This window comes from Phascolarctos cinereus, unplaced genomic scaffold, assembly GCF_003287225.1.
Source record: "Phascolarctos cinereus isolate Bilbo 61053 unplaced genomic scaffold, phaCin_HiC Scaffold_3;HRSCAF=262, whole genome shotgun sequence".
Lineage (NCBI taxonomy): Eukaryota > Metazoa > Chordata > Mammalia > Diprotodontia > Phascolarctidae > Phascolarctos > Phascolarctos cinereus.
The window spans coordinates 185,547,383-185,803,948 of NW_027555736.1; the positions used below are offsets into that span (position 1 = coordinate 185,547,383).

Genomic DNA, 256,566 nt, shown 5'->3' on the forward strand with positions numbered 1-256,566 from the left:
GGCCTCAGGGATGGAAAATGTTGTCCACATCCAAAGAAAGAACGTAGGGAGGTCGAATCACTATCACTTATTTTTGCCTTCTGTTGAGTTTTGTTTCATCTTTCTGATGGTTCCTCCTATTGGTTTTAATTTTTACTTACAAGTTCACTAATGTGAAAATATGTTTAATGGGTATGTAAATGTAAAGCCTATATCAGATTGTGTGCCATCTGGGGGAGGGTGGGGGGGAGGAAGGGGGAGAAAAATTTTCAACTCAAAAGCATATGGAAGTGATTGTTGATAAATCAAAATAAATTAATAAATTTTTTTTAAAAATGACAAATCAACATATGGAGAGCAGCCCAACAATGTGGCAGAAAGAATTGAAATCCATACTTGGAATGGAAGACCTGGGTTCCCCATTCTGTCTCTGACACTAGCTGTGAGACTATGGGCAAATTACTTATTGTCTCTTAATCTACTAAGTCATGGAGATAAGCTGAGGTCTGCATTGGTTACTCACACACCAAGCCCAGATCTTATGTACATATTATAGGAAAGGCACAGGTTTATTTCTGAAAGACCTTACAATCTAATAATCTATTAGTCTGTGACTCCAAAGGAAGATTGAAGACCACAAAAATTTCAGATGTTTTTTGAGGTAGAGGAAGTAGAGTTGGAAAATGAGCAGGAAAGAACTGCTAGAGGAAAAGATGAGCAGAATTTTGAACTCCTATATCAGACTTTTTTCCCCTAGGTTATTACAGGTAATAACTTTTCCAGTTAATCTGAAAAATATCAAATTTCTATTAAAGTCCTACTCTAACACCTTGTCACGTCAGGGAAATGGACATGGTTCTTAAAGGCTATGCCAGACATGCATATGTCAGAAGATTCTATAAAGCTGGAAAATCTTTAATGAGTCAATTAATCCACAAGCATTTATTAAGTACCTACTATGTGGCAATGGATTTCAAAAAACCAACAAAGCAATTCTTGCCTTGAAAAAGCTTACATGCTATTATGAGATGCGATATGTATGTAAGTAAGCATAAGAAAGTGTAAACAGTATGCTGAGTGAAGTGAGCAGAACCAGGAGAACGTTGTATGCAGTAACAGCCATGTGTGATGACTAACTTTGATAGACTAAGCTCTTCTCAGCAATGCAAGGATCTAAGACATCTCCAAAGGTCTCATGATGGAAAATGCTATCTACATCCAGAGAAAGAACTATGGAGTCTGAATGCAGATTGAAGCATACTATTTGCTCTTTTGTTTTTTGTTTCTTCTGCTGTTTCCTCTTTCTTGTGGTTCTTCCTATTGGTTCTAATTCTTTACAACATGACTAATGTGAAAATATGTTTAATAGGAGTATATATGTAGAGCCTATATCAGATTGCATGCCATCTTAGGGATGGAGGCAGGGAGGGGAAAAAATTTTAAAACTCAAAAGCTTATGGAAGTAAATATTGAAAACTAAAAATAAATTAATTAATTTTAAAAATAAAATAAAATTTTAGGAAGAAATAAAAAAGAAAGCATAAACAGAATATATACAAAAATAATTCCAAGGTAAATTTTTGGGAGGATACTATCAAGTTGGGGGATAAGGATTGTTGAACTGATTGTTGAAATACTTCATGAGTGCATGTTTATCAACCAAGGACCAGGTTAGCTATGTTTGGAGAGTCTCAACCTCAACAACCTGAAGACAGTTAACTAAGGCAAGTAAGGGTCATGAACTACAGCAGTGGAGAGAGATGAAATGATGCATCCTTAAAGTAAGGGAAACAACAGCTAGAAAATACTCTCCTAGCTGATTTAAGAACTATTGCCCTGATGGGTAGGGAGACTGAATGGTCTTCCAGGCTTCACTCATAAATCTCAACCAATCTTAAGGGCAGAGGTTCTTTACCTGGGTCCATGAAAGGGACCAGTAAATTTTTTTTCCTATTTTGACAACTGTATTATATATAATTTATTTCATTTGCAATCTTATGTATTTTATTTTGTGCACTTAAATCATTTTGAGAAGAGATTCTTTGATACAAAAGAGGTTTAAGAACGTCTGTTTCAGGATCATATTTTAGAGCTTTTTGTGACCCAAGATTACAAATGTGTGTGAGACCAATCTGTGTCTTTTTATATATATGTATATATATGTATGTATATATATATGTATGTATATATATATGTATGTATATATATATATGTATATATATACACATACACACACATACATACTTTCATTGATTTTTTTGGTCTTTATATCTCTCACACTTTTCCAATGAATCTCTCATCCCTGTCCCTTCCAGAGAATCATCCCTTATAACAAAAAAAAAAGAGGAAAGAAAGTAGTGTAGCAAAACCAACTAACACCAAAAAAAAGTCGGATATATGCAGTGTTCCATGTTCATAGACACCATCATTTCCTCTTTGGGATATATTTAGTGTAATTTCAGAGCATTCAGGTCTGACTTTTGTTGTTCTATGTGAGGGTTTTTTTTTTCATTCATCAAATTATAAAGAGGTTGGGTCCAAAAGGTGTTCTGTATACTTGTCCTATGGAAAATAGACCCATCAGCAACCTGGTAGTAAAACGAAAGGGTTGTAGTAATAAGGGTTTAGTTGAAATTCTAGCACATAGATTTGTAGCAGATCTAATCTACTCAATTCCTCCAACAGTACTTTTGAGAAATAATCATAATAATTTTTATGAGACCTGTGATTTTATTGGTATAGGGAGCTTCAATACAGATCTGACACCTCTGCAGTTTATTGTCTTAGAGAACTGACTAGAGCACTGAGAAGTTAAGTGGTTTGTCCAAGTTCAAGCAACCTAAATATATCAGAGGAATGCTTGAACAGAGGTGTTCCTGACTCTAAGGCTAGCACTGTATCTACCTGGCTATGCTGCATCATCATCATCATCAACATCATCATCATCATCATCATCATCATCATCATGCAGTAATAATAGCGGTGGTAGTAGTAGTAGTAGTAGTAGTAGTAGTAGTAGTAGTAGTAGTAGTAATAGGTTACTTTATAGTTGGCAAAAAATTTTTCCAAATAACCCTATTGGGTAGATTATGAAAGTATTATTGTCTCCATTCTACAGATGAGGAAACTGAGGGTTAGAGGAGCTAAGAGACTTGCCCAAAATCCTTAGGAAATAGTGGGGGAAGGTAGGGGCAGCTAGGTGGCGCAGTGGATAGAGCACTGGCCCTGAAGTCAGAAGGACCTGAGTTCAAATTCGACCTCAGACCAAACACTTGACATGTACTAGCTGTGCGACCTTGGGTAAGTCACTTAACCCAATTGCCTCACCCCCCAAAAAAAAAGAAAAAAAAAGAAAGAAAGGAAATAGTGGGTTAAGAAGAGAGAAAGAAAGAAAAAGAGGAAGAGAAGGAGGAGGAGGAGGAGGAGGAGGAGAGGGAGGAAAAGGGGGGGAGGAGGAGGAGAAGGAGGAGGATCTCTGATTCATTTCACCAAATCATACTCCCAAAAGAAAGGTGGATAAAGGTCAAAGGTGGGAATTATCCTGGGGTGGAGTGGCTTATCTGTGGGAAGTCAGAAGGGAAAGGAGGTAAGGATTTGAGGAAAAAAGGAGTGCATAGTGGAAAAGGCTGGCCAGAGAAGGTCGGACTTGAAGGGAAGGACATGAAGCTATTGGCTATGGAGAACATGGTAATCCATAGCAGTCTGGGTCATACACGGATACTCAATGTTGGTCTATCATATTTCACTGCATAACCGTCACATCCTACTGCTGTTGTTTTCAGTCCAAAAATTGGTTTGTAATCTTTGATCATCAGGTATAATCTGTTTGTCATACCACTTAAAAGGTAAACTGTCATGATGCTTAAAGTGTAAACAGAGCAGTGTATTCACCAGTGGCATATGGATATGCATTTATCTCTCATGAATTGCAAGTGAGGAGCTGAGAATTCTCAGCACACACACATTGTCAGTACAATTCTGAAAGCCAGCTTGCGTGGTTTCTTTAGAGCATGGCAGTACTAATGGGTATTATCACTCAACCCAATGAAGAGCCGTAGACACAAGGAGAGCAAGCAGGAAGGCAAAGCTGCCCTGAATGTCACATAATATGGTAAGACTTGCATCTTCCCATGCTAGCTAAACTGTACAGTTCATCTGTCAGTGATACAGTTTAGTAATAAATGATTTTTAAGTCATACTGGCACAGTTTTTAAAAAGCTTCACATAACGGTCGCATCCCACTTTTTTGCAAAAAATCTGGCATAAAATCTGTGATGATTATGTGGTGAAATAGGGTAGATCTCTTATCATTCCATTCATATGTGGAAGAAAGTTTATGGAGACTGCTTCTCTAGAAGTTTTTGACCTTCCCATCCCTCTCTTCCTGCTGATATAAGAAAGGTCCTGACTACAAACAGGAGAGAGAGACAAATCTCCAAACTACCAGACCTACCCAGGTGAATGAATCACCTATTTATCAGATGAGCTACAAATCTAGCTGCTGGGAAAGTGCCCTCCTAAGCATGGGTGGAGAATAGGGTCATATTCCTACAAGTCTATTCAGGCATTCAACCCCATGGGTACTAAGGCCGAGTCTTTTCATCTTCAATCTCTTCTTCTTAGACTCCTCCTCACCTTCGAGGAATAACTGAAACCTAGCTTTCCCTTGAGGATAACTCCATTCCTTGTCCCTAAAGAAGGTGGCTCCTTCTCTCACTCGGTGCCATCCCATTCAACATCTCTAATAGCAAGATTCAACCTTTGTCTTACTCCCAACTGATCCACACAAAACCTTGCTCTGCCACTAACATTGAACAACTGCTTCCCCCTTTGAACGTCATACCATCTGTCTGATTCCATAACTCTCTCCTGATCTTTGCTGTTGACAACTATAGACTTCCAAGACACTCTTACTTTCCAATGCAATAAAAATGAAGTGCCTACTATGTGCCAGGCACTGTGCTAAGCCCTGAGGATACAATTAATAGAAAGAAAAACAGTCCCTGCCCTCAAGGAGTTTAATTTAAAGGGGAGAGATAACACACAAAAGGAAGAGGAAAAGGTGGACCGGGAGACACCAGGGGGTACCAGATTGTGGGCATCTTCTTCTTTTTTTTGGCTAGGCAATGGGGTTAAATGACTTGCCCAGGGTCACACAGCTTGTAAGTGTCAAGTGTCTGAGGTCAGATTTGAACTCAGGTCCTCCTGACTCCAGGGCCAGTGCTCTATCCACTGCACCACCTAGCTGCCCCCATCCTTCATTTTTGAAGAGGACCAATGGTGTCACAGGGTGATGTCTTGACTTGTGAGTGAATTGGATTTAAGTGAGACAGAGTTGCATGCTCCTCAGCTTTACTCTCTCTTCCAGAGTCACTGAAGGCCAGTGGAAGGATAAAAGTCAGGACAACTGGCAATGGACTGGGATGCAGTGGATGACCTCGGTGTCCTTGATATCTGACCAAGCTCTAAATGCTCCATAGCTCCTGTTTCAGCCTCCTTCATGGCCATAGAAACAACTTGTTCTCACCTGCCCCTTCGTGCCAGAGAAGTCTTCACATGCTTGGGGTAGACATCCTCCTAAGTCACCAATGAGTTTGAGGCCTGTTGGATACCCACAACCTAGTTTAGCCCATCTAGCCAGATAGTTTTACTGGGGTGTGGCCAATGCACATGCTACAGCTTCTTGGAGCCTCAAGTGAGAGTTGGGGGGTAGGTGGACACCAAAGGTGATTGAGCAGCCCTGAAAAGGGCTTGGCAGCCTTCACATCTGAGGTGCTGGTCCTCTCTGAACACCCCCAACAGCTGAAGAGTGGAGTGAGACCAAAAGTCCAGTTTCTGCCCTTTGTAAAGGAAGGTATGGGAAGGAGTTTGCTGTTTCCCACTCTACCTCCCTCCACTCTACCTCTCTCTTTCTTACTCTGAGCCTGAATATGTATCTACTGTGCAGTACTTACTTCCCTTTAAATATTGCTTTTCCTAAAGAGGTAGATTTTAAATGCCAGAAATGATCTGTATGGCATGTAGGTATTTGTTTTGTGGCAGATCAAGTTAAGTTTGTTACAGTAAAGTCTTAAAACTTCTTACGGATGGTTACGTACGGGAGCAAAAATGTTCAAGCTTTGCTTAGTACCCGCAAATATGTTGTCCCGGCTCTGGTCAAAGATACAAAGAAAATATTCATAGCAGCTCTTTCTGTGGTTGCAAAGAAATGAAAATAAAATTGATCAGGGGGAAGAGAAAAAGGCAATTATTAAAGTGCCTACTATGTGCCAGGTACATAATAAATATCAAAAAATTGTGATGTGAATCAAATTGAATATTATTACAGTCAATCCAATTATCACAATCAATATTCAATCAAATTTAATATTATCAGAGATTCAGGAAGACTTTTATGATCTGGTACACAGTGAAGTAAGCAGAAGTGGGAAAGTGATATTTACAATGACTACAACAACCAAGCTAAAAGAGAAATAAGATGAGATTGAATACTCTTTAATTATAACAGGCAAGCTACACCTTGGAGAAGAGATGACAAAATGTGCTCTCTCTCTTTTTGGTGGAGAAGTGGGAGACTATGGGGACAGAATGCTATATATTCTGTAAGATACAGTCAATTTTTATGGTATTTTTTGTCATACTGTTACACAGCTTTGACTTTAATCTTTGCTCAAGGGAAGGTTCTTTGAGTGAAAAAGGCAGAAGGGACATATTCAGAAATGAATTTGATATAAAAATGAAAGATGTCAATAAAGTCGTGAGAATTCCAGTGGTCTAAAAGCTATTAGTCTTTCATTTCTTGATCTTAATTTTCAACCTAATTTTCCTTTCCATTTTCTTGCATTACCAAGTATCAAATGATATGTCGATTTAATTTGGACAATCTTGTCAAGTTCTTCATAGAATACCTGAACTTCCTTCTGCATATTGAATGTTGGCACATAAGATATAATTACTTTCACGGTGCTCTTTTTTTACATTTTTTTGCAAAGCAACCAAGTATCTCATGAAATGAAGTTCCTTATTGCCTTTGGGCATAAAACCAACTTCACCAAATCCTTTGTCTACATCTTTTTTTTTTATTAGTTTATTCATATTTAGTTTTTAACATTCACTTCCATAAGATTTTGAGTTCTAAATTTTCATCCCTTTCTTCACCTTCTTCTCCCCAAGATGGCATGCAATCTGATATAGGCTCTACATATACATTCATATTAAATATATTTTCACATTAGTCATGCTTTGAAGGAGAATTAGAACCAATGGGAGGAACCACAAGAAAACAAAAGAAAAGAAAAAAGAGAGCAAATAGTATGCTTCAATCTGCATTCAGACTCCTTAGTTCTTTTTCTAGCTGTGGACAGCATTTTCTAAGTTGTCTTAGATACTTGCATTGCTAACAGGAGCTAAGTCTATCAAAGTTAGTCATCGCACAATGTTTCTATTACTGTGTACAACATTCTCCTAGTTCTGCTCACTTCACTCAGCATCAGTTCACGCAAGTCTTTTGAGGTTTTTCTGAAGTCTGCCTGCTCATCATTTCTTATAGCACAATAGTGTTCCATTACATTCATATACCACAGCTTGTTCAGTCATTCCCCAAATGATGGGCATCTTCTCAATGTTCAGTTCTTGGCCACCACAAAAAGAGCTGCTATAAATATTTTTGTACAGATGAGTCCTTTTCTCGTTTGTATGATCTTTTTGGGATATAGCCCTAGACATGGTATTGCTGGGTCAGAGGGTAATACACAGTTTTATGGCTCTTTGGGCATAGTTCCAAATTGCTCTCCAGAATGGTTGGATCAGCTCACGACTCCACCACTTCATCTACATCTTTGGGGAAGACTTTTAAACAGTCTTTCCACTTGGCTTCAATTTGTTTATAGCTTCTGGTTTCACTTATAGTGAGTCAACACTGATATAGTTAATTTCCCCCATTTGGTTTGTCAGTGTGTTCATTGATGGACAAAGAGCAAACATTAAGCAAACATTAAATTAATGGTTGTAGACAATCTAAAAATGCATGGTTCTTAGCATTCATTGAAACTCTCCCTTCACTAGGACAGCATATTATAGTCCTAGATAATCAGTACTTAATACTGTTGCTATGTATCTAACAAGCCAGAGTTGATGCTTTCCATGTTATAATTGAAGAACAGTTCTCTTAGCTTCCTTTAAGCCAGCAAGTCTTTTGTTGGACTTAAATCCTTGAATCTGGGCAGATTCTTGACCAGGTCTATCTTGGTTACCCCAGTGCTTTAGCCCGTATAACCCCTTGTCTATTTGTGAGGTTGGAATTGTGATGGAGGTGGTGGCATGAATAGATAGAATCATTCCCTAAGAGTTGGGTAGAATAAAATGATTGGAAGGGAAGATATCATATTTATCATGTTTAATTTCAAGTGGTAGTTGGACCTCCACTCGAAAATGGTCTGTAGACTCGGACTGGACAGGAAAGACAGGTTGGGGTTAGAGAGTTACTTCTATGAATCATTCTGAGACAGAGGAGATCTGAACCCACGATAGAACTAGGGGATAGAGAGAGAGAAGAAGGGACCTGGGAATGGAAAGAAATAAAAACCAAGGATAGGGTAGTACTACAGAACTTAAAGAGGAAGCTAAACACAGAAATGTTGATGGTGGACAGTTGGATTTAAACTTTGCTGGCTTATAAGGGACTTCTAGGATCAGAACTGTAATTAGCACGTAGTGAATAGGTTTGTTTGTTTGTCTATCATCTGCCCCAGGGCATCGATACTACAATCCCTACACTTTACCTCGTAGCCCTCCAAATGTCTATGTTATTCAGTGTTTGCAATTACTCCCTCCCTACTTCTCTCCCGGCAGGATCTTGCCCTTTTTTCACCTCCCCCCCCCAAAGGGCTTCAGCATGCTTCTCTGCCCCCAACTGTTTTTGTACCTTTGAGGAGCTTTTTAGACTGGAGGAAGGAAAGTTTGCAAGAAACTAGATGAGAGGGAATCGGGGTATGGCTAAATGATTTCTACACAGCAAACTAAGCAAATCTAAATTACCAAATCATTTAAGTTTCCAGGGGTCTCAAGCCACTATTACTTCTTCTTTTATTGTTCAATGATTTTTCAGTTGTGTCTGACTCTCCATGACCCCATTTGAGGTTTTCTTGGCAAAGATACTGGAGTGGTTTGCCACTTTCTTCTCTAATTCATTTTACAGATGAGGAAACTGAGGCAAATAGGGTGAAGTGACTTGTACAGGGTCACAAAGCTAGTAAGTGTCTGAGGCTAGATTTGAACTCAAGAAAATGAGTTTTCCTGATTCCGATTTGACATTCTATCTACTGTGCCACCTAGCTGCCCAATATATGTGTATAAATATACATATACATAGACGTGTGTGTATGTATGCGTGTAAATAAAAAAAACATTTTTGCCAGGCAACAACAACCCTGGGAAGTAGGGACTATTATTGTACCTATTTTTGCAGTTGAGGTTAAATGACTTGCCTAAGATCACACACACAGCAAGTAAGTGTCTGAGGTCAGATTAGAACTGACTTCTAACTCCAAGCCCCGTGCTCTATCCACTATGCCTACCACCTGCCCCTCTTTTCTGATGCATACTGGCTGTATGAACCTGACCACATCACTTCTCAAAGTTCTAAGTCAGAGATGTCAAATGTGATGCCTACATGCACATGCATACTGGGAACAACCCTCCCCAGTAGAGCCCCAACCAGATTAAAATGCATTAGAAAATGTTTAACAAATAAAAATGCAATAGACCAGAGATTAAGTCAATACTCAGCTCCCTAGGATCCTTATGGACTGCTTAGTGGCTGCTCAAATTTTTATTTGAGTTTGATGGCACTGTTATAAGATCTCTAAGACAAATGACAGAGAAAGTGCTGACCAGCTTTGGCAAAGGGAATTTCCTCACACAGTGAAATAACAGGTCCAGTCTCTGTCTCTATGCTTGTGGTGCTAATCAAGCTGAGAATCATGGAATGTCAAAATCCCCAAAGAATCAAGATGTCAAGTGACCGACCCAAAGGGCAGTGAAGAGATGCATGGTGAGCAGAGGTAGACTGTGACATATTGCCAATGATAACCTCAGTATAAAAAGTGGCATAAAAGAAATCATATGGGAAATGTGTGATTGGAAAAGGCAGTGAGGCTGGTCAGGTAATGAAAGCGAAGGATAGCAGATGGACAGCCTGCAAAGGAAATGGCAAACCACTCCAGCATCTTTGCCAAGAACATCCCAAGGGGGGTCATGAAGAGTTGGACACAACTGAAAAACGATTGAACACACATAGCCTAAGCATTATACTGGGACCCATGAAAAGACCAAGAAGAACGTTTTTCCAGCATAATGGTAGATCTTCTATGTCAGGGATTCTTAGCCTTTTTGTGTGTCATGGACCCCTTGTGCAAGAGGGACAAGCCTATGGATCACCTTCTCCAAATCAAGTTTGTAAGTGGGTAAAATAAAAGATGTGAGATTACAAAGGAGAGCAATTCTATTGAAATGCAGTTATCAAAATATTTTTTAAAAACCAAGTTCATGGACCCCAGATTAAGAACTCCTGATTTATGGAGTACAGAGACAGTAAATGGACAAAATGAGAATGAGTCGAGGTCAGCTCTGTTAGAAAAAATAGCCACATAATTAAGATCAATAGCCCCTGCATCAGTCTCCCTCCCAACATAATAATGGCCAGCATTTCTGTAGAACTTTATGGTTTGCAAAGTACTTTACATGTATTATCTCAGTTGATCCTCACAACAACCCTGGGAGGTAGGTGCTATTGTTATCTCCATTTTACAGATGAGGAAATTGAGGCAAACAAAGGTCAAAATTTCCAAAGTGCTTTACAATTATTATCTCATTTGATCCTCAAACAACCTTGGGAGTTAAGTGCTATTGTTATCTCCATTTTACAGATGAGGAAATTGAGGCAGAGGTCAGGTAACTTGCCCCAGGTCACACAGCTAGTTTTAAGTCAGACTGGATTTGAACTCTGGTCTTCCTAACTCTAGGCCCAATGCAATCCACTTCAACACCTAGCTTTCTCCAGACCAAAAAAAAAAAAAAAGACTGGGTGATTTATTGGGTGATCACTTAACTAGCTCATTGCCCTTACCCAGAGAGAAATTTAAAATGCCAGTCTCTGTTATTCTCTATAAATGGTAATACCAGTTCCCTTTAAAAAAAAAAGTTGGCTTACAAGGTTTCAAACTTAGAATAGGTTTTTCATTATAGAAAACACAGAAAGGATTTGAATATAAGCTCATAAAGAGTAAAATTTTTTAAAAAAACCCAAAATTTTTCCCTTTCTTAAAGTCTTCTCCCTACTCTACTCCCTATGACTCATAGTGCAAAGAAGGTGGATGGCTCAGGTTAAATTTCCATGTTGTTGATCTCCTACCAATACCTCATTTCCTCTTCCATGCTTCAGTTTCTGGCTAAATTCTTGCTTTTGACTCTCAGGTCCTTGGCACAGCATCTCTGACCAGACTTCTTTACAATGCAGATTATACTGCTGGTTACCTTTGCCCCACAAACTAGTTCTTTTGCTGCTCTTTCTACCACTCTAATTTTTTTTTTTAACCACTGGCTGATTTGTTTGTTTGGTTTTTTTGGCTAGGCGATGGGGTTAAGTGACTTGCCCAGGGTTACACAGCTAGTAATTGTTATGTGTATGAGGCCACATTTGAACTCAAGTCCTCCTGAATCCAGGGCCAGTGCTCTATCCACTGCACCACCTAGCTGCCCCAACCACTGGCTGATTTGTACAGCTCTAATTCTTGATCTTTTCTTATGGCTATTGGGCCTTGTCATCTCCTTAATTCCTGCAGCCTCTCCAAATACTTTCCCCCACTCCCACCCGGCGGAAAGGAAGCTAGCTATCACCTACATTAGTTTCCATTTACAGAAACTGGAGAGGGGTCGGGGACCGGACACTTAATACATTTTCCCAAGAAGCCTTGTACAGGGCCTTCTTGGGTCCCCATACTTAGAGTGGGAAGAAGCCCTATTCCAACTCCTCCATTTTACAGTTAAGGAAACTCAGGCTTAAATGGTGTAAATGGCTTACACGTCGAAGGGAGGATTTGAATCCAAATCTTCCTGACTCCCAAGTCTAGCCTTGATTCTTATGTACTATACTATATCTGCAGAAGTATTTAAGGAGAACTGGAAAGCGAGATGTTACAGTAGGTACATATGAGAAGTAGTGAGGAGTCTTTTTTTAGGAAGATCTAGTCATGTTTAAGGAAAATCAGATTGTTTAAAAATACCTAAAATAATAACAGCTGACATTAATATGGCACTTTACAGACATTATCCCATTTGGGCTTGCCTACAATGCTGTGAAGTAAGTACAACTGGTATTATTATGCCTATTTTACAGATGAGAATACTGCTACTCAGGTTAAGTAACTTGCCCATGGTCACACAGATAGGTAAATATTTGAGGTAGGATTTGAACTCAGGTCTTCCAGACTACAAGCCCAAGATTCTACCCACTATAGGCAACTTCTGAAAAGGATCCAGAGCCAGAAGGGAGGAGAGATTTATGAACAGTAAAGACCAGTAGACAAGTAACCTGGAGCAGTGGATTAAATCAGGTTGACTGTGGGTTAACTAGACACTTGTCCTCTGAGCCTGGGTCAATTGTGAGTGTTGATCTTGGTTGTGATCTAATAAGTAATCTTCGGGTAATTCACTTAATCTCTAGGCTTTATTTTCTTCATTTATAAAAATGAGGGACTTTTTATAAAAATTTATAAAATGAGGACTTCAATAAGAACCTAGTATAGCATAATTGATAAGGGTCAGGGATGGACTTGGAGTCAGGAAGATTTGGGTTCAAATCTTACCTTTTAATATATATATGTATATGTATATATATATATATATATATATATATAAAATTTCATTCATTAAATATTTCCCAATTATATTTTTTAAATGTTAATATTCATTTTTAAAAATTTTGAGTTCCAAATTCTCTCCCTCCCTCCTACCCCTTCTCCACCCCTTGAGAAGGCAAGAAATATGATATCAATTATACATGTGAAGTAATGCAAAACATATTTCCATATCAACCATGTTGCAAAAGAAAACACATACAAGAAAGCAAGAAAAATAAAGTAAAAAAGTATGTTTTAATCTGCACTCAGGGTTCATCAGTTCCCTCTCTGGAAGTGGAGGGCATTTTTTAACATGAGCCCTTCAGAATTGTCTTGGATAGCACTGTCTTGACCAAAGTAGCTGAGTTTTTCACAGTTGATCATTTTACAATATTGCTGTTACTGTGTACAATGTTCTCCTGGTTCTATTCACTTCACTTTGCATTAGTTCATATAAGTCTTCCCAGGTTTTTCTAAAATCAGTCCCCCTTGTAATTTCTTATAGCACAACAGTATTCCATTATATTCCTGTACTATAACTTGTTCAGCCATTCCCCAGTTGATGGGCATCCCCTCAGTTTCCAATTCTGTGCCACCACAGAAAGAGCTGCTATAAATATTTTTGCATAAACAGGCTCTTTTCCTTTTTCTTTGCTCTCTTTGAGATACAGACCAAATACTGATATTCCTGGGTCAAAGAATATGCACGGTTTTATAGCCTTTTGGGAATAGTTCCAAATTGTTCTTCAGAATGATTAGACAAGTTTACAACTCCACCAACAGTATATTAGTGTCCCTATTTTCCCACATCCCCTCCAGCATTGTCATTTTCCTTTTCTGTCATGTTAGCCAGTCTGATAGATTTGAGGTGGTATCTCAAATTCTTTTCATGTGCATTTCTCTAATCAGTAGTGATTTAGAGCATTTTTATGTGACTCTTGAGAGCTTTGATTTCTTCTTCTGAAAACTGCCTATTCATAGTCTTTGACTATTTATCAATTGGGGAATGGCTTATATTTTGATAAATTTGTTTCAGTTCCCTACACACAGTTTAAAAATGAGGCCTTTATCAGAGAAACTGGATGTAAAAGTGCCCCACTCCCCCATTTCCTGTTTTCTTTCTAATTTTGGTTGTATTAGTTTTGTTTGTGCAAAAGCCTTTCAATTTCATGAAATCAAAATTATCCATTTTACTTCCTGCAGTGCTCTGTATCTCTGTATTGGTCATAAACTCTTCTCTTATCCATAGATCTGACAGGTACATTTTCCCATGCTCCCTTAATTTACATATGATGTCACCCTTTATGTCTAAATCATTTATCCATTTCAACCTTATCTTGGCATACAGTATGAGATGTTGATCCATGCCTAGTTTCTGCCGAACTGCTTTCTAGTTTTCCCAGCAATTTTTGCCAAATGGTGTGAATTCTTGACCCCGAAGCTTGGATCTCTGGGTTTATCAAACGCTAGATTACTATGGCTATGTACTACTGCATATTATGTATCTAATCTATTTCACTGGTCCACCACTCTATTTTTTAGCCAGTACCAGATTGTTTTCATGATAACCCCTTTGTAATACAGTTTGAAATCTGGTGTTGCTAGGCCACCTTCCTTCATGTTTTTTTCCCCTTGATATTCTTAACTTTTTGTTCTCCCAGATTAATTTTGTTATTACCTTTTCTAGCTCTATAAAATAATTATTTGATAGTTTGATTGGTATGGCACTGAATAAATAACTTAGGTAGAATTGTCATTTTTACTATATTGCTTCAGCCTACCTATAAGCAATTAATATTTTTCCAGTTGTTTAGATGTCTTTATTTGTGTGAAAAGTATTTTGCAATTGTGTTCATATAGTTCATATAGGCTTGTCTTGGCAGATAGACTTCCAAGTATTTTACATTGTCTGCAGTTATTTTAAATGTAATTTCTCTTTTTATCTCTTCCTGCTGAGATTTGTTGGTAGTATATAGAACTGCTAATGATTTCTGTGGGTTTATTTTATATCCTGCAACTGTCCTGAAGTTGTTAATTGTTTCAAATAGTTTTTAGGTGATTTTCTAGAGTTCTCTAAATATACCATCATAACATCTGCAAAGCATGATAGTTTTGTTTCTACATTGCCTATTTTTGGTCCTTCAATTTCTTTTTCTTGTCTTATTGCTATAGCTAGCATATCTAATTCAATAGTGAATAATAGTGATGATAATGGACATCCTTGCTTCACCCCTGATCTTATTGGGAAAGATTCTAGTTTGTCCCCCTTACAGATAATGCTTGCTTTTGGTTTTAGATAGATACTACTTATCATTTTAAGAAAGACTCCATTTATTCCTGTGCTTTCTAGGAATAAGTATTGAATTTATCAAAGCCTTTTCTGCATCTATTTAAATAACCATATTATTTTTCTAAGTTTTTTTGTTGTTTTTATTATTGCCATTATGCTGATAATTGTACTAATATTGAACCATTCCTGCATTCCTGGTATAAATCCTACTTAATCATGGCATATGGTCTTTGTGATGTATTGTTGTAATTTCCTTGCTGGTGTTTTATTTAAAATGTTTCATTAGGGAACATATTCATCAGGGAAATTGGTCTGTAGTTTTCTTTCTGTTTTTACTCTCCCTGGTTTAGGTATCAAAGCCATATTTGTATCATTAAAGGAATTTGGTAGGACTTGTTCACCTTTTTTTTTTTCAAATAGTTTATGTAGTATTGGGATTAATTATTCCTTAAATGTTTGGTAGAATTTATTTATGGTTTGTTCAATTTATTTTTCTAAGATAGGGTTATTTAAGTATTCTATCAAATCCTGGGCAGCTAGCTAGGTGTTGCAGTGGATAGAGTACTGGGCCTGGAGTCAGGAAGACTCATCTTCCCGAGTTCCAATCTGGCCTCAGACATTTACTGGGCAAATCACTTAACCCTGTTTTCCTCAGTTCCTCAACTGTAAAATGAACTGGAGAAGGAAATGGCAAACCACTTTGGCATCTCTGCCTGAGAAAAATACAAATGGGGTCACAAATGGGGTCAGTTAGACATAACTGAAACAACTGAACAAATTAAATCCTACATTTGATTCTTACTGTTGAGGTTTAGAAGTTTAAGGGTGCTGGGACCCCAAAATCACAATACACGGATCCTGCCTGAATGAATTTGACCCAACCCTTCTTTCAGCTAAAGACAAGGTTTATTAGAACACCCGCCATATTGGCCAGACTCTTAAGGAATCTGAACATTTGTGAGCTATTGGCTAGATTATAAGAATCTGAGCCCTTGGTTAGACTCTTAAAGAATCTGAGTAACTTAATGGAGACAATGAATCTTATATACAGAAAGATGGTGGGAGGGATCCAGGAGTGGCCAAGTAGTCTGCGTTGACTGGAGGAGGGATCTAAGGAGGATCTGGTTGGGAATGGCCAGTAAGCTGGGGTGAACAGAACACCAGGGATCTGGACCCTTTGGCCAAAAGAGAAGGGAGTCCAGGGAACATTAAGGGTGGGAAGTGGTCAGGGGCAATCAGGAGGTAATAAAACAGAATTGGGAGATTGGACATAGCCTCAGTGAAAGGCCAGTTGAGTGGATTACAGCCTCAGGCAAACTCCAGAGATTTGGGAAAAATCCAGGAATTTTCCTTTTTGGGATCCAGATCCCAAAGACATGGTCTTTTCCTTTTAGGGGTTCAGATCCCATTCCCATCATTACTAGCTATGTGACTATAGTTAAGTCATTCAACCTGTCTGAGCCTCAGTTTTCCCATCTGTAACATGGAAGAGTTAAACTAGGCACCTTCCCACTCTAAACCTATGCTATCACACTATGAGTTCCCAGACCAAATAAATCACAGGTCTTTGACTTGTTGTTTGTCCTTCCTTCTTGAAGAGGACCATGACATCAGGGAGGTGATGCCATGACAAGCAAGTGAATTGGATTTAAGTGAGGATGGCTGTGCAAAGTCACCAGCCTCACTTTCTCCTTCTGAGACATCTGGGTCCAGTGGCAAGATACAGATCAGGATGACTGGAGATGGCCTCCAAAAAGGGGAGGAAGGTAAAGGAGGGGAGGGATGTGGTAGAGGAAGGCAGGGGATGGGGTTCAGGGGCAGGGGTCCAGACTCCAGGGAACAGGGAATTCTTTTGTCCTCTCAAGTTTTTGACTTAGAGAAATCAAAGGCAGGTAGAAAGGTATCCAAAGTTAGACAGCTTATCTGCCCCTATATATACAGTATTAGAGATGTTAGTCAAAGTCACTTGATTTGGGCTAATAACATAGTTAAAATGCACATTTCAATGGAAGTAATTAGGACTGCTTTAACATCTCTACAGGCTTTATTCAAAAGTTTCTTACAAATGCTAATGAATAATTCCTTTTGGAGATCTAGGCTAACTAGATCTACTCTGTGTCACCTGAATATTACTCATTCAGAGTTGCTAAATAACTTACTTTGTCTGGATCTACATAAATTCAGCCAGTGACTCCCTTCAGGGCCTCCAAAGCCAGCCACCAGAAGGGTGATGATGTAGTTTGTTTGGAAAGGGTTATGTATCTTATAGCATCATAGCTTCTCCCAGAAACAGCTCTGACCTTTACATGAGGAATGGGAATAAGCATCTATATAGTGCCTGCTATGTGCCAGGCACTGTGCTTTACAGGTATGATTTCATTTGATCCTCACAGCAACCTCACGAGATAGGCACTGTGAGTGTCCCCATTTTACAGTTGAGAAAATCAAGGCAAGGAGAGGTTAAGTGATTTGCCCAGGGTCACATAGCTAATAACTGTCTGAGTCTTTATTTAAATCAGGGTTTCCTGACTCTAGGCCCAGTGCTCTAACCACTTCACTACTGAGCTGCCTTTCAAGATCTTCCTAGCAGAAAGGCTAGCTGTGGAGTCAGGGCTGATTTGGAGGCTCAGGCTGGATGCCTCCAGTTCCTTGAAATGATACGGATATGGTTTGATCTCCCTTGACAGGAACTTGTCAATATCCTTCCTACAAGATGGTGCTTAGAACTTAACCCAGTAATTGTAGATATGATCAGTGCAGGGCAGGATGCAAATGGACACTTAACTGCCTCCTTCTGGATTCTCTCCTTCTAATAATGGAATAGAGTTTGGGGGTGGGGTTCCACTCCTCAGTCTCAGATACAATCTCTGTAGAGATCAACACTCTCTCTGCCTAAAGGGAGGCCTCTCCCACCTGAAGTCTACTGTTCTTCTTTTCTTTCAATTACCCCAATTCCCACTTTACGATAGGGATGTTTACACACAGATACAGCCTTCTTTCTTATTAGTGGTTTCTCATAGCAATGTCTGGCTGAGTAGCAGCACCTGCAGGGAGAATGAGGTATTGTCCCTAAGTTCCTGCTTGGATTATTGTAATAGCTTTCTAATTGGTCTCTCTCTTCTCCAGGGCATCCTTTATACCAAAGCCAAAGTTATCTTCTTAATAGAGAGGCCTCATCCTGTCACTTTCTCACTCAAAAAACTCCGGTGGCTCCCTATCATCTCCTGAATAAAATATGTTCTTTTTGCCCTGGCATACAAGACTGTCTACAAACTGGTACCAACCCATCTTTCCTGCACTAATTCATATTCCTCTCTGAATATTTGTGCCAGTAGAACTCAACTACTCACTGACTGCTCTCTACTTTCATACTCCCTTTCTTTCTTTCTTTCTTTCTTTCTTTCTTTCTTTCTTTCTTTCTTTCTTTCTTTCTTTCTTTCTTTCTCTCTTTCTTTCTAGTGAGGCAGTTGGGGTTCAGTGACTCGCCCAGGGTCACACAGCTAGTAAGTGTCAAGTGTCTGCTCTGAGGCCTGATTTGAACTCAGATCCTCCTGACTCCATGGCCAGAGTGCTATCCACTGTGCCACCTAGATGCCCTTCTCTTTCTTTAAAATGTAGCTCAGAGGTAGGTTTCAGAAAAACCTGGAAAGACTTGTATGGACTGACGCTGAGTGAAAGGAGCAGAACCAGGAGAACATTGTACACAGTAACAGCCACATTGTGTGATGATCAAGTGTGGCTGACAGTTCTCTTCAGCAATACAATGATCTAAGACAATTCTGAAAGGTTCATGATGGAAAAAGCTCTCCACATCCAGAGAAAGAACTGATGAGTCTGAATGCAGACCAAAGCATACTGTTTTCACTTTATTTTTTTCCATAGTTTGTTCCTTTTCTTCTGTTTCTTGTTATACAACATGACTAATACAGAAATATGTTTTACATGATTGCACATATGTAACCTATATCAAATTGTTACTGTCTTAAGGAGAAGGGAAGGAAGAAAGGGAGGGAGAAAAATTTGGAACTCAAAATCTTGCAAAAACAGTGAATTCTAAAAAAAATTATCTTTACATGTAATTGGAAAAAATAAAATACTGTTAAAACTTAAAAAAAAATAAAATGTAACTCAGGTTGCTAATGTTCTTTCTCCAAGAACTCTGTGCATTTTTATATTTATTCACTTTATATTTATGCTGCATACATTTTGATATGTCCTCATCATCTCCCCCCACTAGAATGTAAGCTCTTTGCTAATAGGGATTGTTTCCTTCTTTAAATTTGTATCCCCAGCACCTAGCCCAGTCCCTGGCACATAGGAGATGCTTAATAAATACTTATTAATTGGTTGATGCTGTTCTTTCTCAGCTCCTTACATTGGCACAAGTCAAATCCCAATGCCTGGAGCGGATTCTCTCCACATCTCTGCCTTTTGAAATCCTTTTCTTTCTTGACGACTCAACTCAATGAATACTTCTTCCATGAACCCTTCCCTAATTTCCACAAGCAGAAGTGATCCATCTCTCACTGAATATCTCATGCTCTCGACCTCTCCTATGCACTTAATCATATTCTATCTTATAGTGTAACTATTTATGGACAAATCTCTTCCCTCTACCATATTATAATCTCCTTGAAGGCAGGAAATACATAATTTTTTTTCATGATGGCATTCCCAGCATCTATCTAGAACAGTGTGTAATGACCCCAAGACCAACAATCATACTAGTGAGAGCTGACAGAGCAACCTTGTTTATGGTGACACATGGCTCCAGCATATCTTTCGGAGATAATTACGAATAACTCAGACATGCTACACTTCAGGCAAACTGGCCTATTTGCTTTTCCCCCATATGTGACATTCTGTCTTTTACCTCTTTGTCCTTTGTACTTTGAATGAGATGAGTCTGTGATCCCACTCTCTTAGGGCCATGTAGAGTTACATAACCCTCATATTTTGAAGGTTAAAACAAACCCAGTTCTAGCTAGAAATGACTCGCCAGTGCGGCATAGTTATAATTCCATCTTGTTGGGTGGAATTTTCTAGCTGGAAAACCTATAGGTTTTCCTAGTTAATTTCAGAACCCTCCTTACTTGCCCTACCTTTTACTACTAGTCCATGCTTCTTGACCCCGCTGCTCCACCATAGAGGTGAATGTCAGCTGGTATCTATGCAAACCCTTGCCCTCAAGAGTTCTGGGCCTTCAATCTTCAAGAGAATATCCCTCTACTTCTAAGTGCCACCACTTAGCATATTACCCCAGATTGGGGGTAAGGGAGGCCATATATGACTCTATTCTTTTTTTTTCCTGAGGAAATTCCTTTCTTTTTTTAAAATTTATTTTGATTTATCACCAAATACTTCCATATGCTTTTGAGTTTAAAATTTTTCTCCCCCTTCCTCCCCATCACCCCCCCCCAAGACGGCTCACAATCTGATATAAGTTTTACATACACATTCCTTTTAAACCTATTTTCACATTAGTGATGTTGTAAGTAAGACTTAGAACCAGTAAGAGGAACCACTAGAAAGACGAAACAAAACTCAACAGAAGAGAAAAAAAGTAGCAAATAGTATGCTTTGATCTGCATTAAAATTCCATAGTTCTTTCTTTGGATGTGGATAGCATGTTCTGTGACTCTATTCTTGCCAGAACTTGGTGCGTGACTGGCTGTATTAATAAAGCCTTCTAACCTGTCCCAGGCTCCCCTCTTTGCCATACACTGGAACTTTACCCTAAACTTGAATGACACCCTTATTGTTCCTCCATATCTAGAATGCTCTCCCTCTTCATTCTAGGATCTTGAAGCCCTGGGGTTCCCTCAAAGGTTAACTCAAGTAATACCGCTTTCAAGAGGACTTTCTTAATTCCCCTAATTATTAGTGTTCCCTCCCCCAAATACTTTGTATTGTATATGTGTGTCTGTGATATATGTGTTTGTCTATTTAATTATTTGTACGTAATCATCTGTGAACATCTCTCATCCCACCAATAAAATGTAAACTTCTCGAGGACAGGTACTGGTTCACTTTTATATCTGTATTGCCAGTGCCTGACGTATAGTAAGAGCTTAGTAAATGATTGTCAGTCACTGATTTGAGAGGGCAAATTGAGAAGGGGAATGATGAATAGCCCAATTTGTTTAGAACATAGGAAATGTGAAAGTGAGTAGTATGAGGTAAAGTTGGATAGGTAAGTAGGGACCAGATTTGGGAGAATCCTGAAAGTCAGAGGCAGAATTTTATACTCTAGCAGTTTGGCAATAGGAAGCTTTGGAACACAGTAGTACATTACTGGAGCAACAGTGTGGAGGTTGAATTGAAAATGGGACAGCCAGATGCAGAAAAACCAGTTAGAAGCTTGTTATGATCACCAGGGTAGTTGGGTTGATCGTACAGAGGAGAGACTAGTTGTAGAAATATTGTACTGTAGCGAGAGAAGGGACAGGATGTATGAGATGAGATAGAGAGAAGAGACAAAGATGACTCCCAGGTAGAAGTCTGGATGATTGTGAGGATCGTGGTGTCATCCACCTGTGTGGGATGCCACTCAAATTTAAAAAAAAAACATGCTTAGAGGTTTTTCAAGGAGAAACAGAAAGTTAATTTACTTACTATTCTCGAGAATAAGGTGTCCCTCCACCAGGATGCTCTGATGAGGGGAGACAGAGCACAGGAGCTAAGAACCAGATTAAATAGCCCTAACAGGCAAATCCCCCCTCCCACCAACTGGCCAATGTTTTGGCTCACAATCTATGGAAACACAAAACAAAACAAAGAGAACAATATACATGTCTGTATTTAGCCCCTTAGTTTGCTGAAGTAATACCAAAGAAGCAATTAAAGATGTGCGGTCAAGCTAGACACTGTACTGTATAGCCAGGTCACCATGACCAAAATATAGCAATAGGTACAACAAGATGGGGGGGGAGGTGTCAGCTAGGTGGTGCAGTGGATAGAACACCAGCCCTGAAGTCCAGCCTCAGACCAAACACTTGACACTTACTAGCTGTGTGACCCTGGGCAAGTCACTTAACCCCAATTGCCTAAAAAAAAAAAAAGATAGGGGGATTGCTTCTTCAGGAGTTTCAGGCTTGGCAAACTTTAACTACTGATATAACAATGGCATAGAAGGGGGGGTACTTGGCATTAGATTCCCGTAACTCAGGTGATTTCTAGTAAACCGAAACTTAGGCCTGTTGGGCTGCTGTGCCTGCCTTGAGTCTCAATACAACTTCTATTTATTCTTCTAAGAAGTCTTCACAGGACCCCTCATCCCACTCTTATCCCAAACCTTAATTACACTGAGGAGTCTTCACTGGGATATCCCACTCACACGGAAGGTCTAGGAAGGGCACATTTAGGGAGAAAGATGATGAAGTTCCTCCCTCAATTATTTTCCACATGGTTGGTGGAACCATCCACTCAAGCTGTATAGTCAGCCACCACCCCACTATCACAACCACCACCACAACAAGAACAACAGACTTTGTGCACTTAGAAGAGAATTATATTTAGCTTGGCCATCTAACTAAGCAGGTTGGGAATCAAAGTCCCAGAAGTTCATTTCAACAAACATTCAGCAGACGGCTACTATCTGTAAGGCATGGTGCTGGGGAAACACCAGGACACAAACATCAATAATAATAGCAATCCAAGCTGTCAAGAAGACCTGAGTTCAAATCCAGCCCCCTTAGATACTTATGGGAGGGGTGTCCCCGGGCAAGTCACTTAACCCTGTTTGCCTCAGTTTCCTTATTTGTAAAATGATCTGGAGAAGGAAATGCAAACCACTCCAGTATCTTTGCCAAGAAAACCCCAAATGAGGTCACAAAGAGTCCAACAGGACTGAAACTACTGAACAAAGGCTCTCAGGGAACTCTCTATTCCTTCTTCAGCTAAGAATGTAAATTCCTTCCAAGAAGGGATTGTTTCATTCTTTGTGCTGGTATTTTCAACATCTAGCAAAGTCTCAGCACACAGATAGTAGACAATGTGGTGGAGTACATGGATAGAACGTTGGACTTGGCATCAATGAGACCTGTGTTCAAATCCCAGACCCTGCACACTTGGAGTCTAAGCCTCTGTTGTAAGATGGGAATAATAATAGTTAGTATATAAATGGCCCTTTAAGATTTATAAAGCACTTGGGGCAGCTAGGTGGCGCAGTGAGGCCCTGGAGTCAGGAGGACCTGAGTTCAAATCTGCCTCAGACCAAATACTAGCTGTGTGACCCTGGGCAAGTCATTTAACCCGAATTGCCTAAAAAAAGAAAAAAGAAAAAAAAGAAAAGATTTATAAAGCACTTTATGTATTAGTATCTCATTTAATCCTCAAGTTCCTGTAAGAGAGGTGCTATCATTTTCCCTGTTTTACAGATAAGGAAACTGAGTGTCTAAGACATTAAATAACTTGCTTAAAGACACACAGCTAGGTCTCAAATCCACATCCCAGCCTCCTCACGTGGTTTGCGGCCGGGCTACTGGAACTTTATGTGCAGCACTTTGCAAACCTTGAACTACTATATAAATATCAGCTATTATTACCTCTCTGAAATCACAACTTTCCCATCCCCACCCTTGCTTGCCTCCAAAGAGACAAGCTCTAGGGCAAGACAGGATGATAGTTATGGAGATGACCTGCAACTGACCTGGATAACCTGTTTTGCATTTTCTTTGGCCTTAGTTTGTGTGGGAGAAGGGACTGCTTGCTAAACTCCCTTTTTAACTGGGCATGGGAAAGGCATAGGAGGCCCATCCCCTGCCCAGGGGTCAGCCCCAAACCTTGGGCAACTCCAGTCTGGTTTTGGGAAAACAACCCAGTAGTCTTTGAATCTATAATCCTATGATACCAGGATTGGAAAGGATAAGTGGGAAATTTTGCTAAGGAAAAAAAAGAAGGGCAGGGTGAGGCAGGAATTTTTAGGGGGAGGGGAGAGGCAGAGGAGTAGAAAAAAAGGAAGATGCTGTTCAAGGGAAGAAGCCGGTGAAAGAAAGAAAGAAAGAAAGAAAGAAAGAAAGAAAGAAAGAAAGAAAGAAAGAAAGAAAGAAAGAAAGAAAGAAAGAAAGAAAGAAAGAAAGAAAGAAAGAAAGAAAGAAAGAAAGAAAGAAAGGTTAAGAAGAGCTGGATCTAGGAGGGCACAGGGGAGTCAAGGAAGCTGCAGAGGTCAGGTTGGGAGTTCAAAACTAGGCTGGTGCTAGAGACATGCAGAAATTGTTTTGGGGTTCTCAGGCCCTATAAGAAAGCAGTCAGATAGTGCTAAAGATAGGGATGAGAAAGACAACATTGTGTAGCAATGATAATAAGCAACGGATTGGGAAATTTAGAGGTGGGAAGCCTGGAGCCCAAATTTATGCTCTGCTATTTACGACTTGTGTCAGTCCTATGTACCAGGCAGGCACCGTGCAAAATGCTGTAGTTACAAAGTAAGGCAAGATGCCCAGCTGTCCAGGATCTCACAGTCTAATGAGGAAGACAACATGCAAACAATTACATACAAACAAGCAGCTATACACGGTAGGATAAACTGGAAATAATCAACAGAATGAAGACAGTAAAATCAGGGTGGATGGAGAAAGGCTTCTTTTAGAAGGTAGAACTTTAGCTGACATTTAAAGGAAGCCAGAGGAACCCAGAGATCGAGATGAAGAGGGAGAGAATTCCAAGAATGGAGAATAGCTAGTGAAAATACTCAGTCAGCCGGAGTGTCTTAGTTGAAGAACTGCAAGGAGGTCAGTGTCACCGGATCAAAAGTGTGTGGGAGAAGAGCATAAGATGTAAGAACACTAAAAGGGGAGGAGCAGGTTTTGAATGCCAAATGGGATTTTATATTTGATCCTGGAGGTGATAGGGGGCCACTGGAGTTTGTATAATAATAATGATAAAATAATAACTAGCATTTACATAGTACCTACTGTGTGCCCCACACTGTGCTAAGTGTTTTACACATTATTTCATTTGATCCTAACAACAGTGGTGGGAAGTAGATGCTGTTATTATGCCTATTTTACAGATGAGAAAACTGAGGCAAATAGCAGTTAAGTAACTTACCCAAGTCATACAGCCCGTCTAGATGGTACAGTAGATACAGTACTGGGCTTGAAGTCAGGAAGATTCCTCTTCATAAGTTCAAATCTGACCTCAGACATTTACTAGCTGTGCAATCCTGGGCAAGTCCCTTATCCCTGTTTGCCTCACTTTCCTCATCTGTAAAATGAACTGGAGAAGAAAATGGCAAACCACACCAGTATCTTTGCCAAGAAAACCCCAAATGGGGTCATGAAGAGTCAGACCTGACTGAATGACTCAACAGCTCCCTGATTCCAGGACAACTGCTGTGTCCACTTCACCAGCCAGGATAACATAGTCAGACCTGAGCTTTAGGAAGACCACTTTGACAGCTGAGCGGAAGAAGGAGTGGAGTGGGGAGATGTTTGTGGTGGGAAGGCCGACAACCAAGGTATTGCAGCTGATGAGTGGCAGTGTCGGAAAGAAGGTGGCCTGTTTATGAGATATTCTCGGCAACAGATTGGATATGGGGAGTGAAAGAGAGTCAAGACTGTGAGCCTGGGTGACTGGGAGGACTGTGGTATCCTTAACAGCAACCGGGAAGCTTAGAAGGAAGGGTTTGGGGGAAAAGATAAAGGGTTTAGTTTTGGACATGCTGACTCACTTAAATGGGTCTTAGCTGCCCTCTAAAAAAAAAAAGGTTTTTGTTTTTAGTGAGGCAATTAGGGTTAAGTAACTTGCCAAAAGTCACACAGCTAGGAAGTATTATGGGTCTGAAGTCACATTTGAACTCAGGTCCTCCTGACTCCAGGGCCAGTGTTCTATCCACTGCGCCATCTAGCGCCCACTAAAGCTTTCCTTTTTTTTTTTTTTTTAAAGACATGAGGAAGGATAGACTAATCCTGCTAAGGACACTAGCTGTGTGATCCTGGACAAATCACTTAACCTCTCTGTGAGCTTCCTCATTGTTAAAAGGAGGGATGAAGGAAAGAGAGAGGATGGAAGAAAGGGAAGGGGGGAGGAGAAGGGAGGGAAAAGAGAGTGAGGGGGAGGGGAAGGAGAGAAAGAAGGAGGGAAGGAAAGAAAGGGAAGGAGAGAAGAGGAGAGTGAGGAGGAGCGGAGCTGAGGAGAAGGGGGAAAGGAAGAAAGAAGAGGGAGGGGAGGAAGGGAGGAGGGAGGGAGAAAGAGAGGAGGGGAAGGAGAGGGAAGGGAAGAGGAAAGGGGGAAAGGAAGAGGGAAGGAAGGAGGAGAGAGTCTGGGGAAGGAGGAGGTGGGGGGGAAGGAGGAGAGGAAAAGAGGTATCCCTCGCCCCACCCCCGGTCTTTGCTCCACCTCCTTAGCATATTTGCGCATCCTCGGAACTTGTCCGGCGCATGCGGAGTGCATGCTCCTTGAGCCGAGGAAGTGGCGTCACGGCGGGTGCACGCGCCCGTCGCGACATGTCACGTGACGTCACGAGGCCGGAGTCAGCTGAGCTGCCGGGGCCAGGAGCGGGCAGTGGTCGGGGCGCGTGAGGCGCGGAGGACAGGGAGACGTTCCTGCCTTCGGCGGAGGGCCCTCTCGGTTCCTGGGGAGCGGAGGGGTCGGTCCCCCGGAGGCAAGGAGGATCGCCGCTTTCGTCGCGGTGCCCCGGCGGGGGAGGCCGAGAGGCCGGCTGCCATGGCGTCCATCCTGGACGAGTACGAAGACTCGCTGTCGCGCTCGGCCGTCCTGCAGCCGGGCTGCCCCAGCGTGGGCATCCCCCACTCGGGTAAGCGAGAGCCGTGGCGGCTGCGGGGCCGGGGCCGGGGCAGGGCCTGCGCTTTGTGCGCTTCTCGGCCTCGAGAGCCCCCTCGCACATACCCAGGGAGGGGCCTGGGCTCCTGGATGGCCGTAGGTGCATAATTGGCGTCCACAAGAGCTGTGGCAGGAGCTGTCAGGTGACTTGGGCGAGTCCCTTCCTTTTTCTCCATGGCACTTCCCATTTCTGTAAGCTCCATGAGGTCAAGAAGAGCCTTTCCGTTGGCTTTGTGTTCTCAGCTCCTAGTATGCTACCTTCAATAGAGTAACTACCTGCTTCGTAAATGTTTGAATGAATGAACTGAATGGAGGATCTAACAGCACACGTTTTCATAGTACTTCAAGTTTTCAGAGCATTTTCCTCACAACACCTTGTGAGATGGGGAGTGCAGGTATTATTAACCCCATTTTACAGATTAGGCTCATTAAGATTCAGTGAGTAGCCCATGGTCACCTAGATAATATAGAATATCACGAGGCTGGATTGCACCAGTTCCATCATTGAGATGCATGAAGAGTGAATAAATGGGGGGGGATTCGGCTGGTGAAAGCCTTTGTTCAGGGTAAAGATTAGGGCAGAGGATGGAGAATTTTAAAGGAAGGGAATTGGAGAGTGGTTCTGGAAAGAGTGATGACTGTGGTCATTGTGTAGATTTTTTTGTTCAGTCCTTACAGTCGTGTCTGACCCTGTGACTCCATCTTGGTAAAGATACTGAAGTAGTTTTCCATTTTCCTTCTCCAGCTCATTTTCCAGCTGAGAAAACTTAGGCAAACAGGGTGAAGTGATCTGCCCAGGGTCATACAGCTGTAAGTGTCTGAGGCCAGATTTGAACTCAGGTGTTCCTGACTCCAGGGCCAGCACTCTATCCACTTTTGCCATCTAGCAGTCCTTATTGTGTAGATTAAGTAGATGAAAAAGAGGGCTCAAGACCATGAGTTGGAATTTGGAAGTGCCCTAATGGTTAGTTGAAGTTGATGCAGAAAATTGGAGGGAGTGAGAGGTTTAAAAGGACTGAAGCATTTTGAATGACTGTTGAGGAAAAAGGGATTCTTCCCCCCACCCCACCTCCTAGAGGAGACAGTTACAGTTAACTCCAGTATTAGAGCAATTCTTCCAGGACACTCTTCCATTCGGCAAATTTTATCACTACCCTGGTAGTTCACTGCAAAAGCTGCTGTCTCAGTTGATCAAGGGATAAGAAAATAGACTCACTGTAACTGAGTTTTGAGTTGGGCTTGCTGACCCTGAGAAGATTGAAGGAATATAAGGTTAATGGCAAAGATACTGATGAGTAAACACAGCCCTTCAGGATGGGAGCAGGTATAACAGGGTCAGAAACAGTTCAGGGGCATCATCGAAAATGTTAAGGATCCCTTTTTCAGATGGTGAGATGACCCCAAAGGCTAAGTAAATGCCTTTTCGGAGTCCAGCCTAATCAAGGTCTTGGCTGTGAAGTAGAGCAAGAAAATAGGAGCTGAGCTATTGTTACATATAGGGAATACCATGTTCACTTTTTTTACTTTCCTTTCTTGATTACAGGGTTTGTAAATGTCCCACTGGAGAAGGAGGCACCCATCTTTACCAAGCAGCGAATTGACTTTACTCCCTCTGACCGTATCACCAGCCTTGTAGTCTCCTGCAATCAACTCTGCATGAGCTTGGGCAAGGACACTCTACTCCGGTAACTCAGGGCCAAAATAGCCAGACAGAGGAAGCAGCTTATGGGGATGGGGAAGAGATTGGTGGTGATTCTAGCATTACTTCAAAATACCAAAGCCATTGCTGCATTCTAGGAAGAGGAAATAATTTAGTTAGAATTGTTTTTGGAAGCAATTTTTAATCCACCTTAATTCTGAGGTATTCCTGACATATTGGTTTGTCCACTAGAAGAGAGAGATTTCATTGTAGTTGCGTCTCAGGATAGGGTAGTTCCCATGGGTTATTATTTCTCTGGGGTGAAGTTGTTGCTGTCCTTCCCCACAGCATCGATCTGGGAAAGGCAAATGAGCCCAACCATGTGGAGTTGGGACGCAAAGATGAAGCCAAAGTTCATAAGATGTTTCTGGATCACACCGGTAAGAGGCAGTAATGTACTGAAGTACTGAGGATTTTGAGGCTGGGGAGGGGGAAGGAAAAGTTAGTCATAGGGAATCTGGAAGAACTGCTCAAGGATCATCCTGGAGTTTGTGGCTACCACCAAAAATGTCAAACATTTTCAGGAATGGGGTAGAGGGTGGGAGGGGCAGTATCTTGTAGTAGCCAGACTGTGTCCTGGCATTTCCTGTCCCTTTTTACTTCAGGCTCACACCTCTTGATTGCCCTGAGCAGTACCGAAGTCCTCTACATAAACCGCAATGGACAGAAGGTTCGGCCACTGGCACGATGGAAGGGGCAGCTGGTGGAGAGTGTGGGCTGGAACAAGGCCCTGGGCACAGAGAGCAGCACTGGGCCCATCCTAGTGGGTACAGCCCAGGGCCAGATCTTTGAAGCAGAACTCTCAGCCAGTGAAGGTGGCCTTTTTGGTCCTGCACCTGACCTCTACTTCCGCCCACTTTATATACTGCTGGAGGAGGGAGGCCCAGCACCTGTGTGCTCCATAGAGGCAGAACGTGGCCTCGATGGACGGTGTTTTGTCATTGCCACTACTCGCCAGCGCCTATTCCAGTTCACAGGCCGTGTGGCAGAGGGGGCTGAGGTCCAGGGCTTTTCCGGGCTCTTTGCCACATATACTGACCACCCACCACCTTTTCGAGAATTCCCCAGCAATCTGGGTTACAGTGAGTTGGCTTTCTATACCCCCAAGCTGCGCTCTGCGCCCCGTGCTTTTGCTTGGATGATGGGGGATGGCGTACTGTACGGCGCATTGGACTGTGGGCGTCCCGATTCTTTGCTGAGTGAAGAAAGAGTGTGGGATTATCCACCTGGTGTAGGCCCTGGAGCCAGCCCACCCCTGGCTATCGTCCTGACCCAGTTCCACTTCTTGCTGCTCCTAGCAGACCGAGTAGAAGCAGTGTGTACATTAACAGGGCAGGTGGTGTTACGAGATCACTTTCTAGAAAAATTTGGGCCACTACGACATATGGTGAAAGACTCCTCTACTGGCCACCTGTGGGCTCACACTGAGCGTGCTGTGTTCCGTTATCACGTACAGCGTGAGGCCCGGGACGTTTGGCGCACCTATCTGGATATGAATCGTTTTGACCTGGCCAAAGAATATTGCCGTGAGCGGCCTGACTGCCTAGACACGGTTCTGGCCCGTGAGGCTGACTTCTGCTTCCGCCAGCGCCGCTACGTGGAGAGCGCTCGATGCTATGCCCTGACCCAAAGCTACTTTGAAGAGATTGCCCTCAAGTTCCTGGAAGTTCGACAGGAGGAGGCCTTGGCAGAATTCTTGCAGCGGAAATTGGCGGGGCTGAAGCCAGCTGAGCGCACCCAGGCCACACTGCTCACTGCCTGGCTGACAGAACTCTACTTGAGCCGGCTAGGAGCACTTCAGGGTGATGCAGATTCTTTGCCTCTTTATCGGGAAACACGAGAGCGATTCCGAGACTTTCTCAGTAGCCCGCGCAACAAAGAATGGCTCTTTGCCAGCCGAGCCTCAATCCATGAGTTGCTGGCCAGCCATGGGGACACAGAACACATGGTGTATTTTGCTGTGATCATGCAGGACTATGAACGGGTTGTAGCATATCACTGCCAGCATGAAGCCTATGAGGAGGCTTTGGCTGTGCTCTCCCGGCACCATGATCCCCAGCTCTTTTATAAATTTTCACCCATTCTCATTCGTCATATTCCTCGACAGTTGGTGGATGCTTGGATTGAGCTGGGCAGCCGACTGGATGCCCGGCAGCTCATCCCAGCCCTGGTGAACTACAGCCAAGGTGGGGAAGCCCAGCAAGTGAGCCAGGCCATCCGCTACATGGAATTCTGTGTGAATGTGCTAGGGGAAACTGAGCAAGCCATTCACAACTACCTGCTCTCATTGTATGCAAGAGGTCAGGCTGCTGCATTGCTGGCCTACCTGGAGCAGGCAGGGACCAATCCCCACCGGGTGCACTATGACCTCAAATATGCCCTACGACTCTGTGCAGAGCACGGCCATCACCGGGCCTGTGTTCACGTCTACAAGGTGTTAGAGTTTTATGAAGAGGCTGTCGACTTAGCTCTCCAGGTGAGGGGTGCGGGGTCCTGGTGCTGAAAGCATCTGAGAGAAGATGTCTCTGGGTGTATGAGGGTGATAGGGGGATGGGCCAAGAGAGATTCCTTGTTATTTGGGGTTGGCTGCTGTGAGAGCACAGAAGAATGGGTCAGTTTGTGCTTTCTGGATTGACGGTGACTTCTATGGTTGGTCCGAGGGAATGGAGTGGGAAGCACAGAGGGCTAGTTAGTTCTGGGTGAGAAGAGTCCTCACTCTTCGTTGCAGAGTTCATTGCTTAGTTAAAGAACATGGGTTGTAAGCCTCTAGACTTAGACTTTGGGTATCAGTAGAATTATTTGGTCAGCTGGGACAATACAAACTAATTGCCCATTGGGACCGTGGGGTGTTGATTAGAAACAAAGAATAGGTTTTCTTATTCCCATCAACCTGAAATTCTCATCCTTCCTAGCTGCCGAGAAGAAGCAGGGAGCATGAACTTTTAGGTTGCTTTGGCTCCATGGTCTGACATGGGAACCAGGGAGACCGCTTGTATCCACTCCCTTTCCCAGCCAGGTAGAGTGTGCCATCAGTAACCTTTTTGTTCCTTCCAGGTGGATGTGGACCTGGCTAAACAGTGTGCAGATCTGCCGGAAGAGGATGAGGAGCTGCGTAAGAAACTGTGGCTGAAAATCGCCCGGCACGTGGTACAAGAGGAAGAAGATGTGAAGACTGCCATGGCCTGTCTGGCTAGTTGTCCTCTCCTCAAGATAGAGGATGTGTTGCCTTTCTTTCCAGACTTTGTCACTATTGACCACTTCAAGGAGGCCATCTGCAGCTCCCTGCAGGCCTACAACCGGCACATTGATGAGCTCCAGCGGGAGATGGAGGAAGCTACAGCCAGTGCCCAGCGGATTCGGCGAGACCTGCAGGAGCTTCGTGGGCGCTATGGCACTGTGGAGCCTCAAGACAAGTGCTCAGCCTGTGACTTCCCCCTGCTCAATCGTCCTTTCTATGTCTTTCTTTGCAGTCACATGTTCCATGCTGACTGCCTCCTGCAGGCCGTTAGGCCTGGCCTCCCTGCCTATAAGCAAGCCCGTCTGGAGGAGCTGCAGCGAAAGCTAGGGGCTGCTCCACCTCCCACCAAAGGCCCAGCCCGCACAAAAGAAGGAGAAGGAGGGACTCCAGGAGCACCCAGCCGGGAACAGCTGAAAGCTGACCTGGATGAACTGGTGGCAGCTGAGTGTGTCTACTGTGGGGAGTTGATGATCCGTTCCATTGACCGGCCTTTCATCGATCCCCAGCGATATGAAGAAGAACACCAAAGCTGGCTTTAGGGGGTCACCGCTGCTCACCACAAGATGGGGGAAACATACCATCTGCTAAGTCCCTGTCCCTCCTGTAGACATCTAGTGATTCTCATTTCCAGTGAGGCGAGGGACAGGCAGGATTATAAGTGCCCCTGTGGGGCCTATCTCACTGTAGCCCTTTCTTTGTCTAAGCTGGATCTGCCAGTTCATCTGCTGTCTCTTTGAGATGGCACCATGTTCTTGACCACCCCTTTCCCCCGCCAAATCTCACCAGTGCTTCTTGTCTCAAGAGCACTTATTCTGTAGAAATGTTGCCTTCCCATTTGCATTCTACATGCCTCTGTTTCTTTCCCTGGTTGGAGGCAATTCCCATTTACTTGCCAGAGCTGCTGGACTCTTGTCCTCACTGTATAACCTCTCAGGTTCCAGCATGCACAACTAAATCTGCAGAGGAGGACTCTTCTTGTGAGGAGCAAGGAGTCTGCATGCTTTCTTGGACCCTCATGGGTCCCCTGAGCTGGGGAAAAGACTGACTGAGGGGGATGTCAGCTAGTGGGCCTTTGGGCCCCTGTGCCTAGGAAGCCGTTGTAAGGAATGCTGCTCCTCGGGTTTAGAAGACATTAAACTGTCTGTGATGCTGTCCCTGGCATTGGTTACTTTGTGACAGTGAAAGGCTGAGCGGTATCTGAAGCTGAGTGAATTTGGGCTGGAATTCAAGGGGCCTGGGTTCTGAGGGGCACGTTTTAGGTTGTTCCAATGTTTGCATTGGTGTCCTCTTTGGGTCTTGGTGCCAAGATAATCTGGCCATCAGTGGGTCCCCCCCAGGAGACCCCTTCTGTAATCTTGTGCCCATCTTCTACACTTGCCTCCCCCGAAGGCGGGAGGGTTTGGGAAGGAAGCCAAGGTGAGGATCTCTTTGGAACCTTCTCAGCTGGATCCATTGTTGGGTTGGGGGACAAGAGACGTTCATTCTTTCCTTTGGCCAGCAGGTGGCACTCCATCCAGTGGGATGTCTCGTGTTCTTGCTTTTGGCCACCAGGGGACACTGTTTCCTCAGGCAGGCTCTGTGCTGCGTCTTCCCTTCCCCCACACCAGGTCCCCAAACCACTTGCTGCTGCTAGACTTAAAATTATCCATGCATGAGTGATCCTTAAACGCCCTCTATCTGCCCTTCACTCTTCTAAGGAGAGGAGGTCGTTTAAGTGATTGCTGGTCAATCCTGCTATAGTTCTCAGCACCTAACCCCCTAAGGTTCTACCTGTGCCCTCCCTTAACCAGCGGGTTCCTGTGCTCTGCTGGCTCAGCCTGGCCGGGTCTCAGCTCCTTTGCTGCAGCAGCGTGACTCTTTGTTCTCTTGTTTAGGCCTGCTGGTTTCCCATCACTGTGCCTGGCTGGGTGTGTAGAGCCCTAGCCATCCATCCCCTGCAATACTCAGGGTCTGATTCCTTGCCTTTGTTAGGGGGTTAAGTCCTGGAGAGATGGCCACGGGTGAGGTCCAAGAGGTGGCTGCAGTAGGTCTCTGCCCAAGGTTGTAGGTGTGGTCTGTCAGGTGGGTCAGAGTAAAACAGAAAGTAAGGAGTGAGTGTCCTGAAGCCAGAGCCAGCAAGGCAATAAACTTGAAGGGTTCTCCTCTTCTGTCCCCACTTCCGGCTTTCGTGAAACACAGTGGGCCATAGTCCAGTGACTGGTGTCCTCCATTCTCTTACCTCACTTTGACCTAGGGTGTGGTTCCCTTGCTGTCCCCCCTTATCTCAGTTCTGTGCTGAAGTCAGAGACTGGGGCAATGGGCCTTTCTCCTAGATCTTTCAAGTTAGATCCTGACTAGAGCACCAAAATCATCAGGCCGACCAGGCTCTAGACCAGGGGTTACCCCACAGCTCCAGAGAAAAGCTTAGGCACTGACAGGTCTCTTATATAACTTTTTAGCCCTTTCATCTTATAGCATCAGACTTTATGACCATAACATGTTATCTCTAGATTTACCAGGGTTATGTTAACCTTTGCCATCTGTCTATCTTAGATCCTTACCAGGGTTATGGGGCCTTAGGACCTTTATGTTATCTGTAGAACTTCTAATATTAGCTTTTCCCTGGTGGGGACAACATTGCTATCTGTTGTTCCCTCTTCTCTGTAGCGTCCAACCAATTCACCCGGCCTCCAAGAACTGCTAAGGTAGGGAGACCATTGGTGTTAGCCATCTTGGGTAGCCATACTACCTAGGAAATAGGTTACCCTTCTCACCTGCTTTCTGTCCTTAGAAATTTAGAAGCCTAACCTTGGTTTGGCCCCAGTGTTGGCCTTCTCACATAAACAAAGAAGCTCAAATGGATATTGACATTATTTTTACCTATTTTTGCCCACCTCCACCTCCCAAAAAGGGCCCAGAGGGCTTGGCTAAGAATTTAAACTTCCCTGGCCCTTCTGTCCTCTGTCTCCCAAGCTGGCCCATCTGGCTAGAGGCAGCTTCCCCCTTCCTGGAAAAAAGGCCCCGGGCCTTCCTTGGCAATGACAGAATGGTGTTCCGGTGAGTCAGGGCAACGGGAAACCGCAGCTCTTAGATCCCTGGAAACGAGGCAGGGTTGGGAATGGAAGGGAGAAGGCCCTCAGGGCCCTGGCCAAGAGCGGGGGGGGGGGGGGGGGGGGGGGGGGGGGATTCTTGCGGGTGTGGGGAGCAGCTGCTCTCAGAAGGGCCGAGATCAATGAACTGCTTCTGGAGCAGTCACTGGAAATAGGAGGGGCTGTGGACATTGGTGCTGGGATCAGGATGGGGGTGGGAGGGTTGTAAACAAGGAAGCCACCTTGGGGGGGGGCAGGAGGCTCCCCTGTCATGGGGGAGCAGGTGCTTCCTGAACTGACCCACCCTCTAGCCTCCCTGCCTGCCTTGTAGCCACCAGGGGGTGCTCTCCACTGGCTTCTAGAACTGACTGTAGAGCCTGAGGGCTCCTCTGTTGGAGGTACCTTTAGATTATGAGAGCACCCTCCTCCCGGCTGGCCCAGTTGAACCTGCCAGTAGGGGGTGTCTCTGTTCAGCCACACTACACCTAGCTGCCCACCCTGCGGATGCACGATCTTGCTGGCTGTACCTCCAGGGAAGCTGAAAACATCGTTTTCTCCCACTAATATTCCCCCTCTTCCTAAGGGCAGACACAGGGCAGCAGTCAGTCATGGGACAGGGGGGGTTAGAAAAAAAGGTATTACTCCTAGGATCTTGCCCCTGAGACGCCAAAGCAAGCACGCTGAGGGGTCACTGGGGAAGTAGAGCTTCTACCTGCCATGTGAGGTCATGCCTGCACCTCATTATTTTTGCTGAAAGGCCTGAGAGCTGGTTCAGACATTGCCAGTCTCCAGGGCTGCTTTGGCCTTGCCCCTTGGTGCTGTGGGAACAAACAGTTAAGGGCCCAAAGGGAATTAGCTCCTGGTGCCACAAGGTCGGAGGAGGTGAGAGATTTGGCCAATACAGAGAGGCACTGGAGAGCTTGCTCCTCCTGCCTCCCCTTCTAGTTCCCTCCTCCCCATCCCCAGTGTTTGAGATTCTTCGAGACACTTTCACGGGCGGAAATTCCCAGAGGTCAGAGGAGGGAAATGGTTAATTCCTTTTATTCAATGAGTCCACCCCAGTTGCCTCCCCCCACTTCCTCCCTCCACTTCCCGCCCCCCCCACTGTGTGAACAGGAAGTGCAGAGGAAAAGGCTCTGACCACAGCAGCTGGGAGCAGGAGGGAGGGAGTGGGTGGCCCTCCGGCTGTATGCCAACCCCACCCCACACACTCCCTGGCTGCAGGGATAGTGACCCTGCCTGGTGGGGCAGAACCACCTGGGTCAATCTCCCAGTGACTTTAGGTCCCCAGGCCTCTTCTTCCCTCCTGTGGATAAGGAGAGAAACAAGCCCCTCGTGAGAATAGAGTCAGAAATGGGGACAAAATTAAGAAGTCTAGGCTCCGGGTTCCATATATTTTTCCTTTGCGGGTACATGAAAAGGCCAGAGAGAGACTGGAAGCTTGGTGCTGGGCTACAGGGAAGTACATGGATTCTGCTCCTTCTCTGCCCAGGAGGCTACCGCCTTCCCTGCCTTCCCTCTGCAGACCTGGGGCATCACTTAGAGCTGGCTCTGGCCCCTCAGCCCCTTGGCCTTGCCAGCCCTTTGAAGCTCATTCAGGGCTTCCTGTTTGGGTCTGGTGATGCCAGGGCCCCTCCCCCACCATTGTTCTGTAGAGATCATGGGTCCATCTGGTGCCCCATAGTGGGGCCCCCTAGCCAGTGCCGCATGGGAACAGCCCCACAAAAGGGCCCTGATGGCAGCTGTCTTTCCATTGGAGGGGAATGGTGGGCATAGCCCAGCAGTGGGTATAGCGTGAGAGATCATACAAAATAAGATTTAGGCACAATGGAAAAGAAGGGCAATGGAATATAGGTTTTCTCAGTGACTGATAGGTGTGATGGCCACAGATAGCAATCAGATGTTTCCTGCGTACTTTTTTAAAGATAATGGTGATGTCAGAAAGCTGCGAAGACCAGTGCCCCTAGGAGAGAGGTACAGTCTCTCTGCCTGGTTTTCAGGTGGGAAAATTAAGGTCAGCACACCACAGCATTTCAGATGATCCAATAAAACTATAATCTTATGGTTCTGTAAGCATAGATACTGACCTGGGACTAGAACCCAGGCAGCCCATCACACGAAGGTTGTCTCTTCAGGGAGAGATCAGTACTTGGTTCTGATAAATCTCTGCAGCTGGCATGCTTCCCTTTATCCCCACTTGATCTACTCAAAAGCTATCCTGTCTCTTCTTCTTTGGGATCTTTTTCTTTTTTTAAGTTCTAATTTAAAAATTTTTTTTCCCTCAAACAAATAGCTGCTCTTTTCCCTCCTACATCCCTATTGAGAAAGCAAGAAAAAAACAAACTTCTGGGCTCTCTTTCCAAAGCTCCAAGAAGTTGGGGGGGGGGGTGTGAGAGGAAGGCAGGGGAGAGGGAAAGTCATGGAATCCTGTGAGAGCTGTTAGGAATGGGGGAAGGGAACTGGGCAGGGCCAAGGGTGTCCTCAGTACAGTTAGGACTGGCTGCCAGGAGTAGCTGCTGTGTTGTTTTGACTGACCCTGGAGTTTGTCTCCTGGGAACAAGGCTAGGCTGGCACCACTCAGAATGGGGAGGTGGGTGCCACTCTGAGCTGGGGAGAGGTGGGTGCTGCCTGTGGTTCCCAGCCTGCTGTGACCAAAGGTTTGTTTGTGTTTCTCAGGCATGGAGACAGGTGCCATATATTTCTATGGATTCTCCCTCCTGCATAGCTCCCACGGTTGTGCCCAGATGCCTCCATGGCTTCTCCTAGCCTTCCCCATCCAGGGATCAAGAAACTCCAACATTCTGTTGAGTTAACCCTACTCTCCTAATCTCTCCTCTCTCCCTTCCTTTGGACTTGGACTTGGACCCACTCAGGTCATAGTCCTCAGACTGTTAGAGCCCACCCCTGTGGGCCTCAGTTTCCTCTTTGAACTCATTGACCTCTAAGGTCCAACCCCCTCATTTTATAGATAAGCAAACAAGTCCACAGAGTTGAAGCAGAATTGCCTGAGATCACTAAGGTCCTTTACCTCCAAACCCAAGGTTCTTTACCTTAGTCCTAAGAACGCAGGCATCCAGACAGTTCAAAGCTCTTTCCACTATAGCATACAATGCCTTTTGCTCTTTCCCTTGATCCAGGAAGATGAGTTGGAGATCAGAGAGGCACAGCAAGGCTGAGGAGCCTGGGAGTTGCCTCTGGCAGTACTATAAAGCAATCTCTTCTGGGGTAACCGGGAGACCTCAGTTCCCTGTGAGTGGAATCCTATTGACATTAGATCCCCCTGTGACCATCTCTCTGTCTTTATGTCTCTGTCTCTCCCTCTCTCCTTTCTTTCCCTCTCTCTTTCCTTCACTTCTCCAACAGGGGGTACCTGGAGTTGACAGTAACACATACTGAAGGAGAATCAATTAAGAAGTTGGGTGAGATCTGCTCTCTAGAAAGAACCAGATGCTGGTATGATTCACATTATGAATGTGAATCCAAAATGGATGACAGCAGAATATTAAAGAGTAAACCTCACTCCATCAGAGCATACCGTTTTCTTAGAATATCAGAGTTGGAAGGAACCTTAGAGGTGACCTGGATCATTTTATAGATGGGAACACCGAGCCACAAAGAGGTTAAGTGACTTACCTAAGGCCACACAGCTAATTAGTGGCAGTTGCACTGCACCCTACAGTGATGGTCAGAAACGCTAAGGAAGGGGCAGTGAGATGGTGTAGTGGATAGAGCACCAGCCGTGAATCGGGAGGACCTGAGTTCAAATGCGACCTCAGACATAACATTCACTAGCTGTGTGACCCTAGGCGAGTCACTTAACCCCATTGCCTAGCAAGAAAAGAAAGAAATGCTAAGGGAGCCTAAAACCCTGTGACAGCTAGCAAACTCAAGAATGAGACAGCACTGTGAGCATTATGGAACATGTGTGATCTCCAAGATTAAGTAAGAACCTCACAAAGGAGTATTAGGGATCCCTGTTCTCCCAGTGGGAAGAAGTAAGCAGTTAGTTCACTGGGATGGGGGCCACATCAAGATATCCCCTGGACTCTGGAAGCCCGAGCCCTGGTTCAAGGATGGCTCCTCAGCCAGCTGGCCCCTACCCACCAAGAGCTTGCATAATACCCAGGCTGGCACTCTCTGGGGAGTCACAGGAAGTCCCCCAGTCTCCCCTCCATCCCTGACCCCTCCAGCAGGCACCAAGCCAATATTCCAGGAAGTGAAGCGTACCTTTCTGCCTCCTGATCCGAGCCCTGAAGCCTCCTTCTCACTTTCCATTTGTTCCTGACAACTTCCCTTTCAGACCTGGGCCTGGGGCTTCCTAGGTTTCCCACCCCAAAGCCTTCCCCATTCATTCTCTTCAGGCTCAGACAGGCTGGAACCCTGCCCGGGGCAGTACTCTTTGTGGGCTGGAGTAAGCCCTGGCTTCGTTGTCACAAGCTAGAAAGAGTACCGCAGGCCCTGGCCCTCTGAGGGATGACGCTACAAAGCCCTCATCCTGGTGCATCCTTGATTTCCGACTTCTCAGCTTCCTGAACCCCACGTTAGAGAGCCCCCAAAACCTAGGAATGACAGGCCCTTCCACATCCTCTGGCTTTGGTATTGTTTCATATTCATATTTTGCAATCCTTATTTTACATTTCATCCTCAATTATTTTACACTCTAGCACTTGGTTTCACAACCCAATAATTCCCTTTGGTGTACAAATGGAATTTTTGCTTGTATTTCTTAATGGTTTCTTGGGTTTTTCAGTAATCAATCTAAATTTGTCCTCTGGCATCCCCCATTTCTGCCCTTAGTGGCCTCCTTCTAGTACTCTGATGTCTGACAGCCATATATCCTGCCTAGAAAATCCCCGGCATCCTATAGTCCCACCCCAACCTATGCCCCTATGTGGGGGGAGAGAACAGCTGTTTTAACTGGGGAAGGGCCCAGGGCCCAGGGCCCAGGCTGGGTCTCAGAAGGGAGTTTTCTCTGTGGACCTTCCCAACTTGGGCTGTGGAGAGGCCATGTGGTCTAGTGGTTAGAGTTGGGATTCATAGGTTCTGTCCCCAGGCTGACCTTTGACTCACCCTGGGGGCCTGGGCAAGTCCCTTAAGTACCAGGAGGACTCAGTTTCCCCACTTTCTCCATTACTGTTAAGCCGGATTGGCTATGGTAACCTCTTTGAGGTGCCGCCCAAGAAAGGGTTTGTTCTCCCATCTGCCTCAGTGGCAAGGCAGTGGTAAGATGGGACACTCCCCTTGTGGGGAAAAGAGAAGACCTGTCTTCTACCTGCCTTATGAAGTCAGATTGTACCTCTCTTGACCAGTCCATACTTCCCTGTCCCAGACATCTTTCAGTCCACTCTGCTTTGATGGAGCAGGAATATGCAACAGTGTGGCTGAACGGGGCTGAGGGCGGTCCCTGTGCTTAGGTCCCTGTCTCCATGACGACCCCAGCCCCTCCTCTCCTTCCTTCCTCCCTCCCTCCCTTGGAGGGAGCTTTCTGTTTACTGTAAACATCTGCCCCAGATCAACCCTAGCAATTCTGGTCTGGCCCCTCAACCTTGTGCCCCAGGACCCTCCTGGTTAGGGCCAGCAGACTTGTGCCTTCGCCCAAGTACAGGTTCCTGGACTTTTACCCTGCTTTGCTCTGCGACCTTCAAGTCTGGGAAGGGGAGCAGGCAGGGGGTATCTCGGCACCAGGCTAGTGTCCTAGGGATGAGGAAGAAAGTTACAAGGCAGCTGGCAATTGGAGAGGCTGACAGAACGCTCGACCCGAGTTCTAGTTCCATTTCTCCACTTTACCAGCTGTGATAGGAAAGGCTTGTATAGTGATCTCTAAGGTTCTTTCTGGTTCTAACGTTCCATGAATCTAGGATTGGCATCTGGAACTACAAAGCTATTGGAATATCATCGGTATCTCTGCTTCTTGTCTCAGGTTGGTTGAGAGACTTTGGTTTCTGGCCTCAGTTTATCTGTCTGTGAAATGGTGGTAATGAAGACTGCCATCACTTGCCACCCCCGCCCTAACATTTCCGTTCCCCCCTCCCCCCCCACACCCATTCCCCAGAAGCTGGGCAAAACCATTGAAGAGGGGAAGGGCCAACTCAAAAGGTCAAAGAGATTCTTATCTTATCCTGGATTAGCTGGCAGAGGCTGAAATAAGCCAGACCTCAGGCCAGGCAGAGAGTCCTATGTGTGCTGAAAGCACACAGATAACCCCAGACCAGTAGGATGGCTTCCAAGACTCTGACTACTCTACCTTATGTCTTCTCAGAGCCAATAGGAACCTGGATACGGATCACTAAGTTGCTACCACTCCTCACCAGGGCCACCTCCCTGGCCTTGTCTCCCTTCCTTCCCATGGCTTCCACCTCCATGCTACCCTTGCAATTGGGTGGCACTGCTTCCTCTGCAAAACACTCACAACAGCCCCATAAGCCAGACAGAGTAGATATTGTTCTCTCCATTTTGCAGATGAGGAAACTGAGACTCAGGGAGTTAAATCATTTCTCCAAGGTCACACAGCCAATTAAGTGTTCTTTTTCTATTACATCCGGTTGATGAGATTGGTTCTGGAGAGGTACCTGTACCTCTGATCCAAACAGTCCTAGGTCAGAGTTAGGGTGACTCTGAAGCCACAAAAACTTCTATAGAAGGGGGATAAAGTGTGTACGTGGTTTTTTTTGGGGGGGGATTTCTCTTTTTGTAACAGTGGGCAAGCCCTATCAAGATGGATTTCCATCTACGGACCCTCTCCCAGGCCTGGGGCAGGGCACGTTATTCATAACCTTTGAGGGGGTTCTTTGAGGACACTCATCATTCCCAGATGAGGACTCAGAAGTCTCCATCCTTCCCTGAGGTCCTCCCCAGTGTGCTAGGTTTGTTCTGGGGCACTGAAGAGAAGGGAAGCTGGGGGTTTGAGGCCCCAAGTCACTCCCTTGACCTCTGCCTGCCAGAAAGCATGGTAGGGGCCTGAGGGGGTCGAGTGTAGCCACTCCTCATTATGAAGGATTCCCCCTCTGCTCCAGGGTGTCTTTCTGCACGAGGAAGCAAAGGAGCCATCTTCCCCCAACAACTGAAATCAGTTCGTATTAGCTGTATTGGAAATCCCCCACTTCTTACCTTGGCTGCCTGAGGAAACAGCATCCCGGCATTGTGGCTCCTGTACAGCCAGGGACTTTTCTCCTCGGGGTGATAATCTTTGAAGCCTGGCTGCTGAGAAAGCCTCCTAGGACTCTAGCCTGAGCCCCTCCCTTCAACTGGAGGACATGCATGGTGGAGTGGGGTTGAAGGTATCAATCATTCAGAAGATTCTCCTCCTTAAGCCTTTCTACCCAAGATCACATTCAGGGACAGAGGCCAGAGGGACAGAGAAGAATATTAAATCTAGGAGACACAGTCAATTGTGTTGGTTTGTTTTACTTGACCACACTTATCTGTTACAAGAGAGGGCTTTTATGGAGAGGGAGTAGTGATAGAGAGGCCCAAAAATTTAAAAGAAAGCATCAGTGAAACATTTGCAAATATGCAGAAAAAAGAAAAGAAATCCAACAAGGGGCACAAACTGGGCAGTTTTATTACTATTATATATGCTTTTTTTTTTTTAAGATACTGGGGTAGAGATTGGACTTGTAATTTCGCTGATGCTGGGTACCAATTCAGCCAGGTACCTTCTCTGTGCCTTATGGTCTGAGGGATGCCTAGAACCCTGGAAGGTTAAATGTACTCAGGGTAATGCAGACAATATGCATCTGAAGTGGGACCAGAGCCCAGGTCCTTCTGGCTCCAAGGCCAGCTCTTTGTCCACTACATGAAGCTGCCTATCTTTAAATATATATATTTTTAAAATGAACAAATTGTATATAATGAGTTCATGGTCTCATACATATTTTTTGTTCATTTTTGTAAACTGAAATGTTCATGTCTGTTAATGATTAAGTTCGTCATCATCATCATCATAAACAGTAGAATCAAATCCACGCATCCTCAAACCCTCCCTAGTACCTAACTAGAGTGGCAGGACTCAGAGAGGGCTTGGTTTTTAGGGCTGGGAAACTGGTGGGGAAGAGGAAAAGGAAAGCAAGGAAGATTCAGAGTTGAGGAGAAACCAGGGTTTGGGGAAGTATTTCTAATTTCGAGTGTTGTGAGAAGGTGATAACTCATATTTTTATAATTTCTTAAGGTTTACAATCACATTTCCCGAATCACTGTTTCCCATACTGCCTGAATTGTGGGTAGTCGAGTATCATTATCCCCGTCTCACAGATGAGGAAAATGTGGCTTTAGGAGACTGTCACCTGTACAGGATGGAGTAGCAGCTGAGTGATCAAGTGACCATTCTTGGCTTACTCCAGTACCCTAGGACTGGACTGGAACGAGACTGAGCCTCCACTGATTCATTCTCTTTCTGTTCCTGCCCCTCAGCTCCAGACTCAGGTTGGTAGGGCCAGAAACATATGTGACGGTAGAAAGGCCCTGGGTCAGGACATTGTACTTGTGGCTTTGGCTGTTATTGCTGGGGTTATTTCCAGGCTAGGGTTCATAGATCACCCCAAGAGACACACCCAGACCTTCCCTAGCACCAAGGTGCCCCTGTTTAGAAAATGAAACTGTTCCAAAGAGGAATGTATGAGTGACTCTGTGTGTGTGATGTGATGTGAGTATATTTGTGGATAAATATTTAAAGTGAGTTAAAGGGAACCAAATGCCCAGCCTTTGTCAGCCTTTTTTTCCTCTGTTGAGAAGGATTGGGATGGCCCCAGTATGCCTTCCAGACATACACACTACAACCACCAGAACTACTGCTATTCTTGCTATTACTGTTACTGCTGCTGCCACTGTTGCTGCTACTGCTAATATTACTCTGGCAGAGAAGAAAAGGGCAGTTAGGTGGCTCAGTGGATAGAGTGTCAGGCCTAGAGTCAACAAGGCTCATCTTCCTGAGTTCAGATGTGGCCTCAGACACTTACTAGTTGTGTGACCCTGGGCAAGTCACCTCACCCTGTTTGCTTCAGTGTCCTCATCTGTAAAATGAGCTGGAGAAGGAAATGGCAAACCACCCCAGTGTCTTTACCAAGAAAACCCCACAGCAATACAAGGATCTGAGACATCTCCAAAGGACTCGTGATAGAAAATGCTATCCACATCCAAAGAAAGAACTATGGAGTTTGGATGCAGATTGAAGCGTACTTTTTGCTATTTTTTTCTTCTGTTGTGTTTTGTTTCCTCTTTCTGGTGGTTCCTCCTATTGGTTCTAATTCTTACTTACAACATCACTAATGTGAAACTGTGTTTAATAGGCATGTATATGTATAGCCTATAGCAGATTACGTGTCATCTTGCGGGGGAGGTGGGGAAAGATGGGGAGAAAAATGTAAAACTCAAAAGCTTATGAAAGTGATTGTTGGTAAATCAAAATAAATTAATTAAAAAAAAAGAAAACCCCAAAAGGGGTCACAGAGAGTCAGATATGACCAAAAATGACTCAACAACAACAAAGACTTGAAAGAGCACCAGATACGAAATCAAAGAAGCTGAATTCAAATCTTGCCTCTGCCACTTACTATGCGTGTGACCTTGGTCAAGTCACTGGACTTCAGTTTCCCCAACTGACAAATGAAGGGGTTGTACTGTACAGCTGTAGATGCCCCTTTTCATCTCTAAATCTAGAATTCTACCCAAGGGAATGCTGGTAAATATTTAACAACCAGCTCTCCCTCCAAAGATAAATTACGCTGGACACACTTTTAAATTTACGCTACATTATTAACATTTTATCCATTCCTTTCTAAAAGTCTGGAAAATCAACAAAACAATAAATCAAGCCCTGATTTGTAATGTTTAATGATTTTTGAGTTGTAAATATTCACAATGCAAATTTAACAATTAGCTCTCCTGGATAGAACTGTCTCCAGCACAGCCCTAACTGTACCCCCTCCTGTTCCTGCTAGAATTCCCGCTGCTGCTCACTCTACTTTTGGCATCACGATTACTGCTCTTTCTGTTGCTGCTCCTCCTCCTCTGCCTCTTGGATGTTTGCATACCTGGATGACTCTCAGATCTCATCCATGAGGGCAGCGCTATCACAATGGGCAGATCACAACTTTCCCTCGCTTAGGATACTGGGCAATGCAGATGCTCTATGTAGGCTCCACCTCCGAGATCTCTTTAGTGCATAGAGACCCAAAAAAAGCACTCAGGCTGTCTATCAGTTATGCCTTCTTCTGGATGTGTGACCAGCCCACCTCCTTTTCTGGCTGTGCATTTTTATGAAAATGTCTCATGTCACTTCTGCTCATTGGTCATACACTCATGCCTGGCATGCATGATTCTACATTGGTTTGACTACATGGTCACTAGGGCCCCTTTCAAATCTGAGATCTGTTCAGATCTGGCCTCAGACACTTGACACTTACTTGCTGTGTGACCCTGGGCAAGTCACTTAACCCCAATTGCCTCAACAAAAAAGCAAAAAATAAACCTGAGATTCGATGATTCTGTCATAGTAGTAGTCATAGTATTGGGTTTTTTTGTTGTTGAGTCATTTCAGTCATGTCCCACTCTCCATGACCCCATTTAGGGTTTTCTTGGCAAAGATACTGGAGTGGTTTGCCATTTCCTTCTCCAGCTCATTTTACAGTTGAAGAAACTGAGTCAAACAGGGTCAAGTGATTTGCCTAGAGTCACACAGCTAGTAAGTGACACTGAATTTGAACTAAGGTCTTCTGGATTCCACAGCCCAGTGTTCAGTCCACTAGGTCACTTAGCGGCCCCATAGTAGCCATAGGGTAGGATTAGGCAAGCTAATATAATGAAAGTAATAGTAATAGCAAAGGAGAATGAGAAATGGTACCTTACCTTATTCTTATTACTACTACTTAATCTCTTTGATAATATCTTTTGCACTGATTCATAATTTCACCAACTTCCTTTTGTCCTTTGTGTGATCCACCATTTTGATTCCTTGAGATTGGAGGACTCCATGATTTATAGCCATATAGTATTGATGTTGAAAATGTGGAATTCGTTTTCAGGAAGAAACTTGAGACCATTTAAAGTGCTCCACAGTTTCCCAAATGTCGTCTATTCTACTCTCTTCCAATTTTATCCAATTCTGGGCCCAACTTATTGTCCAGATACCCTGTCTATTCAAGATATATAGATGTAGATATAGGCATACATAGATAGATTCTATAAGCTCTCTAGCTGATTTCATGTCAATCTAGATAATAAGCATCCATTCATTTAGTTTCTCTGGTATAGATAGTTAGACCAAAGTCTTATGAGTGATTTTAGATTTCATTTAGGAGGCTCTGGCTAGATGTTGTGGTACACATCTGTAATCCCTGCTACCAGGGAGGGTGAAGCTTGTGGCTCTCTTGAGTTCAGGAGTTCTGAGCTTCGGTGGGCTAAGCTGATTGGGTGTCCAGTACCAATAGAGTGAGTCCCCAAGAGTAGGAAGGGTAGGAAGGGTAGAGTGTGCACCAGGCTGCCTAAGAAAGAGTGAATCTGTCTAGGTCGGAAACAAAACAAGTTAAAACTCCCATGGTGATCAGTAGTGAGCTTGATCTTTGAATGCCTGATGCACTTTCCAGGCTGGTCAAGACAAGGAGAACCAGTCTTAAAACAAAAACAAAAAGTGGGGGTGGGGAGTCTTTGCAATATTTGAATGTTGATGCAGTTGGCACAAAATCATCAGAAACCAGGTGTATTTGGAGGACCTCACCTTCTAGAGTGAATTTCTCCTCCATTTGTTCTCTATGACAATGCCAAATATACATCTTCCTGTTTGATGGCTTATCAACAGATTGTGAAACAATTTTTTTTTTCTGTTATCGTATCTTTCAAGAAATTTTTGCATGATTTTAAACCTATGACTTCGTGGTCAGAGGAGATCTTTTAAGTCATCATTTTGCTCCACTATGTCAAATACAAACAATAAGCAAGCAAAATAATATATTCTCAGTCCCTTTCTGTCACTTGTGAAGCTGTAGAGCTGAATATCAATCAATTAATAAGCCTTTATTAAGGTGCTACTATGTGGAAGGCACTGTGCTTAGCACTGGGGATACAAGAACAAAAATGCAACAATCCTACTCTCAAGGAGCTTCCATTCTATCATGGGAGATAATATGTATGTACATAACTAAGCATATGTAATATGTGTGTAGGTACAAACAGGTATATGGGGCGGGGTGGCAAGCAAAAATAATGCTAAGGTACAGTTATCTCAAGAGCAAAATATCATTTTTAACAACAGTGATATGTATACTGTTAGTAAAGATGAGTCACACCGGCATCTCAGTAGTAAGCCAGGGACCTGAGCCAATCAATTTATGAGTTATCCAATTGTTTTTCAGTCACATCTGACCCTTCATGACCCCATTTGGAGTTTTCTTGGCAAAGATACTGGAGTGGTTTGCTGTTTCCTTCTCTAGCTCATTTTACAGATGAGGAAACTGAGGCAAGCAGAGTTAAATGACTTGCCCAGGGTCACATAGCTAGTAAGGGTCTGAGGCTGGATTTGAACTCAGGAAGATGAATCTTCCTGGTGCCAGGCCCAGCTCTACTGTGCCAACTAGCCAGCACAAATTTATTAGCTGAACTATTAGTAACCAATAAACTGGGTCAGTGGCCTCTCTCAATGACCAAAGACTGAGAGAGGGCCAACAGGGTCTTTTAAACTCAGATGTGTCTCCCTAAGGGGGCAGCTAGGTGGCGCAGTGGATACAGCACCAGACCTGAAGTGAGGAGGACCTGAGTTCAAATCCTACCTCAGAACAAACACTTGACACTTACTAGCTGGGTGACCTTGGGCAAGTCACTTAACCCCAATTGCCTAAAAACAAAACAAAACAAAACAAAAAAAGATGTGTCTTCCTTCTGATTGGCCTGACAGGTAAGTCAATCCTAACTGGTAGACATGTCAATGAGGAGGTGGGTTGAGAGTTCTCAGCTCTCTCCCTATTACTTCATCAATGGGGTGGAGATGGGATGGAGGTGGGTAGGATTAATCTCCAGGTGATAGGATTAGTCTGCAGCTGGGGAAAGTGGGCTGGCTTTCAGACTTAGCTAATTATGCCCCTCTCTGACACTTAAAGAATGCTAGTTGTTTTACAAGACCCAGCTCTGGTAGCAGTCTTGGCTAGAAAAACAAAAACCACCTCAACCAGGTTCCCCACCTCCCTACCCCCTTTGGCCTTCCCCTTGGAGACCAAGTCACCCCAAACTTTGATGAGGAAAAGCAAGGACAGTAGACTTGTTCCCTGGGGAGGACAAGCTGGTTAAAGAGCAGATGCCTTGGGGGCTAGAAGTGATTACATTAGTAGATCATGCCAGGTAATTCAGCACCACCGAGTTACTCTGGACTGTCAGGCTGTCTGCCTCACTCCAACCTCCCTTCCTACTGGAAGGTCCGATCAAGGATGGGGAACCTGTGACCCCAAGGCCATATGGGGCTCTTTAGGTCCTCAAGTGCAGCCCTTTGACTGAATCCAAACTTCACAAATCCCCTTAATAAAAGGATGTGTTCTGTAAAACTTGGACTCAGTCAAAAGGCTGCACCCAAGAATCTAGAAGGTTCTTAGGTAGGTTCTGGTAAGTTCTTAGAAGGCCCACCCCCATGCAATCACATTCAAATTTTCTCAGGATCCTAGCAGCAAACACTGTTTGGAAGAAATACACTCCACTTAGCACTTTAACTCTCGTAGCCTTCACCAATGTGCTTCCACTTACACAAAACCTTTAAGTCACAATAATGACTTTTAGATCTTAACCATAACCATGTACTTAATGATAATAGCTAGTAATAATCACTAACAATCATGTAGCACTTATTATGTGCCAGGGGCTGTACTGTGTTTCACAATTATTAGCTTTGTTTGATCCTCAACAACCCTGGGAGGCTGAGTAACTTGCCCAGGATCACATAGCTAGTCTGAGAATGGATTTGAACTCAGGGCTTCCTCACTCCTAGGTCCAGTGCTCTATCTACTGCACCACCTAGCTGCCTAAAAATAAGGCAAAAGGAATTATAATAACACCATAGTTGCTTATATATTAAAGCAAATGTAGGAGTAATAAATACAACACAATCCACAAATAAACTTGGGTCACACTCTTTCTCCAATGTAGTTAACATTTGTAAGGGGAGGGTTCACAGAGACAGAAACTTGCCAAGGAAGCAACTGAGAAAAATCAATGTGCTTGGGGTAATTAGAAACTCTTTAACTGTAAACTTTGATATCCTCTTTATGCCTCAAGAATTGTCCATAAAACTTCCTTAATAAACATAGCTTGAACAGATTCTTCCATGGCTGAGTTGATTCGTATCATGCTTGACTTAACATCTCCCTGAGTGTGACCTCTCAAACAAACCAAATGATTCCTTAAGTGATCCCTCTAATTCTCTTCTTCTAAGCTGCTCTGATCAATTGGACTTACTCCTCAAATGCAACTGTAGTATCTATCACTTCCAGTTTCTAGTGTAGCTGATGAAGTTCTGAAGCCTGAACTTTCCCTTCTCTTTTTCATCTTATCTTTCGTGTCTATATCTCTCCAGTATACCATGGCTTGTCACATTCAAAGTAACCAACAGCTGTCTCAGAAATCTGTCAGAGTAACTGTTTCTCTTAGAACAATGAGCCAACTTAAGTCAGCAACAAACTGCTTTCATATGAAAGGGAAGTACCTTAAAAGGAGAGCCGCTTACATCTACAAAATAAATACCAGATAAGTTTTTGAGGGAAGGGAATGGGGGGGGGGCACGGGAAGGGTCATGGTCAGGAAAGGCTTTATTTAGAAGGTAGCACTTGAAAATAATTTTGAAGGAAACAGGGAATTTTAAGAGGTGGAAGTAAGGTGGGAGTGCACTCCAGGCATAGATAGGGTATACGGTAAATCTTCAACAATTGTCTGTCCAGGGGAAAACATGTACTAATGACACACTTTTAAGTTTAATGTTATGAAACTTGTTAACATTATTAGCACTTTCTTAGTATAGCCATTCAGGAAAACAATGAATCAAGCCCTGATTCAAAGGTTTGTCGATGGTGTGAAAGCTAAGTCTGAAAATTTAACAATTAGCTTTCTAGAGCCAGTTCGAATAGGCTGTGCACACATAAGGAACAGCTACTGCAAAGTCACGAAGATGGGAGATGGGGTGTTGTGAGGAACTTGAAGGAGGCCACTTTGACTGAACTATAGATTGTGAGAAGGGCAATGGTGGATAATAAAGCTGGAAAGGTAGGTCAGGTTGTAAAGGGTTTTACAAACTAAACAGGGGAGATTTTATTTTATCTTAGAGGACAGAGGGAGCCATTGGAATTTATTGATTAAAGGTCAATAAGAGTCAGACCTGCACTTTAGGAAAATCACTTGGACAGTTGTGAGGAACATGGACTGGAGAAGAGATAGACATGAGTCAAGGAGGCCAATTAGGAAGCTGTGGGAGCTGTCCAGGCCAGAGGTGATAAGAGCCTGAACAAGGCTTGGTAGAGTAGAAAAAGGTGCAAGATATATGGTGGAAGTAGATACAATAAGATTTGGCCTCTGATTGGACATGGATATTGAAAGGACAACATCAAATTTTCAAACATTGGGTGACTGGGAGGATGGTGGTGCTCTAAACAGAAATGAAGAAATTTGCAGCTACCTACTTACTCCTGTATAGTCCTTTCATTAAATTTACCCTCAAAACATGTGGAAAGGACTTTACAAAGATGGAAAGGTAGGTATATGAGTGAGAAGTTATTGAATCACCTTTTGGGGGGTTAAGTAAAGAAGTCTATATTTTGTCATTTGGCATCCTCCCTCCTTTCAGATATGTCGAGAATTGATTCCTCAATGACCTCAAAGATGTATGATCTCCGACATGGGTCTCCATCACGTATACTTGATCTGGTCTAGCTTCTCTTCTCATTGTGGCTTTCTTTAGTGCTATTTGTATTTCCTCATATAGAATACCAGGGACCTTGGTGTTAGAATTCAAGTGTGATGGTTCCACTGTGGAGAAGAGCTGGTTGCTTTTTTTTAATAGAAAATTTGACAGATCTTTGCCATTGGGCATCCATTTGTTGTCCTGTTTTCAGTTCCATCCTCAAAATACTTTCATAATGACTTGGCTTAAGGGGTTCTTTTGTATATGTGTGGATTTGTTTCTTCTCTTCACTACTTCTTACTATTTTGTGATACAGTATTACTTACTTCCTCTATTCGATTTTACAAATAAGTTTCTATTCTAAATCAGCCTTGTCCTTGGCTTTCATATTTCCCCTTTGGTAAGGAAATGATTTTTTTTAAATTTAAATTTTTATCTTTTTTCTCAATTACATGTAAACAAAAAAAATTTTTTTTTTTGCTTTTTTTGTGAGGCAGTTGGGGTTAAGTGACTTGCTCAGGGTCACACAGCTAATAAGTGTCATGTGTCTGAGGTCAGATTTGAACTCAGGTCCTCCTGACTCCAAGGCTGGAGCTCTATCCACTGTGCCACCTAACTGCCCCTAAACAAAAATTTTGACATTCATTTTTTAAAATTTTGAGTTCCAAATTCTCTCTTTCCCTTCCTCCTCTCCACCCTTCTTGAGAAGGCAAGCTACTTGATATAGATTATATATGTGCAGTCATGCAGAGCATTTCCATATTAGCTATGTTATAAAACACAGACAAAACCCCCAGAATATAAAGTAAAAAAATGTGCTTGAAATGATATGTTTTCTGACTGATATGTTTTCTAGTCTCATTTGCCTGCTAATTGTGGTAACTGATTTACATTAATTAAACTTTCTTGGGCAACCAGCTGACTCAGTGGATAGAGTTCAGGGCCTGGAGTCAGTTCCTGAGTTCAAATCCAGCCTCAGATACTTACTAGCCATGTGACCCTAGGCAAGTTACTTAACCACATTTGCCTCAGTTTCCGCATCTGTAAAATGAGCTGGAGAATTAAATGGCAAACAACTCCAGCATCTTTGCCAAGAAAACCCCAAATAAGGTCGTGGAGAGTCAGACACAACTGAAATGTCTCAACAACAACAAAACTTCTTTAGGAATTAGCACCAGTCTATGCCAATGCCCATCCTTTTATCCATTCTCCCATTCTCTCATTCTCCCATTCTCTCTCTTTCTCTCTCCTCTCATTTTTATGCTTTCACCACTTTTGTATGAATTTTTATCTTTGCTCTAAGAAGTTGATGGTCTGATTACATAGACCTGATTTGAAAATGACTACCACATTAGTAACAGTAGTTTACTATTAGAATATAGTCAACTTGATTTTTATGATCCTTCCTTCCTTCTTTCCTTCATTCCTTTCTTTCTTCTCTCTCCACATAGTATATCACACTCTTACCTGCTGGAGCTCTGCCAAAAGGAATGTAAATTTTAATCTCTGAAATTTTTCCTCTTAAAGACCAGCCTTAACCCCAAATCACTCTAGTCCCAGTAACCTTACTTGGTTACTGTTTGAGCCCTGATTGGCTCAGAATGAATGTAAATAACAATTATTTCTGTTTTGGCCAGAAACCCTGAGACTTCCCCTCCCAGATTTTTTTTGTTGGTTGGTTTTTTTAGGCAATTAGAGTTAAGTGACTTGTCCAGGGCCACACAGCTACTAAGTGTCCAGTGTCTGGTCTGAGGTCGGATTTGAACTCAGGTCCTCCTGACTCCAAGGCAGGTGGTCTATCCACTGAGCCACCTAGCTGCCCCTATTTTTTTTTAAAAGAGGTCATCCTTTGCCTCATTTTACTGAGCCTTAATCACTGAATGGGCATTGCCTCAGTCAGACTGAGACCTATTAAAGCCCTTAGCTTAAAAAGGTCAAGGTCCCTCACTGTATCCTGGGCCATCTCCAGTCTTCCTAATTGGTATCTGGCCACTGGAACCAGATGGCTCTGAGGAGAAAGTGAGGCTGGTGATTTTGCACATCCCTCCCTCCCTCAAATCCAATTCACTTTCATGTCATGGCATCACCTCCCTGATGTTATGGTCCTCTTCAAGAATGAAGGACAAACTGCAACCTTGTCCAGTCCATCTTAACTGTCTTCTTGAAGAAATCATTTATGCAGCATTTATTGAACACTATGTAGAAGGCAAGTCAAGTGCAAACACATTTAATAAGTGTTTACTGTTACAAGGCTGTAGGTATCTTTGAGAATACAAATACAAGTAGAAAGAAAGACAGTGCCTTCCCTCAAGGAGCTTACAATTCAGTGGGGGAAGATAACCCATGAAAGAGCCCTAAAAGGACGATGGCAGTAGAGAAACTCTGGCGAATTTCTAGAGAAAGGAAAGGCACTATGCTAAGCTCTGGGAATGGTGCAAAGAAGGCAAAAACACAGTCCCTGCTGTCAAGAGGCTTACAATCTAATGGAGGAGAGAATCTGTAAATAACTAGTACATAACTAGATACATGCAAGGCACATGCAGAGTATATGGAAGGCAATCTGAAAAGAGAAGCAGCTGGGGTGGCGGGGACTAGGAAAGTCCTCCCTGCTGTAGCAGGTGGGATTTGAGTTGAATCTTGGAAGCCAGGGAGGCAGACGTGAGGGTGCAAACCATCCGAGTGTGGGGGATAGCTAGGGCAGAAAGCAGTATGGAATCAGGAAAGGGAGTGTTGTTGGAGGAACTGCAAGTAGAGCAGTGTTGCTGGATCATAGATTACATAGAGTTGAATACAGATCAAGAAGACTAGAAAGGTAGGAAGGGGCTAGGTCATGAAGAGCTTTAAATGCCAAACAAAGGCATTTATTTCATCCTAGAGTTAATAGGGAGACAGTAGAATTTATCCATTGCTTTAGAAAAATCACTTTGGCAGCTGAATGTAAGGTGGAGTAGAGATAGTAAATTTTGTTTTGGAGATGTTCAGCTGAGGATATCAATAGGACAGCTAGCTGAAATTATCTTCCTGGCGGTCTGTTTGAAAATGTTTACCCATGTGTCCCATAGGATGGTGTTTCTTCTTGCCTTAGGGCAATTGATAAAAACCAACTCCTTTACCTGCCTCTCCAAGAACCAGTGAGCTACCCTTTCATTTAGCTGAAGCTGCCTTCTAGCTTTGTGTTTCATTTATAATAACAATGTTAACACTGATAGGATTCTGTTTCTTTATGTCAACTCGTTGGGCATTGGACAAGGATCTCCCATTTAGAGTACCAATACTGAAATTGTTTAGAAGTGGTCTAAGAATCAGGTGATTCTTAGCTCTTTCTACCCACTTTTTTCTACTCTGCTATGACTAGGCTGACAGCCAGCCTGGGAAACTAAGCAAGGGGAGTAGGGATCCCGGAGTCTATGTGGACTCTGATCAGCCCAGGCTCACTTTCTCCCATTTGCCTGAAATGCTGGGCATCACATCCTGTATCACACATTGGATGAGGCCTCAAGCAGTGTGTTTTTGCCATCTCCTTCATTCAAAAGGAGTAGTCATATGGCTTGAGGGGTGGGGAGAGGAGGACAGCCTCAGATACTCCCCCCCCCCAACAGTCGTAATCTGCTTGGGAAAATCTTTTTTTTCCTCTTTTTTTTTTCCAAACAGGAAAAAATATTAGTTGTCCTGATAACAAGGAAAACAAAATCCAGTTCAGGGCATCAGAGACTTCCTGAGGTGGAAAACAATGTCCAGAGAGGGAGGCTGAGAAGTCCTTAGCCTGGGAGAGCTGCAGGCAGAGCTCAAAAAGGAGACTCATCCTATCTGGCAGGACAGAGAGAAATGGGGGAGGGTAGAGGGATGACAGATCGAGGAACTTGGGGGAAAAAAAGCCTTTCCCCTCCCCCCCCAAACCTTGAAGTCTGGCCTGGTTTGTTGAACTACATCCGGGAAATGATTCAGGACTGCAACACATCCCCCTGTCCCTGTGTCCAGCCTTCCTCCTCAGGTGCCTGAAGGACCTATCCTCCCTTGGGCCAGGTTGATAGGATGGGACAAAGTCCAATTGCAGAATGCTCCAAAGCTCTTAAAATAGCTAGATAAGAATAGCTCTCATCTTTATATATCCCTTGATATAGGATAACAGGATTTCAAAGGAGAACATAAGCATCTTGAGGTCAAGAGTTATTTCCTTGTTTGTATTCAATTCCCAGAACCTAGAACAGACCCTAGCACATAGTAGGAGCTTAACGAAACCTTGTTGAATTCCACTGTCAAATTCAGAGCCAGAAGTGACTTTAGAAGTCATTTAGTCTAATCGCATTTTACAGGGGAACCAATTGGCATCCCAAAAGGTGAGATTCCTTGTTCCAACTTACCCAGGTAACAAATGGTAGACTCCAGATCTTCTGACTCCAAATTTCATTTGGCAGCTGGGGTTAAGTGACTTGCCCAGGGTCACACAGCTAGTAAGTGTCAAGTGTTTGGTCTGAGGCCAGATTTGAACTCAGGTACTCCTGACTTCAGGGCTGGCGCTCTATCCACTGTGCCACATAGCTGCCCTCTCCTCGCCCCCCCGCCCCAGGTTCAAATCTTTTCTCATACACTTACTAACTGTGTGACCCTGGGCAAGTGGCTTAAACTCTCTTTACCTCAGTTTCCTCATCTGTAAAATGGCGATAATAACTGCATCTACCTCCCGTGGTGGTTGTGATGATCAAATAAATTATTTGTGAAGCACTTAGCATAGCACCTGGCACATAGTAAATACTATAGAAATATTAGTTATTATTATGTCCTTATTTTACAGTTGAGGAAACTGAGGCCAGGGAGATTAAGTGACTTGCCTAAGGTCATGATGTAGTAAGTGGCAAAGCCAGGAGTGGACCAGATCCTTGCACACCAAAACCAGTGTTGTAAGTATTATTATTTCCATTTTACAGTGAGGAAACTGAGGTACATAGAAGTCAAGTGACTTGCTCCCTCCACTGGGATATAGAGCCCTTAGAGTCTAATTAATTACTCTAAATATTTTTCTTTTTTCTCCACTTAATAGTATTTTATTTTTTCCAATTACAGGTAAATATAGTTTTCAACATTCACTTTTACAAGATTTTGAGTTCCAAATGTTTTTCTCCCTCCCTCTCTCCTTCCCTCCCCTCCCTCCTCTCCAAGGCAGCAAACAGTCTGATATAGGCTATACGTGTACAATCATATTAAACGTATTTCCACATATCCTAAATATTTTTTCCTCTAGCGTAAGGGAGGGACTCATCACTAAATGACTGGCCCCTAAGTGATGATTGTTTTGGCCCACAACAACTCATGGGACTCTAACACTTAGGTGTGGAGAGGTTGTAATCTGTGAGAATACTCACATTGATGAAATCACAAATCTTCAGAAAGATTGAAGGCATAAGGAAGAAATTTATAGATGCAAACCATATATAGACAAGGTAAATTACGAGTTCTTGGAATTAGTGCCATCTTGTCATTTTCTACTTGGCCATGAGAACCAAGCTGAAGGACAAGAGGGGGAAAATGAGGCAAAGGTCCAGGTGGACTGACCATGGTAACCACAGAAGCCATAGTAGCAGAAATGTGGGATGGCAGATCCCTGGTCACCCCTGGCCAAAGCTTCTGAGATACCACCCTATACCGAACTATACTAGTACTCCCACCTGATCCAGAGCTATTACCTATACTGGTTAACAGAGGACATCATTCAAACTCTCCCTGACAAAGGACATTCTATCTTTTAATAGGAGATCTGCCTGGCTGGGATCAATTTACCTACTGTGCTGTGGACCCCACTAGACCATCCTGGACAGATTGTATTCTTTCTGACTGAGAACACCATGCACATATAAAATTATCTTTCCTTTTTAGGTTGAAAAAAAGTAACTGGTCTCTTCCAATTCCTACTGGTGTGACCCTGGACGATAATAAAATAGAACTGACATTTATCTGACACTATAAAGTTTGCAAATTGATGGGCCTCACAACAACCATGTTGGGAGATAGGGTTTCATCAGTATAGGGAACTCTCAGATAAAGAAACTCCTCTCTACTGATGCGGGTTTTTGCTTTTCCTGCATCTTATTGTCTTAGAGAATTCACTAGGCTATTTAGAAGCTAAATGACTTGCCCAGGGTTACACAACCAGTGTGCATCAGAAGCATGATTGGGAACCCTGGTGTTCCTGTCTCCAAGGCAAGCTCTCCATGTACCACATCATGTTGCCTCTTAGCATGAGGAGGAAGGAGTATGATTATACCCATTTTACAGATAAGGAGACTGAGGTGCAAAGAGATAGACCAGTCTGCTGAGGATCACAGTTAGTAAGTGTCAGAAGCAGGATTTAAACCTCAGTCTTCCTGACAATAAATCTAGCACTTTAGCCACTCAGTACTCCCTGACTAAAATTAGACCAGGAAAAGATTAAAGAAATTCACCTCCCAGGGCTGAAAAAATTTTTTTTTGTTGGTTTGGTTTGGTTTTCAGCCTGATTGAGGAGCAAGGTACTTTTATTTTTGAACCCCTGGTCCACCCCCTTTCAGCTTCAGCTCAAAATCGCTCCCTTCAAATCCACCTGAACTCTGAGTCAGCATCCCCTGGATTTTGCCCACAGAAATTCCCCGATTACCCTTTCCCCCCTGTTCTTCAAGCAAAATGCCCTATCCAGCTCAGTTTCCTCATCTGCAAACTTTTTCCTAGTGGTAATGGTGGTGGTGTATAGACAGGAGTGGGTAGGGAGAGCAGGGTTGGGCTAGGCAGTCTCTGGGGTCCTTCTGATCCTATGATCCTCCCAACTCAGCCAACACTCTCATCTCAAGTCTCTTGTGTTGCCCCAGCTCTCTCTCTTCTCTACCTCTCCCAGAGTTACATCTCCAGGTCCTTTTCTTTTCTTTTCTTTTTTTCTTTTTTTTTCCTTTTTGGCTAGGCAATGGGGTTAAGTGACTTGCCTAGGGTCACATGGCTAGTAAGTGTTATATGTCTGAGGCCAGATTTGAACTCATGTCCTTCTGACTCCAGGGCCAGTGCTCTATCCACTGCACCACCTAGCTGCCCTGATCCTTTTCTTCCCACCCAAAATCCCTTCTTCCTCACCTTTCCAGAATCTTTGATACTCTTTGCTTTCCGACACTGCCCACATGTTGGTTTTTTGTCTTCATATCCCCAGCATTACATTAAAGCCTTAAGAAATACTTGTTGAAAAAAAAAGAGAAAGAAATACTTGTTGAAGTCTACAAATGTTAAATAATAATAATAATAATAATAATAATAATAATAATAATAAGCCTTTGGCTTTGTTTTTTTGTTTTTACTGTTTTTTGATAGTATAAAAGGTATATACTGTGATACTACAAAGGTATATAAAATTTTTAAAGACTGATTCCCTCAAACCAAAGACACCCAAAGCATTATGGTTAAAGAAAACCAGGTTTCTACCTGTATGTGACTCTCTCCTCTCCAGTCTTCAGTTTTCTTGTCTGTAAAATGAAATTGGACCCTTTTAGGTCCCGTCCAATCTTAGCTCTATGATCCTAATGATTCTATAACCCCATAATCCATATCATCAACAATATTCTTGATAATTTATTTAAGTATGGCTCCATGGGCATAAGCCAGGAGTTAGGTACCCAGGTCAAGTATATCCTCCCCAGACCTGGCAGCCTCCACTAAATTTCAACACCAGCCTCTTAAATGCCCGGCACAGTGCCTGGTACAAAATAGGCACTTAATATTGTTGACTGATGATTGATTAAGTCAGGTATCGGATGCCAATGCCACCAACACTGTGAAGAAAGGCACCAGTAACAAGATTGGGCATAGCTAAGAATGTCAAGGGGCTGACTACAGGGAAACCAAGGGGAGGTGGGACAGGGTAGGGAATCCTGTAAAGAAGAGGCAAGGGAAGGGAGAGGATGGTCTAGGCTACAGCTGATTGGAAGAGGAAATATGAATAACACCTGCTAGAGTCCATGCTAAATCTCCCCTCTACCCTCCCTAATCCCAACCATTACCTGCTAGTCTTTTTCCAGTGGTTCATGGTTATTTTCCCAGGGCTAGGTCAAAGAGCAAAGTACAATCACATAATGTCCCCACTCTCCACCCAACCCCAAGAAGCCCTGGTTTACAGTGAGGAATTGGGACTGGGGCCAAGACCATGAATCTACTGAGTCAAAGACTGCTAGGTACCTATAGTCCTCCAAAGGGCTAGTCTGGGTCACTCAGAGTTGCTATGGATGGATGAGTATGGAGCTGAAAATCAACACACATCTCTTCCCTTCTTTGAGACTCAGTTTCTCTCTCTACAAAATGGAGTCTTCAGAGCTCAGGGCCCATGTTCTCTACTCTTCTGCCCCTGAAAACTCTTCCCAGGCTACTCCGATCTAGACTTCCTTTTCATTGTTCTTTCCCCAATGGCTGGTTTTCCCCTCTGGAGGAGGGGAGGCCTTCACCCAGCTAGAAAGCTGGGTCCGTGCTAGAAAACCTGCCTGCTTCCCCTGGGTCTGGGGTCTAGCTGTGGGGGCATATAAACCCCAATTCCTAGCTCCTATTCTTTATTTCTCCTTCCCTAGAGACTGGAGCTCAGTCGCCTAGGATGCCTGCCTCTAGACTGGCTCAGATCCTGACCCTTGTCCGGGGCAATGGCCCCGCAGCCTTGTAAGCCCTGGGGCCCCATGTGAGTGTGAGCTCGGAGCGGGGGAAGAGCAAAGGGGGGCGTACCAATCCTAGCAGCCTGGATGTGGGTACTAATGGGCCACGCCAGGGGCGGCTGTGTGTTGGGGGGAGGGGGTTGGGGGGACCGCCACCACCTGCTTTTCCTTGTTTTGTTTTCAGGGCACTAATTACTGTGCTGAGCCCCTAGCAGCCTAATGAGGCCGTTTGGATTTCCTGTTGTTCAGGCTTCCAGAGACCCTTAAAGGGCCAGCACCACAGTAGGAGCATGGCCTAGGCGGGAAGCTGGGCCCATTGGGGTTATGATGGGGGTGGGAGAAGACTGGGTCGAGTGCTAGGTTAAGCATCAGTTTAAGGGAAAGGAAGTGGGGGAATGGGATGGCCTTTCAAGTCTTAGACGGGGGACTGAGTGTGAGGCAGTGGTCCAGTAGTTTCCTAACCTGCTCCCCTGCAGCCCTGGTGCTCCATGACCCATCTTGCCAACCCCCCCCCCCCAATGCCTCATGCTCAGAAGTGCCCGATCCGGAAGCCAAAGTTGCAGAATGTTGCAATATGGCCAGGACAGCTGGGGGGGGGGGAGTGTCTCTGGGGAAGTGGGGGGGTTGTCTAGGGGCTGGGGAGGAAGGGCTGGTGATGTCATCAGTGCCCGGACTGTGAGAACAACTACAGCTCCAAGCAGGAGGAAATGCCGTGACGATCCCCGGAAAATAAACACTTGTCTGAGTGGACCTAGCACCCCTTCAGATAGGGGTGCAAGGCAGGGCAAGGTGGGCAAGGGGAAAGGTAGTGGGGAGGGAGCAGAGGCCTTTTCCTCAGCAATGCCCAGACACCAGGATGGTCCCTCAGGCTTGAGCCTTGTAACTGAAGCCAAAACTGGTCCCTTTGTCTACACCTGACCCGAGTGCTGGTCTTGGTCCCTTTGCACAACCCTTCTATGTGTCTAGGAATGTGCCAACTAGGGTCCCTTTCCAGCATTACAGCTGGCTCATGCCTCAGTTTCTCCTTTTTGTAATAAGGAGTCAAGCAGCTTACCCTCCCAAAGAGGTATGCCAGAGGACATTTCTGGGTAAAGGAAGGGAGCATCTTCAGGCCTGAGCCCCCCAGATAGATGCAGCACCAGTGTGCCTAACCTTCCGTGTTTAGTTCAGACTCTAACAGATAAATGGGTAGGGGAGCTGGTCTGACAGAATGAGCTGCATTCTAGGGTCTGCCTCCTTTTGCATTTCCTCATCAGATCAGATAGATGTCCCGATGCTAATCCTCCCCTCCCATTCCCCCTACAAGCCTGACACCCCTGTCCTGAAACCGCTGCCTCCAAGGCAGTCCTGCTGGTTTTGGGGAGACCCGGGGTTAGCAGGAAGCTGAGAATGGAGCACCCTCCCCCACCCCTTGGCTGGGGGTGACGACATTGTTGTCCTTATGACAGGGCCTTCCTCCTAGTGTTCCGGCTCCTGTTAAATGGTGGGAATTGGGCTCCGGCTTGGGCCCCGCCGGACAAAGTGAGAGCCGTTCCCGCAGCCAGCTCAGAATGGACGGAATCCCCATTGTGTGCGGGCGGCCCCACCGTGCCCGGCCCCTTGCCTGCCCGCGCCCGGACATGCCAACAAATAGCTCATTGAGCTGAGGGGAGGGAAGGGAGGGGGGTAGGACAACAATGCCCCAACCCAGCCGGGCAGCCAGTAGGCCATGAGCTCAGCAGGGAGGAGGGGAGAAGGGAGAGAGAGAATGAGCTGTCATGAAAGTCAAGAGAACTATGACCTCAGTTTTGGGAGGGGCAGGTGGGGGCAGGCGGAAGAGCTATGCTGACCTGAATTTGGCCCTTCTTGGTGATGCTGAGGGAGGCACCAAGAGATCTCTGGGACATTTCTCTCTCTTCTCTCTCTCTCTCTCTCTCTCTCTCTCTCTTCTCTCTCTCTCTCTCTCTCTCTCTCTGTGCCCCTCCCCTGGACCAGCTGGGTTGTTCTAGCATGCCTCCGATGCTGAGGTTGTCCTCACCCAGTGACACCTTGTTGCAATAGATCACGGCTGGCTGCCAGGCCCGGACAGTCAGAGCTGGCTGGATCCTGGTACATGTGGCCAGGGAGGGCAGGGCCTGGGGGAGAGAAACTTTCTCAAGCCCACATTTCTCTTCTCCATTCATTTTGTCACAGCATGAGGTAGTTGTTTTATTCCTTTAGGAGTCAGTCTTATACAGCCCTGGTCCATCATCAGACTCAGGTCCAAGAGGGCAGTCAGGGAGATGAAGAATTGGATGTCATAGGAGGCCTGGATTCTGGTTCTAGTCCTAGTTTGTCCATTAATTAGCTGTGTGACCTTGGGCAAGTTGCTGGTCTCCTCTGGACCTCCGTTTCCTCATCTGTAGAATGTGGGGTTTGGAGGAAATAGTTTTAAGATCCTTTCCAGCTCTGAATCTATGACTTTATCTCTCTGGTGGTCAGTCTACTCATCTATACGAAGGAAGTGATTGAAATATAATTGGGAGGAGTATAAAACAAAATGGAACCTTAAACAGTGTGTCCCAAAAGTCTTAATCCAGTTTGCAACTTTAAAGTTTAAAATTGCACTAAGGCTTTTGAGAACCCCTCTGGATAGTTATAGTCAGAGAAGAAAGAGCTGAGAAAAACGTACCTCTCTATGGGTGTAGAATATTGGCCAGGGGGGCGGGGAGAGAGACAGAGACAGAGAGACAGAGAGAGACAGAGAGATGGGAAGAAGGGAGGGAGGGAGAACTGCATGTTCCTCAGGTTGTAAAACAGGTGTAATAATTAATATCCATTGCACTTACCTTAGAACAGCTGGGGGGGGGCAATGGACAGAGTGCTGGGCCTGGAGTCAGGAAGACCAAGTTCAAATTCAGCTTCAAACACTTGCTGTGTGACCCTGGGCAAGTCATTTAACCCTGTTTGCCTCAGTTTCCTCATCTGTAAAATGAGCTGGAGAAGAAAATGGCAAACCACTCCAGTATCTTTGCCCATAAAACCCCAAATGGGGTCACGAAGTGTCTGACACAACTGAAATAATTGAACAACAGAAGCATTTACCTCCCTGAGTTGTGAGGATTAAATGAAATCATGTTTGTCAAGTGATTCCAAAACCTTAAAAAAAAGATCAGATCCCAGATCAGTCTCCTACATCAACAACCCAGGCTGAGGCCTGCCCCCCAGGACTGGACCAGGACTAGGGCAGCATAAGGATGTAAAGGTGGAAGGTCACGGAGGATCAGCATAGAGTATCCGGCTATGATCCTGGGCTACAGTTCTCCCCACTCCTAAGCCCTGGGCTTACTGATTCTCAAGGTTCTGGGAAGAGGGGGAGGAAGAAAGGTGATTCAGGCTGTCAGAAAATACCCGAGTTGCACCACTCTTGCTCCAAGCCAGCCTCACAGAGGCCCAGACTGCAAAGAGTGGAGAGGCCCTGGGGAAGCCCTCCTGCTGCATTCTTCACTATGCACATGGTCCGCAGAGCCATAGTAAGCTGTCAGGGAAATGGAGGGAGGAGCAGGATGAAGGGGGGGGGTGGCTTGACTGTAGAGATTCCAGAAGTCCATCATATGTCATAGGGACAGGATACAGACATGAAGATTACACTCATGAACATAAATGATCGTCCTCAAAGAACACAGGCTTCAGAATCAGAGGATCTGAGTTCAAATCTCAGCCCTGCACCTCTGTGGCTTAGGGTAAATCACTTTCTCAGACCTCAGTTTCCTCATCTGTAAAACGAGGGAGTGGACTAGATGGGCCTCTGAGATCTTTTCTAGCACTAAATGAGATCTTCTGTGACACCACTCCCACTCAAACCCAGAAATATGCCTCCTTGAGTCCTGCCTCTCCATCCTCCGATCCAGCTTGCATACTGCTGCTGGCTAGTTTTCCTAAAACAGAAGCAGGGGTGGCAAACGTGATCTCAGACAAGGCAACAACACAAATAGACAGAGTTAAAAGAGATAAGCAAGGAACCTACATTATGCTTAAAGGCACCATAGATAATGAAACAGTGGAAATACTAAATATATATATATATATATGTATGTGTATATATGTGTATGTATATATACTATATTTATATGTACATATACACTGAATGGCATAGCAACAAAATTCTTAAAGAAAAAAAAAACAATTGGAAAAGGCCGTTGATTTTATTAACAGCTACCCTGTCTTGTCATGCTCCCATTTGGGTCTTTACCCCTGCCCCTCCATCCCTTAACCTCCTTGCCATCATGCTCCCTTTCATTGCTCTCCTACTCAAGAATCTCTGTATTGCCCCCTTAACCAAATCCGAACTCCTCTGCCTAGCATCAAAGTCCTTCATAATCTAGACCCATTCTGTCTTTCCAACCTTATTTTTCGTGATTCATGAGTGTAAATAGCAAATGTCTCTGTTCTGGCCAGAAACTCTGAGGGTCTTCCTTTCCCAGATTGCTTCTTTTGTGAAGGCAAACTGGGCCATCTTTTGTCTCAACTCTTACCTAGCCTTAAATCATTGAATGGGTGTTGCCTCAGACACACTGAGACCTGGGAAAGACCTTAGCTTAAAAAGCCAAGGTGTCCCACTGTATCTGGGGCTGTCACCAGTCATCTTGATGTAGGTCTTGCCACCGTAATCTGTTGGCTGGTGACTTTTCACAGCCACGCCTCACTTAAATCCAATTCACCTGCAAGTCAGGGTATCACCCTCCTGACATCATGGTCCTTTTCAAGAATGAAGGATGAAAAACAAACAATGTTTCCCTACTACACATCCTCTGTTCCAGCTAGGCCTGTCTCTTTGTTGTCCCAGATACATGCCATATACTTTTTTGCTTCCTCTCCTTTGCTCATGATGTCTCCCCACCCAACCTCTGACCAGGCATACCCTCCCATCTCCTCTTCACTTATTTCAGTCATGTCAATCCTTCAAGGCCCAGCTTCTTCCAAACCTTCTCTGACAATTCTGAACTACATGGATCCCTCTCTTCTCAGAAATCCTAGGACACTTGACCATCCCATAGCATACAGATTAGTACTTTGTTCTCTAATTGCATCATGTTTTATCTCCCTAACTGGAGTATAAGCTTATCGAGGGTAGGGCCCTCAGCCAATTTCTTTTTATCCTTTTACAATGCCAGACATGCAGCAGGTTTTCAGTCAGTAATTCTTGGTTGACTGATTGAAATACTCAGTTTGCCACATTTGTACAAACACATTGCCCATTAATCAAACAAAGAAATGTTTCTAAGACATCTCGAGGCAATGAGGTAGCACAGTGGACAGAGCCTTGGGCCTGGAGTCAGTCATGTTGGCTCTTCTTATGCCATTTTGGGTTTTCTAGGCAAAGATACTGGAGTGGTTTGCCATTTCTTTTTTTGGGGTCATTTTTTACAGATAAGGAACTGAGGCAAACAGGGTTGAATGACTTGCCTAGAGTTTATGCAGCTAGTAAGTGTCTGAGGCCAGATTTGAACTCAGGAAGATGAGTCTTCCTGACTTCAGGTCTGGCATCTAGTCTCAGGCACTTACTAGCCATGTGACTGGGGGCACGTTATTTAACCTATGTTTGCCTCAGTTACCTCATCTGTAAAATGGGGATAATAACAGCACTTCCCTCCCAGGATTATCGTGAGGATTATTTGCAAACCACTTAGTGCAGTGCGTGGCACAGGCTTTCACAGATGCATAGATTTTGCCTTCCTCCCTTCTTTCCTCCCTTCTCCGTTCCCTTCTTCCTTCTCTTCCTCCCCTTCTGTCCTTCCTTCTTTTCTTCCATCTTTCCTTCATTCCTTCCTTCTTTCCTCCCACATTCAATCTACCTTTCTTTCTCATTTACTGAGGTAAATCCTGTGGTAGCTTGAAGAGTAGGGATGGAGACAGATCAGGCTATAGAGCTGAAAGGGATAAGCCACAGGGAAGTATCCCTAAAGCCTCAGCATGACCACATCAGTTCCCTCCTCAGGAAACTAGTGGCTCCCTAGCAATGCTAGCATCAGGTACAAATTACTTTGGCATTTTAAGCCCCGCTCAGTCTTGCTGTAACCCATCTTTCAAGCCTTGTTATCCCCCTTCGTGCCCTCTACAGTCTAGACAAACTGGCCTTCTTTTTGCTTTTCTCATGTCATACTCCATTGCCCATTTCTGCGCCAATCCATCTCCCATGCCTGAAGTACTGTCCTCCTGCAAGTTCCACCTCTTACATGAAGAAACCTTTCCTGATTCCCTCCTTTCTCCTCTCTTCCCCCAACTGCCAGCGTCGTTGTTGTTTTGGAGGCAATCTGGGTTATGTGACCTGCCCAGGGTCATACAGCTAGTAATTATCTAAGGCTGAATTTGAACTCAGGTCCTTCTGATTCCAGGGCCAGTGCTCTATCCACTAAGCCACCTGGCTGCCCTAGTGTGTTGCTGTTGTTCAGTTGTTTCAGTCATGTCTCACCGCATTGGGGTTTTCTTGGCAAAGATACTGAAGTGGTTCACCATTTCCATTTCCAGTTCATTTTACAGATGAGGCAACTGAGGCAAACAGGGTGGAGTGACTTGCCCAGGGTACACTAAGTAAGTGTACAAGGCTAGATTTGAACTCAGGAAGTTGGGTCTTCTTGACTCCAGGCCTAGCACTCTATCTACTGTACCACTTAACTGTCCCTCAATTGCTAGTACCTCCCCTCAAAAGAAACTTTATATTGATTTTGTTTATAGGGTCATACAATTAGAGCTGGAAGGAGCCTTAGAACCCATTGAGTCCAAGTTAAACAGACAAAGAAACTGAGAAGTTAAGACTTGCCCAGCAAGTATCTGGGGCAGGATTCAAACTCAGGTCTTTCTGGCTCTATCCACTAGGCTACCTGTTTATTCTGTACATATTTATAAGTCTACACATTGTCTCTTCCTATAGAATGTAAACTCCTTGAGGGTAACAATGGTTTCAGTTGTGTCTTTGTATCTCTGGGATCTGACCTACTAGCATTGTGCCTGGCACATAGTAGGCACTTAATTAATGCTTATTGATTTATTAATAATTTTGGATTAGGAAAAATCCACTCAGTTAAAGCATGAATACCACCCATACAAGCAAGTCCTACTTTTGGAGGGCAAAAGGGAGCATAAAATGAGTGGGTATCTTACCCTCTGGACATATGTATTTTAGGTGAACTAAGAGAGTCTTTCTGACATGTTTAGCATTAAGGGCCCAGACTATAAAGAAGACAATTTAGGGAGGGGATGCCCTTTCTGGCCTTGCTGTAGTGAGCAAAGGGGTGGGTAGCCCCATATTACTTTCTGAAAATGGAGGTTGAGGGTAGAGGGGCGGGGAGTGGTGAGGGGTATGCAGGACTCAAACTCGCTAAATCCTCAAACCCAAAGACTTCTAGGCCCAGCCCTAGCCCCCACAGGAACCATAATATAAAGAACATGGCATCTGGAGTCAGAAAATATAGATTCGAACCCTGGCTCTAACCAGTTAGTAAAGGCATTGTGTGCCTCATTGTGTGACCTTGGATAAGTCACCTAACTCTCCATGTCTATAAACTAGAAATAAAAATACCTTCCTTGTTGGCCTCATCAGGTTGTTATAAAGATCAGATGAGATAATATGCTGAGTACTTGACAAAGTGGAAAGCCCTAGATAAATATTAGCAATTACTATTATTTCCTTATTCTAAAATGTCTTACTTGAAGAGACCCAAGCCCTGTCAGGGCTCCTGTTGACTTCAACACTAGGGAGGGAATATATTACTCTTCCCTAACTTCCCTCTGTGCTAGAAGGAAGCTCCTTGGTTCATTGAGCCCTTTGCTGGGTTTTACTGCTGTATATCAAATGACAAATGAGCTGGTCTGCAGGGGAGAAATTTGCAGTCCCTATCACCCAATGGAGTTCGACTCAGATGAACACATATGTTACTTGGGATAGACACATTCTATTACAGGAAGTTCTTTCTCATGTCTAACCTAAATCCTTCCTGCCCGTTGCTAAAGTCCATTTCCTTCTATTCTGACTTAGGTTGGCAACATCTGGTCACCATCCTCTCCTTATGATAACCCTTCACATACTTGAATACTGTTTTTAAATGGTTTCTTGTTCTCCAGGGAGGCAGGGAACCATCCCCTATTCTTTCAACTTTCTACTTAAGTCCCATTTTCCAATATCTTCATCATTTTTGTTGCTTTCCTCTCCATCATTGTAGGAAAGCATTAAATGCCTAGAACTTTCTAGCTTAGAGTGGACACTCTGAGGGAGGCTGGGCTGAGACAGACCAGGATGGAGTAGGGAAGGGCTGAATCATCCCTCCACTGGGGAAGGCACCAGTTATGCCAGCAAGGGAGGCAGGGAATAGGGGAGGTCCCCATTCCTTGCTTCTTTCTTGTTTCAAGCCTGGCAGCATCTGAGATTGTATGTTGGGGGTAGGAAGGATTAGGAGAAGTTAGGGTCTTTCCCTGAGGTCAGGTTCAGGGGTAGGGCATTCAACAGGAGAAAAACCAAAGGTAGCAGCAGTTTGAGGGGCCTCCCAGATTTGGATGAGAGTATGGGAGACTGAGGGGTTTCAAGCCTAGGGCTGTAGGAAAGGGGGAAAGTAAGAGCTGGGATTCAAGGCAGAAGAGCCACAAGTGACAGAACATGGAGGAGAGAATGAGGGATTCCACAGAAAGACCATTAGGAAAACCTGGGGCCCAGTAAAATGTCAGAGTAAGAGCCCAGAGCCTGAAGGTTAAATTTAAGGACCCCATGTACAATCTTGAAAAATGGCCCATGGGGCAGCTAGGTGGTACAGTGAGTAGACCCTGAAGTCAGGAGGACCTGAGTTCAAATCTGCCCTCAGACACTGACTAGCTATGTGACCCTGGGAAAGTCACTTAACCCCAACTGAAGAAAGAGAGAGAGAGAGAGAGAGAGAGAGAGAGAGAGAGAGAGAGAGAGAGAGAGAGAGAGAAAGAGAGAAGAAAGAAAGAAAGAAAGAAAGAAAGAAAGAAAGAAAGAAAGAAAGAAAGAAAGAAAGAAGAAAGAAAGAAAGAAAAAAAGAAAGAAAGAAAGAAAAAAATGTCTTCTTTCCAATGTGGGACTGTGTTTGGCATGATTGTTATGAGTTTTGCTTTTCTTTAAGTGGGGGAGGGCAGTGGAAGGGGAAAAAAGTAAATGTTTGTTAGTTGAAAAAATTAAAGAAAATAAGAGAAAAGTGGCTTCCTTGAGAGGCAATATAACAAGGTGGAAAGAGTACTGGCCTCCAGTCAGGAAACCTGGGCTCTGGTCCTATCTCTGCTACTAACGAGCCATTAACCTTTGGGCAAATCATTTCACTTTTGGAGCTTCAATTTCTTTACTTGTAAAATGACCAAGTTGGCCTAGATGAATTCTAAAGTTCCTTCCAAATCTAAAATTCTATACCTTGAATCCACTGATTCTCAGAAAGCCGTTGTCATAACCTAGGGGATCTCCCTCCAGACCTACAGAATTTCAGGGATTACTTGGGTAAAGGAGAGAGTTAGGGAGACATTGGAGGTGGTGGGATTTTCTAATCCTTGCAGAATTCAAGTAGGGTTGTAGTAGGGGCCAGGCAAGACAGACGGGTAGAGATACAGCTAGGGTAGAATACACACGAGAGGGCATAAGGGACACTTTTTAGTATGGCTTTATATAAATGTATATATCTTAATGCCAGAAAATTCTTCTTTCAGGGCACAAGAACATTTATTTTGTGAATAATTAAGTCACCCTCAATTGCTTGTGAAGGTTTAAAGCCTCCTGAAGACAGAGCTCAATTTTCAAACTTTTCCTAGAAAGCCTTGTCTGAACTGATGTCAAATCCTGGGAGACAAGAAAGTGATTGGGGTAAGGCAACACAGGTCACCCTAGTCCCAGTTGGACTTCAGGGCAAGATGTCTCCTGGCCCTGGGGTACCCACACGGAACCTTACCTCCTTTGCTTGGTGCAACTTGCCAGTTTGCCAGCCAACACTCTGTTGAGCCTGGGTGTAGACAGGAAAGAGCTAGGGAAGGGGAAGCCAGGAGCCCAGAGAAGGCTGCTCTGGAGGGGGCCCCCAACCCCTGGCCTCCTCAGTGGCTGGAAATACCCACTGTGTGACTTCCAGGGAGGCTGCTGCTACTTGGCACCAGCTAATTGTGCTGGGGCAGCTACCCATGGGTACAGTCTTCAACCCTCAGCCCCCCTCCTCCTCTCTCAATCTCAACACCATCCTTTCTTTTCCCGTTGCAAATTTCCGTTTCTATTCTTCCTGATCAGTATACATTTCTATTAAGAAGGAGACCTGGGAGGGTGAGGATCTCTGTCCAAATGCCCAAAGTGTGTCCATTGAAGCCTTCTTCAATATCTCTAGGAACACCACCCCTCCACTGCTGCTCCTCCCAAAGCAGTATTTGAAGGACAGTCTCCTAATGCAGGCCAACCTCTCTTCCAGCTGGGTTTTGATACCAGAGAGCCCCCGTGCTATATAAGCTCGTCAAAGGCAGGGACTGATTTAGTTTTGTCTTCGTATTTCCAGTGTGTTGCACATAGTTAGCATTTTGCAATGTCTGCTGAATTGTTAAATCTCCATGGGTTAACCTAGGTAAGGTACTGAGCTGTAGCAAGGATTTGTATTTAACCTTGGGCAAAAAAAGCTGGGGGCGGGGAGGAGCAAGGGTTGCGTGGATGTCAGGGGCACAGCCCTGCCATAGGCACAGTAGAGGTTAGTAGAAGGGGCGTCCCATACCCCCAAAGGGTTGGTAGCAGAGGATGGAGAGGCCAGGCTCAGGATGGTGGTCACTTGAGGAAGGACGTATGCTTCTCCTGGATATTGATGTCTTGGAATGAAACCTTGCTTGCCCTGTGATACTCTTTCTGATCTACATGGTTAACTGTTCATTGCCCATTCCATTTAACAAGACTACTCCTAGAAGAGGATTGCAGGGATAGTTAACGAGCATTTATTAAGCACCTATTATGTGTCAGTCACTGTGCTAAGTGCTGGACAGGGTAGAGTCCACAACTCAGGAAGATAGGAAAGAAATGAGGTGGATAGGTGGGGGTGGCCAGAGGCCTGCAAGGAGCCAGGGCTGGAAGCTTTGACTTTTGTGTACACACACACACACACACACACACACACACACTTGCTCTCTCTCATTCTGGCTTCCTTTCTGGTCAGAGCAATTTGACTCTTGCTAGCAAGACTCACATACGGCTATGTTCTGTGCCTATCTGAGGAGAGACTAGACAGTGTCTAATAATAACAACAAAGCAACAATAATAACATTTGTAAAGCACCTTAAGATTTGTGAAACACATACATATCACATATATAGGTGAGGTATGTATGTATGTATGTGTAAAATCCCTACCAGCCCCCTGCCCCCCAGCTTTCAGTGACCAGAACACTTCAGAAGTAATAAATCTTACTTTCTTTCCTGGTTCTCCTACGTCCAGCCAGCTGCCCAGCATTCATCATAGGATCATAGAATTCCAGACTATCTAGCCCTGCCCCTTCACTTTATATAGGTGACTTGTCCGAGGTCACAAAGGTAGTGAGGGTCAGAAAACCTCTGAATCCAAATTCAGCCCTCTGAACTGGACCACACTGTCTCCCAATGACAAGTCATTTTGGTGCTAGACTTGGCCATGGTTGGATGGGTTTACCCAGAAGCCCTGCTACAAAAGATAGTTCTTCCAAAAGCTTCAATAAAACCTCCTGCTCTCTGACTTCTAAAAAAGACCGCATAAGAAGAAATTCTCTTTCTCTCTTCCATTCTTCCTTCCACTTCATTCTTTATTGTTTCATCTTGTCCCTTAAACTATTTCAGTCTGTTTCTTCAGGGACAGCAATACCTGCCTGGGATACTGTGAATGTCAGCTGTTAAGATCATCCATAGGACCATAGATTTAGAGATCAAAGGAAGGAAATGATCTATTCCAGGAGTTATTAATCTCTCTTTGTGTCATGGATCCCTTTGGGAATCTGATGCATGCATTCTCAGAATTTTTCATTTTAAATCATAACTGAAGGAAATGCAAAGTTTCAGCTAGAGGTTACTGAAAATAAAGATGTGATTTTATTTTTCTCATCTAGGTTCACAGACTCCTGAAATATATCTAAGTACACCATAGTCTGTGGACCCTCAGTTAAGAATCCCTGACCAACCCCATCATTTTACAGATAAGGTAAAACAAGGCCCAGAGAGCTTGAGACTTGCTTGAAGTCACAGAATTAATAAGTGGTATAACCAAGAATTGAACCCATGTTCTCTGGCCCCAAATTCAGCAGCTTTTCCACTTTACCCCACTGCCTACCTAATTAGTCTTCTCCCTAATCTCCAAAGAGGGCTTTCTGCTTCCCAGGCTAAGAGCCTTCTCCCATCAATAGCTTATTTGTCATGCATGGGATGTCACAGGACTCTTCTCAGCATCCAAGCACACTTGGGGCAGTCCCTCAAAAACCCCTCACTTTTTCCTCTTTCCTTCAACATTCTGTTCAATTTCTCTTCTTCCTACCCCAGTATTTGTAGTGCACAACCACCTAATGCTCTCTAGTTTGGTTTTAATGACACAAAGTCCACTGAGCCACTAATTACTTTTCCCTGGGTAGATCCAAAAGCTTCTCCTCCATCTTCCTTGGCTTCCTCATCTGCCCCTTTCCACTTTCTTAACTCTGTCTCTGCCATCTTGGTAGTCTCTGACCACATTGCTTCAGCCTTTTCTCATTTCCTTCACTCCTGTCCTCATCCCTTATCTGTGGATATCCCCCGGGATGTTTTTAGCTCTCTGTCAACTCTTTCACTGGCTTCCATGAGTCTCTCCCATTAGAATATGTCTATTTCCCATAGGGATAGTTTCATTAGCTGGACTTGTGTCCCCAGAACCTTAATAAACACTTGTTGATTGGTTGAGGAGTCAGCTCCCCTACCCTTCCTGTCCTAACCTCCAGATCCCCTGCCCCCCACCATCTATGCCCTCTACATCTTCAGCTCAACACAGGGAGTTCTTGTCTCCCCTGTCCCTTGTCTTCCCTGTTTACACAGCCCCAATCTTCCCCCAAATCTCACAGCACCATCTTATTCTCCTTTTCCGATCACATAAACTAATCCATTCCTCAGGCCCTCGGAAACGCCAAACTGCTTCTTTCCAAATTAATAAATTTCCAAATTAACACACTTTAGGCCCGAAGCCTTTTTTAACAGTCTTAGGGCCTTCTTTCAGGAGCTCCAATCTCCCCACTCTGAAAGGCCCCAAGCAGGTGGCTCAGAAGCTAGATGTGGCCCTGAGGGCAGCTGTAGGAACGCAGGAAGATGGGAGCAAAGAGGCCCTCTTCTCTTCAGAGGATCACCCTCCCAGAAAGAGGTGAACTAGACCGAGCTGGAGGAGACTAGGAGTCGATGGAGGAGTCCCAGGTCCGAGGTGGAGAAAGCCCCCTGGGGTGGAGGAGGGGACAGAGGTAGCGCTGCAGCGGCATCTGTCCCGGGCGGGAAGCTGCTGCATTAAATTGTAAAATCGATTTATTGACCGGCAGGTGCGAGCAGCGGCAGATGGGGAGCAGCGCGGCCGGGGCACATCTGCGGGGAGCGGCGGCATCGATCCGGGAGCGGGGAGCAAGAAGCCGCTGGGGGAGGGGGGTGCTGCCCCAGCCACAACCCTCTGGGTCCAGGAGCTTCGTCTCTTTTCGCCCAATCTCAGGGCCAAGTCTGGGTAACTTCAGGCGGCATCTCGACCCCTGCTCCAACACCATTCCAGCTCCCGCTCCCCTCCCCACCCCGAGCCTCCGGGTCTGTGGGGCTCTGGCACGATGGGGCTGCGCCCCCACTTAGTTGGCAGCCTTCGGCGGCCCCGCTGCCCCAGTTGGCACACGGCGTGCCGGGCTGGCGCGTGGCAGCGCCCTGCGGCAGATGAGGCACGCGCCGGCCTCATTACAATGTGAATGGGCAGAAGGGAGCAGCCATGTGGCAGCAACAGTTTGCAAATCTCCCCGCCTTCTGTGCAGCTCGCTGGCCGCCTCCCGCGCACTTCCCCCCCCCCCTCCACCGCGACCGCAGCAGTGCCCCTTGATCAAGGCTTAAGGGTGGCAGCCCCAACTCCAACTCTCGCCCCACCCATCGTCCCGCTGCCTCCTGCCCCCTACCCAGCCCAACAGGCTTACAGGTACCTAAGGCCCCCAGCCACACTTCTGGCAGGCTGCAGTCGTGGAGGGTTACAGAACTGCTTGCTGATCCCCAAGGACCTTGACACCCAAATAGAGAATCAGCTAAGAGCCCCTAGCCCTTGGGGTGCAAAGAGGCGAGGAAGTTTTTCGCCATAAGCTCTGTTGTTCTGTTCTGCTCCTAACGGCTCTGTGTGGATGGGGAAGGAAGGGGGAATTGGGTGGGGAAAAAGTTACCTCCAAGGGTTCTACGAATTTAGGCGAGCCGGACCTGGGCCGTCCAACCTTGCAATTCAAGACCCATTTAACGTTTTGTTCTCTCCCCTCCAATCTATGATTAGATACTCTCCGTCATTAAAACTTGGGGGTTAGCTTAGTCACTTGTGGAGCAAGTAGGAGAAAGAAAAAAGCTACTTATTGTTGAATCTTGAATCCCTGAACTCAATGCATAGGGCTAGGCCTAGCCTCTAGCCTCTTTTATTGGAAGGAGCCCGGCTCAGTGGATGTTCCACTAGAAGACAAGGCCTCTGTGAGCGGCCTGAGATCTGAAGGGCAGAGGTGTAATGCCCCACCAGTCAGCACCAGGGCCTAATATCTAAAAGCTGGTCCTTGGCCCTGCTGCACTCACCCGAGGCCCAGCCAAATCCTTCCATGGGTTCGGTCGGACAAATAGGAGGCTAGAACAGCTTCTCATCTCCATCCCTGAAGTGGAGTGGGGTAGGATGAGACAGAGTGGAGGCTAGAGAAGTTCTACCACTCTGGCCTTCCGCAGGAGGGCCATTTCAGAACCAGCACACCTGGGGCAGGATTGCAATTGGACTCGATCCCCGCAGGGTCACCTGTGCGGCTTTCCAGTCCACAGACCCTGAATGGGGGTGATGGAAAAAGGATAGAAACACTGCTCGACTGGGAATCCTGACTTCATCGTTATTAGATTTTTCTTTAGGCCTTCGGTCCACCATCCCTTTCTTACTCTCCACTCCCCCATCCCATGGAGGCTTTTCCCTACTAAGTGTAGACAAAGCCCAAGGGGCAAAGCATTGGAGCAGAGGGAGTTCGAGAGGGGACCCAGAACGCAATAATGAGCTCCTACTATAGCGCCATGTGCAGAGAGACGCCTCCTAAATGTTTTTTTGATGATAAGCATTTATTTAACCTTTTCCTTTCCGCAAACAAGGTCTGTCTCCTCTGAGGCCTCTTGGATTTCCCCTCGCTCTGGGACGCAGATCTTAGGCTACTTCTGGATAGCGGCCTGGAGGAGCAGACAGAGGAACATTTTGGGGAAGGACGGCAGCTAGAAGACATAAGTTTGGAGAGGAGCCCAAACCTTGAGAGAGTGCAGGTCCCACATCTAGTTGAGGATGGGCGGGACTGGTGTAAGAGCTGGATTCTTGGGTCCTGTTCTCAATCCTGCAGCATTCTCCTGAGCTAAGGCGGTTGTAAGTGGTTCCATTTCTGCCTTGGATATTACCCCAAATGTCCACCTTACAGTCTGGGAACCTGAGAAAAAGGGATTGGAAAAGAAAGAAAAAGGTCTGGGGAGAAAATACTGAAAAGGCCAGTACTTTGGGCTAGAGTTTTGAGAAGGACCAGGACAATTCTCCTTTCAAGGAGGGTATGGGAAAGTCAGGTCGCCCGCAGCGAAGGATAGAGGGGAAGCCCTTGGCATTCTCGGTTGGTTTTTAAAAAACTGTGGGATGAAAACGGGGATTTAGGAACCCCTTTGCCTAGAGAGCCGGGAGGCAAGCCCGGGGCCCTCTCTTCCCTCGGGCCTGGGTTCTCTGCCTGCCTGTAACCTACATTAGCTAGAGAGAGCAGCCTGGGCCCATCTGCCGGCCCCCGCCCCACTCCAGCCCGGCTCCCCCACGCCAACCCGCTCGTGCCAGATGGTAGTGGGGGCTGGGAGGGGTCGCCGTGCGTGGGGGACCCCCCCAGGTCCCTCTCATCACCTCCCCCCTCCCCCAACACACAGTCCAATCTCCCTGGCTCTCTTTGCCTCTCACCACCTCCCCCTTTCCGCACCGCCCCCCCGTGAGTCAAAAATCAGACCACGCTCACCGCGCAAGCAGCTGTTCAGCCCCGGGAGCCGCTTCCCCCCCCTTCCTCTCCTCCCCCGGGTCCCTGCACCGCGTCCCCGCTCCCCCCGAGCCGATCTTATCGCCCAGCCAAAGCCATCACCACGCGGGTGGAGCTGACAGCTGAAGCCACCCGGCCTTCTGCAGCTCTGGGCATTGCCGAGAGCACCCCGGCACTCCGGAGACCAAGGAACACCAGTCCTACAACCTCCCCAGGCTGCCCAGGATTCCGTGAAAGCAGTTGAGTAGGAGAGATTCAGAAGAGTGAGGCTGGGCGGCCTACGGGAGCTGGGTGCTTCTAGGCTGCAGGGCGTGGGAAGGTCTCTGCTTCCCTGAGCCCCAGATCAGGCCTCGTGCCAGGTCTCAGTTTCCCACTTTTGACCCCAGGAAAAGGAGAGTCAGGTCCGGCCCTCTTTACCTATCACCCTCCTTATCGCTAGAATGGTTTGTGGCCACCTTGTCTCTCCCGCTGAGCTCCCCAGGGATCCAAACCACAGGGCTGGGTTTTCGCATCTCTCTTGGAGCCCAAAGGCTGGATGGAACTGGGCCCAGGTGAGAGTTGCTGGCGGCAGGAGCTGGACCGACCTCTCATTAACATACAGCTGAGGACGCGCCCCCTTTCCTCCCTCTCCCACTCCATAGCCCCTCCCCCACCTTGGGGACCACGCGCCCCAGAGGCTGGCACGCGCCAGCCGAGGGCAGGCAGGGGGTAGGGGGCACGCGCAGAACATCCGCCCTCCCCCACCTAGTCTGGATTAGTAATCAAAAGGTTAACTCGCCTGAGGTCCATGTCACAAATGGAGATGGGGGGAAGCTGGAAGCCTCTTCCTCTCCTACCCCAGTTTCTAAGGTTCCACTCCAAACCTCTGGAGAGGAGGTGGGGGTTGGGGTCGGACCTAGCTAAGTCACTGGTTTCGCTTTCCTGAAGTTTGTACTTCCTACCTGTGTAAGGGATGCAGGTGACCCAGGGCTGGGCTGGGACGCACCGCCCATGGGGACTCCCCAGTCTCCCGGCCCCCGTGGTCATCCGGGAACTCCCCTTCCCTCCCCTCTCTCTCTCTCTTCGTCCTTCCCCCTCCCCAACCTATTTTATTTCTCTCTCCTCTTCCCCAGCAAAAGATAAAATTGGAAACCTCCAGCCCCGAGCCCCACCGCTCCCTGACTGCCAGGCCACCTGGGCTTGGGGTGGGGGCGCAGGAGGGCGGGGGCTACGGCGGCAGGGGCGGGGGCTCGCTCCTGGAGGCGCTGGGCTCCGCTTCGAAGAGAGGCCGAGAGGGGAGGGGAGAGTGACCAACTGAGTCTGAGTGACAGGCCAGCGAGGATAAGCGCCAAGTATATATAAGAAGGGCTCTGGGGCGCGCAGGTTCCAGTCCCAGCGCTGCGCACAGACTAGGAAGCAGCTGAAGTGGCGCTGCCTGTCCTCCTCCAACAAGACTCCGAGGAGTTAATACGGGGCGCCCGCCCTCCCTAGGATTACACCCCCGCAGGAAGAAAGCTTTCTTGTCCGCCCGCACCTGGATTACCTGACACCCCCCCCCCTTATACCCCCGCCATCGCTGCAGTTTAGGTTGTGAGGAGCCAGGAGAACCAGCAAGGGCGCACCCTTGAGCAGTCGAGTCTCGCCAGATATCAGATCCCCGGTTGTCCGAAGGCAAGCAGGCAGGCAGGAGAGCGGAGCCCTGCGGGATGGCGGCCGCCTCCGGGAAGCTCTCCCACTGGGCATTGCTGCTGCTGGCGGCGTTTTGGCAGCAGGTAAAGTCCCCCATGGGCCGGCCCCTCTCCGCCCGTCCTGGCCCCTGAGCTCACGGACTCGCTGTTGACTGACCGTGCCTCTCTTTTCTCCTCCTCTCCTCTCGTTTCCTCTCCCTTCCCTTCCCTTCCCTTCCCTTCCCATCCCTTTCCTTCCCTTCCCGTCCTTCCCTTCCCTTCCCTTCCCGTCCCGTCCCTCTGTAGCAGCGGGCAGCCGGCTCGGGCGTCTTTCAGCTTCAGCTTCGTGAATTTGCCAACGAACGAGGAGTGCTGGCCAGCGGCCGGCCCTGCGAGCCCCACTGTCGGACCTTCTTCCGCATTTGCCTCAAGCACTTCCAGGCAGTTTTGTCGCCTGGGCCCTGTACCTTTGGCAGGGTCTCCACGCCGGTCCTGGGCACCAACTCCTTCGCCATCGGAGAGGAGAGCCGCGGGGGCGGCCGAAACCCGCTACAGCTGCCGTTTAACTTTACCTGGCCGGTGAGCGCCCGCCCCCGGAGGCGTTTTGGAAAGAAAGCCTTGGGGGAGGCGTACCCTCTTTCTATTCCTAGATTTTAAAATCCCCAAACTCGCTGAAGGAGCGGGGAGGAGGAAAGAAATGCGTTAGCTTGTGAAGCTTAGAGAAGAGCCCGCCTCTCTCTGCCCGCTCCCTTACTCCAGCAAACCCGTTATGTTGACCTGGGGCGCTGTAATTGTATCCCGCAATTAAGTTAATTAAACTGGCTGCCGCCCGGCAGCCTCCCCCTCCTATCCTCCTTCTTTGCCTCTCTCTCCTCGTCCCCCCTCCCCTTTCTGGTAGGCAGCCCCGCTCCTCCCCTTCTCCAGGGCTCACTCATAGCTCTCTCTCTCTCCTTTCCCCACCATCTCCCCAGGGCACCTTCTCGCTCATCATTGAGGCCTGGCACGCGCCGGGGGACAACCTGCCACCAGGTGAGAAGCAGGTTTTGAGGCCACTGTGGGGCGATATCTCGCAGCACACTGCCGGGGCCTGAAGGGTTAACTGGGGCATGGGGGGGAAAACTAGTGGAATTTTTTTTTTTAGTTGGGGAGGGGGAAGCATCTACGAGAAGGTCGTAGGTGGTGTGATCTAGGCCTGGACCGCTTTGATTGGGCTCAGAAGCTGCGCCCCTCTCTGGCCACTCTGATTCCTCCCGCTCCCTAATCTCTAGCACAATTGAGTTTCCTGCGGGTTATTTTTGGCGTGGGAACGTGGGGAGCATGGCGGTGAGAAAGGCCAGTGGTTGCCAGCGGCACTGACGGGCCCCTTCCTGTATTTTACACCTTTTGCGAATTCCGCTCTTTTGGAACGGGAATAATGGTTTTGGGATGTTGTTCTGACACAGAGGAAAAGGATATTTCAGCAGCACAACAATTCTCACTTTGAAAAGGGGATTTAAAAAAATCCACCACCCTACTTTCTCCCCGCCTCTCCTATACAGAGCCAAGGGATAGGGCACCCATGGGAGACTGCTGTGCCTTACCCAGGAAGCATGGAAAACGATTTGCTTCTTTGCTTTGAGCAGGTCATTCTCCTATTATACCATCCTCCAACCTCCTTCCCCATGAAGACAGCATCGTTTAATTTTTACTTGTGTTATTGGGGATCCCTAGTAGCAGTAGCCTTGTCCATCTGTTGGAATAAGTAACAATCTATGCTCATTCATAGCTTCGCCTTGACCTGCCTACAAGAGGACTGTTGTCTACCATCCCAGTCAGGGGCAAATGAGGGAAAGGGGTTCTTGGGGCCTATGACTACAATGGAAATTTCCTAGAATGTTCCAGTCTTACTAATCATTATTCTTTTGCCTTTCAGAGCCCCTTCCTACAGATACACTTATCAGCAAGATGGCTATCCAAAGACCGTTGGCTGTGGGTGAGAACTGGTCCTTGGACGAGCAGAGTGGGCCCCTCACGAGACTCCGATACTCCTATCGAGTCATCTGCAGTGACAACTACTATGGGGATAGCTGCTCTCGGCTCTGCAGAAGCAGAGATGACCACTTTGGACACTATGTATGCCAGGCTGATGGCAGCCTCTCCTGTCTGCCGGGATGGACTGGAGAATATTGTGGCCAGCGTAAGTATGGAAGTCCACTTCCTGCTACAGATCTCAGTGTCCTCCTGAAGACAAAAGAGATATTATGGGCTCTGGCTCCCAATTTTTCTTCACAGGCCTCTTGGGAAAGCCCCTTGGGCCTGGCCCTATAGCCTACAGTAAATGTAACAGGCACTTATCTTAATCTCATATGCCTTTGGGTTGACTCTGGCTGAAACTCCCTAGCTTTGACAACCCTTAGGACCCTAGACAAGTAATCTATTTAGCTTAAGTAACAGTATTCTGCCATTCCCCCAACCAGTTCTATTTCTCTGAGCCTCAGCTTACTTTCCTGACCCCTTGTAATACTTGCCTTTTGAGGATCTTCCTGCATTAGCTGCTGGGGTCCTCAAGGTCAGGCATGAGAGAGCTTCGATTCTGATGCCTACTTGTTGCCAAGACACATATTCATGTAGCCCTATCTTCTTTCCTCAGCCATCTGTCTGTCAGGCTGCACTGAGCAGAATGGTTATTGCAACAAACCCGGGGAATGCCTGTAAGTAATTTCAAAAGAAGTTGTTGGGGGCAGTGGGTGGAATCCATAGTTACTGTTCCACCACAGCTTCAGTGTGCCTCACGAGTCTTCATTCCCACTCCACAGTTGCCGACCAGGCTGGCAGGGCCGCCTATGTGATAAGTGTATCCCCCATAATGGATGTCGACATGGTACCTGTAATGTTCCTTGGCAATGTACCTGTGATGAAGGCTGGGGTGGCCTCTTCTGTGATCAAGGTGGGTTCAAGAGAAGAGAAGGGGGTCTCTCAGAAGGAAGGAGTGGCAGATTGGGGACAGGGAAGAGAAGCATGTGGCAAGTGTGTTCGCCCTGGATTGTTTCCATTCTGTGAGGTTTCCAGATAGGCGAACCTCTTTGGCTACCTCTCCAGCACAGCAAAAGATGCTTGAGTTTTCCCCATCATAATGAATATGTGTAGTGGACCTATGTGTTTGCAATTGGGTCTATCAGGCTTCTCTTTAAGGTCTTCATGGGTCTTGGTGGCTAGAGAGAGTGTGAAGCCCAAGTGGTTGTTGCTTTTTGGGGAGATGGGGCTTGTAAATACCAAGGCAAGGCTGAGTAGGGAGGGCAGTTGGGGGATCATGGTTCCTGGGGTAGTTATCTATTAACCCCCTAATGTGTTTATTCACCTTGCCTGTGCTGTTTGTGTAATTCTCCCCTTAACAGCTGTCTAGTAGGTGTGTTCCCAAGACCCAGAAGCTGGCTAACTGTAGGTGCCAGTGTACAAACACACTCTATTCACAAAAATGTACAATCTTATGTCCGCAGTCTGCGTTCTCATTATACACTGAACTTTATTTTCCCCTGAACCTATGTCTTTAATGGTCATTCAGGGGACCAATAAAGGAGGCCTCTTCCCTCCTTCAGACCTTTAAGGTACTTTAGTACACAAGATGCCTACGTTTATAGACACCAAGTGTATGTTCCCAGCAGGGAGAGGAAGTCCCCTTTCCTCAGTCCAATTTATTTCCTCCTCAGTCAACCAGCCCTTAGACAAGTGCCTTCATAAGTTTAGGCAAACTAAGAATTGCTAATAAAATGTTATAAATGATATCTAAAATGGAAGCTAAAGTGCTTATTCCAAAGTATGTCTACCAAAAAAGGAACCTTGCGTTTTGATGATGGTGATGATAATAGCTAGCATTTATATAGTACTTGCAAGTTTGCAAAATATTTTGCATATATTATGTCATTTAATGAATATATTTGAATATCTCCCTTCTGCCCTCATTCTCTGTCCTTGTTTGGCTGGATCTGCTATTTGCCTATCCCTCTCACACATAGAAATCCAACAAAACCTGAACTTCAGTAGGCCTTGAAACATTAGCACATCTCCATCCTTAAAAAAAAGGATGGGGGTCCAGAAATCTATATAAGCTGTGGAGACATCACATTTGTGGAGTCAAAGCCAAAATTCAGAGTCCTTCCTGTGGAGTTCGGTGACTCTGCACTGAAAGGTCTATTTACGTTTGTTTCCCGTCTCTGCTTCCTAATCCATTCAACCAATCCAATGCTATTACTTCTGCAGACCTGAACTATTGTACTCACCATGCCCCATGCCAGAACGGGGGGACATGTTCCAATAGTGGTCAGCGCGGCTACACGTGCACCTGCCGGCCAGGCTTCACAGGTGTAGACTGTGAAGATGAGATCAGTGAATGCGACAGCAACCCATGTCGCAATGGAGGAAGCTGCAAGGTGAGTGTCCCTCTTTGTTTCCCGGTTCTTACCCTCAGAGCCCGACATGACCCTTTGGGCCCAGGGAGGGAAGAGAAGAGAGAGTAGAAAAATTATTTTGTAGAACAGTGTGTCTACCCAGGAGGCAAGCAGGTCCCTGCTTCAGTACTGGGATTAGGGGTGCTGCTAGGAAAGCTTGCTTCTTAGGGTCTAGTCTGGCCCTTCCTGGCTCCCCTACCCCTCCTACTCCTCCAAGGCTAGTGTCTGACTGTGGCCACCCGGGCCTCCTCTTCCCCAGGATCAGGAAGATGGCTATCACTGCCTGTGCCCACCTAGCTACTACGGCCCTCATTGTGAGCACAGCATCCTGAGCTGCGCCGACTCACCCTGCTTCAATGGGGGCTCCTGTCGGGAGCAAGAGCATGGGGCCAGCTATGCCTGCGAGTGCCCCCCCAGCTTCACCGGTTCCAACTGCGAGAAGAAGGTGGACAGGTGCACCAGCAACCCTTGTGCCAACGGTGTGTCCCGTTTTCTCCCTTCCTGCCCACCTCGGGCCCTTCTGAGTTGCCCACCTTCTGAGGCCGCCTTCTGTTGCTTGTCCAGGCAGCATTTGGGTGGGAAGGCAGTGATCAGTGGAAGACTTTTTTCATCACCAAGCAACAGAATGGGGTGGAAGTAGGGAAGGAGTGTGGGCTCGGAGAGCCCAACTCAGCCAGTTTGAGGGGGTGTCTCGGTGAAGGTGATGGGTTCCATCTACTCTGGTAGTCAGTACCTAGTCAAGATGGTGGTGGGAGAAAGGGAGTTGGGTTGGACACCATTAAGAACTCTGATCTAAGAGGAAAGAATGTGAGCTAAATTCAGGCCAATATGATACTTGTTGAATTAATCAAAATGACAGGGTGAAAGGCTGTGAAGGCCAGCCCTTAGGAATTCCCTTCCACTATAGGGACAGACCCTCTGACTCCATCCCTGGGAAGAAGGGTTCTTCCTGCCTTCAGACCTCAAGCAGGGGCTGACCCAAATCTCCCTTTCATTTCCCTCCAGGGGCCCAGTGTCTAGAATGGGGTCCTACTCGTGCCTGCCGTTGCCGCCCGGGATTCACTGGCCCCCACTGTGAGATCAACGTCAACGATTGTGCACGAAATCCCTGTGCCCATGGTGGCACTTGCCATGACTTGGTGAATGCCTATGTCTGCGCATGTCCCCCTGGCTTCTCAGGCCGGAACTGTGAGCTTCGGACAGTGGGCAATGCCTGTGTCTCGGGGCCGTGCCTAAACGGAGGCACTTGCTACGCCGACCTCTCCTCAGACAGTTTTGTCTGTAATTGCCCCTATGACTTAATGGGCAGTCGCTGCGAATACTTGCTCCCTCCAGCGAAGGTGGAGCAGCCAACTTCAGGTTTCCCCTGGGTGGCCGTCTCACTGGGTGTGGGACTGGCGGCCATGCTGGTGCTCCTGGGGATGGTGGCAGTGGCCGTGAGGCAGCTTCGGCTTCGAAGGCCAGAGGCCGGTGGCAGGGAGGCCATGAACAACTTGTCAGACTTTCAGAAAGACAACCTCATTCCTGCCACCCAGCTAAAGAACACCAACCAGAAGAAGGAGCTAGAAGTGGACTGTGATGTGGAGAAATCCAACTGCAGCAAGCAGCAGAAACACACAGACTACAATCTGGCCCCAGGACCTCTGGGGCGGGGGGTCGCGCTGGGCAAGTACCCCTCTAATGACAAGGGCTTAGGGGAGAAGGCACCGCTACGGCTACATAGGTGAGGGTTTGGACTGGTCGTGGGGGACGGGGGACCTAAAAGGGGCTTTGGCTTCCCACGTGGGGCTGTCACCAGTCCCAGTCTGGTCCCAGTGCTTCTCGTTCCAGTTTTTGCATCTGCTAGGGAATGCTTCTGCAGGAGAGAAAGGAAGCCAGCTTAGGGTGAACTCCAGGGCACCACTGGGTCCTTCAGGAATAGGGTTCCTGGGAGGAAAAGGGTTGTCAAGATCCTGATTTTTACCTCTTCTTACCTCTACTGAGTGGCAGCATGTAGTGGAGACAGAGCTGGCATCAAAGTCAGGAGGACTTTGGGACAAGTCACACAGAGCCACAGGCTGTGTGACCTTGGGGCAAGTCATTTAACGTCAGTGCTCTAGGTCATTCTCTAGGACTATATATTGCAGAGAAAGTGCTGACCTGCATTTGTAGAGGGAATTCCCTCACTCAGAAGTCCCCTGGGCCAGTGAAATCACAGATTCAGTTTCTCTCTTTTCCCTTCTCCAACTTATCCTTGCCACTCAAAGTTCTGGTGGGAATTTTAGCCTTTTCAAAGACCCAGGGGGATCCTTCAGTCAGGTTGAGAGGGGACAGTGAATCCAAGTACCTAGGGGCGGTCTTCAAATCCTGAATTTCTCTTTTGGCCACACTGGGATTTCCTTGATCTTCAGCAGAGATACTGAATAGGTTGTAGACATTGGTCAGTTCTCTTGTGCTGTCTTGACTCTTGCTTCTCCTGCCTTGTGAGTCGGTACATCTTCTTTCCCCCCTCCTTCCCCATTTCAATTTTTCGCACTGCCTCTTGTTCCCTTCAGTGAAAAGCCAGAGTGTCGGATATCGGCAATATGTTCCCCTCGGGATTCCATGTACCAGTCAGTGTGTTTGATATCAGAGGAGAGAAATGAGTGTGTCATTGCCACAGAGGTGAGCTGGGGCAGGGGGGCCTGGAATATTTTGTGTGTGTGTGTGTGTGTGTGTGTGTGTGTGTGTGTGTGTGTATGAGAGGAGAGTGTATTTCCTTCCTTATCCCTTTGGACTCTAAAGAAAACCCAGTTTAGGGGAAACTAGGTGGTGCAGTGGATAGAGCACCGGCCCTGAAGTCAGGAGGACCTGAATTCAAATCTGACCTCAGACCAAACTAGCTGTGTGACCCTGGGCAAGTCACTTAACCCCAACTGCCTAAAAATTTAAAAAAAAAGAAAGAAAGAAGGAAAGAAAAGAAAACCCAGTTTACCCTATCCTGATGGTTATGGTTGGCTACTACTTGCCTCTGGCCTCCTGAATGGGGGTAGATGTCAGGACTTAGCCTGGACAGGCAGCATTCAGCCAGTGGGTTGTTCAGTCCCTGCTGGCCCCATCCTTACTTGGGGTATGAAACAAGAGCTCTGGTGAGGCAGGGATGGGCCCCTTCCTCCTATATGAGTGCTGGGTTGGGCCAGCCGTGGCATTAGGCCAACTCCCAGGCTCTGCTTCCCAGCTGCTAGTGGGTGAGGGAGATTCTTCTTCCCTCCTCTTTCCATTCCTGCTTCCCCAACCCCACCCCTTTACCCCATCACCATATTACACTGCCTTTATGGCCCTGGCCCTAGGGGACTATTCTAAAGTATGCTGTGCATAGCATTATGAACTATGGTATGTGGTAGAGGCAGAGGGGTCCAGAAAAGGATGGTGGATTTCCCTTTCTTTCTCCATTCAATATAATAACTGAGCTTGGTTTTTTACCTGCCATTAACCTGCCAGTCAGGTAGAAGGTGTGAGTGGTGTAGTGAATAGGGTACTGGATTTGGTATGAGCATAAACCTGGATTCAAATCCTACTCAGTAGCTATGTAACCCTGAGCAAGTTAATATACCTTTCTATACCTCAGTTCCCTCATCCGTAAAAGGAGGGGATTGGACTAAATGGCTTCTGTGGCCCCATCTAACCCTAAATGGATCATCCTCTGACCTGGACTAACCTTTTTCTTCTTTTTCATCCCCTACTTTATTTCCCATAGGTATAAGGCAGGAGCCTGGCCAGGATGCCCCGGCTTTGGCCCCAGCAGCTGGACCTCCCTACTGCATTGTTTACAATTGCGACCTGGATGGGGACGTTTTTATTATGCAACGTGCTGCTCTCAGGAGGAGGAGGAGGGGACTGGGTGAACTGGACAGACTGTGAATTGACCAAGAGATGCAATATCCTTCTCTACCTTCTGGATGCCTTTATTTGGAATCCTTCAAGTGGGGCTGCCACTGGCTGAAAGGGAGATGGAGAGGAGAGCAGAAGAGACTTCAATCACCTCTGCCTGCTCAGCTAATAGCCGCCTTTGTTGGGGGCTTGGGCCAGGACTCAATCCTCCTTGGTGGTGACCTTTGGTGCTCCATGTTACAGGGGGCCGAAGTCCAAGCATCTCTGGCCCCAACCAGCATCATCGGTGTTTTTTCCCGAAGTGCCTCCAGCACAGGACCTGAAGACTGTGGCAACAGCTGGACATAACTTCAAGGGGAGAGAGGGAAAGAGAAGGGGCAGGTTTTCTGGGGGTAGTGATAGAACCTCAATACTAGAGGAGTGAGGGGGTGCCCCATTCGAACTGGGGTATAGGCCTGAAGGGAGAGGAGAGCTCTCTGCCCTGTGCCTCCAAACTACTGCATGTGGGCCTTTTCATTTCATTTTGGTTTTTTCTCCTTAATACTCCCCTCCAACCTCCTGCCTTGGTTTATTGAGGCTTTAGTTCCTGCTTCCCCATGCCCATTATGGGATCACTAGTGGTTAGGGATGAAGAGAAAGAAAGGGCATACTTTCCACCTCCCCTTCCTATGCGTCAGTCAATCAGTTTCCAGCTTGCCTCATTGGTCCACATGGCACCAAGACACCAGCCTGAACAGATGAGATGAAGGGGCAGGGCTGGGCTGCTGGGAAAACAGGCTCTCGGTACCCTTGCCTTTGTGGGTTGACTGTGGCTATAATCTCATTCATCAGTTGAGCAAAGTGTGTTAGGCCAAGTTTAGTTACCCGGAATTGAGGTAGTCCAGGGGTGCTGGGCCGAGTGGGGTGGGGAGGGAGTTTTGGCCAATAATATTGCAAAACCTGAGGAAGTTGGGGACAGTGATGTTGCCTGAATCCTCTTCCTTCCCTCTCCCTTATTTCTACTCCCCCCCCAAAAAAAATCAACCCACAACCATCTACACTGACAGGGGCCTGATACTGCTCTCACTGTTCACTACTGCCCCTTGGATCACTTTCAAAGCTGACTTTCAAAAATCAATAATATGGGTTGTTGTTTTTTTGTAGTTTTTATTTTTGGTTCTAGTATTTCAATAATTTAAGAATGAGAAGCACTGACCTTTCTACATTTTATAACATTATTTTGTATATAATGTGTATTTATAATCCTGAACAGAAATGTACAGAGGTTTATTACTTCTTGGGTCCTATCTTTGTGATGAGTTGGAATGTTTCCTAACCCCTATTACCCTTTTTCCCCTTTAAACAGTGCCAAACCCTGCCTGCCAAGTGGTTGTTGTCTAGCTATGGTTTCTATCTCCTGGAGTTGGCCAGGCTCTTGAGGGATACGCTGTGTGTGGATGTGTGTGTCCTAAGTCCAGGCCTTTGCAGAAGCTGGCTCAGTCTAAATCTGTCCTTTCTATGCTTTGATGCTGGCTCTAGGTGGGCCTCTTCCCTCTACTGTTCCCATAGGAAAATCTCCTGGCCTGCTTTTTCTGTGTCTGAAAGAAGCAAGCTGTAGTCAGGCAATTCACAATTACTTCATGGAGGAGAAGATTCCAACTGCTTCTCTTTTCCTTCAACTTAGTTTGGTAGACAACTGGGTGGTACAGTACATAGAGCATTGGACTTGGAGTCAGGAAAAGACCTATGTGGAATCCTGCTTCTGACACTAGCTTTGTGACCCTGGGCAAGCCAGTTAACCTCTCTGTGCCTCAGTTTCTTCATCTGTAAAAATGAGGATAATAATAGCACCTCTGAGGGTTGTTGCAAGGATCAAATGAACAAAAAGAATTTGTAAAATTCTTTACAAACCTTAAAGCACTATATAAATGATAGCTATTGTTGCTACTGGTGGAGCTTGGGAGTTTTGAGCCGTACTAGTATCTGGTAACTTTGAGGAAAGTGCTGCAGCTGGTACTCTTTATGGTAGGAACCCAAAGTCTACCACCAGCCTAACCCCTATAAACATTAGCTTGCAGCAATTAGCATGAGGTATGGTATTTGGGGGTGGGATACCGAGAAAGAGCAAGCCCTACTGGCATGTGGTTTCTTCAGCTGAAGAAATGGAGAGGGAGAGAGTTTCCAATCTCTACTCAGTTCTATTTTGCCATTACTCGGGATGGTTTCCCTAGGACTATAGTTCTTACCAGCCCTGCGCAGTCACTGGAGTGAATGATTTTTTTTTTAAAAGGGCCTCAAAAAACCATTGACAAAAAGCTGAGCAGATGCTCTGAGCTCAGAGTCTGTCCCCAGCAAAGCGAAATAAACCCACCAGATGCCTCGCTCCTAATTAAATACCAGGATCAAACACAGGACCTGCTCACACTCCCACATGGCACTTAACATGCACACATTAACCTAGGTACTGATTGTATGAAGTATATGGACAGGTTAATACTAATATATGCACACACAAACATACACACCCACTGGAAGATACAGTCAGAGATATACACCCTCTGTCCTGCTGTACACACAGAGTATCAAACAGGAAAGCAGCCAAAGTGCTGTTCCCACAGCCTGCGCGGCAGTGATGGGAAGAACAACACGACCTCACTCTTCCTGCCCAAAATGAAACAGGAAAGCAGCTCCCGGGCCATGGGGGGTGGGGGAAGCTGTAGCCAGGACATGGGGGAGAGATGACGAGGCTCCCATGTGGGGGGAGGACAGGTAGGACACCCGCAACCCTGCACGTCCGCATAATAAAAACTGAAATGCTTCATTGAGACAGGCTACCTAAATTAGAGACCAGTAGGGTTGCCTACATCTGGGATATTGCTCCCAGAAGACATGTATACAACTACACATGTGGTCCAAGGGAGACTCCCAAAGCTTTGTCTGGCTGTACAGACTTAGATTGTGTGTGTGTTTGTCTGTACTTCTGTTTGTGTCTGCTCAGAACTTGGATAATGCCAAAAGAAGGATAATGTCTCCCTTCTCATGGAAGGGAGAGAAATTGTCGGGTTCCTCTTTTGGAGCTTCAAACCCATGGTTTATAAAGTCCCCTTTTTTCACACAGCTGACAGCTAGTTGTGCCAAAGGGCAGGGGAATTGTCTTCATATAATCTCTGCCGGATTTGAATTTCCTCCTACTTATATGGACTGGCTCCTGTAGAAGAATCCCAGGTAGAATTCCTTATGGGTCCAAGTCCTTCCCCTCATCCATAAGGACATGCAAACCTGGGCTAGGTGGAGAGGTAACCTAAGAAATGTCCGAAGTGTAAAAGTGTCAAGGCCAAGTCTGAGCTGTAAACAGACTGTGAATTGCTTTTAAGAATCCCTTGCGAATCATCTTCTCAAACCTAAACCGTTATTTCCCAGAATAATTGTGTGCTTTGGAATTTCTTAAAACTTGGAGCCCTGAACCTTTTTCATGATATCCAACCTTGCTTTTCAGTAGGGAATCTTCCAGATCAAGCGATACCTGCAAGGGCTAGAATTCTCTGGGATCTCTCCTGCTGGAATCACAGTGAGGCTCAGCCTAAGGGCCGTGAAGGAGAAAGGTGGACCTGCACACTGGTCCTGCTTCTCCCCACCTCACCCCCCCCACCCCGTCACTGGAGGCAATGGGAGCTACTGAAAACTGAAAAACTGTGTCCACCTGCTCCCTACCCGCCCCTTCCTTCTACCTGTGTGCAAAAATCGACGTTTCACTTTACAAAAATTACTTGGACCTGTAATTCCATGGGTATGAAGGAAACTCTATCAATGTAGATTGCCTAAAGCACTAAAAGGGTTAGTGACTTGCACAGGATCACAAAGACACTATAGGCCAGAGGGGAGGATTTGAATGCAGATCTTTCGCCTTCCAAAGGCAGCTCTCTATCCGCTAAACCACTGCTATCTCCCCCGTAAAACCCTCTTTACAAGGATGGAACCTGTAGAAGACCACGCCCTGCTCTATCAAGGCCCGAATAGTTCCCTGACCTCCTCTTTGTGACCCTGCAATCTTCTCCTCAGGGAAGCCTGGCTCTGAGGTTTCCTCCCAGCAGCTGATCCCCAGGGAAAGCTTACCCACACCTTCCCTCCCCCCACGTGGTCTCATGCGTTCTGTGTTGGGAATGGAAGTGATTCACTCAGGGAACTATGACTATATTTCTATCCCGGGGATAGGTTTGAGGCTGGGAGGGCCCGGAACTGCTTTCCCGGGGCGGTCTCCTCCCTCCCCCCGCCCCCGAGAAGATCGAGCCCCAGCGTGGTGTGGCTAGAAAGAGCCTGTAGTCTGCGCGCGCCCGGACGGTGGCCCGAGACTGAAACCCTGTGGGGCCGGAAGAGCTCAGGAGCGCCCTGCAGAGTCCAGGGTCAGCCCTACACCTGCCGGGGCAGCAGCTGCGCTCAGGCCCAGCCCAGCAAAGCTCAGTCCCTGGAGCTGCGGGGAGAGTGGACAGTCTGTGCCTCGAAGTGCCCAGGGCGGGCACTGGGGCTGGCACCGGGGAGGCGGGCCCGGGGGGGCTCCTGGCCCACCCCCTCCTCCTAAGAGCCCTTGCTCCATCCATCCTTTCTTCCTCCCTCCCCCCACGTCGCCCCCACCCGTGTTCATTGTTACAGTCCAGTTTCCTGTTTGCTGCCTCTCGACCCCGGCTCATTTCCCGGGGCGGGAAGCGGTCGAAGGACGCGAGTTTCTCTGGAACCTAAATCGCCAGCTTCTCCCCCGCCTCCTGGAGCCTGTCTGGGGCGGGGGGGGGGGGGTGACTGGCCCAAGCCCCGTCCAGCCTTACACCCGCCTCCCACCTCCGACTCCACCCCTCCAAATCCTGGCCAGGGTTCTGAGGGACTCCTTTATGGGGCTGAGAAGGGTATGAGAGAAGCGGAGCCCTTATCTCCAGAGGGAGATCGGGACTGGGGATGAAATTGGGGGTGGGGATAGACGGGACGGACTCTGCAGAGTCTGGCGCCAGAGGGCGCTGCTGCCTGCGCTGGACTCCGTCTGGTCTGGTGCCGGGGTAGCTATGGCCCGGGACGGACTGAGTGATGTCCCAGGGCCCTGTCTTCGCGGCTCCCTCCCATCTGTTCCTGCGGCATGGGGGCTCAGCCCCACTGGACCCCTCATCGCCCGAGTCCTAGGACACAGGGTGCAGGTGAAAAGCCCTCCCGGGGAACAACTTCTATCCAGTCTCGAAGAGGGAGATTGTATGTGTCCGACCAAGAGCAAACATATTCGTTGGCTCGTGCGGCTTGGGAATTCTGATACCTGGTTTGATTTTCCAGTTTGCGTCACCAATGCTGTATAGGCGATTTCGGCATATTTCCGTAGCTTCAGGGCTCTACGCAAGAGAAATGGCAGGAGAAGGCACTGGATGCGGTGTTCGCCGATGTAGTTCAGTTCCATTTTTCTAACCCACGGTGAGCTTCTGCTCAGCTCGTTTGGAACAGTGACAAGCAAGCTCAGCATAGCAGTGAGACACCCAAGCAATGACAAGAGTAGAACTGGGATGTAATGGACTGTTCATCCTCCCACTCACGGGCAGAAGGTCCTGCGGAAAAGGGAGGTGTGAGAATTCTACGTTTGTTCATTTAACGGCTCCTGGCCTTATCCCTCAGTCAGCTGCATCCAATGCCTTTTGGCAAGCTGTAATCCAGGCCTGGAATCTACGTATCTTGAAATCTTCCTATGCCCAAGTCTGCAGCCACCTCCTCCATGAAGGCTTCTTTGATACTCCCGAGCTAAAAGTGATAACTTGTTATAACTCATACTTATTACAGCATTTTGTCTCTACCCCTCCTTTTCGAGTAGCTCATTTTACCTTACATTATTTGGGTACATCTTAAGCTCCTAGAAGGCAGGGATATCTCTCCCTGGAGCCAAGATCAGTCCCTTGCACACGGGTAGGTATTTAAATGTTGGCCGTATTATCAAATTGATGAAGAGACAAGCCAACTGGGAAACAGACTGGGAGCAGAGTTGGACAAGGAAAGTCTATCCTGGACAGTTGCCCCTCACCTTGTCTTCCTCTTCTGCTGCTACTGGCTCCCAGGAATCTTGATCTGTACTTTAACTCCATCTTTCTTTGCTCCAAGGCTTACCAGCTACAGCAGGCCAAGGACCAGAAAGCTCAGGTTCTCCCTCTCCCACGTGAAGGGCAATATTGCCAGCCTATTCTGCCAACACAACCACCTGCAGTGATTGACTCTTAAGAGCTTTTTGTTGTTATTAAGTCAGGTCTGACTCTTCGAAACTTGGAAAGTGGCTTGCATTTTCTTCTACAGCGGATTAAGGCAAACAGAGGTTAAGTGACTTGCCTTGGGTCACACAGCCAGTGAATGTCTGAAGCCTGATTTGAACTCAGGTCTTCCTGACTGCAGGCCCAGTGTTCTATCCACTGAGCCACTTATTTGCCTTTGAAACCTGCCTAAGAGCCTGCCAAATAAAGGAGGAAATATTCACTCTGCCTCTCCTCTTTCCCATCCCTGAGGAATGGTTTCTGAAATGCCAGACACACTGTCTATGGGACCTTGTCTTTCGTGTACAAGAAAAAAATGGCAACTGCTTCCTTTCCAAGAGCACCATGTTTGGATCTCTCCTTTGCCCCATCACTCCATGCTTTATAATATTTCTGTGTGCAAGCTATGTTTCCCCTCCCCTACGACAGAATCAATCGGGAACATAGCTCTAGAGCCAGCAGGGAGCTCAGAGGTCATCTGTTTCAATCCCCTTATTTTGCAGAGGAGGGATCTAAGACCCACAGGTAAAATTATTTGTATCATCACAAACTGTAAGGCAAAATTTTAAAGCAGGTCCTCCAATGCCAAATCCAATGTTCAACTACAGCTGCCTTCTTTGTTTACCACTTAAAAGCAGGAGTACTATTTGTTATCCAAGTTATTGCACACAGCAGGCAATTAATTGGTGTTGAATTTCTTCCCAACCAGAGAATCAACAGCTATCCTCTCCATCTTCACTGCCTCACTCTCACATCCTCTATCACACTGGGTGTGGTGGATAAATGCACTTAGGGCCAGAGTCCCATGGGATCATATAAGGACCGGAAAGATAACTGGGGGCTTCCAAACTCTCTTTTGATGGCCCTAGCAATATGTATTTCATCTCTTCTGCCATATACTTCTGTGTAGGCCAGTAATAGTCAATTCAATTATCTCCAAGAGGTTTAACCCACCATAGATTATCTCTGCAAATCTTGCTTTCAACACCCTTAGATATCATTCCCCTCTCTGATTAATTAACTCCTTTGGTGAAAACTCCATTTGACAATATCTCCTCTGTGACTTTAAGTAACTCCCTCGATAATAACTTTTTTGAGACAACATCACCTCTTTGATTTAAGGAACTCCTTTGTTGATGACTTCTTTGAAAATTATTTAAATAACACATTTGTAACAACTGTGTTTACAAAGATCAGCATGGAATTTTAGTCTGAGGCCCATCAGGAGTGGAGATGTAAAAATAACTGGGATTTCCTCCTTTTAAACCAGCACATTTACATTAATTGTTTTCTTGCCAGATGAGGAAGGTATAAGGCAGACAGCAAGCAAACTTAGGTCAATCCTGCATTAGTGTGAGGATGTGCTCATCTTCTGGATAGAACTCCTGTCCTGGACAGGAGTGGAACAGGGGGACAGATTGGGCAATTGGAAAGGTTGCCAACTTCTCATAGGTCAGCAGTTTCATAGAATGACTGCCTCATTTATTTGAATTCTTGCCAATCCCTAGGACATCAAATACTACCCATATTCAAAGGACAAGCACAAAATGCCAGAGAGAGAAGATTTCTCAATTTTCCATCATTTCACACTATCTACACAATTGTTTCTCTCCTAAGTGGAAAGATTTCTGGACCTGAAGACAGGAGTGACCTGGGTTTGAACTCCATATCTGACAGTTACCCAGTTATGTGACCCTTATATTTGCTAAATCTCAGTTTCTTCATCTGTAAAATGGGTTAATGCCTCTTGCGTCTACCTCGTGAAAGACAATGTGCCATAGTTGCAAGAATTCTGACCCCAAACCAAAAAGACTTGGGTTCAAATCTCACTTCTGATACAAACTTGTTGTGTGACCCTGGGCAAGTCATTTAACTTCTCAGTGCTTTAGTGTTGTTTAGTCTCTAAGACAATAAATTTCAGAGAAGATGTAGACCTTCATTTATAGTGCGAGGGTTCCTCATAGGGTGTTCCCTATACTAAGAAAATCAAAAGTCCATTTCTTATCCCTGTCTATTACATAGGATTATGATGGGAAACCAAATATGTATACACACACACACATATATATACATACATACATACATATATGTTTCTATAATATATCTATACCTATATTTTATATATATATATATATCTTTATAATTTTGCAAATTTCATGGCGTTGTTTGAGAGTCAAGGTGGTATGATGAATAGAGAGCTGGCCTGAGAGTCAGGAAGACATGGTTCAAGTCTTGTCTGGCTTTATGACCCTAGATAAATCACTTAACCACCAAATTACATACTGGCTATAAAGGAACGTCCTGCTGATTCTACCTTTGCAACATCTCTCCCAAATGCCTGCTTTTCTCCCCTCACACTGATGCCACTCTGGAACAGGCTCTCATCACCTTAGGCCTGGTCTGCTGCAATCGCTTTCTGGATGGTCTCTGCCATGAGTCTCTCCCTACTTCGGTCCATCATCCGTTCAGTGGTCAAATTGATCTTCCTAAGGAACAGATCTGACCCCTCCCCTCTATTCAATCAATTCCAGTGGCTCTCTCTAATGATGAGATCAAATATGAAATCCTGTCGGGCATTTAAAGCTCTTTGTAACTTCGCCCACTCCTACCTTTCCAATCTTACCCCCACATATTTTGAGATCTAGTGACACTGGCGGCCTTGCTGTTCCTCAACTCTCTTCCTACTTCTCTACATGCCGCCATGTCTGGAATTCTCTCCCTCTTCATATTCACCTGCTGCATTCTCTGGCTTCCTATAAGTCTCATCTAAAGTCCTATCTTCTTCAAGAAGTCTTTTCCAACCTCCTTTAATGCTAGTGCCTTCCCATTGTTGATGATCTCCAATTCATTCTGTTTGTACATTGTTGTTTGCCTGTTGTCTCACCCATTAGACTGTGAGATTCCTTTTTTTTTTTTCCAGGCAATCGGGGTTAAGTGACTTGCCCAGGGTCACACAGATAGTAAGTGTCAAGTGTTTGGTCTGCGGTCACATTTGAACTCAGGTCCTCCTGACTTCAGGGCCAGTGCTCTATCCACTGCGCCACCTAGCTGATCCATTCTGTGAAATTCTTGAGAGACCTTTCTTTGAATATTTAGCACTTAGCATAGTGCTTAGCACATGGTTGTCCTTTGGTAAATGTTTGTTGTCTCACTGACTTTTCCACTCAGCTGAAGATATCCCAAACTCTTGTGTATTCACTACCATAAAGTTGATTGATTGGTGGAATGACAAATGAGAAAGAATAGAAAATGCAGGACACAGGAAAATTGATAGGAAATGGTTGAGTAGACAAGCTAATAATCCACAAATCATACCAAATTGTACTGGGTGGATATGGGGCTTGGGCACATCTAACATAAGTACCTATGCCCTCAGTGTGGGCTGTTCTGGGAGCTGTCTTATATCCCTTTCCCTCCAGGAGCTCAGCATCTAAATATTGTGTGCAATGATGTTGAAGGTGGGTTTTACATTTTTTTTTGTTTGTGGATTTTTTTTTTCAGGGGGCATCTCGCAAAGAGAGTGTCTGGCTAATGCCAAAAAAGGGAAAAGGTGGTGGGGAAGGTCAAACTCCGGGCCTTGACTAGGGTACTGGTTTTCATTTTGTCGTCAGAGGCCCTGTGACATACCAGTGTGCAGCTTGGGTAAGTAATTTCTCTCCCAATAAAATGAGTGGATTGTATTAGGTGATCTCTGAGGTTCATTCCAACACAAATCTAGAAAGCTCCTATAATGTTCTATGAGGAATGGGGATAGGAAAAGGTATAAAAAGGACCCCTGACCAGACTTTAGAGGAAATTTTGACAGGTACTAGGTTGAGTCAAGGTCACCCAGGGCATTAGGCTGAGCCAAGGATTCTTTCACTAGATCCCACCAGATCTTGTCTCTAGACCTTTTTTTTTTTCACGTCTGCCAAGTATTCTCAGAAGTCACCACTCTCCAGAGAGCAAGGAGCAAAGCAATAGTGTCTTCTCCTCACTCAGTAGGGAGCTTGGATTCAAAAATAATCCAGGACAAATAACCATTTTGGAGACAGCCAATACCTTACATTCTAAATGTATAGTGAATACCAAATAAGACATAAACTATGCAGATTTATGCTAATGATCAGGAACCCACTTCACCTGGCACTTTAGTGCAGCATTTTCAAGGGACAGAAGGTACTCCAAGCCCTATCTCCCCTCCCCTCCCAACCCTGTTTTCCTTTGTGAAACACTAGTCTCTCTGTACCTGTAGGTCTGATGACAGATTGTGTGTCCGCTGTTCTAGGACCAGTCTAGCCAACTTCAGAGGCTCATTACTAGATAGGATGCAGGGTGATGATGACCTTTTTGGCCACAGCAACTCTCCAACACCATCTATACCAAGGTGTAGTGAGATTGCAACCTACGTGGTACCCCATGGCTGGCAATCAGGGATCCTTGAAATCCCTTTGGGGAACTCCCCAGGAAACAGCCACCTTATCTTGTCTAAGCCTTGAGCTAAGTTCTCTAGGTCAGCCTGCCCAGAAACCTTCCCTCCTCACCCAGATTTGTCCATAATAGTCTGTGTGTTAGACATCAATCCTCATTGGAAGTCCAGTGGAACAGGACAACAGAGAGTCGGTCCATCCACCTACTATCCAGAGCTGCATATCCTTTCGGTACACTAGACCTGGCTCGGTTCCCTAACTCCTGCGCCCAGGGCTGGCTGTAGCTACGGAAACCTCTGGGCCTGGCATAACTAAACCAATTCTCCTCCTCTCAGGACAAGAGCTGCTAGCGTTTCCTCCTATCGTTCCTTCTGTCATGCGTTCATTTCCTAAATCTGTGGCCAGAAATTCTGGGGAAGCCCCCTTACTGAAACTGACCTCTTAGAGAGTAGTAACCAAATAATTCCTGCCTCAGCATCGTCCTCTGGGGTCTCAATTCCTGATCCTCTCCCCTATCCCTGGCCTGGAGGGAGGGTTCCAACTCTCCCTACCCACACCCTTCAAGTCCCAGTTCCAGACCATCGTCATTGATCTCTCTCTGACTCTATTATCTCCTTTAGCCATTCACCTGCTCCCCCCTTCACCACCCCTAGTTGGTAATCAGCTTCTTCCCAGGGTCTCAAACTTGTTGGGGGTACTAGCAAGGACAGACTGAAGCCTGGGAAAGGAGAGCGGGAAGGGGATTTCTTATCCGACAGAACCCGCAACCACTACCTGCCTTTCCACGTTCCAGAGGCCGAAAAAAACCCAGTCTACACTTGACCCTCACGTGGTTCCGCGTGCTCTAGCCCAGAGCCTCAGGGGTTGCACAAAGACACCCTCTCATCCCGGAAGGAACAAGGAGGAGCTCGGGGTTCCCCTAGCCTTGACTCAGCCCACAGCCTTTGCAAAGAGCCCTTTATGCACCCCCTGTGACTCAGTTTCCCCATTTGCTCATGAAGGACAACAGCATGAGGCACCTGAGTGGAATGCGGAGGGAGAATCCAATGGAGTTGCCGCAGTGCCGGAGCTAGAGCAAAGGTGCAACACCCAAAGGCCACTCCGTGGAGTAGCCTCGGACCGGTCACATCGCGGTTGGGCACGGTCATAGGAAATGCGGAAGGTGGGATTGACCTCCAGAACGGTGGGCGGAGGACCGCTGCTGCCCCCCGGGGATCCTCTGGCACCGGCTGCCCTTGTCTTTGGCCAGCCTGATGCCAGCCGCAATGGGCGAAGGAGACCCACAAGGGGTCGACCGACCGGCGCCAGGGGCCACGCTCAAGTCTAGCTGCCTGTCCACTACCAACCCCTGAGCCGCTGGGTGACCCTCGGGGACTGCAGGGGCGGGCAGTGTCCCGAGAGGCCTCTGCAGAGACGGCCAACAGCCGTCGTCGCCGCCGCCGCCGCCGCCTCCTCGCCAGCTGGACGCTGCCAGTGCTCCAGCCTGACCCCGACCCCGTGTAGGTCGCACGCTGTTTGAATGAAGCCCGCTGCCCTGTGTCCACTGGTGGATGCAGCTGCCCCGTGCCATTTGCCTGCGCCGGGCGCCGGCTGCCTGATGCAATCCTCTGGGCCCTTTGCTGCATGCCTGGGCACAGGGAAACCTCCCCCGCCCTTGCATCATTTCTGCCAAGTTTTGACAGAGGTTTAGTCCGGCCAATCAGTGAGCACCTATGAACCGTGACCGATTACCGATGCAGCCAATAAAAATGCGGCGCGGCAAAGAGGATCAGGGAAAGCCGATGATTATTGGTCCGTCATAGTTTTTCCCTGCCCAGAAGGGCCGGCCTCCTGGGTTACGTGGGCGGGGCCGGCAGAGCATAGGGTTTAAAGGGCCGCGGCTCAAGAGGGACTGCTCAGCTGTAGCAGATGTCGCCCCGAGTCTCCATCCCAATCGCGATCACAATCCCGACCCCGGGTCCTGTCCTGATCCCTGGTCCGCACTCCTAGGTCCCAGTCCCAGGCGTAGTCCGGACCCTATTCATACCCCGGGCATCATGAAGGAGGAACCGCCGACCCAGAGGACCCCACCCGCCTCGCCCACCCCGTCCTTGTCCTTGCAGCCCCCCAGGGAGGACAGCGACCCCCCAGCACTCTGGATTTTCGGCTATGGTTCCTTAGTATGGAGACCAGACTTCGCCTACAGCAACAGCCGTGTGGGCTTCGTCCGCGGGTACAGCCGTCGTTTCTGGCAAGGGGACACTTTCCATCGGGGCAGCGACAAGATGGTGAGCCGGGGAACAGTGCCAGGCTGGAGACACTGGCATGGCATGGGGTAGGGGTGGGGGTGGTCCCTGAACGCCCGGGGTACCTCACTGATGATTGATGGATGCGTTGAGTGAGACATTCTTCAGGTGCTGGTAACCTGAGTAAGACCCTCCTGGGGAGGTGCCAGTCTCCTGGGGTGGGGCTGATTGGTTCTCATCAGACGAACACATAGGAGGCAGCCCCATTATCCCATTCGGGGGTTTCAGCCCTGGATCTTGGTGTCCGTGAGACTGTCGAGGAGGGTAGAGTGGGGGTTAAATGTGTGGTAGTGGGTTCTCCTCAAGTAGGTAAATGCTTCCCTAGGCCGATGCTGATTTCTAACTCAATCAGTCTCTCCTCTCTTCCCCATCTCTTCTCTCTCTCTTTTTTTTCCCCAGCCTGGTCGGGTGGTGACCCTTCTTGAGGATCATGAGGTGAGTAGTGGTGGCAAGGGAGGTTGAAGCCAGGTAGAGCTGAAAACCCTTTGCTCAGGAGTGGGGGGGGGTGTCATAGGATAGATTAGATCTTCCTAATTTTGGGGATGATAGTGGTGATAGAGCCATAGAGCAAGGGGAGAGACTTAAAGAACCCATTCTTGATCTAGATTCTAGGGTACTTTTCTAGTGTCATGGACCCTTTTTGGTAGTCTGATGAAACCTATGGCTCCTTTCTCAGAATGAGGTTTTTAAATGCACAAAGTAAAATATATAGCATTATAAAAGAAACCAGTCATATTGAAATAGTTATCTATCTATCTATATTTTAAAAAACAAGTTCTTGAACCCCAGGTTGAGAACCCTGGCCTAAAGTATCTTGACATAGTCCTGCTTGGGGAATGATTGCCTTCTGAAATGGATGGAATTCCTATCCTGGGTTATTAATTGATGTCCTGTGGGGTGAGGAATGAGTGTCCCCTGCAATGGATATGAGCCCTATCTTGGGTTATTAATTGATGTCCTGTGGGGTTGTTTGATGCTTGGGTAGATTAGCTCCTGTCTCCCTGGAAACTGTAGTACTGATAGAAAAGACAAGACTGAAGGACCTTATGGAGCAGGGGGAAGGGATGTGATAGGCAGGGTAATTGTTGGGGGGTTGTCATACCTGACCCTAACTCACTGTCTTTTCTTACCTCCTCCACAGGGCTGCACATGGGGTGTGGCATATGAGGTGCGTGGGGAGCAGATCAGCGAAGCACTTAAGTATCTGGATGTTCGGGAAGCTGTGTTAGGGGGCTATGACACCAAGGTAGTGACCTTCTATCCCCAGGATGCCCCAGACCAACCTCTACGAGCCCTGGCCTATGTGGCCACTCCACAGAACCCTGGCTACCTGGGGCCAGCTCCAGAAGAAGACATCGCCACCCAGATCCTGGCCTGCAGCGGCCGTTCTGGTCACAACCTGGAATACCTGCTGCGCCTGGCGGACTTCATTCGGCTGTGTGGACCTCAGGCCCAGGATGAGCACTTGGAAGCTATTGTGGATGCTGTGGGTGCCCTCCTGCCCTGCTTCTGCCCCTCTGGCCAGACCTTGGCCATGGCCTGAGCTTGGGGGACCCAGAGCTCTTTTACCCACCATGATGGGGTATGGACTGACCCTGACTGTGGGGAATGACTCCCTTTTTCTTTCTCTCCCTCCACCTTCCCTCTATGGTGGACAGACTTTTGGGGAGGTTGTTACCTGAGCAGGACTTTGGTGGTCTCCCTTTTCAGGTCCCCTTATTGCTGTATGGAACTCCCTTACTTATCTCTTCTTAATGCACCTCATCCTAGTCAATCTCCCCTTTTCCCCCTCATTCCTCATCCTATTCACTGGTACATGACTTGAAAATATATTTATTGCACCATGATGGTGTGGTGGCTATGGGCAACAAACCCCAATCTAAGAAGTCCTGCTGAGCAGGGCCAGACTCTCCTTCTAGAGCAGAGGACCCTTGGAACTGCCCAGAAGCCCTTTTAGCCAAACCTCCCTCCTCTCCTCCCTCCTTGCTGCTGCTATCACCAGGCTACCCAGCCTGGGCCCCCTTCTTGGGGGGGAGGGGAACCCAGGGATTTTGGAGTTCCTTCTCATACTGCCCTATCCACCTTGTCCAAACTGAGCCTGAGACCCTGTCTGCCAAAGCTTTGCTCCAGTTGGACACTAAACACTGGTGAGGTGATAGGAGGTGAGCCAAGGAGAGAAAGATTCCTGGCTGCCCTTTTCTCACTGTGCCTGGGAGCTGTGACTGCCATGCAGGAGGACATGCTACCCAGTGTTCTTAGAGCCAAGACTGCTGTGAACCAGCCACTGGCATCCGTCTGTCAGCCCAGCCTGTCTGTGTCTGTACCTGTTCATTGGGCTGTTTCTTATAAGGGAGAGGGGCCCTACTTGTCTGTTTGTTGGTGTGTCTATCTCTAGAAAGCTCAGTGTTGCTGACTGGTGTCTCTTGTGTCTGCCCACTACATATAAACTACCCCATTATTCATACTGTGTTGAAGCTTGGTTATTTCCTCAGATGTTGGGCCTGGGGGAGGCTGTGGCTGTGGGGAGGGTCAGTCAGGTGGGGAGAGCTCTGGGTCAGTCCCACTTTTGCAGACCTAGAGAAGAGGCAGGTGAACAGAATCCACCTGTGAACTCCAAGACACTCTATCCATTCTTGCATTTTAGGGAAAGAAATTGAAGAAGTCAGAGGGGTTATGACTGCTGCTCAGGGTCTACAGAGGCAGTACAGATTAGAGTTCTTATGCCCCCTTAATCCTCCAGTCAGTCTTTGCCTTCTTCACCCTCCATCCCTCACCTACCTACCCAGGACTGCCTGCCCCAGCCATGGAAGCGTCAGAGATACCACATCTGGGTGTCCTCTGGGTCAGGCTGGCACAGCTGCCCTGAAGAACCTTCCTAGTTCCCCAACTTGCTCCCAGGCAAAGAAAGCCATGGTACTACTGCTAAGGGCAGAGAGATCTCCATCTTTGGGCACTGCTTTCCATCAGGGCCAAAAGATCAGACCAGAGGAGGCCCCCCAGACACTAATGAGGAGCTGCAGGTAGAAGCCTAAAGGCTTCTAAAAATGAAAATTTTCTGTGTGTCCCTGGGCAAGTCACTTAACCCCATTTCCTAGCAAAAAAACCCCCCCAAAAACCCAAAACCCATCCCCCCCAAAAAAAAACCACAAAGTTTTTCTAGCTGTAGTGATTGAAGTTTTCTCCTTTCCACCATGTTGTCAGTGATGGGCTCTGGGCACAGTGCCTGGCACATAGTAAGCACTTAGTAATTGCTTCTCCATTCACTGACAGACCCTTGGTAATTATTTGAGCCCATTTTCCTAGACCAGGGGTGAGGAACATGTGGCCTTGAGGCCACATATGGCCCTGTAGCTCTTCAAGTGAGGCTCTTTTACTGAATTCAAACTTCACAGAACAAATCCCCTTAATAAAAGGATTTTTTTCTGTAAAACTTCGACTCAGTCAAAAGGCCGCACCCAAGGACCTAGAAGGCCACATGTGGCCTTGAGGCCGAGGCTGAAGGTTCCCCACCCCGTCCTAGACTATGATAACAGCTCACATTTCTATAGAATTTCAAGGTGCCAAAAAAAACCCCTAATGTTAAACTGTGCATTTTAAGCACAAGTCTGTCAGAAACAATTTTAAAAATTAATTTAACATCCATAAATCCAAACATTTCTAGCCTGGAAAGAAATATGCCCAAGTGACAGCCATCTTTTCCCCTCTACCCTTCCTTCCTCCATACTCTTGGACATCCCTACCACAAGATACTTTGAGGGAACATTTATAGAAATATTGAACCAAGGAAAGGTTACTATATTAAAATACAGTTTTAGTTAACAATCTACTAGAACAATCCTCAATTTTCTCCTAAGACTACTCATTTTCTCCTTTGAACACTCTCCTTGAGTACCCCGTGAGGCTCTTCCCTGTGATCAGGACCCTTAAATCTTCCTGACAGAAAAGAGGAAGCTGCCAAAGTGACCTTCCTTAAGTTTAGGTCTGACCAAGTCACTACCCCTCAACCTCAGTGAGTAAACTCCAGTGGCTACCTATTGCTTCAGGATCAAATAGGGAATACTGGGTTTGGTATTCTGACATTCACAGCTCGTCCTGCCTCCCCCACCCTTTCCAGTATTTTTATTACTTATGCCCTTCCTGTGAGATCCAGCAACACTGGACTGTCCCTTGAATAAGCCACTCATCTCCCAACTCTGGGCATTTTCACTGGTGATCTATCCTCCATGGCTAAGATGCTTTCCCTCTTAGTTTTCCTGATTTCCTTCAAGTCCCAGTGAAAATCTTACCTTTTCCAGGAAACCTTTTCAGATCCCTTTTAATTCTAATGCTTTTCTCTGTTGATTTCCTCCAGTTTATCCTGGAGGATAAACTTATTCGTATGTAGTACAAACAAGCATACACACACACACACACATACATATATATATAGTACATATACAATATAGTCTCCTCTTATTAGATTGTGAGCTCCTTGAGAGCTCAGACTGTCTTTGGCCTTTCTTTGCATCCCCAGTGCTTTCCACAGGGTCTGGACATACTAGGTACTTGATAAATATGTATGGGCTGATGGCCCTTAGGTGGGTCATATCCCTAATCACTTCAGCTGGTAGAAAGGCTACAATCTGGATCTAAGTGACGTGATTGCCTTTCCAAGGCCCCAGTTTTCTGTCCTTACCTTTTTTCCCAGATTTTTCCTAAAGTCTGGAAAGGATTTTAGGCTGGAGAAAGATTGATTTCTTCATATCTTATGGCTAGAGTGTTGAACACAGAGTTAGGAACATCTGAGTTCAAATACGAAAACATTTACTAGCTGTACAACCCTAAGCAAGGTACTTCACTGCTCAGCCTCAGTTTCCTCATCTGTAAAGTAGAGATTCCTCATCTGTAAAAGGGAGCAGTTAGGTGGGTGCAATGGATAGAGTGCTAGACCTGAAGTCAGGAAACTCATCTTCCTGAGTTCAAATTTGGCCTCAGACACTTATTAGCTGTGTGACCCTGGGAAAGTCACTCTAGTGTCTTTGCCAAGAAAACCCCAAATGAGGTCAACAAAGAGGCAGACATCACTGAACAATAACAAAATAATAGCACTTACAATTATAATTATAATAAGTACAATAATTGATAATAGCACTTTCCTCACTGGGAGGCTGTGAGGATCAAATCAAGTAATATATTTTGCAAACATTAAAGCTCTCTGTAAATGCTAGCTATTATTATCGAACTAAAAAGGAAGTTTGATTTTTTAATATGCTTTCACAAGGGTTACAAAGCCCATGTCCCACAACCACTTTGTGAGATGGGTAGCACAAATATTTTCTTTTGGTCCAAATCTGACCAATGTAAGGAATTTCCTGAGGGGGAGAATCCATGCAGATCAGCAACTTGCCTGTAAGTGATGGTCTGAAAAGTTGCTTAGGAACACTGGGAGGTTATTAAGAGATTTGCCCAGCACATCACACTAGTGTATGTTAGAGGTGAGACTTAAATCCTGGCCTGCTTAACTCCAAAGCTGGGCTTCCATCATTTGTACCATGTTGTCCTTCAGTACATTATTATATTATAATATTATATATATGTATATATAATATTATAAATATTATCTCCCTTAGAGTCAGAAAGACCTAAGTTAACTTGTTCAGTCATTTTTCAGTTGTGTCTGACTCTTTGTGACCCTATTTGGGGTTTACTTGGCAAAGATACTGGAATGATTTGCCATTTTCTTCTCTAGCTCATTTTACAGATGAGGAAACTGAGGTAAACATGGTTAAGTGACTTGCCCAGGGTCACAAGCTAGTAATTTAAACATTAGGGGTGTGTGTGTGTATGTGCATGTGTGTATATGCATACACAATATATATGTGTATGTATGTATATATGTAAACTGAGGCAAACAGGGATATGTGATTTGGCCAGGGTCACACAGCTAGTAAGTGTCTGAGGCTAGATTTGAACTCAGGAATTTGAGTCTTCCTGACTCAAGGCCTGCCATATCCTGCCATATACATATGTGTGTGTGTGTGTGTTTGTATGTAAATTGAGGCAAACAGGGTTAACTGACTTGCCCAGAGTTTACATAGCTAGTAAGTGTCTGAGGCCAAATTTAAACTCAGGTCCTCCTGACTCCAGGGCCAGTGCCCTATCCACTGCCCCAATCTCAGATATTTATAGCTGAATGACCCTGGGAAGTCATGTAACCTCTTAGTGCCTCAGTTTCCTCATTTGTAAGATGAAGGGAGTTGGAGTCACAACCTCTAAAGTCCCTTCTAGCTCTAAGTCTAGGATAAAGGATGAGGTGAAATAAATGGCTTGCCCATGACTATATGGTGTCAGCTCCAGGATTTAAATCTAATCCTACCCATCGGTAGTCCTCTTTATGTTAATATCATCCTGCTCTTGCATCTGTGGGTTCCTCCAAGGGCAAGAAATGTGACCAAGTTTGACTCTGCTGCTAAGACTAGGACTAGTTGGGGGCCAAATGGTAACATTACCTGGGATGGCAGGGGGTAAGGTATGTTCCTGAGACTAAAGGTTAGCTTGTCAGCTCTTTCTCTGATCGTCATCATTCTCCTCTCTGGCCTTTCCCTCAGCTCAGCGACTTGATGGACACACAGACCTACCATCATGTCAGACTTTCACCCGTTTCTTGTGGAGCTGCGTCAACAGCTGTCACTTCCTAGTAGGGGTGCCATCCTATCTACGCACTCTCCACTGCAAGGTCTCACAGCAGCCTACCTGACGTACTGAACAGTTGCCCGTAATTGGCCCTGGTGTCAATGCCAGAGTTACCTCATGCCTGGAGCCTGGCTGCCTCGTGTCATAGATATGCAAAGAGAAAGCTGGAGACCAGCTAAGTGGTCAAGAAAGGCCTATTGGGTCAGCAGCAGGAAGAGGCAGCAGGCTGTGTGCCCATGAGCTAAGGGGAGCAACCATCTTCTGTGTCCCTCTCTCCTCTTGATGAAGAGACAAGCAGCTTTGTTTCTCGCTGGAGTGGGAGAAGATGCATCCCCTCTCCTGAGGACAATGAGATGGCAGTCAACAAGCAGTTCAAAAATCCCTCGCCAGGCACGATGATAAAACCATAACACAACCAGTGCCTGCCCTCCAGGAGCTTATGTTCGAACTGAGCTGGGCGTAGCTAAGGGGTACCAGCCTGAGAATCCTTGGGGACAATACACAGAGAGGAAGGAAGAGGGGATAGAGAATAAATTATCACAGTCAAGTCCATGAAATGGACAACTAACAAGAAGGGAAAGACCTCCTCTGCTGTCTGGAAAACAGGAACCATTTTTCCCTCCTCTCACCCCAACAAGAGTGTCTAGCAGGCTCCCTATTTGGCATATATTCCTTGGGTAGAGAGGAAGCCCACCCTCCCTTCATTCTCATTCCATGAAACCAACACCCCAGGCACAATATTCTCATTCTATAAAATTGATAGGGCAGCTAGACAGCACAGCGAACAGAGTGCCAGGCCAGAAGTCAGGAAGACTCACCTTTCTGAGTTCAAATCAGGCCTCAGACACTTACTAGCTGTGTGACCTTGGGTAAGTCACCTAACCATGATTGCCTTCAACAACCCCCACCCTCCCCCAAAAAAGCCCCAACAACAACAACCTAATAGGTGAGAATCTATCAGTCAGAGCTTCAAAAACTTTGTCACTCCCCCAGGCTACTCTTCTCCCTGCCCACTCCAACTTTTAAACAAATTTTTCCACTGTGCCACCTAGCTGCCTCTCCCCTCCATTCCAATTTCTTATATCCTGAGCTGTGGCTGGCTGTTTTCTATACACTCTCTCTTTGAGCCAGTCTATGGACCTCTCATACCCCAACTCTACTGTTTTTGTGTTGTGAGTGCCTTCAGAAGACCCAGTTCTAGGGGAACCATTGTCACCACTGCTGGCCTCTCATCCTGATCTGTAGCTGTGAGTGGCTTCCATCAAATAATGAAAACCTGCAGGGCAGTTACGTGATGCAGTGGATAGAGCTCTGACCTTGGAGTTAGAAGGACCTGAGTTCAAATCCGGCCTCAGACACTTGACACTTACTAGCTATGTGACCCTGGGCAAGTCACTTAACCCCAAATGCCTCACCAAAAAGCAACAACAACAACAAAATAATGAAAACCTGGGACCTGCTCCAATTAATTGAATCACTTTCATCTTGTAATTTAGGCTGTCACTGTGTTGAGCACAATGAACCATGGTGGGACATATTCATAGATTCTTTGTAATTGGAAAGGAATTTAAAAGTCATCTGGTTCAACCCCCTTGTTTTTAGATAGAGAAACTGCAGCCCAGATGACCTGCCCAAGAACATAGAGCTATTACATGACTTGAAGCCCAGGATCTTGATTTTCTTATTCAGTGTTTTTTCCATTAAAGAAATACTAGAAAAGGTCCTTGGGTAGCTTGCAGTCCAGTTGAGCGAATGGGAAGTAAAAATGAAAACATTTTAAAAATGCATAAACACTGGTGAATCAGCCTAGTGTGAAAAACATTCTAATGTGGTGTGAGGGGAGATGCGGAGACTTGGAGAGATGGGAGAGCTAGGGTCCTAATCTAGGGAAGGCTTGTTGGCTAACAGTAGGGTCACTGGCCACTATGTGCTGGCCTGAGATAGCTGTCCAAGCTCAGGAACCAACTTGGCACCTCTAGGAAGGGGAAAGGACCCTAAGGTGATGGGAACTAAAACACTCTCTCTCTCCCCACCATAGCCAATCAGTTGCCATCTTGTTTTCTCCCTCCTCTATATTTCTTACATACATCTCCTTACTCACACCACAGCCTCTCTAGTTCATGATCTCATCCCTTTTCACGTACTCTGAGCTGTTCGTTGGACCACAGATCTAAGGCTGGAAAGGACCTCAGAGTCCATCTACTGCAACCTCCTCATTTTATAAGTGAGGAAGCCAAAGCTCAGGGAAGTCAAGTGACTTACCCAGGGCCACACCGGTAGGAAGTGTCAAAGGTATGAGTGGAACCCAATTCCTGACTCTAGGACCAGTATACCTGTAGCGCTATCACTAGCCATATGAAAAAAGGTTCTAAGTCACTAGCAATTAAAGAAATGCCAATTAAAACAACTCTGAGATCTATCTCACAGCCCTCAGATTGGATGTACCGATTCTTTCTACCACTCTTGCTTCCAAATTGTTCTCTCTGACATCTGGCCTTTCCCTTCTCAAATCTATCCTTCATGCAGATGCCAATGATATATAAACATACATGATACATGCATGTATGTATGTGTGTGTGTGTATTTGGGGAAAGGGCAATTAAGGTTAAATGACTTCCCCAGGGTCATACAGCTAGTGTATGAGACAATTTGATATTCCTAAAGCAAAAGTCTGACCACATTACTCCTTCACTCAAGAAGCCTTAGTGACTTCCTTTTGCCACCATAACAAAATAAAAACAGCTCTGTTTACAATGGGCCCCAGGCTATCTTTCCAGGCTATTTCCATGTAATGTCCCATAGTGTACTGCATGTTCCAAACAAATTGACCTAATTACTGTTCCTCATACATGACATTTTATCTTCTACTTCTGCATTTTTGCACAGGTCACCCCCTATGACTGGAATGTTCTTCCTCCTTACCTCTGTCTTTTGAAACCATAACTTCTCCTCCAGGCTCAATTACAGTGTTAATACTTGTGATGATATTTGTAAAGTGCTAAGTATAGTGCCTGACACATCGTAGGTGCTAGATAAAGGCTTATTCCTTTCCTCTTTTCCCCTTCCACAAGAGGCTTTTCCTGAGTTTTCCAGTTTTGAGTACTATTCCAAATTTGTCATCTCAGCCAACATCTATAGATAATATTGTATTCTATTGTATATGTATTTTTTGTGTGTATGTTGTAATGGAAACTCTTGGAGGGCTGGAATGTGCCTTATTTTGGCCTTTATAGCCCCAGTTTCTAGCCCAGCTCTTGCCACATAGTTGGCATTTAAATGCCAGCTCAAAATAGCCCTGAGCAAACAACATGGATCCTATGCCCTCAAATCGATTTCATAATTCATGATGTGAAAACAGTACAAGAAGTAATTAAGACAAATTCTGTTGAGTAGGAAGGAGGATTATGGTGGCTTCTATGCTGCTGAAAGAATGTATATGTTAAATGTCTGTGCCCTCTACATTTTGATGCTCTGTGACTAAACACTGCTTATTCTCCCTTAGCTATGTCTCTGTCACAGAATAAGGGCTCCATAAATATGTGACTATTGATCTCTTAGGATATTTCTTTGGGTTTGCTTTCTCTTGCCACAGCCACCATTTCAGGCCCTTTAACAGACCTTTCTGCTTTCAGTCTCATTCTACCCTAGTCTAGCCTTCGGAGTAGGCTAAAACAATATTTCTCACACATGAACCTTTGTCTCTTCTCTACTTAGAAAACTTCAAAGGGTTCCTGTTATCTCCTGAGTAAATTTCAGACTCTTTTGCCTGGCACTCCAGTTTCTTCCTTCCTTCCTCTCTATTTTCTTTCCTTCCTCCTTTCTTTCCCTCTTCCCTTCCCTTTTTCCTTCCCTTCTTCCCTCCCTCCCTCTTTTCTTCCCTTTCTCCCTCTCCCTACTTCCTTGTTACCTTCCCTCCCTCTCTTACTTCTGCCTTCATTTCTTCTCTTCTTTCTCTCTTTCTCTGCATTAGCCATGTTCAAGGTGGGAAAAGTAAGAAAAATAAAGGGAAAAATATGTTTCAATTTGCAACCCGAATGCATCAATTTTGTATCTGTAAGTGAATAACATTTTCTTTTATCATGAATCCTTTAGAATTCTGGTGGATCACTGTACTCATCAGAGTTACTAAGTCTTTCACAGATGATTATCTTTACAATGTTGCTGTTATGTACAATGCTCTCCTGCTTCTCTCGCTTCACGTGGTTATCAGTTTGTCAAGGTGTTTGAAGTCACTATTTCCCAGAGCTAAGGTCCAGCAAGCATGCTGTGCCCTGAGCTTGGTGTAACAACAATCCTTGGCACTCTGGATGATCTCAGCCACAGCAAAATCCCAGAATTATTTCCCAGCACCAGGTGTTTGCTGAGCTGAGACAAGCACCTGCTGCGGTTCATGTTCTGCTAGTGAAGTTCTGCTACAAATCAAACTTGTCACATTGTTACTGTTATCACTTGTTGTCAGGCTACATCTCACTAAGAAACCACAGGTATAAGTACTGAGATATCCCCACTCTGAGGGGAGCTAGGTGGTTCAGTGGATAGAGTACCAGCCCTGGAATCAGAAGGACCTCAGTTCAAATCTGGCTTCAAACACATAATACTCACTAGCTGTGTGACTCTGGGCAAGTTACTTCACCCCCCTTGACTCACCAAATTAAAAAAAAAAAAGATCTTTCCACCCTAAAGTGGATTCCCTCCTATGGGGCTGGGGATTCTGCCACATGGGTCTTCTCTTGCAAGTTGTTTTCCTCATTTTGAGATTAATTAAATTTCTGTTTGTGTCCTGACTCTTCTGTCTCCAGCTTGCTCTCTTCAGCTCCAGCCATTCCCACGTTAGTAGGTCGATTCCAGTCCAGTTGACAAGTTCACATAAGTCTTTGAAGGTTTTTCTAAAACTATCCCCTTCATTTCTTTCTCTTTCTTTCTTTCTTTCTTTCTTTCTTTCTTTCTTTCTTTCTTTCTTTCTTTCTTTCTTTCTTTCTTTCTTTCTTTCTTTCTTTCTTTCTTTCTTTCTTTCTTTCTTTCTTTCTTTCTTTCTTCCTTCCTTCCTTCCTTCCTTCCCTTCTTTTTCTGCAATTGGGGTTAAGTGACTTGCCCAGGCTCACACAGCTAGTAAGTGTCAAGTATTTGTTCTGAGGCCAGATTTGAACTCAGGTCCTCCTGCCTTCAGGGCCAGTGCTCTATCCACTGCACCACCTAGCTGGCCCTCATCATTTCTTATAGTATTCCATCACATGTTTATACTATAACTTGTTCAGCCATTCCCAAATTGATAGGCATCCCCTCATTTTCCAATTCTTTGCTACCACAAGAGCTCTTATAAATATTTTTGTACATATGGGTCCTTTTCCTTTTTCTTTGATCTCACTGGAACATAGACCTAGTTTTATAGTCCTTTGGGCATAGTTCCAAATTGTTCTCCAGAATGGCTGAAGCAGTTCACAACTCCACTAACAATGCATTATTATTTTTTAAAAATTAATTTATTTTGATTTATCAATAATCACTTCCATAAGCTTTTGAGTTTTAAATTTTTCTCCTCCTCCTTTCCTACCTCCCTCCCCATGATGGCTCGAAATCTGATATAGGCTATACATATACATTCCTATTAAACATATTTTTCACATTAGTGATGTTGTAAGTAAGAATTAGAATCAATAGGAGGAACCACCAGAAAGAGGAAACAAAACACAACAGAAGAAAAAAATAGCAAATAGTATGCTTCAATCTGCATTTAAAGTCCGTAGTTCTTTCTTCGGATGTGGATAGCATTTTTCATCATGAGGCCTTTGGAGATGTCTTAGATCCTTGTATTGCTGAGAAAGGTTAAGTCTATCAATATTAGTCATTGCACAATGTGAATGTTACTGTGTACAATGTTCTCTTGGTTCTGCTCACTTCACTCAGCATCAGACCACACAAGTCTTTCCAGGTTTTTCTGAAGTCAGCCTGTTCATCATTTCTTACAGCACAATAGTATTCCATTACATTCATATACCACAACTTGCTCAGCCATTCCCCAATTGATGGGCATCCTCTCAATTTCCAATTCTTTGCCACCACAAAAAGAGCTGCTATAAATATTTTTGTACATGTGGGTCCTTTTCCCATTTGTATGATCTCTTTGGGATACAGCCCTAGAAGTGGTATTGATGGGTCAAAGAACAATGCATTATTATACCTATTTTTCCACATCCCCTCCAGCATTTGTCATTTTCCTTTTCTGCCATCTTGGCCAATCTGATGTATATGAGGTGGTACCTCAGAGTTGTTTTAATTCTCACTTCTCTAACGTTAGTTATTTAGAGCATTTTTTTTCACATGACTATTGATAGCCTTGATTTCTTCCTCTGAAAATTTGTTCATATCTTTTGACCAGTTTATCAATTGGGAATGAATTAGCTTTATTTCATACCACTGATGTCCACACTTCAGTCCAAATGCTCTCTGTCCCTGGGACACTGTGATTTTTGTCTCCATACCTTTACTCACATGATTCCTCATGCCTGGATTGCCTTCCTCCCCTTTTTACCGACTGAAAATTCTACCCATTAAAGCCCAACTCAAATGTCATCTTCTCAGGAAAGCCTTCCCTGATCCCCACCCACTAAAGTTGGTAGCAGTCTTCTTCAGTGCTACAAAAAGCCTTTGTATCATAATTCTCTAATGCATTGATCATGCCATATTGTCTATTACAGCGAATTCTATTAGTAGGCCATTTGGGGACTGTAACTCCCTGGAAGGCAAGGCCTAAAGCTTTCTATTAACCCCAGTACCTAGCACAGCACTCTGCACACATAAATACGTCGGAGGCAGTTTGTACCCGTGTTTGCCATCAGGGGAGAAGACACTGTCTCTGCCTCTTTTGGGTGACCACAGCGGAGAGACAGACCCACCTATTGTTTGTTTAACCTTCGTTTCAAAGAGTACCAATGATATCAACAGGGTGATATCTTGACTAGAGAATGAATTGGATTTAAGCAAGGCAGAGTTTCACAGTCATCAGCCTCATTCTCTCTTCCAGAGTCGCTGAAGTCCAGTGGCAAGACAAAAGTCAGGGCAACTGGCCACGGCTAGGGATGCAGTGAATGACTCTGGCACCTTCGATATCTGACCAAGATCTAAGAGCTCCACGGCACCTGCCTCAGCTGCCTTCATGGTCGTTGGAACACATTATTCTCATCCCACTCTGCTGGGGGAAGTCTTCATATGCTTGGGGTAGACATCCCCCTAACTCACTGATGGGTTTGAGTCTTAGCCCAGTTGCCAAGATGGTTTTACTGGGGTATGGCTGGTGTACATGCTACAGCTTCTTGGAGCCATCAGTGAGAGTTGGGTGAAGGTTGGGGGCAGCTAGGTGGCACAGTGGAAAAAGCACTGGTGCTGGATTCAGGAGAACCTGAGTTCAAATCTAGTCTCAGACACATAACACTTACTAGCTGTGTGACCCTGGGCAAGTCACTTAATCCCATTGCCTAGCCCCCCCCCCAAAAAAAAAGGAGTTGGTCAAAGGTAGACGCCAAAGGGGAATGAATAGCTCTGAAAAGTGCTCAGAAAGCCCTCACACCAGAGGTGCTAGTCTGAACACCCTATATAACCCACCTATGGGCTAAGGGTTATCAGGAGCCAGGGCTTCCCTTATGGGCTCCCTCCTGCTCTTGCTGGTCAGATCTAAGGCCCTCAGTATATTTCAAACGTCTAGACAGCCAAGACAGGTGTTGTGTCTCTGCCTCACCCCATTCCTCTTCCCTCCCTTCTGCTCCTGCAGGTTGTCCACGTTCTGTTGACAGTCCAGGGGCAACACAACCCTACAGGAACATATCAGGAAATGTGTCTGCCTGCCATCTCTTTCCCTGCCATATCTTTCTGTGTCCCCGCAGGCCAATGGGGAGCTGCTAACCATGAAAGAGGGTGTGTTTAAGGGTGTGTGTGTGTGTGTGTGTGTGTGTGTGTGTGTGTGTGTGTGTGTGTGTTCTGGGACTTTGATGATGACTGAGATACAGCAAATGAAAGGCAGCCTAAGTGACAAACTCAAGAGTTCTCAACTAGGATCTACAAGAGCTGGGGGTCCACTCCTTGACCCCATGCATTCACTAGGTGTACTCACCTTTAGGCCAAATCACATCCCCCACTCTCTGAGTTTCAGTTTCCTTGCCTATAAAACTGGGTTCATAATTCTTACATTAACTACTTCACAGGGCTGTTGCGATGATCAGATGAGATAGCATCTGAAACACCATATAAATGTTAGACATTATTGTTATCTATCATCAAATTCTAGTTATAGAAACGGTCCCTGGACTAGTCACTATTTTGCTATTATTCTTCACACTTAACGTCCTATGGAGTATTGCGCAGGTGGGCAAGATGGCTGCTTTGGGTAATTGAATACAAGTGTTGGGATGGGAGCTCATCTTCTGTAGGTCTATCTTTAGGACAATCGGCACGGAGGATGATATGTACCGCATCCCACTCTCTGCATGATTTTGGTTTTCTCATGGTAGGAAATTACGGTGGACAGACAAATGGTGACGGTAGGGGGAAGAGAGAGAGAAAATTGGGGAGAGGGTAGAGAGGAAAGTTCCTTTCCTGTAGGTTCCTTTTTTATGTTTGGAAAGCTTGAGGGCTGTAAATATTTGGTATGGCCACGTCTGTGAAGAACGCAGTTCTTCAGTTTTTATGGGTCATTATTTTGTCCAGATGATTGCAGGCAATCGTATGTGAGAACACTCTGGTTCCTGTACAGTTTGATGAATTCTCAAGAATATCTTGGGGTCTCTGTTTGTGACACAGGGCTTTGGAGCTCAGTCGTTTAGGAAGGGTACTGAGCTTTTGGCGTCTTCTTCCTTTTCTTCATACAAATATTTTCCTCTGAATCAGTCAGTCAATGCATTGTGGTGATAGGTTTAGGGATGGGGAAAGGATGTGTCTAGAAAGAAATCCGACTGCAACTGACACAAAAGGAAAATGATAAATGTTGGAAGGGATATGGGAAAACTGGAATATTAGTATACTTTTGGTGGAATTGTGAACTGATCCAGCCATTCTTGACAGCAATTTGGAACTATGCCCAAAGGGCTATAAAAATGCATATTCTTTGACCCAGCAATACCACTACTAGGTCTACACCCCAAAGAAATGTTTTTTAAAAAGGGGAAAGGACAAAGGGTATGTAAATGTAAAGCCTATATCAGATTGTGTGCCGTCTTGGGGACGGTGGGGGGGAGGAAGGGGGAGAAAAATTTTCAACTCAAAAGCATATGGAAGTGATTGTTGATAAATCAAAATAAATTTAAAAAAAAAAGGGGGAAAGGACCCACATGTACAAAAATATTTATAACAGCTCTTTCTGGTGTCAAAGAATTGGAAATTGAAGAGATGTCCATCAACTAAGGAATGGCTGAACAAGCTGTGGTATATGACTGTAATGGAATACTATAAGAAATGACGGGCAGGACGATTTTGGAAAAACCTGGACTTACACACACTGATACAAAGTGAAGAAAGCAGAACCAGAAGAACACTGTACAGAGCAGCTGCGATGTTGTGGGAGGATCAATTGTGAATGACTTAGCTCTTCTCAGTAATGCAAAGATGCAAGACAATTCCAAAGGACTTGTAGTGAAAAATGCTACCCACATCCACAGAAAGAACTAATGGACTCTGAATGCAGATCGAAGCCTACTATTTTTCACTTTCTTTATTTGTGTGTGTGTGTGTGTGTGTGTGTGTGTGTGTGTTTTGTTCTGTCTTCTTTCACATCACGAATGTGGAAATATATCTTGTATATCTGTACACATATAACCTATATCAAATTGCTTACCATCGCAGGGAGGGAGAAGGGGAAAAAGGGAGGCAGAGAATCTGGAGCTTCAAAGTTTAAAAAATAAATACTGAAAATTGTTTTTAGATGTAACTGGGGAAGAAATAAAACATTATTTGTTACCAAAAAAAGAAAAAGAAAAAAGAAAGAAGCCTACTAGACAAGACTTTGCCCTTAAACCACTTGCAATTTAATGAAGAAGATAAAACATACAGATAAAAACAGTTGTAAACAACACTCACTAATTAGGAAAGGGTGACTGGAGCCAGGTGCCAGCTTATCGTGGGAAGGCTTCTCTAAGGGCCTGAGTTTCCAGCAGCATCTGTGTGACGGCTCCAACACAAGGATGATGAGATCACAGGGTTCAGATCTAGAAGGGACTTTGAAGTGTGCTTAGCACAATCTCCTCTTTGGGAGGGGAAGTCCATGGAGGGGAGAAGTAGTACACCTGGTGTGTTTGTGGTATGGACAGGTCCGGCTGTTCACGTGGTTCTATTTGAGGGATTTCTAGAAAGAAGATTACTGTCTGTCCCCTGCTCCCTTCCACCTCCCAGGCCTTCTAGAGTACCTGAAACCCCCAACTACTCCCTCAAGTGAAGGCACTGAGGCCCCCAATTATTGTCCAGACTTTCTCTGGGAGCTGTCACATAGGGAGTCATTACTACCCCTCACCCCTATAATAGAGCATTTAGGTGGTGGAATGGATAGAGTGGCAGGCCTAGAGTGAGGAAGACTCATCTTTATGTATTCAATTCAACCTCAGACACTTCTGTGACCCTGGGCAAGTCATTTAACCCTGCTTGCCTCAGTTTCCTCATCTGTAAAATGAGCTGAACAAGGAAATGGCAAACCACTCCATTATCGGTCCCAAGAAAAACCCAAATGGGGTCATGAAGAGTTGGACACAGATGAAATGACTGAATAATAACAACCCCTAAAATATCTTAACTCAAATTAATTTATCTGATTAACTCTGCTCAACCAGCAAAACCCCAATGGAATGAGATAGGCAAGTATTGATAGGGATGGAAGGAGAAGGGCACCACGGTGATGCCAAGAGCAAGGGTTTGGAGTTAGAGGACCCCAGGCCAAATCCCACTTCCCAAAGGACCCCTGGACTTCTGGGAGCCAAGATGGCAGAATAAGCAGTAAATTGCCACAACTCTGCCATATTCACCTCCATAAAACCATAAAATAGAGCCCCCAAAACAAATCCTAGAACAGCAGAACCAGCAAAAAGACAGAGTGAAACAATCTTTTAGCCCAAGAAACTTGGAAGATCGCCAAGAAAGGTCTGTTTCACTTGGGCAAAAGGGGAACAAAGTCCAGGACAGGACTGTCCTGTAAGGACAGCAGGAAGGCAGCAGCAAACCCTACCTCAGCAAACCAGTGGGAGATCTTGAGCCGTGGTGTGGTAGAGCAGGCAAACTCCAATATCCGACTGCCTGCCCATCTCAGCGTAACTAGAGGAATGGGCAGAACTGCCACGTGCTTCAGCACAGCCCTGGGCAAACAGGCAACCTCCAGCAGCCAGACCTCCAGTGCTTCAGCATAGCCCTGGGCAAACAGGAAGTCTCCAGTGGCCAGACAGCCACACGCTTCAGTGTAGACCCAGGGGAAATGCCACCCTCAGTGTGCCAGAACCGGCACTGGGACCCCGGCTCAGTACCAGGTGAGCTCTCAGACCACTGTGCTCTCCAGCAGCACCAGCCACCTTCACCTCCCCCTCGAACCAGATGTGAGGGTCCCTCAGGGCCTCAGGGCAACCGAACCAGATAAACAGCCAGGGCCTGCAACCCCTGGCACAAGAAGCCTGAGACAGTGCCCCTTTAACCCCAGAAGCAAAGTTCAAATTCAAAAGAAAAGGAAAAGGCCAAAAAAAGAGAAGCAAAAAACAATAACAAAAAAAGAATCTGACCATGGAAAGTTATTATGGTGACAAGGAAGATCAAGACACAAACTCAGAAGACAATGTCAAAACATCTATGGGCAAAACCCCAAAGAAAAATGGGAAGTGGTCTCAAGCCCAGAAAGAACTCATGGGAGAGCTTAAAAAGGAGCTTAAACATCACATAAAAGAGGTAAATGAAGGGCCTCTGGCAAGTTGTTATTCAATCTCTCTGACCCTCAGTTTCCTCATCTGCAAAATGAAGGGGTGGATCAGATAGTCCCTTTCAGATCTAAATCCTATATCAGTGATGATAAAGCTAATGAACCAGCCACTGAAGGTGGTTAAAAAAACAAGCTACCCACACGTTCTTTGGACTTGGCACCACAAATAGGTCCCCTTGGATCTGGTATCCCAAGTATCACCTCATCCACCCCTATAATTTGGGTTGAATCTGTGGATTCCCCTGCCTTCCTTTGTAGGCAGGGGGTGGGGAAAGGAAGCTCAGGGTTTGGAGACAGCCAGACCAGGGCATTCCAGTGTGTTTACTAACAGCTCAATCTTCTGAGCTTAGTAGTGGAGAAACATTTGACCAACTAAAAATACCTCTCATTACTTGACAGTGAAGACCACACAAGCAGGTCCTTTTCTCCCCCAAATCACACACACCCAGACCTTGGAGACCAGCCAGACCGCGAGGCACTCAGCTTTTCTTAGGAGACCATCCTTCTCTTCCTCTGTTTCCCCAAGAGACAGCCTGAGCCCCTGTGCCTAGGACTATCAATCACCTTGTCTGGTCAGCCCTACTACTTGTCTCAGCAGGGATCTGAACTGCAAAGAACTATAGTCCCTCAAATCGAAATTAACTGACTTCCACTCTTTTGACGGATTCCAGTATGATTTCCCCCCCTCTTGAACCATGGATAGAATCAAAGAACAAACAAACAAACAAACAAAACCCACCTACCATAGTAAACCAGTTGGAAGAGGAGCCATATCTAAATGTTCAGAAGAGCCAATATTTATATAGCACATTAAGGTTTGCAAAGCATTTTACATACATCATTTCATTAAATCCTAGGAACAATCCTGCCAGGTAGATGCTATGAGTATTATTATCTCCATTTTACAGATGAAGAAACTGAGGTTTGGAAAGGTTAACTGTAAAATGGGATGGTGATGTTTTGCCCAGGTAGATTACGTAGGTCCACATGGGTTTGTCTTGATGTGGCTCACAGGGAGGAAAGCAGAGGCATCTCTCCCCTTCTCCAAGGAAGACTTTGGCTCCTGTCAGGAAGGGAAGCATGAGCTAGTAAGTGTTAGTATCAGGTTTTGGGTCCAGGTAGACTCTGACTTCAAACCAGGAAATAAGCAATATAGGTCTCTGAGCAACCAGGGAGATGCCACAGTCTCCATAAACAGAACCTCAGGCTCTGACTTGGAGACTATGTATTGTTATTTTAAAATCAATTACAACAAACCTACGGCCAACCCAAGAGGGGAGCGGGCTACTACAGTCAGAGCCACTGAGGGGTGACAGACAAGTGAGGACACAGGAAAACAAAAAAAGCAGAGCATCCTGCAGCTATTTAATGTTCAGGGCAAATGGTCCTAAAGGGCAACACTGTATTACAGTATAGTATGATTGATCTAATGACGACTCAGTGGCATCAAGTAAAGGGTAAATTATATTCAGGATCCCCAAGTCAGAGAACCTCAGAGTTGGAAGAAATCTCAGATTTCATGCATTTGTCTAGTCCAAACCATACTTACAAAAGAAGCCCCTATATAACCTTCCTATTAAGGTTCAATCACTGCCCTGAGTGAAGCAGAACCTGTCGGTCTTGAATTGCCTGAATTCTGGCCACTGGAGACCAGGAAAAACAAGTCTAACACTTTGTCCACAAGGCCACCATTCAAACACACAAAGATTGGCTCTCTCCCCCCTACTCTCTCCCCGCCCCATTTTTCCCATAGCCAAGGGTTTGACCCCTTTTAGTCAACAAATATTTATTAAGCACCTATGGCATTGTGGTGTTGTTTCACTTTCAAAGAGGACCAAAGACATCACTAGGTAATGTCTTGACTTGCATGTGATAAGCACAAATACAAAGGTTAAAAAAAAAGCAAAAACTAAAAACAATCCCTGTTCTCAAGTAGTTTACAATCTAATGGGGGAAACAAACATGCAAACGATTATGTACAAACTACATACACACATACATTATAAATTGGATATAATCAACTATGAACACGAAAATGTATTTGGGAGGTTTTTTAAAAAATCTGTTTTGAGTAGACATCTTTAAAATGCATTACACATTTCCCTTCCTTCTTTAACAGAGGAAAAAGATCTGGAGGCTTTAGTGAGCCATAAGTTCAATAAGACTGAACAGGGTAAGATGGCAGTTAAAGAAAAAAAAAACAATTCCCCACCTCAAGGAGCTTATATTGGAGGTTCTGCCCTGGGGTACAGGTCTATCTGGATTTGGTCATACCTGAGGTTTTATTCTTTTCTTCTTTTTTTTTACTATCTCTACCCAGTTTGCTCCAGGATTCAGGGAACAGAGGCAGAGCCCACATTCAGTTGATTGGACTGTGGGGCTTACTGTTCCATCATGTTTCATTCTAGGATTCTAGGACTGGCTCCTACCTCTTTCACACCAGTCACATTCAGATAGTTCTTTTTTTTTGGGGGGGGGTTAGGCAATGGGGTTAAGTGACTTGGCCAAGGTCACACAGCTAGTATTATATGTCTGAGGCTGGATTTGAACTCAGGTCCTCCTGACTTCAGGGCCGGTGCTCTATCCACTGAGCCACCCAGCTGCCCTACATTCAGATGGATCTTCAGCTGACCTGGGGACCACCCTGAGTTGGGACTGAGCAATTCTTTGAGGCTACACTGGCTGTCCTAGGCATGCCATGTCGGGTACAAACACCCACCCACCCACTGACTCATGCCTACATCCACACCTTATGGCCATACATACATGCCTTCAGGGGCTGTGAGGCCATCCTTTCCTTGGGAGTTTCACAGGTTTCAGATTGTGCTGATTAGGCTACTTCTAGTATAAGTATGAATTCTAGTATAGTCTTCCAACTGGCTCACTGTGGTGTGTGGTGCTGGGGCAGGGCTGGTGGGGTGAGAGAGACAGAATGTTCCCTCTCCCTGCTACTGACCAAGGAAGACTAGGTTGACCCTGATCCCTCACGTAAATTTCAGAGCTTTCTCAATCTTCTTTGGCTCCCTATGGCTTACTGAGCATAGCCTCCAAGGCAGCTGAGTGGCACAGTGGCCAGAGTCAGAAAGACCTGAGCTCAGAGACAGCCTCGGACATTTAGCTAGCTGTGTGACCCTGGGCAAATCACTGAACTTCAATTTCCCCGTGTAAAATGGGGGTGATAACAGCACCCACGTCACAGGGTCGTGGTGAGGACTGCATGAGATAACGTTCATGAAGCACTTAGCACAATGAGCAGCGAATTGTTGTTGTTCAGTCGTATCTGACTCTTGGTGACCTCTACGCGGGGTTTTCTTGGCAAAGATACTGGAGTATTTTGCCATTTCCTTCTCTAGTGGATTAAGGCAAACAGAGATTAAGTGACTTGCCCAAGGTCACACTAGTGAACGTCTGAGGCCTGATTTGAACTCATGTCTTTCTGAGTTCCTGACTCCAGTGCCTCTGAGCAGCACATAGGAGGTGCTTAATAAATGCTTATTCCCTCTCCCCCTACCTCCTTTTCCCTTTTCTCTTATTCTAGCCAAGAAGGATGAGGAAAACAAGTGCTAACCTAGACCCTCGGCATGCATGGAGAAAACGATCACTTGCCCGCTTCCATTTTTCTGTCTTTGTACATTATACACACAACCAGCCTGGGAGTGACAATCAGGTGACTCTCCGAGGCCCTACCCTTCCTTGCTGCTCTTCACCTGTGTCATTTCCTAAACATATCCCCCAGGAAATGGGGAAAAATGGAGATGTTTCTTTGCCACATCCAAAGTCTCTGGGAGCAGAGACCCCAGGGAAAAAGATTCAGACTAGACAGTGACATAAATTAGATGGATGTAGATCTAGTTACAGCCAGATTAAAAGAACAGTCACTAATGGCTCCATGTTAATTTGTCTGGAAATCTCCAGTGCAGTCCCAGGGATCAGTGGTTTGCTTTGTGTATTTAACATTTTTCTTTTAGTGGCCTTGGAGAAAGGCATAGATGGGTATGCTGGCACGAAGATTTGCAGATTACATAAGCCTGGGAGGGATAGCTAACATGTTGTATACTAAAGTCAGATCTTGACAAAAAAAAGACCTTGACAAGTTATAACATTAGGTTGTATCTAACAAGATGAAATTCAGTAGGAAGGCATGTAAAGTCTTAACTGTAGGAACCCTCAAAAAAAATCAACTTTACAATTCTAAGACAAGGAAGGCATGGTTAGATAGCAACATTTTGTCTGAAAAAGATACGTGTAAAAACATTGAAAAAACAGAAAATTTTAAAAAAGATATGGAGGTTTTAATGGGTTACAAGCTCGATGTGAGTCAGCAATGTGATGTGGCAGACAGAGACAGCAGGCACAGCTTCTAGGAAGAGATGCCCTGGTCAGACCATAACTGGAATGCTGTGTTCAGTTCTGGGTACTACAGCTTAAGAAACACACTAATAACCTGGAGTGTCCAGAGGGTGGTAAGCAGGACAGTGAGAGGCAGTGGTGTGCTGGGAAATGTTTAACAACTGATTGTCCTGGGGGGTTGGGGGAAGACCTACTACACTTTTAAATTTAATGTGTATGGTTACCATTTTCTCCACTACTTTCTTAAGTCTGGACAACAAGCAAAACGGCAACTCCAGGCCCTGATCTGTAGTGTTTGCCGATTTCTGAAATGTAAATGCTCCCATCAAAAATTTAATAACTGGCTGGAGTATACTCTTGAAACAGGCCTCGAGTGCATGTCATATGAGGGAAGGGACTGGGGATGAACCAGAGCCAACCCACCTTAGAGGTGGAAAGATGCTTTGGATCTTGGGGTCAGGGAAGCTTCACCTATCCTTGTTTGGGAACTTCGGGGAAAAAACTCCTCCGTGCCAGGCAGCTACTCAATTTATCCTGACATCATCCCATTCCGCCTGGTGATGTCAAGGTAGCCAGGGGAAAAACCATTAAGAACAGAACCTTGCCAGGTGGGTTATCCTGGGCAGTAGCCCAAGGGGCTTAGACAGCCTACACAAGACAGATTTGCAGCCTGGTTCCCCTCGGTCCACTCTACTCCCTAAAAAGTTGTTTGCCTCTCTTAGGGAGGGAGAATAAGAGAAAAGCAGCAACAACGGTAACAACAAGGCTCTGAGGCAGTCTTCCTTCCCCAATACGTCAGTCAGACAGAGCTGACTATGACATGCTCCCCAAATAACGTGGCTTTCTGGCTAGGGCCAAGTACTCTGCATGAGAAGTCACAGATGGGCAGGTCAGAATTCAGACGACTTGAACCTCATGCAGAAAAAAAAAAAGTCAGCTGGAGGAGTTGGTGTCTGTTCTTAACCCCAGGTAACTGCTCACCTGGAGGCTACTGGGAAAAACAACCTGGCTGTTGGGCAAATTCGAGGGCTTGGCTTTTCTCTAGAATTGGTCTAGAAGCAAATCCATTTAAACTAGTCTCCTTGGGAGTGTGACCCAGCGTTCAAGTCTGTTTCCAGGGCAACAGTAAACTGAGGAAATCTTCCCAGGTGTGACCAAATCCAGATAAACCTGTACTCCAGGGCAGGACTTCCAATGTAAGTTCCTTGAGGTGGGGAGTTGTTGTTTCTTTCTCTTTTCTTATTTGCGTCCCTTGCTTCTATCTTACACACAATAAGTGCTTAATAAATGCTTATGGAACGAATGAATGATCTAGAGTAAGTTTTCTTAGTGCGGTAAAACCACAGTAGTTTCTGTGTGGGGGACCAGAAAGTGATGAGTCACCAAGTTAGGGACTAGACTTGAATTGCTGATGAGCTCACTTCTGCAACTGACTCCCAAACCTGTCTCCTCCTTACCAAGGGCTCCCGTCACGTATCCTACTGTCAACTGGATTTCTTTACCTGTACTTTTCTCTCCAAACCTGCCCCTTCTGCAGGTGGCATCCTTCCAGTCACCCAGGAATGAGTTTTCATTCTTCCTTCTCCTTCATCCCTCATATCCAAATCCTGCAGATTCAATCTAAGCAACATTACTCAAATGGATTCCATGCTTTCCACTACCCCTGCAAACTGTCTCCCTGCTGCCTAATTTCTACCCAAATAGACTACCTATCATAGATCGACTCTCTTGCCTCTAACCCTTCTCCTTTCCAACCCACCCCTTACCACAGATTGTCTCAAAGCACCATTCTGATCCGTCATTCATCAACTCAAAACCTTTAATGACTCGTTACCTACTAAATCAAGTATAACGGCCTTTTGAAGCTCTCCACAATCTGGCACCAATCTACCTCTAGTCTTTTCTTGTTAGTCCCCTTCTTAGATTCCACATTCCAGCAAACTGGACCTTTTCACAATTCTTTATTCTCATCTTCTCACCTCCATGCCTTCTCACTTACTTCTCCCATCTCTGAGATGAATTCTCCTAACCACTCTCCTCTATTTCCATCTGCTGAAGCCTCTTGCCTCCTTCCATTCCCAAACGAAGGCCAATCAATAAGCATTTATTAAGTGTCTACTATGTACCAGGTGCCAGGGATACACATACAAAAGTCCCTGATCCCAAGAAGATGACATTCTACTGGAGTAATACATATTCAAAAAGATAGTAGACAAAAAAAAATTGCCAGGGCACTTGGAACTGGAGGAATCAGGTTTCTTGAAAGGATCTAGGAGTTTGGAAAGGTGGTGGTAAGAAGGGACATTACAGGCACGGGAAAGAGCCTGTGCAAAGACATGGAGGTGGGAGATAATAATGGAATGTCACATACAACATTGCTCACCCCTTTTTCTCTCCTAAGGGGAGGTTAACAAGCCACCCAGGTCAGAACTGAGATCCTGGGAAGGGTCAGCAAATAGGTCAGTATGACTGAAGTGGAGAGAGTGTACCATCATCCTTGGAAGATAGGTGGACAAAATGGAAGGGAGGATAGACTTATAAGGGGATCTACTAGGAAGAGGGCTGAAAGTAATCTCTTCCTCAAATTTTTTTCACCTTTGTCTTGGACTAGAGGTGTCAAACACGAGGCCAGCTGAGCCTATAACACTTCCAAGTGTGGCCTGAACCAGACTGAAAATGTAATTGGGATATGTTATAAAAATAATAAATGTAGAACATAATTTTACATTTTAAATCAAAGTCAATACGCAGCTGACAAAGATGATTAAGTATGGCTCAATGACACCCATTTCTGCTTGACTTTGATACTTCTGCCTTGGACTTGGATCTATCCTTTGCCCTAAAGTCACCTCTCTTGTAGCAACTATTCATATACATGTACCTGTCCCTCTATTTAATTTAAGCTTCATTTCTATCTGCATCTCCAGTGAATGGCAGAGAGCTTTGAACATACATATTCAACGAATGGTTCTTGAAAGAATGTAACATTCACCTTTAAGATTCTGGGCTCATTACAAGGTCCAGCACAAAGGTACTGTTACAGTAATAACTCTGTGTTAGATGTTTCTATTGGGGCTGAGAGGAAAGGGGAGAAAAAGAGAAGATACGTTTACTACCTTCACTCCTCTTAGGAGGGTAGGTTATCAGCCCACTCACTGGTCAGAGCTGGGTACTCAGATGGGGTCAGGCCTCCAAGGAGTGGCTGACCTTAGCAGAGGCCTAGGAACCACACATCTCCAGAGATTTTGAGCTGAAATGGAAGTTGGAGAGGACAACCTACACTTTATAAAGAAAGCTGGACAGTAACTTACCAGAATGGAGTACCAGAATTCTGGAGCCAGATCACAGATCACCTTGCATGAGACCTTGGTCAAAAAGGTCAGAATAAACAAGCCAACACAATGGGGATGACAGAGTGAAGAACTCAAAAGATCTCAATGGGCTAGAGCTTTGGACTAGAAAAATCAAGGACCGGTATCAACAGCTCCCTTTCCTTCCAATGTTGGCCACGGGTCAGAGACAATCCTCAGAAATGGAAAAGGCACGATTAATATCACTACAGCTGTGCAGGGTCCGCTACCTCACCTCTGCCACTACTGTAACAGGAAGAGGGAGTGTTTTCTCCTAGTCACAGTTCTGGGACAGAGGAAAGCCAAGGAGATTTGGGACAGCTTTCAGATTGTCAACAGTTTATGGTTACAGAGGCCAGACACTGGAACAACATCAGCTGTGCTGCAAGAATTTTTCTCTTAACCCAAATTGAGAGAGGCAATGACAGTCATTCAAAAGTGTTAGAATTGTTGGCACTGATTTCATGGCTTTCATTCTTTGTACTTGTATCTCCAGTGCCTGGCTTAATAAATGCTTTTTGACCATTTTAGATAAGTACAAGACACCAGACCAACTGTTTTTCCTTCTCTACTTTCTAACTCATCAAAATGGGATTACTACAAATAGACCTATCAATATACAAATAACTGTTTTGCTTCATGTCATATATAACCAAACCTTACCTAACTTTTGTAGATGCTGGTGGCCTATTATTTCTTATTGGCTGGAGATCTAACATCAGCATAGTGTATGTTATTTTTAAAATCTAACTCTTCTATTTTGGAACTTATTAATATAAAACCTTTCTGCTGGATTTGAACAAGTTTTCAGTGGGCTCCTGGGAGCCAGAACTGGAGTCATAACCAAAAGTTTTACTTGGTATTTGGAAGGCCTGCACAGCAAGGGCCCCAGGCATGAAGTATTAGAGGTAATATGATTCAACAAGCCTCTCTCACAGCTAGAATCAGATTCCTGGGCCCAACTATAGATGATATTGAAGGAGCACTCACAGTCTATCCATTGCCACATAAACCTCATTCCCTTTCACTATTGGAATAGTGCTGGGCTCTTCCTTTGCCACTTCTGCCCCCTAAACACATCCACATAGAACAACTATGGTTCCTTAAGGAGAGGTAGCTTACAAACCACAGAGACCCCAATTTACATAAAATTATCTCACTCCATTTTATTTAAGATTTTTCTCCAGTTAGTAAAAGAAAGATGTGTCTCTCTTTATACATATGTACAAGTTCAGTTATAAAAATAGACAGCACATTCAAAGAGAAAAAAAGGCTTGGCATTTTTCTGATTCCCTCTAAATAGCATCTGTACATGGGAGTCTGGGTTAGGCAGGGGAGTCTTAATGATTTAAGTTAAACGATTCCCCTTCACCCCCACTCCCCTCCCAAAAAAGGGTTTTAAAATCAATCTAACTAAACTCAATTCCGCGATTTTCAGGTGTGCAAATTAGAGGCTGAGCCGCCTGGAAGCACCTGCTTCACGCTGAGACATCAGGCTGGGAGGCAGGCAGGAAAACCATCTTTTGTGGTCACAGCAAAGACCACTCCTTTTTCCACCCTCTGTCAGAGAGAGCCAGAATGTCCAGACTGGTCAGGCCCTGGGCTGTGAGGTTTCAGTAAGGGGATCTCCTCCTCCTCTCCCTTCCCACCCCACTCCCGCTGTCCCTCCCTTTCTCAGTGCAATACAGACAGTGCATACAGCCAAGCAGGGGATTAAAGGGTAGGGGGATGGGGAGACTGTGCATTCAGGGTGGGCACAGGGAGCCTGATCAGGATGACCCTGTTCTCATTACTGGCCTCTTGTCAGTCCCTTGGGTGGGAGCTGCTGATGCTACTGGGGACTGGGGGTAGAGCTAGAGGTTGCTAGGAATGAACAAGAGGTTGTGATGAAGACTGTCCACGGACAGTGGGGGTACACCGGGGGACCACCGCTCCGCACAAGGTAACGGCAGCAAAGAAGCCCTGAAGGAAGTGCTGTTTCTGCACCTCACACTCCCCCTAGTCATTCTCACCCAATCCATGCCCCTACCGCCTCCTCCAAAACTCAATGCTCACAATGCTCATCTCCCATCATACTGCCACTCTGGGGGCAGGACGGTGCAATGTCAGAGCTGACTCTGGTCAGTCTGGTGACCTTGAGGGGAGGTCCCTTAGAGATAATTTCTATTGACTAAGTTGTGGTAAGGAGGAGGCTATAAATACATGATTTCCTCCTTTCTGCCCTTTCAGGAAACCTCAGACCCAGAAATCTCTGTGGAGCACTCCTCACAGGCACAGGACCCACTCACCATATCCTGTGCTCCTTTAAAAGGGATGTGCCCAGAGGCAGAATGTTGCCGCCCACTCCCACCCTGCCCCCCCATCCTCAAGGGGACTGGGGAGGCCAGATACCGAATCCCTAAGAGTCGGGTAGAGGCACTCCATCTTGAGAGGGTAGACAATAGGAAGAGGGGTAGAGGCAGGAATAACAGAAGTTTTTAGGACTGAGGGTGGCTATGAAACATGGCCCTTTCCCAGTGAGAGATTTTAAGACTTGGCTGTAAAGTTCATTTGAGATGTGGTGGACTGACTCCTGCCTCTGGGACCTCTTCTTACAGGCATCCTGAAAGGAATCATTTTGAGAAACAGGTGATGAAAGTGCTCATATCAGCCACCTGCCTGTTCTCACTGTGCTGTGATTATTCACCTCCATTCCCTCGTGGGGATGCAGGATGCCAAAGAAGGCAATCATCCAGAAGCCATCAGCTGGCAGGAAGGGTGTGGGGCCCCATTTGGTAGGAAAGAGCTTGAGAGGCCCAAGGTGGTTATCGTCCCCCAGGGGGATTAGGTCCTTTGCCCTGTTTCCGGATCAGTGGGTCAGGGGTCAGGCTGCTGGTAACACTGAGGCTCTTGGGAGTCCCAGGGATACTATTTCCCTTGCTCAAAGGTGAGCTCAAGGGAGAAGAGGCGCTTGAAGGTCCAAAGTCAGCAAGTCCAGCTGGTCGAATGAGTGATGTTTGTAGGGGACTACTGGCAGAGATTCCTAGAGACAGGAAGAGAAAGTGAGAGGGAAGAAAAAGCAAGAGAAAAGAAAAAATTAGCCCCACATACCACAAGTTGACTTTCTTCTAAAAATCTTGGTCATGCATGCCTCCCCTAGATACATTCTCACGTGATGGTCATTACTCCCTGGACAGAATTAGGGGACAGCTCTTTAAAGGGAAAAAGAAATCTAACTTATACACAATGTACCTATATGCTAAGTCTCAGTTACATTTCAGTGCCCGTGGGCAAGGCAGGGCACACTGCAGACAGGATGGGAAAAAACTGAATTTGTATGTGGTGAAATCTTAGCAAACAGTCTAAGATTTTAAATGTATTTTCTTGTTATGCATTTCTTTTTCTTTTTTTATCTTTCTTTTTTCTTTTTTTTAAGGCAATTGGGGTTAAGTGACTTGACCAGGACCAGACAGCTAGTAAGTGTCAAGTGTTTGGTCTGAGGCCACATTTGAACTCAGGTCCTCCTGACTTCAGGGCTGGTGCTCTGTCCTCTGCGCCACCTAGCTGCCCTCTTGTTATGCATTTCTAAGACACTGTAAGGGACCAGGGAGGTATTTCTTTTCCCATTACAGCAGATCTTCCTTTCTTTCTGCAGGATACCCAGAAGATACCATTACTGACGCTCATCTTTCCCTGTGCTGTTCTCCTTGTCTGCAATATCTATTCACATCCTCTACCTATCTAAAACTTAACCCATGTTTTAAGGCCAAGCTCAAGTCTCCCTTTCTTCTATGAAACTTTCCCAGACTCTCTGGGGCTACCCTAGTCCCTTCTCACTGTACTCTGCACCACCCCCACACACCTTCTCTAAGCTCTAATTGTTTTAAAAGTGTTAGCATCTTCTTATTAAAATACAAGCTTTTTGAGGGCAGGAGCTATGTTTAGATATCTGTCCCAGTACAATGTCACTCTGTAATACTGATTGTTTCTCCAAAAGTTGTCATATCCATCCTAGCTTTTCCATTCCCACAGTACCACTGTAGTTAGCCTTCATGATAGGACTCTTCCACTAAGCCTTTCTTGATGAGCCCAGACCAGCTGGTGATCTCATTTTCCTTAGAACTCCCAAAGCACTGTTTTTGTGTCTTTCAGGCCCTAAATGACGTACTGCCCTATACTGTCATTTACCTACTCATGTCTGTTTATCTTGTCTCTTCAGCTTTAGGGTAATCTAAGCTTCTAGAGGGCACAGGAGATATATCCTATTTCTTAGCATCTTTCACAACATTAGCTCAAAGCTTACTACAAAGCAGGTGCTCAATAAATATTTGCTTAACAAATGAATATCTCCCAGGTCCTGGGCAGCTGCTCAATAAATGAGGCACTTGTTGACACTTCAAGAATCTCAGCTGACTAGGCTGACATTACTGCCATTATACATATCTCCACTCAAAGAGTGCCTGTTCTGAGTCTGGCAAGAAACAATCTTTCAAATTAAATTCTAGAATCAAAGAAAATCAGAATATTTATAGGATTCCTGCCCAGACTTAAGCCCTGTTATTTCCATTGCAAGGGACCTAAAAGCTAACAAATAGCTCTTTACTGGAGATTGTGTACTCAACGGAGAAACACTGGTCCAGGAAGAACTTCAGAAGCATTACAATCCATCAAATAAAAAGCACTTATTAAGCATCTACAACAACCAAGACACTATATCCTGCATACCAGGACTCTGCAACACAGCCTAAAGAGATGGTCCCAAATTGGAACCCAGCAAATGGGAGCTTCCTTCCTCATTGAGGCAGAGGGGTCTCCCTAATCTGCTCTTGGTGGTACTCAAACCTGAATCCCAAGCTCTTCTAGTTTTTGTTCCTATCTGAGCCCCAGACAGGTAGCTCCCCTAACTGGGCCGTACCTTTAGACACATTGTACCCGTATGCTGCGTAGGCCGCTGCTGATGCAGCTGCAGCCCCTGCTTTGGCCCCTGCCATTGCAGCTGCGCTGCCTGCTGTGGACTTCCGGCTCCTGCCCTTCCCTGCTCCTTTCGAGGTGCTGCCTGAACCTTTGGGGCGGCCCCGACTTCGGCCTGAGTGGCCACGCCCTGTGGCTGGCATTTCCTGAAGAGAAATTCCTGTGGGAACAAGGGGAAAAGAGAAAATAGTGGTTCTACATTGATAGGGAAAGCTGGTCTGGGGGATGTGCATGTTTGATTTCTTAATTCCATGAGGGAGAGCTTATTTCCATTTAATGGTGAGGTGGGAAACTGCGGAACAAATACACGTGCTAATCACAGTTAAAATAACACCCTATGCTCCTAGACGTGTAAGGCTGATTTTTAACTCTGAAATTATGATAAGGTCAAAATTCCCCAAGGAGTACAAGATCATAGCCCAAACAGACAGGAAAATCTAAACCTGACCAAAACCAGTAGACTAGGTGAAGACTGGAATAAATCAACTGACATGCCTAAGAATAAGAAAGATCTGAAGTCTTGATAAAGTCATCTTCCCTCCTTATTTCTGTTTCTTTCACCCCTCTGACAGGGCTGCTGAAGGAATAAAATAGCTGTAATTTCTCTGTTGTTTTCCTACTGCCTCATTCAGAATGGGAGGATTAAACTATAACCACAGAAGGAATATGGGACTCCTGTGCAATACACTGAAGTTCCATCTGTGAGAGACTGCTTTCCTCACTGAGGCAGGGGGCAGTGTGCATGACATGCTGTGTGCTGCAGAAACTCTGCTAACCATTCATGGTGTCTGAGACAGAGCCCGTGACAGAAGCGGGAGAATTGGTAGCACGAGACTGAGGTGCTGAGGAAGCCGGGTCGTCCACGATGACCAACATATCACTGCTGCTCTCGTCGGGAGGTATGGAACCAGTATGTAATTCACTGCTGATGGAAATCTGTAGGTGAGAGAAGACAGAATATCAGCTCACAGCCCACATGAGACATTAGTCCTTAAGGTGACTCCAACAAAGGCCCCTTCTGGGGTCTGTCTGGTTCTGAGGATGTGAGAGTACACAGGAGGCAAATTTTAAGAAGAGTAAAAGATGCCAGTGTCCATTAGCGGAGACAGTCTATCTGGTACTGAAGTGAAGGGCCTGTGATCTCAGGTCAGAAGGCACCCTCACCTCACTGAAAGGGCTGGGCATGGCAGAGTCAACACTAATGAAGGAGTCATCCCCGTCAGCAGAAAGGTTGGAATTATCGGCAGAAGGAACAAAGGGGATCACCAGATTGGCTCCTTCCTTCCTCCTTTTACCATCCAGCTCATCTTCCTTCTTTTTCTGGAAACATAAACAAGGAAACACGAAAAAATATCAAGCAAGAGAAGTTCCTGAAAATCTGACAGTGGACCAACCAAACGAAGGGAAAACCACCTCAAGGTCCATACAGAATCAGCTCCACAGAGATGGAAAGCTATTTTAAAAATTTAAAAAGCACCCACAAAGAAGAAAATAAAAGGTGGCTGCTCTTAATTATTCATCTCCTTCATGTTTTCTTTCTGTCTTAACACCACGGCACCCACAGAATCAAGCTCCATGAGGTTTGGACAGAACAGGGAATCTGGAATCAGAAAATATACTGTGATCCACCCAGAAACCCAACATACCCAGTTGACTGCATATCTGTGCACAAAGTGAACTACTCATGATACAAACCACAGGAATCAAACAAGTGGCCTACTGACCAATCAGAACCAGTGACCTAGAAATATTTAACAAAACAGATAAAATACAATAGAACACAGATGACATTCAAATGTGGTCTTCTAAGTCACTATGCTGCCCACAGACAGTTTGCTGGCCTCTGTTTCTATTTGAGTTTGATTCCACTGATGTAGATCCTTCCCATCTTTAGCATGTCATGTAACAGAAAACAAAAATCTCAGTGTGACAGTCACTGAGTACCAAACAATGGCTTGTCTGGAGAGGACACATGTATCCATCCCGCCAATTACTCTCAAGTCACCACTGCATTTCACCCTGACCAATAGTTACTGTGAGTCTCTTACAACTGGGTCTGGTTATGAACTAGCAGCCCAACATCTTCCCCTATTTTCTGATTGAGGTACCTTTTCTGCATATTTTTCCCTCTTCCGTTTGCGCTCCTTCACTCGGTTGGTTTCTTCTTGCTGTCGTTTTTCCTCCTGCCGAAGCCTCACTACCAAGAAACACAAATAAGACAGGTGAATAACGCAGCCACATTCCACATATAAACTCTGCTTCCTCACATTTGTATGGGATGTGGAGTCCCAAGGAGATTTCAAAAAATATATGAAATTAAGCCCATTATTCAATTGGATGATCTAGTATTCATTAGGGATATGCCTTACACCTAAACCTGCTAAATGCCTACTGACACTGGACCTTGAGACACCTTAAAAGTGTATCTAACTTGAATCATCATAACCCATAACTAAGACTGCTGTGCTCTGTGATGTTTGGGATTCCAAATCTGAATTTTTCTCCCTACCTTCAGTAAACCTAGTTCCAATAAGAATAAGAATTGGGGCTGAAGACAAAATATACAGCTAAACCTTGGGTCCTTGAACTCAAATTCCTATAACTTTTGGGTCTTCCCTTCCTTCCTGTCTGCTCAGCACTCCAAAGTTCGTTGGGTACTTTTTCTGGCTGCAAAGGGCTCAGATTTTTTTTTTTGGAGAAGACTCAAAGAGTCTTCAAATTGTGCACAAGAATGCATAGTTGAGAACCTATTTCCAAAAAAGAAAGAGCAACAGTTAAGGGTTGGGGCACGTACATTTCTTCTCCAGTTCATCATCATCTAGTAGAAGACTAACCACTTCTTTGGGTTTTAGGGTGTCTGGTTTGAAGTTCCCACCAGAAATCACCATCTGCTGGATCTACAACAAATCAAAATCAACATTTTACTTTCAGGCTTCTTCAATTCCTTTATGATAATAAATGTGTAGGAGGATATAAAAACTCTTCCCAAGCTGCCTTGGGGGGATTTTCTTGATACTCCTGGGTTCTGTCTGGCTCACCCAAATTATCCATCCTTGAGCCAGAACCTTGACGAACTCTCCACGTGGCATTACCACTTGAGCGCTATTAACCCCAACAAGCCTGGATCAGAATGGAAGAGCCAGTAATAACAGTTCTTTAGGGAATCTGCAGTTTGGCAGAGTGCTCCAGAGGTGGATTAATGTGGATGGGGCAATCAAAATCAGGTGATCTCTCAAAGCTTACTTGTCACTGAACTGATAATTACAGAGGCCAAATATTTATTTACTTCTGCCCCTAAATGTGTCAACATTTCAAACATGAAGAACTGTCTCTATCTCAAGGTCAGTACTTCATACAGGCTTGTAGAAAGGCATTCCCTTTAACTCTAGGGTAAGATAGACTTACTTAGAAAAATCTAGAGATAATTTTGGTGGGTAGAGAATCAGGATGAAGTCTCAGCTATGACTTTCTTTTTTGGCAATTGGGGTTAAGTGACTTGCCCAGGGTCACACAGCTAGTAAGCATCAAGTGTTTGGTCTGAGGCCAGATTTGAACTCAGGTCCTCCTGACTTCAGGGCCGGTGCTCTATCCACTGCACCACCTAGCTGCCCCTCAGCTATGACTTTCACTTCAACTGACTTATTGTCCAAAGAAACTCCAGCCTCTTCTCCACCAGTCATGCCTCCTAACAATCTCAGCCCCAGTAAATACCATTTGACTTTCAGTTTCTTCCACTACCATCCCAATTCCTATTCTCAGAGACCACGTTGATGTGCTTTACCTCACTCTTTTCATTGGCCCTCTGCAGAATGCGTTCCTCAATGGTGCCCTTGCAGATGAGCCGGTATACAGTCACCTGCTTGGTCTGACCCAGCCGGTGGGCTCGGTCCATGGCCTGTTGGTCCACTGTAGGGTTCCAGTCACTATCATAGAAGATCACCTGCACAGGAAGGACAGCAGTGTGGCCTAAGTGAAACCTCACTAAGTGGCAGGACCAGGAGTTCTGAGAAGCATCACCTGGATCTTTGCCCCCTCTTGATGTCAGATCCTCTTTGTATCATATTGAGATGCAATAGATACCCCTTAATAGGTCCTGCCAGTTCCCAATCCTCTACCCCCCCACCACAACTTTACTTGCCCTGCTCAGTATGGAAATGGTTTTGTCTCCATCCAGGGTATCTAGCAAAAAAGCATCAAGTACAAAAGAGTTACCACCCCCTCTCTGCTGTAGAAATCTAGTATAGGGCCCCAAACCAAAAGCTCTACCGTGATGATAATTAATTTCACTAATATGAAACTAAACATAACATTAATCAATACTAGTTCTGACATTCCAAAAACTCTGCTTCCTCACAGGTCACTCCCTGTCTTGAGGATCCTGGGTGTCTCTTGCTTGGAGTCTGTCCCTCAGTCTACCTCTATTGGATTTACACGAGACAAAGGGGAAACAACGTAAGCTTCAGGGGTTCCTGGGGCATACCTAATTCCTGCTGAAAAACAATTCCCTCTCCAAGAGACTCTAAAACTGATACCTCTGCTGTTCACATCCTATAAGGCTGAAACCAACCAGAAAGATTTTCTGGGAGAGAGTCTGGGAGAGGTCTGTCTGGTTCAGAATTTTCCCATCTCTGTATTCTATACTTAAGCTTTTCCAAAATCCTGATAATTAATTTTTCTTTGGAAAGCATCCATCCCTTCTTTATTCCCACTGCTATCATCCTAATCCAGGTCCTTGTTACCTCATTCCTAGATGACAGTAACTGCTTTCTAGCTATGTTCTTTAATCCAATCCATTGCAACCAATATATTCTTTCTAAAACACTTTTATCCTGTCATTTCCTTATTAATAAACTGTAACAGCTCCTAGACCCTCTATAATTGAGCTGCTTCTTACCTATCCAATTTCAGTTTCTATTACTTCCCTACACATAGTAGGTACACACTATCTGTCCAATAAAAAATGGTCTTCTCAACGTCACATTCTTTCCTGTCATAATTCCTTTGCTCACGATATTTTCCATATACCTTCCCTGCCATAGAATCCCATCTCCATTACTCAAGGTGTAGTTCAAATGCTACTTTCTTATTAAACCTCTTCTAACTACATGTAATGACTTCTCTTTTTTCTGAACTCCTCACAATCAACTTCTCTGCTTCCTATTATTACTGCTGTTTGCCTATTTAGGCTGTAAGCTTTTTAGAGGATTGAGACCACACTTCTTTTCTGTTCCTTACAGTGCCTAGCACAGTGTAGGCATATAGAAAATGTTTTTTAAAAAATGCTTGATCAACTGATAATCTTAACCCAAGGGGTTTGGTAAGATAGATGGACATTGAAAATGTGTGCTGAACAACCATTAGTTTCCATGATGGGCTCCTGTTTTTCTTACAATCTCTTCCCACCAACCAATGTAGCTTAAGATCCTCTCCTAATATGGATGGGGTCGAAATATAGTAACAGGGACATCATATAGTACTTCAGAGACTCAATAAGGAGGTAAAACATATTTCCATATTTAGTCTAAGCCACAGGGAAAATTGAAATAAAAAAGATACGGTTAGCTAGATATGTTCATTAAGCCAGGACACCTTCACTGAGAAGACCTAAATAATTACATACTGTGAAAACTGGACTGTCATGACACACTTGAAAGACAGGGCCATGGCACTGCATGAATCCATAATGGGGAGTCCTATCTGTTGAATCACTTCATATTTGCTTTCTGAATATTTACATTTTTTCCTAGAAGTCTCAATGGCACTCAAATACTGACTCATCCTTGAGCTATATTTAATGCATAAGTCATAAGATCATAGCCCCAGGTATGTAGTTCTAATTTAGTAAAACAAAATGGAGCTGATAACTATCTTTTAAATGACCTTAAAGAAGTCAGGATCCTTGGGCACAAGAAAACAAAATAGGCTTCAGTTTACATAGAACACAAATGTACTCTTCCAGGGAAAAATAACTTTAAACACAACACATCACATCACACACACACACACACACACACACACACACACACACTCTCAGTATTTAAGTATGCATTAAATTAGAGGGTGGAAAGAGAGATCAGGGAGAACAAAAAGCAAGGCAGATGTGTGCTGATATGGAAACAAATTAAACCACATTATAGAAAGGGTTAGACAGTCCCTAACACACTAGTCTGTTAATACCTGTATATAGCACTCAGGTTTACAGACATCAGAGAGAAATTCCAGAGAGGAACAAACAACAATTAAAGGACTAGAGAGATTGAAGTTAACTAGGAAAGATTAAAGAAGTTCAATCTGTAGAGCGTGGCCAAGCGATGACTAAGGGGAAACATTAACAAGTCAGCATCTTCCTGAAGTTGTAAACAGAAAGAAGGAGGAACCTTGTAACGGGGTAACTAAGATTTCATGTGTGAGATAAAGAACATGGAAATCACAGGAGAACTACGAGAAAAAGCTGCATCAAACACCTAGAGGGTGGTACTATTTTTTTCCAGGCAAATGGGAGGCAGCCTTATACCTTGTAATGTTTAAAAATCAAGGCGAGAACGTCCAATGGCAAACCACCACACTTATCACTAACCTAGGGACAGACTTCTCATTTTTCTCCCATGTGTAAACACTCAGACTGAGCCTGCCACAGAAACAAAAACAAATAGTCAACTCTCTTCTGAATGCTATTCATATTGCAGGAAGGACAAACCCAAGGAAAACATGAGTTGCAAGGAAAATTTCCATGAATTAAAAACCAAATAATTCAAATAACTGTCAAGTACAAGTCAGATATACATCCATTGTATGTGAGAACATCTATTTACAAACACAAACAGATCTAATTCTTTAGTCATGAGATATTACTTCTGCCCTGTGATTTAAGACAGATCTATCTTTTCCTCGTCCATAAGTGTTTCTAGAGGATCTCCCAAAGCTGAACTGTAGCACCAAAAGGAAAACACAGGACAAATATTTAAGCTTACCATTATATTAATGTGAGAATAAAACCTGACTTTTTGAGCATTATTGAGAGGTGGTCTTGACCAGAAGATAACTAAAGGTACTCAAGGCCTCCTGACAGTATTTCACTTCCTTCATGGAGCACCCAGCCTATGAATGAGCTTGTGGTCCAAAAGTTCATTTTAAATTACTTGGTGGGGGGAGGGGAGAGATGGGGAGAAAATCCGGAACTCAAAATCTTATGGAAGCGAATGCTGAAAACTAAATAAATAAATTTATTTTAAAAAACCCCAACATGCTATCAAAGTAAAAAAAAAAATTATTTGCCTGGCACTTAGAACATAGGATGCTAAATGTCTCCTCCAACAAACTGAATAGACAATCCTTCCCTCCTTTTCAGTCTTCCTCTGATACTTTATAAAAAGAAAAGGGGACAGTTCTTTTGTAGGGAACATCACAGGTTAAGGAAACCATTTTAATGTACAGAACACTGGAATGAAGTAGTATGGAATGTGGCAGCTGGGTACACTGGAAAACACAAGCCTCCCACAATGGTTGTCCTTAATTTTTAGTCCATGGTTACCTGGAAGCTGTTTCTTACTAAACTATAGATGGAGCCTGGGAAACTGTGCTAAAAGGGAGGGAGATTTCAATTATTAAGACCAGCAGCTAACTACCAAGATGGGCACAGAGTGTAACAGTGATCTAACACACCCTAAAAGGGAAGATGACAATGACAGTCCACATAATCCAGATAAGAATATAGAAGGCATCAACAACTGTCCTGCTTTTTCTCATGTACTGAGATTCAAGCCTGGGATCCTCCTGGAAACATTTACAAAGAAGAAGAGGTTAGACTTACATAGAAGGGTAGAAATAATGGCTTATGACTGAAAATTAGGGAGATGTCTAAAAGAAGCTGAAATGAGGACAGGAAGGGTTTTTTTTAACTGAAATTTTATTTTGAAAACATTTTTAAAAGTCTTATTCCTGCCTTTTGTCTTAATAGAAACTACTTCCCAGTACAGTTTTCAATTCTTGTTGAATCTTCCCGTATAACCAAAAGAAAAAAGCCCCTAATGAAATGTCAAAAACAGTTAAGCAAAACCAATCTACTCACAGCAACATCTCATAGCATGCAACACTGTATTCACAGGACCCTTGTCTTTATTCCCCTGCCTCCCAAAAGAGAAGGCAAGTTATATTTTAATAAGAGAACAATATCTGTTCTTTTAGACCAAGATTGTGAACATCTGTGATGTTCCTCTAGCGCCTTGAAGAACTATCCTCTGTCTTTTCTCCGAAGTAACAGAGCAAAACTGAGAAGGAAAGATTCCCAATTCATCAGTCTGATTGCTCAGCATTAACTGTGTATATATAGTTCTTCTGGTTCTGCTCACTTTATATTAATTTATATAATCTTTCTCATGTTTTTTAGTTCATTTTTAAAAATGACACATAAAAAGGTAAGAGGAACACAAAGACAGTGTTAGGAAAAGAAAAGGGCAGGACTGAGGTAAGTAAGGCTTGTGAAAAATGTAAAACACCAACAACAAAAAAGTAATTTTTAGAGCAAGAAGAACATGGAATAAACAGGCCCTCTACACAGCGCAAATACAACAGATGATAAGACAAGCTAGAAGATAAATCTCTGAACCAACATTGATGCAATCTTTGAGTTAACGTAAGGACGCAGGCATCCCACAAAACCTGGAAGGTGTAAATGTCATTATTTTTAATATTTAGCCTACAAGCTAGACCAATGAGAGCATGATGTGAATGCCAGAAAGTTTTTATGAATAGTTTATGGGCCCTTACAAGGCATCTGATAAAGTTTTTCACAGTATCCTTGTGGTCAAGATGGAGAAATGCGGGGCAGATGAAAGTAGAGGTTTTGTGTCATTCTATAATTGACTAAATGCATAACACAATTCTCAATTCTTTCCTGTTTAACATTTTTGTCACTGACTAGTATGAAGACATAGAGAGTAAACTTATTAAAAATGCAGATCAGACAGAAGAAGGATAAACAGGTAAGAAATTAGATCAGTGAGATTTTTGTCATTGGAAATTTTCAAGTAGAATCTGCCCTGATAAATGTTACAGATGCTGTAGGGGAGATTATGAATGAAGTTGGGAAAGGAGGCAGCTAAGTTTCCTTTTCAACCATATAATTTTAATGATTCCACAGGCAAAATCATTATTTACCATACTAGAATTAAAAGGGAATCTGGAAATCATCTAGTCAGAAAGATAAGGTAAAATGAGCCAGACGTACGTTTACATGGCAGTAAATAAACTCCCTTATTAAGGAAAAGGAAAAAACATTGCCCCATGCGAAAACCTTCTGTCATTGGTTTGAATTTGCAAGAGGATGTATATATCAGACACAAGACTAATGAAAGCTCACGTTTATGCAGGGCTTTATAAAGTGCTTTTCTCACAATCTTATGAAGTATGTAAGTAGTGGTAATACCACTGTTTTACAGGTGAGGAAACTGAGGCTCAAGTTATTCAACTAAGGTCACAGCTACTAAGGGGCACAACCAGGATTTAAATTCAGATCTTCTGTCTCAAGGTCTATACCCTGTTCTACTACATCATGAATACCCACCTCAACTACCCCTGAAGCATTAGCACTGTATTTGAATGTCCTACAAAGTTCAAGGTATTGGAAAGGGACAACAATTTAGGAACTGTTTCTTGACAACTACTAACAGTCCAGAATTAGTTCTTCCTAGGAAGGTAAGAACGGGTAATAAGGGGCAGTAATAAGCGGTAGCCTATAAGGTATGGCTAGGTATTATAGCACTGGCATGGAAACAGAGAATTAGTTTTCAGTTCCAACTCTACCACTGACTTATTATGCGATCTTTCTTGTTAGACATCCCCTTTTATTCTTCAATATTCCATTCTCCACCAACCTGCTTCTTCCTTACTACATAGACATTAAAAGCACTATATACTTCCTAGAAAAGCTTACAGCCACATAAAGTGGCTGTAACATTAACCATAACATTAACATAACCATGAAATCTATACAACGATTCCCTACTCAGAAACTCTAACTTCACTGTTTTCAGATTCTGCTGGTTTCAATGTTACTACAATCATCATTAAACATTTGAATCCTGCAAAATTTTGATATTCAAAAGGAGGTTTTATTTCTTTCTCCCATTCAGAGGAAGGAGTATTCTGTACAAAACTAAAAAAAAGCTGCTGTCCCATCAATTTTATTTATTACCCGCTCTAAAGCTCTTCTGTCATCTCTAGCTAAATACCACTACATACTTAACCACAATAGCCACATGATCCAGAAACACAATCATCTCTTGAAAAACACAAACCCATCTACCCCTTACTCCTGTACCCAACTTCTTACACAATGGCAATAGTGAATTGTTCTAGCCTCTGGCTTAAGAGCTGTGGCTCTGGCCCCTCTGCCTGCTGCTCCCTCATGGACAGCAGGTGACCAGGGTGGCGCCGGTGCCACCGTGATCATGAGGCCGCCCAACATTCTGCTCACAGGTACACCTGGGGTTGGAAAAACCACACTAGGTAAAGAACTTGAATCAAGAACAGGACTGACATATATTAATGTGGGCAATTTAGCACAAGAAGGACAGTTATATGATGGCTTTGATAAAGAATATGAATGTCCCATTTTGGATGAAGACAGAGTAGCAGATGAGTTAGAAAATAAAATGAAAGAAAGTAGAGTTATTGTTAATTATCATGGCTGTGACTTCATCCCTGAATGATGGTTTCATGTAGTTTTTGTGCTTCAAAGAGATAATTCTGTATTATATACAAGACTTGAAAAGAGGGGATACAGTGTAAAGAAACTACAGGACAATATTCAGTGTGAAATTTTCCAAATTCTTTAGGAAGAAGCTGTGGCCTCCTACAAGCATGAATAGTACACTGGCTGCCCAGCAACAGACCAGAGGAACTAGAGAGTAATTTAGATCAGATAATGAAATGGACTGAACAGTGGATAAAAGATAATAATTGAACCTTCAGGCAAAGCATGGACTTCCAAGGCTTTCCACATGATGGTTAAAGATTTTCTTGATGATTTCTCCCTTTCCATGCAATAAAAATCAAGACAACATACATCAAATTTTCCTATCCAGGACTGTGTTGTAGAAGTAGCAGGTAGACAATGTGTAAGGTTGAGTTATGACTAAATTCAACTTTATTTTCTCTATGAGAAAACCGAACCCCCCCCAAATACAATAAATAAGATACTAACAACTTTTAAAGTTTAGGAATATCCAGCATTCTCATTTATTTTGCTTAACTGCTAAAGAATAAGCACATTTGAGAAAATAGGTGGAAATCTTTAATATTTGACATGAAAAAGAAAATGAAGGCTAGGGAGAACTGCTGACTCATAAATAAGAGTCTAAGGATAAAGCTATAAACATTACATTAAGTGTTCTATTGGTGGTGAATTGCTGGGTTTTGTTTTTTTTTTAATCTTGGAAGTTGTAAATTAGGATAGTCACAAATAATGAGATCTTTGAGAAAACAGCATTTTTTTTTTAGTACAGGAGTTCACCGAGCTCTTTTGCCTATAAAACCACTGCTGATCCTAGCACTGATATTTGTCTCTGCAAAAGAAGGGAAATAGCAAAGTCTTCTGTGCACCCACGGAAACTGTAAATATTAATTTATTGGTTGACTAATTCCAGTCTTGGTAAGTTCCATGAAAATTCATGTGATAAAGCTTTGCCACTGTATAGGTGGTGGTAATTATTAGATAAAATTAAAAAACATAGTGGTTGTGTATTTCATGAAGATGTGTTTAACATCAATAACTAGCACTTTTCCTCCCCCCTTTAAAAGTATATTTCTGTGCCTTATTGATGTATTCTTGGACCATGAAGCAGGCCTTACTTAGCCTTGTTTCTTTACCTATGTTACTCCACACTCCTTCCTTTGTTTCTCTGAGAAACAGTCCTTTCAAAGGTCACCAGCTGTAGGTCTTACTGCCTACAACTTCAACCAGAAGGTGATCAGAGTCAATGTTTTTGTGAAAGGAAGTCACATTCATTGTTGGTGAAGACCTGCATGTCTAACTTGCCTTTAAGACAACTCCACCGTACATACAATTAGCTTCCTAAATTTGACCTGCCCAGAGCACTAGATCTATAGTTAGGAGAAAACTGAGTTCAGATTTTGTCTGATATTTACCAACCATATATAACCCTGGGGAAGTTACAAACTCTGAACTTCAACACCCTCTTATAAAAAAATGGTTACTGTTAGTTGCACAGAGTTATTGTGAGGAAAGTGATTTATAAACTTAACAGTGACACAGAATTGTGGTCAGCTATTTTTCCCAAACTTGCTCCCATTTCTGACTTTACTATTTTTGTCTGTGGTGCCACAATTCACCCTCTTTTCTACGTTCACTTGTCTCGTCAGTTCTACTTGTTTGACATCTTTTGGATCTTCCCTCTCTATACTTACTGGATTACTATCCTAGGTAAGCAAGGACTACGGCAAAAAGCCTCTGCTTTATCTCCCTCCTCAGATCATTATCCTTCCCCAGTCTATCCTCCACGTCTACCAATCCTACCTCATCTACCAACGACATTATTCTAAAGCAGAGGTCTCATTATATTGCATCCTCGCACATAAAATACCAGAAGCTTGCTGCTGCCTTTAGGATCAAATATAAATTCTTTTTGACATTTTAAACCCCTTACAACTGAGCTTCAACTTAACCTTCTGGCCTTATTATACACTATGTCCCTTCATACACGCTACAGTCTCCTTACTGACTCTTCCACAGAATACGCATTTTCCATCGACTGTTCTCATACGTGGAATGTATTCCTTAACCCTGGCTCTTGATCCCTAGTTTCCTTCAAAGCCCAGCTGAAGTACCACCTTCTATTTGAAGACTTTTCTCTTTCCCCAAGCTACTACTGCCTTGCCCTCCTCACACCTTCAAATAACCTTCTATTTATTTTTATATACTTATGCATATATGTGTATATACACGTATATGTTCTCTCCCTCAAAAGAATGTAAGCTCCTTGAGAATAGAGACTCTTTCATTTTTGTCTTTGTATTCTTAACACCTAGCACAAGTGCCAGGCATAGAGTAGTACTTAATAAGTTCTTGCTGAATGTTTCCAAAAAAAAAAAAAAGAGCTGTGGCTCTGAAGATATTAAGAGTACCAGGCCAACTCCTGGTAAACTGACAAGGAAATATGTTCATTTCTTTATTTGGAAACCAAGTAGCTTATTAGGAACTTTAAACACAGATGGAGAGCTCCAAAAGGACAGTTCAAATATCACAGCCAAACACCAATTCAGTCTTTGAATCAAACAAACAAACAAACAAACAAACAAACAAGAGTAAGGAAAAGCTTGGGACACTTGGAGGGAAACTGATGCCAAAGAACTTTACAACAGGAGATGGTTCTCAAGAAAGGTGTTATTTTATTCTAATTACTTACTGTATCTGCAGCAGTGAGGTTGATGCCCAGTCCACCAGCTCTTGTGCTTAACAGGAATACAAAGATATCATTCCTGAAGAAAAGAGGTACATAATACTAAAAATTAGTTTGGAAAGGAAAAGTTACCTAGAGTAAACTGAGAGAAGCAGAATGGAATTGAAATGTCTAGGTAAATATTAAGGGGAAATTTCCACATATGTAAAAGAGGGTTAGATTAGATAATTTTTAGTGACTTTTTAGCTATAAATTTTATGATCCAATGCATTTTTGCTTCTATTATATAATGGTTGGCATTAGAAGCAGGATACCAAGATGTTAATCCCTGTTCCAACTAGGATGTGGGTGTGTGGTCCTAAAATAGGAGGACAGAAGGAAAGTTCCCTTTACAATATCTCTTTTTCTGCTGAAAAACATTTGCCTCATGTCGTTTCAAAAATTGAAGATTCATTTGTGTTAACACGATCTTAGAAGCACATGCCATTTTTGGAAGGAAAGATCTACATCACTCATATCTTAATATAAATGACTTTAATTCTATACCTCTTCTACATTTTTACCACAGCAAGTGACTAGACCCAAGGGGAAAATAATAAAAACAAACCAACACAACTTCTAAGAAACTGGATCCTATTATTGAAAAAATAAGGATGTTTCAGCTTATATAAGAATTTGGATGTATCACCTGATCTAGGGTTATAGGAAAATACCTAGAAAGCACATCTAGTCCAAACCAATCATTTTACAAGTGAGGAAACCAAGGTCCAGGGTCACAAAATTATTTGACTTGAACCTAGATCCTGTGATTCCAAATCCAGTGTTCTTTCCACTACACCATGATGTATCTATCCTTACATTTCTTTAGGTTTGAATTTCCTCGCATAAAATAAGAATGCTGGAGAAATAAGAAAAATGACTAAGTAAAAGTACAACACAATTCACAACAAATTCTGGTTAGTGTAATAAAACCTTAAAAAGGCCTTGAAAAAAGCAACCAGGTTAACTGGTATGGCGAGTAGGTAATCTGAACCAATCTGGTCACTACCTGCAGTGGATTAAATACAATCTTACCTGCAGATAAGTAGAATCATAGAAAAACAGAATTTGAAAAAAATTGCCAGGAACTTTCAACAGATGACCTTTAACCCTGTTGCAAAGTTCTACCTTCCATCTCTGGTCAAAAAAATTTTTTTCATTAAAAAAAATGCTAATTTTGAAAGTTATTTTTCATGAAAAATAAAATTATTTAAGGCAAAGGGAAGATAATAAAACCAAAAAGACTCATGCTAGCAGGTCCCGACTTAAAAAAGGTTGGTCATTTGAAAAGTTCATTTCTAAGCTGTTTGTTTTTTATGGGAAAATGATTCTGAATGATAAGACCCAGCTGGCTTACAGATGCTTTAGCTGAACAACAAATTTGTAGTATATTCTATACTATAATTTCCTTTTTCTCCAATGAGAAAATGGATCCTTATTCTTTGACATGTGAGTTCTTGCACAGGACCTGAGAGGCAGAAAGTAAAGAGGACTATGGTGATTACGGTAGTGTTTACAGGAACAGGAGGTACAGATCACACCTTTGTGGTCAGGGAAACAGTCAAAAGAAGGTTCCTTTGGAGACACTAAGGACTCTAGGGTCAGAGATTAGAGGTCAGTAAGGGAGGAACTGCTTGGTGGGGCTGTAGTGTGAAAGCAGAATTAAGGGTAATAATGGGGGAGTGAGTAGAAAGATTAGTATTATAGAAGGCAGTTGACCTAGGGGAGTTAGAAAGGCAGGAGGAGAGAGGGGAACTAGTAAAGTTTAAAGTAAAGAAGAAGACAAAGGAAACCATCAGTGGAGGTAGTAGTATGGAGTGACAGTAGATGGATGGTCTAAAAGATAAAATTCTCGGTCCCGGTTGTTTGAATATACAGTGAATTTGTAATTTTGGAACTGCCTATATAGAAAAAATATACTGATAAAATGCTAAGGGAGCCAAGATCAAAAGAAATGTGCTATGTAGCTAGGAAAGACAATGTTGGAGAAGATTCCTTTAAGACAGAGGTTCTCAACCTTTTTTGTGTCATTGTACCCTTGGGCAATCTGAGGATACTTATGGAAAAGTGTTTTTAAACGCATAAAATAAAAAATATATAGATTTAAAAAGGAATCCAATAATATTGAAAGGCAGTTCTATACACCAGGTTAGGATTCCACAGTCTAAGATAACGAACTTAGTATGTTTAAGGTACCTGTCTACCATAGGGTCTAGAAGAAACCTTAAAATTCATTAAGTCTAACCTAATCATTTTACATTTTACTCTGTGAGGCAAGTAGATGCCAAACAATGTAGTAACATCTAGTTATACTTTGCTGAAGTATACAATACTTTCATCCTGAATAAAGGGTGTCAGAGTAAGAAAATCTCCTTTCAACCCAGAGTGAAGGTGCTGAATCATGCATACACATATACACTTAAGGATAATTCTTCAAATAGGTGCTCTCCAGGACTCTGAAGAAATCCTCTCCTTACATTTTACCTTGTCATTAACAAGCACTGTATATTCTTGTGAAACATCTAACTAGGAGCATAGAAACCGATACTGCATTGGGGCGAACAGAATCCCACAGACAATATGGTTGCTTGGGTGCCCTCTAGGGGCACAATAAGGAATACTGAGAAACTTTGGAACTGTCTCTTTCTAGTCTTCCAGGTCATATAAATAAAAAAGACTGAAGACATGAAAGTGATAACCCTGATGAGGACTCTTGCTACTTGTCAAAAGTGCTCAGGGCATGATTAATATCACACCCTCTATACAATGAATACTCACAGAACGACTGTGAAAAAATTGGAGTAGAATGAAAAGTCAAGAGAAAAATGGGTCCCTCTGATCATTCTTCACAAAGCAATAGAAATATGAAAACAAAATATGTCGTGTGCCTTCAGTGGTGCAAGGTCTTGCAAAATATTCTAAGATATACATGTTATAAACATTAGGGGTGAGAGGAAGGGGAAAGAAGTCTCAGGCAGGATCATATAGAAATGGGAATGGTTTTTACTGAAATGCTGGTCACATGTTCCTGATGCTGCTCAGTCAGGACATCCTGGCCAAGCAGCCTTTAGTCTCAGTCACACTTTTTCCTGGAAAGACAACCTTCCCATCCCCCTTTAAATAAATCTCATATGCAGGGAATGCAAAGGGCTTTTTGTAATAATTATTGTTTACTCCAGCTGACCTTTATGCCATAAGAGCTTTTCAACTGAAATGACAATTTTTCTTTTGATGTCTCTCATTAATTTATAAGTATTTGGTTAGAAAGGTTCTTTTTCTTTCCCCCTGAAAAATGTTTTTATTTTCAAGAGTTCTCTCTGTTTGTACTGGGTTGGTACAAAGATAGTCAATTTAACCTAAAGACTCTCCTCAATGAAAGATATTTTGCTCAGCTTCAAGTCTCCCACAGTTGCTCAGACATTTTAGATGAGAAACTACAAACTGCTTCCTAGTCATAATTCTGATCTTGGTGTCTAGATCATTATTAGTATGTCAATACTGAGTAAGAAGGAGCTATCTTTTGCTCAGAAGGCTGAAAAAGAAAGCTCTCATCAAAGTCTCTATCACGTTATTTTGTTTACTGTACACAGTATGATTATGTTGAGGCCAAATGATTAGTTAACAGGCCCACTGCTCCCTGAGGAACTTGGGACTTTCAGTTGCAAGCAAGGATTTTCTCAGCAAATCTTGGAAAAAACAACAACCAAACACCACTCTCCCCGTCAACTTATTGACCAGATGATGGCATTAATAGAGAAAACGCAAAAGCTTTAAAAGAAAGCACTAAAAGCTTTCCACTTTCACTTCACTATTGATATTGGAGTGACTTGGAGGCTGCGTGCTACTAATCTCAAAGTTATGGCAGAGATTTTCCAGTCAGGTCATTAAAGAATATACTGTACTTAGGACCTCAAGGCCCAGTTTTCTGGGAATTAGATCAGTTAAAAGAACAGCCAAAGCCTTGCAACTGGATCTATAAAAGGTCAATTCATTTGGAAATCAACATGTTACAGTCTAATAGGATTCACAGACACATAACACTGGACACCAGGGAATAAGTCAAGTGTACAAATGGTATATGAATGCCTGCTGCCTAATGACAAAGGCTGTCACAAACTTTTAACAGCACCTTTGAAAAGGCCTGAAGGTCTGTCACACAAGAATCTAAAGACATTAGGGTATTTCTTTATTTGGGAACATCAGCTCAAAAGGTATGTAAAGAGTTGGAAATGGTGAAATGTAAAAGCTCTTGGGGTTGGCAGTAGGGAGAGCTGACCTATTTTTTCAGCTCTACTAAATTTCTCTCTCTCTTTCCTCTCCCTCCTTCTCACTTTAAAAGTGAGTTTAAGAATCAGGCAAATAAAGGTGCTTATATAAGCATATAAACATATAAGTGACTATGCTCTGATCCTTTACAGAAAACTGCTACATCCTTCCTCTTTCATAATTTTTAGAGTCAAATTTTATTGAAAGAACATCCAAAAGAAGAAGAGCAATTCACATTTGTTCTTAGCTTTTCTAACATCTGGACCTATTTCTTGACCTCATTCTTTGTTCTGTGGAATGCAGTTAAAGGCAGAGTTCAATAGAGTTGTCACCTGAGGAACTTGGCTTTCATCCCAGTAAGAGCAGAAACCAGGCGTTGCTTATTGCAGTACAGACTCTCACTTAGGATGATTACGGCCCTCTAAACTATCAGCATTCAGTAAGCAGTATTTGAAATTTCATGGGTTCATTAACAGGTGGTAGGTAACTGAAACTAGGAACCTCCTATTGAATTAGCTTTAGACCATTGCAATGTGTCATGCTCTCCTACTACTGCTATGTTCTGGAGCAAGGAGGAAAGGGCTGGCATTCTTGATTTGAATTAAAATTCTCTCTATTAATACCTAAAGAATTATGCATTTGTGGAGTAAGGAGTTATTATACAAACATAAAAACTGTTGCATGTGTTTCTTCCTTACCCACATTATTACAAATTGATTTGGTCACCATTAAGATAGTGGGAATGATATCAGTGATCGATGAACAAACCTTATTTGCTGAACAATGCAGATGTGTACAGCACCTTTAAAGCTTTTCAGGTTCATTTTTCCAAGCATAGAGGAAAACCAATATAATTGTAAAACTTTTAATGTTCTCATTTATGTTTACCTGTTCTGAAAATCAGCTACCATGTCCCGTCTCTCTGAGATCTTGGACGAACCATCCAGCCTCATGTACGTATGCTTCCTGTAAACCATGTATTCCTGCCAAAGGGAGTCAGATAACACAGTGAGGCTGAATCTAAATTACTCAACTCCTAGTCTTATAAAAATCAATCACCTCTCTTCTCCATATTGGGGTTGGCCATAATCCCTTGAACTGGAAAAATCCAAACTGAGAGATGGAAGAGGAGAGAGAGAGGGGAGATAAAAGAGAGAGCTTTAAACACTACACCTAAGAATTTCTGTTAAGTTCTTATAAAGAGTAAATCCTAATCACAAATGACATTTATCATGAACCATACTATCAGTGACATTTTTTGTAACCAAGAAAATATCTAACAGAGCTGCAAGTAGGAATTTTTGCCCCACCTACACAGTACCACAAATTGCAGCCAGGACAAGTGCCCCTTAGTTTGGGTGGGGAATAGAAGGAGAGAATGAGAACCTAGGATACTAGCCTGTGGCCACACTGCTGGAGAGGCTACTTGGAAGGAAGTGAGGGTAGGGCTGGGTGAAGGAGGGGATCACCCTGGGTCTGGCTGCTTCATAATGTAACTGTTTCTAACTAAGTGCAAAGTTCTGTTTCCCCCCCCACACCCACCCAAAGCTGCTGAAGAACAGCAAATGCTGTCAGCACCCAAAGGCAAAGCTCCAGCTGTTTCATCTTAGGAAAGGCTGTGCTACCTACATTAGTCTCAGTTGCAGTCACACAATTTCAGGTGTTTTCTTTCTGCCCCAATAAATCATGACTAAAGATACTGAACTCTCTGTCTCATGCTTTGTTCATTAGAACATGCATGACGACAACAGGAAGTTTAAGCATCTCTGTGAAACAGAAGACTCAGCATAAATTTCCAAAGCTCTCTCATTTCTTTTAAAGTGATCATTCCTTTCATGAAGTACATATTTTCATTTTCCATTCTTCATTCTTCACTCTGAGCTGGTCTTTGGGTCACATTATTGAAAATTTAAAGGCATCCACAAAACTCCAGGACTGCCTGCTCATAGGAAGCTTCCTAATCAAGTAAGACAATTCCATTTCTACTGTTAGGGGATGTTTGTCTTCTTTAAAGTAAACATTAGGGGCAGCTAGGTGGTGCAGTGGACAGAGCACCAGCCCTGAAGTCTGGAGGATCTGAGTCCAAATGTGGCCTCAGACCAAACACTTGTCACTTACTAGCTGTGTGACCCTGGGCAAGTCACTTAACCCCAACTGCCTTTAAAAAAAAAAAAGCAAACATTAAACTGGCATTCAGCAGTCTAGTTTCTTAATGGATTTGAGGACAGTGGTGGTAGAATTCTATATTCCAAATAATAAGGGATATGGGAAATGATAATTTCATAGCCTTCAGAGACTCACCACCTTGGTAGTTAATCCATTTTAAATGGAATTAAGATTAAAGAGCTCTACTAATATCTAGAAATGAAACAGCAAAGCAACTGAGACACAGTCATTCAAGCAATGGAACCTTGGAGCCCCTTCTTGTTTGAGCCGTTGCAGGACCTTGTGTCTTCCCCTAAGATCAGGTATTTCTAACCTGGGGTCTATGAATCTGTTTTAAAAAATATTTTGAGAATTATATTTCAGTGTCTCAGGTTTCCATTCAAATCCTATGTATTTTATTTTACACATCTAAAAACATTATTCTGAGGAGTCCACAGGTTTTGCCAGCCTGCTAAAGAGGTTCATGACATAAAAAAGGTTAAGAACCCCTACCCTTGTTACACTTTTTTTCCTCTCTAAAGTAGAGCTGACTAATCTCAAGAGAGTACGTATGAATGACCCTTCTGGGAAACCTTGCGGTAAATATCATTTAGCCAGCAAGGTCAGAACAACACCAGGGCTATTAACCCAGGGCAATAATGAAGCCAATCTGAGTGCAGAAGAGTCTGTTACTGAGGCAACAGAAGTCAATCCCCTCTCTTCACTCCATCAAGCCTTTGCTTTCCCACCCAGGGGATCAGTGAGATTTTAGAAGGCTTAGTAAAATTTAGACTCCATTTCGGTAAACAATTTCAAAAAACAAGAAGCTAGACATTGAGGAGTAAAGGAGATTAAAAAACGAGAGAGGAACTGGCCAGTGCTTAATCACCTTCACACTCCTCCATGGAAAAAATTTAGGGGCATGAGACATAGAATATTAGACAAAGAAGAGACCTTAAGAGTTTGTCCAGGCTAATCTGCTCATTTTATTCAAGAGAAAAACTGAGGCTTGAAGTTAAGAATCGAAGTCAAACAGTCAGTTAGTTGTAGAGCTGTAATTAGAACCTAGATTTCCTGACTCCAAAGTTCAATGATTTTTTTCATTACACTACAGCATTGCCTTCATACCACATCATGGCACCCCATGGATAAAGAATAAGCTCCAAAAGTTTCAGTTGTTTTCTAGTGTCAGATCAGAGCCAGAAGATCTGTGTTCTAAGTCTAGCACTTCCGTCAGATAGCTATGTGACCTCTCTGTAAGTAACTTAATCTCTCTGGGTGTCTCAGTTAATTCATGTATGAAACAAAGTTGTCAAGACTTGATGAGCTTTAAGGTCCCTATTCTAGACTGAAAATGTTATGCAATTCCAGCTATATCAAAGTCCTCCTTTCTAGAGTAGTCTGAGTTCTTATTTTTTGAGGGAACACTCTCTTCTAATTAAAGTAACGATCACATTTTAATCCACTCTAGAAAGAAAACTCCCTAGAAACACTTAATCAACTGTTAATTTCAAGGATTGTGCCCAATGTCTATTAAGATTCCACAGATTTTATAGATGGGAAAATATACAATTCAATACATTTTACAATTTATCAACAACCTTGCAAATCTATTTTTAATAAAAACTTCACCCATCCCTATACCAAAGTTTTTTCTAAGATCCACCTTAACAGTTTTTAACTATCAGGAATTCACTGTCCTTGTTTATACTGCATATATTTGTTTCAAAGCCAATGTCTAATCAGGGCCTGCTTTGCATCTGAGTCCAGGTTAATTAGAGACTGTCTACTGTGATAGAAGATCTTTGCACAGAGATAACTTTTTAAGATGGACATTACCATTCTCCCATCTACCCCCAAATCTCATGCTAACATCCCCTGGTCTTCTCTAGCATAAGCACTGCATAAAAATAAAGCATATTTCCAGTTCAGGGGAGTTTGTAGCATTTAGGAAAAGGAGCAAAAGAGAGTTGAAAGTGGCAAAAAGAGAAAAGAAATCAAATATGACGTATCCCTTCCCCTTAATACACACTGGAGGTTTCTTAAGTAGTATTTATGACATGATTTAGCAGGCCTCAGTTGTAGTGGTCAACAACAGATATCAGTAGTGTCAAGTAGTCGGTTGATCTGTTCTACTCATTACCCTCTTTTCCCCTTAGGTGTTTAAGCCCTAAATAACAGACTAAATAAAAGAATCCTTTAAATTATAACAATTCCTTTTATTTCTGTAGTTTCTTAAGTACTTTTATTGTATTATGAACATCTGAATATGATATGTGAAAGAGGCAGCAAGGTGAAGTGAATAGGGAGTTGGTCTCAAAACTCCGTGTGTGTGTGTGTGTGTGTGTGTGTGTGTGTGTGTGTGTGTGTGTTTGTGAGAGAGAGAAAGAGAGAGAGAGAGAGACAGAGAGAGAGAGAGAGAGAGAGAGAGAGAGAGAGAGAGAGAGAGAGAGACAGAGAGACAGAGAGAGAGACAGAGAGAGAGACAGAGACACCCTGGGAAAGTCACTTAACCCTTTAGGGTTAAGTTTAGAGCTTTAGCTCTATAAAAAGCAAGTTCCTCACCATGTCCCTCAGCACAAATCAGCAACTCAAAATAACAGCACCTTGGTAGCAGTTTGTCAAAGGGAGGGACACGTATAAGTAATCCTTTCCTTATTCTGATCAGAGCCTTTAAAGCAATGTAGGAATGTAATCTTGTAACGGGAAATGATGTTGATTTAATCAGAATGAGTAAAGCTATAAGATAGGCTCTTGGCCACTCTATGTTTCACCTTTCACCCTAAACACTCAGCTCATGGATTTCTTTCTGTCATTTCTAAACCCCAATGAAAACCTCAGCTATGACTGATCCAAATTTGCTTTGAAATCTAACATATACTTTGGGGGATACTTAGCATTCCAATTCATTCAGATCCAAAGCTCCCAAAATGAACACGGATTAAAAAAAAGGAGCTATCAGGCCCCTAGAGAAGTATGCACAGTTGGGATGGATCCTCTATTACTAGGATATAGCATTTTTGCAGGTGACTCTATAGGCAACAATCTCCTGTGTCTAAAATTTGGTTGTTACCTGGATTCAATTTTGAGTCATTTTATTTTAAGATGTGTCTATTTCAACTTGGGGCACTACAAAACACTCTATAACAGTTGCTTACTCCTGGCATTGAGTAACAAAACTGCTAAATGATTAACAGAAAAAAACAAAAGGCCACCAGAGTAGGAACATTCCTAATTCCAATTATGATATTGTAGGTGCTCAAAAATGTAAATTCAGCAATAACAATGGTAATTGTTAACATTTGATAACATTTGGTAATCAGTCAAGCTCTACCTATTAATGTTCTACCTTCTTGGGACACACTAAGAATTAGAGGGCCTACATATAGAAAGACCTTACTCTGTGGAACAACTATGGTTCAGCAATATTATTTAACCACCAGTAGAAGGGAAGTTTATCCTAGTACTAGTATATAAGCACAATTTAAAGTAAATTCTGGCATTTACAGGGCTACGCAGGCCAGTCATTCTAGAAAGATGCGTAGGGCATTTACTACATGTCCAGAAGATAGGACAAAAATCGGCACTGTGTACAGCTGCCTGAAAGAACGACAAAAAAGTACAGATACTAAAATCAGTGTAGGACAGTCCCCTTAATAAAAGGATTTGTTCTGTGAAGTCTGGATTCAGTCAAATGGCCGCACTTGAGGACCTAAAGGGCCACATGTGGCCTCAAGGACACAGGTTGCCCACCCCTGGAAGTTGTCTTCTAGTTCCTCTGAAACACTAAAACAGACAGTTAAAGCTTAGCCACATATCAAAATGAAAAGGAAGGGACTGATGGATGAATAAAAGCTACATATGTTACGAAGAATAACTAACTGCTCTCTTTTAATATTGAAGGTACAGAATATCGAAAGTGAAAGTAAATTCTGAAAATGGTGACTTTAAGAACAAAGAATGGCAAGGCATAGGTACTGATTTTGAAGTTTATCCAAAGATTAGTGAACTCCAGGAACAACACAGTCTTGAAGTCTTGACACTCACTGCATAATCCTCGACCTACAGCTGAAGGAGATGTGCACAATATGAAGCCTCTACTGCAGATGTCACTTCATTTTCAAGATAAATGCTGCATGCTATATCAAGTACCACAAACTAACAAATCATTTTATACAATGAGCTATTACATTTCCGCAAACTGTTATTTACTGAACACTAAGCATATACAAGGTACTGGATCCCGTTATACTCCATTTTCTTTGCTCCCTGCCCTACTGACCAACCAACATGGAAGGACTGTCTTATACTAACAGAGAAGAACACTAATGAGAAAGATGGCTAAACTGACTAAACCATTTTTTAAAATATCAACAAACGTTTAGGGAATTGCATATTGAAGGAATATGGAGTTCTGCGGAAATCAGATCATAGTCTCATGAGGAAGAGTTCTTAGATTTTTTAGTAAAATGTACAAACGACCACATCAATAAGCATTTATCAAATACTATGTACCATGCTATGCTGAGTATTGGCGATAAGAATACAAAGAATAAAAAAATTACCACTCTCAAGGGGCTTACGTTATATGGTGAAGAAGACAAGTGCACACATAAGTATAAACAAAATGAAGAGAATAAATATAAACAAATACATAATAATTAAATAAAAGATATGCTGAAAGTGAGAGAGAGCTCCAGCATATGGGGGGCACATCAGGAAAGGCTTACGTGGAAGGCGAGACTTGAATGGGGTTGAGGAGGACATGCATTCCAGGCACCTGGGGTATACGACAGTGACTGCCAGGCATAGACACAAGAGATGTAAAGTTACGTGAGGAAGACAGGGTCAGCCAAGTTTGCAAGACTGCAGAGTATGGGAGTATTGCATATAGAGGCTGGAAAGATAGGTTGGAGCCAGGTTGTGATGCATTTTAAAAAGGAGTTCATAAAGTAAGGGAGTGACATGGTAAAATCTATGTTGAAAGAAAATTACTTTTGCAGCAGTATATAGGATGAATTGCAGTGGACAGAGACAAGGCAAGGAGTCTTATGAGCCATTGCAATTATCTAGGCACTTTGCTGTGTGAGCAGAAAGAATTTATGGTAGTAGAAATGGCAAAATTTGGCTAATGACTAGACATATGGGATAAGGGAGGCTGAAGACTCAAGGATAAGGTTGAGGTTATGAAGCTGGGAAATTGGAACAACAGTAGTATCTTCCACAGATATTGGGCAGTTTGAAAAAGGGGTTGGTTTGTAGGGAGAGATAGGGTCTGTTTTGGCCATGCTGAGTTTGAGATGTCTCTGGAACATTCAGTTTGAAACATTTAATACACAAATGGTGATGTGGAACTAAAACTCATGGGAGAGATGGGGGGATATATGGATATTAATGCTCTTGACTGTGAACAGTTGCAACATTTTCTAGCTTCAGCATTGGGAATGAATTGTGAAATTCAGGCCATGTGTTTTATGTTCCCCTGCTTTAGGATTATACAAAGTTAACCAAAGAAAAGCATTGGTAATTATCCAGAAGGTTCTCAAGTTGCCTTAATTTTCTGTCTTGGTAGCCATTTCAGAAACAAAAAAGAGATTACAGATAGCTGGGGCCTGGGTCCAAGCTGGAGCTCAGTATCTTGTCCATTCAAGAGGCTTCATTTTCCCTACATCCCAGGGCTCCAAAGTAAAATACTTCCATGGCTGTATAGAGCTTCTTCTGTATGCTGTACACTATGTATAAGGGAAACCAGTTCTACAGTAACTACTTACATTCATTTCCACGCCTAGGATTACTTCTATAACCAGAAGAATATTTGCTAGGCCTGTGTCCTATTTCCTACAATTAATACTTAAACCAATTTTTAAAATATCATGACTTACTTTTTGGATTCTACCTGGTCTTGATTCCACTTTGGAAAGAGACTACTATCATTTCCCTAAATTCCCTGAAATGGATCACTACCACTCTTAATAGTTGCAGATTACTGTAATATTACATTCCCAACCCTCTACAAGACAGACTAAGTGGCAAGGAGCTTTGTTCAAAAGGAAACTCACTACTGTAGAGCAGCTTATACTGAACCACCTTCGTGGGACTATACTAGACAGTCTGGTAGCCATTCTTTTGATCTTGGATTATTGCTGCATAAGCCTTTAATAAAACCAGTACTTAAAAAATATTTTAGCTTAAATGAATTTTGGAGGACTATGGTATGCAAAGTGACTTAAAAATATCCTTCCATCAGTTAAAAATGTGCAACTCACAGCATAGGCCAGAACCCTGGTCTTATTTAAGAGACACTGTTTGCTAATTTATATAGTATCTAAAATCTGCTCACTAAATTGACTGTGTAATTTGTTATGTACCTTGGCAATTCAACTTGTTAGAAAATTTAAAAGGAACATAATTTTAAAGAAGCTGATTGCCCTTTGTTTACACTGATTATTTTCTCTTAATATCCCACTCCCCACAATGAATCTTTCTTTTGAAGAAAAACACTTAAGCCAAGCAAATCAACAGTGAACATTTTCTGACAGTCAATACTATATTTGCATCCTGCGTCCTTATTTCTCTGTTGAGAAGGCGAAGGGAGGTTTCCGTTTCAGTTCTCCAGGACCAAGATTGTTCATTATAATTAATCAGATTTCAATTTTTGCTGCTTAATAATTTAAGTAAACTCAGTATTAAATTCAGTAAAAATCCAAGAGCAAAGAAGTCTTTCTTACTGTTACTCTTTGATTTTCATTCATTAAAGATCTAATCCTTTGATCCAAAAGTCAAAAAAATGAAAGCATAGATGAGAATGTTTACATTTCTGATCCCTATTGCTCTAGCTTCTATGCCATTGACTCTCCAATTCTGTCTACATGTGAATCGTTTGTCTTTATTTGTCTTCATTTTTGGTTTCCTCTGCTGCTTGTTTTTTGTTCTACATTGTCCCTAAGAACACATTTCTGTCAACAGACAGTAATGATGAAAAGTTTTAATAGAGGTAGAGCTGTAAGAAGCAAATGTGTCATGTTGGTGTTGAACCCTATCAATTCAGGCTGAGCATGCCTCTCTTATTTTAAATTAAGGAGTCAGCCAAAACTTTAGTTTTCCCACAAAGAAATTCAAAGGACTTCTTAGGCACAGTGCTGGGTGCTGATTCTATTTGGAAGTCAGACGAGGGCTCCGTGGAGGATTGATGTGTTTTTCTGCATAAATGTAATAGATAAAAATAAGGTAACCGTGTACACTCTTACATTAACTAAGAACTCCTTCCATTCTTTCTTTCTACTTTAAAGATCAGAGAGGAGTTTTGGGGGCTTCATAACACTGCCAAAATAGGCCATACACACCTGATCCAAACAAGCAAAATGACAAATTGGCCTGTCCCCAATGTCCTCTCCTACCTCCAATAGGTCTATCATCCTGGTCATCTGGGAGTAGATAAGGACCCTGTGTCCTTGAGACTTGAGCCGAGTCAGGAGAACATCAAGGGCATACAGCTTTCCACTGTCAGTGATGAGGCTTTCCTTGCCTGGGAAGAAGAAAAAGGGGATGGGGGAGACACTCTTTAAGAGAAGCAAAGAAATCCATGGCTGCAAAGCTAGTTGCAGCCAAGTTCACTATAATAAGGAGGGTCATCTCAAAGGAGTACTGAATAAAAGAGTGTTCTGAAGAAAAAAATGCCAAGCACTGTTGCCCATGCCACTAATACAGTTCCTGAAAGGAAAAGAAGAAGACATGTAGGTTCTTACCCTATTGGATACCTGCAGTGCCCAATGCCCAGATATTTAAAAGCTTCCTTGACTTTCCTCAGGTTGGCTCAGAGGATGCAAGTAAGGCTGGTTGATTCCAAACCAAAAGTCATCTATACACCATGATTGCCATGTTGGTTAATTTGCCTAAAAAACCTGTCTTCTTTTTGTCACAAATAACATCCTCACTCTGACTCCAGACATCTACTTCTGTTAAACAAAGCCTTGTGGCTAAACAGTTTATATTCTGGCATCATGTAAACATATGGAAATAAATACTGCCCTCAATAATTCTCAGACACCCTCCTAATATACCAAGAGATGGAAATTTTCTTCTTTACCCAAAGATTCCAAAAGTGCAGCTTTCTTAGCTAGCAAATATAATTACTCTAAGATGTAATTTGATGAGTATACTGGGGCTGTCACCCTAATTCCCATGGGACCTCTAATGGCTACTAGCTGTCAGAGACTTATTTGGTTGGGTTAGAAGGACCATCTCTAAGACAACATGAAACGAAATTGCTTCTACCCACTAATACGGGGCTTCTTTCTCTCCTCCAAATTCTTTTGAAAAAGTATATTCAGCTGGAGAACTTTAAAGAACAACCAAGTCTCAATTTCTCATCTCCTATTTTTCAGCATCACTCAACAGCCATCATACTTCAGGAAGGAGAGTTTCCTGTTTGTAGACTGGGTCCATAAACATGCCATGAACAATGTGCTGCCAATTGGGGGGGGGGGAGAGCGAGGGCCACAGGGAGGGGAGTGGGAAGAGACTAGAAGGGGAGTATGAAGAGGAAGGATAGACTATACAGTTAATTACAACCTGAAAGAATGTTCAGAAACAATTAGTAGTCACTCTCAACATCTGGGCTTGAACCCATAGCTTTCACTCATGTTGGAAAATCCAGTACTGAAGAGAGGGTTGTTACTGAGAACAACCCAACAACTCTCAGTATTCATTTCTTCATTCTCACCACTATTTGCCAAATGTAAAATTGTTGTAAAAAGTGAATGGATGTGCTGACAGTACCATTACAAATCATAGTCACTCGAAGTCCTGGATGTTGACTCCTCTGCACTGTAAGCCTGCCTTTTTCCACCTTCAGAATGTTGCCAGGGGCCATCTTTCCCTCCGCCGGCCCCTCCTGCTTCTACTGCTGTAAACACCTTTCTTAAAGCTCCTCACTTGTCTTGCTTAAGATTACTAAAATGTTGCAGGGCATGCCTTTTGCCTGGCAGCTCCCAAAGTAAGGCTGTATGTATACTCTCTATACCTAGCTCAGGCAATGGGACTATTTCCTAACAACTTTGAGCTTTGTCTCGTTGTTTTACTGCTCCCTCCAGCTCCACTGGACTGCCCTGGTTCCCTGCTCTGACTTGTGTCTAACAGCTCTAGCTAAAGAGCTTCATAACGTGAGATTCTGAACAAAGGAATGAACACACATACACACACACACGACTGAACTAACAGCCAGGATTTTGAAGACAGGCAAGGGTATGAGTGAAACCTTTAAAGGTGAAACCATAGTTAACTATGGGCAATAGAAAGTACCCATATTAAAATAATAATGACTTGCATCGTATGAGAGGAGGTGGACTGAAATGGATTTCAACTCTCTGGTCTTATATATGTCCAAGTAATCCCTACGATGGACAAGACTCAAGCCCTAAAAAACATATAACTTACAAATAAAACTGAATTCACACGTCAGTGTGCTAGTCAGAAATCAGATGCTGCTACCTGACCTGGAAAAAAAAAATGCTGACAGTGCAAATGAGCAAGTTCCAAGGTAGAAAATGGTGGCACTTATTTGTCATTTCTAGGACCTGGTACCCATGACTTAAAATTTTCCAAATGTTAGGCAACTTTTCATGCTTTAAGAACTCCATCTGGTGCTGAGGAGGCATGCAATAAACTTGCAGAAGCACAGTGACCAACAGAACAGGTTGATTCTGTAGATGAAACCTGGACATAAACACCTCTCAAAAATCTTTTTTGTTAAAGTAAGAGAACAGAACAAGGGTCAGCCCAAGGCATTAAAATGGTCATGTTTTAAACAGCACTCCATGTACTTTGGAGAGAGTGACAGATTTTGCCACTGGTGGAAAATGGAGACTCACTCAGGCTGTGAGCCTAAGGAGATTCTGGCTAGCCTCCCAGTGAATCTAATGAAATTCTGACCCTTCCCAAGGAAATAGAAAATGCAAAAGTAAAGAGGAAAGAAAGATAAAGCTCAGGTCCCAGCAACCCCCCTGGTAGTCTGCAAAGCACAATAGGATCAGTGAGGAGCTGGTTGGCTCTCACAGTAAACAGCCAGTGAAGCCGGTACTTTTTATCGATGCTAAAAGAACTCAGACGCTTCCTGCCATTTAAACAAGGCTCATTTTTCTTTCAAAGAACAGGAAAAGCCACAAGAGATTCCCACAGCGCCAGCAATGGAACTGTTACCCCTATACTGGGAACGTGGGAGTCAAAGAAGGAGCACGGGGAAAAGGGAAGGGAGAAGCTGCTTTCTTTCAGTGCTCATCTACAACTCTCGGCTTCTTCAGCTTTTCATCCTTGCTGGACACTGTCCCTACATTCAAACTTGTAGTTTAACTACTTTTACGCTCAGCCTTTTCCTTTTCACTTCAACCTGTACTCCATAAATCAATGGGTTTGTATGTCTTAAGTCAGCCTTTTTAAAGGCTGCCTAATTCCCACGTGAACTGTTCACTAAGCTGTCTCTCATTCCAAAGAATACCCACAGCTTAAAAAAAGCGGACATACAGAGGTTACACAGACTTGCACACAGAGTCCCTCAGATCACTGACAGAACTGAGGGGAAACGGGAAGAAAAGGCTTTGGCCACTCAAGAAAATAATATCACTTTACATCTATGTTATACTTTCTAAATGAATTTTATTCATTCGGAACTTACTATGTGTGATGCCCTCCCTAAAGCAAGGAGGTAATTCTGGGGAAATCTCAAAAACTAAGCCAATGGAACTGTGGAAGATCTTAAATCAATTTGGTAGGGACCAACTGTCTTCTAACCACCAGTCTAGATAACTCAAATAGGCCCTTCATCAGATGGCCTGCTACCAGGTGATTCATTTTTTTGCTATAGCAATTCATGAAGACCTCTAAGAAGACATAGAGGAGTTGTGATTTACATCAGTGGAAGTATTTATACCAATGAAATTAGAGATTTCTGAAGCATGTGCAACAACTGTGTTAGGCTCCAAAAGAGATATAAAGACAAATTTTAAACCTTCAACAACTTATACAAATATCTCATTTTATCTTCCCAAGACTCAGTTTACAGATGGAAATACTTAGGTTCAGGGAGAGTAGATGATTTGCCCAAGGCCACCAAGCTATGAAGCAGAGGAGGAAGGATCTGAGTGCAGCTCTACTGAGCTCAAGCCCAGTGTCCTTTCCATAGAACAAACACCTTTCTTAAACATATAGTCTCTTAAGATTTCGAATGAAACTAAATAACAAGTCTCTTTTCAAACACTAAATGAAACTCTAGTTTAACTTTACTAAAAGAACTCGTGCTGGCAGTTAGAGAGGCTGGACAGGCCAAACCTGATGCGTTTCTCTAGAGTGCCTGTAAGCCTACTCTTAGCAGGTGGAGGAGGAGGTACCTCGTCTGCCCCTCATATGTATGCAGTCTCCTTACAAGTAGCCTCAGTGAACTCCACTGAAGCAGCCTATAAACCTAGTTTCCTGTAAACCCTTGACCTTGACCTCAGGGGGTCTGGGAATCTGCTAGCATTCTGGCACAGAACACCCTGTTTTTCCTCTTTGTTATCATTCAGATCTCTAGGGCTTCGTGCAGGACACTGTTTATACTGCTCTGGCCAGGCAATCTGCTGAATGACGACATTCTCATTCACGCAACCTAACTCCACATGGCACTGGCTTTGGGTTTCCTATATGCACCTTATTAATTCTCCTCCTGTGTATAGTGTGAGATAGCTTTCTCCACACTCCATTCACTGTGGATTCCTCAAAGAAAATTTAAGCAAAGATTTACACTACAGATTTTTCTCGTACGATTTTCTCATAAGAACCTGTACTTGGGCCTCTAAGTTTTCGTTAGATATAGATATTAGATATATACTCATATAGACATATTTACTATAAGCCACATATATTCTTTTGGATAAATGTGGTGCAAGACTAAGGAGTAGTACTGCCATATTTTTGCAGGAGATACTGACAAAATGGTAACCATCTATTCCCATTGGGAAAAAAGGAAGGAATAAAAGAGTAAAGCAGAAATCTCTTCTCAAAGTTGGGCACATGTTCCAAAAGAGAATCCAAGACCCACCTGGAATCCTGATGAAAGACCAGCCATTCTGAGGCCTGATGCTCCATAACCCTCCTGGTGGCTGTGGGAAGAACTGAGAGGGTCGATTCAGCCAATCCAAAGCCAGCTCAGGAGCTCCATTTAGCAAGCACTGCTTTGCAGCCAGGCTCCCTCCTTCTTTCAGGACTCGGCGCTCATACTCTGCACTTCGGTCATTGCAGTAGGAATCCAATGGCACTGCTGTAACCTACAGAAAAGGGCAAACACACATGAAATGGTTCATTCACTCCTTGCACAAACAATTTGTTCTTTGGGAAATTGAAATTTACAAGTAAAAAACCACTAGAGACAAGTCCCATGGCTGATGGTTTTCATCCCACAGAGTTACAACTGAAGTAGCCAATCCTGCCCTCTGACAGCTTGAGTTTCCCTTGATAATTACTTGTTTCATGCTTCCTTAGGTAAGAGGTCTGTTCCCTCATAGTGCTAGCCTGGTCACATTCTACTCTGCCAATTTCCTTCAGTGATTCTGCCTTTGACAATGCTCTCTTAGGTCAATGACTGGGCTTGCTGTTTCTCCAGTTTATTTTTAATATCTTACAGCCAAATTATCCAGTTGTGCTGACACTTGTCACCTCCCTTACCAGGCTGTTTACTGAAACAACAAAGAGGAAGAGACAAAAGATAAGAAAGCTAGTCTTTTTTTCAGGACCTCAAGCTGGGGGAGGCAGCCCCCTCCTTTAATAGACTAGTCGGCTCATTTCCTGGCTAAAGCAGAAGTATGATTTAGGCATGATCACCTCCCTATCTTCCTACTAGACGTATACCAATAGACTGGAAATTTCTCACCCAACTGTGCAACGTGGTTCTGTCAAATCGGGAACATATATAAGCTTCAACCTTCCTCAGCAATCTTGGACCATTCTCGTTGTAATTTTCAATGCTTTGCAAGTGACTGAGTGGAAGGCACAATTGAGCCAAACAACTATGTATTTGCATGCCTGTGATGTCTCTGATATGGAGCTAATTTTAGGAGATAAAGCCGACTTTTGTAAAAATCCAGAACCCACCAACACTACTACCCAGGGTGATAGAAGGTTGAGGGGCCATTCTGTACAGTAGATAATTAATTCAAACAATGTTTCCCAGTAACTCCCAACCAGATTTTACACTTACATCCTCTTCCAAGGAAGGGACCAGAATAAGGAGACCATAGGCAATATTAAATTACTAAAGTCCAATAAAGTGGGTTAATAATTTCTACCTATTGCTAAAATTAAAAGTCTGAGTTGGGTAGAGGAACTTTCTACTATTCCATGAGCTTCCCATACCTTGTGGTAGGATTGAAGGGACTTTCAAATTAAATTTTACCCTATTTTCAAACAAAAATCCTTTTTCCCTCCCTCCACTCTCCTTTCTACCAGCACTCCCCCCAACCTCATCTTTGAAAAAGAAAACAAAAAAACAAAAAACCAAAGCAAAACCACCACAACAAAAGTTTGTTACAAACATGTAGCAAAATAAATTCCTGCACTGGCCATGTCCAAAAAAATAAGTCTCAACCTGAACTCTGAGTCCATCAGTCCTCTATCAAGAGGCCAGTTTCATCCTGAATGGTGATTGTAGCAGTGTGGCTGGCCATTGTGTGGATCAGAGCTCTAAAGTCTTTCAAGAAGAACTGTCTTTACAATAATGTTGTTTAAAGTGTTCTTGCAGGATCAAGTCATACATGCCTTCCCAGGCTACTCTGAAACTGTGCCCTTCGTTATTTCCTAGAGCAAAACAGTTTTGACATCATGTTGATATGCAGTCACTTGTCCAGCCATTCTCCAATTACTGGGGACCTCCTCAGCCTCCAATTCTTTGCCACCACAAAAAAGAGATGCTGTATGTACTTTTGTACATATAAGTTGAAGGGATTTTCAAAGATCATTTCTTCTAGGCTTCTACCTACTAACTCTTAGGGTTCAGGAACATTAGATAAGAAGCTTATATAAGCTATGGGACTATTTGGCATCGTTGTGAATTTGACCAAAATGAGTTAAGAGGAACATTCTGTGATGCCCTGGTGGGTAATTACAGAATAAAGTTCTAATCTAGAGACAGATCATGATAGGATCTGCTAGGTAGCAGTGCCACCTACAGCCAAGCACCAAAAACTACAGGTATACAACTCGGTATTAAGAGCTCCCTTTTTCAGGAAGAATGCCTACAGAAACGGTGCCCCCTACAAACTCTCAGTAGGATATAGTAACTCTTATCACTTCTATTCTTTCAACTTGAAGAGGAATTCCTTGGCTCCCAAATTCTTAATTTTTTTTCACTAAAATTTAGTAAAGGCAAATGAAGACTGAGACAGGCTAAAACTGGGCAATACTGCCAGCAGTGGCCCCCACCTGTGACTTGAACCTTATCATACTTTACAACTTAAGTGTAGCTGCTGCTGTGGAGACTAATGGAGTAAAAGTCTAATTCTTCACACTCTGACAACAAATACACTCGAAGGAGAGGCAGCAGGGGAAATGGATCAAGAACTGGTGATGGAGTAAGAAGACACATCAGTGTGGCAAATCCTGTTTCCAAAATGTTACTCCAAGAAACCTCACAGGCTTGTTGTGAAAATCAGATAAGTTAGTGCTGGTACAATGCTCTGGGATCTCAAAGCACTATTTAAATTTTAGCTATTATTAATAACTATCATCATCATTGCTATTTTTAGTAGTAGCAGAAATGAAAACATCACTTCCACTCCCAAGATGAAGAGAAATCAAATGTTGGGATGTTAGTGTAGTTTGCAGGAAGTCTGGACAACAAGAGGAAGAATTCAAAGCTTTCCTATGCCTGACGTAACCCTCATTTTAGGTACTCTCACGGTAACAAGCTTTTAGCAACTTAATGTCAACTTTGACCCAACACTAATCTTCCAATTTGCACTTTACTGCTCTGAGTACATGGAGATATGCAGGACAAAAACTTTTTGAAACACATTGTATTTTGACAAGCTTATTTGGCCAGGAGCTAGGAATTAGGATACATGAGACATCACTGGATGCCATGCCAATTCAGGAGGTACAATCAACATCTCAGCTCACATCAGCAAAAGTTGTTTTTAAATTCCCTAAAGGCTTGCAATGAGTGCTTAAGTAATGCAATTATGGGGGCCAAAAAGAAAAAGAAGCTGCTCATATCTATTTCTACCAGAACTAATCCTTCTTTTAACAAGCCACCCAGTAACCTTGACAGACATCACCTGTCTCATTCATGTCAAACTGCCTTCTAGACTGCTCAGAAGCTGGGGGAGCTGAAGCATGAAGTATCAAGCTACTCACTCCCTAAGTGGATATACACACCCTTCTTAGCCATATATGATCTAGCCTTGTCTCTTGCTTCATTAAACTCCCAAATTAGAGAACCTATCATGGGACATTCTCTCAAGCATTTAGTGTGTCTGGTCCAAAAGATGGGCATCTTCTTGTACTATCTCTCTGGGAAGCGTGAAGGATAAAAGCTTGGTAAAGTGATGCCTTAGTTCCTTTGTTAATCCTGTAAGACTGATTGCCAACTTGTTTCCTTGATGAAAAGGGCTTCAGAAAGCATTTTCCATCGTCATGTTTAGTTAGAATTGTTCTTTTTGTACTAATTCCCTAGCTTCAATGCAAAGGGTAGAAGGTTTAATTTGCTCAATTCCACATAAGAGTTGAGATGACAGCAAAAGAAATAAATGTTTTCTTTTCCTTCCTACCATGAATAGGTTAGCAAACTGATTCAGGATGAAGAAGGCCCACACTTCTCTATTTCTCAGAAACCCATACTTATAGCTAGAAGCCTGGCCAAGAAGAGCTCTTCAAGAAGATGTCTGGTCCCAAATGTGAACAGGGTTATTTACAACTCTTCCACCCCCAGTTACCACAGTATAATTACCCATGTTTACAGGTTTAACCGTCCATGCTAAATGAGACAACATTATAAACACAGATTAGATTACAGGGGAAGAGAGTGAGGAGGGCTCAGCTAAATATAAGAACTTTCTTCTGCTCCCTGCTTACCACTGTACATTTATGACTATTATTACTTTACCATGAACGCTGGAGGTTTATTGCCCTTTAAGCAAACAGCAGACACCAGGCATGGTAGTTTAGGCTAATTGGAAGCAGATGTCCTTATTCCTGGTTTCTCTGAAGCCAAGACACGAGTATACTTGGGGTGTGCATGTGTTTGTGTGTTAAAAGGAGGGGGGGAAGAGGGTGCTCCCTTGAGAGCAGGTGGCTGCAAGAGACTTCTGGAGGTCTTTGAGGTAAAAAACAAGGACTTTTCATCTCTGTGAACACAACTATAATCGAAGCCCTTGATTTTTTATTGAAACTATAAAACAAAGGGAAGTAAATTTGCCTTGAAAACTCTCCTAAATCTGAACTTTCTCTTTACTGTGTTTCCATGCTTGTACCAGCAACACACAAAGAGAGTGGGAGCTTACTGAACCAGGTAATCAAGAGGTCAGAGAGTTGGCTTATTTAAAAGCCTCAGTCTCATAAGTTTTCCAGTGCCTTTTCTTTGGCTTGTGAACTCAAGCTTCTGAGCTTCAGAATGCTTTGTCAAAAGGGTCAAATAAAATTATACATCCACAATCTTAAATTTCTTTCTGGTCAAACAATTTCAACCAAAAATCAAGCTATACTTGCTGGCAAAAAAAGAAAAAAAACATTTTCACAGAGCATGGTATAAGCAAAAATCGAAAGGACTACATATAATTCTTCCCCTTTCACCATGAAGAGAAATGGATGTTAACTTTTAGGATTTACTGAAGGTAGGACGCAAGTTGAAACAAATCCTAATATATCACTGGGGCCAAATCAGGCTCTTCTATTACTATATTACAAAGAGTAAAAATGCTAAAGGGAGAGATCAGAATGAGAGAAAACAATCTATTTTGTCAGATGCCTACTAAGAATAAAGAAAGGCAAAGGCCCCTAGCAGATAAAACCCTTATTCTTTGCTAGAGACTTAGAAGTCAGGTCTCATTTCCATTTTCCACATTCTTCTTCACAGGAAGTAAAATATTCTCTTTGTTAACTTAGCCAGGTCTATGTATACATCTTACCTATTTCAGAGGCTGGTACAATAGCCTTCCTAACTGGTGGGGATTCTATATGTAGTTAGTTTTCTAATGTTTTACTGAGGAATAAAATACTATAATGTTTGGATTAAAACTTTGAAAGATACTATTTAGTTAGTGAATTTGAATACAAAAAGGGGGTCTTTGTTTAAAGTCTGAACAAGAGAATACCAGAGGTGTGGAGGTGGGGGAGGGGCAAAAGGAAAGTAAATGGTTTCAACTGTGGAGGAGAGCTTCAGGAGCGATACTGTCAGCAGTCACTGAAATGCCCCGCTTTGATAAACAGGTTATTAAGACAGGATCAGAACAGCCAGCCAAAGTGGAAATCATAATAGAACCTAACCACTATCAACCTAGGGTAGGTCAGGAGAACAGGGAAATAAGGGCAGTGATGTGACAGTCTCTGCTCAAATTGAGCATCCTTGTCTGACCACCTCCTAGCTCTCGGGAGGTAGGACTCACCAGGCTGAGAAGTTTCTTGCTGCTGGAGTGTTGTGTTTCCTTTTGTTGTTTGGAGACAGAGTAGAGGCGATAAGGCCAGATCAAATCTCCCCCACTTAGCCAGCTCCCTCCCTCTAAAAACCCTCAAAAACCTCAATGCAGGTGACAAACGGCTCCCTCTTCTCTTCAAATATCCCCCTACCCCTGGCCCTGCTGTTGGGTGATAATCCACCTGACAGATGGCTGGTTCCCATTGTAGTTTAGAACCCTAGGGTGAAAGAAAGGAGATGTAAGGCAAAGACTTGGTCAGAAGAAGGGCGGGCACTTCTGTCTACCTCACACTTTCACCATACTGACAGAACTAAAAATGGAAAAGCTCTGGTTTGGAAGTTAGACCCAGAAGCTAGAAACTTCTTTTTAAATATTAAAAATCTACAAGTTTCACAAAACTATATAATTTAAAGTTATGTGGAGGAAGCAGATTCCACTCTCTTAGTATCATCTATTTTGTCTCTTGTCTCTATAGCACTTACTCTTGGGCTGGCCACACATAAAAAAGATGGCAGCTCGGTGACCTGGCAGCATCGAATCAAGGAGGTAGCGGATCTTCGTTGGTAGATGACTTGGTCTGAATAACCACTCACTGCTTTACAGTGGCTGCTGAACACTAGAGACTAAAAAATAAAAAGTGAAAAGTTAATGCCACTAAGGCCAGAATATTTCAAGCTGCTTCATTATAAAATCCTCTCCTTCACCTTTTAAATGCTGGCACCCAGGTTATTATTCTTTTTGATGGAGACCTCTTCCATTCATCCTCATTTAGAAATATATAGATGTCAAAATACAGCACAGAAACCCTTCTGTGACGTCCTGGGGTTGTAGAAGCATACAAATTTCCATTGGATTATTTCTCCCCAATCTTGTAGTTCCTAGTGAGCAACTAGGCAAAAAATCTTTTTGACAGTTCTCTATTTTTTGTTGTTTGAATCTAGAATTAGGGATACTAGTAGGAAACCCTTCTATGTGGTGATGGCATGCACCACACAATGTATGGTACTACAGAGAAAGTCCCAACATTTTTGGACTTGGAGCTTTAATCCTCGATTGGTAGAGTTCACTCCTCTAATGAGAAACGTGTAAAGACTGTGGTCTCTTAGGGACTCAGTTCCTAATGTGACGTTCAAAATTCTCTGACTCTAGCTTTTTATGAATCCTTGGGTCAAAAGGCACAGTGTGGGATGTGGCATAAGTTTTCTGCTCACCTCAGAATAGTTCACTCAGTATGGTCTGCCTCAGTCAACAATATATTAGGTAGAGAAAGAATCAGAGAGTAATACCATGTGTGATATGATTCAGTTATAAATCTGTCTCTTGCAGCTCTTGGTAACCTATCATCCCTTCCCATTCTCCTGGTATTTCAACATCCTATTGCAGGATGGGGGCGGGGGGGGGGGGGGGGGTGGTCATGAGGAGAGTGAGGCAATTAATACTAAAAGGGATTAAAGTTGTAAAAAGAAAAAAAAACACACCAAAAAACATTTGGGCTAATGTGTATTTCTCCGCCAAGTTCTCAATGGTGAGATTGGGCAGGAAACAATAAAAAACATGCAACAGAATGCAGGATTCTGCCTTCAAGGAAAGGCACTCATTCTTAAGAAAATAACTTAAAAGACGCTAAGAACCAAAATACCTATAAATGCTCATTAAATAGTGCCTGAAGTTTAGGCCTCTGTTTCCTGACTCGTGTATCAACTCCAACTCTGTCATATGAGAACTGTCCCTCCTTGAACTCTGTCACATGGAATTCAAATTAAATATTCACGGCAGGGTTGGGGCAAGGTATAACAGATACAGTGGAAAAAGAGCTTCCGAGCAGCCCAGATTCACATCCACAGGAGGGGTACCCAGATACGGTTACAGAATAGAGTCTAGGAACTGTGTGACCTGAGATCGCTTACCAAGGGCAGCAAAGGGAAATGCCAGGACTTGAGCATCTGTACTGCTGATAGAAAATTACACTCCTGTTACTCCAGATGAAGGTACAGAGGAAAAGAAGGGGGGGGGCAGGGAAACACATTTTATCTGCTACAAGAGGATAAAACTAAAAGGAAGCAGTAAGGTGCCAGAAAAGAGGATGAGCCTCATTAAACAACTCTAACTTTGTTTTTCTGAGAAGAACCAGATTATGTTCAATGTATGAGGGTGTAGTCAGGATAGACATTTGTTTCAATGAATGTGTGAAAAAGCACTTATTACATGCTTAGTACAGACCAAACACCAGACAAAAGTATGCCATCTCTACTCTAATTGGAGAGAGAACAGATAAAAGAAAGCTTAGCTGTAGAGCAGACAGAAAGACCCAACTGCAAGAGGATGTGACGGTGAGGTGAGCAGTCGGGCCCAGAGGTACTTAGGCTACTTAAGTGACAGCTGTGGGAAGAGGCAGAGGTAGTGCAAGTGGCAAGGCCTGGTGGTCCTACTTCTTATCTGGAAAAATGGAGTTCCATCTCATTCAAACACTGCAATAGTTACTCAAGGAGACCAAAACAAGGGGAAAGTAGGGTACCCCTGGGGGAAGTGGCTCTTCCTGCCACCCAGCTGTCTGAACACGTAGGATTGTGGTTTTTCCTTTTCTCTGGATTCTTGGACGAGCTGCTCTCAAAAATTTTGTTAACTGTTTGTTGTTGTTTACTCATTTTTCAGTCATGCTCTTTGTGACCTCTCTAGGAGTTTTCTTGGCAAAGATACTGGAGTGGTTTGCCATTTCCTTCTCTAGCTCATTTTACAGAAGAGGAAACTAAGGCAAACAGGGTTAAGTGACCTGTCTGTGGTCACACAGCTAGTAAGTGTCTGAGGCAGGATTTGAACTCAGGAGGAAGAGTGTTCCTGATTCCAGGCCCAGTACTCTATCCACTGTGCCACCTAGCTGCCCCATACTCTTAATTTTACCCTTCTAAATAATGATTCTGAAAATAAATTTTGGTAATTGCTTACATACACCTCCCTATAAACAATCTCTAAACTTAATAAATACACTTTAGGAATGTAAACAAGTCTGCTCTACTTTCTACTACCACAAAATAAAACTGTGCTCCTTTTGTATAATTTCCACTAATAATAAAATTTCTGGAATTAGAAAAAAGTTAGCAACAGTCAATTGACACATGAGGATGCCATTTGTGTTTCAGCAAGAACACCCATGTGGCAGAAGCAGAGGTAGTTGGTACCACGTACTTACTGCCCAGAATGTCTACCTGATGTCTTCCCATTCATAAAGTTAGGGCTTGTCTGCAAAGGATTCCCAGCTAAAAGTTCTAAGTCTAATCCTTCTGAGGTAAATATACGTATCCCTGTTCAGAAAGTTAGAGGACAGATCCAAAAGGTAAAGAAAATTGAAGCAGATTAAGTCTTCTCCTGTTCCAATACAGAAAAGGTTTGTGAACTTTCATAGGAATCCAGAGAGAGAAAAAGAGGTTTTTTCTTTTACTGAGGAGGGAGTAAGGATAGGATGAATGTTAGAATCAGATCTGTAGTACAAGACAAATTCCCAAAATAAGGAATAATAGTTTATAATTTCAAACCATAGTTCACGTTTGGACCACAAATTAAACTGTTCAGCTATTCCCCAAGTGATGGGAATCTCCTCAATTTCCAATTCTTTGCCACTACAAAACGAGCTACTATAAACATTTTTGTACATATAGTTCCTTCTTTCATTTTTCTTTGATCTCTTTGGGATACAAAACTTATAGTGGCATTGCTGGGTCAAAGGGTATGCACAATTTTATAGCCCATTTGGCACAGTTCTGACTAAGAGGTATCTTGGACCCAGTGATTTTACTGGTGTAGAAACTCATGATGAGGAAACTGGCTCAACTGTAGGTAGACAACTGCTCTGCAACTTATAATCTTAAGAATTGCCTAGGGGTATAAAGAAGTTAAGTGACTTGCCCAAGGGTCACAAAGCTAATACCTGTCAGAAGTAGAACTTGAACTCAAGTCTGTATCCACTGCATCATACTGGCTCAGTAAGGTTAATTATCATGAATTATTATATTCTTCTTAAGAAATAGACCATAAACTCCATAAAAGTAAGGAAATTATCATATCTTTTCTTCTGTGAGGCAACTGGGATTGAGTGACTTGCCCAGAGTCACACAGCTAGTGAGTGTTAGGTATCTGAGGCTGGATTTGAACTCAGGTTCTCACCACCTAGCTGCCCCCAGATAGTGTCATATCTTAATTTTGAATATCCCCCAGTGCTAAGCCCAGTGCTTTATACACAGTAGGTACTTACTAAATATTTGTTGATCTGTATATCAATTTGTTGATTTCTACAAATATTTATTGATTACAGGTTCAAAGATTTAACTAGAGAAGACCTCTTCAGGAAAATGCACTCATTTTACTAAAGAAGACACTAAAGTTCAGAAGTAAAGTGTCTTGATCAAGGGTACAAAGGTAATAAATCAAAGAGCTAGGATTCAAATTTGTGTTACCATATTTACAGCAAGTGTTTCTGATAAAGGCCTCATTTCTAAATATACAGAGAACTGAATCAAATTTATAAGAATACAAGTCATTCTCCAATTGATAAATGGTCAAAGGATATGACTAGGCAGTTTTAAAATTAAGAAATCAAAGCTATCTATAATCATATGAAAAATATGCCCTAAATCACTACTGATTACAGAACCGCAAATTAAAGTAACTCTGAGGTACCACCTCACATCTATCAGCTTGGCAAATATGACAGAAAAGGAAAACAGTAAATGTTGAAGAGGGTGTGGGAAAATTGGGACACTAATACACTGTTGGTGGAGTTGTGAACTGATCCAACCACTCTGGACAGCAATTTGTACTATGACCAAAGGGTTATAAATCTGTGCATACTCTTTGACCTAGCAATACCACTACAAAGTCTGTATCCCAAAGAGATTAAGAAAAAAAGAAAGAAAAGGACCCATGTATACAAAAATATTTATAGCAGCTCTTTTTGTGGTGGCAGAGAACTGGAAATTAAGGGGATTCCAATCAAGTGAAGAATGGCTGTATATGATAGTGATGGAATACTATTGTGCTATAATAAATGATGAGCAGAATGTTTTCAGAAAAACCCGGGCAAACTTAAATGAACTGATGAAGAGTAAAGTAAGCAGAATCAGGGGAACACAGTACACAGTAACAGCAACACTGTACAATAAGTAACTGAATGACTCAGCTATTCTCAGTAATACAAAGATCCAAGACAATTCTGAAAGACCTATGATGAAAAGTGCTATCTATCTACTTCCAGTGAAAGAACTAATGGAATCCAACTGCAGACTGAAGCACACTTTTTTGGTCTGTTTTCTTTCACAACATGACTAATATGGAAATGTTACACATGTATAACCACTATTAAATTGCTTGCCTTCTCGAAGGTGGAAGGGGGAGGAGGACGGCAGAAGAGAATTTGGAATTCAAAATTGTAAAAAATGAAGGTTAAAAATTGTTTTTACATGTAATTGGGGGAAAAAATTTAAAAACCAAAACCAAAACCACTTCTTGAGATCTGGGCATTAAGTACTTCTCTGACTGCCAGCCAAAAAGTTACTAATGTTTTTTGCTCATCAAAAAGTTCAGCCAGAGGAACAGTTCCAAAACAGTGAAACAATAATGTTAGAATCCCATACATTAGTAAAGCTTGTTATTTTGCACATCAAAGAGAGTTCATAATTGAATGTTAATAAAAAATAAAAGGAAGGGCATTGTGTCAGAGAGCCCATTGGGAGCAGACAGTCCAAATGCAATCAGCTTAGCCTATTCAATGCTATACTTGACCCCACTGTCCATTTATAGTACCTCTCCAGGTACATTCACTGATGGACTAACTCAACAGACTTCCAACTGCACACCACAGTTTGAGAAACAGGCATTCTTTCACCCCTTTGAGTTTTCGTGTGACAATTTTAAGGGAGAGGCATATCTGCAAAAATATCTGTAGTATTCTGGGGCTTACTGAAATCAGGTCAATCTTAACTTTGAAGAGGAACAACTGGAGATTTTGATCATCTGTAACGAATCCCTCTTGCAATAGAGCTACATCCCATTCTTTAATTATATCAACTGCATATGATTCCTTATTCAAACCAAACTTTTTAACATATTAAACCCATTTTCTCTTCCACGGAAATCAAGAACAACTGGTCAATAACCTTACATAACACTCATTCATGTATCTGAAGACAGCCTAATCATTCCACTGTCTTTCCATTTCAAGGATAAAAACTCCAACTTTTAATCTGTCTTTATAACAACTATGAGCCATCCATTTAATTAACACTGTGCTTTCCTAAAACCTCCCAATGTGTAAAGAAGGCAGGTACAATGACAATGCGTACATAAAGAAATCCCTGAATTCTCTAGTGCTGGTATAAAATTATTTTGCTATACACTCTAGGACGCCCTCAGAATATGGTGACATGGGAACTGGAGTCATGTGTGATCCGAAGTCACTTAATTTGGGGGCTTTAGTTTTCTCATCTATAAAATGAAGGACTTGGGCTTGATTATCTCTAAGATTGCACTTTGCTCTAAACCCATGTGATTTTGCTTTTTTTCTACCCACTAAAGCAATTACTTTTCCAAATATACATCAGAACCCCTCCCTAAGTCTGAGCTTTTCTAACTGATGAGTATTTGACATACTTCCAATTTCTGTCCTCTCAATCACTTAATCCCTTACAATTTGGCTTGAACTGAACCATAATCCATTCTTGGATTCTAAGGACTTAGTTATATATTCAAAAAGAATCCCAAGTTACTCATCCATTTAACTATGGCAGGGGAAAGAGAGAAAAGGGCAGATAGGAAAGACGGAAACGTGCCAGGCACAATGCTAAATGCTTTACAAATAACTCATCTGATACTCATGACAATCTTGGAAAATAGGTATCATCATTATATTATCTTTATTTTGCAGTAGAGGAAACTGAGGCAGACATATGTTAAATGACTTGTCCAGGATCATACAAGTAGTGTCTGAGGTTGGATTTGAATCCAAACCCATTAAGGCCCAAGAACAGATAATGTAAAGATCACTTGGCTTAGTCAAAAAGAGAGCAAAGAACCTAGGTTCAAATTCTGGTCTTTTTACATACCACCTGCATGACTTTGGGCAAGAATATCCCTTCCCCTCTATGAACATCAATGATCTCATCTGCAAAACGAGAGGACTGGACTGGACGTGTCCTGAGGTCTCTTCCAGCTCTACCTGAACTCCTATGAACTGCAATCTGTCTTGAAACACTATAGGCATGATCTCCCTAAAACGTGCACCATAGAGCACTTAGTACAGTGTTACACACATGGGGTATTCACTCAAGAAATGTTTGTTGGTGGTGATGACAACACAGAAAAAACCTCAAAAGGAATTGCTATAAAGGCTCTGGTACTTGTAACTAGGGGGCAAAATGGAGAGTGCCAGGCCTGGAATCAGCAAAATTCTTCTTCCTGATTTCAAATCTGGCCTTAGACACTTACTAGGTGTGTGAGCCTGGACAGTCACTTAACACTGTTTGCCTCAGTTTCCTCATCTGTAAAATGACCTAAAGAGGGAAATGGCAAACCACTCCAGTGTCTCTGCCAAGAAAACCCCAACAAGTCACAAAGAGTTGGACACAACTGAAAATGACTAAACCACTAATAACTAGAAGACTAAATAAATCAAGGAACATATTAAATGACAACAATTGAGGAAACAACAAGTTAAAACAACTGGGAGGAAAAGAAGGGGAAATGGGAATAATGGTAATGAGAGAACCAGTTAAACAAATTTTTAGATTTCATTATCAATTTTCCCTACAATTTAATTACAGCAGAATACACCAGCAGATTTCTGATTCAATTAATTAAATATCTGTCATAACCTCACAGTGCTGTCTGAGTTTAAACACTGGTGTCCAAAACAGGGAATGCACCATTAGGCTGTGAAAAACTGAAAAGGGTGCAAGTTTAACTAGATGTTTTCTAAGGTCCGGCATTAATACTATTTGAGCATAAATAATGAATGAAACATTCCTCAAGCATTAACTCAAGATAAAATAGGGCATAACAAATTTTTGAGAACACAGAGCTTTTTAGGGTCACAAAAGGAACAAGGTTATAGAACACAAGTGTTAACAAATCCACAAACTAATTTTATTCTTTGAAAAGTTATTTATGAGTCATATTGGCATTCCCCATAGACTCTCTGGCATTTTCTATCAATAATGGGAGGGAGTCCTCCCCTCTCAGAGACATCACTCATAATGCTCTGGAAGCCAACTCCACTTTCCCTTCTGCATTATTGATCCCAACCACAGAGGCTAGAAAGACTCAACAACACCAATCAATGCTGGTGAAACCAACAGAGGCAAATGAAGTCATAAAAGCTCTTCAGATGACCACCTTATTTTAAAAGGATACAGGAGAAATCCCTCCAAAGAACCTCTTGCATTCAATAAAGGTCTACAATATTTACTTGGAATCCTTATAATCTCTAGGAAATACAAGACTGGAGCTTAGGTGCAAATTTTTCAACATAATTTTGGGTACTGGAGGGAAGAGGATCTAACATACATAAAAATCTCTAAGTATAAAAGAAATATACAAAAGAAACGCACTTTTAAAATAGTGAAAACTGAGGACACAAAGGAAAAAAAGTATCATTAGTGAAAGGATAAGTTAATCTAGGAAGACTTCCTAGAGGAGGTACATGACTCCAAAAGAGACAACACATAATCAGAGGTAGAGTAAGAACATGAAAAAAAGCTTTTGGTTCAGGAAAAGTTAGGATCAGGAGACCTTTCAGTAAGTCAACAAAGGCCACATGAGAAACAGAAGAAATTTGGGACTTAGAAGAGGAAAGTCCACCAAGTGCTTATTCTAAGGCCTAAGGCGGAACTAGATTATAGCAATTTTCATTTAGTGTGTACTTACTTTATTCTGACTACAAAATGACTTTTATTATATGTGAAATAAGTGTTATCATGTCTTAATGACTTACCTTAAGTGGCAAAATGACTAGAAATGCGTGTGGTTGGCTAAATTTGGGTGTAAGGGAAAGTGGGGACAAATACTATGCACCAAAATGCATCAGACTTATGAGTCTCTTAATGACATTCCTTATCTGAAATACCATGACAAAATGAAGCATACATCAAACCTTTCCCTCCAAAGACAAATAAATGGGGCATTAAATATTCAAAAAGTTTTACAGATATCTCCCCTAATAACCCAGTTATACTTTCATTAAAATACACTGACCTTAGCTTTATTAACTTGCATAGCTTTTTAGTTATTCACAAATAGGGTCAGTTAGAAAACTGTTACTCTTAGCACAAGACATAGAAGATAGGAAAGAAATGCTCCCTTTGGCTTTCCTAAATATACAACATGGACCTTATCGTGTAATATTGCCAAGTAAGATGTCTGAGATTAGCCCTGAGATTTCTCAGTTCTGCTTGCCTCAAGCAATAGCACGATTTTCAGCATCACAGATGGCCTAAACTAGATGGTACCACCAGAATGAAAAGGCATACCATCAAACCGAACTGCCACACAGAAGGCTCATGTGTTATGTGATATGCTACTTCAAATACAGATATTCAATAGGTACATGAAGTGGGGTAGGTCAACTGTCATCTTGGCATATTTCTAGATCAGGAGCTAGGGGAAAAAAAAGATCATGGCCTATATATGTACATGGGTAAAAATTCTAGGCATGTATTATGTATCATATTTGGAGGCTGAATACAAGAGGATACCTGTCCTGCTTCTTATCCTAAAGGCCTCACACAACCTTTATGGCCCCTAAAGTCTGTGAGAATCAGCAAAACATCTCTCTGACTCACACTTAAACCTATAGAGTTTACTTAGGTTTTGTGAAATGGTATCAGGAGTTGGGGATCCCTATCATGGTTGGTAAAGCTCTGTTGTAATGTCAGTAAACAACAATAACAAGCATTTATTAAGTGCTTATTATATGCCAGGCATCATGCTAAACAACAGGGGTACAAATAAAACCAAGAACACGACCTCTGCCCTCAAGTTCACATTTAAGGGGGGGAGATGACATACAAATAACTATTTTCATAAAGATCATAAATGCAAGGTCATCTCAGAGTGGACGCACTGAAGGTGGGGGCAGAGGAGGTGTACCTCAGAAAGGCCTCTTTCAAAAGGTAGGATTTGAGCTGAATCTTAAAGGAGGCCAACAGAGTCAGGAGGCAGAGGTGTAGAAAAAGAGTATTCCAGGGATGGGACTGTGAAAAGGCAGAGATTCTGAACTATCAGGTGTGAGGAAAGAACAACAGCTGGATCACAAATCGAAAGTTGGGGAATAAAGTGTAAGACCACAACAGTAAGAAAAGACCAGGTTATAAAGAACTTCAATGCCAAACAGAGGATTTATAATTGATCTTGGAGGTAACAGGGAGCCACTGGAGTTTACGGAGTCAGACATGCACTTAAGGAAAATCACTTTGGCAGCTGAGTGAAGGATGGACTGGAGGAGGCAGACCCACCATTAGGCTACTGCAATAGCTTAGGCAAGAGGTGATCATGTGAGTAGAAAGTAGGATGTATTCAACAGATGTTGTGAAAACAAAAATGATAAGAATACAACAGATCATAAGTGTGGGTTGAGTATGAAGGAGGGAGGAGTTGAAGATGACACCAAGATTGAGAGCCTGGGTGACTAGGGAAGAGTTTTAAGTCAGAAGGATCAAGTTAAATACCAAGGCAGAACTTGATCAATGCAGTTTTTAAGGATCGGAAATGTCTACTGATGCCTCTATCTAAAACTTATCATCTTCTTTAACCAGAACACCATTTCTTCCATTTGTTTCAAAACACCAAAAATTCCTGATGGGTAATGGAAAGCAAATATTCAATTACCTAGATTCATTCGGTTCATCAATGGTTTCAGAAAACTCTACTCAGAAGTTATAAGTTCTTATCTTTGAGCCCTTCTATTCATTACCTTGCTTAACTCCCTTCACTCATACTCTTTGACACAGGTTTTTTTTCACTATGTAAATAGGGGTGATATCTTGTTTGACTCACTGTTTTCTGTATATTGTGAGGAATAACAAAAAATGATGGAAAAGCACTGGTCAAATTTAAAATGGTAGAAGAATGTAAAATACAGCAGAACACTAAAATGTACCTCATTATGACAGACTTATCTCTCGCACTGACTTGATTATCATCACACAAAGCCTTGAAATGTCAGTTATTTCACAAAAAGGTTGTAAGCACCATAGAAAAGGCAGAGATGTATGTCACACTTCTTTGTACCCTCCATAGCAAATACTACAAGATACTGATATATAGTAAGTTTTTAATAAAAATGTACTGATTGATTCAGGTATATCTGGAGTCACATTACATCCATCAAAACAAAACGACTATAAATTCTGACTTAACATAACACAACTTGTAAGATGAATATATATCTTGTCATCAAGTAATTCCAAAGCAATAGTCGTGATAGAGTTAATTTTCATCAGGTGATGCCAGCTGTCCTGTTTAATGCGACTAGACCTCACTATCTCCGCTTCTGGTGTTCCAGGCTTTCTGCCTATCTCATTATTGGTTTTGTACAACTAGAACAGTCTTTCCTCTCAGAGTCACATAAAGAAACAAGGGAAAAGAAAGATTATCCTAAAAGGGCACCAATTTCCCTACACACCTGTCCTATTTAAATAAATCCATACAAAACGGTTTAATGCTTCCTTTTGTATTAACAGAAAATGAAAACGAAAATCACATGACCCTAAAATAGCTAGTGGAGGAAAAAAATGAGCACAACGTGGACAAAGCATGAAAAGCTACCAGAATGAGGTAAAAACTCATTTTCTCGGTCTTGTCAAAAACCTCTCATGAAGGTTTTATTTGAAGAAAAAGTGCAGTTTGGGGGATAAAACAGAATGATGGACATTAAGAAACAATATTCTAAAAAGGAGTCACTTTGGAAACAAGAGGGAAGAGGAAGCACAATTACCCAGAACAGTAACTAGAGAAAGCTCAGATGTTTCACCTACAATGATAATATTTATATTTATATAGGAATTTAAGGTGTGAAGTGTTTTACAAATATTATCTCATTTGATCTTCACAACAAATCACATAAGGTAGGTGCTATTATTATACTCATTTTACTGCGGAGGAAATTGAGGTAGAAAGAAATTAACTGACTTGCTCATGGTCCCACAGCTAGAAGTGTCTGAGGCAGTGATCTGAACTCAGGTCTTCCTGACTCCAGGCACAGTGTTCCATCCACTGTATCCCCTGTCTTTGCAGTAATATCAGCAGTTCAAAAGGTTAGGACAAGTGGTGGCTCTTTTAAGACACAGACTTTGTATTCTTTTTGCTCTCATCAATAACCACCTCTCACATTTCTCTATCCCTCTCTTTTAAAAGAAGACATCCTCTAAGTCTTCCTGCCATAAAACTGGACAAAGCTGATGAGTGGCTCTAGATACAACCAGTGCCCAGAGAGAACCTTGTCTGATTCCCTGCTTTGCAGATCTCACTGGAGACAAGGGAAAGCTCAGAAAAGTGGTTACAACTGTGGCTTACCTGTAACAAGGTGCAGCTGGAAAGGTTGGGAAAGGAGAGGGGGCAATCAACCCCAAGGAGGAAATCCTTATTCCTCAGATGTCGAGGATTCTGCTGGCTCTCCCCTTGTGGCTCTCCCCAGGAACGCAGCTGATGGAGCCTGTAGGAGGCTTTCAGAGACAGGAAAAGAGCTAACCATCTGAAATAAACCACAGCAGATGTGCTTATTCAATGCTCCAAGGAGAGGTTTCGAGGTTCATAATGACTGAACCTCACATATGAACATATGAACACATCTCACTGGTGAAGGACGAGCATTTGAAAACACCCTTGATTATTGTCTGTTTGATACCATGTCAGCTGGTTATTTTTTAAAAGAAGTAACAAGGATGAGAGGTCCAAGAAAATAATAAAGGGTAGACAGATATTATTTTTGCATGAATTCTACACATGAATTATAATTACACCATCTTTTTTTACCAACCAATCTTCCAATTCATTTGTCACTAATCAAACAGGTAAGTTTTGCTTACCTTGCCAAAAGTCCCTGAAGCATGAGGTTTGCCATCTCTGCGGGTGACACATCAATAAATCGAAGGAAAGAGAAACAGCTTTCTTCATTAACACCTGGAGTAACAAATTGGGGATGTTAATCCCAACAGCAAGCTGAAATTGTGGAGTAAAGAGCACGAAGCCGTCTTGCTAAAATTTGGATCCCAGGAATTAGGACATGCTACTAAGGATTTTTGCCTACCATAATGGTTCAAACACTGATTGTCTTTCATCTATAGGGTACTGCTCCCCAAAGAGGTCTTTTAAAGAAAAAGCAGAGGCATCTAGGAGGTGCAGTGGATAGAATGCTGGACATGGACTCAGGATAGACCCAAGTTCAGATCCAGCTTCAGACACTCACTAAGTGTGTAACCCCTGGACAAGTCACTTAACCTTGTTTGCCTCAGTTTCCCCATATGTAAAATGAGCCAAGAAAATCCCAAATAGGGTTACAAAGAGAAAGATACAACTAAAAAAAAAGAACAACAACACTGAAAGGTAAAAGCAACAGGAGACCACACTCAGGTTTTATAGAAATCAGATTTGGAGAAAAATCATGGCCTATTTTTGGACAAATATGGCAGTTAAGATTTCATTCCTGTTATGAAATTTCAGACTAGCTATTTGTTGGAAGGTATTTCATGACAGAGAGAGGGGGTAAAACTTTTGAAAATTCCATGCAATGAATATAAAAGTCTAATTAATTAATCTTTCCCAAGGGAAATTGTTTGGCTTCACACAAGACAGAACACTAAAAGCAGTCAACAACAAAGCCATGCTGATACATCAGGAAATTACTTGGACAGAATATTTTTACCCCAAACCTTCTAAATTAAGATCACTTAACTATTTTAAAGAACATTAGAAAAAAAAAAGGTAGCAGGCTACTCAAACTAGGCAATCATAGGCCAAGGAGCTGAGTAAACCTTTTTGACAGAGAAGTCCATCTTTTTTTATAACACTTACTAAACAAAACAGCTGATACGCTGAAAAACCCTTCAAATGCCTTCATATTTAACACTAAGATACCTACCCTTCCTGTGGAAGAGAGACTGCTGGATATAATCTGGTGCAAATGGTGAAAGAAGAACTCTTAACCACCTAGAAAACAAAGTTTAAAATGAAAGGTGAAATCTCAACTTTGGCTAAGTTAGGTTCTATCTTATATCTATCGAATATTTTTAGGTTCTGCTCTGTTCTCACTTCCAGGAATGTGGGCTACCAGGTCCTAGGGCTTAGTAACTTGTTACTTCCATGAAGCAGGAAAAAATTATGTGAAGTTCAAAGAATATAAATAATTCAGGAAAGAAAATGTATCTGGCACCAGGATAGAAAAGTGTTTTGTCTTGTTTCTGTACCATATTTAGGAAGCACATAATTCCAGACCTGAAAGTATTACATCCTGTGTTAAAAAGGGACTCTGCACCTTAGGTCTATTACTCACAATAACTTTAGATAAATTAATAGTTAAGTGTTGTCATGGTTAGAAAAAGCAAACTGTATCCAAGCAACATATCTGAACCTTGATTCCAGTAAACTAAAACAGATAACTGGTTATGAGGATAGTACTAATTGCTTTTGTAAACAACATACCTATTTTTTTTTCTATAGCAAGAGCTTCCTCAACCCCTCACAGGGAATGCATTTCTTTTGAAAGAAGATAAATTATTCTCCATGACGTATCAAGCGTAAGGGAAGAATAAGTTGAAAATTTCTTTCCACTTGATTCTTCCTTATTCCATAATATATATGGTAGGTAACGTGCTACAATGTAGTATACATCTGTTTTATGATTACTTATACTTTTACCCTACCACTTTATCACTACTATTCTCCAGAGAAAGTAAATTTGTTTAATGGAACTCAGTGGTCACAGGACAGGAAAAAACATGGGGAAATATAAATGCTATTCCATGAACACAGTGAGCTACCTCTTTAGTGACAAGAATGCATTTTGCCAAGGAGACATGCATGCCCCACCCCCCAAAATCATAAACAATGTTCAGCATAGGTGCATAAGGACTTGTGGCCCACCATCTGTTTTCCCATGCACACATACATACATGTTTCACGGGCACACCCTGATCTGAAAGAATTATGACATAAACTCCAAATCCTAGAAAAATAGAATCCATCTTTTGTAATGGTAGGCAAACAAGAGGTTGGTATTTGCTGACCTGTCCCGTGAATGATTAAAGACCCTGATCTGTCCATGGCGGTAAATAAACTTGGAAATCTGGTATGGCTTTAGAGTGATATGAAATGGCGACCATGTCTCTTGCCGTTCAAAGAGTTCTGGATGATTGCACACCTGAAAAAAGAAATCAGTCAAAAAACAGCCAAATAATGAAGTTGCCACATTATGCTAAAAAATAACCATTCAGGTAAACAGGAAAAGGAAAACTTCAATGTTTAGTGAGTTCCATTTATATTCACCATTTTTTTTGCCATTCTCTTCTTTGATCAATGAAATATTTGTCATAAACATGAGGCCTTCTATCTACACTAGAATTAGGGAGCTACTCAAACTCCAAAGGTACCTCACAAGACTTTAGAGTGTTTTACAAATCTTAAAGCTCTGCTAATAAAGTACTATGAGGTTTGGCTTAAGATTAGCTGGTATAGCTCTGGGGGTGGTTGGCCCAAGTACTAGGCAGGCCTTACCTTCCTGAACTGCATGACCAGATTCATGAGGCTACTGGTGGTATTCTGTGCTTGCTGGGTGGAGCCCATTGAGGACTGCAACAGATCCTCAATGGAAATTTTGTTCTTTAGTGCCTGATATAGCAGTTTCTGTCTACTGGTCAGTTGGCAATACATCCAAATCTCAATCTGAAAAATAGCAAGAAAATTAATATGTAGACATATCCTCCTTGTGAAAAGATCAGTAGCGCCATTCCAGATCTTAAATTGTATTATAAAGCAGCAATCATCAAAACTGCTTGGTAATGGCTAAGAAACATAGCAGTGAATCAGTGAAACAGATAAAGTATGCAAGACACAGTAGTCAATGACTATAGTAATCTACTGTTTGATAAATCCAAAGACCCCAGCTTCTGGGATAAAAACTCACTACTTGACAAAAACTGCTGGGAAAACTGGAAAAGAGTACGGCAGAAACTAGCCATAGACTAAAATCTCACACCATATACCGAAATAAAGTCAAAATGGATTCATGATTTAGATATAAAGGCTGATACTGTAAGCAAGCTAGGAGAGCAAGAAAGAATTTATCTATCTGATTTATGGAGAACAGAAGAATTCATGAACAAATAGGAGACAGAGATTACAAAATACAAAATGAATAACTTTGATTACAATAAATTGGAAAGTTTTTGCACAAACAAAGCCAATGCAACCAAGACTAGAAGGAAAGTAGAAAACTGGGAAAAAATTTTTACAACCAGAGTCTCTGATAAGGGCCTCATTTCTAAAATATATAAAGAATAAAGTCAAATTTATAAGAAAACAAGTCATTCCCCAACTGATAAATGGTCAAAGGATATGAACAGGCAGTTCTCCAAAGAAGAAACTAAAGCCATCTATAGTCATATGAAAAAATGCTCTAAATCACTATTGATTAGAGAAATGCACATCAAAACAACTCTGAGATGCCACTTTACACATATCAACTGACCAACATGACAAAACAGGAAAATGATAAATGTTGGAGAACATGTGGGAAAATTGGAACACTAATGCATTGTTGGGGGAACTATGAAATGATCCAACCATTCTGGAGAGCAATTTGGAACTATGCCCAAAGGGCTATAAAAATATGCATACCCTTTGACCCAGCAATAGCACTTCTAGGGCTATATCCCAAAGAGATCATACAAATGGGAAAAAGACTCACATATACAAAAATATTTATAGCAGCCCTTTCTGTGGTGGCAAAGAATTGGAAACTGAAGGGATGCCCATCCACTTGGGAATGGCTGAATAAGTTGTGGTATATGAATGTAATGGAATACTATTGTGCTATAAGAAATGATGAACAGGCTGACTTCAGAAAAACCTGGAAAGACTTGTATGGTCTGATGCTGAGTGAAGTGAGCAGAACCAGGAGAACATTGTACGCAGTAACAGCCACGTTGTGCAATAACTAATATTGATAGACTTAGCCCTTCTCAACAATGCAGGGATCTAAGACATCTCCAAAGGCCTCATGATAGAAAATGCTATCCACATTCAGAGAAAAAACTCTGGAGTCTGACTGCAGATGGAAGCGTACTCTTTGCTATTTTTTTTCTTCTGTTGTGTTGTTTCCTCTTTCTGGTGGTTCCTCCTATTGGTTCTAATTCTTACTTACATCACTAATGTGAAAATGTGTTTAATAGGAATGTATATGTATAGCCTATATCAGGTTGCATGCCATCTTGGGGAGGAAGGGGGAGAAAAATTTAAAACTCAAAAGCTTATGGAAGTGATTGTTGATAAATCAAAATAAATTAATTAAAAAAAGATCAACAGCAGAAGAAAGTTTCACATATACTTAAACCAGAATATGCCATATAGAAATAAATACTCAACATGTAGAGACAATAATTCTACCTTTGTGATTTAGGATACTAGAAAGAGGTGTTTGGTTTTTTTTAAGTTAACAGCACTAATACCTAAACTACTTTCTTCTACTGCAATGTTCTTTTTGTCAAAATTCATCAGTACTTGGTTAAGGATGATCTGGAAGAGGGACAATTTGGCACAAAGAGAGCTACAGGTTCACTGACGTAATGAGAATCCATTTAGTGTGAGATATTTTACTTGTGGATTTTATCTAGTTTACTTCTATTTTCTTCACTTAGCTTAGTTTGTTTGTGGATGCTGTGGTTTATCAGTCATGAGATAGCACAAATGGCCACAATCAATGAGGAATAGAAGGGAAAGGTCACTTCTATTCCTTTCCTTTGGAATAAAGGATCCTTGCTGTTACCATCAATCAAGAGCATCAATTAACAAACATTTATTTATCATCTACTGTGCTTGGGGTAGGGAGCAATAAGCATTTATTCAGTGCCCATTATGTGCCACACACTATGCTAAGCACTTTACAAATATTATCTCATTCAATACTCATAACAAACCGTGTGTGTGTGTGTGTGTGTGTGTGTGTGTGTGTGTGTGTGTGTGTGTGTGTAGGTGCTGTTATCATTACTATTTTACAGCTGAGGAAACAAGCAGACTGAGGTTAAGTGACTTGCTCAGAGTCCCATAGCTACCAAATGTCTGCAGGCTGGATCTAAACTTGGGTCTTCCTGACTGAAGGCACAGTGCTCTATCCACAGAGCTACCTAGCTTTCTCCTAGTACCATGCTGTGCTAGGTGCTGTATGTGAAAAAATAAAACAATCCCAACTTTCAAGGAACTTTCATTCTAATATGGAAACAACAAATATTCACATAAGTATGTATAGGATAAATACGACGAGAATGCATGTAGATAAATAAATAGAAGTTAGTGGGGGAAAAGTGAATTTGAAGGTAATTACCCTCTGAATCTCCTTCGCCCAGGAGAAGAGAGAGAACTGTGGGAGAGAACTGACTGGGAAATGAAAACAAACCATAAAGGTCAGGACAGAGGGACAGTGCTATGGAAGGAGAGAGATAAGGGTACCCCAAAATGTTCTCTCCTCACCTTGTCTGACAGCTCATTTTCCACATCCTTCTTGATTCTTCTCAACATAAATGGCTTCAAGATCATGTGTAACCGAGACAACTGATCTGAAATGACAGGTCATACCACCAACAACAGACAATTTTGAGTTAGCACAAAAAGCCAAAAATACAAGGATGCTCCATTCATTGCCTAACCTAGTATTCATATACTGCTCACTTGCAGACCAAGAATTCACCGTAAAAGAGGGACATGAAATTTTCTCAAATAGGAACCCAAATTTTTTACAATTTCTTATTGATGTGCCCATATTCTGTAATGGTGTCTTCTGGGGAAAAAAAAAAGGTTCTTTGTAAGTCTTAGTAATACACACACACACCACCCCCACACACACCACACACACACACACACACACACACACACACACACACACACACACACACACCCCTTCCCTACTTTGTGCAATGTTCTAAATGGGCTGTCAAAGAAAAAAGAAAATATATTATACTGTTCAAAAAGCTACCATCTTTGACCTTAATATTGCCTATTTAAGACATGTGACAATCAACAGATGGAGAAAAACAAACCAAAAAACCCTTATGGCTCTTTTGTATTATACTGGGATAAAAATGACTGTTCACAACGACTCAATTTGAAGGAGAAAAAAACACAAGTATGAGGTTCTTTATATTGGTTGATTAAGAAGAAATGAGAAGACCCACAGTGATAACTTACTCTCATCAATGGCAGACTTGTTCTCAGCATGGCTCTCAATGTCCTTGGAAAACCACTCATTAAATTCTTCATGGGAATCAAATAATGTTGGCATGATGAAATGTAGCAGAGCCCAAAGCTAGTAGTAAAATAAAGGAAAAATGACTATCAACAAAGAGACAGGTGCTTTTTAACCAAACATCTCCAGATTTGTTAAGTGCCAACAGACACCATGTAGATAGCTGCATTCTTCATCTCACTAAAGACCACAGGCTTTCCACGTGTGTTTCCCTCTCTGAGTACAAGTTATATGGAGTTACCTGTACTACAGCACATTTCTAGGTTTAAAAAAAATATTAGCTTTTGCTCATTTCAGATTTATTGTAGAACGGGATCAATTTCCTTTTAAGAAAAAGGTTAACTCTTAAGTGTCCAGGTGTTTTTCTTTCATTTAAAACTACAGGGTGAAGACACCACCAAAAGGCAGTGGACACATGTTATAATATTTGGATGCTAAACTGATGAACGCAGACATTTCTCTTCCCTGCGTGATGCCCACCTCGGCCATAGTGTTCTGAATAGGGGTCCCTGTGAGCAGAAGCCGATTTCGACACTGGAACTGCAAGAGGATCTTCCACCGAACACTGCCAAAAAGAAAATCACAGAGTTAAGTTAGTGCAGAGTCCATTTTCTAATTCTTTACTGGAAGCTGCACAATAAAATTCACATGGTATATCAATTCAACTGAAGTATCAAATCATCAAAAAAGCACGTGAATGTACTCTTCTGATCAGTTTTGGACTTTGAATTGTCTCTAACATCCTGAAAATGCATTTTCCTCACCCTTCTTTTCAGAAGTGGGGAACTAGGAATGTGGGACATAGCATATATTGTCATACTTAGATGACACATAGGTAAGTTTAGCTCAACTCCTTCCCAACCCCCACAAACCCCCAAATTTTCTTTTTTTTTTGTATTTGTTATAAGGGCTCGTTGGTTGTCTGGGTGACGGACAAGGAAGCAATATAAGAGAAATGAGCTGATGTAAAACAAAAGATGTCAATAAAAATATTGTTTGACAAAAGAAAACTACAAAGGGACCAACTGTTCTAACATGACACTTGAGCCATAGAATAATATGAAAAAACTCAGGTCTTTCCTAGGAAGAAAAATAATTCCTTATGAATGAATGTTCAATAGATTTTTTCTGCATGTTTCTTCCATGAGACAGATTTTCTGTTAAGTTTATCTAAAACATGATACCACTAGATATTCACTTGTGTGTAGCAGGTAGGGCTTCAAATTCAGGTTTGAAGTATCTCCAATGTGTGTGTGTGTGTGTGGAAAAGAGTAAAAAAAAGGAATGATCTGATAATTCCGATGGGTAGAACCTCAAGAATGTTCAAATGTGCTTTTGTTTGTGAGTGCTGGTAAACATTTTTTCAAGTTGTTATTTATATTTTTATTTCTCTTTGTAAGAACAACTCAAATGATTTGAATGTTTTTCATTAGTGATACGAGTTTTACCCTTGACTAAATTTTCAAATTTTATATTTGTTGTAAATTATTTGCAAGTCTGTCATTTTTCTTTTGATCTTGATCTTTTTGCTATAAACACATTTTTAATTTCTATGTAATAAAGAAGGAGGATAGAGTTGGTCTCAAAGCCAGAAAAACTAATGCTCAAGGCCCAACTCTGACACATACTATGTGCCCACAGGCAAGTCATTTTATTCCTCAGTGCTCCAGGGCGGGCATCAAACTCAAACAGAAATGGGGGAGGACTCTTGTGGGCTACACATTAATATAGTTTTAAAACATACTATAACCTATGTATTGTTGTATTTTTATTTATTTTGTTAAAATTTCCCAGTTACAAGGGGAAGCTAGATGGTGCAGTGGACAGAGCTCTGGCCTTGGAGTCAGGGGGACCTGAGTTCAAATCTGGCCTCAGACACTTGACTATGTCTTAGCGATGTGACCCCCAGCAAAAGTCACTTAACCCCAATTGCCTCACCCCCCCAAAAAAGAGAGAGAGAAATAAAGAAAAGAAGAGAGTTATTCAATATTTCCCAATTACATTTCAATCTGCTTCAGGCCATACTTGGGAGTATTGAGGTCATGTTTTTGATACCTGTGCTCTAGGGAACTCTCATAAACCTCCATGCATTGGTAGAGAGCATCTTCTCTCTTCGGAGTCATCTATACCGATGAAATCATAAGTCTACTCTAGTCCATATCTTCTAAACAAAAATATATCACCTTGTTCCTAAACACCTTCTATTTGTTTAATACAAACTTTTTTTTTTTTTGCTTTTTGGTAAGGCAGTCGGGGTTAAGTGACTTGCCCAGGGTCACACAGCTAGTAAGTGTCAAGTGTCTGAGGCCGGATTTGAACTCAGGTCCTCCTGACTCCAAAGCCAGAGCTCTATTCACTGAGCCTCCTAGCTGCCCCTAAAAACCTATTTCTGCAACTGAAATACTACTCTAGTTTCTTCTAGCTTTCTACAACAGTTCTTACTAGATAGAAGTTTGATAAAGTGTGAGATGAAGCTCTAAGTTGATTTTTAGGGTGCCTTTTGAAACTGACTAAACTGCACACACAATTAATGAGATGCTGGGGTGATAAATGACACCTTCTGGCCAAAATAATAACTTATTTTTCTTTTTCTTTCCTAAATGACTTTTAAAAAAAGTTTTATTGGTTCCTCTTATCTATCAGTTGCTACAATTCCCAGACTAAATTCTCATGACAAAAAAAGGCATTTAAGTAAAAAGAGCCAATATACCAACTATATCTGACAATGCTAACAACACCCAATCATTTTAGACCTCTACATCTCTGCCCTGAAGGTGAAAAAAGTTTTATCTTCTATTGTTGGGGAACCTTTCAGCTATACAGTTCTAGACTGTGGTATTTCCATTTACTAACTTATTTTTCCACAGGGACATGATGATAATCCTCTGAAAAGGTAGATTACCTTTTCAATTGATTCAAGAAGCTTTATTAAACATAAAACTATAAGTAAACATAGAATACTCAAGAAAACGCTACAGATTTTATAAGAATTAATTATAAAAAGTCATAGTTATGATATATAATAGGGACATCTGACCTGCTATTAATCCAAGTCATTATTTGCTGTCTGGTTTTGGACCTTAGAGGTAACTGACTACTATGGTAACATTGCATCTTAAACATTAGCTCCTTTCAAAACAAACAGAAAAACAACTTAAGTGTTGTTTAGTACTCTTGGACCCCTAGGCAGTATTCTGGGAACAGAAGGGGTCTTTTTTATATATATACACAACACAGGATTTTATTTTGATTACATTTTTCATCCCACTCTTAGAGCTTTTGTCAACTGCAGTCACAAAACAATCACAAAGATAAAGTAGAAAAGAGATTCCCTGTGTAGAAAGAAGTTCTGCCTGAGCACTACTATACTGATTGTCAAATTATACTGTTATGAAATATATAATAGGGAGGAAGAAGTCATGAAAAATCCAGCATCAGTATGCATGTTCCATGCTAAGTACCATGCTAAGTACAATTACTCTTTAGGCAGGTACACAGCTCATACACAGACCATAACACACTATATTCTGAAAGTTCTCAGATCTGTTTTTTTTTTTGTCTGAGTATAAGCCCTCACCACAAAGGCCAAGTTTCTACCCTTTGTGTTACCTGGAACTACTCTTAAGAGCTTGGGCCTCATCTAATACCATGTATTGCCATTTCACCCGCTGGAAGTACTTCACATCCTGAACCACCAGCTGATAGCTGGTGATCACCACGTGGAAAGGAGCATCCTGAGTGTAGAGTGTCTTCTGTAAACACAAAAGGAAAAGGATAAGGAGACATCTGACAATCCATAAGACAATGTGTTTGGGGCTGAATTGTCTTCAAAGCAACAAAGTTAGTGAAGAACTTTTTAAAAGGGATAGAGAGGTAGAGGGGAAAGGGTTATTCCAGGGGCCCCACTCTCCCATTATAAGTAGGACAATATGGAATAAAAGAAATGAGATTTAATTGCTTTAAAAGCAGTTACCACTATAGCTACAAATTGAGGTCTTCAACTCATTTAACAAAAAAGAAAGGCTTCTGCTTAATCCCATTCAAACTACTACTGTGCCAGGCCTGGTTAATCCTTTCAAGATGAAAAGCATGGTAGAAAAAGGACAAAAGTAAAACTTTTTGTTGAATGCCTAAAATTGTACATTCAGATTTTAAACATTATATGTAACTTTTTTTAATGTATATTGGAGCTAATGCATGCATAGCAAGGGTAAGATGATTGTTACCTGACTCCAGAATTTCCTGATGACTTTTCTATCATGAGGATTACCCCAATATGGCAGCACCTGCAACATCATTAATGAGATTATTTTTTCTAGTAACATTATAGCCGTGGTTATTGATATGTTCTTCTTTAGAATATGGAATAAACTAATAAATAGGATGAATGTAAACCACTCCATAAACCCAGTGCTTTTAAATTCTAATTTAGATGATCACTTTTATGTGCAGAGTCCACACCTAAGCATATTCTTTTGTAAGGTACCAAGGACCTTTTTGTCTTTGATAAAAAACAACAAAAAAGGTTAAACAGACAAGCTAGAGAAATCTGAACACAAAATGTAAGACATTTTCATTCCTAAGTCATTTAGGTCAATAAAGAGGTGGAGATCCAAAACTATGTCAAGAATAATACTAAACTTATATAGTATAACACTGCCATCTACTGGACAATAGAGGAACAACTGAAAGCTCTTGAGTGGCATAGCATTTTTTTTAGGTGAGGCAATTTAGGTTAAGTGACTTGCCCAGGGTCACACAGCTACTGAGTGTTATAAGTCTGAGATTGGATTTGAACTCAGGTCCTTCTGATTCCAGGGCTTGTGCTCTATCCATTGCATCACCTAGCTGCCCCATAACAGGTATTTTTAAAAGACTTATATAGAACTTATTATTTATAATATGCCAAGTGTCATATAAAATAAATATATAAACAAATAAATAAAAAGGTTCTGCATTCTAGGGGCTGAAATTCTAACAAAAGCATCATTAACATCTGTATCATATGTAGCTAATATGTTATGGAATTTATATAATTTACATTTCATACTCTACTACACCTTGCCAAAAATAAATAAATAAATGGATTCTACCTATGAAAACCAAAGTTTTCTAGAAAATGGAAGGACTCTTAGCTTTGAAGTTCAAAAGTAAGAACAAATAGAAAAATCACTCCTAAGACATCCCAGCTACTTTTCCTTTCCTTGACATAATTCAATGAAGCCATGACCTCAATGTGGTTACACATATAATTCAGCAGAGTGCAATGCATGAATTTCAGGTCACTTCCTAGCTATTTCGAAACCATGTTCCTTGCACTCAGGCCACTATCCCTATCTCCCTCCCTTACAGGGAACTGTGAACTTTGATATCAGAATCACCCTGGGTTCTGAGAGGTGTGCTTTTGAATTATGTTGCCCAGGATCAGACTTCCATGTCACTTCCTGGACATTCCCAAACCATGTTGCTGTTTCCAAGACCCAAGACCCTGTCCTGCTCCATCTTTTAGCTCTCCTTTACGTGCTGTCTTCCTTCATTAGAATATAAGTACTTTGAAGGCCCAAGACTATCTTGCTTCCTTATATTTGTATCCTTACTGCTTATCACAATGCCTGGAACATAGAAAGCACTTAATAAATGTTTTATCATTCATTTATGTTGGTTTCAGCTCATGTACCTCGTCCAGTCTCTCCTGTAAATAGTCTACAAGGGATCCGCCAAATGTGTGAGGGCCCTTATGGACTTTTGAGGCTGTGCTGAAAACAACAGAATGAATGGGATTTCCACTGATTATTGCTGATCTTACTATGTGAACAGACCACTTCTTTTTTCTGGTTGTACATTTCTTTGATAATATATTACATGGCTTCTTACATATACTTTCTCATTGGTTAATATGCTGCTACCTACTCATGCCCACCACCTATCCCTCCATCCAATGCCCTTTGAATGATCTAAAAATTGAATTATTTAGAGGTTATATTATTTCATGATTCATAGCCATATACTATCAATGGTAGAACATCTGTTTTAGGGAAAACAAATTTCCCTTTATTTTAGAGAAAAGCTTGGGATGATAAGGCAACTTCCCAATGTTTATTCAGCCCCTTCTCTTGTTCCCAATCAATTCTGGGTTCATCCAGCTCACTGTCCATCTATAGTGTCTGCTTAAATACTGATGGGCTAGCTCTGTGGACCATTTAACCAACTACTTGTCATAGTTTGGATAATGGTCATCATTCCCTTAGTTTTTTCTCTGTGCATGGATAGGTGAAACTCTTTTTATGTGACTACGGATCATATTTAGGAGGCTTTACAATGAGCCACACCAGTACATAGCCAGCACAATGTGATAGCTGCATGTGGAAGACCTGAACATCCACAGGGAATTATTCTCTTTCTATATCCTCCATGACAGTATCAAACAATCTGATGATTGTCACTTTATAATATAGATTTAGATCTGGTAAGACTAGGCCACCTTCCTTTGAATTTTTTTCCCCCATTAATTCCCTTGATATTCTTGACCTTTTATTCTTCCAGATGAATTTTGTTGTTTTTTCTAGCTCTATAAAATAATTTTTTTGGTAATTTGACTGGTATGGCACTGAATAAGTAAATTAATGTAGGTAGGATTGTCATTTTAATTATATTAGCTCTACCCATGAGCAACTGATTTCTTTCCACTTATTTAGATCTGATTTTAGTTGTGTGAAAAGTGTTTTGTAATTGTATTCATATTGTTCCTAGGTTCATCCTGGCATAGTATCAAACAATTTGGTATGCATATGTCTCTGTGTTTTATGTATCACACAATTACCATTGTTGCTATGTATTTCAAGGAATCTTAAAACATTTTAATAATGAATGTGAGATATACTAATGAAATAAAGGTGTTAAAGGCAGCTATTTTTTCACTACTGAATCAAATGAGTATTGAACAAAAAATAGAGAAGAATTTTGTATTCCCTATAATAAATCCCTCTTAAGGATTTATTTGTTCTGTGAAAGATTATTATTATTGAGGATTTGTCCTGTGAAGTTTGGATTCAGTCAAAGGGCAGCACTTGAGGACCTAGAGGGCTACCTGTGGCCTTGAGGCTGCAGGTTCCCCACCCCTGCTCTATACCTTTCAGTAAATAATGTAACTATAAAGATTAAAGATCTGGTCTGTTGTAAAATCTAAGTTGCAGAAGCATGCTAGTTCCTTTTTCATGCCTTCATCAAGCATGCCCTCGTTGTGTGTGTATTATTCTTAAAGATTTTCCCAGAGCTGGGAAAGAAGGCAGATGCATAAATGTTTACTGATATTTTCATAACTGCATTTTCTGATATAAACAATAACTTTTTTATTATTTTCTTAATGCCCTTTTTTTTGTATATCATTGCCACTTCCTAAAGACTCCCTTTACCTACTACAATAGAATCTGTCCTTGTAACAAAAAAGTACATTTAGGAAAAACAAATCATTATGTGGCCATGTCTTATTTCATCCACCATCTCTCTGCCAAGAGAGGAGAAGTGTGCTTCTCCGCAAGTCCTTTTGAGGTCAGGATGGGTACCTGAACTGATTAGTTCTGAAATTGTGCAGTCTTATTTTCCTTTACCTTACCCCAGTCATGCAAATCATTCTCCTACTTCTGCTTACTCTGCATCATACCAGTTCACACAAATCTTCATGCACTAAAGATCTGAGTTCAGAAATGTAGAATATGCATTTATTCTACAGCTCCTGACTCCTCAGACTACTTTTTGACCTCTGCCCGAGGCAGGACCTTGGGAAGAAGTATTCATGCTCAGTTCTAAGCCAGTGTAGCCAGGGCTCCTCAGATTGGCACCAGCAAGTACCAAACACCTTTTTAGTTCCTTTTTGTGTGCTGCCTCTCCCCAACGGAATGTAATGGTCTATATGTCCTTGAACGCTTCCCTCAACTTAATACCTTACTTGATCCTTAAGTTTCCCGTTCATGGAGAAAACATTCATGCCCTTCTCTTTGAGGTCAAAAGGAATTCCATTAATGAATATATAGTGTTTTGGAAACAAAAAGAACAGAGAGAAAAAAACTCCAAACTACAACCTATTATTAGTAATTAAGTCATTCAGTCATGTGATATAATTAACTACAGAAAAATAAGCAAGTTCTTTAGGATCCACAAAAAAATGTATTTGTTACCTTAAATCTAGGAACAAATCTTGAAAACTCTTGATGCCAGTTATTGAGTGTAGAAGCAGGGGAAATGATTAAGAAAGGTCCCCAAATGTTCTCTCTCTGCAACAACCAAAAACTGGTTCAGTCAACTGTATTCTTACAATTACTTAAACCATTTAATAAAGAATTATGATAAGAGTAGCTCCACTGTAGCAAGCATAGGTTTTAACAAAAGATGTCTCCTAGCCAAGCACTAACAGGATTCCTTTTAAGAACACAATGCTGCTCCAAAAGTAATTATTTGTTTTTGCACCTTAGATTACAAATCACGATATTATTTTCTCTAATATGGCCTTGCAACAAAATCTATTTCAACCTTTATCAACTGGCAGGAATAACACAGTTAACATAATGCAGTACTTTGCTGCAATGCCAATCAGTTCAAATATAATGCAATCAGAACAGACTGACTTCAGGAACCTATTAGCACCTTTGATTTTTGCTAAGATCTTATGATTATGAAATCTCAAAAGCTATTTTGTTATAAATTTCAATGTAGTAGAATATTATTTTACTGTCAGGATGACAAATATGTCAGAAATACTAGATCTTGCATGAAGCAATGAAAGATGAAAGTAAAACCAGAAGAACTGCATATCTCATTATTAGAACAAAATAAAGTTGTTTATACACACACACACACACACATATAAAACTGGTTAATGCAACAGTCAAAAAGTTACTACAATACAATCCAAGTTAAAGGACTCTTAACAGCTGAAAAACTGTTTGCAAGGAATATACTTTGTTGGGAGGGAGCTTATTTGGACGTTTATTGGGAAGTATATAATTCTGTCAAAATAAAATGTATCAATAAATTTTACTGAAAAATATAGGATGAGTAGAAATTCAGGCCCAGGGAACAACAGTGTGAACAGAGACACAAGACTGAGAGCACAGTATATGTTCAGAGTCAAGGGTATGAGTCCAGGTGGACAGGAGCATACAGCAGGTGGAAAAAAGTAACATGAAACAAAGAAACTGAGGTCACCTACTTCAGCCAGATGTGCCAAAAGGGCAATGCTTTGCACTGTTTTACCAAGACCCATCTCATCAGCCAGGATTCCATTAATGCCCTGAAAAAACAACAACAAAAAACCCAACACAAAGTCACTACTTCCCTACACAGTCTACACCAACATTTAAGATACTACAAAAGTTAACTTAGGAGACTAGGGACAATGTCCCATGGGAATGTGTATGGGAATAACCATCTGCAGCACTGTAGTTATACAGCTAGAACTAAACAACAAACAGTATAAAAAAGACCTAGTATATTCACCAGAATCTTTCATCCTCTATCTAATGTGAGCAATGAGCATATAGCTGTGTTTACTATGCCCACTCAAACTAGAACATAAATAAATCTCAAATAAATCTCTCCAGTAGAACACAGCTGTATATGATCCATTTTTCATAAAGAAGTCAGATATCATTTTAAGGCATTAGCTGGCTGACACTGTTTCTTAAAAAGTGAAAAGAAAATGTTTGTAAAAGGGTTTAAATCTAAAATATTTCCTTGTGCTCACTTCTCAATCACCTGGGTCAATGACTGACTTTAAGAAAGCAGGTACAAAGGGTGGCACAGCTCTTAAATTCACCTGCTCATACAGATTGGCCAACCAATTCATGCCTTTCAGCTGATAGCCTTTTAATTTGCCATTAAAAATTGTGGGCTGTGGAATATCCTCCCCAGCTCGGATTGATGGGTTTGCCAGGCTATAACTCTCCCCAAATCCAGTGCCTGATTTGTTTGCAGCTCGTAGGGCTGCTGCCCGGCTCTCTTTTGCATCTTCATCAAATGACCTTGTCTGGAAAATAAAAAAAAAATTAAAAATAGGTAAGATGCTAGCAAAAGCCCTAAAATATTAACAGTACTCCACACCTTGTACTAATTAACAGAGACAACCATAATGGAAATACATTTTTAAAATCCTATATAAATCGAATCACCACCTCAACATTATTTGTCATACTTAATTTGATAAAACAGCACAGCATCTAAATAAAATATTCTTAACTTGGGGGGGGAGGGGGGAGTGGTGTGTGTCCATGAACTTATTTTTTAAAATATCTTAATAACTGCATTTCAGTATCACTGGTTTCATCTGTAATCCTTGTATTTTATCATTTAAAAACATTATTCTGAGATGGGGTCCAGAGGCATCACCTGATTTGCCAAAGGGTCCATGAAACAAAAGTTAAGGACCTGTGACTTATCTTAGTTGCCTCCCCCCAAAAAAAGGATAATTAGGAAGCAGGGTGGTATTTAGGGCAGCTAGGTGGCACAGTGGATAGAGCACTGGCCCTGGAGTCAAGAGGACCTGAGTTCAAATCTGATCTCAGACCAGACACTTGACACGTATAAGCTGTGTGACCCTGGGCAAGTCACTTAATCCTAAATTGCTTCACCAAAAAAAAAAAAAGTTGCCACACAAGGACAGTTCATTACCTAAAAACCAGGAAGTCCTCATCAAAATACCATCTCACCTATAATAATATCCTATGATAATCAAGAACAGTAAGAAAAAGGATCCAGTATAGTGTTTCTAAAAAGCTCCCTGGTAGCTCTGAAAAGGGTTACCTAAATCTATATTTCTCTTAATTCAACTTCAGTATTTCCAGAGAAATTTTGTAGACATTATGTCACTAACCATCATACAACTAGAGCACTGCCTAATGAGTTAAAATTCTTTGTATCAAGTACAGACTAATCCCACTGAATATCAGACAACAGAGAAACTATCATCATAAAGCTCTCTTGACAACCAAATCTACTCTAATGCAGGAGTACTTAAATTTTTTGTGTCATGGACCGTTTGACAGTCTATTGAAGCCTTCTTTTTAGACCATTTTAATAAAAAAATTAGCAATGGAAGAAAATGTTAAATTTAAGTTAGTGATGAGTGCAAATAAAGAATTTTTTGCCACATCTAAGGACCCTCTTGCTCCAATGCACAGAACCATAGTGAACTGCTTCCTACATTAATACAATCGAACAAAAAAAAAAAAAAAAGGAAAACAGAATTAACTTCAATAAGGACACCCTCACATCTTGACCACGGAATTACTTTTTCCCTTATTGTCCTACTTTCTTAATTTTCCAAAGGTAAACAGTGAACTTGACTAACACATGAGAAAGGGGATGTTTAGAACCTTTCACAGAAAATGTGATCAACAGATCCTTAGTTAAAAGGTTTTTTGGGGGATCATTTTTTTTAAACCTCTAAGACTCACCCGAGCTTGGTGAATCTGGTAAGCATCTTCAGCATTTTTCAGGGCTTGGGCTTTGTAGTAGTTGCTATCTAAAAAAAGTAAAAATCCACACAACATTTTAAAAAGTAGGTTATCTTCAAAAGAAACATTCATACAAACACATAATTCTCATCATGCCCTGGTGCCTCTCATATATGCAATCCCTGTTAGGCAGTGGAGCAACTTCATAAAAAATTACAACTGGAGACCTCCTAGAGAACCTCAATTGGAATTTACAGATCTCAAAATAATAACATAATAATAGACCTCAATGCTCTCATTGGAAAAGGATGACTAAAGAGATTAAGTGACTTAACTAAGGCCACATAATTAGTTGCAGGCCTGACATCCAGGTCTAGTGACTCCTAATCTTGTACTATTTTTATAATACACAAGTCTATTATTCAATCTTCCTATGGTTCCCAGCTCAGGTCTCACCATAATCCTCTTGGGTGATGTTAACTACGACCCCTCCACCAATATCGATTTGTCTCTGTGTGGAACTGTCCTCCAGTTTTCGCAAGATCTCTTCCTGGATTCCATCATGTCCCATATCCCGTTTGCGACTCATAAAGTGGGCATACAACTCTGTCTGGGTGATGAGGAAGTTCAATTTACGTTGTTGCCTTTTAGCCTAGTTTAAAAAAAAGGCACAAATTTAAAAACAAGGAAAAAAAAAGAGATACTTAACCTTAGTTTTTACTTGAATATTTCAAAACTAGTAATAAGAAAATATCAAAGCTTAGATCATCTAATTTTTCATGACATACCTTTAAGTCAGATCAAACTTAAGTGCCAAAAAGTTTGTTGAAATCCACAATTCTGTTTTATAAACTCTAGAGTTATGAAAATAAGAATTACCTTCACTCAGAAGTCCCAAGGAAGCCCATATTTACTTTCTTAACACAAGACCTTTTCTTCAGTGAGGCTTCTGTCTGAAATGCTTATGTCACTGTTTGCTTGTGATACTTACTAATATTATTATGAATAAAAAAACACAAAAACAAGAACCCCTGCACCCATCACCCAATTTGACAGCACTGAAGCACTTTCAAAGAGATTATCTCATTAAATATACCCATTGTATAAATAAGGAAACTGGGACCCCAGAAGGTAAAATGCCTAAGGACATAAAATTAATAAGTGATACAGTCAAGCCTAGGTCTCAGGCAAATGTGTTAGCACTATGCACTCAAAAGTTATTATTACAAACAAATATAAAAAGAAACCAAAGTCTACATCACACATACCAAGAGAGATGGTTGACATGTGTTTCATCCAGTGTCTCTTAAGCAAAGAATCTATAATTTTGCCAACAAGAAGAACTTAAGAGTAGCAACTCACTCCACCAAGTTCATGACCTCGTTTGACCTAGTAGATAAATGCTAGGGAACCGCCCAAAGCATGAGGAATTAAGTCACAAAACTAGTTAAGTGTCAGAGCCAGAATTTAAAGCCACATCTACTAGAACTCAACTCTGTCATTCTGCCCACTAAGCCACTTTACCTATAATATTCAATTCAGAACAGTCCTGATCATAGTAATTTTTATGATAAACAAAAGAGATGTGCTACCAAAAACTATATGAAATAACTAAGAATTCTGAATTCTTCTGAGTCTCAATGACAACCCCTGAGGATAGAAGCTCTCTCAAAGAAACAGAATATTCCCAGGATTCTGCCTCAAGCTGAGAAGCTCCAGCAATGCCTAAAAAAATTTACAAACGGCAACCATAACAAACGTTCAGCCTGAACACCCTATACTCAAACTGCCTATGAACTCACCAAGAACAATCAAGACCAGCTTAGCGAATGAAATTATTCTTCAAGGAAGACGAACACAAACTGGAGAACACGGAAAGATGGACAGAAAAGACAATAAGACTGGAATCCAAACTGGAACATCAGAATTAGAGAAAATCTCTGTTTATTATAGGATGTCCACTGTTGTAATATTAAAGTGCTTGAGTGAGATGGACTTTTCAAAACAAAAGCATATAAAAATAACATCTTTTTTTACCTTCATCAAGAAAGCATTCACCTTAAGCAATCATAAATTGATTAAAGAACAATAAATGTCTACTTTTAAACTTCAGGGGGAAACAAACACTTAAATCAAAGATAAACGCTATGCCTACCAATTTTCAATGCAAATGTAAGGACACTTGACAGACTTGACAGACATATGTTACACTCAAAACTGTCTCAAGGCTTTGAAGTTGCGCTGCTAAGTTTAAAATGTCTCTTGAAGTTTCAAAGGGCAGCAACTGTAACACATGAAAACTAGGTGCTCACCTCAGACTCAAGGCAGATTCCCTGGAAACTCTGAAAAGGGTCGCCTAAATCTATATACATATTCCACAGGATGTTAATGGACAAAGAGAGAGGCACAGGCACTTTGATGAACAAAAGGTGTCAGCATCTAGCAATATTAATAGGGGAGCCTAACCTTTAGCCATAACCATACACTTCTGCTATTCACCCCTACATCCTCCACCATGCCAGTATCCCTTTAGTATTCTATTCCAATAGAGAAAAGGTATCACATGTCAACTTTCATAAGGGACATAGAGAGCTGTTCTTTACCCTGATCAAAGGGAAAGATTTCTAGTAAAACTCAACAAGAATCACATATTAGTAACAAGTGGATAGGATGTACAGCCATCATACTTGTTGACAGGTTTTTCATATTTTGTTAACGGGAGAATTGTTTTGTTGAATACTACAGACTGGGGTGCTACTGTAGCATTTGTCTTTGTTGTGGAAAGATTGGTATAGTTTCCAATGCCAAGGATATTTGGGTATTTGTTACGCAAAAGAGTTTTTACCCATCTAGGCAGCAGCATCTGCAACTGGACTGCTCATGGCCACATCTCGTGACCCCATGGTTGGAATGACATAGGAAATCATTTGTCTTTCCAGGTTTGTACATGTTCCTGTTTGTCCAGCCAAACCTCAATTAAATTTTCCTGGTAGTTTATGTTAAGATGCTTTCCTTCTACTTCTGGGGTTGGGAAACTACCACCTGAGAGCCAGTGTATTCGAAAATGTAAAACCAGCTTGTGGGCAGTAGTTTGCCAACTTCTACATACTTCTTAACCTCCAAAATGGCACCGAGGGCAGCACTGACAATTATATTGGCATTGGCTCACTTTCCTGTCTTCCTAAAGTAGGTTTCTGACAAATAAATGATCTTCTTTGGAGCTCCTGCATGTTTAATCAGTGTTTGGGAAAGTGAAAATAGCACTGTCCTCCTTGAAGTCCTGTTCAGGCAGAATAATTAGACCCTATTTTGGGATTACTAAAACCTTCTGGTAAGCCTTTGATCTTTTCAAACTCCAACTGAAAGGAGATACTTCTGTGTAAACACTTTGCCTTCACCTATGTGGATGCAGCTCTTGTCTGGATTCATCTCTTTCACTGTTGGATTTGATCCGTTCTATTCTTGATGGGATAACAATTGTTCTGGAACAACCAGATGAAGCTACCAGTGTCTGAACTTTCAGGCCCTGCTTTTTTCTTCATCCAGGAGCTCATGTTGATCCTACCACTGCTCCACAGTACTAGCACCTCTTGGTGCTAGAGTATCTCTTGGTGGCAGAGGTGGTCTGTGCATACAGCTGAAACTTGCCCACCTGCAAGCAGCACACCTTCATGACCAGGGAATTTACCCTGGGGTCTGGTCAGTCCTTCATTCTAATCAAGAGTCTATTCAACTTTTGCTTCACCATCCACCTCTCTCTCTCTCTTTTGCAGAGTATGTCTCAAAGTTCTCTGTTCATCTTTTCCCTGTCCATCCTGTTCTTTCTTTTCTTGTATCTTTATCATTCAACCTTCTTGCTTACTAGCTACATCCGTGCTTCTGCTCTTTACTCTACTATGTGTGCCCACACAGCACCACATGTAGACCCCAACCAGTCCTGCTGGCTTAGACTCAGTAACTGTGTAGCTTTAATAACACCGACATGCATGGGACAAAAGGCACCTGACCTGGTCTGGTCCCAGGCTAGTTTAAGCTGGCACTCTGCCTGTCTAGAAGATCCAAATAATAGTTTATAGTACTGTAATGCTTGAATCAAGGCAACCCACACCTAGGTTGTGAGCATGAGGGTGATGGTAAAGGAAACATGAAGGTTAGAATGAGGAGACTAACTAAAGCATAAAAACATCTAACTGGATTTTGTCTTGCAGCATATCCCAATAATTACTACTACTAAGATCTAAAGAACAGTCATGCTTCTTACAAAGGAAAATTTGATAATATGGCAAGTTCAATTTAGAACCAGTGAAATAAATATGACCAATCTTGACTTGGGTACTACAAACAGAGCTTGTTAATTCTTGTGCCTTCATCCTACCTCCCTCATCTCTTCATCTAGCTTACGCTGCTCCAGGGCTTCCTTCTCAGCACGTTTACGGTGCTCCTTCTCCACCTTTTCATACTTCTTCCAGTACAGAAGCATTTCCTTTGTGAGGCGGCGAGCTCGGGGTAGGGTCTCCTTACAGTTCTTTTGAGCTTGGATGGCAGCACGTCGTACTTCCCTCATACATTGGTGGGCAAGCTGCAAAGCATTGAAAGAATCAAAAGAGGGGAGAAAACCAAATACTACATGTCAGTTCTTTCTGGATCCTAAACATCAATATTAGTCTTCTTTAACAAACACAACCCTTCTATCCATATTCATATGAATAACATCACTTAAATATCAGTATGTTCAATTTGGATTACTCTATTATCAGACGAGATACTATGCAATACTTAAAAAATAAGCGACCAAAAGGGACTATGATGTTATAGGACTGAAGTAGATAGAAGTTCACTTGTGTACTTATAAAGAAGGACTTGTCTAAGTAACATAATAAATGTAGTTCTTAGAGATGCAGTGGACCTTTTACTGATAAGCACTGAGGGGATGTAACAATGGTATATTATGGCCAACATCTTGCTACTGGGGGGTTGGAATCTGCAAATGAAATTGAATGTAAGCACTCAATAGAAAGTGTATAACATGAGGCATGGCAGTCAATCCAACACAGGAAATACAGAAAAGGAAAATGGTATATAAAGAATATAGAGAGCCATATCAATCAACTGATCCATCAACAAGCACTTATTAATCACCTACCCATTCCAAACCTGGTTGTTAGGTGTTAGGCCTGTAGATACAAGCACTAAGGATAAAACAATGGAAATTATAGAGAGAGTAAGTACAAGGTAGTTACATACAAGGCAATTTAGAAGAGAGGGATAATCATTTTAGCAGCAGTATAGAGGATGGAATGGAGTAGAAAGCGACTTAATAGTAGGGAGACCAATTAGGAGGCTACTGTTATAGCTGAGGTGAGGGATAAATTAATACCTGAATTAAGGTGGCACTGGTATGAAGAGTGGAAAAGGGTTGGGGTTTATAGAGCTAGTAACAGTAAGACTTGACAATTAAAGGGTGCTAGGTGGCACAATGGATAGAGCTCTGGTCTTGGAGTCAGGAGGACCTAAGTTCAAATCTGGCTCAGACACTTGGCACTTACTAGCTGTGTGACCCTGGGCAAGTCACTTAACCCCAACTGCCTCACCAAAAAGCAACAAAAACAAAAAGATTTGGCAATTAAATGGATATGCAGGGTGAGGAAGAATGAGTAACCAAGGATGATGTCTATAGCTTATGAACATGGGAAAATGGAAGAATGGTGATGCCCTTCCAGAGAAACTAGAAGTTTGGAAGAGCACAGTTTTGAGGAAAGATATTAAAATCTGTTTTAAATGTCTTCAGGACATCTAGTTTGAAATGTTCAATAGGCAGCTGGTGTGAAGTAGTGTTAAAGCTGAAAGAAGTTGGGGCTGAATAGGTCAATGGGTGATTCTTCCACAGAGAGATAATTAAATCCCTGGGAGCTGATTAGGAGAGAGAAGAGAAGAGAACAGGATCAATGGGGCCTTGTTTCCCACTCCCATCCCCCCACCCCTGAGCCAAAGCTTTTAGTAAGTGACACCATGTCAAAGCTGGTCTCACTGGTAGTTGGTCCTCCTTACCATCACATTCCTTCCCTACAGCCCTATCATATTCTGAGAATGAAGAGAGTGAGAAGGTAAAAGATCTTCAGAGCAGGAAGGAAACCCTGAATTGGAGGGAATGGAAGGTGCAACAGACAAGAAAGAAAAGAACTAGGACAGTAGTGTCATGAAAACCCAGAGAGAAGACATCTACAAAGGTAGTCAACGGGACAAATGTAAAAGAGGGGACAAGAAAGAAAAGGAGAAGTGAGATTTATTAATTAAGAGGTCATCATTAACTTTAGAGAGAACAGTTTCTATTGAGTAACGAGGTTGGAAGTCAGTGTGAAAAAGGATGAGTGAAAGATAAACCTTGTCTTAGGCTGAGGGAAAAAAAAAAAAAGGAAGTAGAGCTTTTCCTAGGAATGTTGTTGCGAAAAGGGAGGAAGCAAGGAGGATGATAATTTGAGAGTATCTAGTAGAAGTTTTTTAAGAAAAAGTGAGACAGGACAGGGTCAAAAGAGAGAATAGAATAAATGGGGGGTGGGATAGGATTAAGGGAAATACACTTAGTTTTCCGCAACATGACGTCTATGGAAGCGTTTTGCATGACTACACATGTATAACTTGTATCGAGTTGCTTGCTTTCTCAATGAGGGTGGGTGGGGAGGGAGAAAATTTGGAACCCAAAGTTTTAAAAACAAAAGCTAAAATTGTGTTCACATGCAACTGGAAAATAAGATATACAGGAAATGGGGTATAGTAATCTATCCTGCCCTACAGGAAAATTGAAGGGGAAGGGGATAAGAGAAGTGAGGGAGAGACAGAAGGGAGGGCAGATTAGGGGAAGGGGTATTCAGAATGCATGCCATTTTGGGGTGGGGGAGGGGCCAGATGGGGTAAAAATTTGGAACTCAAAATCTTGTGGAAGTGAATGTTGAGAACTAAAAATAAATTAATTTTTAAAAAAAGAAAGAGGGAGACAGATAAGTAGATAGAGATTAAAGATGAGAAAAAACGAATGAGTTAAAAAATTTATTAAGTGCTTCATATATGCCAAAGAATGCATAAACTATATATAAACTAGGGAAACAAATAGAAAAACAAGAGAAAGCTTGACTGAGGTGGCTGTCTGTTGGAGAAGACAGAAGAAGACAGGAGAAGATGGGAATGAAGGGCTCCTGGAAAGTGGAAAGAAGGGCCACTTAATTATCAGAGACTAGGGGAAACAAGGAGACCATGGAGGATGTTGTCAAGGGGTTTTTTGATGAAGAAAAGAATAGAAGAGAGCTTACCACAAGTGTCTTAATTTTCTCAGTAAACTAAGAAGGCCTCAGCTTAGAGAATTGGAGTTAGGGTGGGGAGATGTGGGAAGCCTAAAGAAAGAGAAAGGTTGGAATGAGCTTCTTAAGATAAGGAACCTTTGGGAGGAATCAGAGGATTGCCTGGTTGAAGTGAGGGCCTAGTTGAAATCAGAAACATGAATTTGTAATGTATCTAGTTTGCATGATTATGACTTCAGGCAGCTCCATTCACCAGCAGGTAAGTACAAATTAAGGCAGTGGATGATGGAAAGAATCCAGAGCTGAGATTTGGCAAGGGATGAGCAGCAATAGGTCAAAAGGCAAAGGTTTCTAGAGGAAATGACAACATAAAATTGAAGTGGTTATCCATATGGGATGAGATTAGGGAAAGAGAAGGAGGAAAGTCAAGTCAGAATTAGGGATAATACCACTGAATTGAAGCATAACATTGAAATCCTACTACATGACTAAATTACCTCATTACAAGGGGAAAACAGTACTGACTCAAGCCAAACCAGGTATGCAAGGATAGAGAACAATGACCGTAAACTTTTTTATTTTTAACACTAGAAGGAACAGGTGAGTCAGTTAATGCAAAAATTATTATAATTTTGCTTAGGAATAAAATTTTTCATCCTATTTTCTTTGCCTCATGGAGAATAAAAAAAGTACTCCATCAATTGATGCATCTTGCTTCTTTGAAATACTGATCTTAAAACATTAAAGAAATGCTTGCTAATCTGAGTTTAATTTCTTAATCTCCCTTTTGCAGAAAGGTGCTCTGAACAATGCTAAAAAGAGCCCAAAAGGGCTGCTGATCCATGGACTAGGGCCAAGGCTTTAACTAAAGAGCTAAAAGTTGTCCCACAAATCAAAATTCCAAGAAAACCTTATTTACCAAATAGAAGACAAGTTCTTTTTAAAAAAGGCTCTGGATAGAATGGATACTCTCCTGAGTTTGCTAATAAATTTAATCAGCAAAAAGAAGACAACAGACCAGTGTACTTCGAAAAAAATATCAATGGGATCTTCTTCAGATTTTAATCATAACATAAAACATGCCAAAAGGACAAAATGTTAAGCTTACCTTTCGGCTATTGGTGAGAAACAGGTTACGGGCTGAAGCTTTCTGCTTGTTGGCCTAAAAATTAAATGAAGAACACATCATTGAGGATCAACTTCTTTCCAGATGATATAGTCTGGCAATGAAATTAATATTCAATTTAAAAAATTACCCTGCAAAACAGAAAGTGAAGCAGTTAATCCCCAGGGAAAGACTACTTGTTAAAATTGATACAAAGCTGCAATTTTAGCATCACACCTGAAGCTGTTGGTAAACCTCAAGCTACCATCAAGAGAGAAAGGCCAGAATTTTAGCTACTTTATAAAGTCTTTGGTATATTTGTGAAAGGAATCTAAGTTAAAGTATATGCCGAGTCTGAAAAACGAAATTAAAAAAAAAAACAGATCGATTTCTCCTCCCTTTATCCTCAAGTCCTATTTGTGTCTTTTTTCTAATCTGGATCAGAACACATTCTCTTCAAGCTCACTTTATAAGGGATAGGTGGGGAGAAATCTGCTAAAAGTATTCATTCTGTGCTGCCCTGGGTTTCTAGGTTGTGCCTGCCATCATCTAGCTTCAATTACCAGGTCTAAAATTTGAGAGGCAGAGCCAGTATGATGATAATGAGCCAGTAACGTGGCTTGGCAGTCTGGTACCCCTTTCCTACCTTGTGTCTTGTCCTAGAATTTCTAGGCTTCATCTCCTGTTGTAGGCCATGTCAACCACAAACACTCCCCCTCAGTTGAGAAGTCCTACCAGTCTCACAATAAGGTTTAATTTCATATAAAGTATGCATATGGTATGGAAGAACAAAAGGAAAAGAGCATGGTTGAATGGCATACATAAGTCACTATGCAGCTGTCCCCATATATCCAAAAATGCCAGAACAGAAACCAACCTAGATTCCCTTAAGGGCTATTCTCACCTTTTATTTGTTAAGAGATGTTTGGCTTTTTTTGTGTGTGTGTGAGGCAATGGGGGTTAAGTGGCTTGCCCAGGGTCACAGAGGTAGTTAAGTGTCAAGTGTCTGAGGCCGAATTTGAACTCAGGTCCTCCTGACTCTAAGGCCTGTAGTCTATCCACTGCGCCATCTAACTGACCCGGTTTGGCTTCTTTTAAAATGGTAATTGCTCCTTCTCAAAATGTTATACTGCCCCTCTCTCAAGCTGAAAAGGCTGCACGATAAAGTTTCAAAAGATCACTCAGCATCATTGTTTTATTTTAATACTCTTCTACCCTGATTTGTTACTATTTAAGACCATCAAGATATTTTCAAGTTCTCTACAAAAACTACCACCTGCCTTCTCCCTATTCCTTTGATATTATTACTAATTGTCAAGATGTTGTCAAATCTCTATTTTTCCCCTGAGGTGTCTACATATAGTCAACATACTGCATAGGTCTTCCTCAGTGAGGTCTCCCTCCCATTACAGAAAAGGGGACAACACATGAGAATAAATACTGAATCTCTTTAGATCCAAACCTAGAAGGAAGAGCTGGTAATCCTTCCACAATGTTTTTAATCCAAAGAGCAAAATTTCTGCTTCCTTGTGAGAAAGCCTGAGTTTCTTGCCTCTTTCTGCTATATTCACACTGATTTAACATCCTCTCACTTGTCTCCTCACCTCATGTGCAGGAGGTGGGGACCACTCACCTTTGGTAGCTCCTTTTTCACAATGCTAAGCCACACTTTCCGTCGACGAGCATTAAGCTGCTCGATGGACAAGTGCTTCTTCTTAGAGCCAGGGAGAGGAGCGTCATGGGAGAACTTGGCAAAGACTTTGGTCTGGTGATGGTGGCGCCGTGGAGATTCCTCAGAAGAAAGTTCTTCATCTCGCCGTCTCTTTTTCTTCACTTTTTTCAATTTGGCTATAAAAGGGACACATTGTCACAAGGTTATGGTTTATTTCTCTCTCAATTATACACAGGTGAGATTCAAAGCATTACTTTCCCATCTCAAGGAGGTTTCAAGGTTTTTTCCAACTGTGACTAATATTTATGTTCATACTCAAACTCATGGTCATTCCAAGAGGAAGAACTTAGTAAGCTGGAAAATAAAAATTCATTTGTTCTCTGCTTAAGTGAGAAAAAATACAGACTACACGCTGGGAACTAGGAATTCTTAAAGATGCATACTAAAAAAGGAAGCTTGAGGGATATTAGTTTCAAATGACAGTCTTCAGGAAATAAGATTTATTCCAACCTGGTGGGAACATCAGGTGAATAACAGGAATTGACAGACATAAGAGGGAAAAAAAAGACCTGACTGGCAATAAACCAAAACTTCAGTAGAAACACTTAAGGGTTAGAAACAAAAGTGTGGGTACTAGAAAAGGATGAGGAAAAACAAGGAGATAAAAAAGAGGGATGTGGAAAAGAATAAAGAGGGGAAGCCTCCATAATTGGAGTTCAGACTTGCAGTGAAATGAAATCTGCTTCACATAGATAATTCTCTTCCTGTTTCCTTCCAGATTTCCAGCTGCTAAGAGTTCAATTAAGAAAGGAAACCACATTTCCTGGCAAATCCACAACTACAACACTCCCAATGAGATCGTCAGAAGGTGATCTGTTGTAAATCATCTCAGAGTGCAAAAACCATAACATACTCCTATACTTCTCTTCACTCTGAAGACTTCTGTGAATAATCAACTTCTTCCTCTCACCACCCATTTTCAACATTTCCAAAGTATAGAAGTACAACAAAAGGTAAGGAATGCTAATAAGAAGTAAAAACTGCTCTAAGCAATGGGCTAAATGTTCTGGACATTGCCACTTTTACCAAGTATTATTGCCCTCAAAGTAAAATAGTAAAATAGTTGCCCACTTGCAACCAACTTCCCCCCCCCCATTTTTGGTCTTTTCTTATATAGTTGGAAGCATGGAAACTTTCATTTTAATACTTTAAGGATATATGACTTCATCCACCTTCCACTAACACACATCCCAACTGCTGCAAGCATGTTTTATGGGGCAGAGGATGCAGTCACTCACTAGGACTAGTATTCCCTTGGGGCACAATGGCCCTTAGAAGAAAGGCATCGAATTTGTCAGTAGAAGCCACTGCAGGATCTTGTGCTTCGTTGGACAAAGCCTTAGAGTCTAGGGAGACTGCCATTCTAGGGCAAGTGCGGACTAGAGTGGGATTTTACAACACAAGAAATTTAACAATTCAACATATAAAATAACAGAACATAAAGCTTATTCCCCAAATTAAATGGATCTGAACTAATTACAATTTGACTTACACTATATAAACACATCCAACTAGTGTAATGTTAATTCTTTAACCTTGATTTCCATCACTGCATTAAACCTTTTCATTATTTCTTTGCATTCTTTATATTTGTCATTTCACGACACAATAGTTTTCACTATACAGTTCTCCCTTCCACATGGCAACTTTCCCCATCGCAGTTTTGATATATAAGAAATTAAATGAGAATTTTTTGAGTTTTGCTGAAGCTAGAGACCACACATAAAGGCCAGCAGACAACACACAAAAACTTTAGAAACTTAGGAATTCATAAAATATATATGTAGTATTGTATAAAAATCAACATGTTTTATCTTTTAATATCATAATACTTCCAACCTCTTTTCTGGTATAAAGGGCCAAAAATTTTTATGTGGATTTTTCAGATTGCAGGGGCACTGTACCCCTAGCTCCTACAATGTGGAAGGGATAACTGTACTGTACTGATATACTACAATTTATTCAGCTCTTCCTCAATTTTTGGACATATAGGTTTTCTAATATTAGAATATAAAATAAATACACATATTCTGTAAACCACTTACAGTGAAGACTAAAAGATAATGTCTGAGCACATTTTCAACACATTTATGAGATTTAAAGCTGAACTATAAACCACAGAAAGATTAAGCAGGCCAAACACAAAGTGATTTACCAAGGCTAGAATAACTGATATCCTTCAAAGAGTACAGTTGTGGACTGCAGAAAATTGTGGAGAGGGCAAGTATTTAGCTTAATTTTCTTCCCCAAGGTCCTGAAGCTAAGAGTACAGGATAAAAATGGAAAAATCAATATGAATACTTGCCTTTGAGTTTTTTTTCCTCTTTGAATTTCTTTTTCTTGGGCCCAAGAACATGCCGCTGCTGCTCATAAAAAGGGTCATATGTGGAAAGCAGCCCTGCGCTATAGTACTGGTACTGTTGCAACTGAAAAGAGACAATGAGATAGATTTGGCTGTTGTCTCAACACAATTCAACATTTAGTTTAAAAAGCTAATTTTAAAAAGTACAAACTCTTCCATGTAGACTGCTATCAAAGTAATGTTCAATATCTTAAAGACAACTGTCTCCTACAGTTGTTTGGAGTGGTTCAACTATGTCATAATTTACATTAATATGAAAAAAGAAAGCAAGTTTACAGCAGAAAGTAGAAACAGCCTAGAAGAAGAAAATTCTTACTGCTACTAGATCAGAATCAGAAATGTTTGGCTCAGTCCTGGTGCTTCAGTGTGAGAACTGTAGCTTATGGTTTTTTAGAGGTCTCTTCTTCCTTAGTATCTTAACAGTAGAAATGTTAGTTAAGGGATCCCCTTAACCTGTCTTTTTGAGTTGCCATATTTTCCAGAAACACAAGTCCCAGAGCATACAGGAGACCCTGAAGGTGACAAGGATGAAGCAATTCCCACCACCCCCACCCCCAGCTGACATAATCTGTTGTTGGCATCCCAAACTGGACTCCCTGTGGATCCTTGGGAGTCAAGACAGGTGTCTGACAGTCTTCAGTAGGCTTGTGCAGTTGGGACCCCTGCAGATAAGGAGACCATCCTATGTTCATGGTCTAGCAGTCCCAAAGGAAAATAATGTGGCTTTTGCCTCACCTGGATCCTTCCCTTTGGGAGGGGTTTCATACTTTCCCCACCTTTTACTGTACCTTTTCCCTCCCCATGCCACTCCCCTTTGGGTGGAGATTCTAGTATCTCCTCCTTCCTTTGTCCAGCTCTCATCAATATGCAAACTCCTGTATGGATTGTGAAGTTTTTGGGTTACACTTGTTCTCTTGTAATAAACCTAGTTTTCACATAAAGTTTCGTGAAGTTGTGAGTTTGCTATCTGACAGAAGCAAAGTTCCATTTGGAGAAAATGAGACAAGCTGCTACCATGTGGCGGACCTAGCTCAAGCCTCTGTGTTTGTATTTGGTCCTATCTTAAGTCCTTGCCTCCTTTAACTCTTTATTTCCTGTTGAGCTTCACATCTCTGTCTCTTACTAGTATGAGTGTTCTTTTAATAAAAGAGATGAAGCAGCACAAATTGCCATCATTCTATTGGTTCTAACCTAGAGATATTAATATTTTTACTAGCTTAGGAATAGCTGAACATTAAACTTTACTAATCACATGCTTCTACAGAATCTCTGTAATAGGAAATCACTAATTTTGCCTTACTGGTTATAGTGCAGAAACATTCCTTTAATCCGTTTAAAGGATATGTCAAACGCAATCAGGCAATTTACTTTTGTATTTTTTTCAAATCCTAATAGCTTCCCCAGAGTCAGAGACTCAGACCTAAGGAATAACAAAGCTAATTTGGCACAACATACCTTTTCTATTTAGCAAATAATCAATAAGGAAAACTTTATATTTCAAAAACTAAGAGGGGAAGCTAAGTGGCTCAGTGGATAGAGTACCAGCCCTGAATTCAGGAGGACCCGAGTTCAAATCCAGCTTCAGAAACATAACACTTAGTAGCTGTGTGACCCTGGGCAAGTCACTTAACCCCCACTGCCCAACCAAAATAACAAACAAACAAAAAAACTAAGAGCCCCAGAGCCGATATTCTGATAAAACCATAACTTTCAAAACTTACTTTGGAAGCAACATCTTACAATAAGAATAGCCAAAGCCTGAAGCACAGTGATAGATAAAAATTTTTTTGATACCTCTCTAATACTTTTGCAGACTGCAATGGGTTTTTCAGTGTTCTCTGAACCTTCTGATGGAGTTACCGGAGCTACCCCTTAACAATGATTGTGTGTATATTGTTCATGCCTTCATCTCTGTGTTGCTGCAGAAGATGTATTAAATCAATTCTAATAAAAGTAAAATGTGTGACCCAGAGTACTAGTACTTCATTCAGATGATATGTTAGCAAATGTATGAAGGAAAAGGAAACACCTTGAAGGACGGTAACATATTTTAAGAGCTGTAATGCTTTAAGTTTTTTAAACAATCATTTTATGTTAATGTTAAAACGATGTATTTTCATATGCAAGGTACAATCTAGTAGCGAGGCTGCTTGCTCAGAGCAGAGGATTCTACTTCATTCTCACCTCCTTGTCCTTGCTATACTTATTCTGATGTAGTTTCTTGTATTTGTGCAACCTCAGCATGTTGTGAAGCTCCTCTCTGGTGAGGTTGATTTCATCATCCCCATCTTCTTCACTTGGAGAATCTGTGTCACTGGACTCATCACTTAGCAAAATGCCCTGGGACAGGAGAGGAGCACATGACTTGGAATGGGAAGTACTTACATATGGATGCAACTACAATACTTTTCCATATTCTCCTAGAGAGCAGGAAATACTGGGTGTCTTTGTATCCCTGGGGCAAATCCCTGAGACATGCATATAGTAGATGCTTAATAAATAAATATATGCGGATCAGAATTGAGGATTTCATGGCAATCATTCACATCATTTCAATTTTTTCTGCAAAAAGGAAAGTCTTTCACAAGCTGGTCCCAATCTATCTTTCCAGCACCATAAATACATTACTGTCCTTCACGTATGCTGTTGTCCAGCTAAACTAGCTAGCTTGCTGCCCTTCACATGTAACATAATCTCTTTGTTTAGCGCCTTTGAACAGGCAACCCCACATGCCTGGAATTCACTTTTTCCTCACCCCCATCTCTTAAGAATCCTCAGTTTCTTTCATTCAGCTCAACTGCCACTTCTATATGAAGTCTTTCCTTCTAACTTCATCACCAAATAACCTTGTATTTATTTTGTATATAATCTTATACATGTATATGTTGCCTCCTCTGAACACATGTAAAATCCTTGCATTTTTGTCTCTGGGTCTCCAGCACTCGGTACAATGCCAGGGACATAGTGGGTCAATAAATGCTTGTTGACTGATAGCCTACCAAGTTTAATGTTGAAGAACTCAGCAAATAAATTATATCAAGTCTTTTTACTGTACTGTAAATCGATCCAGTCATTGTAAGAAGCAATTTGTAATTATGTAATAATACTGTATTATTATACCATAAGAAATTATAAAAGGAATAGTTTTAAAGGAACCTGGGAAGACTTACATGAACTGATACAGAACGAAGTGACCAAAATTAAGAGAATAATTTATACAATACTACTGTAAAGAAAAACAACTCTGACTTAAGAATTCTGTTTAATGAAATTAACAACCATGACTCTAGAAGACTGATGAAAAAGCATGCTATCCACTTTTGACAGAGGTGACAGGTGTAGAATGAAACACATTTTTGGATCTGGCTAATGTGACAATTTGTTTTCCTTAACCATACATATTCCTTACAAGTGTTTTGTTTTTCTTTCTTTTCAAATGCAAGGGGAGAGGAGAAGTGAAAAGATGACTAGGTTTCCTCCCTTCCCAAAAGAGTAACCTACAGAAAGTGGGAAGAAAACAGATAAACAAGATAGTTTTGAGATACAGGTTTACTTTGTTACATACTTTAAAAAGCAAGCAGTTTCATTTACAATCCTCTCCTTTCTTTTCTATAACATATATGGAAATACTAATTTTATTTGATGTTTGATAAGTTTTTTTGGGGGGGAGGAAAAATAAAAAGTATGATAATTAAACCTCAATGTACTAGCATACTTAAAAAGGGGGGGGCAGTACAGAGAACACTGGCCCTAAAGTCAGGAGGACCCGAGTTCAAATCCGGACTCAAACACATAACACTCACTAGCTGTGTGACCCTGGGCAAGTCACTTAACCCTATCGCCCAGCAAAAAAAAAAAACCAGACAAAAAAAAAAACCAACAACAACAACCACCCCAAAACCTACTACCTCAACAAGAAGAAAAGAGCAATGGAATAAGCAAACAAACCACAAAGCAATATGTGCTGGCTAGTACAAAAATGCCTATACTTCCAAGAAGCTATAGAATTTGTTTTTTGAGGGGGAATGTGTTATATGTTTAGTAGCACTGACTTTATAAGGGAACTGTGAAAATAAATAAAAAACTGTACAATATTCTTTCTCTGTTCTATAATGTATATGGAAATACTAATTTTATTTGGAATTTGTTACGCTCGCATAAAAACAAATAAATAAGGTTAGGAAGGGCAGTGGGATGCAGACACAGGCAGGGGGCTTGGAATCAGGGACCTGTGACTTTAGCCAAGTTACATGCCCTCTCTAGCCCAGTTTCCTCATCTGCAAAATTGAAGGAGTTAGACTCATTGACCTCTACAATCCCTACCAGCTCAAAGTCTATGAACCATGAACCTATTAATATACATTAAATAATGCCAAACTCGAAAGGAAAGGTATTATGAAATCAAGAAATGATCATCACAACTAATAACAAGACAAATTAGTTCAATCTGGCCAATAATCACTGCTCAATGATCAGAGGAAAAACAGACTAGTATTTTTCAAACTCCCGTTATACTTTCTTCCCAAATCTAATGCTTGGCTTAAAGAGGACCTTATCTTGGAAAATTAACCCAACTGAGTAGATCCAGTCTCTTAGGTCTATGAATTCTTTTTTTCAATACCAAAATCGGTTATCCTTCTTTGTAAATGCTGCTTCCCTCTATCATCTTATCCCTTACCTTCAGCCACTTTCTGCTTTTCTTCAGCTTAGAGAAGTTATACAAATTTCCTTTCTCAGATTTTGGCTCTGTGTAAAGAAACACAAAGAACAGTAGAATGAAATAGTAAATGGACTTACAAAGAAAGTTCTAGACCCAGGAAGGACATTAGGCCACAGACTGACCTGACTGCAGGACTCCATTCAGTGAATATGTGTTTAACATTCCAGAATTGCTTGCTCCAGAGGTTTCCCCAAGCAAAGAGTTTGGGGGTTCTTCTTTAACTTGTATTAAGGGATCCCCAGATTGAGGCAACAAAGGGTTATCATCCAGTCCATCTTCACTGTCATCACTGTTAAGAAGATGAAGAATGCTGAGTCCACAATCACAGCTGGGAAACGTTAATAATTAGATACTAGCAGGGCAAGCCACTGGCCAGTCTACACAAAAGTGAAAGTTTTCGACACATAATAAATTCATTTAAAGTCAGCTGACTGGTATTTTATTTAATAATAAGATAGGGATGGGACCTGTATTTTCATTGGTACATGGAACTCCTGTGTGAAGAAGTTCCTTTTATCAATGCAGATGAGCATTTTCTTTCAGCTTAGAATCTTACTTGCCAAGAGACGGAGTGATTTACTAGGGTCACACTGCCAGGATGCACCAGAGGCAGGACTAAAATCTAGATCTTCCTGGATTCAAGGGTGGCTCTCTATCCATTATACAACGATATTTTACAAATCGAAAATTAGCAACTTTATCATAAATAATGCCAAAAATGAATATACTAGACAAGAAACAAGATGATATGTTAATACTGTTGTGTCCTTTCAGAAGGGAGCTGAGCACGAGGTTAAATGCAGTTAGAAGCACAGAGAAGATCTTCAATGGAATACTCTTCTGCCACCCAACCAGCTGTGGTCAGGGCACTGGGTCCTTTAGGATCATTTCTTCTTCAGTCTCTAAAGGATGGTATAAAACAATTGCTCTGCAACCAGCATACAAAGATGCTTCCTTCAGATACGCTGTTTTACTGTCATACCTTCACTTTAAAAATGCTACTACATCTTAGAAGAGTTTGAGGCTTAAAACAAAATTTATATATTTTAAAACACAACTGATAAACCATAGTCTGAGAGAAAACCTGGACATAATGGCAAACCATTCTACTAAACTAGATTAGCATACCTAGAGATATTTCTGTTGAAGATGGCTGACGTCTGTCGCAAGAACTGGTCCAATCGCAGGGCCCTCTCCAGGTACTGAAGATAGAGGGGCTTTGCCAGCTCTGGGCAGCCGCCATCATCCCCGGCACCCAGCTCCGAGGCCATAGAACAAATCTCTCCTCATGCACAGAGATATCTGATTGCACAGCTATAAAATGAAGATAATGAGTAAAAGGTGAAATATTCCAACTAAACAACTCTTCCTTTTCTGTCCACATTCACATCATTCCCACTTAAAAGGTGCTGATTTTCTCCCCTGCAATACAGGCACACCTCATTTTATTGCACTTCACTTTATTGTGCTTTGCAAATAGTGCATTTTTTACAAATTGAAGATGTGTGGCAACTGTTACATCTGTTGTGGTGATCTGTGATCTTTGATGCTACTATTGTCATTGTTTTAGGGCACCATGAATCAGGTCCATATAGGACAGGAAACTTTACTGGATAAATGTTGAGCGTATTCTAACTGTTCTATCCACTGAACAGTTCTCTCTCACCATCTCTTCAGGCCTCTCTAATTCCCTGAGACACAACAATATTGAAATTAGGTCAATTAGGGGGCAGCTGGGTGGCGCAATGGATAGAGCACTGGCCCTGAAGTCAGAAGGATCTGAGTTCAAATCCGTCCTTAGACCAAACACTTGACACTTATTAGCTGTGTGACCCTGGGCAAGTCAACCCCAACTGCCTAAAAATAAAAAAATTAAATTAAATTTTAAAAAAAGAAATTAGGTTAATTAATAACCCAACAGTGCAAGTATCTAAGACATCTCCAAAAATCTCATGACAGAAAACACTATCCACATCCAGAGAAAGAACTGTGGAGTTGGAATGGCAGATCGAAGCAAACTATTTGCCTTTTTTCCTTCTGTTTTGTTTTGTGTCTTCTTTCTTGCGGCTCCTATTGGTTCTAGTTCTTCTTTACAACATGACTAATGTGAAAATATGTTTAATAAGAATGTATACAATAGAGCCTATATCAGATTGCATGCTTTCTTGGGGAGGGAGGCAGGGAGGGAAGGGAAGAAAATTTAAAACTCAAAAGCTTATGGAAGTGATTGTTGAAAACTAAAAATAAATTAAATTAAAATAATAATAATAATAACCCAACAGTGGCCTCTAAATGTTCAAGTAAAAGGAAGTTTCTCCATTCCCATCTCTCATACCTGGCCCATTCTCTCCATTCTTATAGCACCTAGGTTTAGGCCAGGGGTGGGAAACCTGCAGCCTCTAGGCCACAAGTGGTCTTCTAGGTCCTTGGGTACAGCCTTTTGAGTCCAAGTTTTACAGAATAAATCCTTTTATTAAGGGGATTTGTTCTATGAAGTTTGGATTCAGTCAAAGGGCACTTAAGGATGTAGAGATCCACATGTGGCCTTGAGGCCACAGGTTCCCAACCCCTGGCGACCCTCATTACCTCTTGCATAGCTTATTGAAAAGCATCCAAACTGTTCTACCTACCTCAAGTCTCTTATTACTCCAGTTTATCCTACACACTGCTGCCAAAAATATTTCCTCAGGGAGCAGCTAGGTGGAACAGTGGATAGAGCACCAGCCCTGGAGTCAGGAAGATGTGAGTTCAAATCTGGCCTTAGATACATAATACTTCCTAGCTGTGTGACTCTGGGCAAGTCACTCAACCCCAACTGCCTCACAAAAAAAAAAGAAAAAAAAAACCAAAAACTTTTCCTCAGGTAAAGATTTGACTACATCCCTCCCCTAGGTAATTCCAGCATACTCCTTTTGTCCCTAGGATCAAATATAAATTCCTCTGTTTAACTTTAAAAGACTTTCCCAACCTAACTTTCTATTTTATATTACTCCTTCTTCATCACTCTGTGATCCAGCCAAATTGATCTTCTCTAACCACACATACACACACACACACACTCACTCCATCTCCCATTACTGTGCCTTTGAACTGGCTACCCTCCATGCCTGGAATATACTCTCTCCTTACTTCTGCCTCCAAGTCCTTCTCTTCCTTCAAAACAAAGCTTAATCACTCTTCTACAGTTAAGTACTTTTTTCCAAACTATTTTGTATTTAAAATTTGTTTTACATATCTGTATTTATTCACTCCATATTTATGCTATGTATATTTTTATATAGTTGATCCTCATCACTCAAAGATTCCATATTTACAAATTTGCCTGCTCACTAAAATTTATTTGTAATTCCAAAATCAATAACTTGAGGCTTTTTTGTGTTCATTCAGGGACATGTGCAGGGCCACCCAACACATTCCCAGTGGAAGCTGAACAAGGCAATAATGCTCTGCCTTCTTGTTTCAGCTCTTATACTTTAAACAAGTGTCTTTTTTAGGTATATTTAGTGCCACTTTTTTATATTTTTGTGCTTTTTGCTGCTAATTTCACTTTTTTAAATGACCCCCAAGCACAGGGCTGAAGTGCTGTCTAGCGTTCCTAAGCACAAGAAGGTTGTAATATGACTCATTGAGGGATTATGTGTTAGATAAGCTTCGTTCAAGCATGAGTTATAGTGCTGTTGGCTGTGAGTTCAATGTTAATGAAATCAACAAAAGAAAAAGGAAGAGGAAATTTACCAATCTGTATGTGAGGCTACTCTAGAAAGTGCTCAAGTAAGTGTTGTGACCAGAAGCTCAAATGAACCTGCCCTTGTATTTCCCCTAGGAGCAATGGTTCAGTATTCGCTAATTCAGCATTTGCCTCAACTTTATAGAACATAATTACCATGAATGACAAGAATTGGCTATTCTTGTGGTGTCATTCTCTATATTTATATCTTCAGTGCCTAATACAGTGTGTAGCACTTAGTAGGTGCTTAATAAATACTTGATCGGCTAATAAATGTTTATGGAAGCAAACTGATTTACTACCATCTTTGATCCCTTTATGAACTGATGTAGAGAAAAGGGAGCACAACTAGAAGAACAATTTATACAATGATAACATTACTGAGAAAAATTACTTTGCAAGACTTCAGAACTCTGATCAATGCAATGACACACATTTAAAAGAATGCAGATTAAATACGTCACTTCAAATGAAGAAATATTTTTTTGGGCCGCGGCTAATATAGGAACTTATTTTGCTGCACTATGTATCTATGTATTGAGGACTTTATGTTTCTACTTTTTTTGTGGTCTTTAAATTTCTCAGTGGGGGGGGGTGTAGTGAAAAGGACAGGTTAAAAAAGAAATCCAAGGTCTAAAAAAAGAAAAGGTGCTATTGCTGAAAGGTTCTGAGTATAAGAGTGATATGTAGAAAGATGTGTTTTGAGAATCTGACAGTGAATAGTATTGGCCTCCAGTAAAAATCCTCTGATACCTTATCTGAACTAGATCATTGAGGAGGCTATATGAGTAGAGTACAAATTTTGGTAGATCCTGCTAAACTAGAAAAGCTTAGGCTCAATGTTGTATTATGTGCCTGTCATCCATGGTCCTAAGTGTAAAATCCATCACAGGGTTGGCAACAGAAACTGAAAAAGACCCTCTTTAAAAGCATTAAGTTGTGTTTACAGTGGAGAGAGGGATACTTACATGGACTAAATTACAGATCCTTTAAACATTAAAGTAAGAAGTGGCACACATCATGGATTAAAAGGGTAAGAGTGATTTTAGAAAAGATAAATATTTATTTCCCTAATCTAGGTCAATGGTTCCTAGCATTTTTTCCTCCACAAACTTCTTTTAAAAAATGTCTCAGTGGATAGAGCACTGGACCTGGATTCAAGAGGACCTGAGTTCAAATTCGGACTCAGACACATGACGCTTACTAGCTGTGTGACCCTGAGCAAGTCACTTAACCCCACTGCCCAGCCCAAAAAAAAAAAAGTATGTTGTGAACTACCACAGTAATTTAATACTACTCATTATTTATTTACTGTTTAAGAACTATCAAAGATTTTTAGTAAGAACCTCTTAGATTATTGTAGTAAACTGCTTAGTGTTTGCAAACAACTAAATGGGAACCATTGATCTGGATACTTGTGGGTAGGGGGAAGGAGAGTGGGGGGAAGGTGGAGGAAAAAAAGTTACATTTAGATAATCAGCATCAAAACTTTCTAGTCTGCAAGTTTTTACCTTTGTCCTAATGCAATAAGAGCAAGAGCTTTATTTTTTCTGAAGTTAGAGATTTATGCCTTTTTTTTTTTCAGGGATCGAAATGGAGAACTTGGATAATGTGGCCTCTAAAAAGGGGATATGATCAGTGAAGATATGCTGTATAGACAATAAAAACATCAAGAAACAGTAACTCTAGTCTAATTGTTCATCCACAGGAGTGTTCAAACCAAAAATTACATAAAAAACACAATACCCATCTTTTCTGATATAAACTGAATTTTGTATGTTTCTTGTTGTCCACAGTGTTTCTATAGTGTTATTATCAGACTTCTACTTCAGCTATTACTGCACAGCCATCACTCTCCAGTATGGATCAGAAAGTTCTCTGACTTGGTTTTGTAATGCACTTATTGCTGTATTATATCTACAACAGAGTTTCCTTGACAGGTAATAACACCCCTATCATCTTTCTGATTTTGATTTAATAGGTTAGAAAAGACACCTTGAACTAGCCTCTCATTGTTATGGGATCTAGAATTTTTCAGACATGGGGCAGTTCAAATTTTTGTTTCCCAACATTTACTAAATAAAATGTGAGACACAATTCAAAAAAATCCTTGCCAAATCTTGCCACAAGCAGTATCTTCTGCGGTTCAGACTTTGTTATGCTACATTGTTATATTATGTTTACTATATTATATTATATCAAATTATAAGATTAGAGGCTCCTTAAGAGCTGTACTTGTCATTTTTAATCCCTGGCCAGTATATACACTTTATTATCCTCAATAAATTTAGGACTTAGGTATTCTGAGATTACAAACTACTAATTAACAGCAAAAATTAAAAAATTAAAAATAAAGCACACCATGTATTAGCCTTGGGTCAATAATCATTACTATTATACTTTATCTGGAAGCAAATAATAAAAGATAATGTGGGAATTTATTTTGTCAGACTATGCAGCTATGTATTGAAGGCTTTATTTTTGTTATTGTTGCTTGCTTGTTTGTTTTTCCTGAAAGGAGAAGGTTGTAGGAGGGACAGATTAAAAAAAAAGTTAAGGAGGTGGGGAAGAGAGAGAAACAGTGCTTATTCCCTCAGCTGCTAGTGAGCTCAAACCACTATCTAGATGTCTTGGGCAAAGTCCTCCTTAAAAATTGTTTACTTTTCTCAATATATTTTGTTTTGACAAAGAGAATTCCCAAGCAGAATCACAAAATAACTTGATACAAAGTCTTCCTATGTTTCTCTAAATTACTCTTCCACTCACAGAGCAGCTATGTGGAAGTGGATAGAGTGCTGGACCTGAAGTCAGAAAGACTTATCTTTGTGAGTTCAAATCCAGCCTCAGATACTTACTAGGTGTGTGATCCTGGGCAAGTCACTTAACCCTGTTTGCTTCAGTTTCCTCATCTGTAAAATGAGCTGGAGAAGAAAATGCAAACTACTCCAACATCTTTGTCAAGAAAACCCCAAATGGGTACACAAAATCAGACATGACTGAAAAATGACTAAACAATAATATTCCATTTCATTTACATATTATTGTTTGTTTAGCTATTACACAATAGTATTCTATCATAAATAACAGTACTATGAGAATAAAGATACATAAGTGGTTTTTTTTCTTGCTGCCACTCACCACCTTGGATTATAATGGTGAGACATTTGGCTCAGGGAACATGAAAAATTTAATTTTTCTTCCATGATTCCAATTTTTTCCCATAACAGACCAATTCACAGATCCACCAACAATGAATTAATGTATCTATTTTTCCACAGCCCCACCAACATTCACATTTTATCGATCTTGATGGGTAGGCGGGAAACTCGTGTTTTAGTTTTTTGCAGTGATTTTCACCATTTACATTTTTTACCTTATAACTTGTCTTTTAAAAGTTTACTACTGGGGCAACTAGATGGTGCAGTGGATAGAGCACCGGCCCTGAAGTCAGGAGGACCTGAGTTCAAATCCGGCCTCAGACACATAATACTTCCTAGCTGTGTGACTCTGGGCAAGTCACTTAACCCCAACTGCCTCACATAAAAAAAAAGTTTACTACTATCTTTTGTTTTTAGATTAATTTTATTTTTGAATATCTTTCAACCCTTCCTAACCATTCAGCCATCACTTTATAACCAAGAATTTTAAAACGGGGAAAAATGTACTTTAGTAAAACTAACCAATACATCAACCAAGTCTAAAAGACACAAAATATTCAACCTCCATAGTTTCCCCACCCCTGCCAGGTAGAAAGCAGAAGGCAAACTGCCACTTGGGGGGAAAAAATCTCTGCATTAAGTAATCTCTGATTTGCAGAGATCTCTAGGTTACATAGGGAACTAACAGAAATATTCAACCAAGTGCTACTCCCATGGATAAGTGATCAAAAGATAGAACAAGCAGGTCTCCAAAGAACAACTGTATACTACTGACAACTGTATGAAAGGTTGCCTCAAATTACTAATAACAATTAGAGAAATAAAAATCGAAATTGAGATTTTACTTCACATTCACCAATTGCAAAGGATGACAAAAATGGAAACTGTACATGTTGGACAGGCACATTAATAACACACTGATGATGGAACTGTGAATTTCTTCCACTATTCTGGAAAGGATTTTGCAATTTTGCTTTAAAAGTGACTAAAATGTCCACGGCCTTTGACCCAGAGATCAAACTGCTAGACACATACCTCAAAGACAGCTAATGATCAAAAGAAAAGTCCCACTTACACCAAAACAATTGTAACAGCAGTTGTGGTAGTAAAGAATAGAAATAAAGTAGATATTGACTGGGAATGGCTAAACAGATTCTGGTACAAGAATGTAATGGAATATTACTGTGCTACTAAAAAAAACCAAACAATGGATTTGAACAATTCTGAGAAGCATGGAAGACTTAGAAAATGCATCTCCTTCCATTCTTTTTTTTTTTTGGGGGGGGGGAGAAGGGGAAGTAGACATCCAAAAGAGTAGAACAATATCTTTGTCAGACTCAACTGGTGTACTGGTTTAGTTTTGCTGAAATATGCCTTTCCCCCCTCTTCTTTCTTTTTCATTCTTTGTTAAAAGAGATCACTTTCTTTTTTTTTTTGTTAAAAAAAAAAGATGGCTCACTGAAGAGAAGAGGGAGGATTATTTTGGAAATTAAGGTGAAGTTAAAAACAAAAACACCAATAAAAGTTTTTATAAGTAGATTAATGTTATATAACACTTAGCTACTTAGATCACATCTATCTGTCACAGTGTTCTCTTCAGCAAAGTATAGAAATATTACTGATTTAACTGAAGAGCTATTGCTCATTTCCTACCAGCTGGACTCCTCGTATTCAACTCCATCATCGTGTCCCTGTGGGTACTTTCTTCTGTGGTATATTTTAATTCCCCTTAGTAGATTGCAAGCTGCTTGAAGGCTGAGAATGTATTTCTTTTTCTTATTTGTATCCCCAGCACTTAGTACAGTGCCTAGCACACAATAGGCTCCTGATGTTTATTGTACTGTACTGATTATTACACACAAAAACCCACTAATATTGTATAAATACAATGACCCCTTTATTAGTGTTAACTGGGATGTAATATAGACATTCAAAAAGAGCAGATCACCTAGTAGTCATTTATAAATATTTGGGAGTGCATTAAAATTTATTTGTTTTCCTAATTATATTTTTTGCCCAATACTGAAATTAGTGTTCATTCTGACAAATGCACATATTAGTTTAATTGGTAGAGGAGAGAAATGCTCTGGGAATATCTACCCCAAGGATATACATAAACCACACACAAATATTTGAAGTTGACCGTATATTTAAAAATTCTCAGCTTTTAATAAAAGGGACACAAATAAATCACATGCAGGCTATCACTGTCATTTACTACCTTAACAGCCTTGGACAAGTCACTTCACTTTTCTAGAGCTTCATTTGTTCCTCTGTAAAATGAAGGGGTTGGACTAAATGATCTTCTATGGTCTTCCAGCTATAAACCTATGATCCTCTAACCTTTCTGCGTCCATGTTTTTCCTCAAGTGAAAAATAAGAGTACTGGCTATAACAATGTAAGAAAAAACAACAACACAACCAAATCTGTATAATGATAATGGCCATGTTTAGTCCCACAGAAGAAGTGGGGAAATGTTATCAACTTTCTACCTTCATTGCCAAGGTGGGTGGCTATGGGTGTGAAGGAATGTATACACAAAAGTCAATTGGTTTGACTGGCCTGGTTTTTTCTTTCTCTCTTATTATTTTTGTTACAAATGAAGGGTCACTAAGTTGAGGGAGAGACACACTGGAGAAAGGATGTGACATAATAACAAAATGAATCAATTAAAACCAAAAGGAGGTTGGATTCAAAGACTATGAAGGTCCCTTTTAGCCCTAATAATTTATCAATCTACATACTCTATAATGAGGCAGTGTGGCATGGTGGGAAATGGATTCAGTATCAGCATCCATATGAGTATTCAAATCAGGACTCTGCTATTTGCTAGCTGTAATCTTAGGCAAATAATCTGGCTCTTTAAATTTTGGTTTCCTCATTTGTAAAATGATTCTAATAATTATACTATTTCATTGGGTTGTTTTAAGGATCAAGAGATAACATGTAAAAATGGTGTAATACCATATAGTTTTTAAAAATAATTTTAATGATACGATTCCTTTCTATATTGGCTAAAATTCTCAGTATTCCAACTTCTCCCTCCCAAGAAGCCATCCCTTATACAAATAATTTTTTAAAAAAACAATAAAATAAGGGGCGGCTAGATGGTGCAGTGAACAGACCTCTGGCCTTGGAGTTAGAAGGACCTGAGTTCAAATCCAGCCTCAGACACTTAACCCTTACTATCTGTGTGACCCTTAACTCCATTAGTCTCACACACACACAAAAAAAGGAAAAAGATGGGGAAAAATCAGCAAAAACCACACCTGAGAGGCCTCTAGCCCCTCCAATGGAGAGAGGATGAAGGGTCTTCTAATATCTCTTCTGTAGGGCCAGGTTTGTTCTTCATAGTTTTTCAACATTCAGTTGTAGCTTTCAACATTCATCTGGTTCTTTCCACTATCACTGTTGTTACTGTGTAAAATTTTTCCTTGACTGTCTACTTCACTTTTAATCAGTTAACGTAAATCTTTCCATGTTTCTTTGTATTCATCTTTTAGTCCAATATTCAATAACATTCATATACCACAATTTCTTTGCCCACTGTCCAAATGATGGAATCTTTGTTTCTAGTCCCTTGCTACTACAAAAAAAGTGCCACTATCAATACTTTAACAGTGGCCACTTTGAAGATTATGCATAGGAGTGGAATCTCTGGGTCAAAGGGTATGGATGGACACCATATCCATTTTATTTGCCGTATTCCAAACTTTTTTTTAATGGTTATACTAATTCATCATTCCACCCAACCATGTGTGCTTGTCTTTCTAAAACCTCATCAACAATGTCAAAGATAGGTATGATGTAAAACCATAGAGTTGTTCTGACATGTACTTTTTGAGGGATAAGTATTCTTTTATATGACTGTTAACAGTCTGCAACTGTTTTTTTGAGAACTGTTTATATCCCTTGATGACTTTTCTATTAGGGAAAACTATTATCATTATTAGGAACATTCCTCTTGACTCATCCCTTTAAAAACTACCTGCCTATATTTAGTGGTGTCCTGGAGCCAGCTCCTACTTAAATTTTTCGTTGTAAGCATTTACACTTCCCAAATCAGCTAACTACAAATAAGAGTTCAATTTATTGTTCTGTTGATTGTTTAGACTTAATAAAATGAAGGAGAAAATATTAATGATGGAGATTAAACTTAAAAGTGTGCCCTGCTATATACATCCCACCCACCCTCAGTCAATTGTTAAAAAATTTACCAGCATAGCCTTTCCTATCCTTAGTCAATTTAAGCAAAACTGAAAATTAAGAGACCACCCTAGCATAGATCTAAATGTTCAACACTTTTTTGTTTGTTTTGTTTTTCAGTTATAATACACTGTTCAGTGAGGTCAGTCAGAGGAGCATTTGGTACACTGGTGATCAATTCTAATCAATACTAATTGACAGGACATAGACAAGGGATCTCACACCACCTTTTGACCAGGCCAGCAGAGGAAGTACATGAGAACATATTAGGTTTGGTCACACTTGATAAACAGGAATTAATGGGGATATTCCTTGGTTTGGGGAAGAGCAAGTGCCAGGCCTTCTGAGGCACAGGGAGTTATTTCAGAGTGACTGCTTGTGGCTTAAAGTTCTTGAGAGCAGCTAAGGGGAGCATTCTGGTCTCCTCAGACACTATTCAGGGCCTTGCACACAAATTCTGGCAGAACAAAGGCTGCATGATGGATGTCCCAGCTGTAATATTTCAGATTCATCTTAACTTGTTCCTAAGTCAACTGCCACACTGGCTCCTAGAGATTAGTGTTTGGGATCTGGCTGCAGAGCACAAAGCCAATATATGGCCACAGGGGAAGGTGGGGATGGATATTTTACTACATAGAACAGAGACTTGCAGAACCGACTCATCTCCTTGGTGAGGTTCAGATGCAGCCATTGGTACTCACCCTTACAGAAGGATATGATCAGTTCAGCACTGTCTGTATTACCTGCTGATAATTCTCTTTGAACTAGCTCTTGGCAGAATCCATGGGGTTTGAGGAGTCAATAATCATAACATCAAAGCCATCTTGGTTCTGCTGAATGAACCTAAAACTGTTGCAGACATTCAAGGTCAGCTTTGGGATGGATAGCCTACTGTCAAGCCCCGCAAATTCTTCTTGAAGACTAGGATCACATTTTTGTCAATCTCATAGTAAACTCTATGAATATTTTTAAGATGAATATTTTAAGACGTCTTGGAGGACACCCTCATCCTCATCATGCATTAGCAGGACCTTTTTTTGGCTGCAAAAGGTCAGACTGGCTATCATCTCCTAGTACAAGAACTCATCTATCTATGTAAAGTAGTTGATTGCATCCAGTCCCAGAATGTTGCCTCAGGTCTCACTGCAGAAGACCAGGATCTCCTAACAGCAGAAGTATTGGTAATAAAGAATCTTATCCACCTGCAGGGACATGGCCTGGCCTTCCTGAAACAAGTCCCCTCAGATGTAGGCAGGGGAAGGAAGGGAGGATATCTAGATGTTGCAAACAGGCAAATTTAGACTTGATTTAACGAAAAACTCTAGAACAATTAGAGCTATCTCACAGTGAAAGGGCTGGTTCCAGATCTTAAATTGTATTATAAAGCAGCAATCATCAAACCTACTTGGTACTGGCTAAGAAACAGAGTGCATCAGTGCAACAGGTTAGGTACACAAGACACAGTAATCAACGACTATAGTAATCTACTGTTTGATAAACCTAAAGACCCCAGCTTCTGGGATAAGAACTCACTATTTGACAAAAACTGCTGGGAAAACTGGAAAAAAGGATGGCAGAAACTAGCCATAGACCAGGATCTTACACCATATACCAAAATAAAGTCAAAATGGTTCCATGATTTAGATATAAAGCTAATACTATAAGTAAACTGGGAGAGCAAGGAATAGTTCACCTGTCAGATTTATGGAGAACAGAAGAATTTATGACCAAACAAGAGATAGAGAACATTATGAAATGCAAAGTGAAAAATTTTGACTGCATTAAATTAAAAAGTTTTCACACAAACAAAGCCAATGCAACAAAGACTGGGAGGGAAGCAGAAAACTGGGAAAGAATTTTTACAACCAGTGTCTCTGATAAGGGCCTCATTTCTAAAATACATAGAGAACTAAGTCAAATTTAAGAATACAAGTCATTCCCCAACTGATAAATGGTCAAAGGATATGAACAGGCAGTTTTCAGAGGAAGAAATCAAAGCCATCTATGATCATATGAAAAAATGCTCTAAATCACTATTGATTACAGAAATGCAAATCAAAACAACTCTGAGGTACCATATCACACCTATCAGATTGGCCAACAAAACAGGAAAATGATAAATGTTGGAGAAGATGTGGGAAAATTGGAATACTAATGCATTGTTGGTGGAGTTGTGAAATGATCCAACCATTTTAGAGAGCAATTTGGAACTATGTCCAAAGGGCTATAAAAATGTGCATACCCTTTGATCCAGCAATAGCACTTCTAGGGCTATATCCCAAAGAGATCAAACAAATGGGAAAAGAACCCACATGTACAAAAATATTCATAGCAGCTCTTTTGTGGCAAAGAATTGGAAATTGAGAGGATGCCCATCAATTGGGGAATGGCTGAGCAAGTTATGTTATATGAATGTAATGGAATACTATTGTGCTATAAGAAATGATGAACAGGCTGACTTCAGAAAAACCTGGAATGACTTATATGATCTGATACTGAGTGAAGTGAGCAGAACCAAGAGGACTTTGTACACAATAACAGCCACGTTAAGCAATGACTAAGATTGTTAAACTGAACCCTTCTCAGCATTATGAGGATCTAAGACATCTCCAGAGGCCTCGGGATGGAAAATGTTATCCACATCCAGAGAAAAAACTATGGAGTCAGAATGCAGATCAAAGCATGCTATCTGCTCTTCTTTTTTCTCTTCTGTTTTATTTTGTTTCATCTTTCTTGTGGTTCCTCCTATTAGTTCTAATTCTTCCTTACAATATGACTAATGTGAAAATATGTTTAATAGGAATGTATATGTAGAGCCTATATCAGACTGCACGCCATCTTGGGGAGGGAGGTGGGGAGAGAGGTGGAGAAAAATTTAAAACTCAAAAGCTTATGGAAGCAATTGTTGAAAACTAAAAATAAATTAATTTTTAAAAAATAGCACCAGAAGACTTGCTTAACACAGCGTTGCCATAAATCTTCAATTTGTAAAAAATGCACTATCTGTACAGCACAATAAAATGAAGTCCAATAAAATGAGGTATGCCTATATAGCAGAAATAGAACTTCCTTGGCCGTAGACACTAGATAACTAAAATTTTTTAATGCAGCCTAAGATCAAATTGTGGAGGTCAGTACTTTTAATTTAGAATTATTTCTATTACGCTGAAACTTTTATGTTAACTGTATTGTCACAATGAAACTTAATATACAGCAGTGAATTTCTCTAATAAAGATCTGATATTCAAAATATGTAGGCAATTGATACAAATTGATAAGGTTTGCTCCCCAAGGCAAAGGATATGAGCAGACAAGTTCTCAAAAGAAATACAAGCTGTCAACAACCGCATGAAAAAAAACGCTCCAAATCAAACAAGAAAATGCAAATTGAAAAGCTCCAAGATTTCACACCCATCAGATTAGCAAAGATAGCAAAAAAGGAAAATTATAATTGTTGGAGGGGCTGTGGGAAGATAGGCACACAAATGCACAGTTAGGAGTCATGAATTGGTCCAACCATTCTAGAAAGCAACTTGAAAATACCCTCAGAGTCATTCATACCCTTTGACTCAGAAATACCACTACTAGCAATATACCCCCACCTCTCAAGAGGTCAAAGACAGAGGGCTCTTAAGCATATAAAAATATTTATAATGGCATTTTGTTGTAGAAAAAATGGGAAACAAAGTAGGTACCTGTCAACTGGGTAATGGTTGAATAAGTTACGGCATATAAATATAATGGAATTTTACTGCGCTATAAGAAATTGACAGCTGGACAGCTAGGTGGTGCAGTGGATAGAGCACCAGCCCTGAAGTCAGGAAGACCTCAGTTCAAATCCAGCCTCAGATCAAACACTTGACACTTACTAGCTGTGTGACCCTGGGCAAATCACTTAACCCCAATTGCCTCACAACAAAACAAAACAAAACAAAAAACCAAAAAGAAATGACACAAGGAATGGATTCACACAAACCTGGGAAGTACTGCATAAACTGATAAAATAGAATGAAGTGGGCAGAACAAGAACAATCAACACAACGGCTACAACCACAATGAAAGATATAAGAATTCTGATCAGTACAAGCCATTACTCCAGAAGACTGATGATGAATGACACCTTCAGCCACTGAGAGGGAACAGACTGGACAAATGAAATGAAACAAGCATTTTTAGCCATGGAAAATGTGTGAATTTGTTTTGCTTGACTACATGTATTTGTTTTGAGAGAAAGCAATAATAGGGATACGAAAAGAAAAGCATGTCAACGATGCAGGGCAGTGTTGTTACTATCTAACATATGTTATAGGGGGCAGGTAGGTGGCTCAATGGATACAGCACCGGCCCTGAAGTCAGGAGGACCTGAGTTCAAATTCGACCTCAGAGCAAACACTTGACACTTACTAGCTGTGTGACCCTGGGCAAAGAAAGAAGGAAAGAAGGAAAAGAAGTGTTTAAAGGCTATATGTTATATTCACAATTTCATATACAATCTTCTTAGTATATGAAAATGTTCTTTTTTGTAAATTTTGAGGTTCATATTAAAAAGAAATTCTATTTAAATAAATTTAATCTGCACCATAACAAAGGAACAAACTAGTAATAATGATCAATCCACTGAAGAAGGCTTTCTCTATTCCTCCCATCATGAGTCTCATAGACAAAATCCATAAAACCATTCTACTAAGAAGGTTCATGTGCAGTTTTCAAATTATTTTGGCTTCATAATAACTCCTGAATACAGCCCCTTCTCTCTTCTGACATAGCTACCACTCTGCTATAGGCCCTTATCAACTCAACTCCAACAGCCTGCTGGCTCTCTCTCCTTTCCCCACTCAGTAAATTCCAGTAGCCCCCAAGCCCTTCCAAGATCAAATATGAAAGCCTCCGTCATGCAAAGGCCTTCACCCCCCTCTCCCCCACACTTCTCCAGTCCTTTTGCATCTTGCACTCCCTTCTCCCCTGGCCTTGCAATCCAATGACAAAAGGGGCACTTCATGTTCCTCCCACGAAAGCCCCACCTCCCAACTTCAAGTATGCTCACTGGCTGCCCCCATACCTGAGATGCTCCTCTTCCTCATCTTTGTTTCCTGACTTCCTTCAAGTCTAAGCCAAAACTACCTTTCAGAAGAAGCATATTCCTGATTCCCCCTTAATTCTACTGCCCTATGTTGATTATTTCCAATTTATCCTGCCTATTAACCTCTTTGTACAGTTGTTTGCTTTTCTTTGTATCTCTAGAACTTAGCCCAGTACCTGGCACAAAGTAGATGCTTAATAAATGTTTATTGACTGACAACTATATCCAAAACCCTGTGGACAATAATGACCTAACTGATCTGACTCCTCAATGATTAAGGTACTTCCAAATCCATCCCAATGATTCTGAATCCCCAGTGGCATTCAAATTTCATTCTCCATCCTCCACCACCCACCCTAATGGCAATCAAATCCTTCAACTGTGCTCTCTGAAAGGCCTGATCCATGAATAATACACTAGATTTATTTTTAACCCTTATCCCTTCTAATTCCCTCCATCTTCTTGAACTCACTGAGACTTGGTTCCCTTTTAATGACAAAACTTACTTGACTACCCTTTCCAGCACTGGTTGACTTGTTCACTCCTTGCTCCCCATTGCCACTTCCAGGCTTTTCTGCAACCGCTCTCTCTGTTTAACTTTTCATGTTCATTCAATCCATATTTATCACCCCAATGGAGAACCTGGTAGTTGTAGCCTACAGACCTCCAGGACACTCTTTTCTTCCTCAATGAGTTCTGAGCCTGACACAGTCTTTCTCTCCTGCTCACATACTAAGGGACTTCAGCATACATAATGATATAGCCTCAAACACCCTCAAGCACTCCAAATTCCTCAATTTATTCTTCCTAGGACTTACTCCTCAACTTGCCCACAGCTACACAAAGAGACGGTCATACCAAAGAGCTTGACATCACCCACAACTGTTCCACAATCATGTTCGTGAACTCTGAAGTTTCTTTATCTGATCATAATGTTGTGATTCCAACCCCTTAATCTCCCTTGAAACTCCAAACCCTGTTCTTAGTCTTCACTATAACCTCTAATCCCTCTATCTGTCAGTTCTCTCCCAGGCCAACACCTACACACTGGCTTACATTCTCTTCTCTTCCTCATCTTAACCCCTTGGTGAACCAGTTCAACTTTACATTGTTTGTTTCACTTGAGTCCCATGCCCCTTTGGGCTATGAAATATCTTGCCTGACCTTGTATTACGCACTTCCTTCTCACATGCTGCCTGGATCCACAATAAGATTATGTTGCATAATCTCAACTGGGCTCTCACTGTGGCAAGGCTATATTTTTCTTTCTTTCTTTTTTTTTTTTACATCTCTCTGACTCATTGTTCCACTCATCACAAACAGCTTTTCCAAATCTTCAGTGTCCTCAAACCTCCTGCAGCTCTCTCTTCCTCCACCTTCTCAATTGAGAACCTTGCTTTATCTTTCACTGAAAAACCTGAGGCTGTTAAATTGGAACACTAATGCATTGTTGGTGGAGTTGTGAAATGATCCAATCATTCTGGAGAGCAATTAGAAACTACACTCAAAGGGCTATAAAACGATGCGTATCCTTTAACCCAGCAATACCACTTCTAGGGCTGCATCCCAAAGAGATCAAACAAAAGGGAAAAAGACCCACATGTGCAAAAATATTCATAGCAGCTCTTTTTGTGGTGGCAAAGAATTGGAAATTGAAAGGATGCCCATCAATTGGGGAATGGCTGAGCAAGTTGTGGTACATGAATGTAATGGAATACTATTGTGCTATAAGAAATGATGAACAGGCTGACTTCAGAAAAACCTGGAAAGACTTATATGGTCTGATGCTGAGTGAAGTGAGCAGAACCAAGAGGACATTGTACACAATAACAGCCATGTTATGCAATGACTAAGATTGTTAAACTGAACCCTTCTCAGCATTATGAGGATCTAAGACATCTCCAGAGGCCTCGGGATGGAAAATGCTGTCCACATCCAAAGAAAGAACTATGGAAGTCAAATCACTATCACTTATTTTTACCTTCCGTTGAGTTTTGTTTCATCTTTCTGATGGTTCCTCCTATTGGTTTTAATTTTTACTTACAAGTTCACTAATGTGAAAAAATGTTTAATAGGAACGTAAATGTAAAGCCTATATCAGATTGTGCGCCGTCTTGGGGAGGGTGGGGGGGAGGAAGGGGGAGAAAAATTTTCAACTCAAAAGCATATGGAAGTGATTGTTGATAAATCAAAATAAATTAATAAAAAAAAATGAGGCCATTTTCTGGTTCCCTTCTTTCACATATCTTACATCACTCAGGTTTTCCACTACCATCCTCTTTCACCCTGGTCTCACACGAGGAGGTAGCTCTTCTCCTTGTCAAGCAAACCCCTCTACATGCACAAGTGTTCTCATTCTATCCTGACTTCCCCAGCAAAACACCTCCTCTATTATTCTCAATAATCTTCAATTACTTCCTATTTACTGGCTACTTTCTTACTGCCTACAAACATGCCCACGTCTCCTCACCCTCAAAAAACCTTCACTTGTGCCATCCATCACCATTAATTATCATACTATAATTTTCCTTCCCTCTGTAGCAAAACTCCTTGAGAAAACTATCTATGATAGGTATCTCCACTTTCTTTCCTCTCACTTTCTTTTTAACTCTTTACAATCTAGCTTTGTTGAGCTTTTTTTGTAATTCACTAATGATCTAATTGCCAAACCTAAGAGTCTTTTTTCAATCCTCAGTCTTCTTGACTTCTCTTCAGTCTTTGACAGTGCTGATCAATCTCTTCTTGATACTCTCTTCTCTCTAGGTTTTCACGACACTTTTCTATCCTGGTTCTTTTATCAGATCTATTTGTCCAGTCATCCAGTTGAGGAGTCCAGTAGGCAGTTGGAGATGCAAGGCTGGAGGTCAGCAGAAAGATTAGGGCTGGACAAGTAGATCCAAGAGTCAGCTACATAGAGATGGTAATTGCAAACAGGGAAGCTGATCAGGTCAACAAGTAAAATATTATAGAGGGAGAAGAGAAACCAAAGATACAACCTTGAGGAATATCCAAAATTAACGGGAGGGTCCTGGATGAAAATCCAGCAAAGGAGACTGTGAAGCAATGTTTACAATGGTAGAAGAACCAGGAAAGAAAAGTGTCTATGGGACATCTTAAACTCAACATATTCAAAACTGAACTCATAATCCCCACCTCAAACCTTCCCTTCTCCCTAACTTTTCTATTATAGTTGAGGGTACCACCATCCTCCCAGTAACCCACCCTCTAATCAGTGGAGGTATCATCCTCAACTCCTCACTCTCACCCCCTACATCTCTCATATGTGCCCTCCTTTCACACCACTGATCTTCCTAAAAGTGCAGATCTGACTGTGTCACCCTTGCCCCATTCAATAAGTTCCAGGATCATCCTATTACCTTCAGGACACAAATTCTGGTTTGGTCTTTAAGCCCTTTATAACCTGGCTCCTTCCTGTCTTTCCAGTCTTCTTTCACATTACTCCCTCTCCCCCTAAATCCTCTGCAATCTAGTAACACTGGTTTCCTTCCTTTTCTTCCCACAAGACACTCTACTTCCTGACACTGAGCTTTTTCACTGGCTGTCCCTCATGCCTGAAATGGTTTCCCTCTTTATCTCTCTGCCTCTTGGCTTCCTTCAAGTCCCAGCTAAAGTCTTACCTTTTGCAAGAAGGCTTTCCCAGGGGGCAGCTAAGTGGTACAGTGAACAGAGCTCTAGCCTTGGAGTCAGGAGCACCTGAGTCCAAATCAGGCCTCAGACACTTGACACTTACTAGCTGTGTGACCCTGGGCAAGTCACTTAACCCCAACTGCCTCACTAAAAAGCAAAAAAAAAAAAAAGCCTTTCCTAGTACCCCTTGATTTTAGTGCCTTCCCTCTGAGACTACCTTTAATCTATCCTGTGTATATCTAGTTTGTACGCAGTAATTTGCATGTTGTTTCCCCCATTAGGCTGTGAGCTCCTTGAGAGCAGGCACTGTTTTTTGCCTTTCTTTGTATTCCTAGAACTTGGCACAATGCCTGCCGCATAGTAGGCACTTAATAAATGCTTGTTAACTAAGTCTGAGAGAGGATAAATAATGTGCCCAATGTTGAAGAAAAAAGATATTAATACTAACATGGTATTCCAATATTGCTTGTACTCTAACTGTTTGTAGACTCTGGTCTGCCAGGAATAGTTTTATTTAACTTAATGTTGATCTATATCCAACCCATTTCTAGCTTGGAGAAAGATGTCCAAACTGGTGTAGTCCCTTATGCCCTCTAACATATCTCTCACAAAAGGTCCAAGAAAATTTTTGATTAACATTTAATCATAATATGTAAAAATAGAGCCCAGAGTTAACATTTAGATTAGCTGAGCAACCATATTACATACCATTCCTCTGAATAACTACTATTAAAACAAGGGGACCTCCTTCCTATCTTAACCCCTTCTCAGAGAAGGGTGGGTGCTAGCAAGTAAATCACTACAAGTGGACAGGTAAAGAAGGGAAGGCCCTAATATCTTGTCACTAACCAAATCTCTTGTCCAGATCCATCATTCACCTTTCCAAAAGGGTTTTTCCCAGGAGTCTGGAAAGGGCTTTAGAATAAAATACTAGTATTTTCAGTTTTACTAAAAAGGAGATTTTAAATATGCTTCTACACCAGGATCAAAAAGCCAGTGTTTAAAACAATATTTGAACTCAGGCCTTAATGATTCCAAGTCTACCATTCCAGTGTCACCTGGCTGCCTTTATGTTCCTACCAAAGTCCTTCCTCCTTACCTTGTATTTAGTGTTTATTCTATATATACTTATATTATGTACAAAATGTTTCCCCTGATACAACATGTTTTATTTCATGCTTGTGTTTGTATCCCTGCACCCAGCACAGTCTCTACCACATAGATATTTGTTAGACTTACTGGATACATATTGTATAATGCTGTTAGAATAAATAAACTCTTTCAGATCAGGGACTATTTTTGCTTCTGGCACTACATGGACAATGCCTACCACAGTTCTTTGCACACAGTAGGCATCTCATAAACTTTTTGTACTTGCTTCCAAGCCTGTCCATTTGTAAAATAGGGATGATATTACCTGTATGTAGAACATATGTCACAGAAAGTGTTTTGCAAGTTTTTGTAAAGCACCCCATGAATTCAGCTATTACTCCTTGAAATTTCTGCAGCTTCATTATACTTTTACGGAGGTGAAGTAGGTCCAGGCATAGATGCAGTACTAGTTTGTCCAATTATACTTTTGGTTTTATTTCCAATTGCTTTTTCTCACAATGCTTACCAGACATACTACAGTGGTGTTTTCAAGATGGCATCTGATAGCTAAGGACCATCATTTTTCTAAGGCACCTACAGTAGGTGCCTTCCCTTTCTCTCCTCTTAATCCCTTACAATCTGGCTTCTGACCTTAGCATTCCACCAAAAAGTCCTTTCTCCAATGTTACTAACCTGTCAGCTGCTAAATCCAAAGTCCTTTTCACAATCCTCATTCTCCTTGACCTCTCCGCAGCCTTTGACACTGTTGATAACTCTCTCCTCCTATAGGTTTTCTGGGCTACCATTCTTTCCTGCCTACCTGATCAAGGTTCCTCCTCTGTCTCCTCTGCTGGAACCTCCTTCAAATCATGCCTTCTAATCATAGTTGTCCTTCAGGGTTCTGGCCTGGGCTCTCTTCTCTTCTACACTACTTCACTTGGTGATCTCAACAGCTCCCATGGATTTAATTACCATCTCTATAGCCATGATTCTCAAATCTACTTACCGTATCCCAATCTCTCTCTTAGACTCCAATATCACATCTCCAACTGCCTTTTAGATATCTCAAATTGGAAATTCAAAAGACATCTTACAACTCAATATGTCTACATCAGAACTCCCATCCCAGTCTCATCACTATTTCTCACCCCCTATATCCTATCTGTTACCAAGGCCTGTCGATTTCATCCTTGCAACATCTTTTGAATACATCCCCCTTTGTCCTCTGACAATGCCATTCCTCTAGTGCAGGCTCTCATCACCTCACACTGCAATGGCCTGCTTTGGAGAAGGGAGGGGGTATCTGCCTATCTCAAGTCTCTCTACATTCCAATGCATGCTGCATTCAGTCACTAAAGTGATTTTCCTAAAGTACAGGTCTGCTCAATAAACTCCAGTGGCTCCCTATTTCCACCAGGATCAAATACAAAATGCTCTATTTTGCATTCAAAGCCCTTCATAATCTAGCCCTCTCCTACCTTTCCAGACATCTTACACCTTATTCCCTAACATACACCCTTTGATTTAGTGACACTGTCCTCTCCCATGAACAAGACATTCCATCTCTTGGCTCTAGGCATTTTCTCTGGCTGTCCCCTGTGCCTGGAACTTTCTCTCCTCTGCTCTAACAACTCCCTGGCTTCCTTTAAGTCCCAATCAAAATCTCACCTTCTACAGGAAGCCTTCCTTAACCCCTCTTAATTCCAATGCCTTTCCTCCACTAATTATTTCCTATTTATCCTACATATAGTTTGCTTTGTATGTATGTTTCCATGTTGTCTCCCTCATTACATCGTGAGGTCCTGGAAGGAAGAGACTGTCTTTTGCTTCTTTTTGTATCCCTAGTGCTTAGCACAAAAGCCAGGCACATAATCAATGTTTATTAACTGACTGAGGAATAGTTTGTTTTTTCCTAAATGCACCATTATAATTTCTGAACACTACTAATGCTTATTTTATACTGTTCTATCAGTTAGTTAGCTGCACATGACCTTTCACCAGTTGTTCCTACTGACCTAGGACTCTCAGAAGAGCTTGGTGTGATCTACAGAGATTGTCTGGTAGAGGAGAAAGAATGGATTTCAGTGGTACTTTTCACAACTATGTATTAATTCTCTCCCTATCTTTTCAGAGGTACAGGGCTATGCATGTGGAGCACTGCATATTTTCAAGCTAGAGTGATGTGTTGGTTTTTATTCTTTGTTATAAAGAAGGACTTTCTAGGTGGGGGTAGGAAGCATTACACTGGGAAATCAAGTGATACAAAAACGGGACCTAAAAAACAAGAATTCTCCCCCTAGCCAAAGAAGGAAAAACACTAATCAAAGACAAAAGACAATTTTGAATGATGGATAAGTATCATCCACCTACACCTTAATCTAGACCTCAGAGTTCAATGTCTCTAATTTTACATGAGGAAATTGAGGCCTGGAGAGGTTAAGTCACTTACCCCAAGTCACATAGGCCATAAGCACCAGAAGCAATGTTTGAACCAAGATCTTCGGATTCCAGAGGATCCACTGCCCCTCTAACTAAAAATGTTTGGCACTAATAAAGTCAGCGTATACAGAACGAGAGAAACAAAATCACTGTAGCAAGTATTGCTAATAGAAGCCTGATATCAAGAATTCATAGGAAATTTACTAAAAAATAAAAGACCAAAAGCTATAATCAGATAAGCAGTAAAAGAAATAGAAAATTTTCAACAAGAACTACAAATTATTAACGACTATAAGAAAACACACACCAAATTATTAAGAGAAATACAAATTACAAGAACTGAGATTTCATCTCAGACTCGGGAAACTGGTAAAGATAAGAAAAAAAAGGAAATTATGCTAGAGGAACAGTGGAAAAATAGACCTGGTAATACACAGTTGGTGAGGCTATGAATTGCTCTAACCAATTTGGAAAACGTTTTGGAATTATTCAAGAAAAAACTGTCTAAATTAACATCTTTTGACACAGAAATGTCTTTATTGGGTACACACATCAAGGAAGACAAAGACTGAAAAGTTCCATAATATATCAAAATATTCATAGCAGTACCCAAGATGTGGAAACAAAGTAGATGTCTACAACTGGGGGAATACATGAACAAACTGTGGAATATGAACTGAAATATCTTTATGTAGTAAGAAACGATGAATTAGGAATTCAGAGAAACATACCAAAAAGAAGTAGATCTCTAGGCAACTATTAACCAATTTTGGTCTCAGAAAACAAATAATGAAATATGCCTATCTTCTCTTGGCAAAAAAGGTGTGTTGAACATTGCAGCATTGTCCAAAGGAGTCACTGTAGAGGTTGTTATTCTGGCGGGGTGGGGACATCCGGAAATGACTATGATGTAGGTTAACAAGTATTTACCAATACTTGATACCTACTATGTGCCAAGTACTGTGCTAAGTGCTGGGGATACAGAAAAGGATAAGAGACAGTACCTGCACTCAAGTTCACTATCCAACAACATATAAGCAACTATGGACAAACAAGATACAGACAGGATAAACTGGAGATAATCAACAGAGGGAAGGCACCGGAATTCAGGGGGATCAGGAAATGCTTCCTGTAAAAGGTAGGATTTTAGCTGGTACTTGAAGGAAGCCAGGGAGATCAGGGGGGAATTTCAGGGAGGACAGCCAGTGAAAACACTTGGGAATCAATAGACAGATTGCCTTGTGTAAGGAAGAGCAAGGAGGCCCGTGTCACAGGATCACTGAGTATACGGCACTGAGTCTGGTATAAGAAGACTGTAAGGGCAGGAGTCATGCTATGAAAGGTTCCGAATACTAAACAGTGGGTTTTATGTTTGATAGTGGGGTGTGTGTGTGTGTGACAGAAAGAGAAAAAGAGAAAGAGAAAGAGAGAAAGAGAGAGAGAGAGAGAGAGAGAGAGAGAGAGAGAGAGAGAGAGAGAGAGAGAGAAACATGGTCAGTCTTACATTTTTAGCTAGATCAATTTGACAGCTAAGGGGAGGACAGACTGGAGGGGGGAAAGATTTGAGGCAGCCAGACCAACCAGCAGGATATAGCAGTAGTCCTAGAATGAAGTGATTAAAGGATTAGAGTTAGAGGAATTTTAAAGATTATCTGGTCCAACCCTGACATTTTAGAGACAGAATGAAACACTGGTTTCTACAGCCTCTGTAAGTCACCGTGGTCCTCCCACAGATGTCACTTATAATGACAGTCCACCATCCCATGCACCATGAACCATGGCAATGGTTCTACATCTCACTCTTATGTTCCTTCACAACTTAGTGCCCATACCCTGTTGTTCCAATGACTTATTTACCTTTATCAATCAGCTATAGAAGACCCTATTATTTATCAATATCTAACACCCCTAGCCTGTCTATTTCAGAAGACAACATGGTAAAACTGGCTCCAAGACAGAGGACTAAGTTCACACCCCAACTCTGATGTTTATTGCTTGTCTGACATTGGCAAGTCATCTGTCCCCTCCCCATAGCAACAATTTTCTTAATCAGGGACATGGACTAGATGGCCTCTGAATTTCCTTCCAACTCTCTCCATCCATGATCCCACACCTTTTCTATTAAAAAGGACACAAATAATTTAATCTGTCACAAATGTTTTCCTATAAGTCACTTCCAAACAATCATCAAATAAACCGTAAACTGGGTAGCATTTGAAGAACCTCTTATTACAAACACTAGAATCCCTTGGATAAATTTTTTTTAATTATTTTTTGGCCTCCTAATTTCTTTATGTAATGTTAAACCTAAGTTTCTGTCCTACGTGGAAATGTTTCTCCACCTCACCAGTTTTCTTTATTCTCCATGAGACACTGATGTGAAAGACTTGGCCTATTCTCATCATTCTGTACTGGGCATCCACTCCACATCTAAGTTTTATTTAAAATCATGTGTGGGCTGGGGTCCACATGTGTTCTGTATTCAACTGGATTGCAGGTTCTTTGTGGTCATTCAAGATAAGAGTGTGGTATGATAATCATAATAACCAGTACTTATTTCAATAATCTATTAGTGGTGAATATTTCCCAAAATAATCTGTTCATTGTGAATATGTCTAGTCAGTACTGTGACTTTTTACAGCTTGCAATGCTTTTTACATATTATCTCATTTGATCCTTTACTACAACCCTGTGGAATAGGTGCTATCATTATTCCCATTCTGCAAATGAGGAAACTGAGACAGAGATAGGTTAGGAGATGCTCAGGGTCACATCACTAGTAAATGTCTGAGGCAGGGACTCAAATCTTTCTGATTCCAAGTGCAGCACTCTATCCACACCCAGCTGCCTCCCTAAGACTCCAGTTAGAAAAATCTGGGTCCAAATCTAGTCTCAGACATGGACTGTTCAACCTTGGGGAAGCCATTACCCTTCATGGATGTGGGTTTCAAAGAGCTGGACTCAATGACTTCTTAGGTCTCTTCCAGCTCTACGTCTATGACTCTACACACTATTACTATCCTATACAATATCTGGTACCCAACAAAACAGTCACAGGTTAGAATGAGTTCACAATCTCATGTTTGCAGTTTGTGTTTGGAGCAGTTTGCTGCTCCTTATTTTCTACATTTTCACCAGCTCTATCCAAAACAATCTAGTAGGTGTGAATATTTCTAGTCAGTCCTAAGATTTTACTGAGAAGTTTCCCAATCAGGAGTTCCTTACAGAACTGAATAAATGTTCCATATTGGTTACAGTTCTGCAGGAGTTTCAAAAAAGAAGATTCTATGAGAGGTAAATGGTAAAGTAAAACTATAGAGTTCAAGTGTTCAGAACAAAACTTACTGAAAGCTCCATATGTCAGATAACTAGCTCACTATCATGCTCATGGGAGGGGCTTAATAAATGCTTGGAATCTGAAAGATAAACAAATAGGATCTTGAATTCTACTTGTGTTTATTATTTGGGTCATGGGGGAAAGGTCTGAGAAACAGCTAGATTGCCTAGCAGACGAGGTTGGGACTTGGAGTCCGTAAGAACTGGGTTCAAATCCTATCTACGACCAGCAGTTTGTCCCTGAGCAAGCCACTTAACTTCTCTGTGACTCAATTTCCTAATCTGTAAAATGGGGACAATCATAGAGCACCTACCTCACCAGGTTATGAGGATTAAATGAGTTAACTTATTTAAATCGCTTTGCAAACTCCAGAGCACTATATAAATGCTATTATTAGCTTGTTATTTGAGAGATCACGACTTGCAATCACAAAAACCGCCAAGTCAAAAAGTTAATTTCCTTTGAAGAAAGAAATCATAAAAGTCATTCACTATGCTGTCTATATCAATAATGTCAACATTAAAACTCCCCCCCACACACACGCCTAAGGTTAACTAGAAAACAAACTTAGAAACTAGCCACGAGGTGGGAATGCCAGCACAGCTCCGAGAAAGTGGGCCCCTCCTAGGGTTCCTATCCTTTCTAAACTGTAGGGGGCTTTCACCCTCGGTGACAACGGAAGTAGTTTAGTTTTCACCAGCCAACACAGGAAGGAATGTCAAAATACAATGACACTTGCTGAGATAACCCGAACAGGGCTAAGCGACGTGAGGGGGCGTCACACGAGACTAAACCTGCCCACGTGAGAGCCTGGCGCCCACCCCCACCCGATGCCCCAACCATCTGCGCTAGCCCAGGTCCCGATGGGCCCTCACAGAGTGACACATGACAAGGGCCAGGAAAAACCACCACGTCTTTAAATTGGGATAGCATCCAAAACCTTTGCTCGCCTCCCCCCGGCCCGGGATTCCCCACTCCCCTTCTCCCAGCACGATTTGCCGGCCCCCCTGGCCCAGCGCCGGCGCCCACACACGTGTTAGCCCGACACCGCCCCGCCGGGTCCCACGTGCGCTTGACCCAACACACTCCCCACGTGTGGGCGCCCCACGGGCCTTCGCGGTCGCCGGGGTCACCGCGTGACCCTCGGGTCCCGGGAGGGGGGAAGGAAGGAAAGGGCAAAGTCCGGGGTGTGGAAGTCCCCCGGACAGCAGAAGTACCCACGCTCCTCCTCCCTAACCTCCCACCCTCTTTCCCCCTCCCCAAAACCCCAGGGCTGGGGGCGACGGCCCCTTTAAGACGCGGCCCTGTAGCCGCCCGCGGAGGGGGGTGCAGTGCGGCCTACGCCACCCAGGCCGCCTGCCCACGCCTAGCGGACTCACCTTCGGCCGCCGGGCCCCGCCGCCGCAGCCGCCGTGGCGGCGGAGGGGGGGCAGTGAGCGGAGTGCGGGCGGGGGCCGAGGGGGGGGTCGCCCCGCCGATGGTGGCGCCGCCGCTCGCTCGCTGGGGCCGCGGCTCGGTGACTACGCTGGGCGCGGACGCTCCTCGCTCCCTCGCTCAGCGGCTCCTGGGACCCCAAGATGGCGGCGGTGCTGAGGCGGCTGCGGGCGCTGGGCCGGCGGCGGCGGCGGCCACTTTCACTCACTGAGAGGAGCGGAGCAGGGACACGGGGAGCCATGGCGGGGGGGGAGGAGAGGCGCCATGGCCAGGCCTGAACAATCGAGCCCCCACTCGGCCGGCACGTCGTCGCCCCTCCCGCCCCCCCTGCCCGCCACTCGCTCCGTGACAGCCGTCACGGCCACGGCTACCCGCTTCGCACAGCTCGCGCTCTACTACCGCCGCCTGACGCCCCTCGCAGATCGGGGTTCGAGGTGATCCTGATCAATGTTATCGGTTTGCAGATTGGTTGGGGCTGGGACTGGCGGAGATTGCCGAAAGGCTGCGGGGAGGAGGAGGACGTAGCCAGGGTGAGCCAGCAGATCTCGCGCTAGCAGATGTCGCGAGAGTTCGCATCTCCGGCAACTGCCGAGGGAGGAGTCCTGTGACCGGAAGTGATGTCAGCTAGAGGCAAGGGTCTTTGGAATATTAGATCAAGCGAGGTAGTTTACCCTTTCTCCTCTCTCCCCGACCCCATTTGATTCTGTAGGCTGTAAACAACTTGTTGGGAAGGAGAGAAGAGCTTCCGGTCAGTTTGCTCCCAGTTGCCTTAAGCGACGTACAGGCCCCCGAGCTCCTGGGGTTTTCCCTGTAGACCCAAGGTTCCCTTTGGATTTCACAATGCAGGGCTCAATCAGGTAATAACAACACATAACTGCTATCTGTTTAGTGCTTTGCCTCCATTATTTAATTTGATCTTTACAGAAATCCCTTGAGATAGGTACTAAGCGGTACTATCTCTATTTTAGAAGGGGAAACGGCGTCTCAGAGAAGTTAAGTGATTTGCCCATGGTCATACACCTAATAAGGTGGGATCTTCAACGTTGCACATCCCGTAATCGATTCTCTGTGCCAGGATAATAAAAATACAACTATATACCATTTGGATAATGCTTAAGGCGTTTAAAGGGCATTACATACATTATCAGAAACAACACGGGATGTCAGATAAGAGTTTATGTCGTTTATGAACCCTCTCATACTACTCGACCCCATTTAGGGTTTTCTTGGCAAAGATACTAGAGTGGTTTGCCGTTTCCTTTTCCAGCTTGTTTTACAGATGAGGAAACTGAGGCAAGCAGGGTTAAGTGATTTACCCAGAGTCACACAGCAAGTAAGTGTCTAAGGCTGGGTTTGAACTCAGGAAGATGAGTTTTCCCGATTTCAGGTCTGATACTGTATCCACTTTGCTACCTAGCATAACAGAACTGGTCTGAAAGCCAGGAAGACTTAGTCCTGCCTTCAAGAGAAGGCTAGCTAAAGGATCCTGAGTAAGGCCTTGCAAAAAGCAACTACCTAAGATTGTTAGTTGCAGAGAAAGTTGCAAATCTGCATTGATAGAGGGAATTTCCTCACCTAGAGTTTGCAAAATAAATGAAATCACGGGTCTAGTCCTAATTCCTTTACAGATGTTATTTGATAATGGAAAGGATTTAGTATATCTGGTCTGACAATAGCTCCCAGTTGCCTCAGGCAACATATAGCTCCCCCCACCCTACCCCACCCCAGAGCCCTTGGGACCATCCTTGTAGAGAGAAGGTTCTATAATACGATGTCATTGGGACAGTCAGGTAATAATAACACATAACTGCTCTGTTTGGTGCTTTATCTCCATTATTTAATTTATCTTTATAGAAACCCTGTGAGCTAGGTAGAACTGTGAATGGTAATCCCAAGTGCCTGAACTGCGTTTAGTACTGAAAAAGGTAGCTAGCCCTTTCTCTTATCAGCAGAACATTAGAACCAACTTCAGAGGCCTTTGGTGAGAAATAACTTACTGGCCATGATAGGTCAGAAGCTATCCTTTCTTTTACGGCAGAGGTCATCCTTAAATAAGGTTAGGCTTATTACAGGGAATAGTTTTCCATAACCTTCATTTCTAATTGCTTATGGGGCATCCATTTTAGTGTACCAATATTACCTGAAATTTACTGTGTCCAAAATAGAACTCATTCTCTTCTTCCAGTAATCCGGTCCGAAAAAGGTAACTATTTTTAACTCTCCATATCACTCTATGGCATCATTCTCTACCTGAAATAGAGACTGGATCTAAGACAAACTCCTCCCTAGTTTTAATGTCTGCAACATGGTTCCTTCTCCTAGCAATAACTGAGCCCCAAAGGTGTAACAACTAGTCATTGGACTGGCAGAGGTAGCCTTTGGGGTGGCTGTCTTAAATTCCTACTGGGCTTCTGGGAATTGCAGGACACAATGGGGGAACAGTTAACTTGGGATATAAAATTCACAGTTTAAAGGTGAAAGGGCTGGTTTTTGTTTAGTTTTAATAATTGGCATTTGATTTTTCAAAATTAAGTACTACTTGTTTTCTCACTCTTTTAGATGTTTCACAAAATTTCATTGGCCAGTTTAGGATTATAACAGGGACAGTCAGCTCATAGGTGGTTTACTGCAGTGGTCTTTTAGCTAGTCTTCCTAACTTCAGTTTCCCTTTCCTCAAGTCCATCATAAGACAGCTTCCAGATTAGTATTTCTAAAATACCACTTCTATGATATTAAACTCTTACTCCAGAACGTATAAGGATTGTCTTTTGTCTATAGATCATATCCAAACTCTTCAGCCTCTGGCTGAAATGCCCTACTGCTCCTCTTCCACAAGTAGAAATTCTATACATCCTTTAGAACTCAGTTCATAGGTCACCTCATGAAGCCTTTTCTAATCTTCTGTCAGAAATGATCTTTCCTTCCTTAGACCCTGAATACCATTTTGTACCTCTTTTGTGACTTTAACAGAGTCTACCTGTATTTATAATTATGTTTGTATACTACATTATAAGCTTTATGAGACTAGCCAAGGGAACTATTTTTCCTGAATTAGTCTGCTAGCTACCTCAGTTCTCTGTTTTATTAATATAAACTTGGGATGACACATCTGATGCATAAACTGGTAAGCTAAATAAAAAGTTAATGTCACTGTGCCCTGTTCCCCATCTATCCCCACATTCCAACCAAGTTTTAGTCCATATCTTTGGATGTGATCTGCTCTGCTTTTGACTAAGAGAGTCTGCTTCAGGCAATAGTAATTCTTGATCATCCACACCCATAAGGACAGATAATTTTCAAAACTGACCTAGTAAGCCCTTTCTAGGACAAACCAAGGGGTCCATTTCTTTTCTTTTTTTAATTTATTTATTTTTAATTTTCGACAATCACTTCCAACAATCACTTTTGAGTTTTAAATTTTCTCCCCCTCCCTCCCCTAGATGGTGTGCAATTTGATGTAGGCTATACGTATACATTCCTATTAAACATTTTCACATTAATTATGTTGTAAGAATTGGAACCAATAGGAGGAACCACAAGAAAGAAGAAACAAAACAAAACAAAGAGAAAAGAGCAAATAGTATGCCTCAATCTGCATTCAAACTCCATAGTTCTTTCTCTGGATGTAGATAGCATTTTCCATCATGAGGCCTTTGGAGATGTCTTAGATCCTTGCATTGCTGAGAAGGACTAAGTCTGTCAAAGTCAGTCATCACACAACGTTGCTGTTACTGTGTACAATGTTCTCCTGGTTCTGCTCACTTCACTCAGCATTAGACCATACACATCTTTCCAAGTTTTTCTGAAGTCTGCCTGCTCATCATTTCTTACAGCACAATAGTATTCCATTCCATTCATATACCACAACTTGTTCAGCCTTTCCCTAATTGATGGACATCACCTCAAAGTCCAATTCTTTGCCACCACAAAAAGAGCTGCTACAAATATTTTTGTACATGTGGGTTCTTTTTCCATTTTTATGATCTCTTTGGGATACAGCTCTAGAAGTGGTATTGCTGGGTCAAAGGGTATGCACATTTTTATAGCCCTTTGGGCATAGTTCTAAATTGCTCTCCAGAATGGTTGGATCAGTTCACAGCTCCACCAACAATGCATTAGTGTTCCCATTCAGAATGAATATTCTACAGACATTAAATATTATCTCTGTTAGAAGGAACTTGTGATCTCTTCCAGTGTCCTTATTTTTCATATGGGAAAACTGAGGACCTGAGAATCTTCCTTGGCTTGCTGAATGTGCCACAATGAGGTAGCATCAGAACCCAACCCAGTGGCCAGGGTCTGGCATACAGCAGATGTTATATAAATGCTTATTCCCCTCCCCCTTCCCCTTCTTAACCTGAAGCCTGTGAATTTTTTAGAAAAATATTGATAATTATTTCAATATAACTGGTTTCTGTTATAATCCTATAGGTATTTTGTTTGATATATTTAAAATCATTATTCTGAAAAGAGGTCTATAGGGCTCACCAGCCTACCAGAGGAGTCGATGACCAAACCAAAGCAGACAGGTTAAGTGACTTCCTCTGGGTCATACAGCTAGGAACTGTTGGAGGTGGGATTAGAACCCAGGTCTGTGGTTTCCAAGGCCTGTGCTTGCCGACTGTGTCTTACTGCCACCCTGAACTCCTCCTGCCTTCCACTGCTTAAGGGTTGGAGAAATTAGACACAGCTGTGTGGCACACTACGTAGAATAGGGGAAAACTTGAATTCAAGTTCTACTTCAAACAATTCCTAGCTGTGTGACCAAGGGGTCCATTTCAATCTTAGACTCTTTTTGGTTTGGTTTGGTTTGTTTTTTTTAATTTTTGGAAGGCAGTGTTAAGTGATTTGCCCAGGGTCACAGCTAATCAGTGTCTGAGACTGGATTTGAACTCAGGTTCTCCTGACTCCAGGGCCAATGCTTTGTCCACTGCACCACCTGGCTACCCCTCAGTTTAAGACTCTTTATGCCAAAAAATAGCTGACACTTTATAGCACTTTAAGGTTTGCAATTTACTTTTATTTAGTCTGTCTACCATACAGTCCTTACAACAACCCTGCAAGGTAAGAGTTACAGGTATTATTATTTCTGTTTTACAGATGAGGACACCAAGTCTGAGAGACATTAAGTGACTTGCCCATTATTGCAGATAATAAATGTCTGAGGTGGGATTTGATCCTAGGTTTTCCTTACTCAAAGTATAGCCATCCATTATGCTGTGCTGTATTTCTTAAATTAATCTGATTTCTAATTCAGAGATAGGAACAACGGCATGTCCCTTCCTTCCTGCTAATATAACTATAGACCATAGCAGTTGTCAGGCCTGTCTCAATCCAGACTGCATGCCAGAGTTTGGCCCAGGACTATTCAGATATCCAGGATGAAGAGAATGGCTTTATGTGCTCTTTTCCTTACTACCTAGTACTATATGCCTGGGGAATACTTTTAAGTGATGCAATAAAGGCAGAGTTGAAATTACTTGTGAGCTCTGAACTAAGGGAGTTTCCCAATAAAGTTTTAAAACAGAAATTTAACCAAATCACAGTCTAAATTATTTCAATATCACTCTCATCCCTGTTCCTCATATTTTCTTATGCCTGCTCACTATCTCAGAACGGAGCTCTTGCTAGACCAGGTCAAGTAGAATAGGTCTAATAAGTTGCATCAGTTTGCTATTTCCTCATTCTTGTTTATGGGCCAGTTAGAATTATTTCTTTGCTTATGATAGTGAACCATATGTAGATCTCTTGTGATGAAAGAGCAACTTGGCTCAGATGTGGCAAGGTACTTCTGGGAAAGGCTGGAAAACCCAGGAGTATTTTTCTTTTCTTTTTTTGTTTACATTTCAGGTAACTCCATTTCCCTTCATTTTCTACTGTATTTTAATCCAGTGATGTCAGACCCTAATAGGAAGAGATCCCTGCAGGCTGCACGTTGACTTAGAAAACCACAAATTGACATTATCTGTGTTGAATTTTTATGTTGTTAAATGTTTCCAGATTACATTTTAATTTAGTTCTGCCTGCACTGAGAAATTTTGAGGGCTTTATGCTGGGAGTTTGATACCTCTGTTCTTACCAGTGGCTTTGGAAAATGACTGGCCAAAAAGCAGCAACTTAGAGTAGTGCAAGCAGAGCACCTCTAGCCTGTGAGGAGACTTTTGTTCTATTTCATTCTCCATTCTGTCTCTCATAACACTCTGCCCCACCAGAGACCCTGTTCTGGAACCTAATAATGATGTTGGAGAGACATTCCTGAAGTCTCATATCTCCATGTCTAGCTATGATCTCTGTTGTATCCCTGACCTAATCTCTCACCGCCTGCAGAACTTCTGCACTCGTGTGTGTTCACTAGCACTACAGACATCAAATGGCCCAAGTCAAACTTTCCTTCTCCCAGATACTCTTCCTAGCTTCACTTTCTTCCAGTTTCATCATCAGTCACCCAATGTCCTATATTTGAAATACTGGTGTTTTAGGGGTTTTTTTACTCTTCTTCCTTCTTACCTTTGTAAATACTTAGAAAGTCCTGTCAGTTCTGCCTCAGCAGTTTTTTTTTTCCACATCCATCCCCTTAATTCTAGACTCAGTGGCATCATTCTATGTAACTCTTTCCTTGGACTACTGAGCTCTCTCCAAATCATCCTTCCTCTTGCAGACATACTAGTCATCCTTATGGGTGGTGATATTGAACTAGTAGATCTTGTCAGTGCTCTAACAAGATCCTAAGTGGTTCTCTATTGCCTAGTGAGGAAAGTTCATTCAGTCTGCAAGTACTAGCCTATTTTTTCCCAGTCTTTCCTCAGGCTGCTTGTAATGCTCAGAATGTGATTCCTCGGGTAGTATAGTGGACAGAGCCCTAGATTTGGAATTAGGAAAACCTGGGTTCAAATCCTGATTTTAGTTTACTAGCTGCCTCACCCTGGGCAAGTCATTTAAGCTCTCTGTACTTGAGTTTCCTTAATCTGTAAAATGATGGGGTTGGATTTTATGTCTTTGAAGGTCCTGTCCAGATATACATCTGTTACTCCATAATCTATCCTTTAAAAAGTGCAACTTAAATGCCACCCCCTTCTTGATGATTTCATTGATTCTCCCCTCCCCCATCAGTGACTGCGTTCTCTCTTGGACTCAAATAGTATTTTGATATGCAATTATCAAATGCTTTTATTATGGATAATTATACATCAAAGCTGTCTGTTAATGTGTTTTTGCCCTTTGTAGACTAAGTTCCCTGAGTTTAGGGATGATATCTGGCCTCAATTTTATATCTGCCCTAGGATCTAGTGTTATTGCTCTTCTGAGAGGTGCTAAATTATTTTTTTTTAACTGAAAAGCATTTTCCTGGCCTTTAAGGCCTGCTACATAACTGATGTCACTCTGCCTTTCCCGTTTTCTTTCACTCCACTTTTCTAAGTGCCAGCCAAATTGAAACACACTTTATCCCCTATACGTGCTGCATGTTTCCTTATCTTTGTATATTCGCCAATACTGGTCCTGGGCCTAGGATCAATTCATACCCATTCTTTAGAACTCATCTCAAATGCCACTTCCTCTAATGAGTAGTGACCTTTCTTCTCTTGCATGCCATAAAATGCTTTGTCTCAAATTATTATGCATTTAGCATGTATCATTTTGTATTATATTATGTCATATTCTCTGTGTGTTTTATATGTATGTGTGTGTGTGTGTGTGTGTGTGTGTTTTGCTAGGCAGTAGGGTTAAGTGACTTGCCCAGGGTCACATAGCTAGTTAAGTGTCAAGTGTCTGAGGCCAAATCTGAACTCAGGTCCTTCTGACTCCATGGCCGGTGCTCTATCCACTGTGCCACCTGGCTACTCCACATATTTTCTTACTACACTGTAAACTCCATGAGTGTAAGGGCTTGTTATCCTAACTTTTTACCTCAGCCAGCTTTTATTTACATTTAATTGAAATTAGTGGAATGGAATTTAATTGAACAAATAATTTGGAGGGGCCTTGCTTGTATTGGAATTTCTGTACCTATATCTGCTATACCCAAAGGAGATGGTATACCAGAAACTCAGGTGAGAGTAATTGCTACCCTTTGACCATTCTGGGCATGATGTTTCTGGGCCCAAAGAAGAGAAATTCTACTAATTATTTGTCTTTATTATGAGTGAATTCAGAAGCCAGAAGGAGTGACCAAGGAATAAGAGAGAGAGGCTAGAGAGCTAAGATGACACAAATCAGTAGCAAGGTCTAGCAAACTCATTGGATGACAGATGCAAGATTCAAAAAGATATAGGCGGCATAGGCCATTGAGCCAAAGGTAAGATGAAAATTGACAGGTATAATTTAAGTTATTATACATGGTGTTTAAAAAATCAGTTTCACCAGCACAAGATGGGAAAGGTCTTAATTATTTAGCAGTTCCACACAAATCAGCATTAGGATATGATAACACAAAAAAAAGTGCTTGCAGTTTTAGACTGCATCAAAAGAGACCTAGCCTCCAGGAATAAGGAGATGGTAATCCCACTTTTCTCTTTCCTGGTAAGATCATATGTTGTTCAATTCTGGATACTGAATTCTAGAAAATTGACAAGCTGGAGATCATCCAGAGGAAAGGATAGTGAAGGACATCAAGATCTTGACATAGAAAGATCAGTTGAAAGAACTGGGAATGTTAGCCTGGAGAAGACTGGAGGGGTTTTATAGCTGACTTGAGGTATTTAAATGGCTATCATGTGGTAGAGGGGGAAAAATTGTTCTTGGATCCAGAACTCTAGGAGCAACATAGGTAGAAGTAAGTCCAGACATGTGGAAAAACTTGCTAAAAATTAAGGCTGTCCAAAAGTAGAGCGGGCTACCTTCAGAGGTAGTGGTTTTCCAAATAAAAACTGGGCTGCTGCTTATTTTTGATGTTGTTGATTGAATACCTGCTCAGATTCTGGTTGGATGAGAAGGCCTCTGAGAGCCCTTTTAACCTCAAGATTTTGTAATTCTAGAAACTCCACTTGGAAAGACAAAAGATGGGTCTGAGAGCTCACCCTAATACCAACAGTGGCTTGTATGCAAGAATTGACCTTAAAAATATTATCAAGGATATTTATGACTAGAAAGGGAAGTAGGCCAATTATGTAGTGAGAATAAGGGATAATAGATAGCCCAGGTGATACATTGCTGTCCTTGAAATTTAAAAAGAGTCAAAGGTAGTTGTCCAGGGCATTGGGTAAATCTTCAGTAGATTTGGAAGACAGAGAAAGTAACTGCACGTGCTGAGGAGACATGCATAGATTATGTTCACCTATGGAAGTAGTATCCACATGGATGAGATCACAAATCCATATAAGTATTAAACTATATTCCACATCACTAGCGTACACAGAACAAGGCTGGCCAGTTAGACTTGTGCATAAAGAAAACTATGTATTGAAAAATACAAATTAAAGCCTAACAACAACAGAGTGGGAGCTCCCTTGCTTATTGGATTTATAAATAACTATCCCTAGGACAGGATTCCCAGTGTGTGTTCTCAGTCCCTAGAGTTCCTAAGGATCCTCAGAGAATAGGTTTGTTCTCTAGGGATAGAGATGGTTAAATCATAGTAGATAAGATTTGGAAAGGATTATCATTATGCTTTTAGAGAGTATCAGTATATTTTTTTAGAAAATAGTACATATCTAAGAAGGGCAGCCTGTAGTGGGCTATTAAGCAAAAGGAAAGTTTTTACTGAAGAGGACATTTATTATCTATATGGTGGTGGAAACATCCTTTAGATAACTAAAGAGTGGACTGAGAACTTTGGACATCTGAGCAAAGTAGGACAGACTGAAGCAGGGGGAAGTTTTGATTCAGCCAGTGGGTATATACATTTCAAGACACTTTATATCTGGGAGAACTTACTGGTTGCATAGATAGTGTATCTAATTTGTTTTGCTTAGCTATGAATATTTGTTGCAAAGGTTTTGTTTTTCTTTTTCTTGGGAGGGGAGAAGGAGAGAAAATAGATTTTTGTTAATTACCAAAGAAAAATTTTTTTTAAATTTTAAAAGTAGCTCTTATGAGAAAGACTGTATGAAAATGTAGGGGAGTTTGTGGTTATGATATATATGGGTATAAAAGACACAGAAGTAAGTATAACAGGAATGTACTAAATTTAGATTGCTGAGCTGAAAACTGAAATCCAGGACCTCTAAGATAGTATTCTTTGAACTACTGTTGGTCCATGCCAAGAACTTGAGGCAGATGGAGCTTCTAAGTTTTATGTGTGGATGAAATAACAGTACCAGAAGGAATCACAGAACCTTCCTTCTTAGTTTTCTTTAGGTATGAAGAGGAAAATTCATTTAGGTGAAACTTATACAGCTTACACTTGGGTATGAAAAATTGTCTATAACATTTCTCCTATCCATAACCTTTTTCCCACATGTTCCACAAGTGCCCCAGTCCAGACCCTTATCATTTTTTACCTACTATTGAGATAGCCATCTAATTGGTCTCCCTGCCTCAAATCTCTAACCTCCTCCAATCCATATTTCACACAGCTGCCTAAGTGCTATTCCTAAAATATAGCTTTGTCTATACCACTACCCTGCTAAAAAAGTTCCGGTTTCTCAAGAATAAAATATGTACTCCATTTTGACATTTAAAGCACTTCATTGTTTGGCCTCAGCCTACCTTTCTAGACTTATTATACATTACTCCTCTGTCTTTTATTCTCACTCAAACACTGATTGAGACAACCCAAGAGCCTTGGGAATGACAGTATCCACCAAACCACCAGACCTGCTTTCAGCTCAGCCTCTGTAGACACCATTGAGCTCAAGTCATTGTAGAGGAGACTACTTTCCTCTTCACCAACAACCACCACTGACCAACTGCCATTAACAGGGAGAAGGGAACAAGAGCTCTGGGAGAGGTTGCATTCCCCCTAACCCTCTCCAGACTGCTGGCCCTGCTTCCAGCCCAGCTCTCAGTCTTCAAAGAAGGGGACTTCTGTGGAGGAGGGGCTGGCCATCCTTACCAACTGCTACCCACAGGGCAGACAAGCTAGCCTGGCTAAAGCAGCACCCTCAGGGAGAGACAGTAGGCAGCATGCACCAGACAAGTCAAACCACCATCATCTTAACCAGTATCTCCCCAAAAACTGTGATAGAAACAACTCAGGACCTCAAACTGAAGAGCCTTGGGAAGAGCAGTACTTTTAGCCCAGTGCCCTCAGTCATCATCCTGGGAAGCAACCCCTGTGTAGATGCAGCCTGGCCACTGTTCTTGCAGGTACTGCAGCCATAGCAACTAAAAAGTCAGTAAGGAAAGTTATTGTCACCGTAATCCTTGGCATCGTGAAATGGTTCAACATTGGACTCTAATGGAATTTTGTCAATGCAAATGAGATTAAAGAATAGCTGTTACTGTCTGTGGGGCAGCTAGGTGGCACAGTGGATACAGGCCTAGAGTCAGAAAGACTCATCTTCCTGAGTTCAACTACAGCCTCAGGCACTTTCTAGCTATGTGACCCTGGGCAAGTCACTTAACCCCATTTGCCTCAGTTTCCACATCTGTAAAATGAGCTGAAGAAGGAAATGGCAAACCATTGCAACATCTTTGCCAAGAAAACCTCGAAAGGGGTCACAAAGAGTTGGACACAACTGAAAAACGACTAAACAACAGTTACTATCAGCTTTGTCGTTGGATCATAAGGACCGTGTGAACTTGCCATTGGCTTGCAGCTGAAACTGTCTGTGTGTTATCTCGCCCATTAGATTGTGAGCTCCTTGAAAGGAAAGACTGATTTTTCTGGTTACATCCCCAGTGATTAGCACAGTGGTTTTTTTATGTAATAAGCTTTTAATAAATGCTTACTTCGTTCATGGATACAAGAAAAGTTAAGTATAAATTACACATGAAAGAAAATAGCACCAGGTTTCATTAAACATTTTAAAATGCGACTAAGCAATTTTTAAACTCAGAATTGAAAGGAAAATGGCCAGTACAGACTAGATAGAGATTCAGTTACAAGGACTTTGCTGAAATGGTCAGGTTATTCAGCTTTACATTAAGCAAAAGAACAAAAATAAAGTAACTGAAACACTTTAATAGACAACTAGGCACTCAAGGAAGTGACTGAAAAGTGGCCAAGTAAGTATGAGAGAACAAAAACGGCTGATGATTAGTTAATACCTAAGATGAGTAAAAAGACGGTAAGATGGCACCTTGCACTTGCAACTTAAATTGCCTTTGATCTTTTCAATTTATCTAATCTAGTTGAATTATGTTACTGGGTACTGAAAGGAGTGTCAGCTATAATTGCTTAGCCACTGTCAGAAATTTTTTGTGATATAAATTTTTATTTCCAAACTTTAATAATTCTTGTTTTAGGTAGATTCTTGAATCAGTACCTCCTGTTTATCTTCTTTTTCTGCATTAATGTCTATTTCATCCCCGGTAGGTTTTCCAGAGTCACTACTTTCACAATACAGTTCAATTCAAATTTGGGTTTCTTGAGCAGCTTGACTTTTCAGACAAATGTAATGGAGAGAATAAATGGCCTCACAAGTTGGTTTTTTTTTTTCTGTCCTTTCCAGTGCTGCTTGAAATCGGTTTATTGACAGTTTCTTTCAAGTCATTTGCCTGTACTTGAATCATGATTTCCTTCATCTTGTGAATTTGACAGACCCATTAATGCCGGGCCTTTTAGTATGCGGTTTTTGAACCTATTGGTAAAAGCCAGCATGGAAGAGATGGAACAAGCAAACTATTAGAAGTTTTGACATCAACATAAACGTCATTCATGGCATCCCATTTGTGGAACATGGAACATATTTTGTTGGGGAGCAAGGGTCATTCCATGGATGTTAGTCAAATGGTTTTTGCCCTGAGCATCTTCAGTAATGCACTTACCTGCATATCTTATTTAAAAAACCAAACGCTTGAGATCATCAGGAACTGTTTTTGTTCCTTGGGCCTTTGTGACTCAGTGTCTTGCCAGTATTGTGTATTTGAACATAGATGGTGCCCTGACATCATACCAGTCCTTCAAAAGTGAATTAACCAG

General features: G+C 42.3%; 5 protein-coding genes and 2 pseudogenes across 6 annotated transcripts; 4 read left to right on the plus strand and 3 right to left on the minus strand.

Annotated features, from left to right (window-relative positions):
* The first annotated feature begins 26,587 nt into the window (after window positions 1-26,587).
* VPS18 (VPS18 core subunit of CORVET and HOPS complexes) lies at window positions 26,588-33,038 on the plus strand. Its single transcript, XM_021009352.2, has 5 exons — window positions 26,588-26,923; window positions 28,493-28,634; window positions 28,937-29,028; window positions 29,254-31,124; window positions 31,703-33,038. Exons 1-5 carry the CDS (start codon window positions 26,833-26,835, stop codon window positions 32,423-32,425), a joined length of 2,919 nt encoding a protein of 972 aa, XP_020865011.1. The 5' UTR covers window positions 26,588-26,832; the 3' UTR covers window positions 32,426-33,038.
* Window positions 33,039-77,012: 43,974 nt separating this feature from the next.
* Window positions 77,013-86,929, plus strand: DLL4 (delta like canonical Notch ligand 4). Of its 2 annotated transcripts, none has more exons than XM_021009367.2 (11): window positions 77,013-77,396; window positions 77,601-77,870; window positions 78,263-78,320; window positions 79,204-79,467; window positions 79,921-79,981; window positions 80,087-80,217; window positions 81,528-81,697; window positions 81,975-82,194; window positions 82,721-83,438; window positions 84,250-84,358; window positions 85,431-86,929. In XM_021009367.2, exons 1-11 carry the CDS (start codon window positions 77,331-77,333, stop codon window positions 85,434-85,436), a joined length of 2,073 nt encoding a protein of 690 aa, XP_020865026.1. In that variant the 5' UTR covers window positions 77,013-77,330; the 3' UTR covers window positions 85,437-86,929. The 2 variants fall into 2 exon arrangements, with proteins under 2 accessions (XP_020865026.1, XP_020865025.1); XM_021009366.2 differs by having other exon boundaries at window positions 77,014-77,396; window positions 77,598-77,870.
* Window positions 86,469-97,855, minus strand: LOC110223712 (uncharacterized). Its single transcript, XM_021009383.2, has 2 exons — window positions 97,232-97,855; window positions 86,469-91,116 (listed from the first exon to the last, which is right to left on the minus strand). The coding sequence occupies exons 1-2, from the start codon at window positions 97,835-97,837 to the stop codon at window positions 90,976-90,978; spliced, it is 747 nt and encodes a 248-aa protein (XP_020865042.1). The 5' UTR covers window positions 97,838-97,855; the 3' UTR covers window positions 86,469-90,975.
* CHAC1 (ChaC glutathione specific gamma-glutamylcyclotransferase 1) lies at window positions 97,828-100,959 on the plus strand. The gene is made up of 3 exons (XM_021009385.2): window positions 97,828-98,479; window positions 98,897-98,932; window positions 99,639-100,959. The coding sequence occupies exons 1-3, from the start codon at window positions 98,249-98,251 to the stop codon at window positions 100,038-100,040; spliced, it is 669 nt and encodes a 222-aa protein (XP_020865044.1). The 5' UTR covers window positions 97,828-98,248; the 3' UTR covers window positions 100,041-100,959.
* Window positions 100,960-125,941: 24,982 nt separating this feature from the next.
* On the minus strand, window positions 125,942-243,577 carry INO80 (INO80 complex ATPase subunit). The gene is made up of 36 exons (XM_021009233.2): window positions 243,491-243,577; window positions 216,552-216,737; window positions 215,546-215,712; window positions 215,382-215,449; window positions 212,888-213,043; window positions 210,647-210,767; window positions 208,243-208,457; window positions 206,613-206,666; window positions 202,588-202,791; window positions 198,669-198,864; window positions 198,213-198,280; window positions 196,577-196,786; window positions 195,971-196,051; window positions 194,940-195,035; window positions 190,992-191,051; window positions 190,375-190,517; window positions 187,246-187,330; window positions 186,708-186,825; window positions 185,994-186,079; window positions 183,024-183,191; window positions 182,537-182,670; window positions 181,393-181,460; window positions 180,341-180,434; window positions 179,829-180,006; window positions 167,756-167,896; window positions 161,690-161,915; window positions 157,017-157,144; window positions 148,363-148,457; window positions 143,176-143,248; window positions 133,533-133,691; window positions 132,546-132,648; window positions 131,860-131,948; window positions 130,916-131,071; window positions 130,528-130,687; window positions 129,696-129,911; window positions 125,942-127,823 (listed from the first exon to the last, which is right to left on the minus strand). Exons 2-36 carry the CDS (start codon window positions 216,692-216,694, stop codon window positions 127,606-127,608), a joined length of 4,677 nt encoding a protein of 1,558 aa, XP_020864892.1. The 5' UTR covers window positions 216,695-216,737; window positions 243,491-243,577; the 3' UTR covers window positions 125,942-127,605.
* On the plus strand, window positions 140,200-140,714 carry LOC110223617 (adenylate kinase isoenzyme 6 pseudogene; annotated as a pseudogene).
* LOC110223632 (sulfide:quinone oxidoreductase, mitochondrial pseudogene) lies at window positions 200,332-201,885 on the minus strand (annotated as a pseudogene).
* Window positions 243,578-256,566: the final 12,989 nt, after the last annotated feature.

Bases quoted from the DNA above. Each gene is read 5' to 3' on its own strand.
- LOC110223712 (XM_021009383.2), bottom strand. From the start codon at position 97,837: ATGCAGCAAAGGGCCCAGAGGATTGCATCAGGCAGCCGGCGCCCGGCG. The intron at 91,117-97,231 runs GTGCCTCATGCT...CCTTTTCCGCAG, and splicing joins TCCCTCCGCATTCCACTCAG to GACCTTCTGCCCGTGAGTGG.
- VPS18 (XM_021009352.2), top strand. From the start codon at position 26,833: ATGGCGTCCATCCTGGACGAGTACGAAGACTCGCTGTCGCGCTCGGCC. The intron at 26,924-28,492 runs GTAAGCGAGAGC...TCTTGATTACAG, and splicing joins CGTGGGCATCCCCCACTCGG to GGTTTGTAAATGTCCCACTG. The intron at 28,635-28,936 runs GTAACTCAGGGC...CCTTCCCCACAG, and splicing joins GGCAAGGACACTCTACTCCG to CATCGATCTGGGAAAGGCAA.
- CHAC1 (XM_021009385.2), top strand. From the start codon at position 98,249: ATGAAGGAGGAACCGCCGACCCAGAGGACCCCACCCGCCTCGCCCACC. The intron at 98,480-98,896 runs GTGAGCCGGGGA...TTTTTTCCCCAG, and splicing joins ATCGGGGCAGCGACAAGATG to CCTGGTCGGGTGGTGACCCT. The intron at 98,933-99,638 runs GTGAGTAGTGGT...CCTCCTCCACAG, and splicing joins CCCTTCTTGAGGATCATGAG to GGCTGCACATGGGGTGTGGC.
- INO80 (XM_021009233.2), bottom strand. From the start codon at position 216,694: ATGGCCTCGGAGCTGGGTGCCGGGGATGATGGCGGCTGCCCAGAGCTG. The intron at 202,792-206,612 runs GTAAGCTTAACA...AATGCTTTGCAG, and splicing joins TTCTCACCAATAGCCGAAAG to CTTGCCCACCAATGTATGAG. The intron at 131,949-132,545 runs GTACGTGCCCCA...GTTTCTTGGTAG, and splicing joins TGATGAACTGGAGAAGAAAT to TGAGGCTTCGGCAGGAGGAA.
- DLL4 (XM_021009366.2), top strand. From the start codon at position 77,331: ATGGCGGCCGCCTCCGGGAAGCTCTCCCACTGGGCATTGCTGCTGCTG. The intron at 77,397-77,597 runs GTAAAGTCCCCC...GTCCCTCTGTAG, and splicing joins TGGCGGCGTTTTGGCAGCAG to CAGCGGGCAGCCGGCTCGGG. The intron at 77,871-78,262 runs GTGAGCGCCCGC...CCATCTCCCCAG, and splicing joins CGTTTAACTTTACCTGGCCG to GGCACCTTCTCGCTCATCAT.